The sequence below is a fragment of the Artemia sp. Qi Xiang Cuo genome, chromosome 13, assembly GCF_049724085.1.
Source record: "Artemia sp. Qi Xiang Cuo chromosome 13, ASM4972408v1, whole genome shotgun sequence".
Taxonomy (NCBI): domain Eukaryota; kingdom Metazoa; phylum Arthropoda; class Branchiopoda; order Anostraca; family Artemiidae; genus Artemia; species Artemia sp. Qi Xiang Cuo.
The window spans coordinates 39,054,533-39,342,890 of record NC_142806.1 but is presented as its reverse complement, the minus strand read 5'-3'; the positions used below and the strand labels follow the sequence as shown (position 1 = coordinate 39,342,890).

General features: G+C 34.9%; 2 protein-coding genes across 4 annotated transcripts; both read left to right on the top strand.

Annotated features, from left to right (window-relative positions):
* Nucleotides 1-51,526: 51,526 nt before the first annotated feature.
* On the top strand, nucleotides 51,527-52,504 carry LOC148945263 (uncharacterized). Its single transcript, XM_089098991.1, has one exon. It carries the CDS (start codon nucleotides 51,527-51,529, stop codon nucleotides 52,502-52,504), a length of 978 nt encoding a protein of 325 aa, XP_088955117.1.
* Nucleotides 52,505-66,601: 14,097 nt separating this feature from the next.
* Nucleotides 66,602-208,306, top strand: dac (dachshund family transcription factor). Of its 3 annotated transcripts, none has more exons than XM_089099574.1 (11): nucleotides 66,602-67,630; nucleotides 94,783-94,910; nucleotides 105,347-105,581; nucleotides 106,839-106,895; nucleotides 123,558-123,640; nucleotides 126,763-126,924; nucleotides 128,064-128,324; nucleotides 133,515-133,598; nucleotides 186,516-186,689; nucleotides 187,475-187,615; nucleotides 208,016-208,306. In XM_089099574.1, the coding sequence occupies exons 1-11, from the start codon at nucleotides 66,789-66,791 to the stop codon at nucleotides 208,066-208,068; spliced, it is 2,220 nt and encodes a 739-aa protein (XP_088955700.1). In that variant the 5' UTR covers nucleotides 66,602-66,788; the 3' UTR covers nucleotides 208,069-208,306. The 3 variants fall into 3 exon arrangements, with proteins under 3 accessions (XP_088955700.1, XP_088955699.1, XP_088955698.1); XM_089099573.1 differs by having other exon boundaries at nucleotides 66,603-67,630; nucleotides 94,777-94,910; nucleotides 123,558-123,634; XM_089099572.1 differs by having other exon boundaries at nucleotides 66,603-67,630; nucleotides 94,777-94,910.
* Nucleotides 208,307-288,358: the final 80,052 nt, after the last annotated feature.

Here is a 288,358-nt window from a genome sequence, read left to right as displayed (position 1 = left end):
TGAATGCCGACAAGGAGAAGTATTTAAACTATGAAACAAGTACAAGTGGTAGCACTATCGGAAACGTATGCGTGCGTTGTCATGACAGTGAGAGTTTAGATTTCTTTGGAGCACCCAAGAATTTCTATTATACGAATGCTGGATATGCGAAAATATCATTTCCAGAGATGATTACACTCAAAGAGAATGCTAACATAAAAATAATTGTTGATGATAGAGGACAACTCCTTGCTACTGCTGCAGGTAACACATTACCTACGGATACATTCAAACATCAGCTTTCAGGTATTAGCATTCAACGGAAGGCTAATAAAAGAAAGGCCTACTCTAATACTAATATCATAAACCATATCTTTTTTACGAGCCGCAACTGTTACCTGTGTAAAAATAATGTGTTAATAGACAGTGAAATTGTCAGAAAAATAAAAATGGCATTGTCAGAAAATATCACTACGGAATAGAAAGATGAAACGATGAAAAACAAAGCACCAGCAAACGTTACTTGCATTGATCAAACAGTCAATGAATCAAATAATACCAAAGACGAAAAACATATTGAGCCTGTCGATGACACACCAGTATAAATTGTGTATGATTCAAAATGGAATAATGATTATTCTACTGATTACGAACTAAGAGAAGACCATAGCTATAGTATCAAGAGAGAACATGGTGAACCATTTTATGGAACAGATTCTAAATGTCCAAAGTTGTTCATTGATATTAATAATGTATTATAATATATATTGTTTGTATTAATATTCTACATGACATTATTTCATTAAAAATAAATTATGCATTACATTTTAATGTGTTCATTATTTTTAGAGTAAGCTAGCATATCGAACGATCGTTTTTCAAGCAGACTGTTTTTCGAGCCAAAAATAGACTAAAGTTTCAGATTTGAACCAGAGAATTGTATTTTCCATAATTTTCTTACAAAAAACTAGAGTTTACGGCCAAAAACCCTTATTGGCTCATATTTTATAGAAAGAGTTTTATTTTTCGATCTGAAAATAGACTAAAGTTTCAGATTTGAACCAGAGAATTGTATTTTTCCATAATTTTCTTACAAAAAACTAGAGTTTACGGCCAAAAACCCTTATTAGCTCAGATTTTATAGAAATAGTTTTATTTTTCGATCCGAAAATAGACTAATCTTGCAGATTTGAACCAGAGAATAGTATTTTCCATAATTTTCTTACAAAAACTAGAATTTACGACCAAAAACCCTTAATAGCTCCGATTTTATAGAAATAAATTTATTTTTCTATCCGAAAATAGACTAGTTTCAGATTTGAACCAGAGAATTGTATTTTCCATAATTTTCTTACATCTTTGGAAATGGTTAACGATAAAAAACATGTTTTCGACCAGATGGGTCTTTGAAAGTACATTCAGCATGGCATGCGCTTTTTTTTTTATCAAAACTTAAACGGTCAGAAATAGAAGCTGTTTCCAAAGATTTATGATTACTTAACTTGAGTGTTGCCAGTCAAAAGCTATGAACTTGAGAACATTGCCTGATTATCGAAAAATGGGGAAACACCCTCCAAAAGTCGACAGGAATGGTATTGTCTTGAGGGGGGGGGAATTTTCCATGGAAAAGGGGAAGGGTATTATTACATGAAAACAACTTCAACCGTGGCCCACAATCAGAAATTAAATTATATAAAAGTTTCTTCAACTGAAAGTAAGGAGCAACATCAAAACTTAAACGGGCAGAAATAGAGGTTGTTTCCAAAGATTTAGGATTCATTAACTTTAGTGTTGCCAGTCAAAAGCTATGAGCTTGAGAAAATTGCCTGATTATTTAAAAATGAGAAAACACCCTCCAAAAGTATACAAGAATGGTATTGTCTTAAGGGGGGACTTCTTAAAGGAAGTGGGGATTGGTATTTTTACATGAAAACACAACTTCAACCGTGGTCCACAATCAGAAATTAAATTATAAAAAAATTTTCTTCAACTGAAAGTAAGGAGCAACATCAACACTTAAACGGTCAGAAAAAGAGGCTGTTTCCAAATATTTAGAATTCATTAACTTTAGTGTTGTCAGTCAAAAGCTATGAGCTTGAGAAAATTGCCTGATTATCGAAAAATCGGGAAACATCCTCTAAAAGTCGACAGGAATGGTATTGTCATGACGGGGGGGGAATTTTCCTTGGAAGAGGGAAAGATTATTTTTACATGTAAACAATTTTAAAAGTGCCCATAAATCATAAAATAAATTACAAAACAGTTTCTTTAATCGAAAGTAAGGAGCAAAATCAAAACTTAACGGGGAGAAATAGAGGCCTTTTCCAAAGATTTAGGAGTAATTAACTGTTGTGTGTAAGTCGTCACTGTATGTGTGCGTCGTCTCTGTGTGTGTCTGTTCTCTCTGTGCATGTGTCGTCGCTATGTGTGTGTCGTCTCTGTGAGTGTGTGTTTGTGTGTGTGGGTCGTCTCTGTGTTTGTGTCGTCTCTGTGCATGTGTCCTCGCTATGTGTGTGTCGTCTCTGTGTGTGTGGGTATCAGCATAAATTCCAATATTTAATGCCCCCCTCCGGCGAACCGGAGGGGGGCACTGTCTATGTGTTAATAGACAGTGAAATTGTCAGAAAAATAAAAATGGCATTGTCAGAAAATATCACTACGGAATATAAAGATGAAACGATGAAAAACAAAGCACGAGCAAACGCTACTTGCATTGATCAAACAGTCAATGAATCAAATAATACCAAAGACGAAAAACATATTGAGCCTGTCGATGACACACCAGTAAAAATTGTGTATGATTCAAAATGGAATAATGATTATTCTACTGATTACGAACTAAGAGAAGACAATAGCTATAGTAGCAAGAGAGAACATGGTGAACCATTTTATGGAACAGATTCAAAATGTCCAAAGTTGTTCATTGATATTAATAATGTATAATAATATATATTTTTTGTATTAATATTTTACATGACATTATTTCATTAAAAATATACCATGCATTACATCGTTATGTTTTCATTTATTTTTAGAGTAAGCTGGCATATCGAACAATTGTTTTTCAATAAGACTGTTTTTCGAACCAAAAATAGACTAAAGTTTCAGATTTGAATCAGAGAATTGTATTTTCCATAATTTTCTTACAAAAAAACTAGAGTCTTCGACTAACAACTCTTGTTAGCTCAAATTTTATAGAAAGATTTTAATTTTTTAATCCTAAAATAGACTAAAGTTTCAGATTTGAACCAGATATTTGTATTTTTTCATAATTTTCTTACAAAAAACTAGATTTTACAGCCAAAAACCATTGTTAGCTCAGATTTTATAGAAATAGTTTTATTTATCGATCTGAAAATAGACTAAAGTTTCAGATTTGAACCAGAGAATTGTATTTTCCATAAATTTCTTACAAGAAACTAGAGTTTACGGCCAAAAACCCTTATTAGCTCAGATTTTATAGAAATAGTTTTATTTTTCGATCCGAAAATAGACTAAAGTTTCAGATTTGAACCAGAGAATTGTATTTTCCATAATTTTCTTACATCTTTGGAAATGGTTAACGATAACAAACATGTTTTCGACCAGATAGGTTTTTGAAAGCACATTCAGCATGGCGTGCGCTACTTTTTTTTATCAAAACTTAAACGGGCAGAAATAGAGGCTGTTTCCAAAGATTTAGAATTCATTAACTTTAGTGTTGTCAGTCAAAAACTATGAGCTTGAGAAAATTGCCTGATTATTGAAAAATGGGGAAACACCCTCCAAAAGTCGACAGGAATGGTATTGTCTTGAGGGGCTGTGGAATTTTCCATGGAAGAGGGGAAGGGTATTTTTACTTGAAAACAACTTCAACCGTGGACCACAATCAGAAATTAAATTATATAAAAGTTTCTTCAACTGAAAGTAAGGAGCAACATCAAAACTTAAACGGGCAGAAATAGAGGTTGTTTCCAAAGATTTAGGATTCATTAACTTTAGTGTTGCCAGTCAAAAGCTATGAACTTGAGAAAATTGTCTGATTATCGAAAAATGGGGAAACACCCTCCAAAAGTTGACAGGAATCGTATAGTCTTGAGCGGGGAATTTTCCATGGAAGAGGGGAAGGGTATTTTTACATGAAAACAACTTCAACCTTGGCCCGCAACCAGAAATTAAATTATAAAAAATTTTCTTGAACTGAAAGTAAGGAGCAACATCAAAACTTAAACGGTCAGAAATAGAGGCTGTTTCCAAAGATTTACAATTCATTAACTTTAGTGTTGTCAGTCAAAGGCTATGAGCTTGAGAAAATTGCCTGATTATCGAAAAATGGGGAAACACCCTCCAAAAGTCAACAGGAATGGTATTGTCTTGAGGGGGGGGGAATTTTCCATGGAAGAGGGGAAGGGTATTTTTACATGAAAACAATTTCAACCGTGGCCCGCAATCAGAAATTAAATTATAAAAAAGTTTCTTCAACTGAAAGTAAGGAGCAACATCAAAACTTAAACGGGCAGAAATAGAGGCTGTTTCCAAAGATTTAGGATTCATTAACTTTAGTGGTTAAGTCGTCACTTTGTGTGTGCGTCGTCTCTGTGTGTGTGTGTCCTCTCTGTGCATGTTTCGTCGCTATGTGTGTTTCGTCTCTGGTGTCTCTCTGTGTGTGTGTGTGTGTGTCGTCTCTGTGGATGTGTCGTCTCTGTGCATGTGTCCTCGCTATGTTTGTGTCGTCTCTGTGTGTGTGTGTGTATCAGCATAAATTCCACTATTACATGCCCCCCTCCAGCCCGGCGGAAGGGGGCATTAAATATTGGAATTTATGCTGATACACACACACACAGAGACGACACACATAGCGACGACACATGCACAGAGAGAACACACACACACAGAGACGACGCACACACAAAGTGACGACTTACACACTAAAGTTAATGAATCCTAAATCTTTGGAAACAGCCTAAAAAAAATATTGAATTATTAGTTCAGATTTTACGGATATAGTTTTATTTTTCAATCCAAAAATAGACTTAAGTTTCACACCTGTACCAGAGAATTGTATTTTCCATAATTTTCTTACAAAAAAAACACTAGAGTTTACGGTCAAAACCCTTATTAGCTCAGATTTTACGGAAATAGTTTATTTTTATAGGTTTCAGACAACACACGCCTATGAGAGACTAATACCCTTCCCCCCCCCCCCAAAAAAAAAACACTTTTCAGCTATTTCATGTTAGAAACGTAGGGGGCCTGGCATGATTGAAGTTGTTTTCACGTAAAATTACCCGCCCCCGCGTGCAGGGAAAATTCCCCCCTTCCGACCACCTCCTTCCTGGTGAGGGGTGGAGGGGATTTCTTCATTTTTCGATAATAAGGCAATTTTCTCAAACTCATAGCTTTTGACTGGCAACACTAAAGTTAATGAATCCTAAATCTTTGGAAACAGCGTCTATTTCTGCCCGTTTAAGTTTTGATGTTGCTCCTTACTTTCAGTTGAAGAAACTTTTTTATAATATAATTTCTGATCGCGGGGGGCTGGGCACGGTTGAAGTTGTTTTCACGTAAAAATACCCTCCCCCTCTTCCATGGAAAAATCCCTCCTCAAGACACTCCCAGTCCTGTCGACTTTTGGAGGGTGTTTCTTCATTTTTCGATAATCAGGCAATTTTCTCAAACTCATAGCTTTTGACTGGCAACACTAAAGTTAATGAATCCTAAATCTTTGGAAACAGCCTCTATTTCTACCCGTTTAAGTTTTGATGTTGCTCCTTACTTTCAGTTGAAGAAACTTTTTTATAATTTAATTTCTGGTCGCGGGGGGTTGGGCACGGTTGAAGTTGTTTTCACGTAAAAATACCCTCCCCCTCTTCCATGGAAAATTCCGCCCTCAAGACAATCCCATTCCTGCCGACTTTTGGAGGGTGTTTCTCCATTTTTAAATAATCAGGCAATTTTCTCAAGCTCATAGCTTTTGACTGGCAACATTAAAATTAATGAATCCTAAATCTTTGGAAACAGCCTCTCTTTCTGCCCGTTTAAGTTTTGATGTTGCTCCTTACTTTCAGTTGAAGAAACTTTTTTATAATTTAATTTCTGATCGCGGGGGGCTGGACACGGTTGAAATTGTTTCCGGTCCATTCTTGGTACACAAAACCTTGGGATTTTCACGATCCGTCTTATAAACTAATGAGCTTTTAAAAGAAACAAGAACTACTTATTTAACACAGAAATTTCGTTTTTAATGCGCACCAAGTAAAAAAAACCACACGGAATCAGGCAACAGAGTCTCTCAAACCCCTTAAAGCTCTTTTAAAAGATACAAAAACTACTTATTTAACACAAAAATTTTGTTTTTAATGAGCAACAAGTAAATAAAAACCACACGGAATCAGGCAACCGAGTCTCTCAAACCCCGTAAAGCTCTTTTAAAAGATACTAGAACTACTTATTTAACACAAAAATTTCGTTTTTAATGGACACCAAGTAAAGAAAACCATACGGAATCAGGCAACAGAGTCTCACAAACACCGTAAAGATATTTAAAAATATACAACAAATACTTATTTAACACAAAATTTTTGTTTTTAATTGGCAGCAAGTAAAGAAAACAACAACGAATCAGGCAACCAAGTCTCTCAAACCCAGTAAAGCTCTTTTAAAAGATAAAATAACTAGTTATTTTTACACAAAAATTTTTTTTTTAATGGGAGCCAAGTAAAGAAAAACCAGACGTAATCAGGCAACCGAGTCTCTCAAACCCCGTAAAGCTCTTTTAAAAGATACAAGAACTACTTATTTAACACAAAAATTTTGTTTTTAATGGGCACCAAGTAAAGAAAAACCACACGCAAGGAAACACTAAAGTTAATGAATCCTAAATCTTTGGAAACAGCCTCTATTTCTGCCCGTTTAAGTTTTGATGTTGCTCCTTACTTTCAGTTGAAGAAACTTTTTTATAATTTAATTTCTTATTGCGGGGGGCTGGGCATGGTTGAAGTTGTTTTCACGTAAAAATACCCTCCACCTCTTCCATGGAAAATTCCCTCCTCAAGACAATCCCATTCCTGTCGACTTTTGGAGGGTGTTTCTTCATTTCTCGATAATCAGGCAATTTTCTCAAACTCATAGCTTTTGACTGGCAACACTAAAGTTAATGAATCCTAAATCTTTGGAAACAGCCTCTATTTCTGCCCGTTTTAGTTTTGATGTTGCTCCTTACTTTCAGTTGAAGAAACTTTTTTATAATTTAATTTCTGATCGCAAGGGGCTGGGCACGGTTGAAGTTGTTTCCGGTCCATTCTTGGTACACAAAACCTTGGGATTTTCACGATCCTTCTTATAAACTAATGAGCTTTTAAAAGATACAAGAACTACTTATTTAACACAAAAATTTAGTTTTTAATGGGCACCAAGTAAAAAAAAAAACCACACGGAATCAGGCAACAGAGTTTCTCAAACCCCGTAAAGCTCTTTTAAAAGATACAAAAACTACTTATTTAACACAAAAATTTCGTTTTTAATTGGCACCAAGTAAAGAAAAACCACAAGGAATCAGGCAACCGAGTCTCTCAAACCCCGTAAAGTTCTTTTAAAAGATACAAGAACTACTTATTTAACACAAAAAAGTCGTTTTTAATGGGCACCAAGTAAAGAAAAACCACACGGAATCAGGCAACCGAGTCTCTCAAACCCCGTAAAGCTTTTTTAAAATATACATGAACTACTTATTTAACACAAAAATTTCGTTTTTAATGGTCACTAAGTAAAGAAAAACCACACGAAATCAGGCAACCGAGTCTCTCAAACCCCGTAAACCTCTTTTAAAAGATACATGAACTACTGATTTAACACAAAAATTTGATTTACTTCTTCGTATATTATAACGTTAAACTATTTTAAATTGACAACACTGTCCAAACATCACTTGTGTATTATACAGTACATATCGAAGTATTCACAAATGCTAAACCCTTTTTTTTATCAGAAAAAAAATGCCAATTGCCAAAAAAAAATTTTTTTGTCAAGGTGTATTAAATCACACATTTGCATCCATTGTTTTCTTAATCCCGATAAGACGCCTGCCAATATTGTCTGAAAATTGTCACTCTTGCTTGTCTATGTCAAACTGTATTAGAATGTTCACGTGTAAGTGTAATGCCTCCTAGAATAGCATGGGAAGGAACATAACCTCCTAGAATAGCATGGGGTGGAACTTAAGCCCTTAAAATAGCATGGGAGGGAATATAAACCCTTAGAATAGCATGGGAGGGAACATAAACCCTTAGAATAGCATGGGAGGGAACATAGGCCCTTAAAATAGCATAGGAGGGAACATAAGCCAAGCAAATAGCACAGGAAGAACATAAGCCAAGCAAATAGCATGGGAAGGAACGTAAGCCAAGCAAATAACATGGGAAGGAATATAAACCCTTAGAATAGCATGGGGGGGACATAAGCTCTTAAAATATCATGGGAGGGAACATAAACCCTTAGAATAACATGGGAGGGAACATAAACCCTTAAAATAGCATGGGAGGGAATATAAGCCCTTAGAATAGCAACGGAGGGAATATAAACCCTTAGAATAGCATGGGAGGGAACATTAAACCCTTAGAATAGCATGGAAGGGAACATAAACTCTTAGAATAGCATGGGAGGGAATATAAACCCTTAGAATAACATGGGAGGGAACATAAGCCCTTATAATAGCATAGGAAGGAACATAATCCACCCAAATCCATAAGTTCATGCTCTGGAAAGACACCAAGGAACATAAGGCAAGCAAATCCACAAGTACATGCTCTGGAAATGTTTTTCCTATGGCCTCAAGCAAATAGCATGGGAATTCCTATGGCCCCAAGCAAAATGGTACTTAGACCTCTACTTATTTGCCGACGCTTTCTAGCTGTTCCTTCGTCGCAACTCGTAATTTGAATCCAGAAGTTTTCCCGAAGGACCAAACCGGCCACGCCGTTCTTCAGGACTGGGTAGAGCTCACGAAATCAGTGATGGCCTTGCTAGACCGGGAAGAAAGATGCTTTTTCGTAATGGCAAGAGAAACGCTCTTGCCTCATATAACCAGTTTGATGCAACTCACTCCTAGGAAACGTAGAGTCCCCACAATATGAAAACAAAGCTATCTGTGAAAAATCCGTCTTGATAATATCAAAAAGGAGAGGAAACAGGGACAAACAAAACACCCCCTTGCCTATACAATTCAAAAGGTTGTTTGATGAGCTGCCTCAGAACTCAACAGGTGGAAAATTAGGGATGGGGGAGAGGGTAGAAATGGAGGGCACGGAGCAGTTTCCAAGCTCAAAAAAGAAAAGTCAAGTCAGGTATACTCCTCGTAAAAAGAGGTTTAGACAGATCATCAAAAACCAAGAAAAAATGATATCGAGATGCCGTGCTAGATATTGTGTAATGAAAGCAAAACTGAAAGAGCTTTCTGAAACTGGCAAAAAAAAGGATTTTTGATGTAGCAAACACCCATCTTAGTTGTATTACACTAAGGATGATCCAGTCTGAACTTCGGAGAGCAAAAAAATGTCTGCTATACACAGAAGATGAGAAAAAAATTGCTTTGTCGCTCTACTTCACCTCACCCTCTTCTTATGTGACTATCAAGAAAGCTGGTATTTTTCAGTTGCCGTCGCTTCCGACTATTCGTAGGTACTTAAGAACGCTCGAAGCGCAAGATGGCTTTGATGACGACGTATTCCAATTGCTAGAAGCTAAACTAGAGAAACAAGCTGATAGATTTTGCACATTAGCTGTGGATGACAAATCACTGAAACCTGCTAACGATCGGTTACGATCGGTTCAAGGATGTAGTTACCGGAATTGATAGTGATGGAAAGCTGGTAAAATTTGCAACTGTTTTTATGCTACAAGGTGTTACAGATAAATGGAAGCAGCTGGTAGGTTACTTTCTTACTGAGAAAGGGCCGAAAGGTAACCAGCTGCTGTCTATGGTTAAAGAATGCGTGCAGAAGTGTAAAAATATTGGATTACAAGTCAAGGCTTTGATCTCTGATCAGGGGGGAGACTTCAGAGGACTTTTAAAGAATCTTGGTGTCAGTGAGAAAAAACCATTTTTTGACTTTAGTGGAGAAAAAATGTATTATATTTATGATCCGCCCCACTTATTGAAAAGTGTCAGAAACAATCTTCTGAAAAATTACATTTTGTTTGAAGATGGCCGAGCGTCTTGGGTCGACAGAATCAATCTTTTTAAAATCGATTCCCGATATAGAAGCAGGGCTGCCCCACGCCTAAGCACGCGTCATGTGTTTCCTTCCAATTTTGACAAAATGAAAGTAGAACTAGCAGCCCCGGTTTTCAGCCATTCCGTGAGCTCTGCGCTTAGATTTTATGCCAAGAAACATGCAATTCCTTCAAAGGCAAAAGGCACTGCACAGATTTGCACCTTTTTTGACAAACTGTTTGACAGTGTCAATGGAAGTTCTTTTCTAGATCCAAAATCTCATCGACGAGGTCTTACGGAGAAATCACAATCGTACGATTTTTAAGAAACTCAGTTGACTTTTTAACAAAGCTTAAATTTGTAAACAGAAGTACAAGAAAGCCTGTTGACAATATAATTCACTGTGTGAGAGGGTGGATCCTCACTATCAACTCAGTCCTCTCTATAACTGATGATCTTTTTGGTAGAGGTGTAAAATTTGTATTTCCACGACGGCTTAACCAAGACAACTTTGAACATTTTTATGGACAAATAAGACAAGGTGAAGGGTATTGCAACAAACCTACATCCAACAGGTTTGCATATCTATATCGACAGGCAACATGCAAGTTGTTGGTTAGTAGCAGCAAAAATACAGGCAACTGTGAGTCAATTCCTGACCAGGGAAATATTTTGGTTGACTTCCTTTCACAGAAAAAAAGTGACATACCCCAGGTGAAGCTGACTGGGCTTACCACGGCTCACCAAAGCAATAAGCTTCTGTTGGAAGAAGAGAATGAAGAATTTAATGAAGTATCTGACAGCCTAGAAACTTACACGTTTACATATATCATTGGTTTTTCTGTTAAGAAGCTGCTGACTTGGCACAAGTGACCGATGTGTGCTTCAAAGCTTATTCAAGGTGATAGTGAAGTTTTTGACGAAATTTATTCTTTTATGGCAGAAAAGGCCTACGAGCAGTCAAGCCTGAATTTATCGAACCTTACAGCTCCTTCGCTAGGTGTCGTTTCGTTTCTGCAAGACTGTGACTCCATTTTCCCCAAACATTATAGAAATTCTTGCTGGAAACCGGGAATAATCAATCGAATATGGCTTGAATGCAAAGACCTGAATTGGGAAACTAGCTGCGAGGAATTCCCCCTTGAACAGTTTATAAGATTTGTTTTGCGCACACGTGCATATTACGAAGTAAAATTTAAGAATCGGGAAATCGAGAGACGTACCTATCAAGGAAAATAAACTAGTAAGTAATTATTTTAATTTTAGTAGTTTAAATATTTGATTAACTCTTTTTATTAACAAAGGGGCAAATATTTTTAAATATATGTTTGATTATCTCCTTAATGAGCTCCTCAGTACTACAGACAATAAAAATCAAACCAATATCAATAAACAGACGTGAAAAGTGGAAGTAACTATATTTAATTTAGCTGCAAGTCTACATTCATGCCCACCACGTAATTTCCCTTTGAGAAAAAATTGATAAAACTTTAAAAACTGAAATATCAATGCGAAGCACCAAATATCATAATCAAATGTCATCGCTTTATGGCATTGTTCAAATAAAACTTATTTTTTACTTGATTATCGTCGTAAATTTATTCTTTGTCTTTCTTTCCATTCTTAAACCAATGTTATATTTACCTTTTGCATTATTACAGCCCACTATATATACATTCATATAAATTTATATGCAGTGTTACCGCCATACCAATTATTCTCCTTTCCTTTTTTATTCTTTAATAATAATTTCTGGTCGTTTTGAGTTTGAATTACTGTAGGCTTCTATTTCTACTGACCTTAAGTTTAATATGGCCTTTACTTTTCTTTAAAAAAAACTTTCTTTTTCGTAAAGTTTTCTGCCATCAGCGGTCCAATTACCCTGGAACACGAATTTTGGCAGAAACTTTCTCAAAATGCCTTTGAAACCAACTTGAGACTTCGAAACCTATTTTTAATTCCTAAAAACATCTAATAATAACATTACACTACTAACTACCGATTTTCATGTATGTATTGGAATAAATTAATTCAAAATTATTTTCTTCAAAATTAGTGTTCCAACGTTGAAGCCAAGTTTTGCGTCCAAGAGAAATCTGACTTGTCTACCCGTGAAAAGATCTGATGCCGCCTATGTTTCTACGTTTTTTGGAGCACTCGCACCCCTGTCCGGGTTTTTATAATGGGAGAGATAGAGAATGATCATACTGGATTATATATGAACTGTGGGTATACCAGACAAATACATTAAAGTGATTATTGCTATGTACGAGAATAATAATGCTGAGGTTAAGGTAGGAAATGAGGTTAGCAGCTGGTTTTGAATCAAATCAGGAGTTAAGCAGGGTTGTGTTCTATCCCCCTTTATATGGATTATTTTGATGGACTTTGTTTTAAGGAGCACAGGAAAGGCAATGGGAGACCACTGAATCAAATGGGGAGGAAAAAGTCTCCTAGACTTTTATTATGCTGATGATTTAAGCATCCTAGATGAAAGTGTGAGCAAAATGAATGACGTTTTAGAGGTTTTGCAAGTTCAGGGTGCTAGAATTGGTTTGGAAATTAATGTTAGGAAGACTAAGTCACTAAGGCTAGGAATAAGTGAAGATGAAAAGTTGGGTAATGAAAAGATTGATAAGGTAAGCTTCACTTACCTTGGTAGTATTATTAGTAAAGATGGTGGGTGCAGTGAAGATGTTAAAAATAGAATAGCCAAGGCTCAGGGTGTTTTTTCACAGTTAAAAAAAGTTCTGGAAAAATAGGAAGATAAGTCTGCAAACCAAAATTAGAATATTAGAAGATACAGTGATGACAGAGGTCAAATCTGAAGTATAGACGCTCGGAAAAGCGGATGAAGATTTGCTAGATGTTTTCCGGAAAAATTACGTAAGGATTGTTCTGGGTACCCAGCTGACTGACCGTATTTCAAACAATAGGCTATACGAAAAATGTGGTTCAATACCGCTCTCTAGGGCTATAATGAAAGAAAGGTTGAGGTGGTTAGGGCACGTTTTGTGGATGAAGGATGACAGATTGCCGAAGATTGTTCTTTTCGGCCAACCATCTAGGGCTAAACGGAAAGCAGGTCGTCCCAGTCTGGGGTGGGAGGACGTCATAAAGAAAGATTTAAAGGAAATGGGAACTTCGTGGGCTGGTGTAAAAAGGGAGGCTTTGAATAGATTGGGGTGGAGGAGGAGCGTGCGTAGCTGTGTTGGCCTCAGGCGGCTTGGTGCTGCGGTGAGTTGTTAGTAGTAGTAGTAGTAATGATAGTGGAAGTATGTGTGTGAAATTACAATCCCACCGTTCCAGTATTAACTAGCAGTAGCTCTTAATAGTTCCTGAAAATTACAGCTTACTCGCCTAATTGTAAAAAAAACTTGGAAAAATGAAGACGAGCTGGACTGAGTTAATTCTTACAAAATCTTCGGTTGATAAATTAATGGGGAGCTATTAAGTCATGGACGTAGGTTTAGTACATTCTGTTGAAAGTCTTTTTTTTTAATGTCGCGGCGGTGTTTGCTGGTTTTTATGGTTTTTTTCTCATTTTCACCGCTGTAGTTTTTATTACCACCAGGGGTGGATCTAGAGCAAAATCTTGGCGGCGATCAATGTGACAAGGGTGCCAATAAGCAAAATATTTGGGGAGGGGCAATGTGAAAAGGGCGCCAATAATTGACCAAATTGACAAATTTATTTTTTAAAAAGAGTGAAAAACAGAAATGAGAACGCTGACAAAAATCTTGGGGGGGGGGGTGCCCCAACCCTCCTGGATTCACCAGTGATTATTACTACTGTGGATATAATAATCGTGTTAACTGTAAAGCTCGAAGGTCTGAATGTAGATTTTACTTATTTTCTGTAGAGCATATAATTTATTGTAATTATATAGTAGAATTTTTTTAGGGACTATATCCTGCTTTTTACCTTGGATAATTTCTCTGCGTTTTACTTTTGAATTTATGTATTTACTTAATTTAAAAAAATTGGGGTTTCTATTAAGTTTTTAACTTTTATTGACTTTTGTAAGGTCTGATCATAAAATGTGACAGCTATTTATCGGTGTTTTAGAAACATGAATTGTACTCGTCTTGAACAATTTTTGGAAAGCTCTGATATCAAAATATTGGTAATTCGTCTTTCTTTTAAATGGAACTCTGAATTGCAAAAAGGTGGTTTATTATAATTTTGAGCCAACCTAGCCGAGTGGTTAGCACACTCCACTTAAAATCCTTTATCCCTGAGGATTGGGGTTCATATCCTGGTGTCCTTGGTTATTTGGTTTAGAATGGGGGTTAATTGCGTGATTCTGTATGCTTAGCCAGAGTTGACCCCTCTCCAAATGGGTACCTGGAAAAATCTGGGGAAGGTAAACAGGAAGGGTGTGCGAATGCAAAGAATGGCTTGCCCCCAACTCCTCATTGCACTTCCAGGCTAAAAGGGCATGAAACGGAGATCAGGACCGCCAGAAGGAACTTTAAACTATAATGCCGTACTCTTCACTTTTACCTTTAGTTTTCGTTGCGATCCCATTGAAGGAAAAACAATGGTAAAGTGGACATAAACATTGTTTTTTTCTGAGTATTTTAATGAAGGGAAGAGACCTCAGGGAATTGCAAAATAGGCAAGGCCGTACCCAGGTTTTTTTTCGGAGGGGGTTTTACTCAAAGATTTTTTTGGGGGGGGAGGGTACACAAAAAGACTCAAAAAACGCATACAAAATTTATTTGTATCCATTTTCGTTACGTTTTTACGAGCCAGACAAACATTTCAGGGGGGGGGGTCATACCCCCTTTCCCCTCCCCCTCTGGGTACGTCCTTGAAAACAGGTATAGGGTAGTCTAAGTAGTGGAAAACAGATTGCAAGACCAGGAAATCCAGACATGAAGTAGGATATACGTATCAGATTCCCTTGAGGTTTCTTGCACCAGATGTGGGGCAAGTAAATTTATTCTAGTTTAGATGCTTGGAATTTAATTGAAATTACATTTTAAATTCCTTTTTTTCTCGGATTAGTTCAATTTTTGAGTCAGTTTAAGGTCTCACTGTCAATCATTTGGATTATAAGAATGTTTGGGAGAAGTTAAGATTAATGTTTTGTCCTTATTTTGTCCAAGGCTCGGTCATGGTAATGAGGACTGAAAAGAAATTGTGAGCCCTAAGAGCTCTTGCTTAGAAGGAATTCCAAAAAGAACTGATACCAATTTAGTTTTCGAAACTTTTAAAAAACAAGCAATAAAAGGTACTGTTCTATTATCTGTAAAAAACGTGAGAAGTGAAGTTTGGTTAATTCTAATGAAATAAAACAAAATAGGATAAAAATATAATAGCTTAAAATAAATTTCGGCTATATATTTGCACATTAGGGGATGGGGGTAAAGCATAGCATATACTAAATACATAACCTAGGTACCTTTTCCCCACTAAATCCCAAAAAACTGAAGTTTAAATATAGTTGTGATATAAGGATGGAGAAGCCCCTTATTATGCAGCGTCAGATAGGCAATTACCGGGTAATGGCTATCTGAGCTTTGCTTTTCTCGACGTGTGTTTTACAGATAATAGAACAGTACCCAATAAAACTTTAAAAATATAACAAACGCCGACCAATTAACGGCGCGCCATCGCAGAGCATAATTGCGTCTGCGTCGCCGAATTTTATTTCGGTGTGGCTTCGATAAATAACTGTGAATGAATAAATGATACCTAAAACGAGCAGAAATTAAAATGACAGATCAAGTTAAACTTCAAAACAGACAGATATGACTATTAACAAATAAATGTAACCTGAAACGAACACGAAAGTAGTATCCTAGGTGCTGATTTGACGAGCACATTGACGAGCACAAGAATATACACTACAGTTTCAATTGCACAAGGAATTGCACAAGAATATACACTACAGTTTCAATTGCACAAGGAATTATACAAAACCTACCAGACAAGTTTCCGGGCCAACCAGACATGCTTCTGGGCTAAGCAGACAAGTTTCTGGGTCAACTATAAGTTTCTGGGCCTTTACGTTCCATGGCACCTTTCCAGAGCATGTACCTATGGATTTGGGGCCTTTACGTTCCTTCCTGCTATAGCAAGGCTGGTTTGGGGGGTATAGTCTGGTTTGATGGGTATAGTCTGGTTTAGGTTTTCAAAGAAAGTGAGTATTTGACATTTTTGCAAAAAGGGATAATGAAATCGCAAATTGGACACAATGAACGATATTAACTAATATTTTTAATAATAGGAATGTGAATGATTCTGATGATTCTATGAAGGTGGGGGAAAAAGGATTAAACTGATTAACAGTTAAGGTAACCCCGAAGGGGTTGTTAATTCAGGTAATTTGTTAAAAATTTTAAACATCATCAGTCTATGAAAATGACTAACGACGATAGAATGACATTATGAGTTGACCTAGCTTTACCTCTCCGATGTGTCAATTTTGGAGGGAAAATCAAAAATACTCAGAATCGAAAATAAATGGGATCTGCCTCAAGGGGAAGGCTCAGAGGCCCTTCATTCCCCCATTTCTTAGGGCAGAGGAGGGGGGAGGCAATTTTTGAGGGAAAACCAAAAATACTCAGAATCGAAAATAAACGGGATCTGCCTCAAGGGCAAGGCTCAGAGGCCCTTTGTTCCCCCATCTCTGAGGGCAGGGGAGGGGGGAGAGACAATTTTGGAGGGAAAATCAAAAATACTAAGAATCGAAATTAAATGGGATCTGCCTAAAGGGCAAGGCTCAGAGGCCCCGCCTGCCTCCATTTCTGAGGGCAGGGGGGAGGGGGGGTCAATTTTGGAGGGAAAACCAAAAATACTCAGAATCGAAAATAAACGGGATCTGCCTCAAGGGCAAGGCTCAGAGGCCCTTCGTTCCCCCATTTCTGAGGGCAGGGGAGGGGGAGGGTCAATTTTGGAAGGGAAAACCAAAAATACTCAGAAAGTTCATTTTGAATTTCCTTCATTGAAATGCAAGAGTTGGAATATTTCAGTAGTGTTTTGTTGTGCTTTACCTTGTCTTAGTTACATTCCCTTAATTTTTCAAAGTTCATTTTGAATTTTTTTCGTTGAAATGCAAGAGTTGGAATATTTCAGTAGTGACTTGTTGTGCTTTACCTTGTCACAGCTACATTCTCATGATTTTTCGAAGTTCATTTTGAATTTCTGTCGTGAAATGCAAGAGTTGGAATATTTCAGTAGTGACTTGTTGTGCTTTACCTTGTTACAGTTACATTCTCTTGATTTTTCGAAGTTCATTTTGAATTTCTGTCGTAAAATGCAAGAGTTTGAATATTTCAGTAGTGACTTGTTGTGCTTTACCTTGTCACAGTTACATTCTCTTGATTTTTCGAAGTTCATTTTGAATTTCTGTCGTAAAATTCAAGAGTTGGAATATTTCAGTAGTGTTTTGTTGTGCTTTACCTTGTCACAGTTACATTCTGTTGATTTTGATAGTTCATTTTGAATTTCTTTCATTGAAATGCAAGAATTGGAATATTTCAGTAGTGTTTTGTTGTGCTTTACCTTGTCAGAGTTACATTCTCTTAATTTTTCAAAGTTCATTTTGAATTTCTGTCGCGAAGTGCAAGAATTGGAATATTTCAGTAGTTTCTTGTCGTGGTTTACATTCTAACAGCTACAGTCTCATGATTTTTCGAAGTTCATTTTGAATTTCTGTCGTGAAATGCAAGAGTTGGAATATTTCAGTAGTAACTTGTTGTGCTTTATCTTGTCATAGTTACATTCTCTTGATTTTTCGAAGTTCATTTTGAATTTTTGTCTTAAAATGCAAGAGTTGGAATATTTCAGTAGTGTTTTGTTGTGCTTTACCATGTCACAGTTACATTCTATTGATTTTCATATTTCATTTTGAATTTCTTTCATTGAAATGCAAGAGTTGGAATATTTCACTAGTGTTTTGTTGTGCTTTACCTTGTCATATTTACATTCTCTTAATTTTTCAAAGTTCATTTTGAATTTCTTTCGTGAAATGCAAGAATTGGAACATTTCAGTAGTGTCTTGTCGTGGTTTACCTTGTCACAGCTACATTCTCATGATTTTTCAAAGTTCATTTTGAATTTCTGTCGTGAAATGCAAGAGTTGGAATATTTCAGTAATGACTTGTTGTGCTTTACCTTGTCACAGTTACATTCTCTTGATTTTTCGAAGTTAATTTTGAATTTCTGTCGTAAAATGCAAGAGTTGGAATATTTCAGTAGTGAATTGTTGTGCTTTACCTTGTCACAGTTAAATTCTCTTGATTTTTCGAAGTTCATTTTGAATTTCTCTCGTAAAATGCAAGAGTTGGAATATTTCAGTAGTGTTTTGTTGTACTTTACCTTGTCACAGTTACATTCTGTTGATTTTCATAGTTCATTTTGAATTTCTTTCATTGAAATGCAAGAATTGGAATATTTCAGTAGTGTTTTGTTGTGCTTTACCTTGTCACAGTTGCATTCTCTTAATTTTTCAAAGTTCATTTTGAATTTTTTTCGCAAAGTGCAAGAATTGGAATATTTCAGTAGTGTCTTGTCGTGGTTTACCTTGTCACAGCTACATTCTCATGATTTTTCAAAGTTCATTTTGGATTTCTTTCGTTGTAATGCACGAGTTGGAATATTTCAGTAGTGACTTGTTGTGCTTTACCTTGTCACAGTTACATTCTCTTGATTTTTTTAAGTTCATTTTGAATTTCTGTCATGAAATGCAAGAGTTGAATTCTGGTTCAAATCTGAAAATTTAGTCGTTTTTTGGATCAAAAAATAAAACTATTTCTATAAAATCTGAGCTAAAAAAGGGTTTTTGACCGTAAACTCTAGTTTTTTTTTGTAAGAAAATTATGGAAAATGCAATTCGTTGGCTCATAGGTGAAAATTAAGTCCAGTTATGGATCGAAAAATAAACTATCTCTATAAAATCTGAGCTAATAGGGATTTTTTTGCAGTAAACTCTAGTTTTTTGTACGAAAATTATGGAAAATACAATTCTCTGGTGCAAATCTGAAACTTTAGTCTATTTTTGGATCAAAAAATAAACTATTTCTGTAAAATCTGAGCTAGTAGGGGTTTTTGATCGTAATCTCTAGTTTTTTTTTGTAAGAAAATTATGGAAAATACAATTCGTTGGCTCATAGGTGAAAATTAAGTCCAGTTATGGATCGAAAAATAAACTATTTCTGTAAAATCTGAGCTAATAAGGGTTGTTGCCCGTAAACTCTAGTTTTTTGTGAGCAAATTATGGAAAATACAATTCTCTGGCTCAAATCTGAAACTTAATTCTATTTTTGGATCGAAAAATAAACTATTTCTGTAAAATCTGAGCTAATAATGGTTTTTGACCGTAAACTCTAGTTTTTTGTGAGCAAACTATGGAAAATACAATTCTCTGGCTCAAATCTGAAACTTAATTCTATTTTTGGATCGAAAAATAAACTATTTCTGTAAAATCTGAGCTAATAATGGTTTTTGACCGTAAATACTAGTTTTTTGTAAGAAAAGTATTGAAAATACAATTCTATGGTTCAAATCTGAAACTCGATTCTTTTTTTGGATCGAAAAATAAAACTATTTCTATAAAATCTGATATAAATATGGTTTTTTGACTGTAAACTCTAGTTTCGTATAATAAAATTATTTATAATAAAAATATCTGTTTCAAATCTGAAAATGAAGTCTATTTTTGGATCGAAAAATAAAACTATTTCTTAAAATCTGAGCTAATAATGGTTTTTGACCGTAAACTCTAGTTTTTTGTAAGAAAATTATTGAAAATACAATGGTCTGGTCGAAATCTGAAACTCTAGTCTATTTTTCGATCGTAAAATAAAACTATTTCTATAAAATCCGAGCTAAAAAGGGTTTTTTGACCGTAAACTCTAGATTTTTGTAAGAAAATTATGGAAATTACAAATCTCTGGTTCAAATCTGAAACTTAAGTATTTTCGGATCGAAAAATAAAACTATTTCCGTAAAATCTGAGCTAAAAAAGGGTTTTTGACCGTAAAATCTTGTTTTTTGTAAGAAAATTATGGAAAATACAATTCTCTGGTTCAAATCTGAAACTTAAGTCCAGTTTTGGATACTATGATCCGGTTATTCTATGATATGGTTATTCTATTGGTATTCTATGATCCGGTTATTGACACAACCTAGTCTATTGCATGTATTAAATCAGTATTTTTTACGCAGTGGAACGATAAACACATAAGTCATATCCTTTAAAAAAAAGAAAGTGAAGATGGAGCATTTTAATAAAGTGTGTTCACATAACAAGGTTATTGTAGCATTGAATGCAGACAAGGAGAAGTATTTAAACTATGAAACAAGTACAAGTGGTAGCACTATTGGAAATGTATGCATGCATTGTCATGAGAGTAAGGAATTAAATTTCTTTGGAATAGCGAAAAAATTCAACTCTTATGTTGGTGGTTATGCGAGATTGAGATCTCCAGAGATGATTGCACTCAAAGAGAATGCCAACATTAAAATAATCGTTGATGATAGAGGACAACTCCTTGCTACTGTTGCAGGTAACACATCACCTACTGATACATCCAATCGTCAGCTTTCGGGTATTAGCATTCAACGGAAGGTCAATAAAAGAAAGGCCTACTTTTCTAGTAATATCGTAAACCATATCTTGTCTACGTGCCGAAACTGTTACCTGTGTAAAAATAATGTGATAATAGACAGTGACATTGCCAAAAAAATGAAAATGGCATTTTCAGAAAATATCACTATGGAATATAAAGATGACTCGATGAAAAACAACGCACCAGCAAACGTTACTACCATTGATCAAACAGTCAATAAACCAAATAATACCAAAGACGAAAAGCTTATTGAGCCTGTTGATGAGACACCAGTAAAAATTGTGTATGACTCTAAATGGAATAGTTATTATTCTACTGATTATGAACTAAGATAAGACAATAGCTAAAATATAAAGAGAGAACATGGTGAACTATTTTATGGAACAAATTTAAAATATCCAAAGTTATTCATTGATATTAATAATGTATCATAATATATTTTTGTATTAATATTCTACATAGCATTATCTCATTAAAAATATATTATGCACTACCTTGTTATGTGTTCATTATTCTAGAGTAAGCTAGCATATCAAACGTTTAGAATGTCTATTAAAACATCGGAGATGTAAGAAAAGGAATTTGCTTACATCTATTATCAGACACATGGGATAACATTGACAAAATCTAGCTATAAGAATGAATAAATTCTTTATCAGCATCCGTTGTTGGATATGTTATTATGTCATTATGAAATTTTTTAAGTAAGTAGGTAAGTAACTAATTAAGTAGGTAAGTAAGTAACAAACTCTTCTTGAATTCACCTCTTGGATACCCAATACAGAAATTTAATTCAGGAAATTATGAAAAAAAAATTGAACAAATTTTTTATTAACATTCTTTATCGATTGAAGTCACTGCCTAGCCAGTCAATACAACAATTTCACAAAAACTAAGTATCAGATTGATTAAGTTCTATATGAACATCCATTTCTCGGATACATGGGGATGAAATTGACAAAATCTAAGTGTTAGAGTGAATAGATTTTATTTATCAACATCTTTTGTCAGATACATCGAATACAATTGACAGAATCTAAGTGTCAGAGTGAATATTTATTTTTATCAACATCTTTTATCAGTTACAACAATTATAAATAACAAAATCTAAATATCAGAGTGAATAAATGCTTTTTCAGCATCCTTTGTTGGATATGTTGAATAAAATATGCAAAGTCGACATAGCTTTATTTCATTTTTTAAGGTTAATTTAGGCGAGCTTACGTGCGCGCACGTAAGCTCCGAGAAATGGATGTGTATCCGAGAAATGGATGTTGATATAGAATTTAATCAATCTGATACTTAGATTTTGTGAAATTGTTGTATTTCAAAAAATTAGAGTTTACGGTCAAAAACCATTATTAGCTCAGATTTTACAGAAATAGTTTTATTTTTCGATCCAAAAATAGAATTAAGTTTCAGATTTGAACCAGAGGTTTGTATTTTCCATAATTTTCTTAACAAAATCTAGAGTTTACGTTCAAAAACCCTTTTTGGCTCGGATTTTATAGAAATGGTTTTATTTTTATATCCAAAAATAGACTAAAACTTCAGATTTAAACAGGAAACTAGTATTTTCAATAATTTTTTACAAAAAACTAGAGTTTACGGTCAAAAACCATTATTAGCTCAGATTTTATAGAAATAGTTTATTTTTCGATCCAAAAATAGAATTTAATGTCAAATTTGAGGCAGAGAATTGTATTTTCCATAATTTTTTCTCAAAAACCTATAGTTTACTGGAAAACCCATATAGGCTCAGATTTTATAGAGATTGTTTATTTTTCGATAAATAACTAGACTTAATTTTCCCCTATGAGCCAACGAATTGTATTTTCCATAATTTTCTTACAAAAAAAAAACTAGAGTTTACGGTCAAAAACCCCTATTAGCTCAGATTTTACAGAAATAGTTTATTTTTCGATCCAAAAATAGACTAAAGTTTCAGATTTGCACCAGAGAATTGTATTTTCCATAATTTTCGTACAAAAAACTAGAGTTTACTGCAAAAACCCTTATTAGCTCAGGTTTTATAGAGATTGTTTATTTTTCGATCCATAACTGGACTTAATTTTCACCTCAGAGCCAACGAATTGTATTTTCCATAATTTTCTTACCAAAAAAAACTAGAGTTTACGGTCAAAAACCCTTTTTTAGCTCAGATTTTATAGAAATAGTTTTATTTTTCGATCCAAAAAACGACTAAAGTTTCAGATTTGAACCAGAATCCAACTCTTGCATTTCATGACAGAAATTCAAAATGAACTATGAAAATCAACAGAATGTAACTGTGACAAGGTAAAGCACAACAAGTCACTACTGAAATATTCCAACTCTTGCATTTCAATGAAAGAAATTCAAACTGAACTATGAAAATCAACAGAATGTAACTGTGACAAGGTAAAGCACAACAAAACACTACTGAAATATTCCAGCTCTTGCATTTCACGAGAGAAATTCAAAATGAACTTCGAAAAATCAAGAGAATGTATCTGTGGCAAGGTAAAGCACAACAAGTCACTACTGAAATATTCCAACTCTTGCATTTCACGATAGAAATTCAAAATGAACTTCGAAAAATCAAGAGAATGTAACTGTGACAAGGTAAAGCACAACAAGTCACTACTGAAATATTCCAACTCTTGCATTTCACGACAGAAATACAAAATGAACTTTGAAAAATCATGAGAATGTAGCTGTAACAAGGTAAACCACGACAAGACACTACTGAAATATTACAATTCTTGCATTTCACTAAAGAAATTAAAAATGAATTTTGAAAAATTAAGAGAATGTAACTGTGACAAGGTAAAGCACAACAAAACACTAGTGAAATATTCCAACTCTTGCATTTCAATGAAAGAAATACAAAATGAACTATGAAAATCAATAGAATGTAACTGTGACAAGGTAAAGCACAACGAAACACTACTGAAATATTCCAACTCTTGCATTTCACGACAGAAATTCAAAATGAACTTCAAAAAATCAAGAGAATGTAACTGTGACAAGGTAAAGCGCAACAAGTCACTACTGAAATATTCCAACTCTTGCATTTCACGACAGAAATTCAAAATGAACTTTAAAAAATCATGAGAATGTAGCTGTGACAAGGTAAACCACGACAAGACACTACTGAAATATTCGAATTCTTGCACTTCGCGAAAGAAATTCAAAATGAACTTTGAAAAATTAAAAGAATGTAACTGTGACAAGGTAAAGCACAAGAATACACTACTGAAATATTCCAACTCTTGCATTTCACGACAGAAATTTAAAATGAACTTCGAAAAATCAAGAGAATGTAACTGTGACAAGGTAAAGCACAACATGTCACTACTGAAATATTCCAACTCTTGCATTTCACGACAAAAATTCAAAATGAACTTTGAAAAATCATGAGAATGTAGCTGTGACAAGGTAAAGCACAACAAGTCACTACTGAAATATTCCAACTCTTGCATTTCAACGAAAGAAATTCAAAAGGAACTTTGAAAAATTAAGAGAATGTAACTATGACAAGGTAGTAAACAACAAAACACTACTGAAATATTCCAACTCTTGCATTTCAATGAAGGAAATTCAAAATGAACTTTCTGAGTATTTTTGGTTTTCCCTTCCAAAATTGACCCTCCCCCCTCCCCTGCCCTCAGCAATGGGTGAACGAAGGGCCTCTGAGCCTTCCCCTTAAGGCAGATCCCGTTTATTTTCGATTCTGAGTATTTTTGGTTTTCCCTCCAAAATTGACTCCCCCTCTCCCCTGCCCTCAGAAATGGAGGAAGGATGGGCTTCTGAGTCTTCCCCTTGAGGCAGATCCCCTTTATTTTAGATTATGATTATTTTTGGTTTTCACACAAAAATTGACTCCCCCTCCCCCCTGCCCTCATAAATGGAGGACGGAGGGGCCTCTGAGCCTTGCCCTTGAGGCAGATCCCCTTTATTTTCGATTCTGAGCATTTTTTGTTTTCCATCCAAAATGGACCCCCCCCCCTCCCCTGCCCTCAGAAATTGTGGAAGGAAGGGCCTCTGAGCCTTGGCCTTGAGGCAGATCCCATTTATTTTCGATTCTGAGCATTTTTGGTTTTCCCTCCAAAATTGACCCTCCCCCCCCCCCGGCCCGCAGAAATGGGGGAAGGACGGGCCTCTGAGCCTTGCCCTTGAGGCAGATCCCGTTTATTTTCGATTCTGAGTATTTTTGGTTTCCCCTCCAAAATTGACTCTCCCCCTCCCCCCCCCTCCTCTGCCCTCGGAAATGGGGGAATGAAGGGCCTCTGAGCCTTCCCCTTGAGGCAGATCCCATTTATTTTCGATTCTGAGTATTTTTGATTTTCCCTCCAAAATTGACACATCGGAGAGGTAAAGCTAGGTCAACTCATAATGTCATTCTATCGTCGTTAGTCATTTTCATAGACTGATGTTGTTTCAAATTTATAACAAATTAACTGAGTTAACAACCCCTTCGGGGTTACCTTAACTGTTAATCAGTTTAATCCTTTTTTTCCCCACCTTCATACAATCACTAATTAGAATCATTCACACTCCTATTATTCAAAACATTAATTAATATCGTTCATAGTGTTCAATTTGCGAATTCCTTATCCCTTTTTGCAAAAATGTCAAATACTCACTCTCTTTGAAAAACTAAACCAGACTATACCCACCAAACCAGCCTTGCTATAGCAGGAAGGAACGTAAAGGCCCCAAATCCATAGGTACATGCTCTGGAAAGGTGCCATGGAACGTAAAGGCCCAGAAACTTATAGTTGACCCAGAAACTTGTCTGCTTGGCCCAGAAACATGTCTGGTTGGCCCGGAAACTTGTCTGGTAGGTTTTGTATAGTTCCTTGTGCAATTGAAACTGTAGTGTATATTCTTGTGCAATTCCTTGTGCAATTGAAACTGTAGTGTATATTCTTGTGCTCGTCAATGTGCTCGTCAAATCAGCACCTAGGATACTACTCACGAATTGAAATTAATTATCAAGTCAGTTTTAAAACGAACAGAATTAACAGTTTATGAGTGGTGTTTGACCTTTTTTTTTAAAAAAAGCACGAGTGTCATTTGGTCTTTACTGAAAACATAATTTATTTTGGCTTGTATTTGCCTTCTTACATTAAAATAAGAAAAATTAAATACTTCTCAAACCTCAAACCTGGAAATGTATTAATTTATTTACTGAAATTCGATCACATGAAAATGCAGAACACATAAAAAAAAGACAAAAAAAGAAAGAGAACATAAAAGGGGAACAACGACATAAAGTAAGTCCCAAAACATTAGTCTAGATTTAAAATTTATTCTTAAATTCAAAACATCTTTAGAATCGCCATGGCCGAAAATCCTACTCAGGAAACTTAAACTTCCCAAGCTAGTGAAGGAAATCAAGACGATGGAAGAAAAAAAAAATCGTTTGTGTTGTAACATGCTTCACACGACTTAGGGAACAGACTGTGCATACGAGGGCCATAAAACAAGGAAGAAGAAGCAAATCTAGAAAAAAAAAAGTGTTTGTTAAAGAGCTTTACCTTACCTTAGACCTTAATTCCTCTGGACCCGTTAGTGGCGCATAGGGCGTCGACGAAGTCTCTCCACTCGTCCCGAAGCGATGCTGCAGTGGTGATATCTTCCCATTCAGGTAATAACAATGTCTCAGCCGCCTTCAGATCTCGGTCAAAAGTTCGCCGCAAAGTATTCTTTGGACGACCTTTTATTTTTCTGTCGCCTGGTTTCCAGTCGAAGACTGTCCAAGAAAGACGGCCTTCTTTCATGCGGAGTACATGTTCCAAATATGTTAACCTCTTCTTCTTTATAACAGCAGTAATGAGAGGCTGGCCAGTTCTATTACGAATTTTAGAGTTGCTGACTCTTTGTTGTCAGCAAATATTTAGAATTCTCCTTAGGCACATATTTTCCAATGCAACAATTCTCTTTTCAAGCTATTGATTCACTTTCCAGCACTCACTGGCGTAGAGGATTAAGGAAAGCTCATTGCTATTGAAGAAACGTAACTTCAGTCGCAAAGAATATTTGCTGATCCTCCAAATGGGCTTTAGTCTACTAAAAGCTCCAGTTGACTGGCCAGTCCTTTATTAATTTCGGTCATTATTTCACCATCACAATTAATCCAGCCACACAGGTATTTGAAATCTTTCACCTGTTCCAAATTTGTATTAAAGTACCTTGCAGGGCAACAATGCTGCTCTAACCCTGGAAATAAAATTTAAGGTTTTAAGGTTCTTTGAAATTCTGTATTATGGTTTAATTTTTTTTCATCAAAATCACTCCCATTTTCTGGGGGTACTCCCCCTTCCTAGAAAACAAGGCAAACTTTCTCAAACTTTCAACTTTTGGAGAGCATCTTTAAACTTAATAAATTTTATGTGTTTATAATCGCCATAGAATTCGATTCTTTCGGTTTAAATATTGTCCATCAAAATTCTTGTTTTTTTTTGCTTTGGTCACAATTAGGACGCTCCCAGCCCTGTTTTATTTATTTAACTGTTTTATTTATAAAATTGCAGTATATACCAGCTAAGCTGCAGGATTTAGCCTCAAAGCAAAAAACCTATTTTCTTCTGACAATATGTGTTCGATGGTGAAAACGATTTGGTTCTATGTCTGCCACCGAGTGATTGTGGCTAACTCTACTGCAACTACTCGTACTGTGAAAACTGAACCTGCTGCTACTACTACTACCACAACCACTCCAACTCTATAATTAATACTCTTACTACAACAACTACTTCCTCTGCTAAAACCGCTAAACGCTTCAGCTCCACCGCTAACCTATACTACCACCACAGCAACTTTGACAATAACGACTACTACGACAGGGAATTAGTACTATCCTGATGACTGATGACGAAACAATATAAGAAAAATGAAAATTATTCACAAGAAACTGTTTATTTTTCGTACATGGTGGAAGATAAAGAAGAAGATGCATGACTTGTATAAATTGATAATCAAGCTGGATAAACCATTTGAAAACATATCTGGAATGAAGAAGTGACGTAATACTGAAGTGACACACAGCTATTGGTGTGTGTGTGTGTGTCATTCTAAACAAAGATAGCTCTCTTTATTCATGACTGGTCGAACAGGTCTCCAAGGAAAGGATGAATTGTTGTCGTCGTCATGGGTAGTCAACTGGGAATATCACGCCTTGTAACTTACTAGCTTGATAGTAGAGTGTAGATAGAATGACATTTCGATAGCCATTGCACTACTATAAAATTTGTGATTAAATCCATAATTTTAAATGACTAGTCAAGTTACTTCGGGTCTTTAAATTGGAAACTAAGACACAAGAAACTTGCTAATATTACTTTCAAAACAGTAGTCACCGTATTCATCCACTTTGGCAACGTCTGTCCAAGGAAAGTGTCGGGGACCAAGCCTGGTAGTGATCCCATATTAGAAAGTATTACGTTAAAACCTGGAGAAACCATCTTGATTCAAAAGGTGCTCCACTGAAGGGAGAAACTTGAAGATCACGTCAACTGTTTCTACAACAGAATTGTGTAAAAGTTTCTGACGTTGAACTGATGGAAAGATCATTTTAAAGGGAGGAGATTGCAACTGACTGACTCAGTGATAGCAGATGATAGTTTTTTTTCAAAAAAAAAACTATTTAAATCTGAAATAGACTAATCAATGGTAGATAACTACTAACTTTAACTCGAAAGCTGTGGCAAAGTGTGTTTGAAACTTATAGCCAATAAAAACAGTTTTATCAATAGTTATTTAGCATTGTACCCAATACATCAAGCATTTTTATTTTTACATTGTCCATTTTGACGTTCAGCCATATAATGAATGGTGGGATACAGCAGGAGGTCGAAACTATGACAAAGGATAAATGAATTGTCTTATAATTTTTCCTGTGATGTTGATAAGTTTTACTGGCATCTATTTCTAAAAAGGAAGGTCAAGTCTATAGATTGTACTTTAGTCTTCGTCCCAATCACACGACCCTTCGACTAAAGTACGTTTTAACTAGTTGCCGTTAACTCATAGCAACCCAAGAGTAAATTTTACCACTCTCAGGAGAGTTTCAATAAATTACTTTTCTACTTGGTGTTGGTTGGAACATTGTAGAAATATTTGGAGAGTTATTGGTAGCAACAGTTGCCAATAAAAAAAAATCGAAAGTTGGTGCACGCTCAAATTAATAACGATAAATGAAGTTTATTTTGTCTCAAGTTTATTTGTCTGATGACAAATAAACTTGGGCCATGGGATTTTTCCCATGGCCCAAAATCAGTCGGACATGGTTCTGAAAGCTGTATCTTGCTTACCATTACATTTATATTACAATCTTAATATTAAGTCAATATTAAAAATATCACAGGCTTATTCCTAAACAAAATGAATATAAATATGTATTTATGTTCCATGAATATATAAAGTGTATTTATATATAATATAAATGCATGGTATCCATGAATTTGATATAAACATGAATTTATATTCCGTGAATATAAATATGAACTTATATTCAACTCAAAAATACCAAAAAGATAGACGGCTATTAAGAAAAACAATCGCACAGATAGACCAAACATAGATCCAAGTTTTCCAGCATACAAAACTGAAAACTGTATTATAGATGACGTTGTCGTAGTCTTCATTCAGTCTGCGACGAGTGCACATTTCAGAAAAAGGACATTGTTGGCCTCGGGGCAAGGCTCTGCGTCAGTCCCTCACTCAAATAGTAGAAATAACAGGCCTGACTTTTTTGTCTTAAAAGATTTTCTAGTTCAAAACTTAGAAAATAATTTATTAGCCAAATTTCATCCAAAATGTCGCTAATTATTACAGCCTGTGCTAAAGAGAGCGGGAGCAAACACAAGAGCCATATCAGTACCGGCCAGATATTGATCCATAAACTGCTGGGGAAAGGCGTTTTGGGTATCGGCGCTTTCCACAGGTTTTGTTAACTGGTTTATAGCAGAGATAATGCAAAGCCAGCAACTTGTATGGTGTCCGGTCTTGAACTGTTTAAATGCCCTGTCGCACAGAAACTTTCGAATCCCCCAAAATGAATACTGGTCTACGAGTTACATCATGGAATATTAGTGGAGGTGTCTCAGTGAAATTACCCATAATCCAGACTCTATGTGACACAAATGACGTTCTCTGCCTACAAGAGCACCTTCTCACTGCCAACAATCTAAGTTCGTTGAGCACGATTGCTTATACTTTCGTAATAAGTCATGCCACTAGACAGTCCGGGGCTGGTCAGCCGAGTGGAGGTACTGCTATTCTTTTTAGAAGTGTCCTCATACCCGAACAGTTTCGCAACTGTGAATATTTTCCGGCAGTCAAAATTCAGAATTCTTAGTGATCTCAGTGTATTTACCTACCGATTGCCTTAATGCTACATCAGAAAGACAATTTGATCAAGCCTGCCACCTAGTCAATTCCCTCGTGTTAGATTCTGAAGTGGAAAACCTAGCAGAAATCCTTGCAATTGATATGAACTATAACCTTTCTGACGACGGTAGCAGTCGAGCAAATATTCTAAATAGTATTGGTCCTCAGCTCGCGGTGGTCGAAAATGCCCAAGGTTTCACATATCTCCATAACTCTGGCAGTACCTCTTCTCTGGACTTTTTCATATGTTCCCCGAATCTGAAACCAGAATCCGGATCCTCAGTTATCTTCACTTTCCAACTTCACTTTTCACTTCAGACCCCAAGCCTATCAGTAACATATCCCCTGTTCAATTTATTTCTCCGAGTCATCCAAGTCCAGACAATGATAGTAAATGGCATGAAACCACCAACTGTGCTTGCAGGCTATTTGCGATTTTATTTTGGGAAAGAAGTGGTTTTATTTGGGTACCGTTTCATCTACTTTCCCCCAAAAAAGGGATTAACCTTTGCAGAGAAGTAATTCTTGCTGAATATATGCTATGCTGAGATCGTTCACAATCTGCGCACTGCTGAGCGTGCTAGTGTTCCCATCCAAAGAGAACGTCTCGGAACTGATAAGTATGGTTGATCAAGTAATTCTGACCTCATTGATACTTGTGCTAAATTGAAATTATGGTTTCATGTCTGGAAGGATTGTCGTATGCCACGTCAATGTTTGATAAATGAAATTCGTCTGAAAACAAAGTGGCATTTCGCGAAAGTGCTTAGGCAACACCAGGCTAGATCAGTAGCTGAATTATCAAGTAAAGCCACAAGTGATCCTAATTTCGTATGGAAAGTACTCAAAAGAGATAATTCAAAAATCTATAATGCTGTCAAAATTACCACTGACCAGTGGTATGTTTACTTTAAAAGTGAGTTTTCCGAGCCTGATCTATCATTGTCAAATCAATAAGAAAGAGAGCTTGATGGTTGCTTGGGTCAATCAAGTGATGAGATCAGTTTTATTACTGCTCGATCTACAGTTACCGAGTGCATTTCTAAGCTACAAAAGAAAACTTCTCGTGGCGTTGAGGGCCTCTGTGCAAAACATCTCCCCTTTCCTAATTGAGCATCTGACCTTACTCTTTCAGATGATATTCTGTTTTGGTATAGTTCCGGATTTGTTCAGTACTGGAGTGATAACGCCGGTGTAAAAAAGGGAAAGCCCCAGACCTATATTCTTCTTTTAGGCCAATTACGAAGTCACCGGTTTTGTGCAAAGTTCTTGAGTTACTAATTATTGATGAGATAGCCAATTCGGCTTCAGGAAAGGAGTAGGCCGTCACCATAATCACCATTTGATTTCTAATTTACTTCTACATGCTCATGAAAATAATGAGGTATTATTTTTTGCAGGGTTAGACGTATCTAGAGCGTTCACCTCGGGTGTACATTCGCATATCATATTGACTACTTATAAGCGTGGAGTAAATACTTCTGCCATCAAAGCGGCACATAATATGTATAAAAAGCTAAGTGGCAGAGTAATGGTCACCATATCACTTGGTACGGTGGAACTTAGTGCTTCAATTCCAGTAAAAAAAAGGATATTAGACAGCTTGTTGTTACTTCTCCGCCCCTGTTTAATAATGCTGCCATTGTACCGCAACAGAAAGTTCTAGCTAAATGTATATTTAAACGCATTGATGTTTCGCTAGCTATCTTTGCAGATGACATCCTCGATATTAGTGGAACAGCCTTTAGAATTGAGGAAAATTTTTGAATTCTCAATAGGGAGTATAAATGTATTAGTCTTCGATTTAGTGAGAGTAAGACTGAGTTCCTGGTGTTCAGTCACCGCTCAGATTGCTGACAAATGTTCAGTTGGGTGAACATGCTGTTAAAGCACAAGATACACTGGCGTATCTTGGTATACCGATTGGGTCAAATCTTTGCGCCACGCGTTAACTTCTGAAAGAATTTTTTTGCCAGGAAATATAGAAAAGCGTACGGTTTACTAGTTGCATTAAAGTTTAAATTTAAACGCCGTATCCTAGCTAGCGTTTATAATGTATTTGTTGTACTGAACCGGCTCGCCCTTGCACCATTTTGGTCTCTTCTTACTGCTTCGAATATTCGAAGGATAATAAAAAATATTCTTACTGCTTTGAAGGATATTCGGAAGTGTTTCTACAAGTATGTGAAATATTTGCTACGGCTGCCTCTCTGGACAAAAAACAGCTCCCTATTCCCGCGGTACGGAGTTTCTAGTCCAGTGTCCGCAATGCAGAAAAGAAATGAGAGATATCGGAGGCAGATTATTGGTGAAAGCACCTTTGAAATTGTCCTTCGTTGATCATTGGTTTGTTCCTATGTATGACTGCCCTTGTTTGTATTTTTTCTTATCAGTTCTTCTTTGTTTTGGTTATAATTGTATTTGTCAGAAGTTATTTGTTTCTTTTCCTTTTCTTTCTTTATTACTCCATCAGTGTTGTATTTTTACATTTATAATGGGCAATAAATTTATAAGTAAATAAACAAATAAATACAAAGTTCCTGTATTATCTGATAATGATTTCTTAAAAAACTAAAATTCTCTTGGGCGGAGTGTCTATCGATTTATATCGCTACATAACTGGAAATAGGTCGAGTTCCAGAAGGGCTTATAGCACCAGCGCTTTTAGGCAGATTACAGACCATTTGTTTAGCCCCCCCCCGCTGCCTATTCCCTCAAATCAACATTTGAGATTCCACTCAGAACCCGCCCCCCTCATATATAAACATCCCTCTTCCCCCTCCCCTTAGTTGAAATTCAAAATATCATTGCCCCCCCCCCCTAACACTCGCTTAAAGTTTTAACTTGTTCCCAGAACCCTTCCTGAGATGTACCGGATACTCTATTTTGATAACCAGGCAACACACAGCGTATTTTGATTTATCTCGCTGCTCAACCGTGAATAGATTCTAAGTTCCATATATACTTATTATGCAAAATATTTAGGTGAAGCAGTGACAAGCCACTTTTAGTTCCTCCTTTCTCCAACCCAAATTATGAAATCATTTTGCCTTTAGCCTACCCCGAAAAAAAAAACTACCTGAAAATTTTCCCAAAGCTATCCTCCCAAAGCCACATCTTTCAACTTCATCCCCCAAGCCGTTTCTGAGATATTGCATGAACATTGTTTTGAAATTTCTGTGCCCTTGAAAAGGGCGATTGAACAAGCTCCCTCCCAAGTTTATATAACTGCCTCTTGTACATGAGATGGCTGGCAACATTCTAGGATTTATATGCCTTTGAACATAAGGCAGAATTTCGCTGGTTATATGGGCGGATTTATACCTGTAGACCCTAGGCCAAAACTCCCTACTGGCCTTTCAAATTCACTGACATTTTGCTATGTTTCAAAGCTGAACATTCATTTATTTGCATACCGACAAACGAGAGTGGGACTCTCTCTAGAGATTGGTCCAAAGGACCGTTCCTGAAAATTGCGACCAAAAGTGAACTCTTTTTCTTTATGCACACTAGTCTCCACTTGGAAAAGTTTTTGTTTTGTTTGATGTGGCAGTTAAGGCTCATTATCTACATAATGGATAGGCTTAGATTATAGACTGTAATTTGTTAAGTATATTCCTTCTTCTCGGAACATCAAATCCTTCGGTGAACATGACTCTGCCATTGCCTGACTTCTGCCTCCCCCCCCCTCCAGCTTATCCAAAAAGTGGGCATCCATATTCCACAATAAGCCTAATTTTTATTTATTTATTTTTAGCCCACACTTTTTTAATAGATAAGAATTTATAGATAACAATTAATAGATAAGAAGATGGTGAGGGGACCAACCATACCTGAAAGCTACATTACCAACTTCGAAACAATATAAGAAACATGAAAATTATTCACAGGAAACTGTTTTTTTGTACACGGTGGAAGATAAACAAGAAGATGCATGACTTGTATAAAGAGATAATCGAGCTTCATAAATCATTTGAAAACATATCTGGAATGATGAAGTGACGTGACACTGAAGTGACATCCATCTATTGGTGTGTGTGCCTTTCTAAACAAAGATACCTCTCTTTATTCGTGACTGGTCGAACAGCTCTCCATGGAAAGGGATGAGTTGTTGTCGTCATCATGGGGAGTCAACTGGGAATATCACGCCGATTCACGCCTTGTAACTTTCTAGCTTATTAGTATAGTGTAGATTAAACTGCATCAGAATGATGCGTCAATAGCCATTACAATACTATAGTATTCTCACTTTGAACTGATGGAAAGATGCATTTTAGAGGGAGGAGCTTGCCATTGACTGACTCAGTGATAGTAAATGAGAGTACTTTTTCCAAAGAATCCTATTTAAATCTGAAATAGACTAATATATCGTACATAACAACTAACATTAATTCGAAAGCTGTAGCAAAGTGTGTTTAAAACTTATAACCAATAAAAACAGTTTTATCAATAGTTATTTAGCATTGAACCCACTGCATCAAGTATTTTTGTTTTTACATTGTCTGTTTTGACATTCAGCCATAAAATGAATGGTGGGCTACAGCAAGACTAGCAGGAGGTCAAAACTCAGACAAATGTAAATTGTAAATAAACTACTGCCATCTAGTTTGAAAAAGAAGCTTAGCGTCTCTAGATAACACTTTAGTCTCCGTTCTAATCACACGACCTTCGATGTGAGGATGTGTTCTCGTTAACTCATAGCAACCCACGAGTAAATGTTCCCAACTCTCAGGAGAGTGACAATAAATAACTCTTTTGCTTGATGTTGGCTGAAAAATTATAGAGCTATTTGGAGGGTGATTGGTATCAATAGTTGCAAATAATAAAAAGCTAATAAGCAAAAAAAAAAAAAAAAAAATATGGGTACCATTACAAATACCTAAGCCAAAAGTTGTTGCATACTCAAACAACGATAAATGAAGTTTGCTTTGTTTCAAATTTATTTGTCTGATAAAAATGAATCTACTTTTCTGACGGCCCAGAATCGGTCCGATATGGTCTTGAATCTTGCTGACTATAATATTTATATCACATTCTTAACATTAAATTAATGTTAAAAATATTACAGTCTTGCACCTAAACAAAATGAATATAAATATGTATTTATATTCCACTCGAAAATTACCAAAAAAAGCATGCCAAACACACTAATATTTTATCCAAGAATTTTTTTTCTGTTTAAAATTTCTTCAAACCATTTTTCAAATTATTCATGGTAATCTCCCATAACTACAGAAAGACCGTTCTTAATTGAAACCGTAACTCTTTAATATGAGAGTCTGATACTAACATATATAAAAAAATCTGCTTTTTATTCTGATTTCAAATGTGATTGAATTGAATGTGATTTTCATTGATGTATCGATAAAAATTTAACCGCAACATTCAACATGCCTGAGAATCCTAAAGCTGAGGTTTTCAGCCCCTATGTAAGAAAATATTAACTATTCTATTTTTCCGAGAAGAAGGGATGCGTGCTTATTTATTATCTACCCCCCCCCCCAGGTTTATATGTCATATCGCCAGCCAATGTGGCATGCTGCCGTGTAACAACTCATGCCCCGTATAAGCATGTAATATCCGGTCCATACGAAACACATTGCTATTACCGAATTTAGATAATAAATTATAGCAATTATTAGGTATGGTATGGTTGCGCACAAACTTTTTTTTTGGGGGGGGGAGGTAGTCTACAGATTTATTTTGTGTAGGTGCCTTTAAACTCACAAAGTGCCCTTTTAGGCCAACATTTTAAAAAGTCTGAACAAAAATTTTTGAAAAAAAATTGGTGATTAAAAGTTTACTTCCAATAGTCTTCAGGTCAATAAAGAGAGAGTGGGGGAGAGGATTCACTGACAAAAATTACTTAATTTGCATGGAACTTTCCCATCTTATTCTAGAAGTGGTAGTTTTTAACCGAACAATGTAGTTTTGGATATCGAAGCATTTTTCAAAAAAAAATTGCAACTTTAGAACATGAAATTGTAGTTTATGTGGAGTAATAGCATCTTTCATGTTTAGGAAACTCCTATTTTCTATGTAAAGGGAATAACACTAAGTGAGATGTACAAGATAGCCCTGAAACAGATCGTAAAAAGAACTTACGTGCATTAAACCTGACTTGTTTTTCTTGTGAAAGTAAAGATTGCCATTAATATTTGAAATTAATATAAATTATCTCACATACGAGGTGACTGCCACCTCCTCAGCTGCACACTCTTTAAGCTGAAGTTTGGCCCCCTTTTAAGCATAATTTTTGCTTTAAAGGGGGGCCAAACTTTTCAAGGTTTTATCACTTGGAGAATAAAGTTGGAATTATCAACTTTGTAGAAGTGATGAAAAACTTGAGAGCCATGGCTAATTAGGGCAAAGCCAAGGCAGTCTCTGTGAGAGCCAAAGCTGGCATAACTTTTTCAGAGCTACATAAAATATGTTTATTTTCACTTCTTGATGACTGTCTATCATCTGTCCTAGGGCAGAACTAAGGTAGATAGGCAAATGGTAAGGATAATTCAAATAGTCTGTCAGTTCTCTGAGCCATTTGAAGGCAATTAGAGACCAAAAATAATTCAAAGTTTTATGACCGACCATCTCCACAGGACTTGCAGACAAGTGGGCGACTGAAATTGTTCATATTATAATATTTTGACTTTAAACAACAACAATTTTTTGTTCAGGGATTTTGAAAGTCCATTGGTAAATGAAAAATATGCAATTATTAATTGGTTATATTTGGCGCTTTCTCAAAAAAAATTCAGGAGAGCAATGATGAAAATTCATCGTAAAAAAAGAGAATTTGAGGAAATGGCAACCTCTTCTTGTATAAAATAATACCCGTTTGTTCAAATTTCAATGTTAATCGTTTTTAAAAACAAATACACTTAGTTTTTAATTTGATTATGGAACTTACGTAAATTAAAAAAAAAACCCTGACATTTGATAAGAATGTAAAGCAAACCAAAATTTCACTTGATCCCCACTGATTAACGTCATGCTGTATTTAGGGGAAACCAGCATTGCGGCTATATTTTTTGGTAGAAATTTAATTGTAATCTCCTTTCAATATAAAACCCCTACCTCCCAGAAAACAAAAACCGAAGGAATATCTACAGAAGAATTTGACAGAATTGTGCCAAAGAAAAGATTTATATGAACTAGTTTTGGAATGAAAAGCGATTATAACATAGGACATTAATCTTATGGTTTCCCATCTTAAAATACGGTAAATCATTTCTTTGAAGGAAAATACTCTGACCAAAATAAATTTGTAAATAAAGAAGATAAGAGAAAGTAAGTTGTACTCCACGAATAAGAGTATGGAAGACATATGATTCATCAGTGCACCAGAACACCTTCACTTGATTATAGTCAGATGGCGTTTAGTGTCTAATTTTGAGAATAATTAGCGATGAATTGAAAATTCCATTTTTCATTGATACTTCAATTGGAAAAATGTAATTGCAATTACGAATACTAAATAGATTAGAACTGATTTCTTAGAGGTCTGACTGTGATTGCTCTAAAAATTAATTCTTTTCGTGTTGTACACCCACCAAGACAATCCTGTCTTCCCTACACTTGTGATCGGGCCCGTGATCGCTGGCCTGGCGGGACACCGGACAAAGTTCTGGTGCGCCCCTTCTTATCTACGTTAATTGCATCCTTCGCTTCAAAAAACAACATTTTTGGAAATATATCCATTTTCTATGGCTGGGTGTAAACATACATGCGGTTTGAGGTATCTGTTCTTTATTTTTCTTGTACTAACTTGAAAAAAAGGGAAAAACTATTATTAATGGGAAATTATCAGCCTGACAGGCTCTGCCACCAAAACGTTGGTTTACGTTAGTTAGCATGGGCTTGGCACTCGAGTAATATGTTCCTTGAGCCATGGGGACCCCAATGCACAAGAGAAAGTCGAAAAGAGGGTGTGGACAAGCAACGCGGCGGTTGCCTTCTGTAAATGGGTATCGGTTATACCATCGGAAGTCAGTTTTCCTATAATTTTAGTGGGGTGGTTGTCAGCTAGGGGGCCGCGGGAGCGCTAGTGACGCAGTTTTTGAATGAAATCTGCCAACTCCCCTTTTGTTTGAGTGTCATGTGTATGATTTGCACTGTCTCGTGCAATCTGGAGTCAACTGTTGGTCGATATCCACGTGCAAGTAGTTCCAAAGAACGTTCGTATCGACAAATCCGCTTTGCAAGTTCAAATGGTTAAGTCAAGTTTTTGTACCAGATGGGACGATTTGAGAAATGTGCATTATAGAATCGGAGAAACTAAAGTCTCCAACGCACTTTTAGAGATCGTCATTTTATTCATGGCCGCAAAAAAAAAAAAAAAAAAAAAAAAAAAAAAAAAAAAAAACACAAAATAAAAAAATCAACTTACGATTTGCTTCGATATAACCAGTTACAAAAGAGAAAGCTAAAGGTAACGGAAAAACCGTCAATTATTCGAAATTTGATGGAAGAAGCGATATCATTAAAGATAAAGAAAGCTGTACAGTTTTCTCTATTCCTGGACAACCATGTTTCGGGGAACGACCAGTGTGTATTTTCGATCCGGTTTATGCATGGGCGTGAAGTAGTTGAGAGTCAGACAAAAATTTCGGGGGGGGGGGGTTCAAAACCCCCTCTGGGTACGACCTCGAGTTGAGTTGAGGGTCACCTGACTAACGCTCAATAGAACTTCTCGTCGAATTGAGCAAAGCTGGATCTCGAGCGATGTCCTCTAGAGGGTGTCGAATCGCAATTCAACACAATATGAGATAGATTTGAGGCTCAGATCAAACTGGACAAAGATATAGTTGAATAATATGCCAGCTCAAAAACTATTTTTAGCTTTTGCTCTGCTAAAAAACTCATTTTTTGTCACTCGAAAGCTTTTCATTTACCATCCTCACATACACAGTTAAACGTAAAATTTTGGGCATCCATACGTCAAAATTCAGATTAGATTTTTCATTTTCGGTTTAGTGACTTCGCTCACCAGGGTCCCAGCATCCTCATATTGAAATCAATACATAAAAAGCCGCAAAGGTAGTCGGTATTTTGTACAGGGGATTGAATCAAACCTCGGTAATCTCTGAATATGTTTGACCGATGGGTTCCATTGTTTTCCTATCTTTCAAAATAAACCGTCACTAATGCATTTATCAGAATCAACGTCACTCGAGCCCAGCAAAACAATTTACATTAAACGTGACAAAATTCAATATCTCACTTTTAGAATGTCCTGATATTGCCGCCGTAATTACTTGTGTAGTCCATTCACTAGAAAAAAAAATGTCAAATTAACTACTTTTCACACCATATGCGCCGATCTAAAGAATTATAGACAGATGTTGATTTCAACTTAGATTACCTTACATCCCTTTTATGGAGAAGCAAGGTTACTTCATTTAAACTATACTCACTATTGAAAAAAAAGATTCATTCTTCTCATCAAAGGTACCGACGCTATAGGTACTATTTGGCTTGAATTAGCCTTTTTCATGCCTTTACTTTTATGCCTTTGACTAAAGTGCATACTCATTTTAAAAACAAATGTGAAAGCCTCATTACTAAAAATGTTAAGAAAATCAAAAGAGGGCGGATATAATGCGCATTCACAATTAAGTCCATTTATTTCATATCTTCGAAGCTTAGCATTTTTATATTTCATTCCAATTCTGTCCTTTATACCCACTGCCCTGGGCTAAACTGAAAAAAAACTAAAATAGTTAGGATATGTTTTCAAACAATTCGTGGTAATGAACTACGAATAAGGAGCAAAAAGGGCTAGTAGTTACCGAACCTCTTAAAAATGGAGTTTGCATAACAATTAATCTAAAAAACTTTTTCCACAAAACAAGTTTTTTAAAGAAAAGTAAAGAGCTCCATTAAGCCAAGAATGAGCAAAAATAAAGTCACAATTTGCGCTTTACTGAAAAGAAAAAAACAACAACTAGAAAACAAATGATCATGGATTGTCAGTTTGATTGACATAGAATACTGATATTTATTCCTTAAAATTTAGATAATTTTTATTTATAAAAGTAAGCAAAGTGAAAACATTTTCAACGTATTTTGTTTTCAGTAAAGCACAAATTGTGTTCTGGTTTCTAGAAGGCATAGGGGTTATCAGCTCTAATCAAGTTAGTTTCTGCTTATTTTAAGTCTGTATCAGCTATTTATTGTAATGTCTGTTCGTTTCGAGTTTCATTTATTTATTAACAGTGATTTGTGGTATTTTTATGCTTGGAAGATTATTTGACTTTATTTTTGCTCGTTCTTGGCTTAATGGAGCTCTTTACTATTCTTTGAAAAACTTTTTTTTGCGGAAAAAGTTTTCTAAATTAATTTCTGTTCCTTTTGTATTGACATAGTTTTTATCATGGAAAAAATAATATTTTATATCTTTTCAGTTTTTTTTCTATAAGAATCCATAGTATGAGTTGCTTTTTGTGTGTTGGAGAAATTTTTTCAACAATTTTACTTGTTGGGTACATCAAAAAATAAAAATTTCTTAATATAATAGCTTAATAGCTATGATATATAATTATCAGTTATTAATTTTATTTTAGAACATACTTATTTTGTCTTGCATTTTTTAAGCAAAGACATCTGTTTTGCGTTCACTTTCAAGTTGAAGACTCAAAAACCATTCTAATCCTTTCATCCTACGACATTAAACGACAAAATACGTTTAAAATGTTTTAACTTTTTTAACTTTAATAAATACAAATTATGAAAACTTATGGAATATATATCAGTATATGTATACTACACTGAGAATAAACCGCCATTTATTTTCAGTAAAGTGCAAATTATGTTCTGGTCTTGAGAAGGTATGGGGGTTGTCAAAGACATAATTTCCAGACTTTTCAACTACACTGAACAAAATGGCTATCTCAAATTTTGATTAGATGTGTTTTGGGAATTGATTGGCATGCGTGGGGGCTTGTTGCCCTTCAATCACTTTTGACCAATAAAAAGGGCACTAGCCCTTTCAATTTCTAATTGAATTAGCCTTTTTCGAAGTTTCTACGACACCAAATGGCCATTGCAAAATTTCTATTAGATACATTTCGGGAAAATACGAGTTTTTTTTGTGGGGGGGGGGGTTATTCACCCTTCGATCACTTTCAATCTTAAAATGGAGACTAGAACTTCTGATTACCAATCCAATGAGCCCCCTCTGTAGTTTTTACGACCACCCTTTCTATAAAAATCTTATATGCCCCCAGGGCATAACTTAAAACCCTTGTCCCAAGGGCTGTGGGGAGGGAATGTGATCCTCAAAGACATAATTTTTGGACCTTTCAATTACTACTACTACTACTACTAACAACTCATCGCAGCACCAAGCCGCCTGAGGCCAACACAGCTACGCACGCTCCTCTTCCATCCCAATCTAGACAAAGTGTCCTTTGTTACACCCACCCACGAAGGTCCCATTTCCTTTAAATCTTACTTTATGACGTCTTCCCACCCCAGACAAGGACGACCTGCTTTCCGTTTCGCCCTAGATGGTTGGCCTAAAAAAACAATCTTCGGCACTATGTCATCCGACATCCGTAAAACGTGCCCTAGCCACCTCAACCTTTCTTTCATTATAGACCTAGAAAGCGGTATTGAACCACATTTTTCGTATAGCCTATTGTTTGAAATACGGTCAGTCAGCCGGGTACCCAGAACAATCCTTAAGCAATTTCTCTGGAAAACATCTAGCAAATCTTCATCCGCTTTTCGGAGCGTCCATGCTTCAGAGCCATATTTGACCACAGTCATCACTGTAGCTTCTAATATTCTAATCTTGGTTTGCAGACTTATCTTCCTATTCTTCCACACTTTTTTTAACTGTGAAAAAACACCCTGAGCCTTGGCTATTCTATTTTTAACATCTTCACTGCTCCCACCATCTTTACTAATAATACTACCAAGGTAAGTGAAGCTGCCCACCTGATCAATCTATTCATTACCCAACGTCACCTTTTCATCTTCACTTATTCCTAGCCTTAGTGACTTAGTCTTCCTAACATTAATTTTCAAACCAATACTAGCACCCTGAACTCGCAAAACCTCTAAAACTTCATTCATTTTGCTCAAACTTTCATATAGGATACTGGAATCATCAGCATAATCTTAATCTAGAAGATTTTCTCCATCCCATTCGATTCCGACATCTCGGATTGCCTCTTCTTTGTTCTTTAAGATAAATTTGATCAAAATGATCTCTATAAAGAGGTATAAAACATAGCCCTGCTTAACACCTGATTGAATAAACAAGCAAACACTAGCCGTATTTCCTACCTCTACCGCAGTAGTATTTTTCTCGTACATAGCACTAATCATTTTAATGTATTTATCTGGTATACCATACAAGGATAAAACCTTTACTAAAGCTCCTCTATCAACAGAATCGAACGATTGCTCATAATCTATAAAACTGAGGACCAAAGGTGTTTGAAAACTTAGGCACTTCTCAATTATTAACCTAAGAGTGAAAATTTGGTCAACACATCCTCTACCTTTTCTAAAACCGCACTGCTCTCCTCTTAAAACTTTGTCTACAGCATCTCTCAATCTAAAAAGTATCATATTACTAAGTAATTTGCTACCTACAGGGACCAGATAATGCCTCGATAATTACCACACCCACTTTTATCATCGTTCTTATATAGTGGTTTAATTAAGGTTTTCCTAAAATCGTTAGGTACTTCTCTTTTTTCAAAACTCATATTCATAATCTTCAGTAACTTATTTCTAACCTCAGAGCCACCATATTTAAGAAACTCATTTACTACCCTATCAGCACCTGGAACCTTATTATTCTTTAATCCTTTTAGCACTGTTGCTAATTTCTCCTCACAGAACAAATCTTCCTTCACGTCCAAGGTATCACAAACTTTTCCATTTTCCTCCATTTTTTTCCTGAGACTCTATCTCGGTTGAGCAAGTTCTCAAAATGTTCGGCCCATCTCGCTTTAGCTTTTTCCTTATCGCTAATTGCCACCCCATTCCTATCTTTAACTGGGACAAGTCCATATTGACTACTACCTCTCAATTTGTTAACGTGCCAGTACAATATTTTACTATTATGCCGTCTAGCTGCATCTTCTAAATCCTCGGCAATTTTATCCATGGCCTCTACTTCACGCCTTCCTAACTCATAGTTTAATGCTTTTTCCACTTTCTTTACATTCCTTTTTTTTTCATATGATCTATCACTCAGATAATACTTGTACAAGTTCCTTCTCCTTTCCATTAGACATAATGCTTTTTCACTAATATTTTTAGCTACAGTTCTAGCTTTCTTCCCTAAGACACATTCAGCAACTTCACAAATTATTTTTCTAAAATCATTCCAACCATCTTTCACATTATCAAATTTTAACTCTCAAGTTTAGTATTCAACAGTTCCTGGAAAGTTTCTCACAAATTCTCATCCTAGAGTCTACCAACATCATAACTTCCCGGGAGGTAGTTACCCTTCCGATATTTCAGCTTTAAATTAACCCTTGACACTACTAGATGGTGATCTTTACTTTTAACATTAATAACAACACTCCTATATACCCTAGTATCTTGTATTGATCCTGCCAGTCTTCGGTTTACTATAACATAATCAATAAGGTTTGCTGTCTTACCTTCACGTGAATACCATGTTAGCTTTTGAGCCATTTTATGACCAAACACCGTATTGGTTATAACTAAATTGTTATACCTACAAAATTGCAAAAGTCTGTATCCATTACTGTTTTTTTTTCCTAAACCAAATTTACCTAAGCTGGGATACCATCTATCCTTATTTCTACCTGGGCGTTACAATCTCCCAGTAATAATATCATATTTCTACCTGGGACCTTGTCTATTTGCTCCTGTAACTATAAGTAAAATTCATCTGAGTCACTAGTATCTCCATCAGTTGGTTCTACAGGGGCATATACTACTATAACTGATACCCTGAACTTTCTAGTCACAAAATAAGCAATTAGTATTCTTTTATTAATACTTTCCCAGCCTAAAAAAGACTTAGCAGCTTCCTTATTAATTATGAGCCCTACTTCCTGTCTCTGTACTCCATCTTTCCTGCCTAAGTAAATAAATTCTACGTCATCTAGTTTTATAATTTCTAACCGTGGTATACGAGTCTCTGAAACTCCTAATAAGTCCATTTCAAATCTTCTGAATTCGTCAGTCAAAATGTCAGTACGATAGTCATTTTTTAATGTCGTAACATTCCAAGTTCCAATTTTCATGTTCTTTAAATCATGAAATGATTTTCGCCTCAGGAGAAGCAATGATCCCGGATACCAGTGCAGAACGGAGATCACATATCTTCTCAAGTCTACACCGAAGGGCTTAAGCGGCTTAGAACCGGACAGTAAGAAGTTCCTGGGACCTCCATGAATGGGGTTTTGTGCAATCGTGGGTCCATCTTGGTCAGAACATGGTTTTCAATGCTTGGTGATGCTCTTCTATCAAAAAGAGTCGAAATCCTGCACAGACAGTCTCAAGCGTATTACCTCTGACTCATTATATATTCATGCCTACAAATATTATGCTACTACGGGGAGGCAACCCGTAAAAGATAAATTAGCTAGGAAGAGGTTTTTCAGCCCAAAGACGCCCCTCAAAACATACCAATCCCAGAAGAATTGTCCTTTCAATTACGTTGAACATAATGGCTATCTCAAATTTTGATTGGATGTGTTTGGCAAAATGATGGGTGTGGGAGGGGGGTTAGTTGCCCTCTAATCACTTTCGACTATTAAAATGGGCACTAGCCCTTTCAACTTCCAATCGAATGAACCTTTTTAGAAGTTTCTACGACAACAAATGGCCATTTCAAAATTTCTATCGGATTCATTTCGAGAAAATACGAGGTGTGGGGGGATATCCCTCTTCCGATCACTCTGAATCTTAAAAAAACAACCCTTGCCCTAAGGGTTGTGGGGGGGTTGTCATCCTCAGATATATAATTTCTGGATCTTTCAATTACGCTGAACAAAATGGCTATCTAATAATCTTCATTGGATTTGTTTGGAGAAATGGAGGGCGTGAGAGGGGGGTCAGTTGCCCTCCAATCACTTTCGACTATTAAAATGAGCATTAGCCTTTTAAATGTCTTATCGAATGAGCTCTTTTCAAAGTTCCTGGGACTAGCCCTTTCAATTTCCAATCGAATGAGCTCTTTTCTAAGTTTCTTCGACAACAAATGACATCTTAAAATTTCTTCAGATGCATTTTGGGAAAATAAGAGGAGCTGGGGGGGGGGGGGGGGTATCCACGATCCACCCTCCAATCACTCTGAATCTCAAAAAGGGCACTAAAACTTTTGATTAGCGACCCAATGAGCGCCCTCCGAAGTTTTTATGATCACCCTTTGTAAATAAATCTTATATGCCCCCAGGGTATAGCTTACAGCCCTTGCCCTAAGGGCTGTATTGGGATTTTCATCCTCAAATACATAATTTCCGGATCTTTCAACTATGTTGAACAAAATAGCTATTTAAAATTTCGATTGGATGTGTTCGGGGAAATGGTGTCCGTTCAAGGGAGGTTAGGTGCCCTCCAATCGCTTTCGACTGTTAAAAAGGGCACTATCCCTTTCAATTTCCAATCGAATGAGCCCTTTTTGAGGTTTCTACGACAACTCCTTCGATACGAAGTGCCCTGGTCTAAAACAAAAAAAAGCAAACAAACAAAAAACAGTAATACATTGTGCCCACATCGCTCTTTACTCAGGCAGCACTATTGCGCTGCCTATGATAATTTCCGGATCTTTCAACTACGTTGAACAAAATAGCTATCTTAAAATTTCGATTGGATGTGTTCGGGTGATTCAAAATATATGAAATTCATCAAGTTGAAAGTTACGCATCAAAAGCTATGAGCCTGAAAAAAATTGCGTTGTTTTTGAAAAGGGGAAAATACCTTTGAGAAGGAAAAAAAAATCTTAATTAACATTATACCATCATATTCTGGACATCAAAGAATGCTGAGAGGTTTCCAGCCCCTATCTACAAAAATATCGAATTTTGCGGGTTTTTTTTAGAAAGAAGGTCGTGGACGCGTATTCTTTTTGTTTTTTTTCTTAGTTTTTCTCAGGGGTTGCCGAAGCAAACCTATTGTCTTAGAACCCTCTCCCCCTGAACATAAATCCTGGATACACCCTTGGAAGTATTTTATTTTTATTTTTAGTACAATTCTATTAGTTCAAAATTTTGTTCTTGCAAAATTCCAACCTTATTGATTATTGCAAAAACGGAACCCTTGGAGTCCATTTTTTGGGGTAAGGGAACCCTTTGGATTATTGCAAAAAGGGAAACTTTGGGGATGATGCTGAAATCAAGTTGCACTGAAATTTCTCATCATCTTGAAATTGACCACTTCTAAAAAATTTTAGCAACGGATGTTTCGTTTTATTCGTGGATTTTCTAATTACAAGTATCTTACGAAGGTTAATTGCTTTATGGAAGTACAGGTGAAGATACGAAGAGACAAGAAAATGGAATTTGACACATTACATCTGTCCTGAAGAATTTAATATTTGAGGAGCTTTAACAATCGTTACTTCGAAATTATCCTGTCACTTATGTCATGAAATTGAGGTCGGAAGCATATTGTTTTTTTTCGTTATTTCAGCTGGGACCTGTTTTCACCACGAAATTTTATCTCTCTGTGTCATTTGACTTTGGAAAAGTTTAAGGGGGGAGAAATGGGAAACAATCATTTGTCATAAACCTATGACAGTTTCCTCATCTTTCGTCAGTCTGTAAAATATGCAATAGCGAGATGATATCTTGCCAGGCGGGGGCCTAATGAATCTCGCACAGTCTTTTCCAATCGACAGAAATGATTTGATGTGCCTCCCTAAAGAGCAGAATGAATAAATGTTTTTTATCTATCAATTTACTGAAGCGTTTCGTGCTGTGAAGTTAAACGGACTTCGTGAGCCGGCCTTTTTTGGGTCTATCAACACAATTTGAATGTTACAACAAGTCTAAATGAAGCAAATATTTTGTCAATACTCAGTCTTCCTTTGTTAATTATAATACAACCTTTTCGACTAAAAAGTTTTTAAAATAAAAGTAAATAGCAATTTTGAATCCTTAAACGAGCTGAAATAAAGTCATAGGTACATTCAGGATTTTCGTTCGGAGGGCAGGGGGATACAATAAAAAACCTTTATAAAACGCATCAAAATTAATTTTTTGCATTTTGTTACGTTTTTACGGGTCCGACAAAAATTTAGAGTGGGGTGTTCAAACCTCGTAGCCCCCCTCCTGGATACGGCATTGATATAATAATCACGGAAGCGGTATATGCAACCTAGTAAGCTACGATTCAAAGATAAAATGAACAAAAACTAAATGAATACATTAAACCTAAAAATGGAGGCTTTAGGTTAGCCCCCCCTCTCTTAAACCCTATACAAGGCTTTGAATGTAATGTGCGATTTACTGAAAAGTTACGTGTATTTCCGCGTGAATTTTATTTGTCAAAATAACAAAAACAAAAAAAGTAAAAAATCACAATGCTAATCTATGTTACAGGGAAGAAAACATATTTCTTAGAACAAATTCATTTATGACTTCCAGTTGAACTTCACCATTTTAAAAGATATATTTGGTTCTATTTTATTTGAATATATGGAACGCCGCTGCTTAAATAAAACCTATGAAATGAATTTCGAAGTAATTTTTGAAGCAATATGTATAGTTTGTTGAAAAAAAATGTTGAATTGACAAATTTCAGAAGGAATGGGTGATGGATAAAAATTTACTGCATTTCAGACTCATTAGAATAGATTGATCTTTTAACATATAGTTACATTAATTCTTAGAAGTCTCAGTGATATTTTTTTTTTTTTTTTATGTTATAGCGACAATATAGAAACTATCTAAAATATATTTTATTTCTAGTAAAGCGAAAATAATACTCTGTTCTTCAGAGGATTTAGGAGGAGTAGAGTAGCACCCAACTGCGTTGTTTACAAAATAAGAGGGGCAATTTTTTAAAGGGAAATACCAAAAAGAGATGTTTCAGTTCTAGAGGGGAACATGCCCACTGCCCATCTCAATTGACACCACTGATTAGCCCACTCTCATTTGTGGTAATTTATGTTCGTTTTAAGTTTAAATTAAATGAAAAATCAGATTGTCGAGTGAAATTATGAACAGTTTTAAAATTGTTTCATATGTGCTGAGGGGTAATCCTATCTCTTAGGGCCCGTTCTTTATGGTTAAGTATATAGTGCTATGGTAAAAGGATTCATGAGGGAGCTCGTGCCTGAAGGGGTGCTACCATTTCGACTAACCGTCACAAGCACTAAACGTCATAATATCTAAGAGGAAAATCCGTCAGAACCACTAACCGTCATAATACCGACGAAAAATTTATAAGTTTATATAATAGTAATGAGTATATAATAGTTTAGAAAGAAATTTCGGCTATATATTTGCACATCAGGGGGTGGGGGTAAAGCATAGCATATATCAAACACGTAACCTAGCCTAACCTAGGTATCCTTTCCCCCTAAACCCCTAAAAACTAAAGTTTTAAAATTTTAGATGTTATGACGGTTAGTGGTTCTGACGGATTTTCTGTCGATGTTATGACGGATTTTGCCGATGTCCTGACGTTAATGCTCCTGTAGGATAGATGTTATCACGCCTTCCCGTGCCTGAACAGTCTTTCTTAAAACGTTGGGGACAAAAAGTCGAACTTTAGTGTAAAGGGGGGGAGGCTTTGAGGGGGGAGAATCCTCCTCATATATGGAATAATTTCTTTACTTTAATTTGAAAAAAACGACTTTTTTTTAATTTAATTTTGTTTGCTATAACACCATATTCTGGGTTACTTTAAATTTGAGCTTAAATCAGTCATCATTTGAAAGATACTCTGTCTGTATTCGTCTGTAGCACCTCTCATAGAAAGTCTGAAAATATGAACCTGTGATGGTTATTTGAGCTTAAGTTCTCCCCCGTCCCCTCCCCACAAGATAATCCATCGGCCAACATCCTAATTGATAATGTGCAAATATGGCATAAACTAGTGTTTATTTTTTTGGATAAATGATCTATAATAACGATTAATTTTTATGCACTGCATTAATGTTTAGGGACAAACGGTATACTATACGCAAGTATTCCCTCTGAGACTAGGAGACAAAGACAAATTCCTTTCAGTAATTCTCAGAATTATCGCTCAGTAAAATTTTCGCCCTGTTCGAGCTAGAATTACCTTTTTAAAGACCAAAATACTAAATTGTGGCAATTTCCTGAGGCGTGATCTATTTTGTTGCTCAAGAAAGCAGTAAATATGTAAATACCATTCTGAATGAACCCTCTGCTAATAATCTAGAACTACGGACTATAGATGGTTACATGCGTCATCATACTTTTCCAGAAAAATAATAAATTTCCTATTCTATCGATAGCTCCTTTAGAGCTCTCATACATGTTCAATTTCGTTGCATAATTTCCATCAACCCTGAACTTCTTTTTGGGGGAATTCAATTCCTATTTCCAAAAGTTGGCACATTTTCATGTGCCAATAGTTTTGGTGAACAACTTTATAATCAAACATTTATATACCTAAAGTTTGGATAAATAATAGATTTTGTTTTTAATATATTTTGATCAAAACCTTATTTCTTTAGGGTTTTCGCTTCTGTTGACAATGTCTGCTCTCCGCTTACAGCTTGTTACTGAGAATTGTTTAATCCTGGGCTCTCTCAAGTTTGAAAGAGGTTACCTCTCCCTACTTCAAACCCCCTTTTTTTTCAAATCCAAGTTTAATAGTTCACCAACAACGCTATAGGAATGATAATCATCCCTGAAGAAGTGCACCTCTTCAAATATTTATTCGAAGGGGAAGGGTCTGAAATATCAAACTAATTATATGCACATCATTTCTATGGTTTTCAAGCTAATTTCTTCTAAAAAAACATTTTTATAGGATTTTCCAACGGACCCCGAAAGAAGGGCCACGGAGTCAATGCTCCTGGAAATAAGAAGACATTAAAAAATACATATAAGTAGGAAAATAAGCCAAATTCATGTTGAAATTATGATAAAACAAACCTCATGATGCCCCGCCCCGCTTCTCATGCATTTGTGCCGTTTAGTGTTAGAATAGATAGATATATAGACATTTTTTGTAACAAAAGCCAATTTGGGCCATGAAAAAAAAAAAAAAACAACAAATAATTATACCACATGATACAAACACACATAACAGGGTATATAATAATAACAATGAAAAATCATAACAATTGCAAAAAGAAAACAAAAATTATAAATGTGTATAAAATTATACACATAATACCGTAAAACTAACATAATTACAGAAAATATCGCAGACATGATTAATATATTTTAGATGATTTAAAGCTACATGGATCATGGCTACAAAAAAAAAATGCTTCAAGCACACCATATAAAATAACTTTCAACATTATTTTCCTGTAGGGGAGACTGGGGTAAGGGCGGTCAGCGGGTAACGGCGGTCACTATGATTTCTCGTAAAGTGGATAACGCAGATTCACACCGATGGGTGCTGCCATCTCGAGACAGTTTATGGAAATACTACTAGAGTGCTCGGCATCTTGCCAGCCTTAGTTTGTCTGTTGTGTAAGAAAGACTGTTTTGACGTTTCACCTTATAAGACAGACAATAGTTTAATCCACTATCAGCTCTTTCTGTTTACATTTCACGGAACGAGACTTAACTCGCAATAACAAGGTAAGTCATATTGTTGTATCATGTAGCATTTTATTAAGGTTTAAGTACTGATATTCTGATTTTTAGTCGTTAAATAATAACCATGCGGTTGGGGTAATGGTGATCCCCGCGCTAGGGGGTAATGGCAATTATGACCGCCATTACCCCATTAGTACTCATTTTTTTTTCTATGTTTCAGAAGCCCAAAAATACATAAGGAAAACAGATAAAGCTGCATGGACTGCAGAGGACTTAAAGAATGCAAAGACAGCCATTTCTAGAGGATTATCGATTCGAAAGGCTGCTGATCAATTCAAAATACCATTCAGCACGTTGCAAGAACGAATGAAGAGTGGGATTGATTCCGATCCAAGCTTAGGCAGGAAGTGTGTCTTCCCTCCTGTTCACGAAGCAGCTCTAGCTGTCCATGTAAAAACTTTATCGAAGATTTTCTACGGCTTCACTGCACCGAAATTAAGAAAAATGCATTTGAATATGCAGAAAGAAACTTATTAAGCCATAGATTTAATAAAGAAATAAAAATAGCTGACTTGGATTGGATGTACAGATTCATGGAAAGAAACAAAATTAGCTTGTGTAAACCTGAAATCACAAGCATCGGAAGAGCCTTTGGGTTTAATAAAGAGGAACTAAATCGTTTTTTCCAAAATTTAGACCAGACTATGGATAAATACAAGTTTAAAGATACCAATTATTGGAACATAGATGAAACAGGGATCACCACTGTGCATGACCCTGGTCTAATACTGGTAGAACGGGGCCAAAAGCGTATGGGTTCTATAACAAGTTGGGAAAGGGGAAAAAACATCACAGTTGTGTGTGCAATGAGTTCGGGAGGGCTTTATGATCCACCAATGTTCATATTTCCTCGAGCTCGTATGTCCCCACTCTTAGAAAAAAACGGGCCACCTGGATCAGATTACTCATGCTCTAAGACAGGCTGGATCAATGAAGAACTGTTCGTTGTTTGGTTAAAACACTTTGCTCAGTTTACTCATTCTAGTAATGACAACAAAATGCTTCTCATTCTGGACAACCATTCCAATCATTGCTCATCTGAAGCATATGATATTTGTAGGGAGAAAGGGATTGTTATGGTGTCACTACCGCCCCATACATCACATAGACTTCAGCCTCTGGATGTAGTATTTTACTCGCCTTTGAAGGCTGCTTACAAAAGGGGATGTGATTTGTTCATGAAATCCAGGAATTTAGTAAAAATAACCCCTTACGATGTAGCAGAGATATTCAATAAGGCATATTCACCAGTTGCTACGATTGCAAAAGCAACAAGTGGGTTCAAAAACACAGGGATCCATCCTCTTAATCCAGGAGTTTTCACAAATGAGGATTTTTTGGTAGAGGACATCCTCCAGAAGAATCAAGACTTAACACCTGTTTGTGTGGACGTTTCCTTGAAAGCTACTGCATATGAAGACATCGTAGAAGTAGGCCGATATGAGGTCACGACTAAACAAAACTTAGAATCCTCTGTCCTACGTGATGAAGTTCATATTCAGCCTAACACACAAATTAATGTGTCTATACAAGAGATTTCTCCAATACCTGGATGCAGTAATTGGACTTATAAGCCAATAAAAGGATCGAGACCAAATCAACATTCTCATATCTTGGGTTAAAAACCGATTAAAATCCGTATTCAAGAAAAAAAAAAAGAAAGCGAGAAGAAAAAGAAACAGAGATCAATGAAAAACTAAACAGGAAAGAACAACAGAACCAAAGAACTAAGCGAGTAAAAAAAGAATTTAATGGAGAAAAGAAAAAGCCTGCTGTTCCTGAAAGAAAAACACAAAAAGTGGAGCAAAAGAAAATGATCAGGAAACTTTTTGAATCTGACTCCGACACTTCAATTGATGAGGAAAACATTTGTGAAGACGAATCAGAAAGTGAGCTATGTTTGACAGAGATCGGCAAAGAAACCTGTTTCTATTGCGAAGACACCGGGAAAGATGGAGAAATGTGGTATCGTTGCACTTCTTGTGCATTATGGGCACATCAAGAATGTTCCGGATGGGACACTCCTGAGGGCTATTTATGTGACATGTGCTCAAGAAAGTAAAATTGACTTAAAGTTTTGCAAGCTCATAAGTTATATGAATATTTTTTTTTTTTTTGGCGCTTGAATTATTTAAGCCGTTTTTTGCTATGGAAAGATGTTTTTTTTTTTTTTTTATTTTTCAAAAAATTGATTTATAATTATGCCCATAATTTCAATTATGTTTTTTTAATTTCCTAAATAAGGAATTATGTAACAATATAAATATGATGATTTCAATTTAACGTGCTTATGTCATTGAAATGTCCCACATTTTTTTTTAATTTACAGCCCTTTTGTAGAACATGACCTTACCAACTGCCATTACCCCTAGGATAGGGGGTAATACCGGTCAAAGCTGATTTTGCAAAACAATGCTTTATGCCTATATGTAATCTTGATTAAGGCTCAATTCAAGTATGCAATAGGTAAAATATACTATGCTAGAGATTTAACGTGTTTAGGTTTGAATTTTATCTTTCTTTTAATTTTTATTCTCATTTTGCCTTAGGTGACCGCCATTACCCCAGTCTCCCCTACCGCCTATCGTCCACCCTCCAAAATATATTTTTTAGTTGATTATATTTTTTTAATCTCTTATCAAAAAAATATAAGAAATATCAAATATAATCTCTTAAGATGTACGTAAATTTCTTTTTGAGGAGCGTGCGTAGCTGTGTTGGCCTCCGGCCAGCGGTGGATCAAGGGGGGTGCGGGGGCCCCCCCTAACGTAGTCTAAAGTAGTGTAATTTACCTAATTAACGCAAGTTTGCGTTAATTAAACTTGCTCCTAATACACGTTTATCGGATCAACCTATTTTGCGCCCCCCCCTAAAAAAGTCCTGAATCCGCCCCTGCCTTCGGCGGCTTGGTACTGCAGTGATTTGTTAGTAGTATCAGCAATATAAAAGGGAAACTGTCACCCCGCATCACCTGTGTTACAAGCCGAGTCCAGAAATATCCCTATAAATGAAGAGAGACTAGCATTAGATTATGACCCCCTACCATTCCCCCCTTTCCAAAAAATTGTATATTTGTCTGAAGGCTCATTGATAGTTAGAAACTTTGAGCATAATTTGTACTCCTTGAAATTTCAGACACAAAATCCCATCTTGTCCACCTTCTGCACAAATATTCCCGGCAACGCTCCTGCATAATGCTACTTCTAGCCTAGTACTTACAACACACTGCAGCACATAGCTGCCTGATGCCAATACAGGTACACACGGTTCTCCTCCATCCCCATCTACTAAGCCTCCCTCTTTACACCCTATCAAAAAGTTTCAATTTCTCTCAAATTTTTCCTTACGACCTCCTCCTACCCCATTCGGGGACAACCTGCTTTTCGTTTAGCCCTATATGACTGGCGGAATTGACAGATCTTTGGCAATCTGTTATCCTTTATCTGCGGAACGTGTCCTAACTCCTAACCATCTTAAGCTTTCTCTCATTATAGCCCTTGAAAGCGAGATAGAGCCATATCTTTCGCACAGCTTACTGTTGGAAATACGGTCAGTCGGACTGATAACCAAAAAAATCTATAGACAATTCTTCTGGGAAACATCAGACAAATCCTCCTCCATCTTCCGAAGCCCCCAGGTTTAGCTGATGTGCATTTACACGTCACTAAACACAATTTTATCAAGTGTCAAATGAATCGACTTAGTTAAACGAAGTTTTGAAATAAATTTCCATATCAACCGTTTATTTCGTATGGACTACGTGTATCTTTTGGAGCGAATGTGTCATCGGGAGGGATCACTACCTCTGCAACTCGGAAGCTCAATTTGTAACTTCTCAGCAGTTTTGAATCGTTGGTTATCTTAGAATATGCAGTCAATAGCTCTTTCTCCCCCTTTGGGGCAACATCCTTATTTCGTGCCCCGGAATGACAGAAAACACCACTTTGCTGTGACGCAATCTGCTCTGCTACTTCAAAGGGACAATATAACTTTTAATTTTCGTTCGAATAAGACTTTTCCCTTGCAACTTCTTCAATGAAGTTTCCTGATATGCTGAATTTGATGGTATAACTTTCATCAAGTTGTCTTGTCCTTTTTGGGGGGTTTGACCCCTTTTTTCAAATTTAGGATGGTTCTCCCAAGCTCGTAGCTTTTGGTAGGCTACTAGATGTTATTTTTTTTGTTTAAAGTTTCAATTACTTTTATTATGAGTTACTTCTTACTTCGTTACCAGGAATTACTTGATCCTTATACAGCTTATAAAGACCCCGTTGTCTTATAAAGACCCCGTACTTATAAAAACCCCGTTGTCTCTGTCTTCGTGTCACGTAAATTTTAAGCCAATTGGAGAAACTGCATTTGTTTGCGTATATTCTTGTGTCACAGTGACGGATCCATGGGGGGCCCGAGGGACCCCAGTCCTCCAGATTTTTTTTGGCTCTCTCGTTGCTTGTTTTCTCCCTGTTTTCACTCTTATTCTTAAATAAATGGTCAATTTGGTCAATTATTAGCACCCTTTTCACATTGCCCCTCCCCCTAGATTTTGAAAAAAATACGCTTTTTGTGGGTATTTTCACTGAAAAATGTCTTTCTTTGGTATTTTCTTTGAAGAGCCGAAAAAAATTGCCCTCTAGATATTTACAAACACACCTTGCTTCACCAACTAAATCTTCGTAAATTGACGCCACTGCTAAAAGCCACAAAGGCTCATAGCAGAAGCCGTTTAGAACGATCTGAGGCAAACAGTTTTATTGCATCCTCTCTGCTCCTTCACTTCAATTTCGAATCAAGGTCCCCTTAGACTCTTCAAAGCTTGCTGAAAATTTTGAACTTGATCTTCGAAGTGGTCTCGACATATTCCAGGTGTGTTCTTTTGGTAATCGAGGTGGGCAGAGTGCCTAAAGATTTATATTGCTACATAGCCAGAAATAGGTCGAGTTCCAGATGGGCTTATAGCACCAACGCTCTTAGTTCAGTAGCAGACAATATTTGTTTAGCCCCCCCCCTCGTCACCTGTTTCCTCAAACCAAAATTTAAGGTCCACTCAGCCCACCCATCCATCATATATAGACCCCCTTCTTCCCCCTGCCCTAGGTAGGAACTCCAGGTCCCATTGTTCCCCCCAACACTCTCTTAAAGTTTTAACTTGATCCCAGAGCCCTTCCTGAGATGTACTGGATACTCTATTTTGATAACCGGACAACGCTCAATGTCTTTTGATCTATATCTGTTTAACCATGAATAGATTCTTATAGACTTATAGACTTGTTATACAAAAATATTTACGTGGAGGAGTGACAAAACATTTTTAGTTCCTCCTTCCCCCAGCCCAGAATTTAAAATCAACCCTTCTTCAGCCCCGAAAAAAACTACCTGAAACTTCTCCTCCCAATCCTTCCTCTCAAAGCCATATCTTTCAACTCCATCCCCAAGCCGTTTCCGAGATATTACATACATACTGTTTTGAACATTTTTGCCCTCAAAAAGGGCGATTGAACAAGCTCCCTCCCAAGTTTATATAATTACCTCTTTTACACAAAATGGCGGGAAACAAACTTGGGACAGACATCGCTCTTAACTTAGTCAACACTCTTTCATTTAAATACCTTTGGACATAAAGCTAAGTTTTGCTGGTTAAAGGGGCTGATTTACCTACCCGTGGACCGTAAGCCAAAATTTCCTAGTGGCCCCTTAAATCTGCTGACATTTTGTCAGCTTTCAAAATTGAGTATCCATTTATTTTCATAGCGATAAAAAAGAGTGGGACTCCGTCATGAGATAGGTCCAAAGGGCTCTTCCTGAAAATTGCGACCAAAAGTGAACTCTTTTTCTTTATGCACACCAGTCTCCACTTGGAAAAGTTTTTGTTTTGTTTGATGTGGCAGTTTAGGCTCATTAATTTACATAATGAATCACGCTTAGATTGTACACTTTAATTTATTAAGTATATTTCTTCTTTCCGGAATGTCAAATCCTACGGTGAAATGCCTCTGCCTTGGCCCAGCTTCTGCCCCCTCAGCTTATGAGCAACGAAAACGGCTTGAAAATCATTTGTTTTGAACTGAGCAGAATCTAATAGTATTTTTAGATACAATTTTTGATCCTGGTATTAACTCTCTTCACGAGAAGGCCGCTGGGATACCTATTTGACAATTCTAATGGGAGTTGAAGGGTATTGAAATCCAGCTTACACTCTATAATAAATATTTTAAATTATAGAAAAGAGTAAGCAAGACAGGAGTAAGTAGTCTATCTTTAAAATGGACTTACTATTACACTACCAGTAGGAGAAATGTGAGAAAATTGTAGGGAATTACGGCCAAAATAGTAAAATCATTATTTATTTATTTATCTTTTTTTTTTGGGGGGGGGGGGTAACTTCATATTTATACCGTCCCTTCAGTACCATAATGATGATGGAAAAGATCTTGCTACATAGGATCAATTTCTTGCTATTGGGAAAAATTTCGCCCTTCTTTACGGTCTAATTTTATAAAGTAGCCAGACCTGTTTTAGACACGATTAACCAAAACAATACCATGAGCTCTTCTATAACATACACAATATTTAACATTAATATTCCGGATTGATAGGTCATTTATCAATTTTCTAATATCTGAAATTAAATAGAACTGGGAAATTCACCCTCTTCTAATTCACATTCTTATTTTCCAGTGAACTGATTCAGTTTCGATTCACCATTTTCTTAGCCGGAACCTAAAGTAATACAGGAAAGTCATTTTTCAACGGTTTTCTATCAATACCAGTTTTGGATAGATTGAGGTAGGGGGAAAAAATGAGAAGTTAAACTATTCATTTAATATTTATCATCTGTGTTCTCCATCTGGTAACGATTGATAAAGAATGAAAAATTGTTTTTTCTTCCCTGTTTGTTGACCAATTTCCATATGATTCAAGCCAAGTTCTCAAATAGAACCCTTGAGATTTCTCGGTGGCTTTACAACCCTCTCAAAAAGGACATTTGCGGACTCTTATCTCTCGCTTTCCAGGAGTTGAATTCTTTTTTCTAATGTTCCTTTGTGATAGCAGTCAACATCAACGACTCCGAATAGGTTTTATACACACCCGCTATGGAAATTAAATTCTCCGCCTTAAAAGTTATTACCAGTTAGTTTTATATGACTTTACTTTAATGTATAGTTGCATTTATATTTTGCACTTACAATATAGTAATGTATATTTTACACTTACAAGAGTAAGTGCAAAATGACTCTTCATAGTCATCATACCTGGCTATGTGGCTGGATTCCCTCTATAAGCGGTCAAGTAATGGGGGGGGATGCTACCTCAATTGGGAGGGGGGGCTTTTTGTTTTCAAACCCATTTTAAAAGCTTTCCGATAACACCTCCTCATAGCAAAGTTATCGTGATACCACCTCCTAAATGCAAGGGGGTGCTGACTTCCCGCCACTTACTGTACATCTCCGAACACCACGTGTGCCGCAAAGTTCCGCCCCGCTTGGCAGAGTTCTCAAAATACTTAGCCAACTCCCAAATCTTTGGCACTGTTCTCCCAAGCTTGTAACGTGACACCTGGTGTCAGGCACGTACGCAGGAATTTGTTTCGGGGGGGGGGGCCAATTTGTTTCGGGGGGCCCAAATCCTTCAAACCCATTATTCTGTTAATAAAATCAGAAAATTATGGGAAAATGAAAAAAATCGTGAGATTTTTTGGGGGGGCGGGCCCGGAGGCCCCCCCTGCGTACGTCCCTGCCTGGTGTGCATGATTCCTGAGAGACAGCAGGCCCTCACCTAAAAGTTGGACCTGTATGAACCTCAGATTTCATTTTTTTTTCTACGTACAACCAAAACGCTAACTGTAAAAGGTCCAGAATCAGCCCTTTCGATCGAATTTTGTTTTTGAAAATACCTTTGGGACTGCTTACTATAGTTACACTGGAAAACGTCATGAGTGTCACGAGTAAAAACTCATCGGAAAAATACGTTTTTCATATTTAGCCCCCCTCCCCTAGAAGTGACCTTGACCAAAGCCAAAATTGAATGCTGGTACACTAGTTTAGGGGGGGGGTATCTCAGATATGTGTTTGGTATTTTCGCTAATTTTTTAGATCACATTGATTCCTGAATGTTTCATAGTTTCTATCTTATTGGTATTCGTTTTCTAACCCTATCCCTTGAAATAAAAGCCTATTTGAAATAAAATATTTTATTTCGGTTCTTAATTAAAAATGCAGCATCTACCACATTAATACTTGTTTGAAGGTAGGGATTCAGGAATTTAATGTGGGCTAACAACGGGAGTTATATGAAAATATGAACACTATTGGGTAATTGTAAAAAATACTTGAGATTTTGGAGACAAGTGAGGAAGGCCTCTGACCCGAGCCGCCCCCCCCCCCTTCGTACGTGCCTGTCCCGTCGTGTTTGTATTCTGGACGTTTGAATTATTATCTTGTGTTAAACACTGTCAAATTAGCTAGTTTAACATAAAACCCATGCTACAAGCATTATACGTGCTGTCTATGGACAGGATGATTTCCAGTAGAACTCGCACCTTAGCCCTAAAAGCATTTTCCATATAGGCAAGATATTGCAATGAATATAAGAATAATGATGCGTCCTTCTTGGCTTTTAATTTTCATGCTAATAATTATAGAATATATCATATATTATATTATAGCAGAAAATCCATACCGCAATCGCACAATGTAGGGTCCGCGGGACGGATGTGTTCTAGTAACGCTCGCATTGTATCGCTATGAGGCAAAATATTGTTGCAGAGCGCGGAGCGTAAAGAGTGGAGGTTCCATCGAACAATAGCCTTTCTCATACATAGGATGGCTCAAAATAAGATATTAAAACAAAAATAATTTAAATATTAATACAAAAGAAGTTTTTTTAAAGAAAGTCAAGAACGGCGTTAAAACTCAAAAACACGAGGCATTGTCTGGAAAACTTAAGCCCATAGGGATTGGAGTAACTCCCGTCATATTCAGAACTATTTCTGTTCATTTTGAGTTTTAATCTTGGTTTTTATTTTCATTTGTGAAAACTTATTTTGTTAATATAATTTAATTTTTTCCACTTGGTTTTTAGTTATAGCTTGTTTTTAATATAATATTTAGGGTTTTTCAGGGAATTTGAATAATTTTTGGATGTTTCCTTCTCCCTAAATGGAAAACGCATTTTACTTTCAACCTCATCAAGTTTTGTCACCATGGGACCCTAGACCAAAAATATAGAGGAGGTGGCCTTGTTACCCTTAATCATTCCAACTTATAAAAAAAACAGAACTCACTAATTGCGTCCAAAATAGCACTGTTCCAATTTTCTGAGACAATTGATTTGATTCAAGCAGCCTTCATGATCTTGTTTGTAGATTAAATAAAAAAAACAAGTTTTTTAACCGAAAGTAAGGAACGACGTTAAAACTTAAAACGAACAGAAATTATTTCGTACATGAAAGGGGCTGTCCCCTCCTTAACGCCTCGCTCTTTACGCTAAAGTTTTTTATTGTTTATAAAAAAGAGTTGTGAGAAAATCACCCCCTAGTATTGACTAGGGGGTTAACCCAATCATACACGTAATAATTTCTGTTCGTTTTAAGTTTTGATGTTACTCCTTATTTTCAGTTGGAAAACTTGTTTTTTTATATTTAATTTCTGATATTTTTTTAAATAATACTGGGAAATCCGGCGCCCCCTTCATAGCAATGTTCCTTCCCCCATGAAAACTTCCTTCATGGAAAGATCTTCCCACATAACCCCCGACCCACCCATCCCCCTACTACCAGAAAAAATCCCCCCTGAAAACGTCTGTATACTTCCTAATAACCAATACTATATGTTAACATTGGGTAAAGTTCATAACTTTCAGCCCTCCCCCCGGGGACTCCGGGCAATTAAGTCATCCTAAAGGACATAGTTACTATATTATCAACCATGCTGAACAAAATGGCTATCTCAAAATTTTGATCAGGGTACTTCGGGGAAAAAAATTTAGCATGGGAGGGGGCCTAGTTGCCCTCCATTTTTTTGGTCACTTAAAAAGGGCACTAGAACTTTTAATTTCCGTTCCAATGAGTCTTCCCACGATATTCTAGGACCACTGGGTCAATACGATCACCCCTTAAAAAAAAAAAAAAAAAAAAAAACAACTAAACACGCATCCGGGATCTTTCTTTTGGCAAAAAATGCAAAATTCCACATTTTTGTAGATAGGAGCTTGAAACCTCTACAGTAGGGTTCTCTGATACACTGAATATGATGGTGTGATTTTCATTAAGGCTCAATAATTTTAGGGGATCTTTCCCCCTTTTTTCGAAAATCAGTCAAATTTTCTCAGGCGCGTAACTTTTGATGGATAGGACTAAACTTGATGAAAGTTATATATTTGAATTCAGCATTGAATTCTGATTTTTTTTAATATATCTATTGGTATCAAAAACACGTTTTCTAGAGTTTCGGTTACCATTGAGCCGGGTCGCTCCTTACTTACAGTTCGTTACCACAAACTGTTTGAAAAATATAAGGAGCAAAACAGCAGCGAGTCCCTCAAATATACAGGAGTTTATCAGCTCTCAATATTCAATTCGAAATGTTATAATATACTCATTTTTCTCCTAAAGTTTATCAATCTCCTAAAGTGTTCTTTATCCCTGAGTCAAGGATAAAAGTAAACCAGGATTTTTCGTCGGGGAAGAGGGGCATTTTTGGAAGAGGTTTTTACCAAAAAAACTTTAAAAAACAGATCACACACTTTTTATATGCATTTTTGTAACCTTTTAACGAGTCGGACAAAACTTCGGGAGGGATGTTCAAACTCAGTACCCCTCCCCTTTGGATACGGCCTTGGTCAAAGGTGAGGAATTCATATAATTTGCATAATTATGAATTCCTGTAATGTTCAAGATTTGTGTGTAATTCTCCTTACTAGGAAATCCCAAAATACTGAGCCTTCTCCAACTTCCCCCGAAATAGAATAATTCAAATGACCCTGCATTCAATGTCATATACGATGTACGTCAGACTGCATTATACATACGCCTCCAAAATTTTTGCCACCTCCCTTATATTAAATTGCCTTCAAACAAGTATATGTGTTTTAAACGTTGTATTTGACTTTTTTACAATGAAACGTCTAACATGGCAAAACATTCTCACCTTTCTAAACCACTCGGCCAGGACGGCTTAAGCCGTCCAAAACAACCCTGGTAGGCTTCCATGTGAAATGAACTGTTTATAAAATTTATCCATGGTCCTGGGAATGTACGGGTGGCACTACCTTGGCACATACATTTGTTTATTTATTTTGACCTTTTTAATAAAAATGGCTACCATAAATTTTTTACACAACCCTTCCGAAAATTCTACCCCTCCAAAAATTCTACGACCACCAGTTCGATAAGATTACGTCTGGTGAAAAAATAATAGTAGGCCAAAATAAAATTTCGCAGTTGAGGGTTTCAAAATTTTTCTAAGGGACTCTATGGGCACTTCGAAATCGATGGTGCAATTTTCATCAGGATTGTGCTGGTTTTGGAAGGTATTAAATTTTTTTTTCAGCTGAAAGCAAGGAGTGGCATCAAAACTTGAAACCAACAGAAGTTATTCCGTATATGAGTTATTCCTTCCACAACTCTAGCTCTTTACGCTAAAATATTAAAGCTCTTTAAAAATACTTCTTGTTCAAAATTAACGGTCCTTGTGTTTAAGCAGTTTTTCTTCCATAATTGTGACAAAAAGCCACCTTTAGCGTAAATAGCGAGGGTTGGGAAGGTCTCCCCCACATACAGAACAATTTCTGTTTATTTTAAGTTTTAATGTTGCCCCGTACTTTCAGTTGAAATTTTTTTTTTGTTTAATTTTTGACCGTTTTCTAGAGTATGCGAGGAAACCTCCCCGTGTAGATTTTCCCTTGGAAAATTTTCTCCCGAAAGAGAATTCCCCCAGAAAAAAACCTTCCCCGCAGGAAATCTCCCCCCCCCCAAAAAAAGAAAATTGTCGTACATTTCCCAATGGCAAGTTCAATATGTAAAAAATGGGCAAATTGCGCAACTTACATTCCTTTCCTCAGGGGCTGTAGGGGGGTCAGGTCATCTCCAAAGGCATTGAACTTTTCAAATATGCTGAATCAAATAGCTGTATAAAAATTTTGATCGGGTGTCTATAGGAAAAAGGGACGTGAAATCGTTGGGCACTTAAAAAGGGCACTAGAACTTTCAATTTGCATTCAAATGGACTCCCTCTCGATCACCTCTGAAAAAAATAAATAAAAATAAAAACGCGTCCGTGAACTTTCTTCTGGCAAAAAAAAACAACAAAATTCCACAATTTCGTAGGTAAGAGTTTAAAAACTTTATAGAGTTCTTTGATATGCTGAATCTGATGGTTTTTCTTAATATCACTTTACTTTTTCGGGGTGTTTTCTCTTTTTTGAAATTCGGGCGAATTTTATCGGGCTCGTAGCTTTCGATGGGTTACATTAAACTTTATAAGATTTATATATTTAGAATAAGCATATAAAGCTAATTCTTTTGATGTATCCATTGTTTCAAAATTCCGCTTTTTAGAGCGTCGGCTACTATTGATCCGAGTTGCTTCTTACTTACAGTTCGTTATCACGAAGTGTTTGCCTACCCCGTTTTCAAAGAAATCAGGAAAGTTTGCTTATTTGCGTAAAGTCTATTCGTTTTAGGTTAGACAGAAGACTAGGTGGTATACTCGCTCCATGTTGACTTGGCGGATATTTCACGAAAGGTTAAAAAATTTGATTCAAAAAGGTTTAAAGGTAATAGCCCCCTTCCCCAGAAAAACACACAGACGAAACGCAGTCACTAATAGTTGGTCCATAATGATGCAATATCTTATAACTTCTAGTAGCCTTCCACAAATTGTTATAAACCGATTGGCTGTCTCAGAATTTTGGATTGATGCCATTTTGGTCCTGTTTGTGGTTATTAACTAAAAAAAAAAGTTTTTTTTAACTGAAAGTAAGGAGCGACATTAAAACTTAAAACGAACAGAAATTATTCCGTATATAAAAGGAGCTGTCCCCTCCTCAACACCTCGCTCCTTAAATTCTAAGTTCTTTATTGCGTAAAAAAATGAGTTTGTGAGACAGAGTCAAACTTTAGCGTAAAGAGCGAGGCGTTGAGGAGGGGACAGCCCCTTTCATATACGGAATAATTTCTGTTCGTTTTTATAAGTTTTAATGTCGCTCCTTACTTTCAGTTAAAAAAAACTTGTTTTTTTTAGTTAATGTAAACAATGGGCAACGTTCATAATTTACAGCCCCTCCTCTAGAAACCTTAAGAGATTAAATCACCTCTGAAGATATATTTACCAAGCTTTTGACAATGCTGAACAGACTGGATCTCTCAAAATTTTGATGAGGTAACTCCTGGACAAAAATGAGCGTGGGAGGGGGCAAAGTTGCCCTCTAATTATTTGGTCACTTAAAAAGGGCACTAGAACTTTTAATTTCCGTTCGAATGATCCCTCTCATGATATTCTAGGACTAGTGGATCGATACGATCACCCCTGGGGAAAAAAAAACAAAAAAAACAAATAAACACGCATCCGTGATCTTCTGGCAAAAAATACAAAATTCCACATTTTTGCAAATAGGAGCTTGAAACTCCTATAGCAGGGTTCTCTGATACGTTGAACCTGCTAGTGTGATTTTCATTAAAGTTCTATGATTTTTAGGGGCTGTTTCTCCTCTTTTTTCAAAAATAAGGTAGATTCTCTCAGGGGAGTAGCTTTTGATGGGTAAAATTAAACTTAATGAATTTAATATGTTTAAAATTGGCATTAGATTCTGATTCTTCTGATGTATCTATTGGTATAAAAATTACGTTTTTTAGAGTTTCGATTACTATTGAGCTGGGTCGCTCCTTACTTACAGTTCGTTACCACGACCTGTTTGGGCTTATTACTTAAGAAGGGCACCATGACTTTAAATTTATGTTTTAATGAACCTTCTCCTTATATACCATGGCTCAAACACCACAAAAAAATGGATCGATGCCATTTTTGCACTGTTTGGGCTTATTACTTAAGAAGGGCACCATGACTTTAAATTTATGTTTTAATGAACCGTCTCCTTATATACCATGGCTCAAACACCACAAAAAATGGATTGATGCCATTTCCTCCCTGTTTGGGCTTATTACTTAAGAAGGGCACCATGACTTTAAATTTATGTTTTAATGAACCGTCTCCTTGTATACCATGGCTCAAATACATTCTTAGACCACACTGGCTATACATGACAAATGAAACTCAGAGAGGAGAGAAACCAAACAAAATGAAAAATAAAATCAAAAAGGGTGGAAAAACGAGGGAAAATTTATGTTTTTTGTTTAGCACTGAGGACGACTTGGCGGAGGTCCTTGTCAAAATATTTGCTTATATTTTGTCTTCTTTATGATTCGCCACTGGCTGACAAAATCCTCGTTTTTTCACCCTTTTTGATTTTATTTTTCATTTTGTTTGGTTTCTCTCCTCTCTGAGTTTCATATACCATGGCTCAAACACCACAAAAAATGGATTGATGCCATTTCCCCCCTGTTTGGGCTTATTACTTAAGAAGGGCACCATGACTTTAAATATATGTTTTAATGAACCGTCTCCTTATATACCATGGCTCAAACACTACAAAAAAATGGATTGATACCATTTTTGCCCTGTTTGGGCTTATTACTTAAGAAGGGCAACCATGACTTTAAATTTATGTTTTAATGAACCGTCTCCTTATATACCATGGCTCAAACACCAAAAAAAAAAAAAAAAAAAAAAAAAAAAAAAAAAAAAAACAATAAGAGAAACACGTATAAACAAACACTGGTACTTTTGTAGGCTATTAAATGGAACCCACGCAAGAAGTGAAGTTTGGTTAATGCTAATGAAATAAATCAAAATAGGAAGAAAATATAATGGTTTAGAAACAAATTTCAGCTCTATATTTGCCCATTAGGGGGTGGAGAGTATAGAAAAGCATATGTTAAATACGTAACCTAGCCTAGTTACCTTTTCCCCCCTAAACCCCAAAAAAACAAAAGTTTAAATATTGTAAACGCAATGACAAACCACGGTTTGCAATCCAGTTCTCTATTGAAAGAAACCCGTTTGACGTGTAACATTGTAAAGAAAATAATGTTTCTAAAGTTTCGATTTCCATTGTTTTAGTCAAAACTATTTACAAGCCATTCATTACCATGAACGGTTTTTAATTTACGAATCAGCCAATACGCCCTTTTCATATTATATCAGACCCAAGGTAAAAATCCATCTCAGGCAAGCCGCATGGAAAAATCAATATTGTTTATAATTACAGTCTCTGAGCCTACTCTTGTCTCATGGTTTATAATAGGGAGCTAAAACTCATATTTTCATCACGCATTTTCAGTCTTTTATCATTATCATTAAGGAATACCATGTTGCTTACTTCCTTGTTTTAGTCAAAACTATTCACTTCTATATTGTCGAGATAGGATCTTACATATGATACATGATATAGGCGGATCTTTATATTTTTCCTTAGGGAGTATAATTGAAAAAAAGGAAGAAGAAAAGAAAATGTTAGCGGAAAAGAGATGCGCGGCATTCAATGTTTTATCTAGGTTTCCATTGGGCGTTTCGAAGTTCCATCAATTGTATATAGCTATGGCTGGCCAATGAGAGCGATGCCATCATTGTTTCATTTCTTCTTCAGATCCAATCGTCATGTTTCTTTTATATGGATTGCAGTTGCTCTTTGATATTTCCATTTCAACTTGCCATTTGACTGTTAGACTGATTGTGAAAAGGATCCTATTGTGTGAATTTTGAAAGGGATAAAGGGACTTGGTGTATTTGAGGTAGGAAGGTATGTTTTAAGCTGGCATCACTTATTGGGTACCCTGTCTCACTGCATCTAGCCATGCTTAGCCAAAAAGAGAGTGAAACAAGAGAAATACATTCGCCGCATCACCAAAGAAAATCTGCCATTTCACCCAGTAATTACAGTATGACCTCTTCTCCGAGTGGAGGGGGCTCAGGTAGCTCTGGTTACTCAGCAAATGAGCGACAGTCCTCAAGTCCAAATAGAAGAGCAAGTTCGTCAAGCCCTCCCCTAAGGGATATGAATTCTCGTTTACAGTTAGGATTTCCTCACGTACCACCGTCAGTGGCAGCTTTGCATGCGGCAGCTGCTGGTGCATTCTTACATGGCAAAAATAGCTTTCTAAACCCAATGGTGCCCCCTGGAAGTCTTGCTGGACTGGCAGGCATGTCTGGCATTCCTGAAGCTTATCACGGACTCTATATGAGCCATCCTGCGGCTGCTGCAGCTGCCGCGGCAATGCAACAAGAACGTGCTTTGCACCAGCAACACGTTATGCCACCATCTTTACACAGCCAAATGATGGCGCATCGTGAGCGGCAGTATGTCAGTAGTCCACCCCCAATTTCATCAACGGATCCAAGTGCGAATGAATGTAAGCTAGTCGATTATCGGGGGCACAAGGTTGCTGCGTTTGTTATTCACGGAGAAACAATGTTGTGTTTACCACAAGCATTTGAACTATTTTTAAAACACTTAGTGGGTGGCTTGCACACCGTATATACAAAGCTTAAAAGACTTGACATTGTTCCCCTTGTCTGTAATGTAGAGCAAGTGAGAATTTTGAGAGGACTTGGGGCGATACAGCCAGGAGTTAATCGTTGTAAACTGTTATCCTGCAAGGACTTCGATGCATTATATCGCGATTGTACTACAGCAAGGTAAACCTCTTTTCTAAATATATCTGAATCTTAACCTATAGCCAATTATTTATTTTTGTATCCTATTATGTGTATCGCTACAGTGGGCTGTGCAATTGAAGCTTATTACACGAAATATCCAATTGCTTATAAAATTTTATTTCTGATAAGGGAAGATCATCTAAATAACTCAAACTAATTTTTTTGTACAACTACTGTTACAGCCTGCCAAGAATATACCAATAGTTAGAATACAGACCACAGTTAATTAAATAATAAGTTTAGCATCCACCGTGGCATAACACTCGTTGAATAGTGACATCGATTCTTCTTCCCGCCACCAAACGAAGTGTCTGTAATTTTCTTTATCTCAAAAGAAACTGTTTTTTCCCTTTCTTTAAATCTCAATTATTTTCAAACTTTTCCAGCAAAAAGCTACACGCATCTATACATTCATAGCCTACTATCCACTATTTTCTTATTCTTTCAATATTTTTAAAATTGAAAAAAATCGCTTTAATTAGGGGAAAACGGGAGACACTTGCTCCCCTCTAGATTTATAAAAATAATTCTTTTCAGATTTCAATTAAAAAATGCCATTTTTGTGTTTTCACTGAAAAATTTGAAAAAAACAACAACAATAGAATCGTCCACCTAGGTTTCAAAAAAATACATTGCCCCTCCCCCTGATTTTTGTGAATTGACATCACTGGTTAAAAATAGAGTAAAGATATATAAAATGTATACTGATAATTGTCTTTTAATTTCAACTCTCTATTTAGAAATCACGTCCTAACCATGCAATGACTTAGGCATTGAACTTTTATACTTCATCTAAAATGACAAAAGAATATTAAAAACTTGAGCTTTACAATAACTGTTTTAATTATAGTTAGGTAAATTGGCTAGCTTATTTTCAAAGACATAGAACGACACAATAATATTTTCAAACGAAAAAAAAAATTATTCTCAAATATAAAAATAACAATTAGTAAAAGGTATTTTTAAAAGGTTAAGGGGAAGGGCTACAAACTGTCTGTCACTCGGCAAATATAATCTTCCACCTTTAATCATCGGCCCATTAACTCCTCTTTGGTTTAGGTGCCACATCTCAATCTCCCTTCCTTTCCTTGTACATGAAGTGGCTCTATACGTTAGAGCCTTGAGATAAGAGTAAGATTCATATAGTAAGCCATATATACACAGGATCCCATTTCAAACTTATAGGTGTGCTAGTCCGTTTATTTCCGAGGTCCTTATTCTAAAGAGCCAATTTCTTCCAGTTCTGCACGAGCGACGGGAAGTTTTCTTGTTCTCCTTCAAATCAACACGAGCTTGTCTATCTTTCTTTTTGTAAGCTTTTTTTTTTAGCAAGTTTAATAGCAATTAAAGAGGTAGGAACACTTTTTACCAGGGGGTCAATGATGTCAATTTACAAAAACGTAGAGGGGAAAAATTTATTTTTCAAAATGAGGGAGGGGGGATTTTGATTTTTGAAAAATTCTTTTAATGAAAAAATGGTATTTTTCAATGAAAATATCCCTAAGAAGGTGTCCTCACAATCCGGTAACAGAGGGGGGATAAATACCCTCCGTCCTAATTGACACCCCTGCGGGGGTGGGGGGGAGTTTCTTCTGTACTGGAAAACGACAATAATAGTAAAATAAGAGGCTATGGATTACAATATCTCGTACAAGATATTATTGAACCTACTCTTTGGTTGATAGGTAGGCTAATTGGAAACAAGTTGGATTCAACAAGCACCTCCACCCGATACTCCAAGACTGGTCCTTTTTTAATACAGTGGCAATAATATAGCAGCGAACAGAAGTCATTCTCGTTAATTTTTGGAACAATTGTATTTCTGTTTGGCTGATCTAGGGTTTTCTTGCTTTGCTAAATATGTATACAAAATACAAAAGATAATTGTTCTTTCAAAATCAAAATTTTGAAAACATATTCTATGTTTAGATTTGTATGTGCTCGTAGAGAATCGTAGTTGCTCAGCTATGCAACTTTTAAGATTATATCTCCAGTCTGGTATCCTAGCATATAACAGCGCACTTGCCTTTAAAATCCAGAAATCATGGATCCATTTAGTCTTCTTTCGCTTTTACACCCTTGAACAGGGACCTGTTTTACGGAATTCCTATTTAAGCTTGGATTCGCTCATTTTTTTTTCGGTCAGCCATCAGCCACATAGTAAAAATTGACACATTTTCAACAAAAAAATTGCGCGTGGGAAAATTAGCATGAATAGGAAAAAAAAACAAAGCTTGCTCTTAGTTTATGAGGAGTGTGAACTTCACTTATTGGAAGGCAATTTTTATTAAATTTTGGAAATATAGCAAGATTTCTCCATCCAGGTTAATTTAGTTTTTTTAGTTGGACTCTGTTCAACTTTTGTCAAATCAGATTTCGAAATTTTGTTGAAAAATATGGGAGGTCAACGGTCAGCAGCAAGATAGCAATCAATGACAAATTCAATTTGAAAATATGGAGTAAACACATGGGAAGGATGAAAAAATCGAATAAAATATAAATGATAATGGCCGAGCTGTCCTAGCCCAGTGTTAGCGCGCTAGACCTGGAATTCTGAGCAAAGGGGTTCGAGTCCTGGTGTCGGTGGTTTTTTGGTTTGGAACAGGGGCGAATAGTTTTACTCTGTAAGCTTAACCAGAGTTGACCAAGCTCTAAATGGGTACCTCAAGAAATCTGGGGGGAAACACGGGAAGTGTCGAATGATCTGCCCCCCCCCCCACCATGCGTTGCACTCCTGGCCAAAGACATCAAATTAGGAGATTGGTACCTGTGGCCGTAAATTATGACCTCGGCCATAAATTCATCCCCGTCTTTGATTTAAATTTACTAGCTAATTAAGCCCAAAAAAATTTCAGAATACTGCGGAAAGAACTTCACTTGTCGAATCAGACGAAAAATTTAACAACTACCTATCTCATTGCCATTGAGGCATTTGAGGCACTGAGGCATTGAGGCATTTTTGTTGTGTAGAGGTAGATTACGAAACCTTATTAGGACGTGAAGAATATACTGGGAATTACTTCAGTTGTGAATTCAAGGCATAGTTATGGGCAGATTGTAATAAGCTAAAATGCTATAAATAAATGATATGGATAATGCAGAGGATGTTTTAAATTTCAAAGTGCCAAAGAATCAATCCAAACTGTTTTGCAATATTTTCTAACAATCATCCGCTTCTAACATTAGTAAAAAACAGTAAGGTGAATGCAATACGACAAAGCTATATTTCTAACCCTTTTTTATTTCTAATTTTATTCACCCCTAACAAGAATACAAGATGTCTTTCTATAATTTCTTAGCTACTTTATTTTGCAAGCCCACGTTCCTATAGTCTGCAATTAAAATACCATGACATTTTTTCTTCTTTTCTAAGAAAAATATGAAATGTTACAGATGCAATAGCACGAATCTTTTTTCGTAAATGAATCTTTTTTACACTAAATGAAAACAAACAGAAGCAAGGGAGAACAATTGAATAAAATTCATTATATTGTAATGCTTCTTAATGACTTCCATATTCAATAAGATTTCAAAACGAGAGTTCCTATAAAATCCTCGTTCTGAAATTAAATATAGCCTCATGAATAAATGATAAATAATTTTTCTAATATTTCAACACAAAAGGTTTGTCTAAAATTTTGAAGACTCTTGGCTTTCCCAGCTTTATTTCTAAAGTTTGAAAGATAAAAAAAATATTTATTATAACCTAGGAAAAAAGAATCAAATCGATTTTATTTTCAAATCTGTCAAAGTTCTAAGAAAAACTTGATTAAGGCCTACACAGTGGCTTCAATTAATAGAAATATAGAGGGTGGGCTGTTTTTTTATTTTTGCATTGAAAATACAGAAAAGGCGTTTTACAATGAAAATACCTCCCAAAAAGAGGTTTTTAAAATATAAGGAGGTAGTGTCCTTGGGCCTACAATGAGAGAAAAGCAGAATCTAATCCATTTTTGTTTTTTGACAAGACAGGCCATACTTGCATTAACATAGTTTTCAACGCCTTACAAGTAGGGAGCGGGTGGATGTAGGGATTAGAAAATAAATCCCATTTCCAAATTTGGACTGCAGTTTAATACTCGTACCACAACATATTTTGCAGTTAGCAAAAAACCATCATACTGCAATCAGACACGTACCCAAAAAATTTTTCGGAGGCCCAATAATAAAACTTAATCTGAGGGGGGGGGATAATAAGGAACAAGCTTGAACAAAAAGAGCCAACAATTTTAAATTTGGTGGCTCTTGACCCCGAGGCCCCCACACTTTGTCCCCCCTGTGCACGTCCCTGACTGCAATTTTAGCAAATTACCTGTGAGGTTACCTCTTTCAAATTCTAAAATATTCATAAAAGGTACGAACAAGGGAATTTTGGCTTTGGATTGACGGAATGGCAGTGAACTTAATTTTTTTGCAATCTTAGTAGCCTGAAAAAAAGAGCTACGGCTCCTCTTTCCAGATATAAATTCATTGATAAGCCCCACGCCCCCCCCCTTTGCCGTTCAGCCAACGCACTTTATATAATGTTGTGAATCGAAATTTTGGATGGGACTTAGTAAAATCATATAATACATTCCTCTCGAGGACCATACGGGCCATTGTTACAAAAAAAAAAAAAATCAGCAAGACAAAAACTTGAGAAAAAGATACTTGCAAAGGACAGCAACACACCAGCTCCACCCCATTATGCTTATACTTATCTTTTCAAAATCCTCTTCCGTTATCTTACCAATCCTCCGTCCTCACAAAAACTCAACCTGGGATGCATATAGCAGATATTACATTATTACATTGTAATTATTACATTATTACAATAATGTAATAATGTAATGTAATAATGTAATTGTAATTATTACAAATTACAAGTAAATTGTAAAGTAAATAATGATTAAAAGTCATAAAAGGTACTATGCTTATGTTAAATTATGAGCCATTAAAGAGAATTATGTCTTGGAGCAGCTCTAAAATTTTGAAAGCAAGATCAGTTGAACACAATTTGTTATGCGAACTTATTTTGCTAATATGGAACTTTTGAGATATAGAAACTTCTCAATTTGAGTCGTGGCGATGATGCGCAATAAAGTGTTGAATGTGATTGAATTATTTTGTATATAACAATGCATTATCTGCCTTTATAATGAAGGTAGAAAATTATGACATTGAACGACATACAATTACGCCCTCTGAATGTTATCTCTTTAATCTTCTGCTTATAAACACTGAAATGACATAAAATTCACCATCTTGCTAGTATTTGACAGCTTAAATTTAGCATTTGAATTTGTGGGGACATCGTAAGTACCAATTAACACTAATGCCTGCCAGATAGGGAAATTACACTCAATGATCATTTCTACCTTGGTTTGCAGTGAATATGATGAGGTTGGAATCTAACGATACAAAAAAGAGAAGAAAGATGGAGCATGTGAATATGTTGCTAAAACTTTAACCATCTTTTGAAAAGGAAAGTAAGCATAGATAGATAAATAGACATTTGTTGCAATAAAAGCCGCTGTGGGCCATGGCAAAATAAATTACACAAAATAATAGCACATGATAAAACACACATAAAAAAACATGGTACAGAACAATGACAATGAAAAATCATAACTATTGCAAAACAAAATAAAGTACTTAGTACAATAAAACTAAATCACATAATTACACAAAAGGTCGCACAGATGACAGATGGGTAGCCTACTAAATGCTTTAAACCCACATGGGTCAAAGCTACAAAATTAAAAATTAAATGCTTAAAGTGCACCCCCCCCCACCCATACAAAAATGTTTCTATATGGGTCATTCCCTATTTTATGTAATTTGCAATCATTTTTACTGTTCCATAACATTTTGATCCCATTTCTAAGACCAACCACTTACTTGACCCCAAACTACTAGAAACGCACATATCAATAAAAAAAAATCAATATAATCCTTTGGATTTACTGAGAAACCATCAATAAAAACACTTATCAAATTTTTTAGATGCATATTTTTTGTATTATACATTTTTGTGTACTAGGCTCTAACAATATGGTGTTTTTATTCTGTTTTTACTCATGAAAGATAAATGTTTACATGTCGTATTATTTTTGTGTGTGTTTTGTACAACCTTAATTCATCTGGTTTCCGATTTATATTTTGTTTTTGTTTTTTGTTGCAAAAAAGCTGTAGATCAAAGCTCAAAACAACTCAGGTTGCAAAAAAAAAAAAAAAAAAAAAAAAAAAAAAAAAATAGTGGATATTGATCTCTTGTTCATGATTCATGATGTTAAGCAGTACACAACGGTAACACCAAATTAGTAAAAACAAAGAAAGCCAAGACTAAGTTTAAAACACAGATAGGCTACACCAAGGTATCGTGAAGTCTGTAGCAGGAGTAAATGATACTGCACACTCATTACTGACCACGGCTTTACCTATTATTCCTCTGACCATACCTTCTTTTTTTGGAGACTGTAATCGGTGCTACAAATGAACTGCTGTTGTTGTTTCCAGTGTACAAAAAGACTCTCGGTCTGAAATCCCTTTTACACAACCTCTTGTTCCTTAATAAATTTCTTTATAAAAGGATAACTTAAAAAAATCGATCATAATAACAAAGCCAATCAAGGATATATGTATCTTTTTTTAGGAGGGTGAATATTTGGGGAACCCCTAATTATCCTAAATTTGAAAAACGCAAATATGAATTCACAGGCGTCAATCGAGTGAGGGGGGGGGGGGTGTAAGGGAGGACAAGTGCCCTCTAATAGTTTTTGCCCTCCTCCCTACATTTTTGGAAATACTTTTTTCGGAGTTACTTTCATTTTAAAATGCCTTTTCTTTTGGTATTTTCAATTGAAAATATGACAGATTTACCCCTCTAGATTTTTGAAAAATACACATTGCCCTTTCCCGCTCAATTTTCTTGAATGACGCCATTGGATGTTTCCTCAAATATTATAGACGGAATTGCGAGAATTATGATATTTTTAAGTTGGGAGGGTGGGCTTCCCCACCTACTTGTTGAATACCTGACTAGGACATTTCAAATATTATAATCTGTACACCAACAAACTTCTTTACTGGGTTTTAAAATTTAAAGTTTTAATAGTGTAAAACAATTTTGAAAAGAAACTGCTTCTAATTATTTTGAAAAAAATAGATTATCTATTAATCTACTTTGCAAAATATCCGCATCAGTAATAAGCTAAATTTATAGCAATTTTGTAAAAAGATTAATACTCAAGGCCGTATCCAGGGGAGGGGGCTAGGGGGTTTGAACTCCCCCTGAAATTTTGTCCGACTCGTAAAATCGTACCAAAAATGAATATAAACAAATTTTGATGCGTTTTTATTTTTTAACCCCCCCCCCCCGAAGAAATCCTGGATACGGTCCTGTCATAGCTAATGATATTCGGAACTGCTTCGTGGAATGAAAAGGTTGTTATGAACAATTTTTAGTCCTTTATTGCTTACTCAATATTAGGTTAGTCCAGCATAGGGGAAAAGAAACAAGAGCCCTTTTGGAAATATACAAACTACCGGAGTTGTTCAAAACACTAAGAAGTTAATTCCGATTAACTCGGAGAGGGTTAATCGACAGCTAGTTGGATTAACAAGTTAATTCAACTTAATCGGAAGAACACGCTCTAATAAACAGGGGAAGTAGAAGGTTGGGGGATGACCTCCAAAAATCTGTGGTTCTTTTCATTTTTCCCCCATAACCATCCACCATCAAGGCTGCATCCAGGATTTTTGTTCTGGGGGCGTTTTCTGTTTAAGGGGGGGGGGAGTATAAAAACTATACAAAACCCACCAAGAGTTTGCTTATATGTATTTTTGTTACTTCTTATGAGTCGGTCAACATTTTGGGGGTGGGTTGGGGTATTCTAACCTTGTAACCTCATTCCCCCTGGATTCGGCCATGTCCACCATACTTAATTTTTTTTTAATCAGATGAAAATAAAATTTTAAACGAATACAGATTTCAATTAAAATCACTAGAGCCAAATATAGTACTAACATTCCGATTTCACGAGTGGAAGTGTTCCCTAAATCTCTAAAGCAGAATATAAATGGTTGTCGAAATTACCAGTTTTTTCAAAAATTTCCCTCCTCCCATCGCTTGCAAAATCTTCCCGGATCTATGATCGATCTGTGCGTACGTGGCTGCTTAAGTAACTTGATTAAAATTGTTTCTCCATTACTGCTTAAAACGGTTATATCGGAACATTTTGTTTGTTTTTGGAACCTTAGCTCTCGACATATCAAAAGTATTTGATGGAAGCTTAAATCCAAAAGTGCCGCATTTGACTAAGCGATGCGAGAACTCATTTGCTGAGTGACTGGGATTTGTAGTCACGATTTTCATTACAATTTAGCATTATATGGGTCTAAAACAGAAATCAATCACACAAACATAATGGTATTCCAAAATAAAATACATATATAAATGAAAATCTCGCATACTAGCCCCTGAACGCCTCCCGGCGTGCCTCCAAACCTGGAGGCGCACCTCCTTAGGCACTCATGCTCCAACATTTTGCCTGAATTAAATGCAGTCCACTTTTGAGTCCTGAAATACAACCTAGTACGGTTGAACTATAGTTTTTATACAAGTAAACTAAAGAAGACAACACTTGTTCGTTTTAAGTTACTTACAAAATTTGTATTTTTCTCAGCTTGACCACAATCTTAAGTACAGTTCAGACTCTGCGGTACTCAATATTTCCTTTGGAAGCAATTGAAACGCAAGTGCGTCTATTTGAGTGTCATTTACGTGTTCACAAGTGGACACAGATCCGATGTTAAGGAATGGGGTATCAACAGGCTTTTACACGAAGACGATAAGGTTCTTATTTTCCCAGAGGGCCTTTGAAATAATCTTTGGAGGGAAATTAGGGGGGTCTCTTCCCTAATCTTTAAGGGGGAGACACTTCAACCTCAGTGTTTAGATATGCATATATCGATACTTTGGATATATCTATGTTTAAGTAATTAATAAATTAGGTTTGAATAATTATAACTTGAGTTGATCTTAAGTGAATTTCGATCTTTACGAAAAAGTATTGTTTAATATGTCCTATGATGAGATTCTGAACTGTCCATCACCCTAATAAGAGCGTAGTCATTGGTTTTGATTGGTTTTCTTTTGAGTTGCAATCATCCTTTTATGAAAATTACATATCAGTTTAACTATCATTTATGATGGATGGGAATACTCAGCTCAACACAATGAGTACTATTTAGAGCGTCCGTATCAAGTAAATTACTATTTTGTAAATTCTGATGAACAATGGGGAATGTTTGAAATTCTATGATAAAAGTATACATAATCTCATCAAGCTGTCGTTAAGATGTGCTGCACCATAAAGGATATAAAAGGTAGTGGAAGAAATAATAAAATATAGATTTCTTTATACGTTCTCAACATTCTTTCAGGAAAAGAAGGCAATAAAAAACAAATTAAAGACGGTTTCATAAGGTGAGAGAGAGAGAGAGAGAGGGAGAGGGAGGAAGAGAGAGAGAGATAATGTGGATAGGGAGAAAGAGAGAGAGAGTAATTAATTAAACAATCGTGGTAACGAACTATAACTAATTAAAATATATCTTTTATTTTAGTACAAATATGAAAATAATCTATTTTTTATAATGATTCTAAACATACATAATTTGTTAATTTTTTAGTTTAGTAGTAAGTATTTTTTGGCACTAGAACATTAGCAGCATTCTCGAAATAAAGATTAAAAATCCTTTTAAAATTTGAGTGATCTTTATGAAAACCATAAAAACTATGAAATCCAACATACCCGAGGACCCTAAAACACACTTATCACTCTGATTTATACAAAAATATGAAACTTTGTATCTCTTATTTTGAGAATGATGATAACAGATGCCTCTGTTTTTTTTTTCTTTTTTTTAATCGGGGGCGGTTGGATTGAGTCGTTCATAAGTTATTCAGAAGAGCCATTCAAACAAGAGTTTGAAGTCGTAAAGTCTTTTTAACCATCAACAGAGATCCCTTCACGGCAAATTGCCAATAGCTGCCACTTGTCCTGCAAAACAACAATTTTACCCTAAATAGGGCCAAAGTTTCTTTGAGGAGAAAATAAACTTTCAAATAGGAATAAGTCCATTTATTAGACAGTGAAACAGATGTAAAATCTGGATATTTCGACTACACATACAGCGATCGTCATCAAAAGAAATACTGTTGACGATCGTCTTTAGTATATCTGCTGATGACGATCGCTGTACATGTGATCGAAATATCCAGACTTCTGTGTCTTTTTTCACTATCTAATAATTTGACTATTCACAATCTGAACGTTTACTTGTTGGTCATAGAAAGGCAGTGGGGTCTTGGAAAAAATACCTTATTTAAGGTATCACGTCGAAAAAAATTTCTTCGAGCAAATATCCTAAGATAGCCATCAGCACACAGCAATGGAATGGCTATTTAAATAACCTACCAGTTTCAGAGACATTCTTGGAGCTTGGGGTTACATTCACCCTTGAATATGTTTGCGGACCATAAAGCATGAACTATTTAATTTCAGTTAGAAATACCATTTTTATACTTAGAGGGGAGCTCTAGCCCCTTCAGCACTCATATAGCACCCTTATCTTAAATATATATATATATATATATATATATATATATATATATATATATATATATATATATATATATATATATATATATATATATATATATATATATATATATATATATATATATATATATATATATATATATATATATATATATATTTGCCCCCTCCTATCCCTTTGTCTTAAAAAAACTGTATTTGATATTTTCATTGACAAAATAGGAAAAATACAATAATTGCCCCCCCCCCAATTTCTGTGAATTGGCACCAACGTATGGGTGTAGTAAGTGAAACCATATTTGAAGCACATTATATCTTTCGAAGGATAAAACAATTTATAGAATTCCTTGAAATGGACTGCGACCATGAATGTAACTAAATTTATACAACTTAAGCTCTTATACAGATTAAGAATACAATCTTTGCCTTCATTAATGTCGTTCTTCTTCTGGATTTCTATTTTTGTATAAGATACAACGAAGTTGAAATAGCATGAAATAACATGTTGTCGGTTTTACCTATAAATTTTAAAAATATAGGACCAGCTTTGTATTCAATATCTGTACAATAGTAGCTAAAGACTAAAAATTGGCACATTTTTACATACTTGACAGAATAATAGTTTATTTCAGTTTTCCTTTTTGTTCTGTGGGGCAAGTACAATATAATTTGACAATTCTCACGAATGGTATAAGCCAATTTCGCTTCTAAGATAATAAAATCAATTCAACCGTTTTTTCTAACTTTCCCATGATCACGGAATACGCATGGAAATTTCTTTCATTTTATTCAGAAAAATGAACGACAATCGGAAAAATTCTCCATCAGTTTTTTCGCAACTGAAATCTCTACACAAAAAACGAATGATTGGATCTTTATTATTGTTACAATCCTGATGCATACAAAAATCCCCCATATCCAGATCTAGATGCTCCCTCACTTTCTGGTATTACGGTTGTCACAAATTGGAATCGTGGGAAATAAACTTTTCTTCTTTTTTTCTATTTGATTCTGAAAAGAACAGTTTGAGCCATAGGGTCTTGCCTTACAAATCATAGGCTTCTTTTCTTTTAAGAAGTGTAATAGTCTTAGTCTTTAAACAAAGGGAATTAATATATATATATATATATATATATATATATATATATATATATATATATATATATATATATATATATATATATATATATATAATTCGGGCACATAAAAGATAAAATAAGATCTTTTTTTATCTATAAGCCCTTAAAGTATGAAAACTAAGCCTTTTTTTAGACAGTAGCTAGATCAAAATAATAAAGATAGAAAACTATTTTTAAAACATGGGGTAAAATGTATGTCAAATGTTTGTATTTTTATTGTTGTACGAGAGGCATGCTTATGCACGGAATTTGGTTCTTCGGGCTCAAAAATTTCTCTTAGCGGCACAGCTTCGAAAAAGTAGAAATAGGTGAGTTGTATGAACAATATAAGAAGATATTGGGCTAAATGTGAAAATTCGAAGATCTTCTTTTTTTTCAGGATTTCCTGTGCGTGTTCTGACCCGAAGCATGCTGTAAAAAACTGAAAATAAGTTTTTTTTTGTTCTTAAAAGAATAAAAAAAAACCATACGTTGGGTATGGGATAGTTAAAAGCGTTATTATATAAACTATTACAGACCCGAATTATAAAAAAAACGGGATGAGAAGAAGAATGTGACTCTATACAATTTTCCATAAGGCAAACAAACAATTTTAGATTTGTGCAATCAAGACCATATCCAGGAGGGGGGTTAACAGGTTTGCCCACCCCCCTCTCCGAAATTTTTGTCTGACTCGTAAAAACGCCGCAAAGATGCCTATAAACTACTTTCTATGCGTTTTTTAAAGTTTTCTTGTAAACACCCCCCCCCTCCCTAGATACACCAAAAATCCTGAATATTCCCTTGCGTAAAATTGTTATTATTGACACTAAAAAATAATGGTAATTATCGTTCAGTCACTTTTGTGTTAAAAACGCTGTAAAACTAAAGACCCCTTTGACTGTAAATGAATAAAAATGAATAAATATTTATGAATAATTTATGATATTTATTATAAATGAATAAAAATATTTATGAATAAATGAATAATTTATTCATATAAATGAATAAAAATTCTTGCATTTCCTCCTGTTCCTTTCCATCGTGTGGTTAGAGTAATGCTTTGTATTGTTTCAAGGGATTAATAGCTCCGAAAGAAGAGTTAGGGGTAAAAGTGAGCTAAGTCCCTAGTAAGCAAACAGGAGTAAAATAATTTCCGCCTTTCATAAACAAAGGAAGGTAGATCAAAATAGTAAAAAAAAAAGTTCATTCCACTCCTAAATTGGAACACGAACACAAAATTTACAAATGCAGAAACAGATATTGTTAGAACACCGTATTCTGAAGTCACATAGTAGCAAAGAGGTTCTAGCCGCTACTAGTAACTAATTTCTTGGATTTCACTAATGCGAGGACTTCTTAGATGTCAATTTACTAATAACCAACAGTAGTAATAGTTACTTCTGTGTGGTTATAGAGTAATTCATTGATTGTAAATTCTAATTTTGAGCTCTTTAAATGGCAAGGCCGTACCTAGGGGGGGGGGGGCTAGGGGTTTTGAACCCCCAAATTTTTTGTCTGACTCGTAAAAACGTAACAAAAATGAATAAAACCAATTATTGATGCCTTTTTTGTACCCCCCCCTCCCGCGAAAAAAAGTCCTGGATACGGCCCTGTTACATGGAGTAATTATTATTTTCTTGGATTTGCTTTCTTTTTTATTCTCTTTTGATTTTAGAGTCCTTCTTTTTCTTGAACTGTCACGGTTTGAATTCTTTCCCCTTTTCAAAGTCGAGGACATCTTGTCAGGGTACAGGCGATAATATTCGTTTCATTGTCCTTCCTCTTCTTTGTGTTCCTACCAGCCAGAATCCATTGGTTCTCATGATTTTCATAGATTTTCTAGTCTTAGAATATTATTCTTAAAACCTTATGATTTTCTGGTCTTAGAATATTATTGTTAAGGATGCAAGTCCGCTCTTCATACTCTTGTCGGTCTATACTCATCATTTTTGACTTACTGGTAACTTTTTTAGTCAATTAAATCAATAAGAAAATTTAAACTATGAACTAGAAATTTTAGCGTTTTCATGGCATTTCTGAAGGTGGAATATCGCGAAGAGAGAAGGAAAGAGAAAGGCAGGGGGGAGGGTGAGACCAATTGATATATAACTATTCCTAAGGTGACACTATATAAGCTGAAAGATGGAAAGGTATCTACATTATCGGAGGAAAATTTGCTTGCGTCAGGATTAAAATTTTCCAAAGAATTATATAAATTTCTGTCTATTACATTTGATAGTTTAATGAAGAAAACAGTCATTTGCCTATTTATCTTTATTTTTAGACGCATTTATTTGTTTATTCTGCATAATGTTCCCTTTTTTCAATAAAAAAAGTCTTTTGAAAACTATTCCTTGAGAAAAATGACAAATTATACATTGTACTTGAAAGCTTGGTGAATAGAAAATGGTTTTGTGGGAGCCCATGAAAGCAAAATCTGCACTTTGAAGTCAAAAAACCTTTCATGTTCATGTTTATAAAAAGCATCCGGATCTGGCAATACTCTTTTGGAATGTTTCCGACTCATATAATAGTGCCTTATTGGAAATTTTGCATTCAGACTTTTCTAATAGCAGAGGGACTAAAAGAATTGCTTTCTAAGCTAAGAACTATAATGGGACAATAAGCTATTCTGGCCCCTAGAGGAAGATCTAACAGGCCATTTGTAACAAAACGAATACAAGAAAATCAAATGCATAATTCTTCCGGCATAAATGAATTTAAAAAGTAGACAAGTTTCAAACCAAAAACTTTAGTTCATCCACTACTGACGAAAAAGAGAACTTGTTTTTTTTTATAATTAAAAGTAGTTTTTGTGTCTATTTACCATAAATATACTTGAAGCAGAATCCCTGTTCCTATCCTCAGTCGTTTTTAATCTTCCTGTATCCGTGCTTTTGAAGCCACTTGGCGAGGTGAATCTCTTGGCCTTAAAGTGTTGATATTATCCTAGCCCATGGAAGTTAACAACTATAGCCCATGAAAGCCCATCCAGCCCATCCTAGCCCATGGAAGCCATCCAGCCCAACTCTTGCCCATCCTAGCCCATGGAATTGTCTAAATGAAATAAAAAAAAGATGGAAAAATTGTAATTGTAAACCTGTGCATAGGACTGAGACCAGGAGATTCTCCAGGAAATAATTTAAAGCGTCCCTCCCTCATATAAATATTTTGGAAAAAGTTAAGAGCGCAGGACAATCTTGACAGTTGAGTCTCAAAATATGAACAAATAAACTTTCAAATGGGGATCGTCATTATTTATTCGTCTTAGAACGGTAGTGTGGTCTAAGAAAACAACACCTAATTTAAAGGTGTTATGTCGAAAAAAAAATGTCTCAAAATATGTTTTTTGGACACTTAGGATTCGCAGGAAAACAAGATCCCTCCCGTCTTTGAGTATTGGGTGTGTGAGCATGTAAAGTCTACGGTACTTCTGCATTATAACTAAACCATCGCTATAGACTGTTCAAGGAAACCAGACACGAAACCCGTCAAACGGCTATTTGCAAGAGATAAATGGATTGCAAAGCCTGGTTTCTCATTGAATTTACAATATTTAAACGATTTTCGGGGGGGTTGAGGGGTGGGGGAAAGATACCTAGGTTAGGTTAAGTTACGTATTTAATATAAGCAAGGTCATGCCCAGAGGGGGGGGCGGTTCGGGGGTTTGACCCCCCCCCGAAATTTTTTTGGAGTAAAACCCCCTCCGAAAAAAAAAATCCTGGGTACGACCTTGAATATATGCTATGCTTTACACCCCCCCTAATGTGCAAATATATAGCCCAAATTTGTTTCTAAACTATTATATTTCCATCCTATTTTATTTCATTAGCATTAACCAAACTTGACTTCTTTCGTGTATAGCGCTGGTTTAGTTATAATGCACAAGTACCAAGTCTACTTTAAGAGAATACATATTTGCAAATTAAAAAATTAGAAGCATACATAGTAATAAGCAAATAAGAAAAAAAAATAAAGGGAGCAGATTATCAACTATGAAGGAAGTGACAGCCTAGACAAATATTAAATAATACAAACTTTTGAATACCAATTCTAGCTTGACAAGATAATTACGAAGTGAAAACGTCATTATGTGCATTTGTGAGGCTGGCATATGTTTAAAACCACGACTATTCCTAGAGAATATCAGAAGAATTTTTCAAAAGGGATCTAAAACTAATAAAATGCATTCGTCGTGGCTTTTCATCAATTTTTGCCATAGAAGACAGCCATTTGGAAAAATGCTTTGAAAAATAAATTTTTCCTATATTCTGGTATGAAGGATGGTATCTTGTGAGTACCAGAGGAGAAGTCAGGATTGCTGGAAGTGTAATGAACATTGACTATACTTTCCAAGAGCAAACTTGAAAGACATATGCTGCAAGCAGGCCTTGTTAAAGTGACATTTGTTAGAACTGAGGTTCTTGACATCGCTCTAAAATCTCATTCTTGGTACTGAATGGATTCGGAGAAGAAAAATACCAAAAAGAAGGATCCAGTTCAAGAAAAGTCGCTTCTAAATCCTGGATACATTAAAATTTGGTTAAAAATGACGTTTAAACTTGGGTATCCAAAAGTTTAAGTGGATTTCGCTTTGTTTTTTCCTCTGCTTTCTCACTTACGTTGCTTTAAAAATGGTTTGAGTAGTAAAGTTAGCATTATTATGAAAACCTTGGACACATACAACTAAAATGAATTACAATGGACTACATACAATTAAAATTACAATTGCAATTGAAAGTTAAACTGGATTAACTTTTAAAGTCAGAAATTTGAAAGTTTTAACTTTATCAATACTAATTTAAAAGATATTGTAAGCTAACAACTTTGATGTTTCGTTTTTCAAAAGAAAATGAATTGAATCATACTTGAACTGGTCTTTTCCTATACTATCAATGGCAAAGTCACTAGTCAAGGGGTGTCAAGATCCTCCCCCTCCCTGTAGTTTAAAAGTCACAAACATACGTTTTTTATGGTTGTAAAATACATATATCACAGTTAAAACCTCCTCCTCTCAATTGATCCCCACATGAAAGAGTCGTTCGTAGCCTACAAATTGTACCCCGCGCCGCGGGATATGACGGCATTTTTTTCAATAATAATAATAATAGGAATGACGAAATCACAGAGAAATTCTACTACTGGTATAGGAAACAGAATTGATAAAACAGTGTACACCAGTGTTGCCAACGCTTTGAAATAAACTGTACCAGTTCTCCGACTAAAACTGTACCGCAAGAAACTAATTTGTACCAGCTGAACAGCAGGTAAAAAATTTGCCGTAACAAGAATAAAATTTACTTAGAACAGATATCTGAGTAAAAAAGGAGCAAGCAAAACCGATATGTAACGGAAAATTTGATTGTACCGAAAAAATGTCCCAATGTACCGCATTGTACCAGAACCTCTAAATTGTATAACAACGGTACAATTGTACCCCATTGGCAACACTGGTTTACACTATTTAGATTCTCCATTGACTGTTGTTTTAAGCGTTGAACTACTGCACTGGCATTGGCACAAATCAGGGCGACAGACCTGCATCCTCTGGAAAGAGCCTCATCGTCAACACGTAATTTTCTATTTGCCAAAAGCTTTTATACGAATGTTGCCATCCCTCGGAAGGGCATAAACTCTTTAACCCCCCCCCCCCCCCAATTACTAACGCTGATAGTTATGGGAAAATTTTGCCCGATGCTAAATGTGTTTAACAAGACAGAATGAACTTAATACCGTTCTTTGAGGGCGGCTTTACCAATTGAAATGAGAATGATTACTGAACTATTGAAGCATGATGCATTGAATGGATGATTCGACATGGCTACCTACTTTTTTAAAAGCAATATCATCTTTTCCGGTTTTTTAGATCTGTTTCTGTCATCAAATTTCTTTCTTGGGTTTCTCATTTCTTTACAGTGGGAATAGCCATTATAGTCTTTGCCATTTTCAATTGTTCACCTATGTGGAAAACGGACATTTATGAACAGATGGCTAACGGTCCGCAAAGAGAAGTATCCTTCTTTTGGATACATCGATTGAAACAGAAGGGCTATTTTGATTAACCCTTTCTGACGCAAGGGGTTTTACTCTTTTTTTTGTATTTCAAAAGTCCTATCTTTATTATTTAGAGGTTGATTTTTCGAGTGTTTTTTCCTATTTCGCAGTTCAATGGTTTAATAACCTTAATAGACTCATAAGCGAATGAAAACCCGATAAGGGTCCTTAGCTACCAGAAGTAATAAGATCATAATTCAATAGGAACTTCAGTTCTATCAAGTAGATGGGGAAAATAATAACTAAATTAAGGTGGGTATTTAGAATTCTTATTGTTTGTGTCTCATTTTCGGTTATTTAGACGTAACTGTACTTATCCAGACATTTTGTGAGAATTAGAAAAAGTGTATCTATAACTATAACTTGCAGCTTAAGGTAGAATTTTTAAAGTTAAACAGCATCATATTGTTCTTATTATATGGAAATGAGAGTGGTAATATAGTAAGAAAAACTAAGCAAAGAAAAGGGTCAAAAGAAAATAAATTGGGAAGTATCACGGTGGGTAGCTTAAAAAATTCTAGTATAATCTATAAAATTGGACGGCTGATTGCAGGCACTTAACCAGGGGCCGAGGAGGGTTCTTTGGGCGACTGCCCCCGAAATCTAAAAAAAAATTCGCTTTCCAGATTTTTTTCCTATTTACTAGTTGCTTCCATTTTTCGAACTTATAAACCCCCACCCCCTTCCATATGATTACCGGATGTGTCTGGCTGAAGGTTTGACATAATCTACGAGAAGTCAAGAAATGGGGTACTAGCCAATTTTATGCACAACAGAGGTGTGAACCTAGAATAGAGACCAAGGGTAGTACCCTCAAAAGAGTTGTAGCATTCGTGTCTGCGTATACTACTCCAGTACATACACGTAACCAGCCTATTTTTATTAAATAAAGATATTTTTCTTGCCTTGCAGTGTCTCGAATGGCATTGAGTTGGGAAATGTCTGGATTTTTCGATACGTTAAGATACTATTCTTTTCACTCTCGGTATTTGATGAACTGGCATCGATGTTTCGGAACTATTTTCTACTCTGACATTTAATTTCTTTTGACAAACTTAAAGAACAAAAAAATTAATGAAAGAAAACGTTTTATACGCTTTTGTTAAAATTGTAAGCAACATGAAATCAAATGATTGGACGCACCCAAATATAGAATTACTTTGGCTGAGAAAATAGAAGAAAAAATTACAATTTTCGGCTGTTCAGGAATAGCAGCTTGTCACTATTTCTGCAGAACAGTTTGTTTCAACTTTCGCGTACCTTCTGACCAGCCTTGTGAAATACTCTCTTGGAAGAAACAGGTGAAGTAGGTAGACAGGAACTTAATTCAAGGGGCCTTTCTAGGGGACAGTATTTTTGGGGGCCAGAATTTGGAAACATTGCATAATGTAGAAGTTATAGAAAACTGAGGGGAAAGTTGCGAAGATCTTAAGATTCTGTGGGAGCATAGGCCCGAAGCCATTACCTACATGCCTGTAGCTAGCACAGTCATACATTTTATTAGAAACATCGAAAGCCTGTTTTTGAGAATCAGCCCTGTGAATTTCCATCACTTAAGGATATTAATATTTCGAAGAACTAGGGATTCCTTATTGACCTTTGAGACCATGACAAGCCCATAATGTCGGAGAACTAGGGATTCCTTATCGACCTTTAAGGCCGTGTCTTTTTAGGCCATGTCCTGTTAGACCATGATACATTTGGTCGCTGTCAAATTATGTGGAGTTGATCAAGTTTGTTTTCTGTAACATGTGGCTTAAGAAAACTTAATCTGGATCGCAAAAATTGGTGCCCAAGCGGTTATTTCAATTACGTTATAGCTACTAAAGCGACAATTAAGATTACTTTCTAGCTATCATGGTTGTAATGTTGATAATTTTTCTTTGAAGTAAGATTCTGGTTTTTGAATCCACGGCTGCTAATTGGATGTATTTGCGTATGCCAGCACTGGTCTTCAAATTTTTTTTCAGCAATGTGAGCAGTCACTCGAAAACAACTCCGGGCTTGTAAACTTCGAGTTGGTTTTCTGTTACAAAGGTCTTTTGAGGTCCTAAGCAATATCCGATTCGTTACGATTTCCGTGGTCTAGGTGATCTTATGAAAATTTATTTAAGCAGAGAACTTTTGTGTTAGAAGTTTTTTTGGAAGATAGCTCAACTATCTGCTACTACTACTACTACTACTAACAACTTCCCGTAGCACCAAGCCACCTAATGCCAACACAGCTAATACGTTCCTCCTCCATCCCAATCTATTCAAAGCCTCCCTCATACCACCCTCCCATGAAGTTGCCATTTTCCCTACATCTTTCCTTACGACGTCCTCCTACCCAACCGAGGATGACCTACTTTCCGTTTAGTCCTAGACGGTTGGCCAAAAAGGACAGTATTTGGCAATCTGTCATCCTTAATATGCAGAACTTGCCATAGCCATCTCCACCTTTCTCTCATTATAGCCCTAGAACGCAGGATTGAACCATGATTTTCGTACAGCCTACTGTTTAAAATGCGGTCAGTCCGTCAGGTATCCAAAACAATCCGTAGGGAATTTTTCTGGAAAACATCTAGCAAATCTCCCTTTGTTTTTGGAGTGCCCATGCTTCAGAACCCCTGACATGACTGTAGCTTCCAATGTTCTAATCCTGGTTTGCAGACTTATCTTTCTATTCTTCCAAACTTCTTTCAACTATGAAAAAAAAACATGGGCTTTCGCTATTCTACTTTTAACATGTCCACTGCACCCACCATATTCACTAATAACACTACTTAGGTAAGTGAAGCTGTCTACTTGATTGATCTTCTCATTACCCAACATCACCTCTTCACATTCACTTATTCCTAGTCTTAGTGACTTAGTCTTCTTAACATTAATTTTCAAATCTATTCTCGGGTCCTCAAAAAGTGCTACTGCCATTATCCGAAATTTAAACAACATTCCGCTCGGTGTCTACGAGTAGGAAGTCAACTTCACTGAGAAGTCCAAGTGCAATTCTCTCTGGCAGCTTGAGGCTGTCCAGGGGATGTGCAACATTACGAGGAATTAATTCCAACTGGTTGTCACTCCAGGTTTTAGTTTCTTTGTTCCAATTTTGTCGATAGTCTTATGAGCCTTTTAAAACTCACCCGCTGCTTGACACCATGGCTGAGCAGCTCACTTTAATTTGTAACGACACGTTATAACGTTATGTTTGTAACGAAAAGAGATGAACTTCCCAAATGTCGTTTTTGATATTTCCGTTTCAATACTTCATCCAATATATCAATATTGAGTATCGTTTAACGCTAGTTAGATAGTGTACACCATTTCAAGCATTCCTGCCTAATGCAGGCAACTCTAAGGTTTTGCTTGACCAGACTGTTTTTAGTCCATGTAAAAGTCTTTTCTCGCCTTGTAATTTTCCTCTTGCTGGAAGGGCATCTCTTGATTTTTTTTTTTCAAACCTAAGGATTGAAAATCAGACCTCATGATCTACCAATAAACATTGATACACAAGATTATTGCTGATTCCGAGAAGTTTGTGGTTAGAGAAAACCCTAAAACTTCATGTCTTTTTTATTTTGGATTCTGGAAAAAAACAACAATAGAAGCCATCCTGTACGTGAGGCGAGCCGTTAGACTCGATCCTAGCCCCCCCCCCCCTTCTTCACGCTAAAGCTTTACCAGTGCCTGACTGATAGCTCTTATGAGTGCAACAATCATAGCCGTTTGGTAAATGCACGTAACTTTGCTTCACTTTTCAATCCCTTTTAGACTTCAATGCATTTAATCGAAAAATGTATTGAAAATCATTTTATAGCTTGTCAGTAACACACATTAATTTTCGAAGTAAAGTATTTTTTTTCAATCAAATATGCTGCATGCTTCATTTTTGGTGATCGGAGAACGCTGGAATATTACTTCAGTTTTGCTTTCTCTTATACAGTTATGGCACTTGTGTGTGCTGCATCGACGAGTCAGGGGTGCACTATGGGATACAAGCAACACAAATACCAAACTTCTGATCTGATATATTCTGCTTCTCCGTGCAGAGGTTGCAAATGGAAAAATTACAACTGCCCTAGTTAGTTGAGGGTTTAATGGCTAAAAAGTCGTTAGCTTTCGTTGGACAATGTGCTGCACCGATAGACTTTTCTACCAATTTTCGATTTGACTTTTGTTTTGAAACATAACCTTTTTAAAATTGAGCTAGAAAAACTTGGAAAATCCCAACTGGTGTTGGCTTTAATTGAAATGTGTGTTATGGATAGAAATTTACCTATTTTTCGAAGAATAAAAGTCACATTATCGGAGCACGGGGAGCCTAATATTATTTGACAAATTTAGGGCACAACAAATTATAATTCTTCCTTAAGACTAATTCGAATTTTAAAGGAATTCGAAAATTTGTGGAAAGTTCTATTTCAACCGGATCGCGAGTATATCAAATATAGTTCATAATGTCTTGTTACACCTATTAAAGTCAATAAGAACAACGCTTTATTTGGTTTTCAAAACACACCCTGCATACGAAACCACATGTAGAAAAACTTTTTCCGATTTTTTCTACCGATATTTTCTTTGAGTGTGTAAAAGATCCAACAATTTAAAAAGGCAACTTTCCTCAATATCCAATAAAAAGAAATGGAAGCACTGCTGATAAACTTTGTCTCTCTTACGTGATAAGTTACGATTCCCGGAAATACCCTATTTATACCCGAGCGAATGCATTAAATTTGATAGGCGGTTTATTGTTTCTTTGCATCATCCAAGTTATAGCTGAACTAATCGAACTCGTGTTATTGCTAAAAGTATATTTAATAAACGGAAATACGGAAAATTTAATGTTAGCATATGGCAGCTAGAAAGTATAAAAAGATGGCCAAATGAAAGGTATTTTGAAACTCTTTTATTTTTGCTACTAATTTTGCCCTTCACTAATTTATATTCAGTACAACTTCAGTTTCTTGACCATTTTCGTTATTAAAAACCTAAGAAAAAGTTATTCAGGATAAAAGTAAAAAGCGACGGTAAAGCTGGGAACTAACCAAATTTATCCTAAATGCGAGAATGAAGCCTACTGCTGCCTTAATAAATTTTTTTTACGTTTTAATTAAAACAACACACATTTTCAAAAGTGTAATCAGACTCTTTACCAAAAATAACAGAGCTCATTTATGTGTACTGGCTTTTTAAAACTTGAGGTATCCGTAGGACCAAAATAGCAAAACTTTTGATTCAAATTATTGAGAGAAAATGAAGATAAGATATATTCCCCCTCCCCCCCCAAAAAAAACGCAAAACATGATACTCCCAAAGGCTGTATGGCCTGTAAAACAGAAGGAACTTACACATACTATTTAAACACACGCTCAAAAATAGTAAGTAAAAGAGAGAGAGATAAAGGGAGGGAGAGCAGAGGAGAGGAGAAAGAGGTAGAAAGAGAGAGTGAGAGAAAAGAGAGAGAGAGGGACAGAAGGGGATAAAGAGAGGGATTGAGAGAGAGAAGGAAAAAAGAGAGGGAAATATTTCAGCAGTTTAAAAGAATTAGTTCTGACCACTCAGCGAAAACCAGAGTGGCAACCAATGACTAAAAGTCAATCAGTAGCTGAAAATCTTTCTACAAGTTCTTTGAAGGTAGCGCCAATTAAGCTTTAGCTAAAGGAGATTGGGGTTGGCCACCCTCTCAGATTTATATTTTCTTTCCGTTTACCTTCTAATGATGCCCTTTATAGCAATTTAGAACAAAATGCTTTTACTTTTTGCCTGTTTTATATTTTTATAATAGGCATATTACAGATGCCACAGGACGGCATGAGAGTGTGAATTTGGAAACTTGAAGTTTTATTGCTTGCTTTAAAAATAGTGGTTGTCTCATCATGTTGGGTCTTATTACATTTTGCCAGAAATGTGTTCTGCCGACCAAAATAGGTGGAAATGGTAGTAGTCTTGAGGACATAGTCTTTTTTGCTACTTAAAAAGGACAATGAGCAAAAAAGGGTTCGCTTGAACATTTTTTACAACCATGGACTCACCCAATCGCCCCTGAAAAGCTGTATACTTGAAGTTGTTTCTGGGAGGAATCAAACACCCAGGATTAAATTCTCCACTCTAATTCCCTAAAGGTTGTTCGTTGGCGGTTTTTGCTAATTTGAAGATGCCCTGTAGCCTACTCCTCTGTGCAGGGACGTACCTAGGGAGGGGGCATAGGGGCTAACACCGACCTAAATCCAAGATTTCTAAGTATTTTTTTTATTCAAACTACTGCATAGATTTGTTTTCTACCATTGAACCCTGAGCTGTTATTGCTGCCACCCCCGCTCCCCCCCCAAAGAAAATAAATTCTTTGGGCAAGTGCCTTTCTTTGTGCAATGTCAAAGGGTATAAGCATAGAGATCCCCTTGCTTATACAATTAAGCAGCTCCATTTCAAACCATCAGTCTTAAAGCTGTCCCGTATCTATTCGCTTACGATAGGAAAATCAGTCAATTTTATGGAATTCGACTATTTCTGTACCTTATAGGCTATTTCCTAATTGTTCTGAAATTTGAATAATTTTGGAGATCGATAGAATATATGTGTTAACAACTCTGGTCTACAAAATTTGCGCTAACTAGTTTTAGATTTGACATAAGTCTTGTTTTTTCCTTTGAAATTGTTTAACTTTCAATCTACTTTATGTAAAAGTTTACACAACTAAGATCAGATGCAAGACAAACCTTTACCAGACAACGGAAAATTAAAGCAAGCTCTAGAAGCCTATGCAGTGTCATTTTGAAATGAAAAGAATCGAACCTTGTTTAAATTTCAGAGGGAGAAAAAAAAGTTTGCCACACCAATTTAAACAAAACCATTGCCACTTCGAAGATTTTCCACTTGACATACAATAACAAATATACGTCCGGGGACCTCATCATTTAAGTCATGTCATTCCGCTAGACCGTTTCCAGATCTAATCGTCAGTTAGAAAAACCTCATACAAATAAATCTCGAAAGGATACTGGGATCGCTTCATATCAACTTGTTGAATAAACAATATTTGGAGTCTGTGGTACCTCAATCGATACAATTTTGCTCATTTAGCTGTAAAAACACCAAGATTCCTTCGAATAAAAAATAAACTTTGTCTATAGGAGTTGATAGCATACCCATTTCCTGTTAGAAACAACTCAGACAGTCCCACTTTGTTTCTAATAAGCCCAATACAAGTTTTTATGCTAAATATGTTCTTAACAAAAAAAATTATATATATGATTTTATTGCATCAACTGTGTTCTTGATAATACGTAAGTACCGAAACTAACTTTCGGCTGGAGGGGGGCGACTGGGGTCTGGGAAAGGGGAGCAAACTAAGGTCTGGGAGGGGAAAGTTTAAATTGTAATATTGGTACTGGTGCATTATGCGGGCCCACCACTATATACTGTATCAACAAAACCAGTCACGAAACCCGTCAAACGGGCTATTTGCAAGAGAACGCTATAGATAACGATTGCAAAGCCGTGGTTTCTCAATGATTTAAACGATTTTTTTTTTTAGTTTAAATAAAACTTACATCTTCCAAATTAACGTTTTAAGTTTGGTAACCGAGCAGTACCAAACACCCAGCAAATATTTAATGTAAATAATTTTTTTTTATTATTTACCTGACTTCCCCAGAAAGTCATTAATCTATTTTTTGATGCTTTTAAGTTAGGGTCAATTTTAAAAGCTGTGTAAATACCATTCCTAACATCTGGATTCTGACATTATCTCAAGGCTTTCTTTCTAATCAGTCCAGGTGGTTCCGGAAATTTTAGTTTGTGTCTAATTGCGTATTTGATATGATATCTACATTAAGGAATATTTTTTTCTGGAGCTTTGCCAGGTTATAGCAATGGTTAAAAAAAACTATTGGAAACAGGAATCATTCCGATTTGAAAACCCGCACAAACATTTTGAAATAATTTCTCAAGAGGCTGTTTAACTTTTAGAGAGTGTACGAGCAGTTTTGAGAAGTAAGAGGATTATGGGAGCCCTAAGAACGGGGGGGGGCTATTATCTGGCTATTTGTCTTATTTGAAGATCTAAAATGTATAAGGAATGCAGAACTTATTAATTTTCGAAACAAGAATGAATCTTTTTAGGACAAAATAAAAACATTTCCAAACTATATCTCTGAATTTCATTGCAAGTTTAATTACTTTTCTATTTATCATTAATTATAATATTTAAATAATACAATCATGATAGATGTTTACTTTATGCAGTTGGTGGTCTTATACCAAAATGCATTCATTTGGATTGTGTCGCGAAATATTTTTGATTTATTGTATCTATTCTAGCGTACCTAGCCGACACTACTCCACCCATCTACCCGATTTTGATGCGAAATTCATCAACATAATTCAATTTCAAACGCTTGCTTTGTCAAAACCTTTTATTGCAGTTTCAGACAGGAATCCAAGGTTAAAATCGCAATTTCAACAATTGTCAAGCCTGTGATGATCATTGTCTTGTTTACTACTTGAAGTCAAAGTTCGAGCATTGTTTTAGCACTATACTAGTTAGCTTAAACTTTGTCGGCGCTGTTTTATACTTTCACAGTCGGGTCGTTTTGAAGGATGAATTGCTTTTCCCTTGGTTAGTTTTGTTTTTGTCCATTTTGTCTTAGAAATGCACCATAATTTTTTGAGTTTATTCACATTGAAGAGTGCGGAGCCTTGTGAAGTACTTCGCAAAGCTGTAATTTAGATCATTTTGAAACAGCATAACTAATTTATAATACTAATAAATAATATTTATAAATAAATGAATATTTATAAATAATTCAGGTAGCCTACTTATTTAGTAGCCAGTAAGCACGCGAGAAATGGAGTTTGGCTAATGCTAATGAAATAAAACAAAGTATGATAAAAATATAATAGTTTATAAACAAATTTGGGCTATATATTTGCACATTAGGGTGGGGGGGGGGTAAAAAATAGCATGTATTAAATACGTACCCTAACCTGACCTAGGTACCTTTTTTTGCCCCTTCAACCGCAAAAAAACTAAAGTTTAAATATTTTTCACGGAGTGAGCAATACCTCACTAGGCAGCAAAAACCTGTTTTTCATATAGTATCTTTGAGATTTCATTGCGGTCCTTCTTGCGTGTATACTGGCTACTAAATAATTACCATAATTTATATCTTTAGGTTATTTTCAGTATCGTTGAAAATATTTCTTCATTTTTTTTTTTTTTTTTTTTTAAAGCATACTCTTGAATATCATTCGAGACTTTCCAAAGACGAAAAAAAATGAATTCATGAATTTATTATTGTTTTGTGTTTTTCTCCTAAAGCACAATATTGTTTATATCGGTGTGTAAATCGAGGTAACGACCACTTTTCAGTTCTAGGCCTGGTCGCCCCCCAAAGAGGTCCCCTTTGCTTGGGAATTCCCCTTCATCTTCGCAGACGGAAGGTTTTAAGAAACCTCGAATAGAAAGCGACTACTCATCCACTTTCCAGAACGGACGTACCAACGGTAAGTTTAAGCTTACTTTCTTTCCGAAATTAAAATCATGATCAAATTTCGATTGAATTTATCCGTGTTCAGAAGAAATATTATTCAGTCTATTGATCAGTTTAGGCTATCCCAGCTGGCTTTTTTTACTGGTCACTTTTGCTAGAGTTTGTACTTTTATAGGGCAATGGATTATCACTAATAACTACTTTGATTTCTTTTGCAGTGGATCACAGTCACTTTACTTTTTCCTACCTTTTACAGAAAAAAAAATATAGATCTATCTATTAGTCCACCAGGAAGTCCAGTCTAAGGGAAGCTGGGCCAGTAGTTACCAAGAGTCCAGAATTTGGTACTATTCACCCTTAAGTATTAAACAACCTATTTATGAAACAAGAACAGTTAATCACAACGGCTGCAGATAAAAATAAAAACACACTGAGTATGAAAAACTTATAACTAAGCGCTTTATATGAATACCTAATTGGGCCGTTTTTTCCTAATAGCTAACAGTATTTCTCTGACACGAGATTATTTAGGAGCTGTATGCCCTTCGACTGCTCATCCTTTTAAAACCCCCCAGTTAAGACTGAAACAAATGCCTAACCATGCTCCTATTCTAAGACCTACTACACTTTTTTTTTATAGTTAAATTAAGGTTTATTCATCAACCAAAAATAATAAAATCTAGAAGCTAAGAATTCAAAGGGCTACTCAATTCAACAAGTTTTAAACTTTCGTATATTTTGCAAATATGAAATGGGTTCCTTCTGCACGTGCAAACTAAATCAAGGACTTGAAATATATAATGAAAAGATTTAAAAAGGCTAGGTGAAACTTAATGGAAAGAAGGCCTTTTATTCTTAGTGTCATTTCCCTGTCACTGGAGCATTTATTAGTTCCCAATGCTTAGCCGCTAAAATGGTTTTTATGTCACCTAAAACGTTTCTATGCACGCAGATAGAAAATTAACTTTTGTTTATTACGCTACAATTTCCTTCATGGTATGCGTGCTTCTATCAAATTTTCCTTATAATATATCTATTTTCCCCGTGTTTAATGTTTGTTTTTTATCGGCAGACAACCCGCAGCTAAATGGTGTCATTATTTAAACGGTGCTACAGTTAGGTGGCACGACGGGGTGCAGTTGCGGCGGTTTAGTTTCTTTCTGCCCGCACCTCTGCTGTGACAAGAAGCTGTAAATTTCACATTGTCGCCCCTGTTTTTTAATGGTCAGCGAGCTTCCAACTGTGTTGGCACTGCTGGATATCTTTGACAACCTGCTTGATAGTGGGATTTGGATTTATGATAAATCTAATATTTGACATTTTACTCGTGTTCCTTCTTTTCGGAAAAAAAAACTAGCATATTAAACGATGCAGAGTAAATTCCATAATAGGTAACAGGGCAATTTTTACACTAAGGAATATGATGTTCAAAATTTTCAAAGTTTTATTAGAATTTTTGCAGAAAGGTTTGAAGCAGCGTCGATTACTTTATGGCACACCATAACTAATAAGGAATCATCAGATACATCATCGCCTCTTAAGATTTAAAGTGACTAAAGGTGGGATTTGCTCCTACTTCTGCTATTTGTCCTTTATTGTAAAAAGATTAAAAATCATGAATCATTGGTGAGACAAGAGTCCCAAACATGATTTGCCCTTATTTCTAAAACCTCAATTCTGTGGCTGAAATGACTTCCGTGAAATTTCGTGGGTACCATTTTGTCAAAAAGTAATAGATACTTTTGATTTTCTCCCCTGTGATTTTCCCATCTTTTTCATATAACTAGCCAGTTAATTTCTATTCTTTGAAAGGGTACAGGAAAATGCTTAATAATATTGTTGTTTCCGCATTGATTTGCTTGACATTTGGCTTCTCATTTTACGTCGTGAGTTTTAATATTATGACTGCATTATTTATGATTTTTCATAGGTTGATAGTTTTGGAACACTATTCAGGTTCGCAGCTGGAGGGCCGTATCCTGCTAATCCCATTATAGTTTTCAATCCTATTAGGAGTTTGATTTGGTAATGGGCATTATCACACACACACACACATATCTCTATATCTGCACAAATGTGTTATACCATCTATATAGGTGATACCAGTCTTCATCTCGGCTCTGACCATTCAGAACTCACAATAATTAATTCATTCATTTATGTATGTTACAAGGATTTTCAATGCTTTCACTTTGCAACTCATCACCAAAATAGGCTTAAAGTCACACTTGTTTTTAATTGAAAGTTCTAATAAAAAAAAAAAATAACCAAAGATGGAGATCATAAAGTTTGAATCTTGATCCACCAATTGTAATGATCTATCTCATAAGCATCATCACTGGTTCCAAAGTATATTATGTAAACAAACTGAATATTTTAGTTGAAGAGAGATTTGTGTCCTAGATGCCACTGCACCGCTTCACGCATCTCAAATTACAGTGGATCAACAAGGACGTTCGGACTTGAACCTTGAAACATCCACTTTATTCTGTAGATCTCATTCCAAGTATTTTTTCTTACTCCTGTAACTATTGAGCTCGTACTCCTGACTATCGAGGGGTTGCAGGTGAAGTCAAACATCTAATAAAATGGCATTGACTTCTATATTAACGGTATTAATGGTATCAAGCGACGCTAGGAAAGATATACAAATCTAGATGATGACTAATTGGAGGAAAATTAGGAACAATAATTCCAAAAATTTCTGTCAAATATTTTTAAAGGTGGTAATTAAAACTTTACGATGCCCCTCGCACTTATAATATTCTCCTGTGTATAGCCTACACAGATCAAAGATACAAATCATGCTGTATAGATTAGGGGTTAATATTCCTTTCAAAAATTTGCTTCTGATGTGAATAAGATCGTTCTCAAGTAGTTGCAAGGTAATATTTTATCAAGTCAGATGGGACCAGCTAAACAAGGATCTAAATTTATTCATACCACCATGATTATAAATGATATGTGTAATGTCTGTAGTTCATGGTGCTATATATCTGTACGTTATATTTCTGTAGAATATTAAAATACCTTGGATCCATTTGCATTTTACATAGGGATAATGTCCCACCCCACATCTTTGACGGCCACATCTTTGATCCACCCCACACTCGCCTGTATATGCGCTCATCCTGCAGGTTAACTTTTGCCTTAATATTCAGAAAGCTTCACAAACGCCTCAGCGAGAAGCCAAAGCTTTCTCTCAATCGAGTTGAGAGTAGACTCTTCTTAAAATTAGAAGAAAGACTGTTTTCGTGGGTTTTTGGGCCTAATGAGCTTCTCGACCCCCGTTGACTGCCAATAGCTATGACCAGCAATCAAATATAAACCCGTGATTGGAACCGCACCTTATATTCTCGTAATGCGATCGTTCGCTGGGCAGCGGGCGGTTCAAGATATACACGGACTCCTGTTGAGATCAACTTGCCCAAAGCAGCACGTAGTCCTGGCCATTATGAACTAGAGACAGAAGTAACTTAATGGACCTTGGCTAGGAACGATTCTCATCTGAATTTAGATTGAATCAAATGACCTCAACGTTATTTCTTCCCTTCTTACCCAATGTGAGTTATTAATGTTGCAAGTTATATAAATGTTATATAAAAGTCAATTATAAATGCTACAAGTTTCAACATGTTTTTCCAGTTGGAACATTTAGACAATGTAAGATATTATTATCAAGTTTATTTATTTCTATTAATGTGGGAACTGTTCGATATATATATATATATATATATATATATATATATATATATATATATATATATATATATATATATATATATATATATATATATATATATATATATATATATATATATATATATATATATATATATATATATATGTATATAGGCTCTATTCCTTGCTGGGGGTGTCAATTCACGAAGATGTATCTAAGGGGTAAATGTGTTTCAAATTCTTAGGAGTGAAGGGAATCGTGTTGTTTTTCGACTTTTTTCCATGAGGATACCAAAACAGCCATTTTTCAATGAAAATACCAACAAAAAGGCAATCTGGAGAGGGGTAGCAAAAATATCTAGGGTGAAAATTACCCCTTCCCCTCCCCCAAATGACGCACCTTATTTTTGTGCCAATTCAAAAGTAAAGATTTCCAAGTAGACTTGTCGTCTATTTTAGATATTTGATTATAACAGCAAGTCGGATTTCTAACAACGATTTCTACTAAGCTTCAAACTTTTGGTTTTCTATTTTAAGGTTTTGAAATTGTTGTAATCCCTTGTCAAAATATATACAAATATTTTTGCAATTACCAGTGTTTTGCTCTTTAAGCAATTTAATGTACTTCTCCATTCCTGAAAATCAATTTTTCCTCATAAGTGTGACAACGTCACTGCAATACTGATATATATAAAAATGATGTCACTCACATCATATATATATATATATATATATATATATATATATATATATATATATATATATATATATACTATGATATATGGACCTGATATATATATATATATATACATACATGTATATATATATATATATATATATATATATACATATGTATATATATATATATATATATATATATATATATATTTATATATATATATATATATATATATATATATATATATATATATATATATATATATATATATATATATATATATATATATATATATATATATATATATATATATATATATATATATATATATATATATATATATATATATATATATATATATATATATATATATATATATATATATATATATATATATATATATATATATATATATATATATAATAAAATTATTGCTATTTGAATTCTTAATTTAACTGTATTTGCGGTAAAAGTGGCTCAATGACAAAATTTTTGTTTATTGCTACTACAATATATGTATCCTTTTTTTAAATTAATCATGTGGGTTGACATCTGCTGTCTTTAGCTTAAAGGTGCAAAATGAATGAGTGAATCCACTAATTATATATTTAGTATATATATACATTTATATATATATATATATATATATATATATATATATATATATATATATATATATATATATATATATATATATATATATATATATATATATATATATATATATATATATATATATATATATATATATATATATATATATATATATATATATATACTTATATATATATATATATATATGTATATATATACTAAATATATAATTAGTGGATTCACTCATTCATTTTGCACCTTTAAGCTAAAGACAGCAGATGCCAACCCACATGATTAATTTAAAAAAAAAGGATACATATATTGTAGTAGCAATAAACAAAAATTTTGTCATTGAGCCACTTTTACCGCAAATACAGTTAAATTAAGAATTCAAATAGCAATAATTTCATGCTATTTAATAATGAGATTTTTTTTATATCTATGTTTAAATTAGTGAAAGGAATAATAACGACAATTTACAGACTTTCTTTGGCTAAAAAATCAATTTCCTTTAAATTAAATCATTTTCATCGCTCGACTTAAACAAGTAAATCAAATTATTACTTGTAATTTGCGCTCCAAATGAGTACGATAACAGTTTAGTGTATCCCCTCTTCTGAACCACCCTCTCTAATAACAAAATTCTGCCAATTTGGAAAAAAAGAAAAACAAAAACTAACAGAATCGAACATTTGGATTGAGCCTAAGCACTGGCAGATCCAGTGAGGGGCCGGGGAACCCAGAGCCTCCCAAGATTTCTCTGGCGTCCTCATTATATGTTTTTTCTGTTTTAACCCTTTTTTTTAAATAAACTTGTCAATTTGGTCACTTATTGGCACCCTTATCACATTGCCCCCCCTCCCGGATTTTGCTCTAGATCCGCCTTTAAGCCTAGAGTTATAGCGTATACCTTAAAGAAACAAATTTAGTTTTTTCTAATTTATTATTCAAAATTGATTTTGAATACAATTATTGAATACAAAATTGACATACACATTGCCCCCCCCCTCCCGGATTTTGCTCTAGATCCGCCTTTAAGCCTAGAGCTATAGCGTATACCTTAAAGAAACAAATTTAGTTTTTTTTCTAATTTATTATTCAAAATTGATTTTTTTTTTTTTTTTTTTTTTTTTTATTAAAACATGCTCTAAAAGCAGCATTCGCTGTGTTATAAAATTACAGCATTACTAATGTGAGGTAATTTGTTTCTAACATAAACAATTATCATTTTATGTATTTGATGCTTGTCTAGTTTTCTAATATTGTGAATGCTGATTTTTATAAGTATTATGTATGTACAGAATGCTGAATTAGACAATAAACAAATTAATATAAATAACAGTTTAAAAGCTGATATTGCACTAAAAATAATATGCAATTAATAATGAAATAGAGTTTTACTTAAGAGAACTTATTATTTACTTGAGAGATATTACTGTAAAAATATCACTTTGTCCAAATTTCAACTGCTACATCTATAATAGCCGAATTAAGCACGCTTTTCATTAATTCACGAGTCTCAATTACAGTATTTTATGGCAAATATTATGTTTTATTTAGTTCATTCAAATATACTTAATTACTCTTTAGCTATTAAAAAATATTATCTTTAGAGGCGTTCTAAATTGCATGGGGTGAACTGGTGTCATATGTGCATAGTAAAGCTATGAGCCAAGTTGTTTCGAAAATAGTTCGCCCAGATTCCGTTCCTCCTCCCAATGCATACTTCCCAGAACCAAAACAATCCTCGTATAAACATCTACTAGATCTTACGATGACGATATTTCTAATATAGAATTATAGAACTACTTTCAACTCGGTACTCGTTCAACTCAGCGTCTAGCGTTTTCTTTAAAATTCAAATTATTCTTCTCTTCTCCGCTTTAACTCGGATTCAATACCCAGCTTTGTTACAGTGGCTCAATTCTGGCGCCTTCTCTTTTGTAGTGGCAACTTAAAAACACAGCAAGACATGTTTCTTCACTCCATGGTTGCAATATTATTCACTGCAGGGGGGATGCTTACTAATGACATCTGTTTTGATGTCCATTTGTCCGAGTCAAATAGGCTACCTACAGCTTAGGAGGTACTTGATTGAAACAATCAGCTGGATAATAAAAAGAAATGCGGTAAATTAGTCAGCGCATCAACAATAAATCATATGAGTAAAGTGTTTGGGATATTTGACAGTGTACAATGCATAAGTAATACCATACTGTATAAAATGAGACAAATAGTTACACGTGGTTATCCTGTTCTATTGGTGATAATCCTCATTTTCTAATTATTGGCATTGAATATTTGCATTAAAATAAGGAAGCCCTACTCTTTACCAGAGTTCAACTAACTTGAGATTTTAAACACCGGTGAGTAGCACAAATTTAAATATTTACTTGTCGATAATGCGCCCCCCTCCCACTTCAAAAATAAAAAAGATGCAACATTTTGTAGCATTTGGTATTTTTTATACCCTAGCCTCTTAAACTCCCCCACCCCGCCCCACAGAAACATTTGCAGGTCTGCCACCCTTAAGAAATTTTTTATAGGTGCCATACCACTGATGATATGGAGATTGAACTATCTTGAAATCGAAATATTTCAGTTTATTCCCTACCTATAAAACATTTCAATTGACTGCAATGAATGCGTGTCCGATTGTATTTTAAAGCGTTTCAAGTAAAGTTGCGCTGTTTAAAGCCAATTTTGATCAACAAGCTCTTCCATTCTGGAGAATGGAACCTCTTCCATTCTTCTATTGGGGAAGTATTTTTTTCCCCTTCCAACTGTCCCTGTATCTGAGCAGTCGTTCTCAAGTACTGAGGAAGAAAAAAAAATCTAAAGTTGGCGTAAAGAGCGACGGGTTAAGGAAAGGAATGCCCCCCCCCCTCATGTACGGAATAATTTCTATTCGCTTATGTTTTAATTTCAAACTTCACTTTGACTTGAAAAAACTTTTTTTTAATTTTTCTATTTGTTTTAATAGCATACCCAGGGTTGCCCTGAACTATTGCCCCCTTCAAACCGAATCTTTTAAATCAAACTTCCTCCATACACAGTCTCCTCCATAATAGCTGATGCACAATTATACATCACTGTACACAATTTTATCAAAATCTCAAATGAATCAGCTTAGTTAGATGAAGTTAAAATAAATGTATGTGTTAAACGTTTGCTTTGTATTGACTACGTATTTAGGAACGGGTGCGTCACGGTGCAGAAAAAGAGAACTAGGGGTTTTAGTTTTTGTTCGAATGAGCCTTCCATTGATTTTCTAGCACCATTGACTCGATACGATCACCTTGAGAAGAAAAAAAAACAACAAAGGAACAAACGAACACGCATCAGTGATGAATATTCTTAGGAAAAATGTATAATTTCTCATTTTTGAAGATGGGGTTTTAAAGATCAGAAATAAGATTCCCTGATATGCTGAATTTTATGGTGTAGTTTTTATTAAGATCACTTATCTTTTTGTAGATTTGTTACCCTTTTTCAAAAATCTCGTAGCTTTTAATGGGCTGCATATATTGTTGTCCAAACTCCAAGAGTTTTGTTTACTATTATCACTAGGAAGTCATCTCATTCTTCTTTTTTGAGGTAATTACAGTAGCTGAGTTTATTTTTCTTAAAAGATCTATTGTAATAGAAGATCTACCAGCCAATTGGATTGCAATGGAGACTAACAAAATCTATAAATATTTGTCTAACAATAAGTTTTCTAAATCTGTAAAGATGAAAAGTAAGCCCAAGGCTATATATATATAATTGAAGTATTTACCTTGATAAAGTGTATGTTGTAGTAAATCTAAGCAAGATGAGAATGCTGGAAATCTTATATGTGGTCATCTATAGACTTAAAATGTTAATTACTTTGACGGTGGGCAGCAAGTAACAATACAAGGTATCCATTATGAAGAGTATATCCATCTTTGCTCTCTGAGATCAACTTGGTAATTAGCTGTTGGAACAGCAGGAGAGCTGAATGAGAATCATCATTATTGCAGCAATATATGTCTGGGTATCACAATGGCAAAGTAATTAAAATTCACCTTATTCAATAGTTTCTGATCCTTCGCTTCACCAAGCGTTCCATGGGGCATTGCGAAAGTTTACGTTCTCTGTTCGCTTCTAGGGCAACTTAAGTATGAGAAACCTTACTAAAATACTGAATTTCAATTGTTTTATTGACAGGACTATTAACAAGGATGAAGTATTTGGGGGAAGGAGGCAAAATCTCTGGGGCCTAAGCTTCAAATGGCCAAGTGCAAGATTTTTTTTATGAGATAAGGATATTCTGTTTAATTGTTTTTATTCCACTTACAGTTTTAATGTTTTTTTTTTATTTAGGATTTCTTATCCTGTTTTTAACTAAAAATTGAAAATCAAAAGGATCTGCAGTCGAAAAGGTTTAAAAAATTTTACTACAGAACTTTGGATATATAGGGAGGGGGATATTGTTCAAATGAACAGATTGAAAATCTACCTAATTTTTGGCCTTCTAAAAGGATAACCTGACCCCGATCATGTTACGAATTTGAATATAGGCGATTATTGATCGACCATTTTATTATAATATTTTTTTTTATTTTAACTGCTCGTTCGCTTTAATGAATATTTTCTGAGCTTATTTGTTAAGATGAGTACTGATTTGTTGTTTAACAAATAAAAATAGGATGTCAAGAATCGGATTGCGATGCGAGTTTGCGATGCAACCAGATTTGTTTCCGGTCGAAATTCCCTTAGTTCGGAAACTTGCTGGTTAGCGGTCGATGTGTAAATGACTATATAAAATCTAAACAAAATATTAAACGAAATCTATTATGTAATACTGAATATTTATTGTATAGCATTTTCAAAAAAAAGAAAAAAAAATAAAAAATCAAAACACAACCTGTTGAGATCATTCCCCGTTTCAGTAAGCAAAAACGACAATTTTGTGCCAAAATAGAATATTTTAAACCCATCAATGGGAATAGCCGGTCTCATTAATAGAAGAATAAAGGCGAATATTCCAACGAAACGCGTAAAAATGACCAGAAATTAAACCAAAAGAAAAACAATTTTCTTATAAATACAAGTAAAGAGCAGCGTTAAAAGTTAAAATTCGTAGGAATTTCCCCAAAAACGAGGGGGCAGGGAGTATGAAAACGCTCAACTCCTTCCTAAGTTATAAAGTTCGAATCTTACTTACACTTTATTGAAAATTGACTAAACTGAAACAAATGATCAGTATTTGCGTGTTTCCGATGAAAGCACCGAATATTTATCGTTTTTAGTAAAGTACATGCAACGCTTTAATATTATGAAGTGTGGTGTTGAAGAAAACGGAGGGGGTGTATCTTTCCTTTGGTTCAGAGTAATTTCTGCCTGTTTTAAGAAATAACTTTAAGATTTATGTTAGACATCTACCTTATGCTTATCCTATCAACTTTGGGATAAAAGAATTGCTTAATAAAAGTCAAAATGCTTTAAATATTTTTCATTTTGACTTTCAGAGGGACGCTATGATAAGGCGATTCTTGGAACTCCCCCTTCACATCTGCACCCTATGCAGCTCATGGCGTTTAATGCTGCTGCTGCCCAACAAGCATTTCTAGGGAATTCTGGATCTCTTCATCATCCCGGCCTTGTTGGTATGATGCATCAACAGCCCCATATCACACAAACATCTCTCCCATCCCATCTTGAAAGTCAGAGACAGGAACAATCGCCAAATGAGCCGAATGCCAGGTAAGATTTATTTTGTCTTTTCTATAGAAGGAGGCACTTTTGCTTGTTTTATCTCATTTTAAGAAGCACTTGGCCAGTGTTTTCCGATATTTTGCAAAAACAAGGAAAGCCTAGCCTATTAAAAAGAACAAAAAAAAATAGTTACTTCAAAGCAAACTACTTTTTCTATGTCCGTGTAGGCCACGGATAAAATTGCTGAAGATCTGGAAGATGCAGCCAGACAGTATAATAGTAAAATATTGTGCTGGCATGTTAACAAATTGAGAGGGAATAGTCAATTTGGACTTGTGCCAATTAAAGATGGGAAAGGGACTAAAATTCTTGATAAGGAAAATTAGGTTTTCGGGGCCATACTAGCGTGTGGTATCTAAAGATTTCCTGAGCATATATGCTGTTGATTAGAAATATAGGGAAAAGGTCAATGCACATTGTTTGTGAGTGTCTCTGTGTGCTTGGGGGGGGGGGGGGTAACGAATGCCTCAAAAGGTACATTTTGAGGCCACATAGAAAATACTCCGTAAAGGTGCTTCTGATAAATATGGAGGAGGAGGATTTAAGTCATGACCTCACTTCATTTTGAGGAATATACTTTGCATAATCATGCACTATCGATGTTGAGGGAGTGACAGTCAGGAAAAGATACGAAATTTATTTTTCAAAGGGGGTCCAACAAAACTTGGGCTTCCCTATCAACATTTTCGCCCATCCGCACCCCCGTAATTAATGCAACTCCCGACATATGCCAGGGAGGCAAATACCCCTTTGTCCTCCTGGATTCATCCCTGGGTATAGCTCCCCTCGTATTGCTGAAACAATAGTTTGAAAAGTAAGACTTTGCGCATTGAAGGATTGCGTTAAAAAGTCAATTGCGTTTAAAGGTAAATTGTATAAGGACTGGGGCCTTGATGGGGACGGCAGCATCCTTCACACATGAGAAAATTCTATTTTAGACTGAAAAGCAAATACATCTAAATTATTCCTTTATCTAGAAGTGCTATTATAAAAAAGTTATACTTACGCTGAAAGTGTGAGATTGAGGGAACGGCGGCCCCAATAACCGTGAATATGACAATAAGAGTCAACAGAAATTAAACAAAAGAAATAATTTTTTCCTAATTGAAATAAAAGAGCTTCATTTAACATTAAAACGAAGTAAAAACTATCCTGTATATCAATCCTGAAGCAAACCCACCTCACCCCCATTATGCTGGCTTTACGAATAAGCCTGAAAGTGAATTGATGATATTTTATTTTCAGGACAGGATTCTGGGAAAACTGTAGAGCCGCTTACGAAGATGCTGTTAAACACTTTAGGTAATTTTAGAATATTTACGAATTCTTTTTTTTCTGTTTTCTTTATAAGAAGGACTTGTTGGCCTTAGATCAACTACAATTCGTCTTCAGAGGCCTAAAAAAAAAAAAAAAAAAAAAAAAAAAAAAAATTACTACAATGCGAATTTTTGTTAGGAAAATACGAGTTACTGAACATTTAAAATTATGTACAGATAGTGGATTGTACAGACAGAATTCATTTCTTTGTTTTCTTTGTAAAAAGGACTTGTTGGCCTTAAATCAACTAGAAGTCGTCTTCAGAGACCTTTAAAAAAAAAATGACTACAACGCGAGTTTTGTTAGGAAAATACGAGTTACTGAACATTTGAAATTATGTACAGACAGTGGATTGTACAGACAGAATTCATTTCTTTGTTTTCTTTATAAGAAGGACTTGTTGGCCTTAGATCAATTAGAAGTCGTCTTCAGAGGCCTTAAAAAAAAAAAAAAAAAAAAAAAAAAAAAAAAAAAAAAAAAATACCGCAATGCGAGTTTTTGTTAGCAAAATACGAGTTACTGAACATTTAAAATTATGTACAGATAGTGAAGTATCCAAAATATTTTTCAGGAGGGAATGAGAAGATTTGAAAATGATTTTTTTCCCTGAAAATTGTCGTAGCCTTGTTTTGCAAAATGTTGTTCTACAATGTTAGTTGCTAAAGCCGAATAAAAGGCCATTTTTTACCAGCCAAATGAAACGAAAAATAATTTTGTATAGCAAGACCTTTTGAAATTTCTCAGATGAATTGACTTTTCTTCTTCCCTTGTTAGAAACCATGAACACGTTCTAAATTGTAAAATTGGAAAGACCACAAAACGATTTAGAAACAAATCAAATGATTGGATATTTGCATGAATTTACAGTACCAACGGAAGGAAAATCGTTGATGAGATATGGAAAGTAAATCTTATGGCTTTCAAAAGTGATAAGAAGCAAAAGGAAATGGGTCTCCAACTCTTTCAGCTTTTAAAATGACTTAAATCGTTTTTTCATTTGAATAAAAACGAAAAACTTAGACCAACCTATCCTGTATAAACTTAAGTTTTTTCCATATGATTCACTAAGTATAAACTTGTTCTTTACTGAAGATATAGCCAATATCTATATTCTACTGAAAACCTTGGCGTATACAGCCGCGGTTTAGAGGTTTTAGCCTCATGGCTTCTTCGATTTACCATGACAAAAGTGGGTTTGTAGAACTGTCTATAATCATGTCACTGCATAGACGATCTAATAGAACCGTTCATTTTGTATAGTCTGTATGTATGTTTAACCTCTGAAACTGGGAGGCTGTGTAAATAACTTATCAATGCTTTTGAACGGATTATTGTCTATCTTGGAGTTCTATCCTGATAGAACTTCGGCCTTAGTAAGTCGAAAATGTTGTTTTCAAGCACGAAATGGGAGAAATCGCCACTTTACTGTAGTGGAAACATTCTGGCTGCTTAACAACTTATTGTAAAATTCGTTTTTCTCGATAGGAGTTCTCTCTTGACATTTTGCTGCCACCGGTACGATACCCCTTGGGAAAAAGTCAAGAAAAAAGTTCTATTCGTGTTGATGAAACAAGTTTTTTCCGTTGAAAGTAAGGAACAACATTAAATCTTAGAACGAACAGAAATTATTTCGTATATGACGGGTGCTTCCCCCTCCTCAATCCCTTGCTTTTTACGCTAAAGTTTTTAGTACTTTAAAAGAGCTTTTTATTCCAATTAAACAGCCCTTGTGTTTTGAGGAGTCGTTCTTTAAGGATTGGGGCAAAAAGTAAACTTAATGTTTCTCCTTACTTTCAGTAAAAAAAGAGCTTATTTTTTATTTAATTTCTGGTCTTTTTCAAATAATTCCAGGACAATCGGCTCATGATTCAATCCAATCTGCGAGTGATTTCGCGTGGAAAATTCTCCTTAGCCTACTTTCATTTGAAAAAAAGGACTTGTTTTCTTGTTTTTATGTAGTTTCTGATCGTTTTTCAAATCGTGCCAGAAAGCCCCCTTGGTGTAAAATTTTTCCTGTAAATCCCCCCTCCTTTATTGAAAGTTTGTCCTGCGGAAATTCCCCCGTGGAGCATTTCTCTTGCGGACCAGTTATCCTCCATTCTTTTTGGTCACTTAAAAAGGGCACTAGAACTTTTTATTCTCGTTCGGTTCATTTCTTTCCTGATCTTCTAGAATGGTTTGATACCATCACCGCTAGCAAGAACAAAATAAAAATACTCTAGAGGTATCAAGCTCCTATCTGCAAAAATATGTAACTTTGTTGTTTTGCCAGAGGAAAGCTCACCGAAGCGCGCGTTTATTTGTTTGTTTTTTGTTTTTTACAGGGGTGCTTGTATCGAACCATTGGACCTAGAATATTGAAAAAGGGCTTATTCGAAAAGAAATTTAAAGTTCAAGTGCCCTTTTTAAGCGACCAAAAAGATTGGAGGGTAACTAGCCCCCTTCCATCCCCCTTTTCCCAAAAATCGTATGATCAAAATTTTAAGACAGCCGTTTTGTTCAGCATAATTGAAAGTCCTTTAGTTATGCCCTTGGAGACAATTTAACCCCCACAGCCCCTGGGGAAAGGTCTTTCAGTTAAAAATTTGGCCATTGTCTACGTATAGCATATGTGCTTATATTTGTCGCATGAGTGAATTTTCTGCTGGGAGAATTTTCAAGGAGAGGTAAGTTGCTGGGGGGGGGGGGGGACTTTTCATGGTTTACACTGGGAGAATTTGCCAGAACTCCTACACAAAATTCTTTTTATTTGTCTCACTTTCTTTTTGCCGACTCAATTTTACTTGTGGAATGCTAAGGGTAATGGTCCAGGGTAGATTTTCACCGGGATTGAATTGTCTAGATGATATTTTCTTAAGGGGGGATTTTACCGTGGAGGTGGATTCGGATTTCCCTGTAATATTTAAAAAACGATCAACTGAAAATAAGGAGCAACATCAAAACTCAAAACGAACAGAAATTACTACGTATATAAGGGGGCTGCCCCCTCCTAAATACCTTGCTCTTTACACTAAAGTTTAAATTTTATCCCATTTCCTAAAGAACCACTTCTGAAACACAAGGATTGTTTAATTATAACAATAAGAAATTTTTTTTAATTGCTAAAAACCTCAGCATGAAGAGCAAAGAATTGAGGAGGCGACAGCCCGCCTCATATATGTAATCATTTCTGTACGTTTTAAGTCCTAATGTTGCTCCTTACTTTCAGTTGAGAAAGCTTGTTTTTTATTTAATTAGGATAAGAAGCCGTTCTTTTGATCTATGAATTGTTATCAAAACTCCGTCATTTAGAGTTTCGGTTACTATTGGGCCGAGCCACTTTTAACTTATAGTTTGTTACCACGAACTGTTTGAAAAATTCGAAATATTATATTTTTTGATACAGAGGCTTGAAAGCTCCTGCCAAGGGTTTTTGTAAAAATTGAATTTAACGGGATAATTGCCATCAAGACCGCTCCGGTCCAAAGGGTTATTTTTCCAAATGTTCCCAAAAATTATTCCGAATGTTCTTGTGCTAATAACTTTAATAACTTCAGTAATAATTTTAAATAAATTTAATATAATAACTGCTCTAATGCTAATAACTTAATAAAACACTTATTTAGCTAGAACTTGCCAGGGCGTAATAGGCCTTACTTACCATTCATTACAAACAAAGAATAGTACAGTCAATATAGCGTCAAATAGGACTCGACCGCAAACAAATTGCAACAGAAATGATTTTTACACCATCTTGTAGAGAAAAAACAAACTGTACAACATATCAAAAGTTGAGAAGCCCAGCGGGGTGCAAAATAAGTGTTTTTTAGCGTTTTCCGTTTATTTTTTGTTGTTTTAGCGGAAATTTTTCGTTATCCTAGAGCTTAGCATTTACTTCATGGGAGACATGTTTCTAAAGTAGTTTTGTTTGCTGAATTCGAATATCACATCAGATTCAAGTTATGTCCCACCGTTAGTGTTTCACATTTATCACCAAACAAGAAATTCATATTTCGTGGCCATATTTACCTTTTTTCGTCCTTTGGGGCGAATGAAATCAGGAATAATGTCGCCCTATCGACTGAATACTATATTTTTGGAAAGTTCCGTACATTCTAAGATTGTCGTCATTAAGGTTTAACAGCATATACGGCCATCTAGCGGAAAATTTCGTACCGTATTTCGCTAAGGTCGGTGTTGGAACCCTTGGTTCCAGTTTTGTCAGATAAATGTCCCTCCCAGATTCATTGTTTTGGGCCCCTTCATTATTTTCTTTCTTTAAGTAATAAATGTTAATTTTCCTATTATTTTTTTACGCCATTTTGGGTCCTCTTAACTGCGTACGTGTTTAAACACTGTTCCCCATCTCCTAAGTGGAAAGGCTATTTCACGAGCTGTTCGAGGTCTCTTGCTAGTTGATAGTGCTCTACATGCCGTGCTGCTCTCCGAGTTACTTGACGATGATCCCAGTTCAGAACCTGAAACAAAGTTAGGCACCAAAGAAGTTGCAGACCTTAAAACACTATACAGCAAGCTAATGAATGGAGAGGCAACAATGACGGAGGTTGAAGAAAATCCTGCACTCAAGCGGATCAAAGGTTTCGTCGACCAGAAGATACTTGATCTGTCTCAGCACAGAACTTCAAAGCTGTGGTTTCAGCTTATTAATATGGTTGGGATACTTCGTTCTTTCATCAAAGCTGAGCGGATGGGGCTTTGGGACTTACACCTAAAGTCTGTGTCTGAAATGCTACCTTTTCTTGCGGCCTGTGGTCGCAACAACTATGCCAAATCGTACCGAATATACCTTCAGAAGATGGTGAAGCTTGAAAAAACCCATCCTACTGTTCATAGTTCATTCCAACAAGGAATGCACGTCGTCAGACGATCTGATCGCTATTGGGCTGGCTTATCGACGGATCTAGTTATTGAACAAGAGCTTATGCGTTCGTTGATAACAACAGGCGGACTGACTAGGGGTACGGGCATGACCGAAACCCAGAGGTCGCTGTGGGTTTTAGCACGCCCAACCTGCTCTGCTGTTAACCTCCTAATGGAAGATCTGACGCAAATTCTCTATGGGACAAGCGAGCAGCACAAGGAGAACGCAGGCCCCAGACAAGAACGAGACTTCAAGGATACGCAGGCGATGGTCACGTACTTTGAAAATGGCTTACCATTCGGAGGGGATACCCATCTTAGAAGCATTGCTACCGGTTTGACTGCATATGAATGTGCAAACGTTGACTGTGCTAAGGCTGTTGGGCTAAAAATCCTTGATGCTTTGACTGGAAAAGTGGCGAAGGATTTTGTCTGCCGAAGAAAGGAACAGGCAGTCCAGATAACAACAAAGTAAACAGCTGGAGGAGATTGCAAGCGACGGGATCCAGCTTTGCTATTCCGACGCTTCATTGCGTTAGCCAAAAGGACAAGACTTCCTGAATCAGAGTGCTTCCGGTATGAACTTTGTTCGTATCCCGCTGCTCTGTTTGACAGCTCATTTATGGCGAGAGTGCCGAACAAGGCCGAATTCACCAAGGCCATTGCACTTGCATGCAAACTCGAAGAAATTCCGTGTGTGCTGAACGACGGGACACACTACGTACTTGACGGCGGATCTCTATTGCACCGAGTCCCATGGATAAAAAATGACACGTATGCGAGCATCATACAGAGCTACTCTCTGTATATTTCGCGGAAGTACCCTGGCGCAACTGTTGTTTTCGATGGGTATGATAGTGGACCTTCCATCAAAGATATGGTCCGTTCGTATCGTAATCGAACGATTGGTCGCGAGGTTTTCTTCACGAATGACATGCGTCTGAAAGTTAAGAAAGAAGAATTTCTCGGGAACAAGAAAAACAAGTCAAGATTCATTAGTGCGCTTGCAGTTCATCTCCGGCAAAAAGGCTATTTTGTAGTCCAAGCCCCCAGTGATGCAGAAGTGCCTATTGTAAAAGCTGCTATCGAATCAGCTAAACAGAAGGTAACTGCCGTTATTGGAGAAGATACGGATCTTCTGGTCCTTTTCTGCTACCACTGTGATGTCTCCACTAACAAGGTGTACTTCGCCCCAGAGCCAAAGAAAAATAAAGAGCCAAGGTGCTGGGATGTTCATGAAATGAAAAAAATATTAGGCCAAGAAGTATGTGGTCTGATCCTCTTTGCCTATGCATTCCTTGGGTGTGATTCTACATCACGTGTCCACAACATCAGAAAAGGTCTTACCTTGAAAAAAGTGATAGAAGACGAAAGTTTTCGAGCATCTGCCAAGGTCTTTATGAAGAAGGCAGCAACAAAAATCGAAGTCAAGGAAGCCGGAGAAGACGCACTTCTTATAATATATGGTGGAAAGAAGGGGGAAATCTGAACGAGCTTCGAAAGCAGCTCTTCGAAAGAAAGCTCGTCACAGCAACGGCTTTTGTTCACCCAGAGCAGCTACCTCCCACATCCAACTCTGCAGCATTTCACAGCTATAGAGTTTACTTTCAGGTACACGCCTGGAATGACGACCGTAATCTAGGATTGGACCCTCAAGAGTGGGGCTGGAAGGACCGAAATGGTACATTATACCCTGTGAGGACGGACCTACCCCCAGCACCTCCCCAACTTCTTAAGATTGTTAAGTGTTCCTGCCGTTCAAACTGCACCTCTGCTCGGTGCACTTGTGTCAGAAACGGCATGTCTTGCACTCTCGCGTGCAAAACTTGTCAGGGAGCAGAATGTGATAATTCTCCCAAATCAGAAGATCTCATCGACGATCTCGACGACGAAGTTTCAAACTACACTGCCAGTGATTAATGTCGCAAGTCATTTGAAAAGTTGCCTGCCTTTTACCAATGTGATTTTTGTTACCTGTGATTTTAGTAAGTTAATACATTAAGAGATGATTGATTATTTTGAAGAAACCTTTTGGTGATGAATGTGAAACACTGTCGGTTGAACATATCCTTGATCTGATGTGATATTCGAGTTCATCGCATCAAACTACTCAAGAAATGTGGTCAAACGACTATGTTATAATAGAATCGCGAACTTCGTGAATGGTGATGAATGTGAAACACTTTTGGTTAACCGTATCTTAAATCTGATGTAATATTCGAGTTCAGCACATAAAACTACATCAGAAATGTGTTTCCCATGAAGTAAACTCTAAGCCTTGAGAAAATCGAAAATTTAGGCTTAAAAACGAAAAATAAAACACAAAACGCTAAAAAATACAAAATTTGCACCCCGCTAGGTTTCTCAACTTTTGATATGTTGTACAGTTTTTTTTTCTCTACAAGATGGTGTAAAAATCATTTCTGTTGCAATTTTTTTGCGGTCAAACCTTATATTGACTGTACTAGAACTACAGTAGTTAAATCCCACACGCAAAGTAAGTACTGTAATACTTGTTCAATTCCCCTCTCTTTTCAGCGAAGATAGATTATATTGCACAATTTCCGATTGCAATCTGTGTGGAGTAATCCTTGTGTGGAGTAGTTTTTTCTTATATTAAATGCTTACTAGGAATCTTAATTTTAATTTTTGAATCCTTCTGTGTGATCTCTCTTTATTATTAATTAATTAAAAAAAACTTTTCCTAAAAATCAGTTTTTCAATGAAAAGTAAATAATTCCACTAAACCAGAAATGAGCAAAAATAATATAAAATAATCTACCAAGCGTGAAACTACAACAAATCAGCATCGATAAATAAATGGAACCACAAACGAAGAGAAATTACAATAATTAACCGAGTCAAACTCAAAACAAGCAGAAATTAACAGGAGTAGGGCTCAAAATCCCTATGCCTTCCCAAGACCAAAACATAATTTGCACTTTACTGAAAATATATAAATGTTTTACTTTTATAACTTTTATAAAATCAAATAATATTAACATTTTGATTACTAAATATTAGTATATGTATATTAAACTGACAATGCACATTCATTTGTATTTTTTCAGTAAGGTGCAAACTATATTCTGGCCTTGGGATGGCATAGGGGCTTTTAACCCTACTCATGTTAATTTCTACTCGTTTTGAGTTTGACTGGGTTATTTATCGTAATTTCTGTTTGTTTTGGGTTTCATTTATTTATCGATGTTGATTTGTGGTAGTTTCACGCTTGGTAGATTATTTTATTTTTGCTCATTTTTGGTTTAATGGAGTTCTTTACTTTTCTTTGAAAAACTTATTTTGTGGAAAACGTTTTTCTAATTAATTTCTGTTCGTTTTATATTGACATAGTCTTTCCAGGGAAAAAGAAAACAATTCTTTAAATCTTTTTGGTTTGTTTTAAGACTTTATAGTTTGGCTTGCTATTTGTATGCTGGAGAAAAATTTTCAGCTATTTTTAACAACATACATCCTTTTAATTTGGACACAAATAGTAGGGTTTAATTTAGTTTCATACCTCCTATAGTTCACCTGAAATAGAAAACTTGATACCATTCGCAAAAGAAATCTGTTTACTTTCTTTGATAGCTAGGATAAACTTACGCTATTTTGATTTGGTTAAATTTTAAGAGCAGAAGTAATCCCGAAAGTTTGAACATAATACCCTCAGTCGTTCTTGGCATACTGCTGAGATGCCTTATTGGTAATTAGCATTAACACACTGCATTTTAATTTAATCTTAATGCAACATTTAGTTTTTAAACATAATGGGCAAAAGGGAGGGTGGGCGTGGGAGGGTGACTAGTTGGCCTCTAATTACTTTCGACTATTAAAAAGGGCATCAGCCCTTTCTGTTTTCAATCGAATGAGCCCTTTTCAAAGTGCCTACAATAGCTCCTTCGATACGAAGTGCCCTGGTCTAAACAACAACAAAAAAATATAATACATTATAACCACATCGATCTTTACTATAAAAATGTCAAGCTTTCCAATCACTTTTGACTATTAAAAAGAGCACTAGCCCCTTCAATTTCCAATCGAATGAGCCCTTTTTGAGTCACTACGACAACGCTTTCTATAAACATCTTATATGCCCCCAGGGCATAAAATACAACCCTTGACCTGAGGGTTGTGAGGGGGTTGTCATCCTCAAAGACCTAATTTCCATAACTTTCAACTACGTTAATCAAAATGGCTATCTCAAAATTTTAATTGGATGTGTTTGGAGAAGTGGTGGGCGTCAGAGGGGCGTTAGTTGCTCTTCAATCACTTTCAACTATTAAAAAAGGTAGCCCTTTCAACTTCTAATCGAAAGAGCCTTTTTGAAGTTTCTACGACAAAGCTTTTAACAAAAACCTTATATGCCCCAGGGCATAACCCCCAATCACTTATACATGCCCCAAATCCCTTTTAACTATTAAAAAGGGCACTAGCCGTTTCAATTTCCATTCGAATGATTCTTTTTGAAGTTTCTACGACAACGCTTTCTATAAAAAAAAAACCTTATATGCGCGCAGGGCATAACTTACAACCTATGCCCTGAGGGCTGTAGCGGGGGGAGTGTCATCTTCAAAAACATAATTTCCGGACTTTTTACCTACGTCGAACAAAATGGCTGTCACAAAATTTGGGTTGGATGTCTTTGGGGAAATGGTGGGGGTAAGAGAGATGCTATTTATCCTCCAATCACTTTCGACTATTAAAAAGGGCACAAGCCCTTCAAATTTTTAATCGAATGATCCCTTTTTGAAGTTTCTACAACATCAATATCTATAAAAACCTTATATGCGCCCAGAGCATATCTTACCATCCCGGCCCCGGGGGCTCTGAGAGGGTTATCATCCCCAAAGACCTAATTTCTAAAACTTTTAACTACGTTTAACAAAATGGCTTTCTAAATATTTTGATTGGATGTGTTTGGGGAAAAGATCGGTGTGAGAGGAGGGTGAGTAGCCCTCCAATCACTTCGCCTATTTAAAAGGGCACTAGCCCTTTGAATTTCGAATCGAATCGGCCCCTTTTCAAGTTTCTACGACAAATCTTTCTATAAAAACCTTATATGCTCCCAGGGCATAACTTACAACCCTTGCCCTGCGGACTGTGGGGGGGGTTGTCATCCTCAAAGATCTAATTCCCAGAACTTTCAACTACGTTGAACAAAATGGCTATCTCAAAATTTTGATTAGATGTGTTTGGGGAAAAGGCGGGCGTGAGAGGGGGGTAGTTACCCTCCAATCACTTTCGACTATTAAAAAGGGCACTAGTCCTTTTAATTTCCAATCGAATGAGCCCTTTTTGAAGTTTTTACGACAAACCTTTTTATAAGAACCTTATATGCCCCTAGGGCATAACTTACAATCCTTGCCCCGAGGGCTGTGGGGGAGTGTCCTCCTCAAAAACATAATTTTCATGTGGAAATCAACTACGCTGAACAAAATGGCAATCTCAAAATTTTTATTGGATGTGTTTGGGGAAATGGTGGGCATGGGAGGGGTATTAGTTGCCTTCCAGTCACTTTCGACTATTAAAAAGGGCACTAACCATTCCAATTTCCTAGCGAATGAGCCCTTTTCCAAGTTTCTACGACAACTCCTCTGATACGAAGTGCCCTGGTCTAAAGAATAAAAAAAATAAATAAATAATATCTTGTGCCAACATGGTTTTTTACTTAGGCAGCGCTATTGTGCTGCCTATGATATAAAATAACTTTTTAATTATTAGTTGAAATTAATAAGTATCGGGAAGCATCGCTATGCAGTGAAATTTTCCTCGCTTTACGTGAGGATTTTGGCCGCAGTGAAGTTAACATAGACACAAAAACCAATTTCACTTTTTGACGGCAAAAGAAAAACTTTAAACGGAATATTCTTTACCTCTTTGCATGTCCAAACTTTTGCCCAAAAAACATATCTATTTGCCCATCTGTCATAGAAATGTCGCATTGGTTTGGCCTGCATGCAAACAAAACCAAAAACTTAGATCACCTATTTAGAATATTCCTATCTCAGGAAATTTAAGTCCCTAACCTAGATCACCAACGGTTTAAGAATGGAACTTAGGAATATTCTTTGCATGTCTACATAACCGAGTCCTCAATCTTTTGTGACGTTTGTTTTTTCAGTTGAGTGAACAATTATTACAAAACATTCAAAAAGTTTGATGGGCTTGAATCGGCCATTACAGTATGCAGATGAATTTATTTTCGAGCGGGAATTGAATTGGGGTTTGAGTTTTAGAAAATCCTCTTTTATTTTGGCCTAAAAAACTAGATACTCAATCAGTCGACCGTCATAACCAGTCCATTTCCTTGTCACACGGGCGAGATTGAAGGGAACCTTCCGCTATTCACCCTTCACAGGAATATGTTTCGTCATCTTTCAGTTGTTTCAGGGATATTAATTATACTACTAGCTCAAACAGAAGCACAGAGTATGTAAACAAAAAGCGTGAACATGAATTATTACAGGGACAAACGGTGGCGTTTATGCAGTGCCTTTCATGAGGTGGCATAACTCGATTGGGAGCAGGGGAGGGAATACCTCTCTAAAGATTTTTACTTATATACACGTTTCCAGGGGGAGTTTTCCGATTCAATTTTATGTAAATTTTATGTTTAATTTTGTGAACTAAATGACGAAATCTTTGGGAGCAAATTTAGGGATAGTCCCTGGCTTCGGCCCACGGTTGAATATGCTCACTATTGAGAAACCCTGTATTTATTATTAACATTATAACTATTGTCATTTCTATTATCATTTATTGCTGTTACTGTTAGACTATTATTGTTTACTCGTTTTTATGTTTGAGAGTTCCCAAAAGAAATCAAGAGTTTCTCTTGGGCAGGTGACAAGAAAGAAGAAACATTTCAAAGGCGTTGTTGAAAGAACTTCTCTCTCACAATGCCCATTCTGACTCTCTATGATTAGGGGTGTCATAGAGATGTCATCTCTTGACAAAATTTGTCAATATTCTTTTCCTGAAAACAATTTTTTTGTCCTAAATGACTTTTAAATTATATATTTCTTTGTGAACAACAACTCTTTTGGCATCTATATTTATTTGCATTGTTATGTCTCTATTTTCAATGAAAATTTGTTGCTGTTCCAAATTATTTTTTTTTCTTTTCTATATTTTGGCTTTCCATGTTTTTCTATATTTACAAATATTTTTGTATGGGTGAAATATTTTGTTTCCTTTATGTATACTGAAAAGTTTTGATACATTATTGTGGAAAAGAAATTCAGAACGATAGTTAAAACATATCTGCAACTTTTGCTGATTAAATTTACTAAATGTTGTTATGCAATAAAACAAATTGCTGGTCGTACAATAGTACTTGCCCTATTTTCATAGGGGGCAGGAGGCGACAAACTTTCTCAAAAAGGTTTCCCAGAAAGCATCATCTTTACAGATTGGTAGAAAATTTGCAACTTTGCCAACATAAAATTGAATAAGGGGGAGGGGTGACTGGTCTAACTGTCTCCACCTACAAGGGCCGATTGAAATATAGAAAAAACGTGATTCAAAGATAGGCTGTCATTGGTTAGTGTAGCTCGTTTGCATACGTGTGTAGATTAGTAGATTAACTATAGTAGCCTAGCTACTTTGTTAAGGTGAGGAATTGGGTGCTGTATATCTTCCTCTCCTGAAATTGTATACCTGTTATTAGACGGCTGAAAAATCAACTTTGATGTATTTCCCTTCTTTTTAATCTCAGTCTTTGTAAGAAACATATGCTGTTATTAATTGAATTGTCTCAACTATAGTCAAGCAACCACTTGGTGGCCTGAGGCTCAGCTCAAAAGCAGTCCTTGATTTACAAAGTCACCAACCACCCATTTCCCTTATAGCAATAATATCAGTAGGGGAAGGGGTCATAGCATCTAAGCGTCAGGAATACTAACGTCATTTCGTCTACAAAATCCGTCATAACATCGACAAAAAATCCGTCAGAACCCCTAACCGTCATAACATCTAAAATTTGAAAACTTTAGTTTTTCGTGGTTTAGGGGGGAAAAGCTACCTAGGTTTGGTTAGGTTACGTATTTGGTTTATGCTATGCTTTACCCCCACCCCTGATGTGCAAATATTTAGCCAAAATTTGTTGCTAAACTATTATATGCTTATTACTATTATAATAACCTTATAAATTTTCTTAGATGTTATGACGGTTAGTGGTTCTGACGGATTTTGCTTTTAGATGTTATGACGTTTAGTGCTTGTGACGGTTAGTCGAAATGGTAGCATCCCGTCAGTAGTAAGAATACTTTTTTCTTGTTCCCTTATTTTCGACTTAACACAAGAGTGGATCCAGGATTTTTGTTCGGGGGGGGGGTACTAATTTTCGACTCGGTTTTCGACTAATTTTACTAATTTTACTAATTTTTACTAAGATTTTACTAATTTTCGACTAATTTTCGACTCGGTCAAAAATTTAGGGGGGGGGGTTCAAACCGGGTAACCCCCCAACCCCCTGGATACGGCCTTGACATGACACCTTAAATTAAGTATTGTTTTCACTATGCCTTAACGACATCTGCAAGTTAACCTTATTCCTGCTCTGAGTTTCATCAGGACCCTGAACAGTCAGTCATAAACATGGCCGTATCCAAGGGGGGAGTTGGGGGATTGAACTCCCCCCCCCGAAATGCTTGTCTCACTCGTAAAAACATAACTAAAATGGACATAAACAAATTTTGTATGTGTTTTTTTAGTTTTTTTGTGTAATCCCCCCCCCCCCCAAAAAAAAATCGAGTAAAACCTCCTCCAAAAAAAATCCGGGATACGGCCCTGGTCATAAATGATTTGACACTGCAAGATCTGAATATTAAAGTTGTCATCTACTTGTCTAACATAAACAACCAAGAGTCTTAATAGCTTTTTCCTTTTTTTTTTGCTTCGTGCTTTAATTATCGTGTGAAATATTTCCCATTAGAGTCTTTGTTTATTTAAGTCTAAATGTTGGTTTTTACGTTGAGACACACGGTGGCTTCATATAGCCATTTGTTTGTTGTCCAGGCAACAATATCTTCCAAAATTTCCTAGAACTGAATTTATTTGTTTATTTTACTATATGGTCCCTATGCAAGCAGTAAATTGGGAGACTCAACCTTTAATCAAATGAATTCCACCGGTAAGAGACATTGTCTAGTCACCATGGAAAATAGTCAACAAATCTTAACTTCTGATTTTCTTACAATTACGCTTCTCGAAATAGACCTAATCTATTGTTATTTCCTCCCCTGTTATCAATTTGAAATTGAAGCTTTCCCCTGAACTACAAACTTCGGAGTAGATCTAATTTTCCATCAAAAGAAATTCTTATTAAATATAAATTAAACAAACAGAATTTTGATTGATGAGGATGCAAATATATGGAATATTTACTTATTAAAGCGTAATAGCGAAGTTTTAATGAGAGTAAAATATGACAGTTCTGGTTTAAGCAGATTTCTTACAACCTAATCATCCCTTCCATCGGTCCCGTTTTTGAAGGGCTACTTCGTTGTAGAGTCTTTTGAGAAAACAATTGAAAAATTTGGACATGGTTGAACACCAGTAGAGCGTTAGGTTCAACATTTCATCAGGCAAAATAAGGAGAAGACAGCTAGTTTATCACAAGCTTTTTTGTAGCTACTGGAATTGAAGTATAAACTTGATCAGTACGAATTTGATCAACACGAATATTACTACTAACTTTATTTGGAAATTTACTTACTTTACGTATCATTTTGGTGGCATTCTCATGAGAAAACTAAAAGAAACTTGAGCTAAATATGCAATCTTGTTGTTGTCCAGTTTTCGAGATGAAATTATAAATCCTGCTGAAAAGATTATATGATGTGAAAGAAGTTTCCTACCATTGAGATATCTAAGAAGAACATGATTTCTTTATAACTTATACAGAATAAAAAACAGCAAAAAAAAATTTGCTAAAAAAAACTTACTATAGCAAATTCACTAACAAATGCTACTTATATTATAAATTCAAATCGACCCAGGATATATTATTTGGTTCTTCAAATATCAAGGTCTTTTTTCAGAGAAAGGCAATTAATTGATATTAATCTACTTTGACAGCCAAATTTCTAGTCTAATTTACGCCTTAAAATTCCAATTTTTTCACGTTTCATTTTAGCATTTACTAGAAGTGCTTAATCAAGTTTTCTTTTTTGTCTGTATAGGTTTTAGTCCCAAAGGACTTGGGGCAATTTAATTGAGCCAGGCAATGTTTTTGATGAACTTATTAGCGGGGAAATATCAAAGTTTCCAGCAAATATAATACTCCATGGTTCGCAAAGACATCGTACACTATCTGATGACATCCAATTCTCCCGACGGGATTGACTAGCTAAATTAGTACATTTTAAAATATATGGAGTCCAATGGATACTTTGGAAAGACTCGGCATTGTATTGAATTTCCATTGCTCCTGGAGACAAGAGCTAGCACAATTAAGAAACTCTTAATAGGTTTTAATTACTGAAATAAAAATTTTTGATCCCTTCAAACTTGAAAGTGGCGTGAAAGAATAAATGTTAGGAAAGTACATTACTGTGACCAGAAGCTTCAATTGCAGCGGCAATGATTGTTGATTCAAAAACATGACTGGGTTGTGATAATTGACTATGTCTAGGTAAAAAAAATTCCAATCCCCATGACAAAAAAAAGCAATAAACAAATAAAGAGTATACTTATTCAGAATTCAGCTCCTTTACTGTTTTTCTTTAATGTCCACAATATGTTGATGCTTATTCGATTCAAAATGTGCGTTACTACCACTGAATTTGTCACAAGGTTATTCCACGTAACGTCAACGCAAAAGACTACTTAATATCTCCCTCAGCCACCTCCATGCAATTTTTAAAAAGCTTAAAGAAACGTATATAATTTCGAAGACCACACTGACTTTCCATGACGATAAATAAAAGTTCAAATAGGGATAAAATCCTTCTAATAGACAGTAATTTTCACAAACAGTGATAAAATTTCGCAAAAAAAAACTAGATTTTTCGGTTACAGATGCAGTGACCGTCATCAGTAGTAAAACTGATGACGGTCACTGCATATGTAACCGAAATTTATAGTATTTTTTTGTGAAATTTTATCACTGGTTGCGAAAATCACTGTCTATTAAAAGGATTTGTATCTCTATTTGAACTTATATTTAAGCTTAAAGAAAATATTCAGGTTTTTTTTTAATATTCTCCAAAGAGTTTTAAGAAAATATTCAATATTTCAACATCCAAAATACTTCAACTTACTCAAGTAAAGTATCCATTGTATTTGGAAGAGCACTTTTTTAGCATCCAAAGAGAGAGGACAATTTTTGTACGCTTTTATTCACTTAAGTGAGGACAATATTGTTTTGGTTTATTGTTCTGTTGAATTTCCTTTTTTGCAAACTTGTACTATTTTTCAACTTTTTCCTTGTAGTATTTTATTTTGAGGATACTATGTTTGCATTTACATACAAACTGTTAGACAACAGTCACCTTTCAACTATTGCTCTAAAGATAACATAAACACCCACAGTGAGTAGCTGACGTTCCCGTAGATAGAAGCTAGGTAACCTTAAACCACCTTTCTACCGATTGAGACGAAAAAGCCCCTTTGAATAGAAACTCAACTAAATTAGGCTTTCAAGCTCAATCACTTTTATTTCCTTTCATCTCTCGAAAGTATGTAATGGCTGACTCTCCTATTAATATTCTTGAATATCTCATGCATACAGATTGTATTTTTTAATCTTACATAGATAGACATTAACATTTTAAAATCTAGGTTGAAGGAAGAGAAGACAGACTGCAGTGCTCCTCAGCAAGCTACTTCTCACTCAAGCAAAGGTGAAAGAAATGCAGGTGAGGGTAAGTTAAAATACTAATATTTTTTGCACTAGTTAGACATAAGTAAATCTGGTAAAGTTTTTACTTATCAGGCGCTTGTTGAGTCAGGAGCAACCTTTATTTGGAACGGAATTGAAGAGGATTAAGCTGGAACATGCAAGTACTGATGTTACTTTCTGAGTTTCCTTTTCAATACAATTTGGACTCAGACATAGGAGAATTTTCAGGCCAGTAACCCCTAAATCTCAAAAATGTTATGACATCTCCTTCCATATCAGTAGTGTCAATTCACGAAAATTAGGAGGGGAGAATGTATTTTTTAAATCCAAAGGGGGGGGGCAATTTTTGCTGTTTTTTTCAGTGGAAAAGCCAAAAAAGGCATTTTTCAGTGAAGATACGAAAAAAAGGTATTTTTCAAAAACTACGGGGGATAAAATCTAGAGGGACAATGTCCCTTGCTCCCCCTAATTTCTCTAGATGAGATAATCATTTAGTAATTAGACAACTGTGCATCTGTTGGAAAGAATCAACATATTATGAACAATAGTACTACAACTGGGCTGAAAATGAGTCCAGTTATATGTATCCTAACCCTCCCCCCCCAAAAAAAAAAAAAACGTATGGGCTAGATAAAACCAGACGGTACAGTTCTATTAGCTGTAAAACACGCGAGAAAGCCACCCAAGAAAAGCAAAGATCAATTAGGCATCAACCGACGTTTTCCTATCTGACGCTGTATAAACAAGGGGTTTCTCACTCGGGCAACTATATTTAAACTTTACTGTTTTAGGGTTTAGGGGGGAAAAGGTAACTAGGCTAGGTTAGGTTATGTTTTTATATATATGTTATGCTTTAACCCCACCCACCTAATGTGCAAATATATAGCCGAAATTTGTTTCTAAGGTATATTCTTATCCTATTTTGTTTTATTTCATTAGCATTAACCCAACATCATTTCTCGCGTGTTTTACAGCTAATAGAACAGTACCGATCAGACTCAATTGCAGTTGAATTTTATTAGTTCATTTTTAAATATTTGGGTAAGTGCCCCAAAGGCTCAATAATCTGCATAGAATCAAACCACTGTATTTGAAACAGCAGTGATAAAAATAATGACACCAGTTACAGTAATATGCTGAAAAAAGTGAAGCAGATTCCAATGAAAAATAAAAAAAAACATTGTGGTATCATTTTATATGGTACCATTTTTTTTTATGAAATACATTGAAAGCGACGTTCGGGTCGACTCAATAAATTACGACTTCATAATCTAAATTGGAAGCAAAGTGCAGTAAAAAGCAAAATACAACAAAATGTTTACTGGGAAATATACCTCACCTTCCCACAAAAAAAAAAAAAACACTTTTAACTGCAATACGTAAAGTAAATAAACAAAAATTGCAATTATACAAGAGAAACAGAATGTGAGAGAAAGAGATGTGGCTGAAGTTCTTTTTGATTGAGTAAATGAAAAAGTAGGCATCTGGTGGTTTGATCGTAGCATTTAAAAATGATAAAAAATTAAAACCTCGTTCATATTTGAAGCAAGTAACTAATGTTTTTATAGTCAGGGGATCAACCTCCAAAAATGTTCCATCTTAGTAATCGGCTTCAAATAAAAAATTATTTTGGATATTGTTTTCTCCGAGCAAATTTTGCAGCAATACCAACTAGAAACAATGAAAGTACATTACCAAGGCTATAACCTGCGCAAGACAGCTTTCAGATAAACATTGCTTCATAGAAAAATTAAAGTTTGATTAGTGAGTTGATCAGAGAAGTAGTTAAACTTATTTAAGTTAAGATGCCAAAGCAAGTGTTCACATACTGAGCAGCCTCAAACATGGCATAGGCGGTGCTAAAACTCCTTTTCAGGTTATCTTGTGATAGAAAAGGAATTCCACCAATTTCCTTTTTCCGGCCAAATATAAGAGTCAGATAGTGTCACCGATCACTGTTTTTCCCCTCCTGAAATATTAAAAGAAAAGAAGGACTTTATTAAGTGTCCCATAGAAAATCCATAAGGTCTCATAGAGTCCTATAAAGCAATACGTACATGGTAGTATCTCACGTTTACCCAATGTCAACATAACTCTTAGCACTAGCCCGACCCATGAGTATCGTTGAAAAGTACTCTCTAAAAGGAGTAATAACATTTGGCTACCCGCCAGGAATCTCAGCATCTTCACAGTGATCTCGTTGGTATATGGATTCGTTTTGGCATGTATTTCAGACCACTAACTGTGTTGACGAAGTTCAATGAATAGCGAAATAGCAACATATTACTTTGTAAATGAGATAAAAGTATTTCATTGCCTTTTTCGGCACCTTTCGTTGATTGGACGATGAAAATTTGATTCAACTTGACCCCTAGCTGAGTTAATTCTATTCCGCTTTAAACAAAGGAGTATTATCTACTTGCTTCCTTTGTTTCTCACTGCACGAGTTTTTTCTCTTTCTTATATTTAAATCCAGTGTTTTGAGACAAAGATGTGACTAACCCCGCCTCGAATTATTTCAGCTAAGTCATGGTATGAATATTACTTAGAAGATATAATCACGGTTAAACTAAAATTAGTGCTTTGACTAGCCGAAAAGCAGGTCATTCAGTTTCTCCTTCTGTTCAAAAACTTTTTTTGTTTGTTTTTGTAGCTACCTTGTTAATTTCAATTAAGTTTAGTGAAACATAATCAATAATTTTCGTCATTTGCTGTTTAGCTTCCTGCAACTTAAATCACCTAAGTCACTTCCAACTAGCTACCAGTTAATTATTCAACCACCAAACAATCAATTAATCCTCTGCTTGGCCACAATGCTAATGGAATTATTTCTCTATAACCAAAAAATACGAAAAAATAAATGACCCCAACTCTAAAAAGCACTTGAAAAACACCAATAACACCTCTCCGTAAAATATCACTCTGTATCTATAGACAAAGTTGAGGCCAGATTCCACTTAGGAGAAATGTTAATCATTATGGGGGTAAGGTTCTAACTATGGAAAGTTCTTTTTGTAATGCAGCCTGTGGTACCGTTTATCTCAAAAGTATTTATGTATGTACAGTTTCAGGATTTCAAAAGGAAAGGAGGGGGGGATTAATTCGGTGTATTATTTTTTTCTAAATCAATTTTTACTTCCTTAGCATCTTCAAGAGAGAATAGTCCTGCCCTGAATTTATCAAGAACATGCGAAGAGTCAAGTATAGGGGGTGAGGATAGCAACAGTATTGAAGAAAGGTCACCAGTCCATGAAAATGAAGAATCAGAAACAAGTGATCAGGAGGACGACCACGAAACAAAGACAGGTAACTTTTATTTCTTTTTTTGGTACTCCTTTAGTATACCTACTCTTCTATATATCTTAAACTGGAAACGCGATGAAAAACCCGTTTTTACGGGATGATTCAACACACGACTGTAACGAAATACAATGTATAGCGTGGTTTTAATTGCGTATACGATATTTAAAGTGTTGTTTTTTGGGGTTTGTGGGGGGAAAAGGTACCTAGGTTAGGTTACGTATTTAATATTTCCTATGATTTGCCCCCCCCCCCCTGATATACAAATATACAGCCAAAATTCGTTTTTAAACTGGAATTTATTCATCCTATTTTATTTTATTTCATTAGCATTAACCAAACTAGCAGTATATAAAAGAGTAGGTATACTAAAGGAGTACCCTTTTTTTCTAGTAAATAGCTTTGTCTTATGACTGTTTTTTGTTAGTGAAATTGAAACAGAAACGGGGAAAAATAATTATAGTAGAATGAACACTAAATTGCAAAAATGTACAGGTGCACAGAGATAACTGTATTTGTGTGTTTGGAGGAGCGCAAGTTTTATTTGACATTGCTTCATTTTCGTCTCTACATGTAGGCCACCGTACTTAGTTATAAAGCGTGTCTCACATTTTAAGCTTTTCCCTTAGGAATTACAGTAATACCTCATTTTCATTAGAAAATCCATTGGTCTAATATTGCTAATGAAGCCATGGTGGCGCATCTTAAGTGGTGACGGTAGAAAACTTCACTAAAATGCGTATTGCCGAAGTTCGAGTTCATTAAGGACAGTTTTTCAGGCTTCTCCTCAAGATTATCTCAAATTTTCTCTTCGATATCTTCAAGCGTGGTAATGCTTGCTTCAGACGCAGTAGTTGTAGTGGTATTTGTGGTAATAGAAGTTGTAGTAATTTGAGTTAGTAGTAGTTTGATTTAAAAGGGGATTGAGTTGCATGGGGGTTAAAAAGGAGTTGGATTCAATGGGGCTGAGTTAAATGGGACGAAGTTTGCTTTTGCGTTTGTAGAATGTCAACGTAAAATAGTTAGTTTTATTTTTTTATTAGCCGAGGATGAGAATATTAAGTATTTGAAGATTGAATAAGAAATTTGAAAATTCGGTTGCTTATTAGGGAGCATACAAAACTTAGTTTTGATTCCTTCTGCAGTCGATGCTGTAGCGCAAGATCATGTCTTAACCCCTGTTAGTGAGAAATCCCATGTTGGCGTAGCTGGCAACTCAAATCCACAGCAGGCAATGGCTGCAGCTGCTGCATATAATTATTCTACACTGTTAAGTGCTGCCGCCGCTGCAGATCCTAGTCTGGTTCTTGCGTCTACAGAAACCCTTCTGTGCAACATTCAAGGGCTGTTGAAATTGGCTGCTGACAATGCTCGGGATAATGATCACAAATCAACTTATGAAAAAGGTACGAAACATTGTATACATTTTAAATTATTTCTAGTTTATTGTAAACCTATTGTTTATGATTGATTACCTTTTTATTTCTGAAATTCCGATCCGTCAAGAGATTGTCCTCTTTCAGCAGTATTCTATTAGTAATATTTGTTTAGCGTCTTAATAAAAAGAAAACGTTAGCAGCTGAATCAGGGTTTAAGAACACAGGAGTTTTCCAATAAAATAATAATTGCTAATCAAGTCGTGGCATATTGACTTCAAGTGAAAGCCAAAGCTTTTTTCTGCATTTTAAAGATAATTATGTAGTATTTCGTCAAAGGTTGATTAATTAAGACAAATTTATGACACCTACAAAACTATGTCACCTGACAAGAAATGGAAGATTAATAAAGCCCTGACATTTTGAGCTTTTGAAAATGAAGTTGTCAAGCATATTTTTGATATGGATATAATTTTTCTGTGAGTGAATTTACCAACTTTTTTTCTGTATAAAACCAAAGTATATACTGTAGGCATTTTGCAGCTTAAATAATAAAAAAAAAATACTTTTCCGTACTGATAGAATATTTTATTGCTATTCCAAACTCTTTTTTCCTTTTACATTCTGTAAAAGGTGCTCGTATTTTAACTTTAAAATAGAAAAAGTTATTGACGAATGTAGCTTTTAAAAAAGTGGAAAATATCTGAAAGATCATAGAACAAAAACCCTTACTTTCCTAAATAGTATCACTCAACATTCATAATCCACTTTTAAAGAGTCATATTGCATAAAAGCAAGAGGAATCAAATAAGATTCAACTTTGTAATGGATTTACTCAACTGAACAAAGAAAACAGAAGATATTATTAAACACACAAAGGGAAGAAGTCAAATTGAATTTGCGGATGGATACAGGAGTAGATCATTTGTAACCTGTTCCCAGCAAGCAAAATTTGTCTAAAATATTAAAACTGCATTATTTATTCCGGTAGTTTCATAGATGCTTCGAAATAATATAAGTACAAAAAAGGCGAAAAATATGAACATATAAATTGGCCTATTCCGTTGGAACCGGAATTCTGGAAATAAGATCTCACATAGTTTTTCCGCTCTTTTCAATAGTCTATGTGGGGACTCGGTACGACCTGAGAAACATATTGTTGCTGGTGAACAAACAATTCAATCAACAAACAAAATAATTATCAACAAACTTGACGGTTTATAAGTCTTGTCCTCTTAGGATAACCCTGCAATCGAAGTAAAAACAAGGACATGAAAAATGAGCTTACCGTTCTACCAATTTAGCCTATTCCCTTATTTGCTTGAGATAAACTTGAGCAAAATTATCCTAAGATTTTTGGGGTATTTTTTCTCTAATTTTTCTTTAACTGAAAACTACTTTTTTAATGCTTCATCTTACCTGGTCATATAAAGATATAGATTAAGATTTTTTTTTAGTTTTGCCAGATTCTTTGTAATATCGGAAATAGCAAGGGTCAAAATCTTGGATTGCGGTTTTCTCGGAAAGGGTTTTCGAGCAGTAGAACAGCTTCGCTGTCATGTCGTGAATGCATATAGTAGCTTTGCTCGGTAATGCTCAAGCTGCTCGAACCGCCAAGAGATTATCTTTAAAAATAAAATCTAAGATCTGCTAAGAAAAAGCTGAGAAACAACACAGTACTAGGAACATTTTGTAAAGAGTTATCCAGCTTCATCTGTACTAAATCCTTTTAGCAGGCAACTGTATTTGGTAAACTTAAAATACTTAAAAAGACATATTCTTTTAACATTGCACAGAGATGTTCTCAAAGAGAAGTTTAGATTCCAGCAAACTTATTCATATGTTAGATTTAAGGCCCTGGAATTAAACTAATATATTTTCCTTTAGTATTTGGCGATATTTTATTATACAAAAATAGAATCTAGGTTTTGAGCGAAGTATTAAACCTTCAAATCTCCTGAAGCGATTTTAAGGTTTTTTTTTATATACTTAAGTCTCATAATAGTTTTGTGCGTGGGGAAAGCAAGCGGGCTAGTATAAACAGGAAAGTAGGCTCACGATTCCATTTTTGAAGAGAATGCAGGTCTTTCCTCGGAGATTTGAATTATTTCGCCTCTTTTCCCTACCCTTTGTGTCTTGAAAAGAAATAATTTGTATATAGTTATCTGAGTTTAGAGTAATAGGGGTTCATGGCCACCCCAGGAACGTAAGCCGAAATGTATCTTGGACGAATGAGGCATCTTTTTGGCAACGATATAAATTCCCTGAAAATTTAGAAGCGGGAAAAATATAAGAAGGTTATAAGGGATTATGGATAATTGTCAAACATGGAGAGCAAGGGAATCCCGCTGTTGATCCCTCCCCTTTCTGTCTCCTTGGAATTTCCTTGGGTATGTCATTGTTTTAAAGCCATCATCATGTTTTTATTGCTATAAATTTAATATACCTTCTTGGAGATATACTCATTTTATGATACGTTGTGCCTGCCTTCAATGATTTGATTTTTGCAAAGTCGATTATTCCAAAACATAAAATGTAAAATGTTTACTAGCTTTTGTTCATTGTTGTTTTGTTTTTCTTCTTTGGTGCAAAACACATACAAATCCCCTAATTTTCTCATTAGGAGGGAACTGACTCTTAGACTGACTCTTAGGATTTTAGCATATGGCCACCCTCACCTGAAGATCTTCAAAGGCGCTACCTTTGAATATGTTGCTGTATTTCGATTTTTATTGCCCTTTGCTTGCTCTTTAGGTTAAAATTTAATTATTTCTAACCTTTTTTCTTGTGAATGAAAAGTTCTGACACAATTGTAGAAATGTAAATATTATTGCAAGTTTAGACGGTCCCCCTGGCCACCATCTTAGTATGTGCTTTGTTTCGATTGGATTGTACTTGTCCATCTGTTTGATTTCCAAACCCCCTTTAAATTCCAACTAATAACAATTATGATCCGACCATCACTTTTCTTATCCGAAGCTGTAAATTCTCGGTCGTTTTCTCTAGTAATCTTGCATTGTTTTTGTTCCATTTAGCTTTTGTGATAAAATACGTTCATGGCCTGGTTTCTGTTTACGAACCTCTTTCCAACTTCTATTGAATTATTTAACCCGTGACAAGGCTTCTATGCAAATGAACCTTGAACAATTTTAGAAGCTTTTCTGAATCCTTTTTGAGTGTTTTTACATGGTTTTTTTCCTCCATCATTTCAAAAAAGGGGAGCCGTCTCAGTATTGCCATATCGGATTAGTAGCGGAAACTTGGGTTTCCTTAATGAGTTTTGTAAGATTAAAAGCTAAAAGCATTATTGAGTAGGGAATAGAAAATGTAGAAAGAAAAACAAACAATCCAAAGCCTTGGGCAGTTATGATATTGAAAGCCAGGGATTTTTCAAAAGACTTCTCACGGGTGATTTAAAAGCTTTTGTTATTTGACATTAATAGGGCGAACCAATGGCTTAGAAAGTCAGGTAGATTAAACTTTCGACTATTTGAAGGGGTATCCATAATTTAGGAGCAAAAAGCGAACACGAAAGAGAATATTAGACAATCATTCCATTTTACGAAAAATTAAGCAATAAAAACGGCTTTTAATTTTGATACAGTGAATAAATACAACAAACTAAAAACTTAATTAAACAAACACACTCCGAATATTTCGACCCCACGTCCGGGAGCCTTTCTCAATGGAAAAAATGGGACAAAATGAAACCAAAAATGTTCTTTATTTAAACTTAACTTACATCGAAATACAACATACTAAACACACGAAGAGAAAGAAAAAAAAGAAATATAAATAAATAAATAGGAATCAAAACTCACATATTAAATAACTCTTCCATGCACTAAGTGTTTATTTTGTTGTATTTATTCACTGCTTATCAAAATTAAAACCCGTTTACTTGCTTAATTTTTCGTAAATGGAAAAGCAGTGTGGTGTAAGAAATTATCATTCCATTTTGTATTTTGGAAATTAAGATTAATTTAAAATTTATATATTTTTTGACTTTACGTTTTTGTATTCATTGGTAAAACTACTTAGGAAAAACCATGGCCGTCTAAAGTCTCTTTGGCCATTTAAAAAGTAGCTAAAATTCACATGTATAAAGCAAGGTAAGGAAAATACTAATGGAGAACTGTATATATTGTTACTGTTTCATGGTATTCAATGATATAACTCTTAAATATTTTTTATGATTGAAAGATTACGTAATTAAACCCAATTGGTTGTGCCAGACCCTGCTCAAGAAGGCCGTGCAACACCAGATTGACATACTACCTCCAATATGAACAAATACTTTAGGCGTATGTAATGACATACGAGAATCTTTGTCAAGAGCATACTGATCAAAGCCCTGTAAAAAGTAGTTACTTTACAAATTAGAGAGACTAAAATTTTCAATCATTTAAATTTGTTGCCAAAAAGATCCCGTAAACCCACTGGTTTAGTTGTAATCAGAAATTGTACACTGCCTATCGCAAGGGTAATCAAAATATGAGCCTCATTGTTGCCACTCGAACAATACTGCAATATATATAAAAAAGAAAACTTTAAAAACGAAAAAAGAAAAACATTATTTAGTAAAAATTGGTTGCGACGCGGGTCACCATGCCCAATCTCTTCAATGATACATTTCAATAACGTTTTTTTTATTTAATTCCTAAGTTTATAGTTAAAATAAAGATTTTAATACTTTGATATATTTTTGTGTAATAGGTTATTGTTAGGTTTCCGTAATGAAGTATAAATTGAGGTCAGAAAAGTATCAAAACCATAGATAAATATGCTAACGGCATGAATTAACTGGGCATTGTCATTTAAGCTCATTTTCAAGGAATTTGACTCATTTTCAAGGAATTTGAATTTTATCAAAAAATTGGGTTCTTTAATGTAACTTTTGAAACCAGGGAAAATTTTCTATATCTTCCAAGTTATTTCAGGAGGGTATTCAGTTCAAGTGTAATTGTTGATTTCATTTTATTCGGTTTATTCGATTTCATTTGAAATTTATTGCTATTGTTTAATCTTTTCAAGAAGCAGACGTCGTCAGAAAACACTGGAAATAATGCCATTCTTTTTAATTCGGGTTATCAGAAAATATTCTCGTTCTTTCTAAGAAATTCGAAAGCACTGAAGCGCACAAAATTTAATAGTCCGACATTATGAACAAAATTTATTTCTGATAGTTTTGCCGCAGTGGGACACTTCTTTCTTTTCTAGCCGAACTCAAAATGGAATTGGTGCGTGAAAGGGAAGCTAGAGAAAAGATGGAAAAACAATTGGAAGAAGAAAAGAAGATCAAAGGTAAACTTTTATTTCTTTTTCTTAGCTGAGAAGGCTTAATGATTTCGAAATGGTTTTTAAAATGGTTCATTTAAGATAAATAAAATAGAAAATTTATTTGATGATCCCAACAGCGACTGTTTTTTCCGTTGTAAAATTAGACTATAGCCAAAAATACCCTATCATGATAGTTGAAGCTTGAACATTGTTAAGATGTCAGTATTAAGACTTTGGTTTGATTTTACACAATTATACTTTGTGATTGTGAATTTTTTTTTAGATTTTTGCAAAAGACCCCAAAACATTTACAAAATAACGTCAAAATCAATACAATAATTACGTCATCGAAATTAAAATCGTAAGAGATTCTTTCTGGAAGTTTAAAGCCCATCATCTGAGAAAAAAAGAAGAAAAATCCTTATTTTGCTTGGGTAGCAGTAATGTCTCTTTTTTCTTGCCAACACTAGCAGGCTACTGGAACACCCTCGGAAAATATTTAACGACTTATTTGAAAGTTAATGCTCATATCTACGTACTTCTTATATATTTGTCTTGACAAAGCCCGAGTAGGGTGCCATAGTACCAAAAATGGCACTTTTTAGTGCCATTTCTAGATTTGAGAAACCTAGAAAGCCTAATAATTGCACAAATTGAAATCACTATCATTGAGAACCCTTGGGTGGAGCTCTGCATTCTCCCATCGTGCGTGCAGCAGTAGCATCAATTTAGTAAAGTGCAAACTGCGGACCAAACTAACTGAAACCTAGAAAACGCGCTTTCTAATTCACTCTCGTTTGGTAATGGTAAATCATTATACGGAAGCGAATCTTAATTCAGAAACCGAAATTTGAGAATTTAAAAAAAAGAGCCTGAAACTCCTTAAACATGACGTGACTTCAAATTGAAATAAAAAGTATACCATTAAAATCATCTTTGTCGTAAAACTGATGACTAAAAATTCATTATCCCCCATCTTGAATAACGAGGACAATCATATTTTTGCATGGATAACACTCATATGTCCTTTTTTTTCACAGTTTTTTTCGTTTGTGCCTTTTAATATGTTCAAGAACACGCTAGTTTAGAAGGCTATTCTACATATCTTTCGAAGCTTGAAGTTTTTTTTTGTCGCCAGAATAATAGTTTCTGAGAATTGCCACCTAAAATTTTTTGTACCTTACAATTTATATTCCCAGGCTAACAGAAAAAAATTATTAATCCAGACTTTTAAGATAAAAATAAGTTCAGCGTTCTTCATGCGGTTCTTGTAGCTATTTTCTCTAAAGAATCAAACAGTTCCTGGTAACGAACTCTAAGTAAGGAGTGACCCGGCTCAATGGTAATCGAAACTCTAGAAAACGGGATTTTGGTACCAATAAATACATCAAAAGAATCAAATTTTAATGCTGATTTCAAATATATTAGTTTAATCAAGTTTAATCCTACCCATAAAAAGTTACGCGGAAAGACCCCCTAAAAGCTATAGAACCTTAATGAAAATCCCACCATCATATTCAACGTATTAGTGAACCCTACTGTAGAAGTTTCAAGCTCCTTTCTGCAAAAATGTGGAATTTTCTATTTTTTGCCAGAAGAAAGATCAAGGAAGCGTGTTTATTTGTTGTTGTTTTTTTCCTAGGTGCGATCATACCGACCCAGTGTTCCTAAAATATCGTGGGAGGACTCATTGGATCGGAACTTAAATGTCTATTGCCCTTTTAAGTGACCAAAAAAAATGGAGGGCAACTCGGCCCCCTCCCACGCTCATTGTTTCCCAAAGTCACCCGATCAAAATTTTGAGATAGCCATTTTGTTCAGCATGGTCGAAAATATGATAACTATGTCCTTTAGGATGACTTAATCCTCCAAAGTCCTCGGGGGGAGGGCTGAAAGTTATGAACTTTACCCGATATTAACATATAGGCCTAGTATTGGCTATTGGGAAGTATACAGACGTTTTCAGGGAGGATTTTTTCTGGTAGTGGGGGGGGGGGGGTGGCTCGGGGATTATATGGGAGGATCTGTCCATGAAGGAAGTTTTCATGGGGGAAGGGACATTGCTATGAAGGGGACGCCAGATTTCCCATTATTATTTAAAAAAAAGATCAGAAATTAAACAAAAAAAAACAAGTTTTTCAACTGAAACTAAGTAGCGACATCTAAAATTGAAACGAACAGAAAATATTACGTATATAATTTGGTTCGCCGCTTAGTCAATACCTCGCTCTTTAAGCCAAAGATTTTTTAGTACTTTCATAAGAGCTGTTTATTCTAATTAGCGAACTTTGTGATTAAGCGGTCATTTTTAAAGAATTGGAACAAAATTCGAACTTTAGCTTAAAGAGCAAGGTATTGACTAGGGGGCGAACCCCCTAATATACGCATTAAAAATACATGAATATTGAAGTTCGTTACGTAAGTTAATTCATAAGTTACGTATATTTATTTCTAATAAAAACGTTCGTAAATAAAATTAAACAAGTTTCGAGAAAGCCATTTAACCAAATAAAATTAAAATTTATATCCAAATTTTGTTTTGATTATTCATTTACGGTGAGCCAAAATCAAAACCTGCATTAATTCAAAAACGTTCAAAAATTAAATAAAAAACCAGTTTTTTTAACTGAAAGTAAGGAACGACGTTAAAACTTAAAACGAACACAAATTATTCCATATATGAAAGGGGCTGTCACCTCCTCAACGCCTCGCTCTTTACGCTAAAGTTCGACTTTCTCACAACTCTTTTTTTTTATTCATGACGGCTGAAATTTTCTCAGTTAGCAAATTCATCTAGTTTTTTTTTACAAATGTTTTTAGGTACGGGCTGGCCTACTTGGCCATTGGTGATTTTTTTTTCAGACCTTGTACTTTTTTATGTCCTATCTTGTACTTTTTTATTATTTCATGGTCGCTTTTTTGACAATAGACCCCCTCTCTCATTTTCCCACATGTAGCCCTTAGTTAGATTTCTCCACTAATTAAACGTAATTAAACGTCATAAGTTCTTTATTGAAATTAAACAAAAAAAACAAGTTTTTTTAACTGAAAGTAAGGAACGACGTTAAAAGTTAAAACGAACAGAAATTATTCCGTATATGAAAGGGGCTGTCCCCTCCTCAACGCCTCGCTCTCTACGCTAAAGTTTTTCATTGTTTAAAAAAATAGAGTTGTGAGAAAGTCAAACTTTAGCGTAAAGAGCGAGGCGTTGAGGAGGTGACAGCCTCTTTCATATACAGAATAATTTCTGTTCGTTTTAAGTTTGAATGTCAACTCTTACTCTCAGTTAAAAAAACTTGTTTTTTTTATTTAATTTTTTAAAATCTTTGACTTGATAGAGGTTTTTGTTTGGTTTTACCGCGCATGAATAATAAAAAAAAAATTTCATATTAATTTTACTTTTATTTGGTTAAATGGCTTTCTAGAAACCTGTGTTATTTTTATTTACGAACGTTTTTATTAGTAATAAATATACGTTACTTACGAATTAATTTACGTAACAAACCTCTATATTCTTGTATTTTTAATACGTATATTAGAGGGTACGCCCCCTAGTCAATACCTTGCTTTTTAAGCTAAAGTTCGAATTTTGTTCCAATTCTTTAAAAGTGACCCTTTAATCACAAATGCTGTTAATTAGAATAAATAGCTCTTATGAAAGTACTAAATAATCTTTGGCTTAAAGAGCGAGGTATTGACTAGAGGATGAACCCAATAATATACGTAATGTTTTCTGTCGTTTAAGTTTTGATGTTGCTCCTTACTTTCAGTTAAAAAACTTGTTTTTTAATATATATAATTTCTGATCTTTATCTAAATAATGCTGGGAAATCCGGCGCCCCCTTCATAGCAATTTTCCTTCTCCCATGAAAACTTCCTTCATGGTAAGATCCTCCCACATAACCCCCGACCCACTTCCCCCCCACTACCAGAAAAAATCCCCTCTGAAAACGTCTGTATACTTCCCAATAACCAATACTATATGTTAACATTGGGTAAAGTTCATAACTTTCAGCCCCCCCCCGGGGACTTCGGGGGAGTAAGTCATCCAAAAAGGCATAGTTATCATATTTTCGACCATCTTGAACAAAATGGCTATCTCAAAATTTTGATCGGGTGACTTTGGGAAACAAATGAGCGTGGTAGGGGGCCTAGTTGCACTCCATTTTTTTTGGTCGCTTAAAAAGGGCACTAGGACTTTTAATTTCCGTTTGAATGAGCCCTCCCCCGATATTCTAGGACCACTGGGTCAATACGATCACCCCTGGGGGAAAAAACAACAAAAAAACAAACAAACAAATAAACACGCATCCGTGATCTTTCTTCTGGCAAAAATACAAAAATCCAAATTTTTGTAGATAGGAGCTTGAAACCTGCGCAGTAGGGTTCTCTGTTACGCTGAATATGATGGTGCGATTTTCATTAAGGTTCTATAACTTTTGGGGGGTCTTTTCCCCTTTTTTCGAAAATCAGCCAAATTTTCTCAGGCACGTAACTTTTGATAGGTAGGACTAAACTTGATGAAACTTACATATTTGAAATCAGCATTAAAATTTGATTCTTTTGATGTATCTATTAGTATCAAAATTCTGTTTTCTACAGTTTCGGTTACCATTGAGCCGGGTCGCTCCTTACTTACAGTTCGTTACCACGAACAGTTTGACAGGTTTTCTACATTCTCGAGTTGATCCAATCTAGTTTTGGCTGAGATATTTTGCGATATATACTAAAATATTATTTGAAATAACTTCAAAAAGTGGATAGCCATGGAAGGAATCAGTATTATCTGATTAAAAGAAACATGCTGCATATTATAAAGTAACAGTTTCATTGTTTTAGTGTTTTCTTTTATTCATCATAAAAACAATAATGGGTTATTGAAGCCCGCAATAAAAAAACAATTAGTGAAGTAGACGAAAAAAAGAAAATACTGTCCTCACTCTGTGAGTATTCCTGCTAATCAAACTTGCATTCTTTAATAAAAAAGCGTCATTTTTCCTTTTCTGGAATGTTCAACTCAATTTAAAATTAATTTAACTCGTTCTGAAGTAAAGCTTAGCCGGATCTAATTATATGAAACTAAAATTTGAGACAGTCCATTCATTCCACCCTCAAAGTTACCGCTGATATATTTTACTAATAGCCTACTCAGATGACAACAAGAAATTTACTCTCTTTCAAGGAAAAGTTAACTTGGCCTAATATAATCAAGAGACGAATCTCTTCTCTCTCTTTTAATTGCTCCAAGGCTTGAAATTAACTTATAAATGTAAGAGAGAATTGTTTTCTACTCAATTCTCCAGTCAATTGTTAATCCGAAATCTGTTTCCAAAATCATTCTGCATAAAGTTTTATGTTTCTAGCCTTGAAGTAACAAGAACAATAAAAACAAAATCTGATTCTTTAAATTTTTTAAGTGGAAACTTACACAGCCATATACCTTTTGAAAATTAGGAAAACCGGGGAACTCAATTTTTGAAACAGTTCGTGGTATTGAACTGTAAGTAAGGAGCGACCCGGTTCAATAGTAACCAAAACTCTAAAAAACGTAATTCTGATACGAATAGATACATCAAAAGAATCAAATTTTTATGCTGATTTCAAATATATAAGTTTCGTCAAGTTTAGTCCTACTCATCAAAAGTTACGTGCCTGAGATAATTTGCCTTATTTTCGAAAAAAAGGGGAGAAACACCCTCTAAAAGTCATAGAACTTTAATGAAAATGACACCGTCAAATTCAGAGTATCAGAGAACCCTACTGTAAAAGTTTCATGCTCCTACCTGCAAAAATGTGGAATTTTGTATTTTTTGCCAAAAGAAAGATCACGGATGCGTGCTATTTGTTTTTTTTTTTGTTTGTTTTTTTCCCCCAGGGGCATGGGCGCCCATAAGCAGAATTCCAGGGGGGGCAAACCTCATCTAATTGGCACTTTTAATGATATATAATATAAATATCAGAACAAAAATATAAAAATAAGGCAGCATAATTCAGCCAGGCCCCCCCCCCCATCTGGGGGCCCATGCCCAGGGGTGATCGCATTGACCCAGTGGTCCTATAATATCGCAGGAGGGCTCATTTGAACGTAAATTAAAAGTTCTCGTGCCCTTTTTAAGTGACCGAAAAATGGAGGTTAGCTAAGCCCCCTCCCACACTCATTTTTCCCAAAGTCACCCGATCAAAACTTGGGTTCAAAATGTGTTCAACATGGTCGAAAAATACAATAACTATGTCTTTGAAGATGACTTAATCCCCCACAGTCCCCGAGGGAAGGTCTGCAAGTTATGAACTTTGCCCAATGTTTAAATATAGTATTGGTTATTGGAAAGTATACAGAAGTTTTCAGGGGGGATTTTTTCTTGTAGTTTGGGGGGGATCGGGGGTTACTTTGGAGGATCTTTCTATTGGGGAAGGGATATTGCTATGAAGGGGGGGGGACCAGATTTCCTAGCATTATTTTAAACGATCAGAAATTAAATTAAAAAAAATATTTTTTTTCAACTCAAAGTAAGGAGCAGCATAAAAAATTAAAACGAAACAGAATTTATTATGTATATGATTGGGTTCGCCCCCTGGTTATTACCTCGCTCTTTACGCTAAAGTTTTTTTTTGTACTTTCATCAGAGCTATTTATTCTAATTAACGGTCTCTTTGATTAAGGGGTTATTCTTAAAGAATTGGAACAAAATTTGACTCTGTCTCACAACTTTATTTTTTTAAACAAAAAAAATCCTTAGCATAAAGAGTGAGGCGTTGAGGAGGGTACAGCCCATTTCATATATGGAATAATTTCTGTCCATTTTAATTTTCAATGTCGCTCCTTACTTTCAGTTAAAAAAACTTTTTTTTATTTAATAATGAGAACTTTATGTGCAGATAGGTAGTTTTTGCTTAATTGGCACCAAGTTTGAAAATAAAGAACATGTGTGAAAAATCAACATCTCTTGAAATGTTGATTTTCAATCAACAGGATTTTGCGTGAAAAAAATACATTATTATGGAGCTGAAGAACTGAAGAAACTATAGGCCTATATTTCCTAATTGCTGCAGCAAAAGACACGAACTACTATAAGTCTAAGCTATGCACTAATATGGACATTATTAAGATCATTTCATATGTGGAAATATATCATATTGCTACACTTAAGCTATTTTTCATTCCGTTGTATTTGCAATTTCGTGTGATTTTTTTGGGTACTCTTGCAATATGCGGGCCTCTCGGGTTAACTACTATAGAGTAGGCAATGATAAAGCCCGTTTTTAACATGTTTACCGCTGTAGACTAGACAATGATAGCGCGCAATGATAGACTAGACAATGATTGCGTATACGATATCAAACTGTGATTTTTTGGAGTTTAGGGGGGGGGGTACCTAGGTTAGGTTACATTTTTAATATAAGATATGCTTTACCCCCCACCCCCACCTGTTCCCATGTAACTAAAACAATTGTTTATAAAATAAAACATAATAATACTATTTTATTTTATTTTATTATCTTTAACCAAAATTGACTTCTTATAGAGCCCCAAAAATACAAGAGTATTTTCTTTTGTCTTAGCTTTCTTTATGTCAAATAATGTTTTTTTTAGCTTCTCTGGAAGCTGATATCGCACTAGAACATTTTATTTATTTAATTTATTACTAGCCTTATTTTACTAGCCTTACTAGCCTAATTACTAGATCACTAGCTATGTTATATTATATAGTACTATATTACTAGCCTAGCCTATAGTACTCGCATTAAAAAAAATATATGATGTGATTTTTTTTTGGTAGGTATAGGTGGTGCCACAATAAAATTATTAGTTTTGTAATGTAAAAGAAGTTAGTCCAACTGGGAAGAGTGGGGGTGGGATTAAAATTTTAAAAAAATTACAGGGGTTAACTGTTTGCCAAGTAGTTATATTGTTTTTAGAATTCAGGATGAAAAAAAGAGAGAAACAACTCAAGATCATCTGGATATGAATTTGGAAAATTCTACTGCATAATTAAGGAGTGCTAGAACAAAAAACTATATTATATTGTACTATATTACTAGCCTATAGTACTATTATATAGTACTAGCTAGTACTATATTACTAGCCTTACTAGCCTAAATTTATTTTATTTGAACTAGCCTCAAATAGGCATGCAAAATAATGCATTTTATTTCATGTGGGAACACTATGATGCCCATTTCCCTTGGTCAATTCTTGTTTTTACTAAAGAATCGTTGATTGACCTCTATACTCAAAATGACCTTTAAGTTTTCTTTGTTATATTTCCAGTTTTATACTATTACCTTAATAGCCTCCCCCTACTTAAGAAAATAGATGCAAAAATTGTTTTCTAATCTTTTTCTGTATAAGTTTCCATTGTTGTTTTTCTTTCTGGTTTTACTCATTTCAATTGAAATGCGAATGCAGCTGCTATAGATGCAATCATCTTATTAATTGGCTGTTCATCCACAAGAAATTCATTAGGTTTTGACAGGGTGTTTTTTCATTTCTTCTCCGTATTCATTCCAATTTCCCAATGGGTCCCAAGTTACTCAGTTTGAATAAGCAGTAACCAAATATTAATAAAGAAGCTCAGGTGTTTTGTAGACTTTTCCCATTAACAGATGGGAGAATACGAGACCGCTCACACAACAGAAAACTAATGGATGTTGCGAATAATTCAGTTAATGGAGGGATACATAAGGTTTTGAAATTTGATCTGACTGATAACAAATGAGCATTCTTGCCTTGTTCACAAATGAAAAAGTGTCCATTGTTTCATCACGGATACAGAGGAAATGATGGTTCCGATCCCACTTGTCATGCCTTCTCTTTTTTTCTTTTTTTTACCTCATACTTCCTGTTTTAATAATTTATTTGTTGACAATTAAAGCTCTGTGCACAAGAGAAGAGAGAGAAAGAAAAAGAAGGGAAATTCTGCCTCAGGGACTGAGGAAGTACGGGAGGTCTTACCGCAGTTGAACCGAAAAGCGTCGCAATTTCACGGACGGACGGGAGTAAAGAGTCAAAACCGATACATTTTTGGGTATATGGTTGCTAATGCTAAAAGAAACTCACTTAAAAAGGCCTTTAATAAAAAAGATTATTTATTTGAAAGAGGCATGTAAGCGTGGGTTTTTTGGAGGAGGAGCGAGGGGGTAACAGGTATATTTTGGGGGCATATCGCTTTGGAGTGCGCAAATTCAAAAAAGTAGCAAAATCAGGTGGGTGATACCGAAAGTACGAGAATTGGGGGGGGGTGGCTCTTAAGGACCTTAATATTTCTTAAGTGCACAGATGCCGGAAGTTTTCCACATGTATATGCCTGTTTTGATCTATGCGTGGACTTTTTTGGAGGAGGAGCGAGGGGTAACAGGTATGTTTTGGGTTTATATCGCTTTGGAAGTGTGCAAACAAAAAAAGTGGCAAAATCAGGTGGGTGATACCAAAACAACGACAATTTGGGGTGTGGGTCTTAAAAACCTTAATATTTCTATATATAATAAGCGCAGAGAGGCCTGAAGTTTTCCACATGTATGTGCCTCTTTTGAACTTTGGGAACACGCACATATGCAGATGTGTCGGCATACGGAAAAGTGGATAGAATTCGTCACAACCTTCCAAACCGGCTAATTGTACAAATAGTGGGGGAGGAGTTTATGAACTTGGGGGGATCCAGATCGGTAGTCTGTACCTGTCACTTTAAGCCACTGCCGCCTACTAAGTCTCGGCTTCCTCGACACCACTGGTTAGGAATTAAAATTAACTAAGCCCCTTCCCCACCAAGTGACTGAAGAAAAATCGTGCGCCGTAACTCTTCATAATAAAAGCCTTAAAAATCATATACGAGTAGTAGACAATGCCGAAAGTGTATCTAGATGTGAAGCTAATGAGCAGTTTTCTTACTTGAACATATTTTGGAAACTTCAATGATAAATGCCGCGAAAGAGATTAAGGCATTTTTTTTGGCAAATCTTCGAACAAGAATATTGACGAAAAATGTTACTCGTTATTTCAAGCTCAAAACATCAAAATAGTTAAAATTAGGATGATATCATCACATATTTGGATTTAAAAAATATTAATATTAAAAACTCAGATTTGCCTAGAAGAGACCAAATACGTTTTTTTCATGTGGTAAGAGCCTTCAATAATGTTCCAGAGGAGGAAGGGGACAGTTTTACAAGAAATATCTTTTGCGAAAGAAGTGTCATAAATATTTCAAATGAAAAAAAAATTCTATTTGACGAATAGTTAGTTTTGGACTTCTCGCAGTGGCAGAGGAGCAGATTTTTATGCTCAGTGTTTTGTTATGAATTACTTAACTGAATAATGATCTTCAGATTAACGTACCCATTTCTAAATCCAACACCTTTATATAGTATTCTTTATTTAGTTGAATGGTCAGCACAAAGATTGTTCTGTTTTATCTAGATGAAGAGGAGTAGCTTGGCTTCCCCTTAAAACTATGGGCCTTAAAGTTATCTTTTATTAGGCGATATTTTAATAAAAGGTTACACTATTAAAAATATTCAAAAGAAGAACGAAAGAGTCGAGAGTCCAATTTTACTCAATTACTCAAGTAAGGCAGAAACACTCCTCCCATCAATTCAAACCGACAAGTGGATAAAGGATTTGATTTTCTATCAGTAAATTTCTTATCCTGGCATAGCTGGTTAAAGTTGTAAGCCCCCCTCCCCTCTTCTCCCAAGCAATTTTGCAGTGGGAAATTAACCAAAAAGTGAATAGACTAAAGATCTAATTCAGTAAAATTAAATTTATCAAAACTTAAGTTTTGATAAATTTATCAGTGATTTGTGAAAATGGTTTACTTCCTATTTGTAGTATAAGTTATGACTAATGATCTCTGAAAATGCATGGATTTAGAGCTATGCACAAAAATATAAAAATAACCCCCGTTTAAGAGACCCTACAGATAGTAATAAGAATAATCTGTATTTAAAAGCCTTTCAAAGCCATATACAAAAAAGACAAATACTAAAGAAAAATCACACTCCATTTCGCATCCTTCCCTTCAATACAAAATTTCCTACTGCCATAACATAACGGGGAGACCCGGACCTCATTAACCCACGAAGTAGCCTATCTTCCCCTTCTTGGATAATGCAGTGGCTCATATTTAGGGTTAATGAATACTATAAATGCAACTTATATGGTATTTATATATAATTTATAGATAACAAATGAGCAAAATGTATAATTCTGCTCATGGGTCGTTTATCTGACCAGTAAATCCAAACGTTGCAAAACCCGTGAAATATTGTACCTGATCTTTTAGCGTGTATTAAAATTTCCTACTACCACAATTTCCTACTACCCAACTCAATGGTAACCGAAACTGTAGAAAACGGAATTTTGATACCAATAGATACATCAAAAGAACTAGATTTTAATGCTGATTTTAAATATATAAGTTTCATCAAGTTTAGTCCTACCTATCAAAAGTTACCTGAGAAAATTTGGCTGATTTTTGAAAAAAAGGAAAAAAGACCCCCTAAAAGCTATAGAACCCTAATGAAAATCACACCATCATATTCAGCGTATCAGAGAACCCTACTGCGGAGGTGGCAAGCTCCTATCTACAAAAATGTGGAATTTTGAATTTTTTGCCAGAAAGATCACGGATGCGTGTTTATTTGTTTGTTTGTTTTTTTCCCCCAGGGGTGATCGTATCGACCCAGTGGTCCTTGAATATCGTGGGAGGACTCATTCGAACGGAAATTAAAAGTTCTAGTGCCCATTTCAAGTGACCAAAAAAAATGGAGGGCAACTTGGCCCCCTCCCACGCTCATTTTTTTCCCAAATTCACCAGATCAAAATTTTGAGATAACCATTTTGTTCAGCATGATTGAAAATATAATAACTATGTCTTTTAGGATGACTTAATCCCCAAAGTCCCCGGGGGAAGGGCTGAAAGTCATGAACTTTACCCAATGTTAACGTATAGTATTGGTTATTGGGAGGTATACAGACGTTTTCAGAGGGAATTTTTTCTGGTAGTGGGAGGGGGGGAGTGGGTCGGGGATTATGTGGGAGGATCTTACCATGAAGGAAGTTTTCATGGGAGAAGGGACATTGCTATGAAGGGGGGCGCCGGATTTCCCAGCATTATTTAAAAAAAGATAAGAAATTATATATATAAAAAAAAACAAGTTTTTTAACTGAAAGTAAGGAGCAACATCAAAACTTAAAACGACAGAAAACATTACGTATATGATTGGGTTCATCCCCTAGTCAATACCTCGCTCTTTAAGCCAAAGATTATTCAGTACTTTTATAAGAGCTATTTATTCTAATTAACGGCATTTGTGATTAAGGGGTCATTTTTAAAGAATCGGAACAAAATTCGAACTTTAGCTTCAAGAGCAAGGTATTGACTAGGGGGCGAACCCTCTAATATACGTATTAAAAATATGAGAATATAGAGGTTCGTTACGTAAGTTAATTCGTAAGTTACGTATATTGATTACTAATAAAAACGTTCGCAAATAAAATTAAACAGGTTTTGAGAAAGCCATTTAACCAAATAAAAGTATAATTAATATTCAATTTTTTTTTTATTATTCATGTACGGTGAGCCAAAATCAAAACCTGCATTAATTCAAAAACGTTCAAAAATTAAATAAAAAAAAGTTTTTTTAACTGAAAGTAAGGAACGACGTTAAAACTTAAAACGAACAAAAATTATTCCATATATAAAAGGGGCTGTCCTCTCTTCAATGCCTCGCTCTTTACGCTAAAGTTTGACTTTCTCACATCTCTATTTTTTTTTAACAATAAAAAACTTTAGCGTAAAGAGCGAGGCGTTGAGGAGGGGACAGCCCCTTTCATATACGGAATAATTTCTGTTCGTTTTAAGTTTTAACGTCGTTCCTTACTTTCAGTTAAAAAAAATTGTTTTTTATTATTTAATATAATTTATAGATAGCAAAATTTATAATTCTGCTCAGGGGTCGTTTATCTGACCAGTAAATCCAAACGTTGCAAAACCTGTGAAATATTGCATCTGATCTTTTAGCGTGTAGGTACATTAAAACAGCATTCGGAGTAAAGTCTACTTTAGGTTAACTATGTGTACTATTTACGTATGTGTTTGGTTACAAGTACGGCATAATTGTCTACCAACATTTGGGAAATGTCACTGGACATCTATACTAAAGGGAAAAGGTATGCATTTTTCTCGCCCTCTGATAATTATAACTACAATAATATTATATTTTAAAACTCTTTCTGACTTATACGAAAATGGATGCATATCGCATTGAAATTGGCAGTACAAAATCATAAAATTTTAATAATCATATGAAATTGATTCATTCGAATTTTTACTAGAAAAATTTTAGTAATTAAACTACGCCAAATATTATTAAAGGAATGAATTTAGCTTTTTATAAGATTGCCAAACTTTATTACTTAACTAGAAGTTCCAATTAAATACGTGGCTCTCTTGACAAGGATTTTGTCGAGTCTCATTTAGATGCAGTAAGCACTCGCCGATCTGGGGATCATTTTTTTTGTGGGGGGGGGGGGTGGAGAGGATTACAGCTTCCATCTATATTATCTTCCATCTACTATTACCAGCTACTTTCAGTGATATAATAGCATTTAGTAACTTTATAAAAGGCTATATTCATTTTTCTCAGTCCTGGGCATGCACTATTTAATTAACTTTTCTCTAGTGAATTCAAATGTGGGGATTTTGTTAACATACATGTTTTTTTGCCTGGTTTGGTATTATGCAAACATGCTTTGTTGTATACGGCCTAAACAATTTCAAATAGAAATGCAAGTCGATCAGTTTTGGATGTTAAGAAATTATTGAAGCTCAGAATATGTGATTGAATGAGCCCTTCGTCGAGTTTTTAGTTCCATCTGTCTATATGACAACCCTTGAAAAAAAAATGAAAGACATGCTGCTCTTTGCCAAGCCAACGCTATTGTATTTACTATAATTTCTATCACAAAAAAGAAGAAATTTGAAATCCTGTTAGAGCGTTCATCATTATTAAGATTTTATCAAGCTTTCTAGAATTTAGATACAACAACTATCTTTTCTATCTATGTTTCAATCACCAATGAAATATCAGTGGTTTTACAAGACTAAAGATACGTTTGATTCTACAAAAGAATCAATTCAAGAATAGTCACGTTGAAATCTGTGCTTAAGTAGTTTCAGTTGATCGCGATTTTCTGTTTAGAAAAAGAGTGAAGAATACGATTTCGATCCTAAGATAATGAATTACAAGTGGTTCATTTTAATTCTCTTAAATTTCACAAGCATTTCTGTATAGGAATCATTTACGGAAAATTTTGTTTAGATTGTTTTTAAAAATGAAATTGTCAATAGCCCCTTGTAGTAAAGAAAAAAGAAGTAAATAAAATGTCAGTCTTCCTAAGTTAAACTACATAAAGTACAAAATGTAAACTTCTTATTGTGCTTAAAAAGCAGCTTTACAGTGAAAGTAAAAAACGAATTAAAAAAAAACAACTTAAAATCGGCGTAAATTTGGTTGCAAAAATGTCAAACCCAAAAAGAGTAAAAATTACCATAAATGAGAAAATAGAGCCTAATAGTTTCTTTATAATAAAGAAACTATTGATTAAGATGTATAACCTGTTAGGCTAGTAAAGGAACACTAATTTTTAAGAATATACTGATACCCAAAATAAGCCATTCCTGTAAGTTTTAGTATTAACATTTAGGAATTTTAATAATAAAACTCAATACCTTAATGTAAAATAAAAATAGAAAAGCTGCAAAAACAAACACGGCATATTTTGTTTGTAGAGGTACAGCATGGCTGTATGCCGAAGTTGGAAGGGTATTGGGTGAGGAGGGGGCACGGGTCCAAGAGTTCTACTTTGAGCCCCCATTGAAAATGATTGCATGACTCTAATTTCAACCAGGGGAGACATGCCCACCATTTTCTGTTTTTAATGTGTTTTTATTTTTGGAAAACTTTTGAAATTAGCCTCATATTTGTAATCGTTTAAGTTATAAATCTACCTAAACCAAATTTGTGGGAAATTAAACTCCATTAGCGAAATATGTGTTTAGCACGTTTTAATTTAGGACAGCGTTACTGCGATCTTAAGGATATTTAATTACGAATATTTCATCATAAAGTATCACTTTCTGATAATGATTGTAAGTCTAAAGAAACATGCCTGTGCGTGTAAATTGTGGTGGGAGGACGTGAAGTTATAAGAGACATGAGGGTAAGATACCTGCTCAGGGCCCTCCCCTGTTAACGGTTTCAAGTACTTGCATAACAAGTCAGTCTTTCTATTAAAACATATCTCTGAAGCCCCTGTTTTATATAGGCAATTCATATAGTTTTTGGTCCTTACTCCCAGGACTGCCCAAATCACACTGCATTCTAAGATGGACTTGTTGACCCTTAGATCGCTCTGAATCAACTGGTAACTTCAAATCTTGATCCGATGGAATGCACTGCAGGCTGTGGGGCACTTGAGGGACTGAAGGGATTCGAACTTGCCCTGCGATTGATCCTGTCCCTCAAACACGGCACTATTTAATTTGCGATCCAATGAGCCCTCTGCCAAGTTTCTACGACATCTAATTCAGTAAGATGTGGCTGTAGGAGTAAATAATACATGAGAGACACATCACTCCTTATAAAATCAATGCTAATGCATCGACTATGGCAAATGTTCGGTTTTTTGATTTTGAGTAATATTCTCATAGAGGAAAATTTTCCTAAATCATAAACCGTCTCAATGTTTTGGGCAGGGAAGAGAGTGCAAAAGCTGAAACTACTTTTATTGCAGGGTAAGCAATAGGGGCACTAATTCATAAGAATTTAGGGGCGAAAAGTGCATTTTCCATAATCCTGGGGGATTTTCAAGTTTTTCCAGCAGTTTCAGTAAAAATACAAAAAATAGGCTTCTTTTTAATGCGAATATCAAAAAACATATTTTCCAAATCTAGAGGTGACTTTTATGGTGGAGGTAAAATGCCGCCCCCCCCAATTGATACTCTTAGTAGGTTCGACTGTAGAACCTTTATTTACACCTCATTACCTGGAGAATGTTTACCTTTTAATATTTCTTATTCTTTAGATATTTATAATATATTATAATTTCTTAAACACGTGAAGGCGATGATCTACTTGGCTGTTCCCCAATTGCCAGCCCTGTCCCAAATTTAAGTTCTATCTAAAAGTATTGGATAAAAATCATTTCAGGTGCAAATTCTTATTGACCCTACTTGTATAGATTGGTGGCATCTTTAAAGTCGCTGCATGTTTCTCCATTTTAACTCGTTTTTCTCAATTCTGTCACTTTCTTGTCGGTATTTTTGTATTTTTGCCACATAAAATTGTTACTACGACTTCCATTTTTCGATAACTTTCGAAAATTCAATTACTTCCAAAATTTATTAGTATATGCACTTTCGATGACAGAGCAATAATATAACATCAAAATTCCACCCTGTTGCATAAATAAAACAACATAGCGGTTGATTGGGCACACCAAATGTATTTATAAACAAACACTACTGTGCCAGACCTGATAGCGCAGCGCTAAGAACACTTGTCTTTTCCCGTGGCGACTTAGGTCTGAATCTTAGATATAGGACAAATTTTTGTCTTAGAAAAGACTAAAAAGTTGAAAATAATTGATAAAAAAGTACTTGTCGGTTATTGGAAACACAGCAAGAAGTGAAGTTAGGTTAAACCTAATGAATAATAAAACATGATTATTAAATAATACTTTAGAAACAAAATTATGGAAACCTAACTTAACCTGACTTAACCTAACCTAATGTGCAAATATATAGCCCAGAATAATGTGCAAATATATAGCCCTAATTCTACAAGCTCAATGCACTCTGTTTAAGTCCAATGCATTGTGTCATCCATCACTTGTTTTTGTAGTTATTAAACCGGTTTTCTGAGATGCAACCTAAGAGTAATTCTTGGATGTGTTTCCAATAACCGATACGTACCAAAAACAATTAGAGCTCGTTTTGAAAATGAGCTAAATATTAGAAAATTGTTCTTTTTTTTTATCAAGAATCTATGAATATAAGTGAAAACGAGTGGCGCAAAATGGATTAAGCTTAACACAACTTGATCTTTCTAACTCGTTTTCCTTAACTCACTGACTTGTCTCATTTATACATCTATAATTGGGATCAATTTGACATCTTTGTTTAGTAAGCCTAATTCGTTTCGTGTCCCTCGTTTTCATTTATATTCACAGATTTCAGAGAAAAAAATTTCTTCTTTTAGTCCATTTTGAAAACGAGTTTAAGAAAAGCTAGATTTGTTCTTGTTTGTTACGCCAGCCATTCTTTTCCATGCAACCAAGTAGCTTAAAACTACACGTGCTATCAAGGTCGTATCCAGGGGGGGGGGGGGGGGTCGAGGGATTTAAACCCCCACCCCCAAATGTTTGTTGACTCGTACAAATGTAACAAAAATTGACATAAACAAATTTTGTATGCGTTTTTTGTGTAAAACCTCCTTAAAATTTTTTTTAGTAAAACCCCCTCTGAAAAAATACTGCGTGCGGCCATGCGTGCTATAGCGACCAGGGGCGTAGCTCCAGCATCTTTATTGGGAGGAAAAAGGGGTCCATATCCGGATGGTCACGGGGCATGGGCTATATAATAATTGTTCCAGACTATTGAGGGAATAGCTGCCTCCTTGCCCCTCCCGAAACGACGCCCCTGATAGTGGCCACACCAAAGAAGTGAGTCTGTGTTCATCATAGTGAAATATACACAGAGTATGGTGAAAATATAATATTTTAGTAACAAAATTATGGAAACTACAACAGAGAATTATGTAAAGTAGGCCGCCCAGTGGACACAGAAAGCTAGTTTCATCATAGATCAAGAACGAAGTGTGATCGGTGAAAGATTTGTTGATAAATATTTCAAGTCGGGTTTGTTTCCTTTCAAATAGCCCCTCATAGAAAAAAAAATATCCAAAAAGAGTAATAATCTTGACTAAGACCTCTAAAATTAAATCTGTTGCTCTGTTTTAAATGGTCACCACGTTAGATGTTTTTTTTTTATTTAGTATAAAATAGCATATGAATAAATGATGTTTCTAATGAGCATTGATAACATAGACCTAATATGACCCCTGAACTCCATTAAATCAATTTTATATGACACTTGCTAAACTCATATTCTTCGAAAGTTTTTCTGGGGTAAAGCAATAAAAAAAAAGAAGAAAAGCATCTAGGAAAAAATCAGGTTTGTTTCAGTTTCGTCATTTTTTTTTTTTTTGTCATAAAACCTTGAAATCTTAGAGAGAATAATTCTGTGCAGGAACCAATTATATAATTTGTTTTGTAAATATTCATGTGCCTCCGTTATCGAATTGGCTAATTTATTTCTTTTTTTACTGATAACCAAACATAAAAGATGACACACAAATAAGTAACTGTACTTCTATAATTGAGTGTGGTTATACAAGAAATAAAATAAACCAGTGATTCACATCCATATATCGTTTAAGTAAAATCCACTTAACACTGAACTTCAAATTCAAAAGCCATTACACCCAACTTGATAAATGTTGTGAAAGATTTAAAAGCTCATCCTTTATTCTTCAGAAGGACATGTGAATAGCCAAAGCGTATAAAAGGATTTACACAAGTCAAATACTTGAGGAGTATAATAAAGTCTAAGAGATATCTAACAGTGACAATAGATGCCTGAAAAGCCCCCCTCTGGTATCCCTATTCATATGAAAAAACATACGTAATGATTTCCCTTTCATCAATTGTGGCTTGAATCCAATATCTGTTCTGTTATCTTCTCTTTCACGCTCAAATCCTAAAGTTGAAGGCCTTCTGGTGGAGATTATGAATAAACCGATTAAAAACACTTTAAATTCTTTGGATTTCACACAAAGGACTGCACATTAAAGAGAAGTAATTGTGTGATCCTTTACTAGAGATGATCATTAATATTTCTCTTTCTTGTGCCCAAAGGTTCTAATTGAGAAAAAGGGGGAAGGGAATTGCCCATAAAATACTAGAATTGTCTTTCTTGTATTTTCATTTAAAATTCTCCCCCCACGCCCAAGATTTAGAAAAATGTCTTTTTTTGTGTCTTAATTTAAAAAAGAAAAAAATCCCTCCTCCCAAAATTTCCGTGAGTTGCGACCACTGATATATCGATAGATATATCAAGAGAATTAGCTTTACGAGCTAATTCCAAATATACAAGATTCATTGAGGTTAGTGTTATCCACTTATATAAATATAAATATACCACTGTATATTATATTATTTATATACAGTAGTGTTACCCATCAAAAGTTACGAGCTAAGGAGAATTTTCCAGGCGTAGGCATAATCGTCCGCAAGAAATTTTCTGGGGGGATTTTCAGCTAGGATGGAATTGTCCGAGGGAACTGTCCATAGAAGATTTTTTGTGAGGGGAGGGAATTTTCCATGGAGGGGAATCCGGATTTCCCGGATTTGGAAAACGATTAGAAATTAAATAAGAAAAACAAGTTTTTTCAACTGAAACGAAAGAATAACATTAAAATTTAAGACAAACAGAAATTATTACATATATAAGGGGGGTTGCCCGCTCTTCAACATCTCGCTCTTCACGCTCAAGTATTTTAGTACTTTAAAAAAAAGGTTCTTATTGTTCTAATTTAATAACCCTTGTGTTTCAGGAGTCGTTCTTAAAGAATTAGGACAAAATTCGAACTTTAGCGCAAAAGTGAGGTGTTGAAGAGGGGACAATCCCCCTCATATACGCAATAATTTCTGTTAGTTTTAAGCTTTGATGTTGCTCCTTACTTTCAGTTGAGAAAAATAACAAAAATGAGGAAATTCATATGTTCTACTGTCGATGCCTTCAAAAGTATTAGTCAGAAATACAGGATTTAAGGGGATTCACTTTTGCCTTGAATTCTGTCACCTTTTGCCTTGATTTTCGATTTTCTGTTTTAACTTTAGGATTTTTTGGAGATCTAGTTTATTCAATATTTGGTTTCAGTCAACATTTTCTCCTAAAGCTGATTTTTGAAAAAAAAAGAAAATATTTGAGAGGTTTTCACTGTTCACTAGCGACATTTTGAATTAGCGTACATATAGGCTAAAGTATAAACTATTCTTTACTTAACACCTCCAAATCATTATATAATAATAATTACTATTTAATTATTTAGAGCATAAAAGATTTTATAACTGTAATGAATAAATAATTTAATTCTAATGTAAAATATCCAAAGCGCCAGCATCAATACATCGTTCTTATTAATTTAGCCAAAATGCGCAAAATACATAGTGTTCACGCGAAAGACTGCATAAGAGAACCCAACAATGGGAAAAGACAGCAAAAACCATGTTTTTGGGTCTACGAATATATTTGTGGTTTTTAGTTGCAGAATCGCGTCAAAATAATGTACCCACGCGAGGCCCTAATCACCTGAAATACGCACAACGATGTCTACAAAAAAAAATCTTGTAAACTTTAGACAGTTTGACTAAGTATCAAAATAACCTGTTCATCATATCTAAATAAGCCTTATAGCTTCCAACAGCGATGGAAAGGGTCACTAGTCATCCCTCGAATCAATCAGAAATCCAATTACGGTGGCCCTTGTTACCTTTCCAATTCTTAGCCTACCGTGATAAAAATGGATTCCCTATTTACCTCATGTCCACTCTATAATTCGATGCTTTGAGTGAGCATTACACGCTAAATCCAATAAAACGTCACCTTATTGTGAGAAAGCAGGGTTTAAATTGAAGTCAAAATTGCATTGATACAAGAGAGCTCTAATCTTTTCTTCTTAAAAAGGATATATATAGAGAGAATAGGATTTGAAGAAAGTAGTATATCTTCATCTCTTTGTGATTATTTAGCTACAAGCAAACTGATTAGGTCAATTCTAGCCCGAGTTAGTCGACCTAACACAAATGAATAGCTTGTTCTTGTCGTACAATGTAGAATCAAACAAGAGAACAATTTACTGATACTTCTTATTAAGCTCCGCAGTTGGACTCTTGGACTCTATTAGATTTGCCAAAAGATAATTTGAAGCCCTTATTACCTCGTTAAGGATGTGTAGATAAAGCTTCTTCTAAGTACAATAAGCACCAGTTTATCGAATTTTAACTTAAACCTATTAGTGGAAAGCACATGGGATGCGATGGATTTATGGTCAGCTCCTTCCCCATATTTATTTTTGTATCAAATCATTTTAAAACCCGTCATAAAAAACAAAGAGACGGAGCTCAGAAAAGGAAGAAAACACACACAACTTAAACGACCACAGGAGACGGTAAAACTAATCGTGAACAGACATTACAAAGAGATTAATTCAGCATATAGCTATACAATATAGTGTAACCTTAGGGCAGCTACTAAAAAGTGGCAGAAAAACATAAATGAAGACAGCAATTACTTCAAAAAATTATGGGGTAGCACTGAAAACCTTGTGTGGTTTAGCTTAAGTAGGTGTTGTAAACAGATCCTTGTTTTCCTACATAAACACCGGAATCAGTGATGATATACTTTCTCTTAAGGGGCCCAGTGGATAAGTGTAGAGGATACTTTGTACTAAGGAAAAACAGCAAAGTTTCGGCTTATCTCAATTGATAAGATTTAAAATAAATAATTCGAATAAAATGTCCAAGAAGAGAAGAACCGGTATCAGTCTCTTCTAGGACATTTCTAGAAAAAAAACTTTTTCGCATGCTGACCTAAGATCGGCGTTGCGCAGGTACCGATATCCTGATTCACTGCCTTCGACCGGGAGTGCAATGGGTGTTTGGGGGCAAATCTTCCAACGCTTTCTGTTTTTTCCCCTCAGATTTCTCCAGGTACCCATTTAGAGCTGGGCCGACTCGGGCTGAGCTTGAAGGATCACACGATTGACCCTCGTTCCAAACCAAATAACCAGCGACATTTCTAGACAAATTTGAAATTTTTTGACCATGTGAAATTGTCTTTTCATGGGGGAGATGTAGCCTTCATTCTCTCTCTGAGGAGGAAATATCTCAGTCTTATTTAACCTATCCTGGTAGCTACACCAATAATATCACCGACTACCACCCATTTCATTGATTGTTCTATAAATTTTAAACTTTTCAGTGTTGTAAATGATTTTAGCAGAGCCGATTTCTTTTTTCCTACTTCCTTAGTTCATCTGATAATCAGTTTGTAAACCTCTATTCTATTTAATTACTTTCAAAGTTTACCTTTCCCTTTTTACGACTAGGCCTATATTATGTTTTTCTTCTTCTCTTTTTTAAAATAAGAATAGATAGCAAATTTAACCGAGGAGCAAGAAAAGGAGAAAGCTTCAAAACCTCGAATTTCCGCTTACTAAATTAAATGATTCGTATTATTTCATAAATTAACCTGGAAAATTATGTAAATTGACTATTAAATAGTTTTAAACCGTGTAGAATAAAAACATAAGAGACCAAAACCGATGAAACGATTTAGAAAAGAATCCAAGCGTATCTTCCGTTATTTAGCTTTTCTATCAAGCTCTTTCACCGTCAGATCAAAAGAAAATAAGATCAGCAAAACCTGTATTTAAGTTTGACATGAAAAAGAACAATTCAAAACTCAGGTTTTGCATTTGGAGGACACTTTAACTAGAATTCGAGTGTCTCTATCCCTTTGGTTTCAATTTCCACAGCAGTGAAAATCGTCTTTTTAAATGACAAGAATGAGTTCTTTATGAATACCCACTCCATTTGTTCGACTTTTCCAGTTAATTATTGGATGTGACTGCTTTTATATTTGTTTGATGTAAAAATTCAATGAGAGAGGAAAAATCAATATGTCAAGTATTCAATCAGATCGCTTTATTTTCTTTGTGAGAATGACTTTCTAATCATTTCCTCTGTTTAAGTAATACAAAGTACGAATTTTAATTAGAATTCTAAAAAAGTAGAGATTTGAACCTATAGAAAGCCGATAAAGAACATTTTACCGTACTATTAAAAAAAAATATCAGGTTTTTTTCGAACAGAGGCAAAGAGCAAAATTAAAATTATACAAATGAGTCCGTTTGCAAGTTCCCACTCCCGACACTCTGCGAGCGTCAATTCGAAAAAATCCCCTTGGGGGAACAAATTTAAAGACGCATCCGTGACGATCCTTCCCAGAGTTAATACAAAAATGAACAATTTTGTTGAACTGGAAAAGATGGGACTACAAATCTCTCAACCCCTCCTCCCCCACTCCCTTCATTTTTTACTTAATAGTTTGACTTGCTTTTTTCTGAAAGCATTTTAGAGTCCAAAATAGCCAAGTTTGCTTAACCGTTGCCATTCAACAGTTGCTTTTCAGTGTGCTTAACGGTTGCCTTTCAAACAGTTCGTGGTAACAAACTGTAAGTAAGGTGCGACCGGCTTAATAGTAGCCGAAACTCTAAAAAACGGAATTTTGATACCAATAGATACATCAAAAGAACCAAACTTTTATGCTGATTTCAAATATATAAGTTTCATCAAGTTTGGTCTTGTACCCATCAAAATTTACGCGCCTGAGAAAATTTGCCTTATTTTGGAAAAAAGGGGGAATCACCCCCTAAAAGTCATAGAATCTTAATGAAAATCACACCATCAGATTCAGCGTATCAGAGAACCCTACTGTAGTGGTTTCAAGCTCCTTTCTGCAAAAATGTGGAATTTTGTATCGCATCGACCCAGTGGTCCTAGAATATCGCGGGAGGGCTCATTCAAACGGAAATCAAAAGTTCTAGTGCCCTTTTTAAGTGAAATAAAATGGAGGTCAACTAGGCCCCCTCCCACGCTCTTTTATTTCCCAATGTCACCCGACCAACATTTTTTAGATAGCCATTTTGTTCAGCATGGTTGAAAAATATATTAACTATGTCTTTGGGGATGACTTAATCCCCAACAGTACGCGGGGGAATGGCTGGAAGTTATGAACTTAGCTCAATGTTTACAAGTAGTAATGGTTATTGGGAAGTATAAAGACGTTATCAGGGGGTATTTTTTCTGGTAGTGGGGGGGGGTCGGTGGTTACGTGGGAAGATATTTCCCTGGAGGAAGTTTTCATGGGGGAAGGAACATTGCTATGAACGGGGCGCCGGATTTCCCAGCATTATTTTAAAAAAAATATCAGAAATTGAATAAAATAAACAAGTCTTTCAACTGAAAGTAAGGAGCAACATCAAAACTTATAACGAAAAGAAATACTTACATATATGATTGGGTTCAACCCCTAGTTAATACCTCGCTATTTACGCTAAAGTTTTTTTTTAGTACTTTCATAAGAGGTATTTATTCTAATTAACGGCCTTTGTGATGCGAGAACGGGTCATTTTTAAAGAATTGGAACAAAATTCGAACTTTAGTGTAAAGAGCAAGGTTTTGATTAGGGGGCAAACCTCCTAATATACTCATTAAAAATATATGAATATAAAAGTTCGTTACTTAATTCGTAAGTTACGTATATTTATTACTAATAAGAACTTTCGTAAATAAAATTGAATAACTTTCGAGAAAACCATTTAGCCAAAAAAAAAATGTAGAATTATCATGCAAAGTTCGTTTTAATTATTCATGCACGGTGAGCCAAAATCAAAACCTGCATTAATTCAAAAACGTTCAGAAATTAAATAAAAAAAAAGTTTGTTTAAACTGAAAGTAAGGAGTGACATAAAAACTTAAAACGAACAGAAATAAAAAACTTTAGCGCAAAGAGCGAGGCGTTGGGGAGGGGGCAGCCCCTTTCATATACGGAATAATTTCTGTTCTTTTTAAGTTTTAATGTCGCTCCTTAATTTAAGTTAAAAAAAATTTTTTTTTTATTTAATCGAAATATATACCGAAAAATTTCTATTGTTTAAACCAAATGCAAAAAAAAAAAAAAAAATTTATTTGAAAGAGCAAGGGAGCTAAGGATGGGAGAGCCTCTTCACATTCAGGATAATTCCTATTCGATTGAACTTTAATGCAGTTCTTTTTGTGAGAAAAAGATTATCGTTATAATTATTGTTTGAGCAACTAATGTTTTTTAGTTTAGAAACTAACGTTTCCCATTAAAAACTAGCTTTCCCGCACTAAGAGGGGAGGTGCGGCTCCAATGAGAACGTATTTTGCATGCTTAGTTCAAACATATCATCCCATTTAATGGTATGTCAGGGGTTAAATTCCCTTCCATACTTGCTTAAAAGATATCTCTTTGAAAGTTGGAAAATTTGTGCCCTGAAATTGATTTTTGAGGTCACAGCCCTTAAGAGAATCTATCACTTAACCAAAGTAAATGAGGCAATCAGATATTTCTAACTCTTGCACCTAAAGTAGAAGCTATCACTTGATTTTTTGAGGCCACGGCCCTTAAGAGAATCTATCACTTAGCGGTACTTGTGCATTTTATGGTACACACCTCTAATTCAAGTTTGGTTAATGCCAATGAAATATAATAAAAAAGGAGGAATGTATAATAGTTAAGAAAAAAATGTGTTCTATATACTTGAATATTATGGGGGGGGGGTAAAGTATAGTATATATTAAATACGTAACCTAACCTAACCTAGGTAACTCCCCCCCCCCTAAACCGCAAAAAAAAGTTTAAATATTGTAAACGCAATGAAAACCAAGCTTTGTATTCCATTTCTCTACTGCAAATACCCGTTTGACGGGTATCCATTAGTAGTTCCTTGTACAATATATAGCGGTGTGTACCATAAAGTGCACAAGAACCCACTTAACTAAGGTAAATGAGGCAGATTTTTCTAACTTTTATCCGTAAAGTAAAAGCTGACAACCTGAAAGTATGTTAAGGTAAATGACATTAATTTAGTCACTGCTGATCTTCATACCCAGTGGCTGGGAGAAACGTGCTGTTTCATGTTGTATAGCTTAGGATTTTCTGGATCAGCATCAAGAGCGACAATGTCATACGTGCAATCCAGATCAGACGCGTTAACACCGAGACCAATAGTAGTATCGTCAAAAGTCGAGAGCCCTTTTTCTAAAAATCAAGTCTATTTCACACACGTTTCCAAATCGAAGGGCTCATTTTTGTCACCCAGAGGGATTTTAGTCTATGTACAAGTCTCAGAGTAGGCCTTCAGCATATTTACGAATCCAATCAGGATACTATCATATACCCAGGTTCGTCAAAGGATTTTGAGGATTACAGAGTCAAAAGTTGTGGCGAGACTTCGTAAACCAAGGGGATAGACCATCTTCATCAGATGATTTGCTATTTTTTAGCAGCTTGATAGTTTTCAGAATACTCTGAAGCTGAAGGTGGTCCCATGTATACGTCACATGGCGTTTTAATTTTGCTTTTGGTGGCAGGATTCCCTTACAGCTTACCTGTGTTTTAGATTTAGATTCGGCAGGTTTTCGAATTGGCTCTTCTGATTTCCCCATTTTTTCTGCGGGTGACGCGTTTGATGCCTCTGATCTGCCTCACTTAACTTTACGATTTACTCTGAGACATGATTCTTCCTATGGATTTATTGAGGTATAAATAATAATTTCTGCATCCGGGTCTTCATCACATTCTGTCTAGCTTGTGAACTAGCTCTGTAACCTCAGGCAAAAGCCTTCTATCACTGCTTTAATTTTCAGCTTTTCCACGTCCAAATTCTTTTTCCCGGTTTTTTTTCATCATATTCTTATAATAATAATCTCTTACTTCGTTGCATGCTACCGCTGCAACCCTGGTCCAGTTAGTATAGGTTAGAGTTAGTTCTTTATTATAACAAAATTAATTAAAAGATTTTCAGGCATTTTTCTGGTTTGAATAAAAAAATAATAATATTGCTCAGACACCATTAATATTTTTGCAGTTTATATAATAACTTCAGCGATTCTGAACTGAAAACTAGAATAAAAAGAACTGATTTTTTTTTATGGAAGTATAAGACAACGGTTATAGAGATACGCATTTTAGGAGTTAAGCTAAAAAAAAGTTTGGCTCCCGGAGATAATTATAACCTTGAACTGAGCGATAATTTAAAACTAATTTCAAAATTTTCAGGTATTTTCTGGTTTGGATTAAAAAATTAATATTATTGCTCGGACACCATAAATATTTTTGCAGTTTATATAATAGCCTTAGCGATTCTAAACTAAAAACTAAAAAAACAGAATTGTTTTGTTTTACAATGGAAATATAAGACAACTGTTATGGAGATACGCACTTTAGGAGTTAAGTAAAAAAAAAAGTTTGGTTCCAGGAGACAATTATAACTTTGAACTGAGAGATTATTTAAATTTTTCCGGAATTGCTATTATTTCAATTCACAAATCAATTTTTTGTTTAGACCCTAAAAGAATTACCGAATTTTATGTAACGGTATCTACATGCTTTTTATAAAGTTAAAAACACAATTTTGATCTTCCTGTTTCATAAGATGTTAATAACATTTGCTATTACAGCGCTATAGAAAAATGTAGTTTTTCGTAAAAATTCTATTCTATTTCAAAAACTATTTATGTTTTAATTGCAAAAGACACTAGATATAGCAATTTCCTTTAAAATGAGCCATTAAACAGCTCTCTATGATTTTCCAGTTCCCCACTAGCTGCGGGAAAAAAAGATGCCATCGATGCAGAATATTGTGCTTGCAGCCACTTTTCTTGTTTTTCATGCCAATGAATTCTCTTCATTATTCAAGCCAAGGGACAATTACTTTACTATATAGGAGCATTGGACAAGGCGGTTCCAATATTGTACTTTTTTTGATCTGACTCTAGTTTTCGGAGTTATGGGCTATTTTGTTTTTACTATAGGACGTAATCGTCTCTTCCTAGGTTGCTAGCTACCGCTGCAATCCGGATTCAGCTTCGGAAGTATCTTTCTGCCTACGACCGTAATGATCAATTCCAGGGTTTGATCCTTTTCACGCTCATCTGTAAGTTTGAGAATCATTTACAGAGGAGCTCTAGCGCTGCCAGACTAATATATGGTCAATGAGGACAACTTTAAAGCCACCGTTCGTGTGCCAAGTTATCCTTTGAGAGGGTTGGTGTTGAAACATAGTGCTGGTGACGGCAAGGCTATGAGATCTAATGAACTAGAGTAGTCTATCCTTAATGGAGCACTGCCGGCCGCAAATGAATGGGCGAACGATATCGTGGACATTGTGCATTGTGGTATGTTAGGCTGCTAAGGGAGTTATAGTTATCAGCTAAAATCAGGAAGTTTTATGTGAACATTTTTACATCGCAGTCTCCAGATCAGTGTAAAAGCAGTCTTAATCAGCACCCGTTGCTATTATCTTTGGTGCATAGAGGGTAATGATGGAAATTTTAGATATTCATCTTTTTGTTGAATCGTAGTTAGATCCTTTTAAAACCCCCTGTGTCCCATGTAAGAAAATAACAGAAAATGACATACAGAAAATAACTACAATAGAAACAAGCTTAGGTTTGTAACCCAGTTAAAAACATAGATTTGTTTTTATCGATTTCTTGTTTGCTGCAACCTACATAAATAAAAGTATACTAAACAAAAACTGTTGTCTAAGATAGCTCCTTAAATTTATTTTTTCCTTTTAATGGCTTCGTAAGATATTCAGCTAGGCTATAGAAGACTTTGATTTAACTTTAAAGGTTTCACTACAAATCTTTTCAACAAGGACATTTAGGAAGCTAATCGTTTTTACCGTGAAAATAATACTCTCTTTTGGAGCTTCCATTAAAAGATTTGGACTTTTAATCGGTTTCTCTTCTAATTAAAATCATGCACTTAAATATTTTCAATAAAAGAGAAATTCTTTGAATTCCCTCAAAACCTATTTTATAACCTTAAACGAAATTCTAACAGTTAGCCATATTTTTGAATATTGACAAAGATGGGTCTCACAGAAAATTTACTTTTGTAGCCCCCTCCCTTCTCAAGGCTTAATAAGTTAATGAAATAAGCACAAAACAAGAACATGTTTCCAAATAATTTGAAAAATCAAATACTGTTGCATTTTTAACCTCCTATGAAAAAATAGGCCATTCCCCCCTCCCTAAGAATGCTGAAATGGTATCTGATGAACTAGTGCTTAAGAATCTACTATATGTTTGTCTCTTCCATGAGAAATCCTCACGTTTTACCCTCTCTCTCCCTCTGTGAGGTTAAAAAACCACTAAATTTGCACCAAAAGAGAAAATGCTCCCTAAAATTGAATAATAATTTCTTGTCGTTGTTATAAGTTCTACCCTCCTATTTCGGCTATTGTCCTTACCCCAAGAAAACCTGAAACGATTTGCCTAGACAATATTTGCTTATAAAGAAACTTAGAGTAAATGAGTAAGTGAATACTTAAGTTTTACTATCACAAAACAACCTACAGCTGTTTCATAATTCTTAGTAAAGAGCAACCTAGCTAATTATAAGTGAAAGTTTGAAAAAAGGAATTTTAGTAACAAGACATACATCAAGAGAATTACTATGATTCCAGATATATATATATATATATATATATATATATATATATATATATATATATATATATATATATATATATATATATATATATATATATATATATATATATATATATATATATATATATATATCTTAGTTACCAATGCGTAAAAAGGCTAGTTACCCAGCAAAATTGAAGAGCGTAGGAGCATTTAAGTAATTTTAGAAAAGAGGGAAAACACCCCAAAAATAGGGAATGATCCTGGTAAAAACTTCTCGATCCCGTTTAGCATATCAAGGAGCCTTAGACCAAAATGTTCATGCTCCTATCTATAAAATGCGGAATTTTGTATTTTTCTCGAGAAAGATGGTCATGGACGTGTTTTTATTTTTTCGTTTGCATTTTTGTCGTGTGTTTTTTTTTCACAGGATCGATCGTATCAAATCAGTGGTCCTAGAGTATTAGGAGAGTGCTTACTTGACCAAAAATTGAAGTTCTAGTTTCCATCAAATTAAAAAATAAAATAGACCATGTCACAGAAAAGTGGTGTTTTCTGCCGTTTTGTGGCACAGTAAAACAATTTTAGCCCGAAGAGGGCCAAATGGTATGGAGCGAAAATTTTAAGATATCCAACCGATTTACAGTTGTCAGCATCTTGCCTCCCAGTTTTTGTGGTCATACTGCTGCATGGTGGCGCATTTACTCTAAGATACATGCAGCCCGTGCATGTACGGTGCCACCCTCTTTCTTAAGACAGATCTGTTTAGAGAACTCTTCTTTTAAAAATGTAAAATGGTAATCATGAAATTAATTTTTCTTTTGTCCCCCCCCCTGCTCCCATAAATATTTTAGGAGATATAATTGAGTATTTATATATGACACCAAAAATAAGGGTGGAAGGAGGAATGTATCACCTAGGAGGCCTTTGAACCTAAACCCTCCTGAAATTCCAAATTTAGATAAATTTTTGGGACCATTTTATCCAAATTATGGAATAAAAATTGATCTATTCAATTATTACTCCCCCCACCTCCAAAAAAACATGCGTATGTGGCTATGTCGAAGCCTCCTTTGAATTTAAGAGAGCCCATGATCAAAATTTTCATAGCAAGAAACAGCAAGTAAAGAAAGGCCCTTGCCAATGGAACTCTAAATTCTGATATAAAAAAAAAGACCGCAGTTTATGCTTCAAGAGAATCCTATTTGGTTGATCCAGTTGTGCAACACCCCCCTATATATTCTAAGCGATATAATGGAGTAATTAAGCATGAAAATAGACGAGTTTGTTTTCAAAATTTATCCATTTTAATTTGATCGCCAAAAATTGTTAATGCATAAACATTTGTATAATTTAGAAGAGGGGTTAAACACACCCCCCCTAAAAAGGGTATAATTTTTGGTAGAAATTTTGCAATGATATTTAAAATATTCGAATATCCCACACCTTATATCTAAAAATTATAAAATCCGTATTTTCCCTAGAAGATTGTTCACCCGTGCGTGTTTTTTTAACCTATGGATGATCGTCTCGAATCAGTTGCCATATATTATCAAAAGAGAGTTGATTTGCACTAAAATGTAAAAATCCACTACCACATTTAACTAAAAAAAAAGATCATACCACAGCAGTGCCGAGTTTCGATACCGCCCATCCCCTACCTTTTTCGATAAAGTTTTACTTTTTTCCAATGCTTGAAAAACGAATACCGTAACATAAAAGTAATGAGATAGGAGATCAAAGGTTTTTTTCATAGTTCCTTCATAACGGAAGGGCTTATTAATGTGTAATTGCTTCGGACAACACAGTTTTCGTTTCAAACATTTTGGAAGGCAATCAGTAAATAACGCACTTACAATCAATAACTGGATATATTTGCTGCACTCAAAAAAAATTTCAGCAAAACCGCTGTAAAACTTCAGCGTACAGAGAGGGGCATCGAGGGGAAGCCCCACTTAAATACATGGTAATTTCTGTTTACTTTAGGTATTATACTCTACTCTTAGTAGTATTCTACTCTTAGTAGATTCTACTCTTTATTATCAATTGAAAGCAATTGTATTTCAATATAATTTATTCAAGAAACAGTAAATCTTTTTCGGTACTTTTGTCTTATAGCCACCACACTCAAGATCTTGTATCGCAGACATGAGACAATAACTGATGGTTTTCGTGGTCTTTATTCCAGACAATATTAGCTTCGGCTCGGTGGGAAACTACATTGTAGCTAGATTTTAATCAAATATTTAGTTGATATTTTGGTTAGGTAAGGTTAGTTTAGGTTAGGTAATTAACATAATGTGGTCTGGGCGGCCCCCCTTCCATAATTCTTTGATGTAGCTTTCATAATTTGGTTGATAAGTATTATATTTTCATCATATTTCATTTTATTTTATTAGCATTAACCAAACTTCACTTCGCGGCAGAACTTGAGTGTGGTGGCTATAAGACACAAGCAACTCTTTTTTTCTTTTAATTATTTTCGTTTCAATTATATTTTAGTTATTTCGTAGCACATGAACCAATGCCATAATGTTGAACGTCAAAAACATATTAAATAAACCTAAAGGAACGAAGAGAAAGACACGCCCGCATGTAGTTTGGTTTAATATAGCAAAATATATAGAGGGTGTAGTGTGCAGAATACCTTGCGTTCAACCAAATCACAAGACTGGATGATGATTTTCTGACAAATCAAAGCATAATGTATTTAAGCATAGTTAAGCGTAAGTAACGTAAGCGCAGCTGAAGTGTAGTTCACACAATTTTGCATATCCTATTGGAGAGTACCTTTTACATTCTGATATTGCCCGTCCTTGCACATGGCAAGGACAACTTGAAAAAGTGAAGAATTGGGCAAAGAAAAATACGAGCTGCATATTGAGGAAAACTTCTTATTTACATTATTTGAGCTACTGACAGGTAGTATTGTCTGGAAGGTAATTTCAATGTTTAAAACAATTCTCTTTGACTATCACTTCGTCCCTAATTAACTTATTAAGTAATTAGTTCCTCTTTGGTAAAAGTTATAATTTCTCAAATCTCAATCAACTTTGTACAGTTTGATAACTATGAGGTGATGGTACTTTCCCATTATATGGCACCTCGGCTATAGACAGTCGAATGAATGCAGTGATGGAGACCCGTAAAGCAGGGAATTGTTATCTAAACTGATCGAAGAGCATGGTTTCTCATTGAATTTACAATATTTAAAGTGTTGTTTTTAGGGGTTTAGGAGGAGAAAGGTACCCAGGTTAGGTTAGGTTACATATGTAATATATGGAATACTTTACCCCCACCCCACCCCCTAATGTGCAAAAACATAGCCCAAATTTATTTCTAAACTATTATATATTCATACTATTTTATTTTATTTCATTAGCGTTAACCAGACTTGACTTTTTAGAAGTGCCCATATAATGAAAAAGTACCGAGGTGATCTTTGTGTCAAACTAAAATATTATGTTATTAAAACCCTACAAGCACTGGCTGGATAAATCTTGCTTGTGCCGCAAATTGGTTTTGCCGTAAGAAAATGCCCACCCAGACAGGTAAGAGTGTCGAAGTGTTTTATCTTCAAGAATAGGTTCAGTCAAGTTGATAAATCAATTTTTTGTCTCCTGCTGTGAAGCTGAAAGCCGACAAAAATTGTAATTCTATGTATAAAGGCCTACTATTTTAGTATTTAATCCTACCAATAAAAACACTCTGGCTTTTACATATACATACATCCAAAATATTTCTTTGTCAAAAGGTATAAGCATGACATGAAAATAAAATTATGAGACTATAAAAAAGAAATACGAGTGCTAATTATATAGTCAATTTTTGAATTAAAAATAACTACTGTGGTGTTATTTATTACTGCTATATTTAGTATTACTATTATGAAGTTTTACTATAATATTCATAATTAAAACTGTTGTTATGAATGATTAATTTTGTTGTTATTGATGCTCCTAGTATTCTTTATTGATAAACCACTGTTACTGTCACTGTTTTGTTTTTATTGGCGTTTTCCCTTCGCTGTTTTTCTTTGACAATGTCGCTGTTAATCTTGCTGTTAACCTTAGGAGTTATGTCTCTACAAATGGTCTTCAGACTCTTAGATAAAATATCTGAATGGCCAGCATTTTTTTCTTAGTATGATAAACAAACAAACGGTTTTTCTTTTCTCTATAGCACATGAGTGTAACATTAGATCATGCAACGATATCTAAAATATTTGAGTACTCCAAAGTTACTATCTACAAAATTACAAAATTTCGTATTTTTCCCTAGCAGAATGATCACCCATGCTCTTTTTTTTCCTTTCAATTTTTTCTTTCTTTTCTTTTTACCCAGGAGCGGTCTTGTCAAACCAGTTATCATTTATTGTCAAAAAAGGATTCATTCCAATTAAAATTTTAACATCAAGTACTTATGATTAATAAAAGAGATCACGCCACAGCAAAGCGCGAATTCCTGGCATTGTGTTCCAGAAATGTGTGTACATCCCTGGACGCACGTCTACCATGGGCGCCCATATGGGGAGGGGGGGCAGAGATTGGCTCCAGCCCTCCCCCTGGCCGAATGATGCTGCCTTATATTTTAAATTTTTGTTTTGAGATTTCTATTATACAGAACTGGAAGTACCGATTAGACCAGCTAAGCCCCCCCCCCTAAAATTCGGCTTATGGGTGCCAATGACCTCTATGATTGGTCCTCAGGCTCCTCCCCAAATCCTAGGTTTTCTGGAATTTATGGGGATTTCTACATAAAAATTTTCTTTGTCTTTTATTATTGCCTCCCCCCTAAATGTTACTGATTTTCGTGCAATTTATGTGTTCAGTCACAATTGGAAAACAAAGCAATTGGTCGGCAACCATTGTTGACTGCTGATCAGAATCAACCAAAATGCGAATATCTGGGGAGCGTTATGGTCAGTGAAATTTTCATTAAAAACAGCCCTATAGTTAATGTACTTTTATCTATTGCAATGCCAATTAGGGCACTAGACAACAAACCATTTTGACCTGTCCGTCTGCATCTTTGGCCTCATCTGAATCATAAAGCTGAACTCTTCTAGGAGCAAATGACATTTCTTTGGTGCTCTCGGTTATTTTTTTTTTTTGTACTTTTCCATTATCTGGACACCTATAAAAAGTCAAGTTTGGTTAATGCTAATGAAATAAAACAAAATAGGATGAATATATAATACTTTATAAACAAATTTGGGCTATATATTTGCACATTAGGGGGGGGGGGAGTAAAGCATTGCATATAAGTAGTAATCAAGGTTATACTTCTACGACTTTATGTTCCTTCCCATGCTATTCTACGACTTTATGTTCCTTCCCATGATATTCTACGACTTTATGTGCCTTCCCATGCTATTCTACGACTTTATGTTCCTTCCCATGATATTCTACTACTTTATGTTCCTTCCTGTGTTATTTGGGGCCTTTACGTTCCTTGGCACCTTTCCAGAGCATGTACTTATGGATTCTGGGCCTTTACGTTCCATCCTGTGTTATTTGGGGCCTTTACGTTCCTTGGCAACTTTCCAGAGCATGTACCTATGGATTCTGGGCCTTTACGTTCCTTCCTATGCTATTTGGGACCTTTACGTTCCTTCCTATGCTATTTGGGGCCTTTACATTCCTTCCTATGCTATTTGGGGCGTTTACGTTCCTTCCTATATCATTTGGGGCCTTCCTATGCTATTTTCAAAGAGAGTGAGTATGCATTATACTTTAGGTAGACTATGTTCCATCTTGTGCTAGTTGGGATTACATAACATGTAAAATGATATCTCATTTGCATTAAGCTAACTCAATTTGCGAAAAGGTATTCCATTTGCACAACTCTGCTCTGATTGAATTGTCGCCGACAATGGCTCGAAAACGACATGTAATCACTGCTAAGCCTTTTGTTATTGCTAGTGGATTACCCAATTCACTTCTTAGTGTTAACTGACAGAGTTCCAAATACGAACATTTTGAAAAGCAGACAGGTTTTTTTTTTGTTTAGCATTTGCAAAAAAAGGGGTAATTAGTGATTGTATAGTTTTTTAACATCAAATCTCTGAATAAAATATTTTTGAAGCATGTACTTGACGATGGATAAAAGGGTTAAGGTGATTAGCAATTACGAGCGAGGATTCCTCCAATGGTTCATGGCAGTAGGCTACGCATATCAAGTTGAAAATTTGACAGAATGAGGTATTTGAGGTGGAACTTGAACTAAATCAAGCATGTGGATATTCGCTAGATCTAAGTGCCCTTTTTAAAAGTCGAAAGTGGTTTGAGGTCAACTAATCCCCGTTTTCAGACCTACGTTTTCTTGGATTTTCGTGGGTGTTTGGTTCCCGGGATTTATTATTTGAGAAGTTAACTTTAGTATTTCATGATTTGACATGCCTGAAATCATGAACTAGAATAGTTAATTAGCTTTTTGGGTTTTCAGACTTAGTTTTTTAGATTTTTGTGGGTTTTAAGTTCCTTGGGTGTATTATTTAAGAAGATAACTGCATTCTTTCCTGGTTTTACTTGTCTGAAATCATGAATTAGAATATTTAATTGGCTGTTTGGGGATTTTCGGACCTAGGTTTTTATAGGTTTTCGTGTGTGTTTGACTCCTGGGGTTTATTATTTGAGAAGTTAACTTTAGTATTTTGTGGTTTTACGTGCCTGAAATCATAAATTAGAATAGTTAATTAGCTGTTTAGGGTTTTCAGACCTAGGTTTTTTAGATTTTCGTGGGATGTTTGTTTCCTGGAGTTTATTATTTGAGAAGTTAACTTTAGTATTTTGTGGTTTTACGTGCCTGAAATCATGAATTAGAATAGTTAATTAGCTGTTTGGGTTTTCAGATCTAGTTTTTTAGATTTTCATGGGTGTTAGGTTCCTAGGGTTTATTATTTGAGAAATTAACTTTAGTATTTCATGGTTTGACTTGCCTGAAATCATGAATTAGAATATTTAATTGGCTGTTTGGGGATTTTCAGACCTAGGTTTTTTAGGTTTTCGTGTGTGTTTGACTCCGGGCTTTATTATTTGAGAAGTTAACTTTAGTATTTTGTGGTTTTACGTGCCTGAAATCATGAATTAGAATAGTTAATTAGCTGTTTGGGTTTTCAGACTTAGTTTTTTTAGATTTTCGTGGGTGTTAGTTTCCTGGGGTTTATTATTTGAGAAGTTAACTTTAGTATTTCGTGGTTTGACTTGTCTGAAATCATGAATCAGAATATTTAATTGGCTGTTTGGGGATTTTCGGACCTAGGTTTTCTTAGGTTTTCGTGTGTGTTTGACTCCTGAGGTTTATTATTTGAGAAGTTAACTTTAGTATTTTGTGGTTTTACGTGCCTGAAATCATACATTAGAATAGTTAATTAGCTGTTTAGGGTTTTCAGAACTAGGTTTTTTAGAGTTTCGTGGGATGTTTGTTTCCTGGAGTTTATTATTTGAGAAGTTAACTTTAGTATTTTGTGGTTTTACGTGCCTGAAATCATGAATTAGAATATTTAATTAGCTGTTTGGGTTTTCAGACCTAGTTTTTTATATTTTCGTGGGTGTTAGGTTCCCGGGGTTTATTATTTGAGAAGTTAAATTTAGTATTTCGTGGTTTGACTTGCCTGAAATCATGAATTAGAATATTTAATTGACTGTTTGGGGATTTTCAGACCTAGGTTTGTTAGGTTTTCGTGGGTGTTAGTCTCCCATGGTTTATTATTTGAGAAGTTAACTGTAGTATTTCGTGGTTTTATGTGCCTGAAATCAGGAATTAGAATAGTTAATTAGCTGTTTAGGGTTTTCAGACCTAGGTTTTTTAGTTTTTCGTGTATGTTTGTCTCCTGGGGTTTATTATTTGAGAAGTTAACTTTAGTATTTTGTGGTTTTACGTGCCTGAAATCATGAATTAGAATAGTTAATTAGCTGTTTGGGTTTTCAGACCTAGGTTGTTTAGATTTTCGTGGGTGTTAGATTCCCAGGGTTTATTGTTTGAGAAGTTAACTTTAGTATTTCGTGGTTTGACTTGCCTGAATTCATGAACTAGAATAGTTAATTGACTGTTCGGGGATTTTCAGACTTAGTTTTTTAGATTTTCGTGGATGTTTGACTCCGGGGGTTTATTATTTGAGAAGTTAACTTTAGTATTTTATGGTTTTACGTGCCTGAAACCATGAATTAGAATAGTTAGTTAGCTGTTTAGGGTTTTCAGACCTACATTTTTTAGATTTTCGTGGGAGTTTGGTTCCAGGGGTTTATTATTTGAGAAGTTAACTTTAGTATTTCGTGATTTGACGTGCCTGAAATCATGAACTAGAATAGTTAATTAGCTGTTTGGGCTTTCAGACTTAGTTATTTAGAATTTCTTGGGTTTTAAGTTCCTGGGGTGTGTTATTTAAGAAGTTAACTTTATTATTTCGTGGTTTGACTTGCCTGAAATCATGAATTAGAATATTTAATTGGCTGTTTGGGGATTTTCAGACCTAGGTTTTTTTAGGTTTTCGGGTGTGTTTGACTCCTGGGGTTTATTATTTGAGAAGTTAACTTTAGTATTTTGTGGTTTTACGTGCCTGAAAACATAAATTAGAATAGTTAATTAGCTGTTTAGGGTTTTCAGACCTAGGTTGTTTAGATTTTCGTGTGTGTTTGACTCCTGGGGTTTATTATTTGAGAAGTTAACTTTAGTATTTTGTGGTTTTATGTGCCTGAAATCATGAATTCGAATAGTTAATTAGCTGTTTGGGTTTTCAGACCTAGGTTTTTTAGATTTTCGTGGGTGTTAGGTTCCTAGGGTTTATTATTTGAGAAGTTAACTTTAGTATTTCATGGTTTGACTAAATTTCATTAAAGAAATTATGAAAAAATTGTAAGTAAGTAGCAAATTCTTTCTTGAATTCACCTGCTGGATAAACAAAAAGACATTTTTTTCAAGAAATTATGACAAAATTCCAAGTAATTAACAAACTCTTTATTGTTTTCACGACTTAGATACACGATGTAGAAATTTAATTCAATAAATTATGAAAAAATTCTCAGTAAGTAACAATTTATTTCTTGAAGTCAACTCTTGGATACACAATACGGAAATTTCATTCAAGAAATTATGAAAATATTTGTAAGTAAGTAACAAACTCTTTATTGATTTCACCTCTTGGATATACAGTACAGATACTTCATTCAAGGAATTGTAAAAAATTGCAAGTAAGTAACAAACTCTTTATTGTTTTCGCCTCTTGGATATACAATACGGAAATTTCATCTGTTAATACGTTTAAGCAATAAATATCTTTAAGCTTAACCCGTCTTTATTCTTTAGAATAGTTTTATTCATTTCATTCAAGAAATTATGACAAAATTCTAAATAAGTAACAAACCCTTTCTTGAATTCGCCATTGGGTTGCACAATACAGAAATTAATTCAATAAATTATGAAAAATTGTAAGCATGTAACAAACTCTTTTCTGAAGTCACATCTTGGATATACAATGCAAAAACTTCATTTGAGAAACTATGAAAAAATTTTAAATAAGTAAGTAACAAATTCTTTCTTGAAGTCATCTCTTGGATACACAATGAAGAAATTTTATTTAAAAAAGTATGAAAAAAATGTATGTAAGTAGAAAATTCTTTATTTAATTCACCTGCTGGATAAACAAAAACACATTTCGTTCAAGAAATTATGACAAAATTCTAAGTAAGTAACAAACTCTTTCTTGAAGTTACCTCTTGGATACACAATGCAGAAATTTCATTTAAGAAATTATGAAAAAATTTTAAGCAAGTAACAAACTCTTTCCTGAAGTCACCTCTTGGATACACAATGCTGAAATTTCATTTAAGAAACTATGAAAAAAATTGTAAGTAAATAAGTAACAAATTATTTCTTGAAGTCACTTCTTGGATACACAATACAGAAATTTCATTAAAGAAACTATGAAAAAATTGTAAGTAAGTAGCAAATTCTTTCTGGAATTCACCTGCTGGATAAACAAAAAGACATTTCGTTCAAGAAACTATGACAAAATTCCAAGTAAGTAACAAACTCTTTATTGTTTTCACGACTATAGATACACGATGTAGAAATTAAATTCAAGAAATTATGAAAAAATTCTCAGTAAGTAACAATTTCTTTCTTGAAGTCAACTCTTGGATACACAATACGGAAATTTAATTCAAGAAATTATGAAAATTTTTGTAAGTAAGTAACAAACTCTTTATTGATTTCACCTCTTGGATATACAGTACAGATACTTCATTCAATAAACTATGAAAAAATCGCAAGTAATTAACAAACTCTTTATTGTTGTCACCTCTTGGATATACAATACGGAAATTTCATTCAATAAATTATGAAAATTTGTAAGCAAGTAACAAACTCTTTGAAGTCACCTCTTGGATACACAATACAGAAATTTCATAAGAGAAATTATGAAAAAAATGTAAGTAAGTAGCAAATTATTTCATGAATTCACCTGCTGGATAAACAAAAAGACATTTCGTTCAAGAAATTATGACAAAATTCTAAGTAAGTAACTAACTCTTTATTGTTTTCACGACTTAGATACACGATGTAGAAATTTAATTCAAGAAATTATGAAAAAATTCTCAGTAAGTAACAATTTCTTTCTTGAAGTCAACTCTTGGATACACAATACGGAAATTTCATTCAAGAAATTATGAAAATATTTGTAAGTAAGTAACAAACTCTTTATTGATTTCACCTCTTGGATATACAGTACAGATACTTCATTCAATAGATTATGAAAAAATCGCCAGTAAGTAACAAACTCTTTATTGTTTTCACCTCTTGGATATACAATACGGAAATTTCATTCAATAAATTATGAAAATTTGTAAGCAAGTAACAAACTCTTTCCTGAAGTCACCTCTTGGATACACAAATCAGAAACTTCATTTAAGAAAGTATGAAAAAATTGTAAGTAAGTAAGTAAGTAACAAATTCTTTCTTGAATTCGCCTCTTGGATAAACAAAAAAATCATTTCATTCAAGAAATTATGACAAAATTCTAAATAAGTAACAAACCCTTTCTTGAATTTTCCATTGGGTTGCACAATACAGAAATTTAATTCAGGAAACTATGAAAAACATTGCAAACAAACTCTTTCTCGAACTCGCTTCCTGGACAGACAATACAGCAATTTCACTCAAGAAATTATGAAAAAGTTGTAAGTACTCCTCCTGGATGCACAATACAGATATTTTATTCAAGAAATTATAAAAAAAATTGTAAGTAAGTAACAAACTCTTTCTTAAAAACACCTCTTGGATACCCAATACGGAAATTTACGGACGTGCGCGCACGTAACCTCGTCTAAATTAACCTTAAAAAATGAAATAAAGCTATGTCGACTTTGTATGTCTCTCTCACTATGTATGCACCGTTGCGGTGTGTAACCAATCACCTATCAAGTTATCGTATATTGAGCAATCTCCGCTGTCTCTGATTGACCCCTAAAAAAAAAATGGGGTGTTGTCTAAAAAACCAGTCTGGTTGAAAACGTGGAGTTTTCGTACTGCTCACTTTTTTGCAATGTGTAGGAACCAGTGGGGAATCCCCGCTCGTTTGGATAGGTACCAAGGAAAGGCAAGCAAATAGCATGTAGTTTCAAAACGTGTTTAATCACGTGTAGAGGTCCCATAGAATGAAATTTCTGTATTGTGCATGCAAACGGTGAATTAAAGAATGAGTTTTTTTTCACTTACTTAGAATTTTGTCATAATTTCTTGAATGAAATGTCTTTTTTTTTATCCAAGAGGTGAAATCAATAAAGAGTTTGTTACTTACTTTCCTTTTTTTATAATTTCTTGAATAAAATATCCGTATTGTGTATCCAAGAGGGGACTTCAAGAAAGAGATTGTTACTTACCTGGAATTTTCTCATAATTTCTTGAATGAAATTTCCGTATCGTATTGCATATTCCAAGAGGGGACTTCAAGAAAGAGATTGTTACTTACTTAGAATTTTCTCATAATTTCTTGAATGAAATTTCCGTATTGGGCATCCAAGAGGTGTATTCAAGAAAGAGTTTGTTACTTACTTACAATTTTTTTTTTATAATTTCTTGAATGAAATATCTATATTGTGCATCCAGGAGGATAATTCAAGAAAAAGTTTACTACTTTCTTACAATTTTTTCATAATTTGTTGAGTGAAATTTCTGTATTGTCTTTCCAGGAAGCGAGTTCGAGAAAGAGTTTATTTGCAATGTTTTTCATAGTTTCCTGGATTAAATTTCTGTATTGTGCAACCTAATGGCGAATTGAAGAAAGGGTTTGTTACTTATTTAGAATTTTGTCATAATTTCTTGAATGAAATGACTTTTTTTTGTTTATCCAAGAGGCGAATTCAGGAAAGAATTTGTTACTTACTTTCCTACAATTTTTTCATAATTTCTCAAATGAAGTTTCTGCATTGTGTATCCAAGAGGTGACTTCAAGAAAGAGTTTGTTACTTACTTACAATTTATCATAATTTATTGAATGAAATTTCCGTATTGTATATCCAAGAGGTGGAAACAATAAAGAGTTTATTACTTACTGGCGAATTTTTCACAATTTCTTGAATGAAGTATCTGTACTGTATATCCAAGAGGTGAAATCAATAAAGAGTTTGTTACTTACTTACAAATGTTTTCATAATTTCTTGAATGAAATTTCCGTATTGTGTATCCAAGAGTTGACTTCAAGAAAGAAATTGTTACTTACTGAGAATTTTTTCATAATTTCTTGAATTAAATTTCTACATCGTGTATCTAAGTCGTGAAAACAATAAACAGTTTGTTACTTACTTAGAATTTTGTCATAATTTCTTGAACGAAATGTCATATTGTTTATCCAGCAGGTGAATTCAAGAAAGAATTTGCTACTTACTTACAATTTTTTCATAATTTCTTTTATAAAATTTCTGTATTGTGTATCCAAGAGGTGACTTCAAAGAGTTTGTTACTTGCTTACAAATTGTCATAATTTATTGAATGAAATTTCAATATTGTATATCCAAGAGGTGAAAACAATTAAGAATTTGTTACTTACTTGCGATTTTTTCATAATCTATTGAATTAAGTATCTCTACTGTATATCCAAGAGGTGAAAACAATAAAGAGTTTGTTAATTACTTACAAATATTTTAATAATTTCTTGAATGAAATTTCCGTATTGTGTATCCAAGAGTTGACTTCAAGAAAGAAATTGTTACTTACTGAGAATTTTTTCATAATTTATTGAATTACATTTCTACATAGTGTAGCTATAGTCGTGAACACTATAAAGAGTTTGTTACTTACTTAGAATTTTGTCATAGTTTCTTGAAGGAAATGTCTTTTTGTTTGTCCAGCAGGTGAATTCCAGAAAGAATTTGCTACTTACTTACAATTTTTTCATAGTTTCTTTAAGGAAATTTCTGTATTGTGTATTCAAAAAGTTGAAACAAGAAGGAATTTGTTACTTCATGGTTAAGTATTTTTTTAAAGTTTTATTAATATAGTTTCTCAATTTTTTATCCATGAGGTGAATTCTGGACGGAGTTAGTTTCATGAATAAAATTATGTAATAATATCTTAAATGAAGTATTTGCATGTATATACAAGAGTTAAATTCAACAAAGAGTTTGTTACTTACGAAGAATTTTGTCAAAATTTCTTGAACGAAATGTCTTTTTGTTTATCCAAGAGGTGACTTCAGGAAAGAATTTGCTACTTACTTACAATTTTTTAATAGTTTCTTAAATAAAATTTCTTCATTGTGCATCCAAGAGATGACTTCAGGAAATAATTTGTTACTTACTTTTTTAAAAATTTTTCATAGTTTCTCAAATGAAGTTTCTGAATTGTGTATCTAAGATGTGACTTCAGGAAAGAGTTTGTCACTTGCTTAAAATTTTTTCATAATTTATTGAATTAATTTCTGTATTGTGCAACCCAATGGCGAATTCAAGAAAGGGTTTGTTACTTATTTAGAATTTTGTCATAATTTCTTGAATGAAATGAATAAAACTATTCTAAAGAATAAAGACGGGTTAAGCTTAAAGATATTTATTGCTTAAACGTATTAACAGATGAAATTTCCGTATTGTTTATCCAAGAGGCGAAAACAATAAAGAGTTTGTTACTTACTTGCGATTTTTTAATAATTTCTTGAATGAAGTATCTGTACTGTATATCCTAGAGGTGAAATCAATAAAGAGTTTGTTACTTACTTACAAATATTTTCATAATTTCTTGAATTAAATTTCCGTATTGTGTATCCAAGAGTTGACTTCAAGAAAGAAATTGTTACTTACTGAGAATTTTTTCACAATTTCTTGAATTAAATTTCTATATCGTGTTTGTAATTCGTGAAAACAATAATGAGTTTGTTACTTACTTAGAGTTTTGTAATATTTTTTTGAACAAAATGTCTTTGTTTATCCAGCAGGTGAATTCAAGAAAGAATTTGCTAATTTATTACAATTTTTCATAATTCCTTTAATGAAATTTAGTCAAACCATGAAATACTAAAGTTAACTTCTCAAATAATAAACCCTAGGAACCTAACACCCACGAAAATCTAAAAAACTTAGGTCTGAAAACCCAAACAGCTAATTAACTATTCTAATTCATGATTTCAGGCACGTCAAATCACGAAATACTAAAGTTAACTTCTCAAATAATAAACTGAAGGAAACAAACACCCACGAAAATCTAAGAACAATAGGTCTAAAAACCCTAAACAGCTAATTAAATATTCTAATTTATGATTTCAGGAACGTAAAACCACAAAATACTAAAGTTAACTTCTCAAATAATAAACTCCAGGAGTCAAACACACACGAAAACCTAAAAACCTAGGTCTGAAAATCCCCAGACAGCCAATTAAATATTCTAATTCCTGATTTCAGGCAAGTCAAACCACGAAATAATAAAGTTAACTTCTCAAATAATAAACCCCAGGAAACTAACACCCACGAAAATCTAAAAAACTAAGTCAGAAAACCCAAACAGCTAATTAACTATTCTAGTTCATGATTTCAGGCACGTCAAATCATGAAATACTAAAGTTAACTTCTCAAATAATAAACCCCTGGAACCAAACACCCATGAAAATCTAAAAAACGTAGGTCTGAAAACCCTAAACAGCTAATTAACTATTCTAATTCATGGTTTCAGGCACGTAAAACCACAAAATACTAAAGTTAACTTCTCAAATAATAAACCCCAGGAGTCAAACACCCACGAAAATCTAAAAAACTAAGTCTGAAAATCCCCGAACCGTCAATTAACTATTCTAGTTCATGATTTCAGGCAAGTCAAACCACGAAATACTAAAGTTAACTTCTAAAATAATAAACCCTGGGAATCTAACACCCACGAAAATCTAAAAAACTAGGTCTGAAAACCCAAACAGCTAATTAACTATTCTAATTCATGATTTCAGGCACGTAAAACCACGAAATACTAAAGTTAACTTCTCAAATAATAAACCCCAGGAGTCAAACATACACGAAAACCTAAAAAACCTAGGTCTGAAAACCCTCAACAGCTAATTAACTATTCTAATTCATGATTTCAGGCGCGTAAAACCACAAAATACTAAAGTTAACTTCTCAAATAATAAACCCTGGGAACCTAACACCAACGAAAACCTAAAAAACCTAGGTCTGAAAATCCCCAAACAGCCAATTAAATATTCTAATTCATGATTTCAGGCAAGTCAAACCAGGAAATACTAAAGTTAACTTCTCAAATAATAAACCCCAGGAACCTAACACCCACGAAAATCTAAAAAACTAGGTCTGAAAACCCAAACATCTAACTAAATATTCTAATTCATGATTTAAGTCAATTAAAATCCAGAAATAATAAAGTTATACTTCTAAAATAATAGGCTCAGGGACCTAAATACCCACAAAAATCTAAAGAACCTAGGTCTGAAAACCAAAACATTTAATAAAATGTTCTAATTCGTGATTTCAGGCACAACAAGACATGAAATACTAAAGTTAACTTCTCAAATAATAAACCCCAGGAAACAAACACCTACGAAAATCTAAAAAACCTAGGTCTGACAATCCTAAAACAGCCAATTAAATATTCTAATTCACGATTTTAGGCACTTAAAACCACAAAATACTAAAGTTAACTTCTCAAATAATAAACCCCAGGATTCAAACACACACGATAACCTAAAAAACCTAGGTCTGAAAATCCAAACAGTTAATTAACTATTCTAATTCATGATTTCAGTCAAGTCAAGCCACGAAATACTGAAGTTAACTTCTCAAATAATAAACCCCAGGAAACAAACACCTACGAAAATCTAAAAAACCTAGGTCTGAAAATCCTCAAACAGCCAATTAAATATTCTAATTCATGATTTCAGGCACGTAAAACCACAAAATACTAAAGTTAACTTCTCAAATAATAAACCCCAGGAGTCAAACACACACGAAAACCTAAAAAACCTAGGTCTGAAAATCCCCAAATAGCTAATTAGAAATTCTAATTCATGATTTCAGGCAAGTCAAACCATGAAATACTAAAGTTAATTCCTCAAATAATAAACCCTAGGAACCTATCACCCATGAAAATCTAAAAAACTATATCTGAAAACCCAAACAGCTAATTAACTATTCTAATTCATGATTTCAGGCACGTCAAACCACAAAATACTAAAGTTAACTTCTCAAATAATAAACTCCAGGAAACAAACATCCCACGAAAATATAAAAAACCTAGGTCTGAAAACCCTAAACAGCTAATTAACTATTCTAATTTATGATTTCAGGCACGTAAAACCACAAAATACTAAAGTTAACTTCTCAAATAATAAACCCCAGGAGTCAAACACACACGAAAACCTAAAAAAACCTAGGTCCGAAAATCCCCAAACAGCCAATTAAATATTCTAATTCATGATTTCAGACAAGTCAAACCACGAAATAATAAAGTTAACTTCTCAAATAACAAACCCCAGGAACCTAACACCCACGAAAATCTAAATAACTAAGTCTGAAAACCCAAACAGCTAATTAACTATTCTAGTTCATGATTTCAGGCATGTCAAATCACGAAATACTAAAGTTAACTTCTCAAATAATAAACCCCGGGAACCAAACACCCACGAAAATCTAAAAAACGTAGGTCTGAAAACGGGGATTAGTTCCCCTCAAACCACTTTCGACTTTTAAAAAGGGCACTTAAATCTAGCGAATATCCACATGCTTGATTTAGTTCAAGTTCCACCTCAAATACCTCATTCTGTCAAATTTTTAACTTGATATGCGTAGCCTACTGCCATGAACCAGTGGAGGAATCCTTGCTTGTAATTGCTAATCACCTTAACCCTTTTATCCATCGTCAAGTATATGCTTCAAAAATATTTTATTCAGAGATTTCATGTTAAAAAATTATACAATCACTAATTAACCCTTTTTTTTGCAAATGCTAAACAAAAAAAAAACCTGTCTGCTTTTCAAAATGTTCGTATTTGGAACTCTGTCAGTTAAAACTAAGAAGTGAATTGGGTAATCCACTAGCAACAACAAAAGGCTTAGCAGTGATTACATGTCATTTTCAACCCATTGTCGCCGACAATTCAATTAGAGCAGAGTTATGCAAATGGAATACCTTTTCGCAATTTGAATTAGCTTAATGCAAATGAGATATCATTTTACATGTTATGTAATCCCAAACTAGCACAAGATGGAACATAGTCTACCCAAAGTATAATGCATACTCACTCTCTTTGAAAATAGCATAGGAAGGCCCCAAATGACATAGGAAGGAACGTAAAGGACCCAAATAGCATAGGAAGGAACGTAAAGGCCCCAAATAGCATAAGAAGGAACGTAAAGGCCCCAAATAGCATAGGAAGGACCGTAAAGGCCCAGAATCCATAAGTACATGCTCTGGAGATGCAGCGGGATCGTAGGTGGTAGCACAACTCTTTGAAACTTTACTTTGTTTTTCAAAATTTGATTTACGTGTAACAATGTATTCAGGTTGTTCTTTAGTCGTCATTTCCCTCAAATCTTGAAGAAAACTGACGTTCTATATTCTAAATCCTAGTAGGAATAACAGTTTTACATATTCATCACCAGTTTTGATACATCCATAATTTCCTGCCCATATATTTGGAAATAACCTCTTTTTGCTTGGCTAAGGTAATATTTCTTTAAGTAATTAATGTTTTCACTGACATAACTGCAAAATAGTTATTTATCTGCATGACAGAGCTTCTAGTGCTACTGAACATGATCTATAACTGAGCAGGATTGGTAACTTTCTGGCTCATGAATTTGTTCCCAACCAATTTTTTGGCCATTTGCATTGTTGATTAAAGACGCATTGCAAACCTATTTTCAAAGCTGTCAATTCATTTTAAATACAAAAAAAAAAATGATATAAAACTTCCATATAAAATGACTATGTGTGAAAGCACGAAGTCATAAAACATGTAAACAGTAATATACTTGCGACATAAATAAGATGGGATAATCGTTGTCCCCACGTTCTTCATCCATAGAAAAAGCACTGAAGGACCATGCAATATGAGATCTTTCGCAGCGCCGTCATAGACCTGTTCAAATTGCTAAGATTAAAAAGAAAAACACGTAGGCCTATAATTTTTATGCTTGAAACCAAACCCCGTAGCTGGAAAAGGGCATAAAAGTCAAATACAGGACGAGATGACTGACTTTTTTTTACTAAATATATGTCTAGACATTTTTAGATTTCGAAAAGTATGTTTTTACCAAAATATATTTCCAACAGGGAAATGTTTCATTTTATGTCATAAATTCCCAAAATGTGTCACCCTTTTATATCATTGTATTATTTGTATTAAAGCAGACGAGAACGTGTCCTTTTGACTTAAATTACGTGTCGTCGGCAACCCTGTAACTGAGAGCACGACACACTAGTGTTGTCAACGCGGTACAACTATACCGTTTTTGGTACAAATTAGAGGTCCTAGTACAGTGTGGTACATTCGGAAATTTTGCGGTACATTTTGGTCTTGATTGCTCTTTTTTGAATCGTATATCTGTTCCAAGTTTTAGTTTATGTAAAATTTTCTTCTTGTTAGTGCAAATTTTTGACGTGCCGTTCAGATGGTGCAAATTAATCTCTTGTTGTACAATTTTAGTCGGAAAACTGACACAGTTTATTTCAATGCGTTGGCAACGCTGTGACACACGCGCACACCTTACAATGCCAAAATTTGTTCGGGAAATGTCGCTGCATTCCGCCCAATATAGTTAGCGCAATTTTTCCTCAAATTCAAATATTGTACTAAGCATTAATTTTAACCTTCATTTGGTTCTTACAACATTCATTCCATGTTTGTGTTTTATCTTTTACTTTTAGACATTGCACTTTCTTTTGGAAGTAAAGCGGTAAATGGGTCAATCAGTGACACATGGATCATATGTTGTTTGTCTATTCATCAAACTTTTAGAAATCGTCTATGAGGTTTTGTCGAATTTTACTGAACCATGTCTTTATTTTCATTTGTTTATGTAGACTATGTATTACAGTAGCATAATAAAATATTTGATTTAGTGGAAGTTCTTGGGTTGTTTGTGATGTGATCAAATCAGTTAGAAAGAATCCCTAGGATTGTGATCACACTAGAAATTTTTATTTTATCGCCGCAGTACAAATATTTCGTAGTTCAAGCACCAAGTTTAATCTCTGAAAGAGAATTGAAAGGTTTAGAGATCAAATGTTTTAAAAAAAAGTAGTTCTAGGAATATATGTGGATAGAAAAAAATATTGTGGACATGCTTATCATAGTGAGTGGTAATAAAACTAAACTTGTGTAATATTGCTGTTGAGTATGGTTAATTTTGACGCATCTAACAACAATTCTGTTGTAAAGAATTCTTATTTCATAATATGCAGAAAAAACAAGGTTAATATATTTTCAAGGCGCTTCAACTATAATTTATACCCCCCCCCCCCTAATGTGCAAATATATAGCCCAAATTATGTACTTCCCATTTATCTTTTCTGTTTCTTGATTTCGTCAGCGTTAATTCAACTTAAGGGTGCATGGGCTGAAGCGAGAGTGACGCATGGCAAAATGCATGGAAAATAAATAATTTTGGCTATATATTTGCACGCTAGGGAGGGGCGGGGTGTAAACTATTTTAGAAGCGCCTTCAAAATATGGTAACTACAATTTTTCTGCGTATTATGAAGTAAGAATTGTTTTCTTGGCATATCTGCATCTCAAAAGCCCCAATTCTAGGCTTAAACCCAAGAAAGCAACGACTCCTATGCATTAAAAGTTCATCATCTTTTCTCTGTGTATTTCTTCATTTTTTTTTTAAATCAGTTTAGTTAAGTATTTAAGGATGACGATAACGAAGAATTTAATTAAGGAAGTTAAATGGAAACCAGAATATGATTCGCCACACCCAAGTTTGAATAGAAATATTAGGACTCGCTGTATTTTTTTATTTTTTCACAGAGCGATATTGCTAATCTCAAATTTCAGGGAGAAATCGTTAGTCACTCAGTTGACATGCCGTGGTTTCCGCCTCGAACTGCTTATGTCATCGAATTTAGTAACAATGTTCACTCACTAGTTATTACACTGTCACTGACAAAAGAATATTAATGATAACTGTTTTTTGAAAAGCACCCGAATTTCCCTGGATAACCCGTCTGAAAACTTTTCAATAGATCCGACTAAATGTCAACGAATATGACTGATTGAATGTAATACTGTTTTAGAAAGACGGAAAAGTTCTAAGCCTTTTCCCGTGGTGATGCTGCAACTTTTAAAAATGATTCCAGCTGCTGGTTGAAAAACATTGCTAAGTCACCAACTGGAATTGATACAATTTTTTTATAATCAAAACCCTTCATTTTATTACCAGTCTTGTCAAATGTCGTATATCGTGCAAGTCCATTCTCTTGATTCTGCTTTCGTTGCCTTTGAACATTTTTAATGTCTTATTGCTGATATTCCATGAAATTAATTTCGGAGAATTAAATGAAAATCTCCCGTAAGAATAGCATTGAGCCATTTTTGTTTCTTATGAAAATACCAAAAAATATTTTTCAATGAAAATACAAAACAAAGGTATTATCAAAATACAGGGAGGGGGGGGAGCAAGAATGTCAAGGAGGCGAACCTTAATCAGGATATTGTTAGAAAAGTTTACAAGCTGGTTTGGTTTTTGAAACCTTTCCTTTGTATCTCTTGTAACATTGAAAAAATTCTTCACTATCTTTTACGAGGCCTTCCAATGTCTTTTTCTTAGACGCATAGTAAAGCCATTCCACGAGATGCCAGACACGATGAAGTTCGAAAAGGACTTTTAGTTTTGATATGTTTATGGATATCAAATAAGTAGAACAACAGGGAAATTTTTTTATACAAGACAGTGGAACGACATGAAAATTTTGTCTAATCTTTGCAAAGACCCTTCAATTATAATAACTAAAGCAGACAAGGGAAATTCACTTGTAGTCATGGATACCTTAGATTACGATAGCGTTCCACTGTCTTGTATCAAAAAAATTCCCTGTTGTTCTACTTATTTGTTTATGATGGAAAGGCAGTGTGGTCTTCGTCGCTATTTATGGATATCTCTATTTTGCTACTTTGCATCCAAACATTCAAATTAAAAAGTGGTATGAATTGGCTTGTCGTGACGATGCTTGACGAACACTGATATAAGTGTTTTTAAGTTAGAAATATTTATTAGTTTACAAGAATTTTAGACACAATTCATTATTGATTGTTTTCGCAAGCGTTTCTTGTGGCAATCTCCGATAGCGAATCAGCGTTGCCAACGCGGTACAATTGTACCGTTTTTGGCACAATTTAGAGGTCCTGTTACAGTGCAGTACATTTGGAAATTTTTTGGTACAATCAGATTTCCTGCTACATTTAGGTTTTACTTGCTTCTTTTTGATTCAAATATCTGTTCCAAGTTTTAGTTTATTTGAAAATTTTCATATTGTTATGGCAAAATTTTAACCTATAGTTCCGATGGTACAAATTACTTTCTTGCGGTACAATTTTAATCGGAAAACTGGTACAGTTTATTTCAAAGCGTTGGCAACACTGCAGTGAATGTTAATCCGTCGAGAAACTAAGTTGTTAAGATAAGTAAGTGCCGAGCGATTATACGCAAAAGAAACTACAATGAGTTCTCATTAGCATATTAAGAGATCCACACATGGTTGGTTTTATCATAAAAGCACAATGTAATACATATTCTATCATTGCTGGGGGAATGTTTTCAGTAAAGACCGTTCATCTAATTATGGAAAAATAATCGCCCGTAACATAATACAAAAAGTGTGTAAGGAAGTTTAGCCTTGATGGCGAAAATCATACTTGACTGCTTTAAGTTTATCTGTTCACATACAACCTTTAAATAAAGTCATTGCTAAGGCATAAGTACTCTAACTAATTTGATTCAGTTGTTAACTAACTTAATAATTAAACATATTATGATTTTAATCATATGTCAAACATACTATTCGAAATTTAGAGCATTAATGATTTTTCTTAAATGATAAATTAGAATCGCTTCAATTTTATTGCCATAAATGTAATAAGTTGTAGAATGTGAGCATTGACTTTAGCTTACTAATGTTTAAATATAAAAAAAACGAAGATCAACGCCTGCGCGAAGACCCACCTGCCCTCCTTCCTAAAAGCTGACGCGCAACTATACACACCTACAAATTATTTTAATCAATCCTCTAATGAGTTAACTTAGTTTAATTATGATCTAAGAAATATATATGATTACTGTTTATTTAGAATAAGCCATATGCATCTTTAGGATCGAACACCACCATGCGGCGTTACTGCCTATAAAACTGGGAAGCGACGCATAACTTCAACCGTCAGACGCTTCAAACTCCATCTCAGAAGTCTCCATCCAGAAGCGCATCCAGGATTTTTGGTCGGGGGGGGTTACTAATTTTTTAGGGGGGGGGGGTCAAACCGGGTACCCCCCTGGATACGGCCTTGTCTCCGTCTTTAACTTTTTCTTTCTCTTTGTGGCACAATTGGTAGAGAAAACTAAACTAAAATTGAAATAAAACGGTCAAAACAATTAGATTCAAATAAATAAAAGTATACATAGCGTATGGATAACAAAAATGATTTGCAACTTTCAAATTTTTTTTTTAACGTATTATGAATCAATCTATGTCAAATGGTTTACGTTTTTGTTAGCCTCTTAGGATTACACCTATAATACGTAACAAGTACATTTTAGATCTCTAACTTTATATTGAGTTTTAACAAACCTAGGAACAGAGAATTGTCCAGAAATTTTTGAAAATCATAAGAAAATAGAAAAAAGTAGAAACCATACGATTTTTCGTCTAGGTTCACCACCCTCCTTCATTTTGATAAGTTATCGGTAAAAACTGGTCATTGGCTGTATTGTTTTTTTTTATAACCTGTGTATTTCAAAGTTTTCTTTCTGTTCAATATTAAATGTGATATATATTGTTCACACGATTTATGTCTTAAAATGGTTATTTAAAGTTGTTCATGCCTCTTGTCATAGTCCAAGTAAGTCAACAGAATTTTATTTTAGTCGTATTTCAACGTCGGTTCAGGAAAGAACGTCGTCTTCGCCGAAGGATCCAGGAACAGCTTGGTGAGTTAGAAAGACGCATGGGCATACGGCATGAGTCACCTCTCGGGGAACAGTCTGTTGAACAATCAGCAAGAGGCCAGGTCTCATTGGATGCCCGGATCAGGTTGAATGGTAAGAATTCAATTTAATTATAGCCATAGGTAAATTGTTCATGTAAATAGGGAGTAAAAAAAAATATGTCATTATCAGATGGACTTAGTTCTAAAGCAGTGCTTTAGGAAAGCAGTGCTGGATGTTTCCTCATTTTGGGGTTCGCATTGTTGTATCTGGGGGTTGTAGAAAAAGGTTTTGAAGATATTTGGCTTTGGGACTTCATTGTAGGAAAATATTACGGTACTTTTCAATTAGCTGGTACCCACGCGATATATTGCACAGGAAAGATGCTAAAGGAAACTAGTCAAATGGATATCTTTCAATAGAGAATTGGATCGCAAACCGTAGTTTGTCATTGCGTTTACAATATTTAAACTATTGTTTTGGGGGTTTACGGGGAAAAAAGTTCCTATGTTAGGTTACGTGTTTAATATATGTTATGCTTTACCCCCCCCCCACCCATACCCTTCTAATGTGTAAATATATAGCCCAAATTTGTTTCTAAACTATTATATTTTCATGATTTTGTTTTATTTCATTAGCATTAACCAAACTTGACTTCTCACAAAACCGTAAACATTGCTCAAAATTCAAGTCAAGATTACTTTGATGACCTTGAGCATGTTCCTCAGGGAAAGATATCATCCTATTTATGTTTGATCAAATATCCAAAATGTGTACTAGGACTTTCAGAGAATATTTTATATCCAAATAGTAGGTTACGTATATTCTTTCAACTTTGTTTTTTCATTTCTTATATTGACGCACAGAGGTTTTTATAACAGTTTCAATTTATATTCCAGATTCACATACTGTTGATACCTCCCAAGCATCTCAGCTGCTTCATTCGCCGATGAATGGTGGGAATAAGAACAGCATAGCTTTTTCTTCACATCAACATAGTCAAAGTATAGAGAATGATATAAAATCAGGTGTAATGCCAGGTAAGGTAGTTTCATGGAAAATAAACAAGTAAAATATGCCATGAAAGACCAACTGTTGTACGCTAGTAGGCTATAAAAGGGTTTAAGTTTTCTGCTTGGCCTGAATTCTAAATATGTGTTGCATCGTTGCATCTTCGTTCCTAGGGTCTAAAGCGTAACCACTGAGCTTACAGGCATTAAAAAAAAACGCTTGTGTAAATTGACTCCTAAAGTGAATACTTGTGTGTCATTGCCCTATCATCACATTGGAGCCTTTTTTCATAAAATTGTAATTATTATCGTTTTTAAATAATGCCAGGAAATCTGGCTACACATTCTCGGAAAAAACCCTGAAAAATTCACATCCCTAGAAACTTTCCTCCCCATGGAAAATTATCCCCGTGGAAAATCCTACCAGCACCCGAAAAATGTGTGCATGCTTCCCAATAAATCGAATACGTAAACAATGGGAAATTTTTGTAACTTAAAGAAGATCATTTTTTAAACCATATTGGCCTGCCATAATATAAGAATAGGAAACAATCAAAAATGGGGTTTTTAAGGCCAAAAGAGAATACTGAATGAACAAACAAAGTCAATATATCGAGAGGACAACCGCCTCTCTTCTTCAGCGCGAAACGAAATAATGTATTCAAGGTTAGTGCCGATGAAAAAAAAAAAAACAAAAAAAAAACAAAGGCGGAAAGTCAATATGAAAAGAACCAAAAAACCAATGAAAAAACCAAAAACTTAAAAAATGAATAAAACTCAAGAAAAGCTAAACATCATAAGAATTAAAAACAACCATGTTTTTGTTGTTGTTTATTTTCTTTTTTTGATTTTTGTTGGATTTTGATCAGATAATTTTGAGAATAATAGGGGTATGGAAGAGGGTCTAGTTGCCCTCCAATTTTTAGTCACTTTAAAAGGGCACTAGAGCTTTTAATTTTCCTTCGAATGAGCACTCTTCCAATATTCTAGGACCAGAGGGTCGATACGATCACCCTAGAAAAAATAAATAAATAAACACGCATCTTTGATCTTTCTTCTGTAAAAATCACAAAATAGGAGCATCAAACCTCTACAGTAGGGCAAATGAAACTCAGAGAGGAAAGAAAATAACAAAATGAAAAATAAAACCAAAAAAGGTGAAAAAACGAGGATTTTGTCAGCCAGTGGCGAACCATGAGGAAGAAGAAATAAGCAAATATTTCGACAAGGACCTCCGCCGAGTCGTCCTCAGGGCTAAACAAAAAAAAAGAAAGAAAAGAAAAAAAAGAAGCCAACGAAAATCGAACCTTTCGAAGTTTTCTTGACAACGACAGAACAAAACTAAATAAGAACCAGGTTGGAATCAATAAAAAAGAAATATAACAAGATGATTAAGCAGTACCCCCTTGTTTTGCTTTAGCCTTAGCTGGTCTACAAATTCGTTCATCGTTTGATGTGCAAATAGGTTTTCTAAAGTTATACCAGGCGAATATATTGACCGAGTCCTTCAATATTAAACTGTCATAAAATGGGCTTAATGAAATGTCTCCAGTGTCTCTATTTATTGCTAAATTTTGGTTTATGTATTTTTTTTGTATCTCAATCACCTCTTTAAAAGTTTGTGGTTGGCCATTTACAGTAGATATTAAGGTTGCCTCGTCAAAAAGAACCAGATGGGTCGGATTTTCAAAAATATGCAGGGCCAATGCCGAATCAAAGTCGTCATTGTTATTTTTCAATCTCAGGGACTTATCTATTGAAATTTTGTGTTCATGCAAACGTTCACCTATTTGTTGATGGCTCCTACCAATGTAAATTTTCCCACATGAACACAGGATTCTGGAGACACCACTACCCAGTACAGGGTTAGTTTTATCCTTTCCTGAGTTAAAAAATTTTTCAACTTTTTGTTCAGTTTTGAAAGAAACAAAGATTAATTGCCGAGCTAACTGAATCAAGGCGGACGGGCTCCCTATTTTCTTGTTTTATCTTTTTTAATCGTCTATCTATGATATTTTCAATAAGTTTTATTGGGTAACCATTAGTTTAATTCAGAATTTATATGTTTACTAGAACAGATTTTTAAAACTCTGTCGACTAAAGAGATTGTTACCCCTCTTTTCACAGAAGGAGGGTGATGTCAAGAAAAAATGTAGATATCGGTCATTATGGGTCGGCTTTCTGTATCTAGAAAATTCGCTAGGAGTAGTTTTTATAATCAAAACATCCAAGTAAGACAGCTTACCTGAATCTTCGAGTTCGATTGTGAACTGGAGATTCGAATCAAAAAAGATCAAATGTGCCAAAAAATCTCTTAGAGAGTCTTGTCCATGTTCCCAAACAGAAAAGATATCATTAACGAAACGAAACCAGATAGAGTGTTTTAAGTGGAAACTATTCAACGCAGACTGTTCTATGAAATCCATGTAAAAATTTGCCAAAAAAGGAGACAAAACAGTGCCCATGGATAGGCCCATGGTTTGAAGGAAAAATGTTTTTCGGAATTTAAAATACGAGGAGAACTTGTTGCAAAGACGAACAAGGGTCATTATCGTATCAATTTCCAAAGTTTTGTAATCCGACAAAGTTGAATTTTCCTCTAATTTTCTTACTGCTCATATTTATGGACATCGCATGAAGTATACATAGAAACTGCATCAAAACTAGGTTAGATAGTTTTTTCTGTTGTACTTTGATTTTTTAACTTCTCAACAAGATCTATGGAATTGTTTATATAGGATTTCTGTGTGCTTAAAAGAGGCTTAAAAATGGTGGCTAAGAAACTTCCTATACCCCTATCTGGAGAACTATAACAAGCTACAATAGGACGTAACGGAATATCTTTCTTATGAATTTTAGGCAGACCATAAAATTTTGGGGCTGAACAACTTTTGGGGTAAAATTTGGTACATTTGAGGGGTAATTAGTCTACTGTCTTTTAAAATTCCTAGTTCTTTTCTCAACTGCTGTGTGTATTTTTCCGTTGGATCAATTTTTATTTCATTGTAAGTATTTTTATCCATTAAACGGGTCTTAACTTTTATTTAATAATCTGCAAAATTCATAATTACAATTGTGTTTCCCTTGTCCGCTCTCGTTATCACTGTGTTTTTGTATTTTTTTAAGGTTCGAATAATTTGAATTTCATCCCTTGATTCAGTTGAAAACAACAAAGCCGGTCCATAATAATTAATACGCTTTGTAATTTTACCTGTGGTTAGGATTAGATTTTAAATTTCATCTAGACAGCCAGAAATAGCAGATTTCACGCTCGAAATTATTCTTGATGTATTTACGTGTGTTTCAGCCACTGCAAATTTTGATCCTATTGAAAGAATACTTAGCTCCTTGGATATGAAAACCTTAGAGCATATGTTTTCCAAAGGAGGCCAGGACAAAACCTATGAAGGAAAATCCGTGTTTGTTGAAACTGTTGAAATTCCAGTTTCGAGAATTTTTCCGATAAACGAGTTTTTGCTAAATGGAATATGTGTCGGAATTTGTATATATGAGATTTGTAAAATTTGGTGAAAATCTTGAGGGGACAAAATATGATATAATAAAGATTTGAAATTTAATATTTTATTGCTAAGGACGTATCTTTTGGATGTATTGTCTTTTAAGATACGTGTTAAAGTTTTGAAACCTATTCTCTGAATAAACAGGCCTTTAGATTGTATGCTTAATGATGTGTGCTTTAAACGTAAAGAAGGTGGAAGAATTCGATGTGTTTTGCAGGTTTCTAAGAAATTGAACTGACAAATAAGATTTGCATGTTTTTTTAACACAATTTAAAAAATCCAAGTATCTACAATATCTACAATTTAGTGTATATAGTGTAAAATCTAGTGTATCTACAGTAGGGTTCTCTGATACGCTGAATCTGATGGTGTGATTCTATGATTCAGATTGGTGTGAGTTGGTGTGATTTTTGCGATTTAGAGATGGTGTGATTCTTAAGATTCTATGACTTTTAAGGGGTGTTTTCCCCTTTTTTAAAAAAAGGCAAATTTTATCAGGATCGTGACTTTTAATGAGTAACACTTTTTTAATGAAACTTATATATTTGAAATGCACTAGAAAAGTTCTGTTTTTTATAGTTTCGGTTACTATTGAGCCGGATCGCTCCTTACTTACGGTTCGTTACCACGAACTGTTTGGCTCAAATAAATGTCAAACTTTTTGACACGAAATAACTATACATGAGAAAAACTTTCGGTAATAAGGAACAGTTCAAATAGGTATAAATTCTTTTATTAGAAAGTAAAAAAAAAAATATAATAAAAACACTAGACATTTCGATCACACACACAGTGACCACCATCAGCAGATATACTAAAATAAAGCATATAAAACCAACGATATATACACAAACTAAAAGAATTGCATATTATTTAGTGCTCTTATATTTTTCAACGCAATACCGGAAGCAACTCTTCTTGACTCTCTAGTTTCTGGTTCATTAGCCTTATTTTAATTAACAGGCGGGCAGCGGTCAAAAGTATTGGGAGAAATGAGTCTAACTCTACCTGACCTCAGTAAATTATCGTAAATTAATTTTAAGCCAAATTCACCTGCATCTCTATTCAAAGCTATAGGTTCTTGAATAAAATTTTCTTAATTTCAATTGTTTCCTTGAAAATTTGCTTTAAACCTCAGTCCCTAGAAGATAAAATGGTCGGGAAAGTTAAAAATGTGTTCCGTTAGAGCTGACGCGAAATATTCAAGTTTAGAATTTTCCTTTAAGGCCAACGAAATAGAGTCTTGATGTTGTATTTATCTAATTTTAAATTATGGTTAGTACGTCCACATAGGAACTTCTGCAAGTAAATGGGATCTGATAGACCCTACTTTGCTGCTCCACTGAAGTTGGATCCTTTCCAGAATTTAGAAAACTATCCAAAGTATTACTACTCTTTAAAGCTACCTTTACACCATTACTATGTGAAGTTCGTTTTAGTTTTTCATTCAGCTCTTGAACATATGTTAAAGAACAAACAAAAACATCCTTGTCTTCATCCTTGTGTTAAGTGATCAAAATATCTATTTTTTTTTTATTGTCTAATAAATGATTTATCCCTGTTTGAACTGTTATTTATCGTCATGGAAAGGCAGTGTGGTCTTCAAAAATAGCTAACTTTCGGTTTCTAGATAATACACATCTACAACAATTTTCTGTTGTACTAACAGGGCAATAAATACAGACGAGGGCCATATCAGAAACATGCCCACGATATATCCCTCTAATCATATTGACGCAAACAAGATAACACAAAGAAAAACACTACTAGTGACGATTATAGTTACCTGTAACTTAATGAACCTAATCATAAAGAGGTTGAGTGAAATCAACACTGAATAGCTATCCTACTGAGAAAGGCTGTTTTCACTATGAATCCATATGTGCAAATTATACGGAAGGTATATTTTAACGTGGGAAGATGAATCTGAAGATTTCTTATCCTAATCAAAGCAGGTATACCTAAAAATCAACCTATAGGATGGTTAGGTAGTCAGTTATTTTAGACTGAATGTCGTTTTTGTGATTATTTTAGTATAAAAATGGACATGCGTAATTACTACGCAAAAAATCTGTACACGAAAGTTGCGTTTTTGTCGCTTATTTGTGCGATGACCATTCTAGTCCAATTGCGTCAATTCGCAAAATTTACAGGGGAGTGGAGGGGGATACGCATTTTTCTAAATCTAGGGGGTACAAATTTTTTTTTCAATGGAAATACCCAAAAAGGTTTTAAAATCAATGTTCACTCAATTTCCAATTTAGAAGCAGACCATTCAGAAGCCATATTACAAATTATAACCATTGCCTAGGGTAGTGGCTCTCAAACTGTGGTACATGTACCATTTTGGGGTACGCAAAATTTTTTAGGGGGTACTTGGACGGCCAACAAAAAATAAAACAACTCTAGGACTGGCATTGTTATTTATATTTTAGCTATAGTTTACTTAGCACCGGTAACTGAAAAGGGGTACCTAAATTGTTTAGTGGGTAAAAATGGGGTACAGTGTCTAAACAAGTTTGAGAACCACTGGCCTAGGGCATATCCAGGGTTTTGCTGGGGTGGTGGTGGTATTTTTGTACAAGAGGGAGGAAAAAAAAACCATCAACAATTTGTTTATATGTATTTTAGTTACGTTTTTTTCGTGTCAGACAAAATTCTCGGGGGAGGGGGGGGGACAAACCCTGAACCTCCCCCCCCTCGGGATACGGCTTGGACCATTTCCAATCATATTTTGGAAAAATGTGCTTAATTTGTTTTCTATTTAAGCCTTCCTATCCTACAGCGTCCGAATTACAATATCATCTTCTTCTGCCCTCTCCCCCCCCCCCCAAAAAAAAGAAAAATAAACTATATTTATATATACCTATATATATATATATATATATATATATATATATATATATATATATATATATATATATATATATATATATATATATATATATATATATATATATATATATATATATATATATATATATATATATATATATATATATTCCCAAGAAATGGGAATCTGGTTAAAAATTAACTTTTATTCGGTAATTATTCTATAAAAGTTACTTACTGTACTCCCCCCTCCTGAATAAAATTATGAAATTCTATTTTAAGCGATATAAGTATCGCCATGGTAGTCTATGGAATGCAAAAAAATGTATCTGAGTTCAGTCGTTTTTGGTGATAATTCTGGTCAAAATTTGTTTTTGGAGGGACATCCTAGCTGCTCATCGTTACGTCATCACCCTGGTTTCACTTTATGAGATTTAGGGGACGGGGAGAGCTCAAATGTATTTTTCAAAATCAAGGCGGGCAGGTTTTTTTTTCAATTTATTCAATGGGTTTATAATTTAAAGGTATTCTTCTGTGAAAACAGCCAAAAAAGGGAAACACCCAAAAACCACCTAAGGTTTTTTCACTAGCATACCCAATCATACTGTCCTAGTATTAATTTTTTAAGTATGTTTTTAGCCTCAAATGGATTAAAAGTTAAAAAATCCAAGCAAATGGAAAAATTAAAGTTTGCTATGAATAAAAATGAAATACTGGGGAGGTCGTCTCATACTTTACAACTATTCAACTACACTGTTTTCTTCAATGTGAACATAAATACCACATCACCATGATTATAATTAAGGCTGTAACAATTTTATGGTATGAACACCCACGCTTAAATTTTTGGTTTAAAACAATTTTAAACTTTTTCCTATTACAGGAAACAAAATTATATTTTAAATTTTTTGTTGCATTTGGAATTAAAATTGTGCTTTGGAAAAAGTGTTTGACTAGTTTTCTTATGTCAGTCTTTGGTAAATTTTTTAATCAATTTTTGTCTTTTATGCTAAGAAATATGTTAAACAATCTAGTTGAAGCAAGCTAAGATTTTAGAAATTAATTTTTCATTAAGTCATAATGAATAATTAGCAATAAACGGTAAGCCTGTTGAGTAGACCTTCAGTTTTCTTGCGATTCGTGTTTTGTAACCAGAAACAAATGCGTATACAAAATTTCTTCTCCATTGGACCACGATAAAATATCTCAATTATTGACTACAACATATGACCCAACAGACACAATTAAATGAGAGTACTCAAATAAATGAAGTTTGCCATGAAAAGTAAATAGCAAAATTAGAACAAGCAAAAATTAACTTATATAAGGTGTCAAATCAAAATTAGTGCAAATAACTATAGATAAAGTAATGAAACTCAAACAAAGAGAATTAAGATGGGGCAAAGATAGGGCCCCCCAATGTACACCACATTTTAATTCTCTTCGTTATTAGTTTTTTTCCCCTGATTTCCCAAATTCCCTATGTGGGTCTTGAAGGGGAGGCAGATTCCCCTCGGATTGGTTTTGGGCTATACCACAGTGTTGACTATGATTGACAACCTTTGATTGACTAAGTGAGGGTTAAGCAGGTAATTAAAAATAAATTTTCATGCTTATATGCTTATAATAATTTTTTTATGGGCGCCTTATGATAAATAAGCAGCAACTCTCATTACATCTGGATACTCGTGAGTGTCCAGATGTAACGGTATTTTTGTGGCACTCATTATTGGTTTTGTTGTGGTACTCATTGCAACTCTTTTAAAATTCCAAAAGAATTTTTTTAAGAAGAACTTGCTTTTAAATTTGAGCAGGCTAATTCAGTTTCAGGGTTGTCATTTGGGGAAGTCCCCGGGAATATACACCCCTCCCTTAATATACAAAACCACATATGTGTACTAAAACAAAAGAAATTTCCCAGAAATTGGTGTCTGGTTAAATTAGTTTTTATTCATTTACTTTTATCCTATAAAAATTACCTGTTGTGTCTCCTCCCTCTCCCAACAAAGTGAAACAACATATCTACTTCATTCATGTGCAAGCTATAATTTCCGTTATCTCCAAATATTGTCCCACAGTTTTAAAAAAGTGATATTAATGGATGCAGATACATTTGAAATTCAACTTGCATAAATATCATAAAAACCATTCAAAAATTCGATACATATAATAATTTACATCAAGCTGTGACCAGACCCAAGTTGCCAACGTTTCAATCAGAAGTTCTAAGATTTAAATCATCTGACCATTTGCAATGACTTATAATGGCTATAACCAATTCCATGTTTGTTTATGACTCTCAATTGCATATCTTCGCCTTTGATGTCTTTGGGATTTTTATTGTCAGTAGAAATCTATATGCAAGACAAACCCATGATTAGAGCGCTAAACTACAGACTTCTTGTTTTACAGCTACTGCTGCGAGATGGTTTTTAATATGTTGATTTTTTTTTATGTCGTTTATCATGGGAAAACATGTCTGGACTGGAGTTTTTGAACAGTTGATGCTAATAAATAATCAACTGCTTTTACTGAAGATTATAGATTGTATATGATATTTATAAATTTCCCGTTTTGAAACTCTAGTATCTTCGATCAGTTTCAATAATTTGGCCAATATCCCTTCCGCTAAGAAAATTTATGCAACCAATGTGGGTTTTTCTGTTCTTTTTTCCCCTCAAACAAAACAATTGATGTCAGCTCCTATTGTTATGTAATGTCTTAATACTATGGGCTAAAAGTAGAAGATCAAAGAAATCAAAATATCTAAAACTCTTCTGACAATGTTAGTATTTTTTATTGATATAGAAAATACTATTAATATAAAAAAAAATAGGAATTAAATATTTTTATTCCTTATCTCCTGTTCATATTGTAGGTCGTATCCCGAAATCTCAAGAATTTACTATTATACAAATAATTTTAGATATTATTCACATATTTCTCGAATGTTTAAGCTTCACTTAACTGAGTTAGTTCATTTGAGAACTCATAATATTATGTACAGTGGTATACAGTGCCGCACCAGCTATTAAGGAGAAAGGTTATAGGATCAATATATGGCTGGAAGAGGAGGGGAGGGTTGCCTGAAGCTTTTAAAAGTGTGTGTTTTTGGGCAAAGGTTTTAGCATTCAATGAACCCTTATATAAATACAGAAAGTGGAGGGGGAAATTTTCCCATTAACCTTTCTTCATTCTAAGGAATATTTTTGGATAAAGCGTGTAATGTGTGGGCTGCTGGGTGACAGCTTCCTTCTTATAGCAGGAACTTTTTAAGTGTGACATAAAATATCAAGTTGTACATGCTCAGTGGCGTCAATTAGGGGGGGGGGGGGGTAGAGAGGAGCGGAAATTTTAACCCTAAATTTTTTGCAAGACTTTGAAATATACTTTTTTTTTGTATTTTCATTTAAAATACCTGTTTTTAGTATTTTGCTGGGAAAAATTGAGCGAAAACCTACAAAACAGCCACCCTAGAATTTGAAAAATGTATTTTCCCTCCCCCAGTTTTCGTGAACTGACACCATCACACATGCTTAGCTGCACAGAAGGGGGAGGGATGGAGCGTATCTCTTATAGGAAATATCGGATTGGGAATTTATCACGAACACTATGAAAATAACGAACCTGAAATATTTTTAACATGTTATCCTTAGATTTTTTTTTTTTTGGCAAATAAGTATAACCAAGTATAAATTGTAATTTTTGTAATTCTATCATTTTTAATGCTTTATCTTTAGCACATTTTAAATATCAAACATTATAAAATTAGTTGTAACCATTATTACATTATAGTATACTAATAGCATACTAATATATTACGCTTCTAGGGTCCCAGTTTGGGATCCTCGAAGGGTCCCAAATTGGTTAAAGTAATATAAAATAGGCAAATGGTATGAAAGCTGTAGTAAAATAAAGAGAGATCATAAAAATATCGTAGTTTGGAAAAGTGTATTGGCTGAAAGCTTCCTTTCCCCCTTGTTCTTGATCGCTGAGATCCATACATCGATGACCTTCAGTTAAAATCTTCGGAATTATTAAACTAACCTACTCTCCCTTCTCTTAATTAATGTGTAGTGGACCATTTCAGAGGGAGGGCTTGAGACCCATAGTTTTAAAATTGCTACTGGAGCATATGATAAATTATTTAAAAAGGCCAAGCAAATCACACTTTCCAGAAATATGTTGATCAAATAGTCTTGACCTTTTCTGTACAGATTGCCTTCAAAGCGGTGTTCATTCTAATTTCATATGAATTTTTTATTTAATCTGAATAACCTTTTCGGGGAGCAATTAGAGTTTATATATAGATTATTGAGCAACAGCGAATATTTCACAATGTGAGATTGTTTTTCTTTGTTCAAACTAATATTTTGTTTATTATGTACTACAGGCATAAAAGTCAGGTTATTTGTGAAAAAATAGCAATCGTATAAAACAATTATACTTGAACAATGGTGTAATAATTTTTGGTTCTGATTCTGTTTGTCAGTGTTTACAAAATTAAGGTAAAAGGTTAAAGGCTTTATTCTTCCATATTTCTTTTATTATTTAACTTATTTGTTTCTTAAGGCTGTTTATTTGAGTGGATGAAATTTATCCGTTCTTTAGTTTTCAAAGGAAATTACTGAATAATCGGCGTCTTTTAATTGACTTCCGTTTTTTGTTTGTAGCGTGAGGTTTTTTTTTAATTTATTTTTTTTATAATATCAAATCTCGTGAAAATAAATTCAAAATAAGCTCATTTTCTTGCTCAGTTTTATTTTAACTACTTTATTACAAACCAGCTACGAGATAAACAATTACAAACATACACTTAAGGGTTCTTTTACGCTTTCAGTTAAATCAATTTGGTAAATCCCCCGGCCATTTAATATGTATCCGGCAAGAAAACACAGCCCCTCCCGAAATCCCTTGTTCTGAGAAATATTTGACATAATCTTCATTCTGACAACTTTTGAAACCACTGCAGTGGCTTTATGAGCAATGTTTGCACCTTGATTTCTTTGACTGTTCTGTTTTCTACTTTTTTTCAACAGTTCCTGTTTTAACCGACCGGGAACAATTGTTTTCAATTTTCTGTTTAATTGGGAATATCAAACAGTTCGTGGTAGCGAACTGTAAGTAAGGAGCGACCCGGCTCAATAGTAACCGAAACTCTAAAAAACAGAATTTTGATAGCAATAGATAGATCAAAAGAATCAGATTTTAATGCTTATTTCAAATAGATAAGTTTCATCAAGATAATCATTTTGATGGGTTTAGTTTTACCCATCAAAAGTTGAGAAAATTTGCCTTATTTTCGAAAAAAGGGGAAAACAACCCTTAAAAGTCATGGAACTTTAATGAAAAACACACCATTAGATTCAGCGTATCAGAGAACCCTACTATAGAAGTTTGAAGCTCTTATCTGCAAAAATGTGGAATTTTGTATTTTTTGCCATGGCGAAAAATACGAAATTCACGGATGCGTGAAGAAAGATCACGGATGCGTGTTTATTTGTTTTTTTTTTGTTTTTTTTCCAAAGGGCCGATCGTATCGATCCAGTAGTCCTAGAATATCGAGAGGGTTCATTTGAACTTAAATTAAAAGTTCTAGTACCCTTTTTAAGTGACCGAAAAAATTGGAGGGCAACTGGGCCCCCTCCCACGCTAAATTTTTTCCCAAAGTCGGCCAATCAAAATTTTGAGATAGCCATTTTGTTCAGCATAGTCGAAAATCTAATTAATATGTCTTTGAGGATGATTTAATCCCCCACAATTCCCAGGGGAAGGGCTGTAAGTCATAAAATTTGCCCATTGTTTACATATGGCAACATATGGGGGGGGGGGGGCTGTGTTGGGGTTACGGGGGAGAATCTTTCCATGGAGGATTTTTCCTTTGGGGCAGGGACATTTATATGAAGGGGGCACCAGATTTACCAGTATTATTTTAAAAACGATCAGAAATTAAATAAAAAACAGTTTTTTTCAACTGAAAGTAAGGAGCAACATTAAAAATAAAAACGAACATAAATGATTACGTATATGAGGGGGTTCACCCCCTAGTTAATACCTTGCTCTTTACGCAAAATTTTTTTTTAGTACTTTCAAAAGAGCTATCTATTCTAATTAACCGGCCTTTGTGGTTCAGGGGTCTGTGATTCGAACAAAGTTGGAACTTTAGAATAAACAGCGAGGTATTGACTAGGGGGCGAACTCCCTAATATACGTAATAAAAACATACGAATATAGAAATTCGTTACGTAAGTTAATTCGTAAGTTACGTCAGAACTAAATTTCGAGAAAGCCATTTAGCCAAAAAAAAGTAAAATTTATTTGCAAATTTCGTTTTAATTACGCATGTACGGTGAGCCAAAATCTACGTTGAATTAATTCAAAAACGTTCAGAAATTAAATAAAAAAAACATGTATTTTTAAGTGAAAGTAAGGAGCGATAAGGAGTGATGAAAATATTAAAACTTAAAACGAACAAAAATTATTCCGTATATGAAAGGGGCTGTCCCCTTCTCAATACCTCGCTCTTTACGCTAAAGTTTTACTCATATTTTATAAAACAATAAAAAACTTTAACGTAAAGAGCGGGGCGTTGAGAAGGGGACAGCCCCTTTCATATACGGAATAATTTCTGTTCGTTTTAAGTTTTAATGTCGCTCCTTACTTTCAGTAAACAAAAATTATTTTTTATTTAATTATATGTAGTGATCAATACGATCAGGATTATAGCAAGTTTAGTGGCTAATTAAATAGCAGAACCAAATTTATTCGGTATATCAATCATTTAAACTAATCTAACAAAAAGATGCACTTGACTCAGAACACAATCTGATTTGTAGCCCTAACTGGTGCTAGAAGGTGGCAGATGATCAAAATCTACTTTTTATACTCCCAGGTCATGGGAGAGACGGTTTTATTCCATGATAGATCCCATGGATGGCCATTGACGAAAGCTACAGCTCTAAGTTGGCTATGAGGGCATTAAGCTAGAATTTTATCTGGCTTCCACGGCGTTGTTTTTCTTTTCATCCTGGAAGAGGTTTGTATCCAAAGGTGTTTGAGACGAAGGTTCTGGTGATCTTCGAAAGGCATGTCTAAATCATGAGAGACAGTGGCGGTGGATGATGAAAGTTCAGAGCAGGGACGTACTCAGAGGGATTATCTTGGCTCCCGGGCCCCCTCTGAAATCCTAAATTTTTCAAATTTCTTGGCACTTTCTATTCAAATTGTAAAATTAAACTTTTTTCCACGCGTACATGCCTGGCACAGACGTCATAATTCTTTCACGTCGTTGTGTTATAATTTTGTTTGTCATTAGTTAGGGAAATCCATTCCAAGAATTTGCCTCATGCATCTATGGTCAAAAGATTGGAGGACTTGAATTTTAGTGTGCTTTACTATTGAGATTTGCAGCCATAAGAGAGGATAAAGCAGATTCGTAAATTGGAATTTTTCTTTGAGTTTGGATCTTTAGCTTCCTCTCGAGCGGTTTGCGGAACTGAGTTAAAACAAAAGATGTTGCTGCTGTGCAGATGAGTATTTCGCCCTGCATTCCCGTTATTATTTATGATTTACATGTACTATTTGAATTTGTCAACCAATCTGAACCTATCTCAGCGAAAGAGATGGGTTTGATTCATCACTGGTCATACTCATAAATTGAACTAATGTCAAATGAATGTAAAATGCTAATATTTATGGTGTAGGAGCGATGGGTCTATATTTCCCGAATCGCCTAGGATCAGTGGCTCAGAAATTTGTTCTTTCTTTCTTGTATGACTTTTGAACAATGCGTTGATATTTACACGAAGAAATTAAAATAATACATCAAAAGAAAGAATCTACTTCATTCGTCGCTTTGGCAATTGGTAATGTTTTGATTATAAAGAAGCGGTTATAATCCGTCATTTCATGTGAGACACAAGCTTAGCCTATAGTAGGTTTCGTGAGATTTCAAAAGTCACAAGGACCGTAACACAAACTTGATGTATGGTTTGATTACTTCTCTTGCTTTTCATTGGTCTTCGTCATTAGGTAATCTGTCTTTGCTTTGACGGAATATCTTTGAAAACTCGTGATTACATCAACCAAGCTCTATAATTGCGACCGCAAGCAAACTTTAATTCCGGACAGTGTTGCCCATTGTTCGGAACTTCTGTTTTAGTAACATTTTGCTGTAATATTAAATTGCATCGTCCTTTCTTGGCTAAATGACTCGTCTTTTCGATCAGACAGAAATCCGATAATCAAAAATGATCTGCTGTCAAAATGCTTGAGAAAATTTACGGTCTAGAATACAACCTGAAAATATAAAACTTTGGGAATGTTGTGTGCAGTTCTTGAATTGGTACTGGTATCATAAAAAGTGGATCAAGGGGGGAGTGCAGACAAATGCACCCCTTTGGTGCCCTGACTTATCTCTGAACGTACCAAAGAGCTTAGTTTACAAATTAAAGACTGCATTTAGAAGTTCGAGGAGGATTTTATTTATTTATAGGTCATTTTATTTCTGAGTCAAGGATTTTCATGAAGAAAAAAGTTGAAAAATTCTAGACAGAAAAGAATCTATAATCCTAATTCTTCATCACATAAGGGTCCCTAGACCGGACTCTAAACATCTCATTTCTTATATCAGACCACTTGATCTCTCAGAAAATTCAAGGAAACTAATATTTTCACTCGTTGATTAAATGCATGAAATTAACCATAGGAATGAGTAGCCAATTGCAAACACATCAAATAGCATATGTTTTTTTTAATAGCCATTATTGGACAAGTTAATTAAAAATAATGTTCCAGTAAATATGATCAAAAGTAACTTGAATTTTGACATAAAGCATGCAACCAGTATGAACTAAACCCATTTAGAGCATCTTGTGTATGTCTTCCAATCTTGCTGTTTGTCATACCTCTCCCCCTGAATGGAGACATTAAAAATGTTATATTTACGATTTTTGTGCCTTTGGGGTGATCTTCCCTACTTTGACAAAACAATATTTATTTTTAGAACCATAATACATCTCAGGGAGGTATATTGTATAAAAACTATCATTAGGGGCCGCCGGTTAGTGGACTCGAAATTTAAATATATGTTTGAACAAAAATGAAATTTTTCATTGGAAAAATATTTTTGTGATTTTAGTACAATATAGAGGACAAAATGAACACTTATTTACATTAATACTTTTGCATCATGTAAAGCTGAAAATGGATCCGATTATGAGGTTTTAATTTTTAAACGCGCTGTAGACGTAATGATGGAAAAAAAAGCTAATTCTAGGTAATTTTCGCTATCTCTTCCTTTTACAATTACTCTATCCCAGACCCAGTCATTTTATAATCATTTATTTCTTTATGATTGTATAGGGAAAATAACTTACTAACTATGGCCAAAATACGTCAGTGACTTTTGGACAAACCAGTATGTAATATTTATCGATATTTATTTTTATTTTTGTTCTGGCACTCTGAAGCAGATGTGAAAAGGTTAAGAAACGCTGATATAAAGAAAGTATTTGGATTAAAGAGTATTCATGTCACTGCATTTGTGTGTCCCACATGAATTAAATCATCAACTCAATAGATTTCCAGAGGCCAATAGCAAAAATAGTGACCATTTAACCGCAGACAGAAGTAATAGAATTATTCCTTTTGAGCTGTTTTGTATCTATGAATTTGCGTGTTAAGACTTAGCTTGGAGTTTAGATACTCATGTGCACCTACATCTTTTTTCGTTGAAAGATGACTTTCTTGATACAGGTAACTTTTTAGAATCATTAATATAAAAGGAGCAAACTCCAATTTCTCTATCAATGACAGCACTACTTAAATTTAGAATCAGAACTAAGATAGTAAGTAAAAATATCCAAAAGTCACTGTCATTTTCGTTCGTTGGTTTCATACCCATCTTTAACCTTTCTTGCATTGATGGATGTCTTTTTAAATACCCACGAAGATTTCTCCAAGAGGTATTTGAGCTATCTATCCGTGGAGCAGGTCCATGCTAACTCCATCTTAAGTCTTGCTGTCTTTGAATCTTGCAAAAGATCTCATATGTACTGGGTGTCAATCACACCTACGTACAAAAGCACAAAGTGGGATTTCTAAAGAAACGAACTCCTGAACTTCCCTCAATACTGATGCATTAGCTTTTGAATCTTTGGTGAGAAGTCTCAGGATAAGATATATTCAATTAATTTGTTGAAGGAGTGAATAATTGCTTGAGGTAAAATCGTTCCCATGCTCTGCAAAATTACACTGGTATAATCACCAACTGATAATACGTATCATACAGTTTGGTCACGTAATTCTGCACCTTAGCACATAAGATTTATGCAAGGTTTCACCGAGAAAATTCTCAGATTTGAATACTTTGAAATTACAGAGTAAGTGTTAAGATTGATATGGTATATACCGTTTTTGTGTATGAATTAGCGGAGACACAAATTCCCGACAATCAAACCACATAATCTCATAACTTTGCAGAATTGAAATTTTCTTGCCCGCAAAAATTAGCCTCAATCGCATGAATAAAATCCATAAAGGAGCTTAGTGCGACAGTTGTTGAGCCGCAGTTGAAAGTTATTCCTTACAGACTGGTATTTTCATGGTTGACAAAATGAAGTGCAGTCAAGAATAAACCACCGTTACAAAAATAATAAACGAAATAATCATTTATTAAGATTTAAGGGTCTTTTTCAAATGTGAATGTTCTATCGAAACCACAACGGAGCTGAATAGTCATGTAGGTTTTTAGTGTCAACTCATTGCTTGTCTCTATTAATAACAGAGAAACTTGCTTCCAAATGGCGAAATAGTACTTCTCCAAAACATGTCGAGTTTTAAAATGTTCCTCTCAATCTTTTCAAGTTTTGGGGTCATTTTGTGTTGCAAAAGTGTTTTTTTTTTATTTTGGCTCCTTTATGCTTGTTTTGTATTTTCAAGTTTCCAAAATGCTTGCCAGTATTGGTCATTTCCTCTTTTCTCAAAGAGCGACAAACGCTAATAGTAACCAAAATTGTATAAAAAGAAAATTTTGATAATAATACGTACATCGAACGAAATATATTTTTATCATAATTCCAAACGTATAATGAAAATTTAGTTAATTTTTAAATCCAAGAGGGAAAGTGACTTTGATGCTAAATACTTAGTTCTTGAAGAAATTACACCATCTTGATTAACATTATACTATTACGCAAAATTTAATATTTCAGAGAACCCCGATGCAGTGGTTGCAAGCTCCCATCTACAAAAATGCGAAATTGTGTTGTTGTTTTTTCGAGAAAGATGGTCGTGGGTGTATTTTCTTATGCTACTGGTTCAGGGGGTGACATTTTCGAATTAGTACGAAAATAACGGGAAGAGGCTCATTCAAACAAATTGAAAGTTATAATCACTTTTTCTGCAGCATAAGCTATACCTTCCTCCTACTCAGCAAAGCTGGATATTTCTCTCCTTTTGTGACACTAGACACAGAGACAAAAATCTGGGGGGTATGATACCCCTGTAAAAACTCTTGGTCAAAGAACTCCTCTTTAAAAAAGTAAGAATTATCACCCTAAAATTTGGTTTTGATATTTTTGCCCCCCCCCCCCTCCTGAAGAATATCTTAAGGGTGAACTTTTGCATTGATCGTTTATCTTGAAGTATTGCTGCACGAATATTAGACTTCAATAAAAACAATTGTTTAAGGGTTTGAGGAGGGAGGGACTAGAAATCGCCTCCCACATTTACGATAACCCGACAGTCCACTGTTTATTCTAATTCCAAATATGCAAAATTAATAGGTTTCAAGTTTACTCTTCGGAAACTATTAGCATATGAAAATTTGCATGGTTTTAGAAAAGGGGGTTAAACAGACCCAGCAAGGTGTGTGTTCTTGGTGAAAATTATGCAATAAAGCTCAACATAAACCCTAAAGCTAAGATCGACAAAAATGCAAAAGTTATAGTTATTCCAGAGATGGGTGGTCTCATATAATGTTTTCCCCCCAGGGGTGATTGTGTGGAATCAGTAGTCACAGATTGTCAAATACGAATTTATTCGGTTTAGTGCCATTTTTAAGTAACAAAAGAGATTGACACTGCCAAGCGCCAATATCTGGCGTTTTGTCACGCAATAACGCAGTTTTGTCCTGAACAGGGTCGAACGCTATAGAATAAACTTTAGAGTGTTATTGAAAGGATATTTATATCACCTTCCGGTCTCAGACGCCATTCCGGAGCGAGGTATAATATTCGTTCCTGAACATTCATGTGGTCCGTAAGCCATTAACCGTTTTCACAAACCGTTTATCCAATAAAACTAATGGTTACAGAGGGTAGCTTAGTGACGCACGATCTTATTAGGGTGGAAGTCAATCGATTCTTTTAAGGAAAAGGGGTTACCTTAGGCCCAAAAAACATTTTAAGGCCAACATTTGGTATTTTTCATGGAGAATGCTTGAGATTGAACGAAACATTAGATTAAGATGAATATTTAACCACTGGCCTCTCTTCTTTTGGAAAAAATGATATGGACGACTAAAAAATGAAGCGTACAGTGTAGGCACAAACGAATGGCAGTTCCTCTCTTATTACAAAAACGGTATTTTATTTAGAAAAATTCCGCTGTATTTTGAAATCTTAATGCACTAAATGAACCCTTCGTCTCGAAGCATCATTATGCAAAAGTCAGTCTTTAATGTAAAGAATATGGGTTGAGAGAAGTGCTAGCTCCCTCATATTCAGTTTAGCCCAGGAAATAGTATTAATAACGACAAGAAATTAAGAAAGAAGTTTTTTAAATGAAAGCAAAGAGCGAACTCAAACTTAACACGAACAAAAAATATGCGTTATTTGCCCCCCCCTCAATCCTTAGGCTATTGCGATTAAGTTTGACCTCTTTTGCCTATACTTCAAGGACAATGAGAATGAGATAACAAGTGTTTTTCACAATATATCGAGAATGCAAGGGCATATTGGATATTAAAATAAAATCTTCAGTGGAAATGCTTGGATAAGCAATCAGTAATTACCCTCTAACTTTATTTATTGCACTCAGAAATGCTTTTGGTAAAGCAGTATGAAACTATGAGGCATTGAACAAGGGCTTGATAGGGGGTCGGGGGTCATCCCCCCTTATTGACTTTTACTTTCGTTTGATGCAACTTTTTTTTCATTTAATAGCCATTGATGACAAGACAAATCCTGAACGATTGTATTTATAACCCTACTGAAAAGATTCTATTGATAATTTGGGGGTAGTCTATATTCCAAGGTTTTATCTATGGTGTCGATATATTTTTTAATATCATCGGAAGTGCACTTTATCTATTTCTGCACTTTGGACTTCTCTATTTTATTGGGAATCGTAACTCTAGTTTCAACGACAAGTTAGAAAATACAATTGCAGTTGGAAGGTTCTCTAATGATTGGAAGCACTACTTTGATTTTTGAATGAATATCTGTCGCTGCCAACTGGCTCCATGACAAAACTAGTGCAGGGTAGGGGCGGGGACAACCTCTGGCCTAGTCTCCCTGAAACTTCTTTTCTCATAGTTTCCTTTAATTTTAAGAAATATATCTGTCTTCAACTAGTTTGACGGCTTCGAGATACTCTTCAAAGCCTGTAGTACTAAGTAGTCTAGTATTGACTAAATCCTCTAATAAAACTGAGTGGCCTTCTGTTTGATTGCAGCCCCTCCCTGAAATAAACCCCTGTTGTCATGCCTAAACTCATCAGACAACCTTTTTTGACAAAATCTGTAATTATCAGTTGCTTTATTAGACAGTAGTATGATCGCCGAAGATTGTTCTTTTCGGCCAACCGTCTATGGCTAAACGGAAAGCAGGTCGTCCTCGGCTGGGGTGGGAGGACGTCATAAAGAAAGATTTAAAGGAAATGGGAACTTCGTGGGCGGGTGTAAAAAGGGAGGAATAGATTGGGATGGAAGAGGAGCGTGCGTAGCTGTGTTGGCCTCAAGCGGCTTGGCTCTGCGGTGAATTGTTAGTAGTAGTAGCAGTAGTTATTAGACAATATGTTTTTAATTTTGATATTACACGGTCTTGTCTAACTGAATTTATCTTCTTCTTTTTAGATCCACGCAGTTTATTCTTCAAGAATTCGGTTCTCTACACTTCTGCTTCGTAAATGTTATTCAATCCGAGGAGTAGTCTTGTAAATAGTTACAGTTTCCTTCTTATTGATGTACGATTACTTGTGAGAAAACGATGACTATAACAGTGATAAAAGTAACAGTGAATTCTTTAGAGATCTCAAAATAGCATTTATTTTTTTTTGTGAGTAAAACTTTTCTGCTTTCTGATTTGGTCTGAGCACATGTGTTGCGAATAATTTGATTTTTTGCCTCAAATAAAGATGTAATGAATTTAAATATCTATTTTGCCTATTTTAAAGAACGTAATGAGTATATTCTACCGGATGCATAACATACCCACCGAAGTTCCACCAGACTGGGCTAAGTTCTGCTAATTGAAGAATTGAGATTATATTTTCACCGTTGATTTTTTTCAAAGGCAAACCTAGATAGAGCTATGCATGAAAACTGGAAAATAATTTCTTTTCAAATCTGGCAAACAATCTAGAATTTTGCTAGCTCAGTTGACAGAAATTGACTCTGCCTGGCTTTATTTGCAATATGTCAGCAGCCTCTGCTGCACCATGCTGATTTCTGCCTTTACCACAAATAGTTGTTTCCTTCCTCGTTCAACACTTTAATTGTTTTTTTTTTGCTGCCAAAATAAAAAAGAGCAGCCAAAAGACACAAACAGCGCTTAAGATACCTTGAGTGGCAAGGGAAAAAGGTTCACCAGTCACGATCGAAAGCAAAATGTTAAAATGTTTAGTCCAAGTAAAATGAAAAATGAAATCGTATACTTATTTGAATCGACCCTCTATCGAAAAGCACAAGAAATTTCTCTTGCTATTTTTTTATGGGGGGGGGGGGGGGGAGGATAAACATTTTTCTTAGATCTAAAAAACCATGAAACATTTTCTGCAAGACAAAAAGATGTTTAAAAGTGGGATCTAGAGGAAATATGGGATCTTGTTTTTATTGTCCTTCTTCTTTCTTTGATCCTTTGAAAGCCAACATTCTACTTGACGACATGAGCGTCGAAGTGTACAAGTTCGGTTTAACTTCTGGGTACCGTACTGATTTAGTTAGCACTGGGTAACTTGTTATACGCGAAAGAAACTGAGGGAAAAAGCCAAAAACACAAACCTGCGTGCCTCTGACGTAGTTGGAAGGGGGAGGTAGAAAATAATCTTAAATTTCCCCTGAACACAGCCCATTTGAAACAAGCAAATCAAATTAATATTTGAAGATTGTACAAAACAAAGAAAAAAATAATAAATTTATAACATACCTGCAATGAGTAGTAAATGGGAGTATTTCCAAATAGGTGGTCCAAAGGACCCCCCTTCCCATGCAAATATATTAGAAAAATAAGCAAAAGGTGAACAACAATTCGGACATTTGGAACACCTCTGAAACCCAGCCTACTTTTTGGAAACTCAACACCCCTTGAAAAGTTTGTGGTGTCTCTCCTCTTTTGTTCTTCGCTGTGTAAGTGTATAGTAGTGTATGTTATATGTACTAATAAAATTCAAATATACAAATAGAAAAATTTGAACTATACATATGAATATGAATAACATGAGGTTATACCTCAGAGCCGGTGCAATAGTGTTGACTTTGTAAAGAGCGAAGTACCTCCCATGCATATTTTAAATACACGCATTTCGAGACAACAGTGGCTATACATAACATACGACACAAAATGGTTAACGAAAAAGATCAATTAGTCGTCTTATAATAATAAACTAAGTACACAGGCTGCATAGAATGTCTGCTGTAGACAGGCTAAAAAAAAGTGAAGCATCTGTGTACGACAATTGGCACGGGATAAGCCTACTGTCTATGCCCGGGACGCTACTTTCACACATTATTCTCCAACATATTCAATTGAAACTGGATGACAAACTCAGAGCATTATGGCTTCAGACCTAACCGCTCCAGCGCATACCTTATATTCCCATTTCGAGTACTCATTGAAGAATCCTGTGAATGACGATCTAAACTTTACATGAAGTCTATCGAATTTGAGAAAACATTTGACTTTCCACAGAGAAAGCCTTTGGAAGATACTTTCTTATTATGGTATCCTATCAAAATAATCTCAGCCTTATATATGAACACTGAGACTTGTGTCCTTACATGTGTAGGCCTAACACAATACTTCAGAATACTCTCAGGAGTTAAGCAAGGCTACGTCTAATCGCCGTTGACGTTCACCATAGTAATCAGCTAAAGTAACGAAGAAACTAACGAAAAAACTGGTGAGTTCTCGAATTTTACAGAGCGTAAACTTGAGTGAGTGGCGTATAATACACAAGTACCAAAATTCCTCCCCCCTACGAAAAAAAAATTCAAATCTATCTGGAAATCAACTACGCTGAACAAAATGGCTATCTCACACTTTTGTTTGGATGTGTTTGGGGGAATGATGGGCGTTGGGGGGGGGGGTGCTAGTTGCTCTCCAATCACTTTCGACTATTAAAACGGGCACTAGCCCGTTGAATTTCCAATCGAATGCGCCTGTTTTGAAGTTTCTACGACAACGCCTTCTATAAAAACCTTATATGCCCCCAAGGAATAACTTAAAACCCTTGCCCTGAGGGTTGTGGGGGAGTGTCCTCCTCAAAAACACATTTTCTATCTGGAAATCAACTACGCTGAACAAAATGGCTATCTAAAAATTTCAATTGGATATATTTGGGGGAATGATTGGCGTGAGGGGGGGGGTTGCTAGTTGCCCTCCAATCACTTTCGACTATTAAAAAGGGCACTAGAACTCGCAATTTTCAACCGAATTAGCCCCTTTTGAAGTCTCTACGACGACCCCTTCTATATGAAGCGTACAAAAATAATAAAAAAAATAAACTGTATAGTTTGTCACCTTCGTTCTTATATGTCCCCATAGCGTAGCTTAAGATTCTTGCCCTGATGATTGTGGGGAATTCTTCTCCCTAAAAACATGTTTTCCATCTGGAAATCAACTGCACCACACCAAATGGCTATCTACAACCTTTTCTTGGATATTTTTTGGTGAATGATGGGCGTGGGGGGGGGCTAGTTGCCCTCCAATCACTTTCGACTATTAAAAAGGGCACTAGACACTCCAATTTCCAATCGAATGAGCCCTTTTTGAAGTTTATACGACAACTCCTTCGATACGAAGTGCCCGGGTATGGAGAAAAAAACAAAACAAAAACACATTGTGCCCTTATCGTTCTTTAGTTAGGCAGCGCTAGCGCGCTGCCTATGATATTGGTTACGCATTTTTGGTTGCTTGCCAGTTTTATCGAACTAAAGCAATTGTAATTTGGCTCATTCGAGCTTTGGGTTTTCTGGACTGCATAAAAGACCCTGTGTTTGGGACTAAGTCCTGAAAATCATCCATTAGAAACCCAAAAAAATCACTAAAACATGAAACAAAAGTAGTCAAATTTCAGGATAAATTACCAATGACTGGTACGAAGGGATAAAATTACCTGTGCCAAGAAGACTTGTTCGTATCACCTTAAGAGGAAATAGTTGTTAGCTTGAACCAATTGTTTATTTCAGCGGAAATGTTAATAAATTTGCCACCTCCTCTTCGATTGCTTATTAACAGGGCAAATCTTATCATCAGTTGTACTTATAACTCGGTTGGTGGCCACCTTTTTTTCTATCTTTATTTCTCAAATATTTAAAGGGGAAGGGTGTAGCTGAAATTCAGTTAGAATTAGATTCAAAACATTATTATAATCTTTTTGACTTTTACGACCTCGTTTAAGGATTCGATAAATTTGTATAGACTTTAGTGAGTATAACACAAATGTTAACCCCACCTATCCTACACTATAGAGGGAAGACTTTGGTCAAATTAGGGAGGAATCTAAAGGTTCATTCATTTGGTCTACAACTAAGGTACAACAATTAAGGCTGTTTTCTTGCACATCAATTTGTTTCCTAAATCTTTACCGTTGTGTATGTGGGTGGGGGGCTCGCACCAATCTAAGACCGAAATTCTCTTTATCACCAGAAAAAATTCCCCCTGAAAAAAAGTCTGTATACTTCAAAAAACCAATAGTATGTGTAAACAATGGGCAAAGTTCATAACTTGCAGCCCTTCCCCCGGGGATTCAAAGGCATAGTTATTAGATTTTTCGACTATACTGAACAAAATGGCTATCTCGAAATTTTGATCCGGTGACTTTGGAAAAAGTGACCGTAGGAGGGGCCTAGTCACCCTCTAATTTTTTGTCACTTAAAAAGGGCAATAGCAGTGGCAAATCCAGGGGGGCCAAGGGGGTGCACGCCCCCTAACGTAGTCTCAAGTAGTGCAATTTAATTAATTAACGCAGGTTCACGTTAATTAAACTTGCTCCTAACACAAGTTGATCAGATCAACCTATTATGCACCCCCTCTAAAAAAAATCCTGGATCCGCCACTTGGCGCTAGAACTTTTAATTTTCGTTCGAACGAGTCCTCTCGCGATATTCTAGGACCACTGGGCCGATCCCCTGGAAAAAAAATAAACACGCATCCGTGATCTTTCTTCTGGCAAAAAATTCAAAATTCCACATTTTTGCAGATAGAAGCCTGAAACCTCTATAGTCGTGTTCTGTGATACGCTGAATCTGATAGTAGGATTTTCATTAACATTATATGACTTTTAGGGGTGTTTCTCCCTTTTTTCGAAAATAATGCAAATTTTCTATGTAACTTTAATGAGTAAGACAAAACTTGATGAAACTTATATATTTGAAATCAGCAGAAAAATCCAATTCTTTTGGTGTATCTATTGGTATCAAAATGATACGTTTTTTAGAATTTAGGTTACTATTGAGCCGGGTCGCTCCTTATTTATAGTTCGTCACCACGAACTGTTTGATTTGGTTCTGTCCAAAGCTTCTGATTTTTCAAAGCCTTTGAAGAATCCGATAACTGTGGCAGTCCTAAAATCCAATAAATTTAGTGTGGTAGCTAATCAAAGCAACCGCCATGTAATGTAAGTTCAAGATCACTGTGTTAAACATCTCATCCTTAGTCATATCTGTCAAATCCAAGCAAGAAAGTGACAGATTATAGATTAACCACAGTTTAGGGCCCCCCTACCCCCGTCCGGTTGATTTCAAAGCGATAGGGCGTCTTAGTAACCCCACTAATATTCTTATTCACCATTAACAACTGGTTAAGCTATTATTAGTCAGGTATATAATATCCGACCACCGTACACATTACAGATGGATGGGGAGTGTAAAGTTCGTAGCGTAGAACGTTGACTTTTGACACAGTTTAACGGCTAAAAGGTGTACTTACGGAATATTCTTCATTTGAAGCATATAATTCAACTAACAACAGACAATTTTGGGCCTATATAATACTTAATTTCTAATGATTGTTGTACTACATGCGTTGAATCCAACTAATTATGGTTTTTATAGCACAGAAAGATACCTTTGCTTGATTTTCCAGAAGCGGTCAAAAGTTTTAGCCGCCTACGTTATAAACTCAATTTGGTATAATAAAGGGCTTACTTATTATAATTTCAGAGCATATGCAGCTTAAGAGATACTTTGCCATTTAAGAAAAATGCAATGGCTTGAATTAAAGCCCTTAAGTAGATTACTAGAATATTGTCTTACCTGATTTAGTATCTTTTTTTGCGAAATGGTAAAGCTGGTGTAGTTACTAATTTAAACTTTTCATATGTACCTTTAAATCGTGCCAGCCAATATTTCTATTTGATGAAACTTCAATCAACTGTTCCTTAAATGTATTTTTTAACCAAGAGGTTTCTTCTATATATTGAATTGAAACGAAAGATCTGCTGGAAGTAAAGAGCAGCATTGAAACTTAAAACGAACAAAATTTCGCTAAAGTTTTCTAGTACTTTTATAGAAGCTTCTGATTCTAATTAAACAAGCCTTAGTCGTTCGTCGATCGTCTGATCGTTTTTCAAATAATCCCAGGAAAAAATTCCTGCCATTGCAAGGAAAATTCAACCCCCATCCAAAATTCATCAATGGAAAGTTCCTTCCGCATAAAATCCTTCTTCCCGAGAAATTACCCCGGACTATTCCATCCTCAAGGCAAATTCCCCCAAGAACTTTTTTTCATATAATTCCGCCTGAAAAATCCTCCTTAGTATACTTTCTTTTGAAAAACGGCTTGTTTTTTTTATTAATTTCTGATCATTTTTAAGGGCATGGTAGACCCCCCTTCCTGTGTGAAAAATTTTCTTGGGAATCCCCCCGTCCCTACAATGGAAATAATCTCTCATGAAAAATTTCCCTATGTACAATTTCTCTTGGTGATAATTCCCCCTTGGAGAATTTCCGCCGTGGAAAATCCTGCCCACGTAAAACCCCCCAGAAGGTTCCAACCTCACTGAAAAATTTCCCCCAGACAATCCCCCAGGAATATCGTTACATATAAAATGGAGTCGCCAACGAGAAAGTAAGACAAATAAAACGAAAATTGTATCTGCATTCTGACAAATTTCTCCCGTGAAAAATTTTCCCTGTCATGTTCACACTAGAAGCTTCCATCCAGATTGAAATTTCTTCCGTAAAAAAAAAAAATCATCCCTACAAAATTACCCCACCCTCCATGAAAAACGGTTGTATTCTTCCCAATAGCATAAACAATGTATAAACAATGGGCAAATTTCATAACCTACAGCCCTTCCCTCGAGGGCTGTGGGGATCATGTTATCCCCTAAGGTATATTTATTGGGCCTTTCAACCATGCTGAACAAAATAGCTGTCCCAAAATTTTTATCAGACGACTTTGGGGAAAAGTTCAGTGGGAGTGGGGCTAGTTGCCCTCTAATTTTTTGAGCCACTTAAAAAGAGCACTAGAACTTAAAATCTCCCTTCAAATGAGCCCTCATTTAATCTTTGAGGACTATTGGCTCGATAAGTTTAGTCCTAGAAGTAACAAAGAACAAAAAAAAAGAAACAATCAAACACGTAGCCTATCTTTGATCTTTATTCTGGCAAAAAAACAAAACAAAAAAAAACACATTTTGCAGATGGGAGCTTAAAACCTCCACAGTATGGTTCTATGATATTGTTGATTTTTGGGGGATGTCCCCCCTTTTTTTACAAAATAAGATAAATTTAGTCAGGATAGTAGCTTTTGATGGGTAAAGGTAAACCTAATGAAGCTTATATATTTAGAATCAGCATAAAATCCAAATCATTTCGTGTATCAATTGTTACCAAAATTATGTTTTTTAGATATCTGGTCACTATTGGGGCGAGTGGATCCTTGCTAATAGTTCGTTCTCACGAACTGTTTGATATGTTTGACACATCATTTCATTCCTTGTTATATTTGCTTCCCTATGAAATAAGTATATAATTCAAGTGAACGCTTAAGACTATTTAAGCCCAGTCAACGTTTTTAAGCATTTTATACTCGATTTCCTTATACTTTTTCTCCTCCCAACATTTTTTATTTATTTTATCAAAGTTGAATCATCTTATTTTAGTTTATCAGAAGTTGAAAGTAGGTATGTCAAGTCTCGGTGCTACTTGGGAATTGTTATCTGTATGGTGAAAGACAGACTCCCTAGAACGGTACTGGGGGGGGGGGTAGATAGACAACTCCACCAACGTGATTTCTCCTGAGAGAAAAAAAAGAAAGAAAAAAATGAACTGTTTAGGAGCTACCCTAGCAAATTTACTCAATTATATTTATACAAACATTTTTGAATATATTAATTAAATTATTTAAGTACAGTTTTAAAATATAAGTTGTAAACCCCTCCCCCCAACACTTTTGCCGGACTGGTAAAATCGTGACAAAAATGAATATAAACAAATTTTGATGCGCTTTTAAAGTTTTTTCTGTAAAATTTAGTATTAGTTTTATATTTTTAGTATTAGTCTTGTTAGTCTTTTTAGTATTATAACTTTTAGTATTAGTCTTATTATATTAGTTTTAGCATTTTTAATTTTTTAATATATGTATTCCACATAAAAACTTCACTCTATGTTTTTTGAAGATAACTTGGTTTCCTGAATAAAATTCGCATCGAGCCATGCAAGCAGTTTTATTTATTTATTGTGTTGTTTAGAAATGACCCTAGCGTTACTATGTTGCGTGGTACTCCTCTGTCCACAATCTTGGAGAATAGAGTTTCGATATTCGCAGGAACAATATGTGTTTCTGGAAATTTTGACGCGAATCGGGCCATCCACATGTATATCTCCTCTGTGATAGAGAACAACTAATTCCAGGTCACAACACTAGAACTATGTCTCAAACTGATACAAAGAGTCCCAAATACTACTTTTTAATTGATATTGGCCTCTTTAAACATGAATCTTTTTTGAATCTATTGTTTTTGTAAAGACTTAAAATCTAAATCGTTTTTCTTTAAACTTTTATTAATTTTGACATTAATTTTGAAATTTAAAAATAACACCTTTACAACATTAAAAAACCTTAATGCAGAGCAGCAACTACAAAAATGGAAAAAACAAACATATTTGTTCCCGAGAAAGGACCAAAAAACTTTTTCTCTCTTTTCTTGAGCAAGGGGGTTCTCTTGACCCAAGGACTCAAGGATGTAAGTTTTAAACCGATAATAAAAAATGGCCCTTTTTGGGTCCTCAATTTTTTTTGTTGGGGGGGAATATACTAACCAAATGAATAAAACTATTGATTATACGATCCCCTTGAAAATGGGCCCATTTTTCATTTTTTTTTTATTGACTTCAAACTTACATCTGAAGTCCTTCTTACCATGGGGACCTCAATTAGAAAAAAAAATTGGTTTGTCTGAAAACTGGGCCAAAAAGGGCCAACAATCTTTTTCTTTTAGTGAACAAATTTGCAACTTGAACCCATAAATCTTAAAGCCATAAGCTATGAGGACGCAAGTGTATGAGAATAAGTCTAGCAGAGACAGCCCCCCCCCACAGATGGAGCCAAAAAACGGCCCAAAAACTTTTTTCCAATTTGCTTGAGACTTCCATGGATCGTTGCCTAGGTTAAAGAGACCCTGTATTTCTTTTGGGGGTGGGGTTGGTGTAAGGTGTTTGAAATGAGCCAAAAACTTGTTGTCCTTAGTCAGTTTGAAAATTAAAGCCAAAGAACTTGTTGTTTTTGATCAGTTCAAAACTCTGATGTTTGTGCCCCCAAAAATGGGCCCAAGAAAGGGCAAAATCTTTGTTTTTCTCGTCAGTTTAAAACTTATATCCTTTGGTAATTACGCTATGAAGACAAAAACGCACAAGAAAAAAGCGAAAACAATAACGATCCCCCCGAACTAGGGCCAAAAAACAATTTCTCCAAACACCATGAAACTTGCACCCATATGTTCCTAAGCCAAGGGACGTTAATGTGCAATAAAAGGTAGATTGGGAAAACGGGCTGACAAAAACTGAAGACAAAAAATATTTTTTTTATCATCACTATTATTGTTAAAATGGGCTTGAAACTTGTATATGAAAGTCCTTGATTCAAGGAGACCGATTTAATGCCTGGGCTACACACACTGCTTTGGGAAGGGGAGGGTGTTTAGAAATGAGCCGGAAGATTTTCTGTTCTTCATCGATTTGAAATGTCAATCTCTAAATCCCTGGATAAGGGAAACCTAATGTAAAAAATTGTATAAGCACAGAAGTGAGTAAACACTTGAGGCAGATTTTTATTTAAAGAAAGCCTACATAATTTATAATAATGCAAATCTGAAAATAATTTTGGCTGTGTCGATTATTGACGCCCAAAAATGGGCCTAAAATTTGTTTCGTCTCCAATAGGTTTGAAACATGAAGGGCATGTATACTGGGCCAGATAGACCTCATTGAGCAAAAACTACTTTAAGATTAACTGTATCAGTGTTGAAACACCTAAAACTGAGCTAATTTATTTGTACTCTTCGATTTGCTTGAGCTTACAGGGAACGTAGACAGGACAAGGGAGCCTCAACGAAGACCAAAGTACTGAAAACAATTCGTTGCATTGATTCGTGACGTTCGGCCTAATATTTGAACACTAAGCTTTCTTTAGATTTTGAAAAGCTTGAATCGTGTCGTAAAAGTTATTGTTTTAGGGCTGGTAAAAGACAATTGAGACTTTATGAGTTATTTTTTTATTTTCGGCCACTTTTTTTTAATTTTTTTATTTTCGGCCACTTTTTTTTTATTTTTTTATTTTCGGCAGGCCACTTATGATTTCCTCCTTTCTAATCCTGTTTTGTTGTGTCGGTTTTGTGTTTTCAGATAAGTGATAGTTTTTCAGAATTTTCTAAATATAAGGAAATATCGTGATGGAGTTGGTTGGAAACAGTTTTTTCAGAAATGTGTTGCATAAGCCCCGAAGCAGTAATTTTTGTTCATTATAAGGTCCAACTTTGCTATTTACTTTTATTAAGAAATTTTTTTACAAAATTAATTTTAAAAGAGTGTGTTTTTTGTCCAAATTTCGCTTTTTGATCCCATTTCCTTCAAACACAGAGAAAATCGATTCATAAACAAAACTTTTCAAATAAATACTGGTACTTTTTGAAGTAATCTTTTTAGTTAGTTATTTCGAATAACTAAAGCAATATTTCGAATTGACGAATTGATTTATTCGATAACAATTGATTTTCATGACATTTAAAAGGATTTTGTCCATATCAAACTAAGGATACTAGATTGACAGTTTGAAATATAATAGAATAATTTCTTAGAAGTGGTTTTACTGCTTGTGAGTTTTCAATACAATCATAGGCAGCCCAAGTGCTGCCTAAGTAAAGAACGATGTTAGCACAATATATTATGTAATTATTATTTTTTTTTCTTTTTGGTTTCTTTCTTCTAGACTAGAGCACTTTGTATGGAAGGATTTTTCGTAGAAACTTCGAAAAGAGATCATTCGATTGGAAATTGGAAGGGCTTGTGCCCTTTTTAATAGCCGAAAGTGATTTGAAAACAACTTACACACTTTCCAAGAACACCACTTCCTCAAAGACATCTAATAAAAATACGGATATAGCCGTTTGGTTCAACGTAGTTGAAATATCTGGAGAATATGTCTTTGAAGAGGACACTCCCCCCAGAGCCCTCAGGGCAAAGGTTGTAAGTTTTACTCTGGGGGCATAAAAGGTTCTTATAGAAAGCTTTGTCGTAAAAACTTCAAAAATGACTTATTGGATTGTAAATTGAAAGGGGTAATGTCATTTTTAATATTTAAAAGTGATTGGAGGGTAAATAATCCCTCTCTCACGCCCACCATTTCCCCAAATACATCCAATCTAAATTTTGAGATATACATATTGTTCAACATAGTTGAAAGTTCTGGAAATTAAGTCTTTGAGGATGACACCCCCCCCCCCCACCACCACCACAACCCGCAGGGCCGGGGTTGTAAGTTTTTGCCCTTGGGGCATATAAGGTTTTTATAAAAAGGGTTGTCGTAGAAACTTCAAAAAGGGCTCATTCAATTGGAAATTGAAAGGGCTAGTGCCCTTTTTATAGTCGAATGTGATTGGGGGGCAACTAGCCCCCCTCTCACGTCCACCATTTCCCCAAACACACCCAATCAAAATTTTGAGATAGCTATTTTGTTCAATGTAATTGAAAGCTCTGGAAATTAGGTCTTTGAGGATGATAATCCCCCCCCCCCACAGCCCTCAGGGTAAGGGTTGTAAGTTATGCCTTGGGGGCATATAAGGTTTTTATAGAAAGGGTTGTCGTAGAAACTTCAAAAAGGGCTCATTCGATTGGAAATTGAAAGGGCTAGTGCCCTTTGTAATAGTAGAAAGTGATTGAAGTGCAACTAACCCCCTTATGACGCCCAACATTTCCCAAAACACATCCAATAAAGATTTTGAGATAGCTATTTAGTTCAACGTAGTTTAAAGTTCTGCAAATTAGGTCTTTGAGGATGACAACCTCCCCACAACCCTCAGGACAAGGGTTGTAAGTTATGCCCTGGAGGCATATAAGGTTCTTATAGAAGGTGTTGTCTTAGAAACTTCAAAAAGGGATCAATTTACTGGAAATTGAAAGGGCCCGTGCCCTTTTTAATAGTCGAGAGTAATTGATGGGCAAATAAACCCTCTCTCACGCCAACCATTTCCCCGAACATATTTAATAAACATTTTGAGATAGCCATTTTGTTCAACATAGTTGAAAGGTCCTAAAGTTATGTCTTTGAAGATGATAAAGCCCCCACAGCCCCCAGGGCAAAGGTTGTAAGTTATGCCCTGGGGGCATATAAGGTTTTTATAGAAAGCTTTGTCGTAGAAACTTCAAAAGGGTTCATTCAATTGCGAATTGAAAGGCCAGTGCCCATATTAATAGTCAAAAGTGATCGGAGGGTGAATACCCCCCCCCCCATGCCCATCATTTCCCCAAACACTCCCGATCCACATTTTGATATAGCCATTTCGTTGAACGTAGTTGAAGTGTCCGGAAATTATTTCTTTAAGTATGACAACCCCCCCTACAGCCCCAAGGGCTAAGGTTTTAAGTTATGCCCTGGGGGCATATAAGGTTTTTATAGAAAGCATTGTCATAAAAACTTCAAAAGGGCCCATTCGATTGGAAGTTGACAGGGCTATTGCCCTTTTTAATGGTCGAAAGAAATCAGAGGGACAATCACCCCCCACACCCATCATTTCTCTAAACATTTTTGATCAGCATTTTGATATGACTATTTTGTTCAACGTCGTTGAAAAGTCTGGAAATTTGCTTTTGAGGATAACAACCCTCCCCGCCTCCTATACCGCTCAGGATAAGGGTTGTAAGCTATGCGCTGTGGGCATATAAGATTCTTATAGAAAGTTTTGTCGTAAAATCTTAAGAAAGGGCTCATTCGATTGGAAATTGAGAGGGCCAGTGTCTTTCTTTGTTAGTCGAAAGTGATCAGAGGTCAAATGCCCCCCCCCACGCCCATCATTTCCCAAACACTTCCAATCAAGATTTTGAAATAGCCATTTTGTTCTACGTATTTGAAAAAGTTTGGAAATTATGTCCTTAAGGATAAAAAATCTCCCCAGCCCTCAGGGCAAGGGTTTTACGTTATGCCCTGGGGGCATTTAAGGTTTTTTATAGAAAGCATGGCCATACAAACTTTGAAGGGGACTCATTGGATTTGCAATCAGACGCTCTAGTGCTCTTTTTAAGAGTGTTCAGAGGGCAGCTATTCTCCCCCCACCCCCCATACACACGTCGTATTGTCCCGAAATACATCTAATAGAAATTTTACATACAATTTTACGAAAAACATCTAATAGAGATAGCCATTCTATTCAAAATAATCTAGATATCATATAACATGGATTTTGGGGTTGAAATAAACTCCAGAGATTAGGGGCTGGGATTTTTAATTATTACAAGGTGGTATTAGGAGTTCTTATGGAAGGAATGGTTTTTTAACTTTAGAAGAGGCTCAGTCTTTTTCCCTGAAAAAGACTATGTCAATATAAAACGAAGAGAAATTAATTAAAAAAAAAATTCCGCAAAATAAGTTTTTCAAAAAAAGTAAAGAACTCCATTAAACCAAAACTGAACAAAAATGTAATCAAATAATCTACCAAGCATACAACTACCACAAATAAGTATTAATAAATAAATAAAACCCAAAACAAACAGAAATTAAAATATATAACAGCAACGAGCAGAACAAGCAGAAATTAATATGAGTAGGGCTCTAAACCCCTATGCTTTCAAAAAGCAAGAATATATTTTGTACTTTACTGAAAAAATTTGCATTTTCAGTTTAATATACATATGGTGACATTTATTCCTTAAAATCTGAATTAATTTTTGATTTCTTAAAGTTATAAAAATCAAAACATTTAAAAGAATTTGTTTCACCCTATTTTTAATATGAGTAGAACCCTACTCATATTAATTTCTGCTCGTTTTGAGTTTAACTCTGTTACTTATTTTGATTTCTGTTTGTTTCGGGTTCATTTATTTATCGATACTGATCTCTGGTAGTTTTATGCTTGGTAGATTATTTAATTCTCTTTTTGTTCAGTTTTGGTTCTTTACTTTTTTTTGAAAAACTTATTTTGTGGAAAAAGTTTTCTCAATTATTAATGATAAAACAGAAACTATTTAAAGCATATTTTGTTTTCAGTGAAGTAAAAATGACGCTCTGGCCTTTAGAGGGTTTAGGGTGGCGGTGGCCCTGCTCTTATTACAAAAGGTTTCTTTTTTTGGGGGGGGGGGTACAAAATAAGCTTTAAAAAGTTGTTTTTATTAATTTTTGTGACTTTTTTTACGAGTCAGAAACACAGTTCAGGAGGAGGGGGGTTCAAACCCCCTAATCCACCCTGGATACGACCCTGCATCCATCTCTTCATTCTGAGGAATGAAAGTTTTGGACTAAAATTGCAATATAGAAGTTGTATGACGACATCTTCTTATCATATAACTGCTTTAAATAAATGTTTTAAAGATGCACTTTTTCAGGAGTGATTGTCTTTCAGGAATGATTGAAACATTATTGTGAATGTTGAGCTTGAATTAAAAAAAAAACAAAAAAAAAACAACAAAGGTTAAGTGGCTGGGATTGCCGCATCCCTCATATTTAAGATGGTTCTGGTCCAAATGGTTCGTAGAAAAAAACATACATTAAATAGTGACTCTTGTCTCTAAAAAACAAAACTCTAAAAAACGAGGTGTGGATCATATTGCAACCACGCTTTACTGAAAACCAAGATACGCTTTAGTGAAAACTAGGCATTTCTGAGCTCTTTAGAGAACTAAAATCGTGTAGCAAAATATACTGACTTTATGGCCGATAAAAGACTACTGAGATCTTTTGAATTATTCTTTTATTTTCTGCAGGCCACTTCAGGATTTTTCGGCTTCTTATCCTGTTTTGTTGCGTTGGCTTTTTGCTTTCAATAAAGCGCTGTGTTTCAGAACTCTACGAAAAGGGCTGCGCACCTCAAAAAGGGGTGAGCTCTGATCAATATTACAAAATCTAATTAAATATTTATGAAAACATTCAACCCTGAAGCTACTATCTACAAAATTAAAATTTTTTATGTTTCCAGAGGGGGACGATTACGCATGCGGGTTTTTCCTCAATGTGATTATATCGAACTACTACTACTACTACTAGCAACTCACTACAGCACCCAGCCACCTGGGGCCAACACAGCTAAGCACACCCCTCCTTCTCACCAGCCTGGCCCCCCAATAAAAAATTAAGAGGGGGCGGCCCCCCTCTTAACACCTTCCCAGGAAGTTCCCATTTCCCTTAAATATTTCCTAACGACATCCTCCAACCCCAATCAGGGAAGAACTATTTTTGTTTTGCCCTAGACCGTTGGCCAACAACGACAATCTTTGACAATATGTCATCCTTCATCCGCAGAACGTGTCCTACCAATCTCAACCTTTCTCTCATTATAATCCTAGAAACCGGGACTGAACTACAGTTTACGTCAGCTTATTGTTTGAGATATGGTTAGTCAGTTGGGTACCAAAAACCATTGAAAGATGGCTCATTCGAATGAAAATTCAAAATCTAGTGGCTTATTTAAGTAACAAAAAAGACCAAACGACAGAAAAGTGCCAGTCCCAGTCTCTGAGGAAAAACTAACTCACAGTATGACACTCGTTCCTAAAGATATTAAATAAAAAAAACAAGTTTTTTAAACTGAAAGTAAGGAGCGACAATAACATTTAAAACAACATAATGTAGTCAGTATATGACAGGGGCTGTCCCCTCCTAACCACCTCGCCATTTACGATAAAGTTTTTTTTTTTTTTAAAAAATAAAGTTGTGAGACAGAGTAAAAATTTAGCGTAAAGAGCGAAGTGTCGAGGAGGGGACAACCCCTGTCATATACGGAATAATTTCTGTTCGTTTTAAGTTTTAATGTCACTCCTTACTATCAGTTTAAAAAACTGTTTTTTTTTATTTAATTTCTGATTGTTTTTTAGTTAATGCAGCTTTTATTTTGGCTAACCGTCATTGAATAAGTAAACAAAATTTGCATAAAAATTCTACTTTTCTTTTGCTAAATGGATGTTTTTACAAATTAACTTACGTAACTAACTTCTATATTCGTATATTTTTCTTCTGGCAAAAAATACAAAATTGCAGATTTTTGCAGCTATGAGCTTGAAAACAATGTAGTAGGGTTTTCTGATACGCTGAATCTGACGTTGTGATTTTCATTAAAATTATTTCACTTGTAGGGGATGTTTCCCCACTCTTTGAAAAATAGAGTAAATTTTCTCAGGCTCGTAACCTTTGATGAGTAATACTAAACTTAATAAAATTTATATATTTAGAATCAACATTATAAACACATTCTTTTGATACATTTATTGACATCAAAATTCCGTTTTTAAAAGTTTCGATTACTATTGAGCCGTATCGCTTGTTTTTTTATTGTTTTTTTTATTACGTATATGTTATTACGTATATGATGGGGTTCTCACCTTAGTAAATACCACGCTCTTTAAGTTAAAAGTAAAAAAAATTTTTATTCACAAAACCCTGAATCACAAAGGCCGTTTAATTAGAATAGATAGCTCTTTTGAAAGCACTAAAAAAAACTGTAGCGTAAAGAGCGAGGTATTGACTTGGGGGAGAACCTCCTCACATACGTTATAATTTCTGTTCGTTTTAATGTTCTAATGTTCCTTCTTACTTTCAGTTGAAAAAACTTGTTTTTTTTATATTTAATTTTTGATCCTTTTTTAAATAATGCTTGGAAATCCAGCGCCCCCTTCATAGAAATGTCCCTTACCCCAAAGAAAAATCCTCCACGGAAAGATTATCCAGAGTAACCCACTCCTCTAGACCCCCCCCCCTCCAGAAAAAAATCCTTCCTGAAAATGTCTGTATACTTCCCAATAACCAATAAATAATGCTGGCAAGTCCGGCGCCCCCTTCATGGCAATTTTCCTTCCCCCATGAAAACTTCCTTCATGGACAGATCCTCCAACAGAACCCCCGCACCAACCTTCCCTCCCACTACCAGAAAAAAAACGTTCTGAAAACTTCTGTATACTTCCCAATAACCAATACTATATGTTAACATTGGGTAAAGTTCATAACTTTTAGCCCTCCCCTGGGGCCTTTGGGGGATTAAGTCATCCTAAAAGAAATATTTATAATATTTTCGACCATGTTGAACAAAATGGCTATCTCAAAATTTCGATCAGTTAACTTTGGAGAAACAATGATTGTGGGAGGGGGCCTAGTTGCTCTCCATTTTTTTTGGTCACCTAAAAAGGTGACTAGAACTTTTAATTTCCGTTCAAATGAGCCCTCCCACGATATTCTAGGACCACTGGGTCAATACGATCACCCCTGGAAAAAAAAACAAACAAAAAAACCAATAAACACGCATCCGTGATCTCTCTTTTGGCAAAAAATGCAAAATTCCACATTTTCGTAGATAGGACCTTGAAACCTCTACAGTAGGGTTCTCTAATATGCTTAATATGATTGTGTGATTTTTATTACGATTCTATAACTTTTAGGGGGTCTTTCCCCCTTTTTTTGAAAATCAGCCAAATTTTCTCAGGCGCGTAACTTTTGATGGGTCAAGCACTAAACTTGATGACAGTTATATATTTGAATTCAGCATTGAAATCTGATTCTTTTGATGTATCTATTGCTATCAAAAACCCGTTTTCTAGAGTTTCGGTTACCATTGAGCCGGGTCGCTCCTTACTTACAGTTCGTTACCCCGAACTGTTTGATATGTAGTCTATAAAAATTCTTACGCTATTATTAGTACAGGCAAACTAGCCAAAAATAAGGGTCGACCCCCAATAAATTGCAACCGAAATAATTTTTCTACCATATTGCAGAGAAAAGAAAGCTTAACAACATATCCAAAGTTGCACAGTCTAGGTCGACGCAAAACTAGATTTTTTTTTGCTTTTCGTTTAAATTTTTCAGTTTTTTTCTAAAAAAAGGAAATATCGGTAAATTTTCGTATTTCTAGATATGAAGTACCATCCTAATGTAAAATGAAGAGCTGAGCCCAAAAATGGAAGCAAATTTGATGTACAATGTACCAGAAAAAAGTTTCATAATCATAAATATGTGATTTTATTCTTCTTATCGCTGTGACCTCTTTTTCACCATACTATAAAAAGGCAACTATTCTCACATAAAATGATGAGCTGAGCCCAAAAATAAAATTAATCTGATATAATATCTACTAGAAAACCCGTTTCATATTCATCAACATGCACTTTTTTTTATTTCCAGTTAACGCTTAATGTTAGAAGACCAGAAGGCAACTACACCATTTTGATGACCTTCGTATGCAAATAAATAATATCAACGTCTCGTCCCACGCTTTGTCCAAGTGATTTGCCGGATGAAGCCGTAAGCTAAAAAGTCACAATTGAAAATTACCCCGATTAATCATTTGTTAAGTCACGTTAATGCCCGTGTTTGATGTCTTGCCATCTATAGATACAAAAAGTTCGATGTATCTGCCACCCAACAAGCTAAAAACTGCTCTCCACGGGTCTTGTCATTGAGCAGGAGCTCATGCGCTGTCTCAAAACGGCTGGTGGCCGTACCGATGAAAGTGGTATGACAGAGGTTCAAAGGTCCTTCTGGGTTCTGTCTCGACCAGTCTGCTCTGCACTAAATCTTCTAATGGAGGGTATGTCAGAGGTTTTCTATGGAACTAGTAAACAATATAAGGAAACATCCGAGTCAAAGCAACTAAGAGACTGTAAAGACACCCAGATCGTTATCGATTTTCTAGAAAAAGGGACACCATTCATGAGCGCCCGTAGGCTGAATTCCAGGGGGAGGGGCTTTACCTGGTCTAATTGGCACTTTTAATACAATATAATAGAAATCTCAAAACAAAAACATAAAAATAAGGCAGCATCATTCAGCTAGGAGGGGGTTGGTGCCCCCTCCCTGCCCCCCTCCTATGGGCGCCCTTGTCACCATTTAATGGGGATCTTCAACTATAAAACATCACCAACAGTCTGACAGCCTATGAATCTGCCAACGTTGATTCTGCTAGAGATTTTAGGCCTAAAAATTATTGATTCCATGTCTGGAAAGCTGGTCGCTGATTTTGTGTTTGGACGAAAACGGCAGGCAGTTCAATTTACTACTAAGCAGAATCCAGGTGGAGATTGGAAAAGACTGGACTCCACTCTCCTTTTTCAAAGGTTCATCACGCTAGCAAAGAGGACCAATCTCATGGAATCTGAGTACTTTCAACAGGAACTGTGTTCCTACCCGGCATCACTTTTTGTCAGTTCTTACATGCTTCGGTCTCAAAACAAGCCAGAGTTTGAAAAGGCTATAACACAGGCTTGCAATCTCGGCACGTGTTTTACTTCCCCTCTCCAAGGCATTCAATAAATAATCGACGGTTGAGCTCCGCTGATCAGTATTTAATAGACCAAAAACGAAAGAAGCTCTAAAATTCTTTACCTTAATGGTATTTACGCGACCCAAAAGTGTGTATCAACCACTATTGTGTTCGATGGCTACGATGGCGGAGCTACCATAATGGATACGGCCCAATCGAAGAGAAGTCGTATAATCGGCCGCGAGATCTTCTTCACATCAGATATGCGGCTGAAGGTAAAAAAGGATGAGTTCTTGTCCTACAAGAAAAACAAGGCCAGATTTATCTGCTCGTTGGCTGTTTATCTCAGATCAAAAGGCTTCGTCGTAGTCCAGGCACCAAATGATGAAGATGTTCCAATTGTGCAAGCTGGTGTTGATTATTCCCGGTATTACGACACTACCGTCATTGGAGATGATACTGATCTTTTGGTTCTATTGTGTTATCATGGTGACCTATCAAGCAAAAAATTATTCTTTGCACTTGAGCCAAAATCTAACAAAGCTCCCCGAATATGGGATATTCGCAAATTGAAAGAGAAGCTTGGCCAAGAGACATGCCATCTGATTCTTTATCCTTACGCCATCTTAGGCTGTGACTCTACTTCACGGATTCACAGGCCTTGCTCTGAAGAAGCTAATGACAGATGCCGATTTTCGTACATCAGCTGTAGTTTTCATGCTGAAGTCAGCTTCAAAGGAGGAAGTAAGGGTTGATGCAGAAGACGCTCTGCTCATGATATATGGTTCATCAAAAGGGATAATTCTGAATGAACTCCGCAGGGAAGTTAAAAAAAAAAAGGTGACTACTGCTAGCACGTTCGTCCATCCAGAACAGTTACCACCAACTTCTGATGCGGCTGAATTCCACAGTTACAGGGTTTTCTACCAAGTTCAGGTATGGAGCGGAGATCCTGATTCTAAACTTAAAGCCGAAGAATAGGGTTGGAAAAGTAAAGATGACTTCTTGTATCCATCGACTACTGACATCCCACCAGCCCCTCGTCTGTTTCCCAAAACTGTGAAGTGCTCCTGTCAACTGGAATGTAGTTCAACGAGATGTAGCTGATTTAAGATCGGCTTAGCTTGCACTGCAGCGTGTAAAACGTGCAAAGGGACAGCATGTTATACCTCTCCAAGAATCGAAAGTTATAACGATGAGGAGACCGTCGAAGCTTAGATATCTGAATTAAAAGAATAAGTTGTGAATACTAGTCGGAGTTCGATTCTGTCTTTCAAATGTTCATGAAGTTGATTCGATAATTTTATCAGCTGTGAAGACTAGTCAGTGTGTTGATTATAGTTTATTCTAAGAGGGATTTTAAATGTCGGCTGATGAAAAATAGTTTCATAGATGATTTCCCTTTTCTAATATATTTAATGTTTTAATAAACATCTTGTAATCACTTTGTTTAGGCCGACCCATCAGGTGATGGAGTCAGCGACGATCAGATTCAGGCTAACTAATTATTAGATCTCAAAACCGACAATTTAGCCATTGAAAGATGGTGTGGTAAAAAAAAATGGGGATCACAACGGCGAGAAGCGTAAAAATCTCATATTGATGATTATGGAAGTTTTTCTATATACCGTACACCAAATTTGACTCACTTATTTTTTTTGTTAGGAAAGTGAGAAAACTGACACGATACGCAACAAAAACTAGTTATGCGTCGACCTAGAATGTACAACTTTGGATATGCTGTTCAGTTTTTTTCCTCTACAACATGGTGTAAAAATCATTTCTGTTGCAATTTGTTTTTACCAACAATCGGCGAAATGGTGGACAATAAGTGCTAAAAGAAACATGTCAAATGAAAATAAAATAGTGCATATTGATGAACATGAAACGGGTTTTCTAGCAGACATTACATCAGGTTAATTTGATTTTGCGGCTCAGTTCATCATTTTATGTCAGCATAGTTGCCTTCTGATAGTAAGGTGAAAAAGAGGTCACAACGATGAGAAGGGTAAAATCACATATTGATGATTATGAAACCTTATTCTCGTACATTGTAAATCATATTCGCTTTCATTTTCGGGCTCAGCTCTTCATTTTACAGCGGGATGGTGCTTCAAATACAGAAAAACGAACATTTACTGACAGTTCATGTTTTTTAGAAAAAAAACTGAAAAAATTGATACGAAAAGCAAAAAAAAAAAAAAGAAAAAATAGTTTTGCGTCGACCTAGATGTGCAACTTTGGATATGTTGTTCAGCTTTTTGTTCTCTACAACTTGGTGCAAAAATCATATCTTTTGCAATTTTTTGGGGGTCAAACTCCAATTTGCCTGTACTATATAGACCATTTATCTAATAAAACCTAGGATTATAAAGTATTGCATAGTTAAGCTCCAGCTAAGGACCAGCAAAAAGTTTATGGGTGGATACATAAGGTCTTAAAAACTATATTTAGTTTTAACTTAAAATTAAATGTATATATATATATCAAACAATTCGTGGTAACGAACTATAAGTAAGGACCAACCCGGCTCAATAGTAATCGAAACTCTAAAAAACGGAATTTTGATACCAATAGATATATCAGAAGAATTTAATTAGTATGTTAATTCCAAATATATAAGTTTCAATAAGTTTAGTCTTAAACATCAAAAGTTACGAGCCTGAAAAATTTGTCAAATTTTCCAAAAAAGGGGGAAAGACCCCCTAGAAGTCATATAATTTTAATGAAAATCACACAAGAAGGTCCAGTGTATCAAAGAACCCGATTATACAAGTTTCAAGCTCCTATCTACAAAAATGTAAAATTTTGTATTTTTTGCCAGAAGAAAGATCACGGATGCGTGTTTATTTTATTTATTTTCTTTTCCCCCAAGGGGTGATCGCATCGACCCAGTGGGACTAGAACGTCGGGACAGGACCCATTCTAACGGAAATGAAACGTTCTAGTGCCCTTTTTAAGTGACCCAAAAATTGTAGGGCAATTAGGCCCCCTCACACGCCACTTTTTCCCCAAAATCATCCGATAAAAATTATGAGATAGTTATTTTGTTTAGCATAGGTCCAATAACTATGTCTTTGGAAATAACATGACCTCCCACAGCCCCTGGAGAAAGGTTATGAAATTTACCCATTGTTTACGTATAGTATTTGTTACTGAGAGGTTTGCATACATTTTTCGTGTGGGGAGGGGAGGACAAATTTTCTGCTGGGGGGATTTTGCAAGGGGAGAATTTTCTATGGGGAGGGAAGTTTCCAGGGGGTGAACTTTACAGGGAAAATTTTACACTGGGGAATTTGCCAAAATTCCTATACGAAATTTCTTTATATGCCTGGCTTTCTCTTTACCGATTCAATTTTACGCGTGGAGATGTTAAGGGTAATTGTCCAGGGTAAATTTTCACCAGGATTGAATTGTCCAGAGGTCATTTCCTTGGGGATTTTCCGTGGATATCCTGGCGTTGTTTAAAAAAAACGGTTAGAAATTTAAATTCAAAAAAAAAATTTTTCAACAGAAAGTAAGGAGCAACGTTAAAACTTAAAACGAACAATAATTAATGTGTATATGAGGGGGGTTGTCCCCTCCTCAATAACTCACTATTTACGTTAAAGTTTAAATTTTGTCCAAGTTCTTTAAAAGCGACTCCTCAAACACAAGGGTCGTTTAATTGTAACAATAAGTAACTTTTTTTTAAAGTGCCGAAAACTTTAGCGTGAAGAGCGATGTGTTGGGGAGGGTACAACCTCCCTCATTGACTTAATAATTTCTCTTTGTATTAAGTTTAAATGTTGCTCCTTACTTTCACTTGAAAAACTTGTTTTTTTTTTTGTTTAATATATATATATATATATATAGGTGAAGCATGCTCGAGAAATGTTCTTTAGTAGCGTTATAGAATAATTTACAGCAACAAAACCCTCAGTGAAAACGTTTTAGATTCTAAATGGTAATTTCAAAGCATTTCTATTTCTTCTATGAAACATTGTGCGTTTTATTTCTTTTTAAAACAACAAATCAACAAACTGATTTTCGACTCAACGTTTTTGATTTAACATGCTTCTAATTAGACCCCGGCGCCGCGCCGGCGGATCGACCGAACGCCGCCGCTGAGAGGCCCGGTCGACCGCCGCCGAAGTGTCACAACGCCACCGCCGGCAGAGGCGGCGGCGTTCGGTCGACTTTAAATTAATTTTGCGGCAATTCTTTATTGCGTCAACCGCAAAGTCGGAGCTTTCCCCTCTCGTGTGGTTTAGTATTTCGTTTTTCCTGATTAGAAATCAAGCAGGGATTGCACTATCCCCGAATTTTCGGGTATTTTCCCGAAAATCTATACGTCGTCCCGAAAAAAAATTGGTTCCCCGAAAAACACGCAATCACGGTGCCACCCCTAGCGATTTATCACTAGTGACTTTCCCTGCCAAATATTACTTTGAATACCATAATTCTTCACTACTCTCTTGTTAGTCAATTTTCGTCTCTTTTGTTACTTTGCATAAAAACCAGACAGATACAATGTGCAATTGCAAATATTGCAATATACACAGTTCTTCATATGTTGAAAAAAAGTATCGTCTTTATGAAATGAGTTTAAATCGTTTCGAATGCAGATTCCCAATCGCTATTTTTTACATTATTTGTAGTCAAGAATTTTATTTTCAAGTTGAATAGAATTATAGAACACATTCACTACTATATAGCTTCAGCCTTTAGTTGGATTTTGAAATTGACAGCCGACAAATTGTTTCTACAGCTGAATTGTAAGTTTGCAGAATTTTTGTTTTCTTTTACTGTTTTTAGATAAGATTCTCTTAATGTTTAATACTCAATTGTTGAACGCCTGATAGAAAATACAATCTTCTTTCTAAAACATTTTTACCCCCCCCCAAAAAAAAAAATCCTTCTGTTGAGACAAAATTTAGCTACAGACTAAGCTATGTACAAGGTTGGGGAATTAAAGTTTGAAACGGAAGTTACCCCAAAAATATGATTAATAAGAAATTGTAAATTATTGCCTATAAGGGGCGGGGGGGGGGGGGTAGGGGGCTATAATTTTTAAATGATAATACCTCATTTTTTTTATTGAAAGCAGGCATGCCAAAAGTATAATTATTTTTTTCATTTAAAGTGGAGACAGAAGGAAATGATGTCAAATTCCATGGGAAACCATTGAAATATATTGATAGACTCAGAGCCCCCCATTGGGATTTGTTCACTGTGTTGGGTATTTTGCGATTTCTCATAGGCTACTGGCCTAATTTTGCTTTTGAGTGTGCTCCCTTTTAATTCGGTTCTTTTGATCTTTTTGAATGCCATAGAAAATCTATAGCTCAGTTTTCCAGTAGTATGATATATATCTGAATAATTATGAATTTTTTGCTGTTATATTTGTGCCCCATTTCTCCTACCCTCAATTTTTTTTCAAGGACTACTAAGCTGTTTAATGTTATTTTGCGTGTTTGTTTGAACCATATAATGACCTAGTTAATTGTTAAGTAAATTATTTTTCTAATGTAAAGCTGAGACGGTATCCTATCAAGGTAGTATCCATAGGGGGGGGTAGGTAGGTGTTACATTTAAATGATAATATCTTGAATTTTTTTTTATTGAAAGCAGGGATGTTGATAAGTTAATTATTTTTTTTATTTAAAGCAGAGATGGTATCCTATCAAGATGGTACCCAGAGGGGGGGGGCATAGGGAGTTATTATATTTAAGTGATAGTACCTTGATTTTTTTTTATTGAAAGCAAGGATGCCAAAAAGTTGAAAAGTTGACAAAAATTAGTAAGATTTTCGTGAGTTATGCTTGATACAGCACTTGTATGGTTTTATCGTCCAAAGGGAAAGGGACATATGCGTCCAACCAGTTTTTTTTTCTTATTGATGAAACGGGTTTAATTTGAAAACATTCATTCATAAGTACCAGGCATATTCACACTAAAACGAATTGGTGTGACGAAAACGATATCGACATCCCCACCTAATGTTGCGCTCGAGTGTCAATGGTGCCCTTGGTCCAGTGCCCAAGGCCAGGTCATAATAAAAGCTTTCAATTTGGGAGGTTCAAGGAGGAGTCTTTGACAGTCTTATGACCTCAGGGTACTAGATGTTGCAACGTTCTTACGTATCTACAGTGGTTTAAAAAATTCGATCACCCCAGAAATGATTACCAAAAATATGCACAAATATAACAAATGTAAAATTTGGAATATTACAGCACTTTTTTCAAAGCTTTCAAGAAAATCAAAAAAGTCTAAATACCCCTAACTACGCTTGAAAGCTGTTTTAAAAAGAAACTCTTTGGAGATTTCCATGGAAATGACCATACCAGAAGCTTTGAGCCAGGTTGGGGATCAAAGAGGAGTCTCTGAGTATTTTTACCACAGGTGACTTATTGTTGCGACTTTCTTAAATTTGGTAATTTTTGTGAGCTTTTGGAAATTAGAGCTTAAACTCAATAACTGATACTAAGTCTCCTAAAATTTTGCTTGAATTAAGACTTATAGACTATGATGAAAATCTCAGCATTATCCTAGAGATACTTCCGTCTGTATATTATTTCATCTAGTTACATTTAAAATGGATGAGCTTTTCATTTCTTACCTAAGAAAATAGCTGGCACCACATTTTTCTTCATACCGAATGAACCAAGTGTTTTTTGGTTCATTGTAATTGAAGTGTTCTAATGGGAAGTGTTCATTATGTATTTTTCAATTTGATAAATTTACTCCTTTTAGATGCAGTTAATAATTTGACTGATATTAGGTATTTATGAGTTTATAATTTGGAATGAATCCCCAAAAGAAAAAATTAATAACATCCAAAAGAGCAGCCAAACGCAATAAAAAAGCAGCAGTTCAGCCTTAGCCTACATGATATTATTTTATAAATAAGCCAAAAAAAACTTTAAAATGCATTTTTTTTAAATTTTTATTAAAAACCAGTTTTTAATACAAGAAGGCTTTTTAGGAATCCAAAAGAGCAAAAAAAACAAAAAAAAACAATCAATATCAAAGTCGCCCATTTCAACTCTTTTAAAGGTGACAAAACAGATAAAGGCAAAAGGGCATTATGAAAAAATTAAGCTTCTAAGTTCAAACTTATATTCAGAGTTTTTACTCAGATAACTGACGAATTTTGTGATACGGTATTTGAAGTTTTGTATGCAGTAATGCTCGATAAAAAAAAACTAAAAATTTTGATTATTATTTATGTTAAGAATACATAGCTAATAGATACTTCAGCTACTCGTATTATGCAGGGGTTCTGAAACGCCACAGCCATTTGGTTTCTACCAGATTTCTACTTCTTTTGATGAATAACGAAGAAGACCAGTTTCCAGCCAGCGACTTGTGAATTTTTGAACTCATAAATAGGCTCGAATCTGTTGTAAATTTAAGCTGTGATTTGAGAAAGACTGATGAAAAACATAAATGTTTGCGGTCAACATTGATCGCGCCGTCCACGCGCCGCCAACATCTTGCCGGCGGCGCGCCACCCACATCTGACCGGTGGCGCTGCGGCGGCGCGCTGTTTTGGCCCCGCCGCCGCCGGTCTTCCCTCATCGGCGCTGCGCCGGGGTCTACTTCTAATCATAAAAAAATGGTACAATGCACGCTATCAAAAGGTTGATATAATAAGGTGCATTTATCTTAAGTTTCGTCTACGTAAATGGGGAGACAAGTCCAAGGTCCATCACCTCTATTTGTGCAAGTTGTCAAAACACTTCAAGCCAAACAAAAATCTGCTTTTCAAGGAAGTTCATATTTTATAGGTTTTTCTGGCGTTAACCATCCTTAGGCATTTTTTCAAATGATCAAATGTAGAGGGCGTGGATTTGAAAGGCATGTTGCCCGAATGGAGTTATAATTATAGTCGGATTCTGGGTTCTTAAATGCCATGTTTTTATCATTTTCAAAGGGTTTTTAACCACATTCATGAATTTGGTAATGACAACCTGTCGTGTGCAACAATCGAGAATCTAATCATTCTTAGAAGGGGAGGTGCAAATAAATTCCTTTCCGGTGATGCCACTACCAATTTTGATATCGATACAATTTCACGAAATTTAAATTTCATACCTTTATTGATATCGTGATATTTCTTTTAATCAATGTCTAATTATTTAATTAGAATAGTTTTTGGCCGAATTTGTCTTTGGATTTTTAAGAATAGCGACAAAAGAGATCTAAAAAGGAGAAAAGTTTTACAATTAGAAACTGTCGAAAAATAGATTTTTTTTCAAAGGTGTCACCCGCATTTGTTTTCCTTTTTTCATTATTTATGGCATTTTATTAAAGAAATTGTGGTAGAAACTCGTCCAAAGATTTATTTGAAAGAATAACACGAGTTTCAGAAATGAAATTTCACACGCTATATTATCGGCTAAAACAATTGAAAAGCTGGCAATGCTGGTTCTTAATAAACACTCAATTAAGCTCCATTCAGCTGATCAATAAATACTTGGACCATTGCGCTACGTTAAGCGCAAATTTGTAGATGAAAATATACATTTTTCGGACAAGTTTGTATTCACATCAGTTAGCAAATTCAAAGATCTTGAATTTACACTTGTGCATCTGCTTAACTATCTCTGTGTCGCGCTGATACTGACCATCTTATTTGCATGCATCTCTTTGTATATGCATTTGTGCTACTCTGTATAAATTGAAACAGTCATCTGTGCCCTTTCTAAAGCTATTGTATTCTAATTTAAGGAATCCCTTTATGGGAACCTTTCCAAAGACAATCTCTAAGCAATCATGACAAAAGTAATTAAAATCCCCGCCAGAAAAATGTGAAAAAATAATGGAGGAAAAGGAATTTTTCTAAACGTATACTGGCATAGACTTCTAATTCAAATTATTCCCACGTCGATGGAAACTCTCCAAACTCATTTCTCAGCTAATGATCTTATTCTCTAGCATTTATACGTTCCACCCTTAAAAATGTTGTTGAAGATTAATCTGGTTAGTGGAGGCTTATTTTGTTCTATTCTTTTGATGCACACGTTCAAGTGCTATTTTCTAGTCTAATAATAAGCTATTAGAAAACATAAAGTTATGATGTCCCACCTTGAACGTGACAATATTTTTTATTATCATAAATTTAGCCGTAAATTTCCAACGAACAAAATGAATACAGATAAAAATGGTTCAGAAAGATAAGTTCATCCAAGAGAATTATAGGGAGAACTTAAGCAGCTCCGATTTCTAACAATGATTTCTACTAAGCTTCAAACTTTTATTGCTTTTTTTATATTTTTGCAATTACCAGTTTTTTTTCTCTTTAAGCCCAATCAAGTTCGATTTCTAACAACGATATGTAATAAGATTCAAACTTTTGATTTTCTTTTTTAAGGTTTTTGAATTTTTGTAATCCCTTGTCGAAATAGAGAATCACCATTTGTAATAATTGCAAATTTTTGTCATTCGAGCCTTCCTACTGACATTATATAAATGGTTTCGTTCAAACATGTAGGCTTAATCACTTAGCGAGTTGATTTTATCTAACAAGAAACAAACTAATTTAAAATTTGCATGTATTTTGCTAGTTTGAATTCAAACATTAAAATTATTGCTCCGGCACCGTCAATATTTTTTTTAGTTTACATAATAACTTTAGTGATTCTGAACTGAGCTTAAAAATTTTTTCAACTTTTTTTTTCATGTCTTAAAAAGACATTGCGTATACTTATAACAAAAGAAATTCGGTAATGATGTTTTTCTAACAGCGATATCTACTAAGCTTCTTATCTATGTTTTTTTAAGGTTTTTGAATTGTTGTAATCCCTAGTCAAATATTTACAAATCTTTTTGCAATTAGCAATTTTTTGCTCTTTACGCTATTAATGTCTTTTCATGCTGGAGTCTTTTCAAAGGTATTTGATTATTGAACCTAGTCCGATATCTAACAATGATTTCTACCAAGCTTCAAACTTTTGGTTTTCTTTTTAAGGTTTTTCAATTGCTGTAATCCCTTGTTAAAATATAACAAATATTTTTGCAATTACCAGTTTTTTACTCTTTAAGCAATTTAATGTAAGCTTCTCCATGCATGAAAATCTTCACTTTTTCCACAAAGTTTGACAAGTGTGACAACGTCATTGCAATACTGATTTGTATAAAAATGACGTTGCTCACATAAATATTTAAAATAAAAATTAAGACTCTTAATGAACTTTTCAAACTTCTGACCCATCTAGATCGTTTTTTAGACCGGAATATCTCAGGATGCCAATTTCCCCGGAAAAATATGGAACCGTTTTCGAGAAAAAATACATAAATACATATACAATTATTGCTCGTTTATAAAGATAGCCTGTGGAGATATGTTCTCCTCACCTTGTGGAGATGATAGTTTATTCTTGACAGTTACACTTTATTTCGAATAGTCAAATACACTCCGTGAGCTCTTTTTCTCAAAGTATTACTGTACAAGAGTTTAATTTTGAGTGAAAAGTCGAGTTTGGGGGCTAAGGACTAAGGTAGTCCTATTCGCATATAGGGTAAACCTGGGCATGCTATTAAAAACGAACAAAAATCAAATATGTAAAAAACAAGTTCATTATATGAAATTAAAGATTGACGTTAAAACTTAAAATGAACAGAATTAGTCCATATACGAAGGGAACTACCTCAACCCCCACTCTTCAAGCTAAAGTTTTACCGTTTGTCTTAATTCTTTGAGAAAGACGGCTCAAGCACAAAGGCCGCTGAACGGGATCAAGAAGTATTTTAAAGCAGCATAAAAAGCGGAGGGGATGAGGAGGGAAAAGCTTTCTCATCTACGGAATAATTTCTGTTCTTTAAAATTTTGTTCTTTACTTTCATATAAAAGAAGCTTATTGTCTTTCATTAATCAGGAACTAGAAAATGGTAGGTCATCAAATGTTATACACCTCTAGGTATTCGATAAGTTTCTATGAAATAGTTTTCCATTTATCGTATAAGAGAATCTATTCAATAATAAAGATCTACTTCTAAAGATGATCGCCATTACATGATAGCTTTTTTGACAATTTAAATTTAGGCATTACAATTTTTGCTCAGCAATGCAGTATTTGTGGTCTGCAAAAACTCAGCTTTGGGTCTTTTAAATTCGATTTTGCGAAAACAATTTTTTATTACTAGTATTACAGAGCCGTAACTTATTTTTTTTTTTTTTAACTCATGGCTTTAATTTAGTCACCCAAGTCGTTTATTCAGAAGAACTTTCGACTGCAAAATACAAAACAAAATTATAGTATCTATCCATAGTCAGAACCGGATAACACTAATAGATATTGCGTGATTATATTTATTATTATTTTTTTTGTAGTTGCATTTAAGCGAACACCAAATATGATTTTGTTCATTCCCATAGGAAGTTTCTTTCCTTTTTAATTTCGGAAAGAATTTATTTGTTTAGTTACTAATTAACCTTCTGGCCAGCTATGCTGCAATTTAGTAACTTCTTCAGTATACCATTAAATAAAGCCGAAACGATTTTTAATGTCTATTAACTTTGAGCTTCGTCTTGGAGAATATTAAATCAAATCTGACAATTATTATTGGTACCCTTTCCAAGTGGTTGTTTTAGTAGTATCTGCTTTGATTGTTTGGGTTAGCAGATGTGATGATTATAATTTGTGTTCCTATTCGAGAGCACAGCATATGAATACAATATCGACAAGTTCTAAAACATAGCTAGCATAGGTAAGCTATAATTTTGGTGGTTGTGTCTCGCTTTTGTTTCTAGATTGGAATGCAGAATACATTTTTTTAGTTCGGCTCGATTGAAATAGGTAAAAATTTTCAAACTTATCTGATCATTATTTATTACATGTTTAATTAGCCTATCATTGTCTCATCTGCTCAAAGTGATAGACTTTATTGTATAATAAGTACCAAGTAAATAGTCTTCCCTGGCAACTGCTATCTCCCCCTGTTATCTTAGAGGAGTTAAATAAAAAGTTTGAGTTTTTGCACCTGTTTTGTTTTAAGCAACCATATATACAAGGGATTTCCAAAAGACTTTTCAAAAATCCGTTTACACTTTTTGGCAGCTAACCCGGAAAACCCCCATAAGTGCACAAAGTCAGGTAGATAGGGTGCTGACGCAGCGGTCCTCTAGTGCACATCCAAAGGGAGGAGTTATAAGACTTGAACCCCCCCCCCGCTCGATTACGGCTTCTTTAATTCGCAAACTGGCCGCTAAAATGCAGGTGGAAAGACTGTTCCTCTTGGGAAAAATCACTGTCCTTTAAATTGACCGTGCAAATGCAGGTGAAGCAAAAGCCTTAATCCACCCCCCTCTAAACAAAATTCTTTTGGGGTCCCCCTAGCCCTACCAAGATTATTTACTCAACAAAAATCTTGAAAGTCCTGTTGTCCTCTCTAATTCTAAAATTTGTGAAACATCTACTATTAACGGAAGGAACTTATTAATAATTGGATAGAAAAGGAAGCTATAGCTTTTCACCTATTTCTGTAGACAGGAGCGAATTTCCAGAATTTATATTGGGGGGGGGTGGCAAGATGGGTCCATATCTGGATAGTCAAAGGGCATGGTACGATTATGTATAATCCCATGCCCCCTCCAAACGACGCCCCTGTCTGTAGACATACATATTTGTGAACATCCACATAGAGTTTACTGCTGAGATATGTCCTATAAAGTTTTAACAGTCTTACTCTTTACGATTTGTAACCCTCTTTCCCCTAATTGTTTAGCCAAACTCTTACTGCGTGAAAAAGATGAAATTGTAACATTATTATAGCCTGAAATTCATTTGACTGCGGAGGAGTATAGGTGGGTTTAAGTTTTTTTTGTTAAAACGAATCATTTCTCTACATATTAAAATCTTACCATTTTTATATTTCATGTTCTTGTCTTCATAAATAAAAATACACAACTTTTAGTTGGCTTGAAATAACTGCATACAATATTTTCAGTTGGGTTAATCAAACAGTTCGTGGTAACGAATTGTAAGTAAGGAGCGACCCGGCTCAATGGTAACCGAAACTCTAAAAAACGGAATTTTGATACCAATAGATACATCAAAAGAATCAGATTTTACTGCTGATTTCAGATATATAAGTTTCATCAGTTTAGTCTTACCCATCAAAAGTTACGCGCCTGAGAAAACTTGACTGATTTTAGAAAAAAGGGGAAAGACCCCCTAAAAGCTATAGAACCTTAATGAAAATTACACCATCATATTCAGCGTATCAGAGAACCCTACTGTAGAGGTTTCAAGCACCTATTTACAAAAATCTGGAATTTTGCATTTTTTGCCAGAAGAAAGATCACGGGTGCGTGTTTTTTTTTTTTTTTTCCAGGGGTGATCGTATCGACCCAGTGGTCCTAGAATATCGTGGGAGGGCTCATCGGAACGGAAATTAAAAGTTCTAGTGACCTTTTTAAATGACCAAAAAAATGGAGGGCAACTAGGCCCCCTCCCACGCTCATTTTTTCCCAAAGTCACCCGAACGGCGTTAAAACTTAAAACGAACAGAAATTATTCCGTATATGAAAGGGGCTGTCCCCTCCTCAACGCCTCGCTCTTTACTCTAAAGTTTGACTTTCTCACAACTCTATTTTTTTAAACAATAAAAAACTTTAGCGTAAAGAACGACGCGTTCAGGAGGGGACAGCCTCTTTCATATACGGAATAATTTCTGTTCGTTTAAAGTTTTAACGCCGTTCCTTACTTTCAGGTAAAAAAAAACTTGTTTTTTTTTATTTAATATCAAGTCAAGGATCTTGTGTATAAAGTCACTCTATTTTATTTGTTTTTGCCTTTGCTTTCCGTGCAATCATTGGCGGGTTATTCCATAATATATAATTCTCTTGCACCTAATTCTGGGGTAAGCAGGGGCTTCAAGACCCATCCTGAGAGAAATGCCAGGTCTCTTGTTAGTGTCTAGAAAAAGTAATAGAACCTTTCTCAAAGCTTGCAGTTCAGAACAAAGCAATGCACTCTTTTGTTTAAAAAGATAACAGTTAAAATTTTGTATTATATTTTACATTGTATATTTATATAAAAAGTGAATTATTAGTATTTGTATGCTTATGATGACATTGGACAACCTTGATCTGAAGTAAATCAAAGGTATTTAAGCTAAAAGAAAGTTGTTACAACACAACAAATCCCATATAAGAAAAATATGATCTTATTTTATTTTTATACATAGCAGGCGAGTAGGGCTATTTCTCTCTTATGCGACAATCCGTGTTTTCGATATTTTGTCCATCTATGAAAATGAGTACAATCTAAAAAATTGCAGGGTCGGATATGGGTTCTAGGCAGTATTCGATGGTTTTACTTATTCCTCAGAGGGGGGGGGGGGTGAGAGCAACGATATCAAACGTGCAAAGATTATGGGAAATTCTACATTAAATTTAATTAAGTGGGTTGGTCCTTCCGGTTTGGCTTGAAATATATTCTGAGATTCACAAAAGCCATATTTCTTGAAAACGGCTCCATATTTTTTTTCGGGAAAATTGGTATCTTGGAATATTCTCGCATGAAAAAAAAATGATCTAGATAGGTTGGAAGTCTGAGAATACTCGTTAGGAGCCTTAATTTCGGTCTTTGAAAATGACATCATGCACTAAGTTAGTACATCATATAAGCATTTCTTATGACATCATATACGATATCATGTAAGAATTTTCTTATATGACGTTATACATAGCATAAATAAGATTGTTGGGTTTCCAATGCATCAATTATTTATATAATGTAATGTCTGTTAGAAGGCCCAAGAAACAAAGTTTGCAGTTACAGTTACAATAAATGATGATTCTTTGGAAACAAAACCTGAACTATCAAACGTAATATGATGTGAAAATTGACAACCTGGACCATCAATTGCGACAACACCAATACTGGCAGCTAAAGCAAAGACCCTTGCTAAATTGTCTGAAGTAATCAAAATCCAAAAACGTGTTAAAAATGAAAAAGAAGAGCAAAGACATGGGCGGTTAGAATATATGCGAAAACGACAATTAGAGCGTGTCAAAAATGAAAATGAAAAGCCAAGACACGTGCGGTTAGGAGACATGCAACACCGAGCAAGTGAGCGAGTCAAAAATGAAAATAAAGAGCAAAGACACATGCGATTAGAAGAACAGTGGCGGCGTGTTAAAAATGAAAATGAAGAGCAAAGACACGTGAGGTTAGAAGACATGAGACACCGAACATGTGAGCGAGTCAAAAATGAAAATGATGAGCAAAGACACACGCAGTTAGAAGACATGTGACACCGAGCATGTGAGCGAGTCGATAAAAATCAACCTTGACAGCAAGAATCAAAACGTGTCAAAATTGAAAATGATAGCGATGACGATTGGGTTTGGGATTTTGACATGGATAAGGTCACTAATGCATACCACACCTTTGTTCAAAAAAAAACAAAGTTTCGGCGATATGTATTTCATAAAGACGAAAGATAAGCCGAGGTATAACGAAGCAAATAAATTGAAAATGATTCTGATAATGATTGGGTTTGGGATTTTGACATGGATAAGGTCATCAATACCTACCATATCTTTGTTAAAAACACAAAGGTTTGGCGATATGTATTTCATTATAACCAAAGACAACAGTAGAGAGGGGTCAGAAGGCGCCACGCGACACCCCTGCTGCCACCTACAACTTTTTTTAACACCATATATTGGCACGACAACCACGTGGTTTATGGTTTTTGTCAGTGAGAATTTGAAAAACAGGAATTTTGTCACATCCATGTTGTTTTCATGGATGGTTATGTGTGATGTTCGATTTATTTGATGTTTTTCTTGGATGTCAACATCAAATTATTGATGTTTTATGGTTTTTGTCAGTGAGAATTTGAAAAACAGGAACTATGTCACATTTATTGATGTCAACAGCAATTCTTGTCTGTTATATTGTTTTCTCAGTGAGAATGAAAAAACATGAATTTTTTCACATTTATGTATGTCAACAGCAGTTCATGTCTGTTTCATGGATGGTTATGTGTGTTGTTCGATTTATTTGATGTTTTTCATGTCTGTTATATGGATGATCCAGAAATAGTATTTGATGTTGTTGTTCAAGCCAAATGTTATGACTTTCCCGGAAACAGTTAGATCACGTGTTTCCTTCTCAGCCAATCAGCGAGTCGGATACATCCTCCTTCTCAGCCAATCAGAGACTTGCTTACATATTAGCGGCGGTGGGAATATAAGGAACGGGTTTTTTGCTATAGTTTTATTAGTCTGTGAATAGAATTCTAAGGAGTGAGAAGAAGAACAGTTTTGACTTTACTCATTTGGATATATATTTGTGTTGATGGCGATGAGTGGAATGTTTACACTATTAGAAGTTGATAGTGGAGTTGATGATAATAGTACAAGAGCACCAAACATTGCGGTGGAAATCAGGAAAGGAACGCGGCTTTGTCTGGAATGGGATGCAGTATATGCAAGATATGTAATATCCTTGAGCAAATTTAAAATTGAGGATCAATTATGTTTCGCCGCTAAAGTTGATATAGCACATGTGAATAGACTTCAATGTGCTTTAAGTGCATTAGTGAAACATATTGAAGACAATAAACTGTATCGTTAATTGTACATGCTCTGTATTATTGATGTTGTTGTTGTAATTATTCAATAAAATTGTTTCAAAATCGAAAATGTTCCCTTTCTTTTCTGGTAAGGGGTAACGAATCAGGGTCAGTCTAGAGTCAGCAGTCAGAGTGAAAGGATTGAAAAAATGAATAAATTTGAGAAAGAGAGAATTAGATCAAATCTAGTGTTTTCGGAAAAACATTTGACTTTGAATGATGATCTTCTCGAGTTATCTCTTAAACGCTGGATATTACCTTATCAGGGAACACTTGACAATATTATGAGGAGTGGTTCTCCCCCATTGGACTATTGTATGAAACTTGTAAAATGTGATTCAAATGCTAATACTCAATTTATTGATATATTAATTGGAACAAGGCAGAATCATATTGTGGATATACTTTTGAAAATATTGCAAATGGATTCAATGTAGATTGCTATTCCTCATTCGACAGAGGTACCGTCACAGAGTTACTCCTCTCTCCCCCATATCACACTCATTGAATTTATCGAACGGAGAGGACCAGTTTCATTTTAGCTGCGAGTGTGTTAACATTGGAAACCCAAAAATGTTCTATACGTGTCCCTTGTGTGTATACACTCTTGGCAGTTGGAAACATTGTGAGAATTGTAAAATTATTGATAACTATAGTGAAAAGTTTAAATTATGTAATCCTTGTAAATTACATAGAGGCTATGCGGTACAAATTAAAGGATGTAATTCATGTCTTGAGTAGGTGTGTGACTCTCATCCTAGAGGGCACCTGTGCTCCAATTGTCACTATGATAAATGTGATCAGTGGGAGAATACTTACCCCGCTATGATTGGAAAGAATCCCAAACGTGATTTCAGTTTATTTCTACGAGATTGGTATCGTCGCGGATTTAAATTATTCTGGGAAGAGGAATCTGGTCTACGATTCAACTGTTGGGGTAACAAGACAATCTGGTTTCTACGTCATCGCTGTGATGACACTGCCTACTATGACTATAAACCAAGTGATTTTTATTTGGCTGTGACCGAATGTGATTCACCATTTGAAAACATTGTATGTGATATTGCTTCAAATAGACAGATTGAAACTCTTGAATTTCATAATATGAATGCAAATAGTATTATTGACTATACAAAGAGATATGACAAGAGTGGAGTTACATTGTACTGTAGAAAATGTGACCCTGACCTTGCAGTCAATCAAGATCAATATACAGTGAATCCAAATGATTTACCAGCATTAGTGGTTCACGACAGTTGCCCATACATCGAAGATGAAGAAATCTAAAGTGAAGATTTAAAGACATTGTTGTATATATATGCATTTTAACAATAAACAAATTTACAAACAATCTATGTTCAAATATTTATTCCTTTGTAATATCCATATTTATCACTGTTTCAATGTACACTATCTCAGGAGGCTCTATTATTTGAACCTCATCCTCCCCCACTGATATAATATTTGTGAGAGAGGGTGTCTCCTCAGCAAATAAATCCTCGGACCCACTCCTCAACAGATCCCCCTCCACTGACACAATATTTATGAGAGAGGGTATCTCCTCCGCAAATAAATCTTCACGCACTCGAAGTCGCGGGTTATGTATTCGAACCGAAGACCCACTCCTCAAGAGATCCACCGCTCTACATGTACAGAGAAGTTCTTCCTCCTCCTTGGGTGTAATCTCGATGCTCTCGTTCTCTGCACATGTAGCTAAAAGATTCTCCTCCTCACTTTCTGTGAGCTCCCACTCGGTCCATACATCCTAAAAAAGGTCGAGAACACTATGGTCAAAAGCTCTGTGGAAAGGCATAGTCTTCATGAATATACTGAGGGGTGTTCTATAAATGTAATAAACAGGGTTACTTATTATTTTTAATTTTATCTATAAATTTTTATGTCTAAAATTCATCAATTAGCCAGATGTGGGTTTTTTTATTATTTTTTACATACGGAGCGAGATTTAATGTAATTGATAGAAGCATGTATGATATTTAATGTATGTTATAAAAAAATTAAAAAGAACTTTTCCAAGTACTATGTTTTTCTAATAGAAGTAAAGATATACGACCATAAATAAAAGAGATAAGACATAAAGTTTAGTTCTTTCTTAAACGTAAATTTCCTGTAAACATACTTGTAATTAATCACTCCTAAAAAGGTAAGTATAGACCGCTCATCCTCTATGGTGGGGGAAGCATGCACAGCTGTGTCCGTCTCGCTCGACTATGTGCTGTAGTGAGTTGTTTTTAATAGGAGTACATTATTTTTAAAGATTTAAATGAATCAGATTAGTTAAACAAAGCTTATAAATAAAAATTCTATTAACAGTTAATTCTGTACCGACTACATAAATATTTAAGACCAAGTGCACCACGATGCACCATTGTGGTCTGAGAAATTCAGAAACTCAATACATAGTTTTCGATAATTTCAAGTCGATTACTATCTAAGAATTTTATTTCTACAACACTTAGACCTTCCTTAGGTTGAAGTGCTGTTTTACACCACAAAATGATAGAAAATCCCACTTTACTTGAGTACATTATACGTTATGCCTATTACAATTTGTCCCCATTAGCTTGATATGTTATCTCGTGAGAAAAAACTATCAAATAAACACGCAGACTAAACTTGATGAAACTTATATATTTGAAATAAGCATTTAAAGCTGATTCTTTGATGTATCTATTGCTATCGAAATTCCATTTTCTAGAGTTTCGGATATCATTGAGCTGGCTCGCTCCTTACTTACACTTCGTTACCACGAAATGTTTTATTAATTAAAAAACTTTCCTCAAAATAAGTTTTTCAAAGAAAAGTAAAGAGCTCCTACATTAAATCAAAGATGAGCAGAAATAAAGTTAAATAATTGTTCAAACGTAAACTTATTTCCAATGCCATACTAGTTAAAGTGACCAAAACTCTTTCCCACAAGAGGACACTTTTCAACTAAAAGTAAAGAGCTACTAAATCAAAGATATGATAAAATAATACACTTCGTTACCACGAAATGTTTTATTAATTAAAAAACTTTCCTCAAAATAAGTTCTTCAAAGAAAAGTAAAGAGCTACTACATTAAATCAAAGATGAGCAGAAATAAAGTTAAATAATTGTTCAAACGTAAACTTATGTCCAATGCCATACTAGTTAAAGTGACAAAAACTCTTTCCCCCAAGAGGACACTTTTCAACTAAAAGTAAAGAGCTACTAAATCAAAGATATGATGAAATAATAACGAATAATTGTTCAAACGTAAACTTATTAGAGTGATAAAAAACATTTTCCCACAAGAGGACACTTTTCGAGTAAAAGTAAAGAGCTACCAGACTAAACCAAAGATATGATGAAATAATAGCGAATAATTGTTCAAACTTAAATTTTCTGTATTACGGGAATAGTTTATTTTCAAACTATTATATCTACCAAAGCTTCAATACCTGAAAAACTCTTTCCCACAACAGGACACTTTTCAACTAAAAGTAAAGAGCTACTAAATCAAAGATATGATGAAATAATAACGAATAATTGTTCAAACGTAAACTTATGTTTAGCAATAAACTTATTAGAGTGATAAAAAACTTTGTCCCACAAGAGGACACTTTTCAAGTAAAAGTAAAGAGCTACCAGACTAAACCAAAGATATGATGAAATAATAACGAATAATTGTTCAAACTTAAATTTTCTGTATTACGGGAATAGTTTATTTTTAAACCATTATATATACCAAATCTTCAATACCTGAAAAACTCTTTCCCACAATAGTACACTTTTCAAATAAAAGTAAAGAGCTACTAAATCAAATATATGATGAAATAATAACGAATAATTGTTCAAACGTAAACTTATGTTTAGCAATAAACTTATTAGAGTGATAAAAAACTTTTTCCCACAAGAGGACACTTTTCGCGTAAAAGTAAAGAGCTACCAGACTAAACCAAAGATATGATGAAATAATAGCGAATAATTGTTCAAACTTAAATTTTCTGTATTACAGGAATAGTTTATTTTCGAACCATTATATCTACCAAAGGTTCAATACCTGAGTTAAACTAAGATGTTTCAATTTCAGGAAAAAATTATGCCATACTAGTTAAAGTGACAAAAACTCTTTCCCACAAGAGGACACTTTTCGAGTAAAAGTAAAGAGCTACCAGACTAAACCAAAGATATGATGAAATAATAGCGAATAATTGTTCAAACTTAAATTTTCTATATTACGGGAATAGTTTATTTTCGAACCATTATATCTACCAAAGCTTCAATACCTGAAAAACTCTTTCCCACAAGAGGACACTTTTCAACTAAAAGTAAAGAGCTACTAAATCAAAGATATGATGAAATAATAACGAATAATTGTTCAAACGTAAACATATGTTTAGCAATAAACTTATTAGAGTGATAAAAAACTTTTTCCCACAAGAGGACACTTTTCTCGTAAAAGTAAAGAGCTAGCAGACTAAACCAAAGATATGATGAAATAATAGCGAATAATTGTTCAAACTTAAATTTTCTGTATTACGATAATAGTTTATTTTAGAACCATTATATCTACCAAAGCTTCAATACCTGAAAAACTTGTTCACACAAGAGGACACTTTTCAACTAAAGGTAAATATCTACTAAATCAAAGATAAGATGAAATAATAACTAATAATTGTTCAAACGTATACTTATGTTTAGAAATAAACTTATTAGAGTGATAAAAAACTTTTTCCCACAAGAGGACACTTTTCATGTAAAAGTAAAGAGCTACTAAATCAAAGATATGATGAAATAATAACGAATAATTGTTCAAACGTAAATTTTCTGTATTACGGGAATAGTTTATTTTCGAACCATTATATCTACCAAAGGTTCAATACCTTAGTTAAACTAAGAGGTTTCAATTTCAGGAAAAAATTACATTTAGACAACATTTGACAATTTACCAAATTTTAAAGTTTTTGTTAGAACCTTGGGTATGCATTTTCATCATATTTTGCTTATTTTCGTTGGAAAACACACTGAAAAGACATATTATTGGACTCACATCAAACATTGCCGAATTTGCATTTGAAGAACCTTCCATAATTTTCTATCTTGTCCTCTATTTCAACATATACTGACATTTAAAGCTATTCAAAGCTCTTAAATATACTTACCTAACGGTTATTTATTTACGAAATCATGCAAACTATTGATTTAGAACAATAATTACCTTTCTATATATCAATTAACACTCACTAAAATTGCCACTTTTCACTCGCGGAGAATGGTTTAAAAACAATACTTCTTACATTGCATAGACTAATTATGTCAAACGAGACATCTCCAATGCAGATTAATTAATTGTTACGTTCGATTTTGTCTTGGACATAGGAGTGCATCAATGGGAAGTGAGAATTTCTGTAAAACTATCAAAGATTGATCAACTCGGTGATTTCACACTTCTTGCGTAATCAGAAAGAAAAAAGAAGAAAAATTGAAAAAAGATATTTTGAAATATAGCCCAAAATCAGAGCTATTACAACTTAAATGACGCGAGTGGGCGTGAAAACTATGGTTTTTAACTTTGATATGTAAGACTAGACAGAAAAGTCTATAGGAGTGGGGCTGTCACCCGCCTCAACCCTCGCTCTCGAAATCCCCACCACCCCCGTCCCCCAAACTCAAATTTTCCAGAGGATTTTAAAATCCCCCCTCCCCCCAGACTCAAAATTTCTAGAACCGAATTTTAATCTTATTTAAATATTTTCTTTGGAAAACCTGTTTGCCTAGACTATAAAAAAACGGAACTTCACTAGCTAGTACGTATTTTCATCGTATTTTAAATACTTTCGTTGGAAAACACACTGAAAAGCCATATTAAGAGGTATATTAGGAATAACAGGTTAGGATAGGTTAGGTTACCCTCGCTCTTGAAATCCCCCACACCCCCTCACCCAAGCTCAATATATATATATATATATATATATAAACTATAAAAAAAAAGGAACTTTAGTAGCTAGTACATATTTACATCGTATTTTAAATATTTTCGATGGAAAACACACTGAAAAGCCATACTAAGAGCTATATTTGTGAGGTTAGGTTAGGTTAGGTTAGACTAGGTCTAGGAATAACAGGTTAGGTTAGGTTAGGTTACCTCACTCTTGAAATCCCTCACCCTCCTCACCTCAAACTCAAATTTTCCAGAGGATTTTAAAATCCTCCACTGAAAAGCCATATTAAGAGCTATATTTGCGAGGTTAGGTTAGGTTAGGTTAGATTAGGTTAGGCTAGGTCTAGGAATAGCAGGTTAGGTTAGGCTAGATTAGGCTAAGTGGGCGATCCCACCCCAGGGCCACAGGCCGAAGGCGGCACAGTCGGGGTATCCACCCCCAGGATAGGTTAGGTTAGGTTAAGTGGTCTTAACCTAACCCAGGTTAGGTTAGGTTCGGTTAAGTGGCCGGCCACTTAACCGAACCTAACCTAACCTAACCTGCTAACCCTAGTTAGGTTAGGTAACCTAACCTAACCTGGGTTAGGTTAAGACCACTTAACCTAACCTAACCTATCGTGGGGGGGGATATCTCGACTGTGCCACCTTTGGCCTGTGGCCCAGGGAGTGGGGATCGCCCACTTAACCTAATCTAACCTAACCTAAGCTGCTATTCCTAAACCTAGTCTAACCTAATCTAACCTAACCTAACCTAACCTCACAAATATAGCTCTTAATATGGCTTTTCAGTGGAGGATTTTAAAATCCTCTGGAAAATTTGAGTTTGAGGTGAGGAGGGTGGGGGGATTTCAAGAGCGAGGGTAACCTAACCTAACCTAACCTGTTATTCCTAGACCTAGCCTAACCTAACCTAACCTAACCTCACAAATATAGCTCTTAGTATGGCTTTTCAGTGTGTTTTCCATCGAAAATATTTAAAATACGATGTGAATATGTACTAGCTACTAAAGTTCCGTTTTTTTTTTTAGTTTATATAAATATATATATTGAGGTTGGGTGTGGGGGTGTGGAGGATTTAAAGAGCGAGGGTAACCTAACCTATTCTAACCTGTTATTCCTAATATAGCTCTTAATAAGGCTTTTCAGTGTGTTTTCCAACGAAAATATTTATAATACGATGAAAATACGTACTAGCTACTAAAGTTCCGTTTTTTATAGTTTCGGCAAGCAGGTTTTCCAACGAAAATATTTAAATACGATGAAAATTCGTTCCTAGAAATTTTTGAGTTTGGGGGGACGGGGAGATTTTAAAATCCTCTGGAAAATTTGAGTTTGGGGGGCGAGGGTGGTGGGGATTTCGAGAGCGAGGGTTGAGGCGGGGGGCAGCCCCACTCCTATAGACTTTTCTGTCTAGTCTTGCATATCAAAGTTAAAAACCATAGTTTTCACGCCCCCTCGCGTCATTTAAGTTGTAATAGCTCTGATTTTGGGCCATATTTCAAAATATATTTTATCAATTTTTCTTCTTTTTTCTTTCTGATTACACAAGAAGTGTGAAATCACCGAGTTGATCAATGTTTGATAGTTTTACAGAAATTCTCACTTCCCATTGATGCACTCCTATGTCCAAAACAAAATCGAACGTAACAATTAATTAATCTGCATTGAAGATGTGTCGTTTGACATAATTAGTCTATGCAATGTAAGAAGTATTGTTTTTAAACCATTCTCCGCGAGTGAAAAGTGGCAACTTTAGTGAGTGTTAATTGATATATAGAAAGGTAATTATTGTTCTAAATCAACAGTTTGCATGATTTCGTAAATAAATAACCGTTAGGTAAGTATATTTAAGAGCTTTGAATAGCTTTAAATGTCAGTATATGTTGAAATAGAGGACAAGATAGAAAATAATGGAAGGTTCTTCAAATGCATATTCGGCAATGTTTGATGTGAGTCCAATAATATGTGTTTTCAGTGTGTTTTCCAACGAAAATAAGCAAAACATGATGAAAATGCATACCCAAGGTTCTAACAAAAACTTTAAAATTTGGTAAATTGTCAAATATTGTCTAAATGTAATTTTTTCCTGAAATTGAAACCTCTTAGTTTAACTCAGGTATTGAACCTTTGGTAGATATAATGGTTCGAAAATAAACTATTCCCGTAATACAGAAAATTTAAGTTTGAACAATTATTCGCTATTATTTCATCATATCTTTGGTTTAGTCTGGTAGCTCTTTACTTTTACGCGAAAAGTGTCCTCTTGTGAGAAAAAGTTTTTATCACTCTAATAAGTTTATCGCTAAACATAAGTTTACGTTTGAACAAATATTCGTTATTATTTCATCATATCTTTGATTTAGTAGCTCTTTACTTTTAGTTGAAAAGTGTCCTCTTGTGGGACAGAGTTTTTCAGGTATTGAAGCTTTGGTAGATATAATGGTTCGAAAATAAATTATTCACGTAATACAGAAAATTTAAGTTTGATCAATTATTCGCTATTATTTCATCATATCTTTGGTTTAGTCTGCTAGCTCTTTACTTTTACGCGAAAAGTGTCCTCTTGTGGGAAAAAGTTTTTTATCACTCTAATAAGTTTATTCCTAAACATATGTTTACGTTTGAAAAATTATTCGTTATTATTTCATCATATCTTTGATTTAGTAGCTCTTTACTTTTAGTAGAAAAGTGTCCTCTTGTTGGAAAGAGTTTTTCAGGTATTGAAGCTTAGGTGGATATAATGTTTTGAAAATACACTATTCCCGTAATATATAAAATTTAAGTTTGAACAATTATTCGCTATTATTTCATCATATCTTTGGTTTAGTCTGGTAGCTCTTTACTTTTAGGTGAAAAGTGTCCTCTTGTGGGAAAGAGTTTTTGTCACTTTAACTAGTATGGCATAATTTTTTCCTGAAATTGAAACCTCTTAGTTTAACTCAGGTATTGAACCTTTGGTAGATATAATGGTTCGAAAATAAACTATTCCCGTAATACAGAAAATTTAAGTTTGAACAATTATTCGCTATTATTTCATCATATCTTTGGTTTAGTCTGGTAGCTCTTTACTTTTACGCGAAAAGTGTCCTCTTGTGAGAAAAAGTTTTTATCACTCTAATAAGTTTATCGCTAAACATAAGTTTACGTTTGAAAAAATATTAGTTATTATTTCATCTTATATTTGATTTAGTAGCTCTTTACTTTTAGTTGAAAAGTGTCCTCTTGTGGGAAAGAGTTTTTCATGTATTGAAGCTTTGGTAGATACAATTGTTTGAAAATAAAATATTAACGTAATACAGAAAATTTAAGTTTGAACAATTATTCGCTGTTATTTCATCATATCTTTGGTTTAGTCTGGTAGCTCTTTACTTTTACGTGAAAAGTGTCCTCTTGTGGGAGAAAGTTTTTTATCACTCTAATAAGTTTATTGCTAAACATAAGTTTACGTTTGAACAATTATTCGTTATTATTTCATCATATCTTTGATTTAGTAGCTCTTTACTTTTAGTTGAAAAATGTCCTCTTGTGGGAAAGAGTTTTTCAGGTATTGAAGCTTTGGTAGATATAATGGTTCGAAAATAAACTATTCCCGTAATACAGAAAATTTAAGTTTGAACAATTATTCGCTATTATTTCATCATATCTTTGATTTAGTCTGGTAGCTCTTTACTTTTGCTCGAAAAGTGTCCTCTTGTGGGAAAAAGTTTTTTATCACTCTAATAAGTTTACGTTTGAACAATTATTCGTTATTATTTCATCATATCTTTGATTTAGTAGCTCTTTACTTTTAGTTGAAAAGTGTCCTCTAGTGGGAAAGAGTTTTTGTCACTTTAACTAGTATGGCATTGGACATAAGTTTACGTTTGAACAATTATTTAATTTTATTTCTGCTCATCTTTGATTTAATGTAGTAGCTCTTTACTTTTCTTTGAAGAACTTATTTTGTGGAAAGTTTTTTAATTAATAAAACATTTCGTGGTAACGAAGTGTATTATTTCATCATATCTTGGATTTAGTAGCTCTTTACTTTTACTCGAAAAGTGTCCTCTTGTGGGAAAGAGTTTTTGTCACTTTAACTAGTATGGCATAATTTTTTCCTGAAATTGAAACATCTTAGTTTAACTCAGGTATTGAACCTTTGGTAGATATAATGGTTCGAAAATAAACTATTCCCGTAATACAGAAAATTTAAGTTTGAACAATTATTCGCTATTATTTCATCATATCTTTGGTTTAGTCTGGTAGCTCTTTACTTTTACGCGAAAAGCGTCCTCTTGTTGGAAAAAGTTTTTATCACTCTAATAAGTTTATTGCTAAACATAAGTTTACGTTTGAACAATTATTCGTTATTATTTCATCATATCTTTGATTTAGTAGCTCTTTACTTTTAGTTGAAAAGTGTCCTCTTGTGTGAACGAGTTTTTCAGATATTGAAACTTTGGTAGATATAATGGTTCGAAAATAAACTATTCACGTAATACAGAAAATTTAAGTTTGAACAATTATTCGCTATTATTTCATCATATCTTTGGTTTAGTCTGCTAGCTCTTTACTTTTACGCGAAAAGTGTCCTCTTGTGTGAGAAAGTTTTTTATCACTCTAATAAGTTTATTGCTAAACATAACTTTACGTTTGAACAATTATTCGTTATTATTTCATCATATCTTTGATTTAGTAGCTCTTTACTTTTAGTTGAAAAGTGTCCTCTAGTGGGAAAAAGTTTTTCAGATATTGAAGATTTGGTAGATATAATGATTCGAAAATAAAATATTCAAGTAATACAGAAAATTTAAGTTTGAACAATTATTCGCTGTTATTTCATCATATCTTTGGTTTAGTCTGGTAGCTCTTTACTTTTACTCGAAAAGTGTCCTCTTGTGGGTAAAAGTTTTTTAACACTCTAATAAGTTTACGTTTGAACACTTATTCGTTATTATTTCATCATATCTTTGATTTAGTAGCTCTTTACTTTTAGTTGAAAAGTGTCCTCTTGGGGGAAAGAGTTTTTGTCACTTTAACTAGTATGGCATTGGACATAAGTTTACGTTTGAACAATTATTTAACTTTATTTCTGCTCATCTTTGATTTAATGTAGTAGCTCTTTACTTTTCTTTGAAGAACTTATTTTGTGGAAAGTTTTTTAATTAATAAAACATTTCGTGGTAATGAAGTGTATTATTTCATCATATCTTAGAGTTAGTAGCTCTTTACTTTTAGTTGAAAAGTGTCCTCTTGTGGGAAAGACTTTTTGTCACTTTAACTAGTATGGCATTGGACATAAGTTTACGTTTGAACAATTATTTAACTTTATTTATGCTCATCTTTGATTTATTGTAGTAGCTCTTTACTTTTCTTTGAAAAACTTATTTTGAGGAAAGTTTTTTAATTAATAAAACATTTCGTGGTAACGAAGTGTAAGTAAGGAGCGAGCCAGCTCAATGATATCCGAAACTCTAGAAAATGGAATTTCGATAGCAATAGATACATCAAAGAATCAGCTTTAAATGCTTATTTCAAATATATAAGTTTCATCAAGTTTAGTCTGCGTGTTTATTTGATAGTTTTTTCTCACGAGATAACATATCAAGCTAATGGGGACAAATTGTAATAGGCATAACGTATAATGTACTCAAGTAAAGTGGGATTTTCTATCATTTTGTGGTGTAAAACAGCACTTCAACCTAAGGAAGGTCTAAGTGTTGTAGAAATAAAATTCTTAGATAGTAATCGACTTGAAATTATCGAAAACTATGTATTGAGTTTCTGAGTTTTTGAATTTCTCAGACCACAATGGTGCATCGTGGTGCACTTGGTCTTAAATATTTATGTAGTCGGTACAGAATTAAGTGTTAATAGAATTTTTATTTATAAGCTTTGTTTAACTAATCTGATTCATTTAAATCTTTAAAAATAATGTACTCCTATTAAAAACAACTCACTACAGCACCTAGTCGAGCGAGAAGGACACAGCTGTGCATGCGTCCCCCACCATAGAGGATGAGCGGTCTATACTTACCTTTTTATGAGTGATTAATTAGAAGTATGTTTACAGAAAATTTACGTTTAAGCAATTATTCAACTTTATTTCTGCTCTCTTTGATTTAATGTCATAGCTCTTTACTTTTCATTGAAAAACATAGTTCTTGGAAAGGTTTTTTTCCTGGTTTTATCAAACACATTAAATCTCATACAGGCTTCTATCAATGACATTAAATCTCTCTCCGTATGTAAAAAATAATTAAAAAAACCCAAATCTGGCTAATTGATGAATTTTAGACATAAAAATTTATAGATAAAATGAAAAATAATAAGTAACCCTGTTTATTACATTTATAGAACACCCCTCAGTATATTCATGAAGACTATACCTTTCCACAGAGCTTTTGACCATAGTGTTCTCGACCTTTTTTAGGATGTATGGACCGAGTGGGAGCTCACAAAAAGTGAGGAGGAGAATCTTCTAGCTACATGTGCAGAGAACGAGAACATCGAGATTACACCTGAGGAGGAGGAAGAACTTCTCTGTACATGTAGAGCGGTGGATCTCTTGAGGAGTGGGTCTTCAGTTCGAATACATAACCCGCGACTTCGAGTGCGTGAAGATTTATTTGCGGAGGAGATACCCTCTCTCATAAATATTGTGCCAGTGGAGGGGGATCTGTTGAGGAGTGAGTCCGAGGATTTATTTGCTGAGGAGATACCCTCTCTCATAAATATTATATCAGTGGAGGAGGATGAGGTTCAAATAATAGAACCTCCTGAGATAGTATACATTGAAACAGTGATAAATATGGATATTACAAAGGAATAAATATTTGAACACAGATTGTTTGTGAATTTGTTTATTGTTAAAATGCATATATATACAACAATGTCTTTAAATCTTCACTTTAGATTTCTTCATCTTCGATGTATGGGCAACTATCGTGAACCACTAATGCTGGTAAATCATTTGGATTCACTATATATTGATCTTGATTGACTGCAAAGTCAGGGTTACATTTTCTACAGTATAATGTAACTCCACTCTTGTCATATCTCTTTTTATATTCAATGATACTATTTGCATTCATATTATGAAATTCAAGAGTTTCAATCTGTCTATTTGAAGCAATATCACATACAGTGTTTTCAAATGGTGAATCACATTCGGTCACAGCCAAATAAAAATCACTTGGTTTATAGTCATAGTAGGCAGTGTCATCACAGCGGTGACGTAGAAACCAGATTGTCTTGTTACTCCAACAGTTGAATCGTAGACCAGATTCCTCGTCCCAGAATAATTTAACTCCGCGACGATACCAATGTCGTAGAAATAAACTGACATCACGTTTGGGATTTTTTCCAATCATAGTGGGGTAAGTTTTCTCCCACTGATCAAATTTATCATAGTGACAATTGAAGCACCGGTGCCCTCTAGGATGTGAGTCACACACCTCCTCAAGACATGAATTACATCCTTTAATTTGTACTGCATAGCCTCTATGTAATTTACAAGGATTACATAATTTACACTTTTCACTATAGTCACCAATAATTGTACAATTCTCACATTGATTCCAACTGCCAAGAGTTTACATGCACAATGGACATATATAGAACATTTTTCGGTTTCCTATGTCAACTCACTCACAGCTAAAACGAAACTGATCCTCTTCGTTCGATAAATTCAACGAGAGGGACATGGGGGAGAGAGGAGTAGCTCTGTGACGTTACCTCTTTCGAATGATGGGGGAGCCATCTACATTGAACCCATTGGCAATGTTTTCAAAAGTATATCCACAATATGATTCTGCCTTGTTCCAATTAATATATCAATAAATTGGCTATAAGCATTTGAATCACATTTTAAAAGTTTCATACAATAGTCCAATGGGTGAGAATCACTCCTCATTATATTCTCAAGAATTCCCTGACAAGAGAATATCCTGTGTTTAAGAGATAAATTGAAAAAAACATCATCCAAAATCAAATGTTTTTCCATAAACACTAGATTTGATCTAATTCTCTCTTTCTCAAATTTATTCATTTTTTCAATCCTTTCACTCTGACTGCTGACTCTAGACTGACCCTGATTCGTTAGCCCTTACCAGAAAAGAAAGGGAACATTTTTAATTTCGAAGCAATTTTAATGAATAATTACAACAACAACATCAATAATACAGAGCATTTAAAATTAACGATACTGTTTATTGTCATCAATATGTTTCACCAATTCACTTAAAGCACATTGAAGTCTATTCACATGTGATATATCAAATTTAGCGGCGAAACATAATTGATCCTCCATTTTAAATTTGCTCAAGGATATTACATATCTTGCATATACTGCATCCCATTCCAGACAAAGCCACGATCCTTTCGTAATTTCCACCGCAATGTTTGGTGCTCTTGTACTATTATCATCAACTCCACTATCCACTTCTAATAGTGTAAACATTCCACTCATCGGCATCAACACAAATATATATCCAAATGAGTAAAGTCAAAACTGTTCTTCTTCTCACTCCTTAGAATTCTATTCACAGACTAATAAAACTATAGCAAAAAACCCGTTCCTTATATTCCCACCGCCGCTAATATGTAAGCAAGTCTCTGATTGGCTGAGAAGGAGGATGTATCCGACTCGCTGATTGGCTGAGAAGGAAACACGTGATCTAACTGTTTCCGGGAAAGTCATAACATTTGGCTTGAACAACAACATCAAATACTATTTCTGGATCATCCATATAACAGACATGAAAAACATCAAATAAATCGAACAACACACATAACCATCCATGAAACAGACATGAATTGCTGTTGACATCCATAAATGTGACAAAATTCCTGTTTTTTCATTCTCACTGAGAAAACCATAAAACAGACATGAATTGCTGTTGACATCCATAAATGTGACAAAGTTCCTGTTCTTCAAATTCTCACTGACAAAAACCATAAAACATCCATAATTTGATGTTGACATCCGAGAAAAACATCAAATAAATCGAACATCACACATAACCATCCATGAAAACAACATGGATGTGACAAAATTCCTGTTTTTCAAATTCTCACTGACAAAAACCATAAATCACGTGGGTGGCGTGCCAATATATGGTGTTAAAAAAAGTTGTAGGTGGCAGCAGGGGTGTCGCGTGGCGCCTCCTGACCCCTCTCTACTGACAAGCCGAGGTAAAACAAACCAAACAAATTGAAAATGATAGCGATGATGATCGGGTTTTGGATTTTGACATGGATAAGGTCATCAATGCCTACCATACCTTTGAAAATAAAAAATCTGGACTAGATAGTTCGTTGGAAGAAAAAGAGATTTTTGTCCCACCACCTGAACAATTAATAGAAACAAAGGTTTAGCGAAATGTCTTTCAAAATGACAAACGACAAGCTAAGGCAAAAGTTAAAGGTCCAATAAAAAAAAATACAATTTTGACGTCATGACATCAAGAAAAGGCTCAAATTGTCTGCGTTTAGAAGGCAAGCGATAATGAGAATTCATATGTAGAAGCCAAATTTTAATTCTGGGCTGCTTTAAATAAACGCAATGGGTGTTACAAACGAAAAAAAAAAAAAAATAGAATCAAACCAGAAATAAAAATTTCTATATCTGCAGAATGAACTATCAAACAGTTCGTGGTAACAAACTGTAATTAAGGATTGACTCGGCACAATAGTAACCAAAACTCTAAAAAACGGAATTTTAATATCAATAGATACATCAAAACAATCAGGTTTTTATGCTGATCCCAAATGTATAAAATTCATCAAGTTTTGTGTTACCCATATAAAGTTACGAGCCTGAGAATATTTGCCAGATTTTTGAAATAGGGCAGAAAGCCCCCTAAAATTAAAGAAATCTTAATGAAGATCACATCATCAGATTCATCATACCAGAGAACCCTACTGTAGAAGTTTCAAGCTCATATCTACAAAAATGTGGAATTTACTATTTTTGCCAGAAGACAGATGACGGATGCGTGTTTATTATTTTATTTATTTTTTTTTCCCAGGGGTGGTTGTATCAAAATAATGGTCTTAGAAGACCGGGAGAGGGTGTATTGAAACGGAAATTAAAAGTTCTAATGTCCATTTTTAGTGACCAAAGAGATTGGAGGGCAACTGGGCCCCCTCCCACGCCCATTCTTTTCGAAATTTTGAGATAGTCATTTTGTTCTAGTTGAAAGATGAAATAATTATGTCTTTAGATGTAAAATGAGCGCCCACAGTCCGCGGAGAGAGACCTGTAAGTTATGAAATTCACCCATTGTTTACTAATAATATTTGTTATTGGGAAGTTCACATACATTTTGGGGGGGGGGAGGAGGCGGGTTGTGCTTGTGGTGGATTTCAACAAAGAGACTTGGGGATGGAAATTCTTAGGGAGTGAATATTCCAGGGGAAATGTTACACTAGGGGATTTTATAGAATTACTATATGAAATTCTTTTTAATTGTCTTACATTCTCATTGCCAATTTTTTCAATTGCAGACGGCCCGAGGGAATTGTCTAGGTTTTTTTTCTGCGTCTTTTGATTTCCTGAAAATAATTTCCGGATGGGGGCATTTCTGGAGTGATAGAGAAACTGATTAGAAATTAAAGTATTATTCAAATGAAAGAATGTTAAGAAGAATTTTACTGGCTAATTCGTCCGCAAGCTATTTTGCAGGGAGGGGATTCTAGTGAGGATGGAACTGTTTGGACGGAATTTGACGGGGGGGGGGGTGCGTTTTAAGTGGGACGAAATTTCCATGGAAGAGTTTTTCGTAAGGTGGAGGGGTATATTTCATAGAGAGTGATTTACCGGCACTATTTGAAGAACGAAAAGAAATTATTCCATATATGAAGGGTTGCCCCCTCCTCAATACATTGCTCTTTACGCTAAAGTTCGCCTGTTTTTCCCAATTTTTAAGAGCGTCTACTGAAGCAAGGGGGGTGTTTAATTAGAATATGAAGCTTTTTTAAAAGTACTAACAGCTTTAGCGTAAAGAGCAAGGATTGAGGAGGGGACAGCCCTTCATTTAACAAACCTGCCAAAATTAACATAAAACTTTTTTTTGATGTACGATGAGCCAAATTCGAACTGAATTAGTTGAAAAACGTTCAGAAATTAAATAAAAACACGTATTTTTTTTAACTGAAAGTAAGGAGCGACATTAAAACTTATAACGAACAGAAACTATTCTGTATATGAAAGGGACTGTCCCATCCTCAACGCCTCGCTCTTTACGCTAAATTTTTCGTTGTTTCAAAAAGTAGAGTTGTGTCAAAGAGTCCAACTTTAGCGTAAAGAGCGAGGCGTTGAGGAGGAGACCCCTTTCATATACGGAATAATTTCTGTTCGTTTTAAGTTTTAATATCGTTCCTTACTTTCAGTTAAAGAAATTTGTTTTTTATTTAATATAAAAATAAAGAATCCTAAGATATATTATGAAATAGCTTATCAAACAGTTCGTGGCAACGAACTGTAAGTAAGGAACGATCCGGCTCAATAGTACTCTAAAAAATGGAATTTTGATTCTAATAGATACATCAAAAGAATTGGATTTTAATGCTGATTTCAAATATATCAGTTTCATCAAGTTTAGTCCTACCCATCAGAAGTTATGAGCCTGAGAATATTTGCCTTATTTAGAAAAAAAGGAGGAAACACCCCCTAGAAGCCGTAGAATCTTAATGAAAATCACACCATAAGATTCAGCATAACAGAGAACTCTATTGTAGGGGTTTCAAGCTTCTATCTGCAAAAATGTGGACTTCTTTTGCCAGAAGAAAGATCACGGATGCGTATTACTTTGTTTTTCTTTTTTTTTCTTCCCAGTGGTGATCGTATCGACCCATTTTTCCTAGAAAATCGGGGGCATGGGGAGAAGGTTACGTGGGAGGATCTTTCCATGGATGAATTTTTCATGGCAGAAGGGAATGCTGGATTGGGAGCGCTGGATTTCCCAGCATTGTTGAAAAAACGATCATAAATTAAATTAAAAAAAACAAGTTTTTTCAACTGAAAGTAAGGAGCAACATTAAAACTTAAAACGAACAGAAATTATTGCATATATGAGGGGGTTTGCCCCCTCGTCAGTACCTTGCTATTTACACTAAAGTTTTTTTTTAGTACTTTCATAAGAGCTATTTATTCCAGTTAAACCCTTTGTGATTCAGGGGTCATTCTTAAAGAAGTTGAAAAAAATTTTGAAGCTTCGCGTAAAGAGCGAGGTATTGACGAAGGGTTGAACCCCCTTATATACGTAATAATTTCTGTTCGTTTTAAGTTTTAATGTTACTCGTTACTTTCAGTTAAAAAAACTTTCTTTTTATTTAATCTTATACACAAAACCTATAATTTCGTTAAGAGTCGCCTACTCTCTTCTTTTCCTAGTTTCTTCATAAAAAAAAGATTGACTTAATAATCGTTAATCAGGCACCATTTGAGAATCCTTATAGAACACTTAATTTCTGCTCGTCTTTAGTTTTAATATGGCTCTTTACTTTTTGTTGAAGAGCTTTTTTGGTAAGTTTTTTTTTATTAATTTTGTAGAAAGGCAGGGCATAGAAATTTTTTGGAAGTGTAATTGCGCCGTTCTAGGAGAAAAATAATGTTTTTTCCCTAGTCAAGTCTTGAACTGGTGCCCCTGAACTATAAAAAGGGAAAAGAAATTCGGTTTACTAAAATCCAGTCAAACATAGTAACATTTTTAGTTGAATATCTTGCTAAGACAACTTTAAAGTTCAATTGGTCTATTCTGTTAGCCTACAAGGTTCAATTGACATTCCAGTCGCCTTATTAATTAAACAATCCCAAAATTTTTTTGAACTTTTTGTTCTAAGAGAAGCCTTGAGAAGCCCGCGAAATGGCCTTTTCACAACAAGTCGGTTTCCTTTCTGTTTATTCGGAATTTCCATCGATTATGAATAATGTTACTTGAATATGTGGTACTGGTGCAATATACCTATCACACGAAAGATGTCAAGTTTGGTTAATGCTAATGATATAAAATAAAATAGGATGAATATATAGTAGTTTAGAAACAAATTTGGGCTATATATTTGCAAATTAAGGGGGTGGGGTAAAGTTTAGCATATATTAGATACGCAACCGAACCTAACCTTGTTACCTCCCCCCCCTAAACCCCAAAAAATAACAGTTTAAATATTTTAAAGTCAATGAGAAAGGACGCTTTGCGATCAATTTAGATAGCAAATCCCCGTTTAACGGGTCTCCATGTCTGCATTCCTTGGACAATATATAGGCCTAGCGCTGTTTTAGGTATAATCCACCAGTACCGAATATTTCTCATATTGGCTCTGTAATATACCCGTAAAGTTTAGCATATATTAGATACGCAACCTAACCTAACCTTGTTACCTCCCCCCCCTAAACCCCAAAAATAACAGTTTAAATATTTTAAATTCAATGAGAAAGGACGCTTTGCGATCAATTTAGATAGCAAATCCCCGTTTAACGGGTCTCCATGTCTGCATTCCTTGGACAATATATAGCGCTGTGTTAGGTATAATCCACCAGTACCGAATATTTCTCATATTGGCTCTGTAATATACCGTAGATAATACAAGAGCAATCGCATGACTTACGATGTGAAAAACTTTTTTTTCATGAAGGTCATGTCCAGGATTTTGTGTTTTTCATTTTGGGTGGGAGGAGGTGCGGTTTAAGCATGGAAAACCCATGGATATAAACTTTATTCTTATAATCTCTGTGATAAGAGTGATAAGCATGGCTATGTGGACATTGGTTGTGACGAACCATTTCAAATTTTCTGTTGGGAGAGGGGTAAAGTCAATGAGGAATGTAAGACTAATGAATTTTTCTTTGAAAATTAAATTTGTTTTGTATTTACCCTTGTTCCACTAAACCTTTGCTGGGAGGGGTGAGAGAGTTATATTCCCTCTCATTCTTTTCCAATATAGACTGCTTCTCAATATAGACTACTTTAATATACATGGGGGTTTCATCACTGCGCAAAAAACAGAAATTCTCTTAAATCTTAACTTCTTGAATAAATTAATAATGTCCCATCTAAAGAAGGAATCCAGAACTCCAGAATACAGTTACTATTCGTAATTGCTGTCTTAGCGGTGAAACAACGCACAAAAGCAATTATTTGCTTAATTTGAGAGAACCGAATTCATATTGTACAAGTACACGCCAACTTCTCCATGCATACCAGACATTATTAATTTTGTAATGAAAATTGGTTCCGATAAAATTGCTTAAATTTCATGCTTTGTTTGATCATATTCCAGATAATAGTTGAAGAGGCCTCGTACCTTATGTAAATGTTTACTAAGCCTCTAGGCAGTGAGTAATAGCCTCTGGAACTGAAACTTTTTAGCGAGACTGGAAAAACGTAATTGTTCCTGTGTTGTACAATAATTTTAATGAGTAAAGTTTCAAATGTTTCTGAAAGAGAACTCCCTGCAATATGAGAAGATTCTTTAGAATTATTCTCCTTGGAGGCGAAATTGAAGATATAAAATTTAATAGTCTTAGAACAGAATTAAATACAAAGACCTAATTTATTTCCTTCTTCAAATCAGGGAACAGAGATTTTTTTATTTTATTTAAAGTAGTCAGGATTACAAGAATAGCTTTTTTTAAAGCCAGAAATCCCGTTCGGGCGGAATCCTTATCCTTACATTTTTAAGGGACAGGCTAATTTTTGTCCTTATTTTTCTAGAAAAGGGTGAAAGTAATAAAAAGTCTTCAGCAAAAGTAGGAAATATTTTTGCTAAAACAGTGTTTTGGAGAAAAAATAAATACTTTTTATTATTTCCAATTGGTTTCCTTTTCCATATATTGTTGGTTTTTTTTTATGTCCACGACGACGTTCTCGAAGCGTATAACTCTTTTGGAAGGGCCATAATTCATCCAAAACAAAGTCTATTGTCTAAGATCAAAGTCTAGAATTAAAGTCCAGGAGTCTCCTTAACCATAAGCTCCCCAGACTCTCAGTGACTGAGCTTATGGAGTTATGCCATTGATCCCCGCCCCCTAACTAAAGGATTTGCTATACCAGGATTCAAACTGCTGTCCAAAAGGAAATAGGCTTACAAGTCCAGTGTGTGACTCACTCGGTCAGGGTGGCTTAACTGGCTTTTATAGGACTTGACCAGTGTTTCTTTTCCCATCATTTGAAATTAAATACCTTTGCTAAATCATCGGAATGACCTACCTTGATAAAATCTCAAATGTCGAACAGACAATCTCCACCATGATCCAGCTCTAGCAGCTTCGGTGGCTCAGCCATGTCCAACGGATGAGCAAGTCCCGTCTCCCGATAATTTTCTTCGCAAGACAAATTCACGATTCTTGCCCTCATGGTCATCCCCCAAAGAAGTGGAAGGCTAAATGTGCGCCTCACTGTTTCTGGGACCTTCTTAGTCCATTAGAATGCCGCGAGACGTTCAGAAGGCGCATTCTAGCCATTGCGAAGAAAGAGACCATAAGACGACCTTCAAGGACGGACGGGACTTAAGTAAATTGAGTTGGTCATATTACTTTTTTGTCATTAGCCTATACTGCCTTATTTTTACCGTTTCATCTGCTACTATTTTACGAAGGCTATATATGTTAATAATACTATATTTATTCAGGCTATATATCTTTGCCTGCAACCCATCATTTTTTTTCTTCCAGACTAAGAAGTAAATAGTAGGATGAAAAATACCGAAGCAACAACAAGCTGAATAAAAAAAAATTAAATACAATATTGGTGGTACACTTTTAAATAAATATCTTGAAAGACAAACGAAAGCTGTTCTTTTTTGTGGCATGCACAGTTGAGCGGCTCTAATGATGTTTCGGGATTTATTTTAAGATTTCTTATGAACAATTAGAAGTCTATTAAAAATTACATAAATTAGTTTTGCTGTCGGTAATACGTTTGATCCATTTATTTACCGAATTGTTTTTCAAAATATTTTTTTTTATAGGGACCAGGAGCCAAGAAGTCATTGGCGAGGAAAAAATTAAGTATGTCAGCTGAAAAAAAAGAAAGAAACAGTTTACGCATAATTTGATGACCAGATATTTGAACCCATGACAGTTTACCATAGAAAATAAACACCAATGGTATATTACTGACGATAACTCTTCAAAGTATCTAGCCCCCTAAGGCCATTACGCTCCCCCTCTATCTTCCTCCATTACTCGCTTCACTATTTATTCCCTCTTAAGAAGGAGTGACTTGACTACTTTCCTACTCCCCTTGAGTATCTTATTGTGACCTCGGATCATCTTATTTGAGGACGTCCTGATTTTTGTTTGGCTTTAACTCTATTGCAGGAAAGCACAATTTTAGAACTCTCATTATAGACCCAGAAAGTGAGATCCAATGAAATGTTTTGCATGTTTATTGTTTGATATACGGCCATTCGTACGATCATATACAATTATCTTTGTACAATTCATGTGGATTATGCGTCACATATTTTCCTTAATATTTCATCATGCCCACGTTTCAATATTATACTTGATGTTGTCCTTACTGTGGCTTCAGGTATCCCGATCTTTGCTTTAACGCTACGTTCCTATTCTTCCAAACTCTTTCCGCAACAACAAAAAAAGCACTGCATCTTCTATTCTGCCACTGCATCTTCCATCCTCTATCCTATCCAATCGATCAGTTTTCCTGTTTATTCAACTTGCATCCACGTTCATTCTTTTATGACTGAATTTTAGTGACTGAGTCGTCTTGATGTTGTCTCGAACGTATTATTGCACCTCGAATTCACAAAATCTCCTAAATTTCATTTGCTTTGTTAACAGTTTCTCTGGACTCAAATCATTTGCTCAATTTGAGCCCAGGAAAAGTTTACCTTCCTGTTCAATATAACGCTCTTTTATAACCCTTTTTGTACTGCCTAAACGAAGATCATCCATATAATCCAATAATCAGCGCTAAGATAGCATGCGTAAACTTACACAATTTCAGAAAAAGTGGCTGAAACACCCTCTGAAGAAGATCCAATCTTGAAGAAAATTGTACCATAAAATTCTGAATATTCAGCTTAGTGTAGAAAGAAGTTCGAAGCTCTAGGATTTCGGTGAAAAGGTGGGGATCCGAGCTAGGTCCTGTTTCAGTGCAAAACTAGCCAAGACCTGAATTTTTTATGAAACGACCTAAGTTGGAACCACTGCTATAACGAATCCTTGTTACCGATAATCGCATGGGTTGACAATGTCATTAAAAATTAAAAGGAAAAACTATATAACTCTTTTTTATAAAATACTTTGACATTCATTTATTTAAACATACTAGCAGTTAGAAAGAACAGAGTGGGAAGCTTTTTTTTTAAAATAAAGTGATGGAACAAGATACATCTAGATTTAAGGGTGTCTACAGATTGGGGGCCAGGTTGGCTTCAGCCCATAGAAGACAAAATATCCTATAGATCTTAAACCAGTGTGATTGACAATCCCACTCCCCATCACCTCATTTTGTAGCTAAAGCATTATTAGTTTATTTTACGCTTTATTGAGATAGTTTTCATTGTTTTCAACGTTTCTTCATTGATTGACGTCGGTCGTTTACAATGTAACTAATGTGTATTTAATAGACGCCTTAGTAATATTATTAAGTTAAAATATAAGTTTTTCCAACTGAAAGTAAGCGGCAACATTAAAACTTGAAATGAACGGAAATTACTCCTCATTTGAGGGAAGTAGCCCCTTCCTCAATACCTCGCTCTTCACGCAAAAGTTTTTGGTACTTTTAAAAAAGCTTCTAATTCTAATTAAACCGCCCCTGTGTTTCAGGAGTCGTTCTTAAAGAATTGGGACAAAAAGTCAAACTTTAGCGTAAAGAGCGAATCATTGAAGAGGAGGCAGCCCCTCTGATATGCGGAATAATTTCTGTCCATTTTAAGTTTTAATGTTGCTTCCTACTTTCAGTTAAACTTAGTTTTTTTTTTACTTCTGATCGATTTTCAAATAATACAAGAAAATCCGGCTCTACCTCAATGGAAAATTCCCTCCCCTCACCAAAAATTCCTCCATGGAAAATTCCTACCACGTAAAATAATCCCTCCTCCCTCCTCGGAGATTTCCCCTGGATAATTCCGTTCTCACTGAAAATTCCCCCCAGAAAATATCTCGCGGACGTTTTCGCCTGACAAATTCCCGTTAGCATACTTTCATTTGAAAGAGACTCTAGTTTATGATTGTAATTCATTTTGGAAATACCCCTCTCCGTGGAAGTTTTTTTCCGGAAATCCCCCCCCCCTCCAGTGCAAAGTTGCTCCCGCAGAAAATGCCCCCGTGTAGAATTTCTGCATCAGAAAATTCCGATACGTAGAATTTTTCCTTGAAAATTACCCCCCCCCCCAAAAAAAAAAAAATCCTCCAGACAATTTCCACCCAGCTGAACGTTTTCCTGAGTCGGCAAAGAGAAAGTAGACAAATAAAAAGAATTTCTTACAGGATTTCCAACAAATTCCACCAGTATAAAATTTCCGCTGGGAAGTTTACCGCTAGAACTATCCTGCCCCCGGATATTTTTTGTATAAGAAATTTCCCTAGAAGAATATCCCCCCCACCTCCCGACAAATGCTGTATGCTTTCAAATAACAAATACTGCACGTAAACAATGGACAAACTCCATAGCTTACAGCCCTTCCCCTAGAGGCAGTGTGGGGCCGTTTTATCCCCAAAGGCATAGCTAATAGACCTTTCAATTGTGCTGAACAGAATGGTTTTCTCAAATTTCTGATCGGACGACTTTGGTGGAAAATAAGTGGCTTGGGAGAGGGGTTGGTTGCCCTCTAATCTTTTTGTATTTTAAAAAGGGCACTAGAACTCTTAGAATTCGTTCAAATGAGGCCCTTTCTTACTAAATCCTAGGACCATTGATTCGATACCATCACCATGGGGAAAAAAAACGCGCATCTGTAATCCCTCTTCTGACAAAAAAAAACAAATTCCAAAATTTTTGTAGATGGGAGCTTAAAATCTCCACAGTATGGTTCTCTGATATGCTGAATCTGATGGTAAGGCTTTCACTAAGATTCTTTGACTTTTTGGGGACATTTCCCCCTTTTTTGAAAATCAGGCAAATAATCTCAGGCTCGTAGCTTTTGGTGGATAACAAGGAACTCATGATGGGTAAATATATATATTTGAAATCAGTATAAAAGACCAATTCTTTTGACGTATCTATTGATGTCAAATTCTGTTTTGTAGAGTTTCGGCCACTATTGAGCCAAATCGCTCCTTATTTACAGTTCGTTACCATGAACTATTTGATCATGGTTTCTTGGAAATTGGAATTTTATTTTTTTTTAAACCAATGTTAAAAATTTGCTATTATTGAAAAATCAAAAAAAGAAGTAAATCCACTTAATTTTAGACATTTTGTCATGAAAATATTAAAACAGTTTGTAAGTGCAAGTTTATCAATAAAACCTGTCGAAGTGTCAATAAAACCTGCCAAAAAAAACCAAACTAAATAATGTTTTACTGCAAAGTAATTTACAACTGAACTTACATTTAAAGGATATTTCACTTTTTTGTTTAGTCCAGGTTTCACATATTAAACCATCTTTATTGAAGGTAACAACCAAAGGAGACTTTTTGTGCCACTACTGTTTTGAAAAATTTCCTAAAGTGAATCTGGCCACCAAACATTTCTTTAAACTGTTTACATTTTTGTGTTCAATTCAACATGTTATGTTAGGTCTGAATTTATTTTTTTTAACCTTTTAAATTATATTTCCTTGGTACTTTTAATTTTTTGTAGGTTAATTCCTATTTTGTTAATTGAATAAACTATTTCCAGAACTTAGGTCAAAGGCAATTTCCAGAACTAAAACGTTAATGGTCGTAAAATAAGGGAGTTACAGGCCGTACCCAGGATTTTTTTTCGGAGGGGGTTCTACTCGAAGATTTTTTTTTCGGGGGGGGGGGGGTTACACAAAAAAAACGCAAAAAAACGCATACGAAATTTGTTTATATACATTTTTGCTACGTTTTTACGAGCCAAATAAACATTTAGGGGGGGGAGGGCCCAAACCCCCTAACCCCCCCTCTGGGTACGGCCTTACAGGTAAAAGTAATACTGGTAGTGAGCTAACAGAAAAGTTTCATCCTTTCTTTCTCGTTTTAGCAAAAATTTATAGGTTTCGTTAAACTTATGAAAGCAGCATGCTAATATTTTGATAAATCATTAAAAATATATATATACCATACAAAAGGTGTTTCATTCTCTTAAGGATGCCCATCAACTTGATTAACCACACAAACCCATGATTTACTCAAAATAATTATTTACAGGTAGGCTTATGTCCATGATAGATCCTAAAACTTTATCTAACAGATGCGGAAACAAAGACTATTTGCCAGTCGGAGCCTTTGTGAGACGTATCGGTCTCTCTTACGTGGTATCCTCTAGATATTGGACAAAGGCCGCTTTCCAGTAACAATAATTGATCTAACTACTTCGCTCTATCTCATATAAATAAACAGTTTCTGGATTTAATGTCTTTGTGACTTACAAGTCGCCGCCCTGGAATTCACACGGGTTAAAAGTTACAAATACAATGGAAACACGGTAAGGCGAGCTGCTGGAAATTGAAGAATTACAACCGGATGTCAATTGGTGCCTGGAAACTCTCAGTTCATTTGTGTTTATCTTTTGGTCACTCTCCTGCCGCCTTACACGTATCTTTGATGTTTAACAGAAATTAACTCACTGTGACAATAATCTGTCATTTCCTGAGTGAGATTTTATTGGAATTTCAAGTCTCAAAGGTTCTCTCAAATAATCTTGGGTTTATTTTCTTAACAGATTATTCATTGCTCCTACTCCTCTCTACCTTTAATGTGTGTGTGTAAATATACTGTCAATAGTTCAATATACGTTTATTTCATTGCAAGATATGAAAATCAAGTTGTGTAAATGTCATCACTAGACCCCGGCGCCGCGCCGACGAGGGAAGACCGGCGGCGGCGGGGCCAAAATAGCACGCCGCTGCCGCGCCACCGGTAAGATGTCGGTGGCGCAACGCCGGTGCGATCAATGTTGACTTCAAATATTAATTTTTTCATCAGTCTTTCTCAAATCACAGCTTAAATTTACAACAGATTCGAGCCTATTCATGAGTTCAAAAGTTCACAAGCGCTGGCTGAAAACTTGTCTTCTTCGTTATTTATCAAGAGAAGTAGAAATCTGGTAGAAACGAAATGGCTGTGGCGTTTCAGAACACTTGCATAATACGAGTAGTTGAAGTATCTATTAGCTATGTATTCTTAACATAAATAACTATCAAAATTAGTAGTTTTTTTTCATCGGGCATTGCTGCATGCAAAACTTGAAATAGCTTATCATAAAATTCGTCAGTTACCATGTTAAAAACTTCGAATGTAACTTTGAACTTAGAAGCTTAATTTTTTCATAATGCCCTTTGCCTAAATCTGTTTTGTCACCTTTAAAACAGTTGAAATGGACGACTTTGATATTGATTGTTTTTTTTTGCTCTTTTGGATTCCTAAAAAGCCTTCTTGTATTAAAAACTGGTTTTTAATAATAATTTTAAAAAATACATTTGAAATTTTTTTGGCTTCTTTATAGAATATATTTTATGTAGGCTAAGGCTGAACTGCTGCTTTTTTATTGCTTTTGGCCGCTCTTTTGGATATTATTCTTTTTTTCTTTTGGGGATTCATTCCAAATTATAAACTCATAAATACCTAATATCAGTCAAATTATAAATTGCATTATAAAAGGAGTAAATTTATCAAATTGAAAAATACATGATGAACACTTCACATGGGAACATTTCAATTACAATGAAACAAAAAACACTTCGTTTGAAATGTAATTAAATGAAAAAATATGCAGACTGAAGTAGCTCTAGGAAGATGTTGAGATTTTCTTCCTAATTCGTCACTTTTAATCCAAGCAGAATGTTAGGACACATAGTATCAGTTATTGAGTATAAGCTTTGATTTCCATTTCCTCACAAAAATTACCAAATTTAAGAAAGTCGTAACAATAAGTCACCTTTGGTCATAATACCCAGGCTCAAAGCTTCTGCTATGGTCATATCCAAATGGAAATCTCCAAAGAGTTTCTTTGTAAAATAGCTTTCAAGCGTAGTTAGGGGTATTTAACCTTTTTTGCTTTTCTTCAAAGCTTTGAAAAAAGTGTTATAATATTCCAATTGTTACATTTGTTACATTTGTGCGTTTTTTTGGTAATCATTAGTGGGGTGATCGAATTTTTTAAACCGCTGTATGTATGTAAGAACTTTGCAACATCTAGTACCCAGAGGTCATAAGATTGTCAAAGACTCCTCCTTGAACCTCCCAAATTGAAAGCTTTTATTATGACCTGGCCATTTAACGTAACTTGGGCACAGGACTAAGGGCGCCATTGTCACTCGAGCGCAATGTTAGGTGGGGATGTCGTTATCGCTTTATTCACACCAATTCGTTTTAGTGTGAATCTGCCTGGTACCTATGAATGAATGTTTTCAAAGTAAACCCGTTTTATCACTAAGAAAAAAAACGGGTTGGACACAAGTAGTAGTAAGGGCCCAATTCGTTGAAAACCTACAAAAAAAACCTACATGGATAGGTGTGCAGTTTAACCGGTACATTGTCTTACCAGGGTCAGTCACCTATTACTAGGAACGGTACTTGCCTTAGCAGACGGGTTTTTATGAGGTAGCATCCATTTTTTTGGGGTCAAACAAACCCATTTTTTGGAACTAGGAGCGAGATTGTGTGATGCAATCTGACTGGTTTCGTTTCACGGGTTCATTAATAGAACGACTAATGTTTTTGAAAAGGGTAATTACTTCTAAGATCAATAAGCAAATTAAACTTCCGATGGTTAAGAAAGCGTAACGGGTAATTAAAGTATGAGGAATGGGATGCTATAATTAGAATGGTTTTAAGTTGAAAATTGTGACGTAAAAATAACTCTATTTGCGAATTTTTTGCGAAAAGGTATTTGCGTGAAGGTATTGCGTTGGTTAAGAAAGCTTAACGGGTAATTAAAGTATGAGGAATGGGATGCTATAATTAGAATGGTTTTAAGTTGAAAATTGTGACGTAAAAATAACTCTATTTGCGAATTTTTTGCGAAAAGGTATTTGCGTGAAGGTATTGCCATGGTTAAGAAACAAAAGGTTGATGATTAAGACATAGATTTGTCTAATTCTCGTCAGAAAACCAAATCATATTCAAATATTTTCTTGGGGAGAAAATTTTAAGTTTTTGTATTAATTTGGATTTTAGCTCATATTTAACAAACTTAGTCGTAGTTAAGTGAAAGTGTTTTTCTGAACTTTCTGAGGGAGGAGGGGGTAACTATTTAGTTTAAGAAAATAGTTTACGAGTAGAAAAATGCTTCACTACAGATAAGGCTATTGTGTTTTTTTTCTGAACTTTCTGAGGGAGGTGTGTGGGGGTAACTATTTAGTTTATGAAATTAGTTTACTAGTAGAAAAATGCTTCACTACAGATAAGGCTATTGTGTTTTTCTGAACTTTCTGAGAGAGGTGGGGGGTAACTTTTTAGTTTAAAAATTAGTTTACGAGTAGAAGAATGCTTCACTACAGATAAGGCTATTGTGTTTTTCTGAACTTTCTGAGGGAGGAGGGGGTAACTATTTAGTTTAAAAAATTAGTTTACGAGTTTAAAAATTAGTTTACGAGTAGAAAAATGCTTCACTACAGATAAGGCTATTGTGTTTTTCTTAACTTTCTGAGAGAGGTGGGGGGTAACTTTTTAGTTTAAAAATTAGTTTACGAGTAGAAAAATGCTTCACTACAGATAAGGCTGTTATGTTTTTCTGAACTTTCTGAGGGGGAGGGGGTAACTATTTAGTTTAAGAAATTAGTTTACGAGTAGAAAATGCTTCACTACAGATAAGGCTATTGTGTTTTTTTCCTGAACTTTCTGAGGGAGGTGGGTGTAACTATTTAGTTTAAAAAATTAGTTTACGAGTAGAAAAATGCTTCACTACAGATAAGGCTATTGTTTTTTTTTTTTCTGAACTTTCTGAGGGAGGAAGGGGTAACTATTTAGTTTAATAAATTATTTTACGAGTAGAAAAATGCTTCACTATAGATAAGGCTATTGTTTGTTTTTTTTCTGAAATTTCTGAGGGAGGAAAGGGTAACTTTTTAGTTTAAAAATTTGTTTACGAGTAAAAAAATGCGTCACTACAGATTAGGCTATTGTGTTTTTCTGAACTTTCTGAGAGAGGTGGGGGGTAACTATTTAGTTTAAAAATTAGTTTACGAGTAGAAAAATGCTTCACTAAAGATAAGGCTGTTATGTTTTTCTGAACTTTCTGAGGGGGGAGGGGGTCACTATTTAGTTTAAGAAATTAGTTTACGATTAGAAAATGCTTCACTACAGATAACGATTTTGTGTTTTTTTTTCTGAAATTTCTGAGGGAGGTGGGGGTAACTATTTAGTTTAAGAAATTAGTTTACTAGTAGAAAAATGCTTCACTACAGATAAGGCTACTGTGTTTTTTCTGAACTTTCTGAGAGAGGTGGGGTGTAACTTTTTAGTTTAAAAATTAGTTTACGAGTAGAAGAATGCTTCACTACAGATAAGGATATTGTGTTTTTCTGAACTTTCTGAGGGAGGAGGGGGTAACTATTTAGTTTAAAAAATTAGTTTACGAGTAGAAAAATGCTTCACTACAGATAAGGCTATTTTTTTTTTCTTAATATGTGTGTTTTTTTTTTTAACTTTGTGAGGGAGGAGGGTTTAAATTTTTTTTTTAAAAATTTGTTTAAGATTATAAAATTTATTCACTTCATATTAAACTATTGTGTTTTTTTTTCTACAATGTGTGAGGGAGGGGAGGGGGGGTAAATATTTATTTTAATAAATTATTTTAAGAGTATAAAAATGCTTCACTACAGATAAGGCTACTGTGTTTTTTCTGAACTTTCTGAGAGAGGTGGGGTGGTAACTTTTTAGTTTAAAAATTAGTTTACGAGTAGAAGAATGCTTCACTACAGATAAGGATATTGTGTTTTTCTGAACTTTCTGATGGAGGAGGGGGTAACTATTTATTTTAAAAAATTAGTTTACGAGTAGAAAAATGCTTCACTAAAGATAAGGCTATTGTGTTTTTATGAACATTTGTGTTTTTTTTCTGAACTTTCTGAAGGAGGCGGGGGTAACTTTTTAGTTTAAAAATTAGTTTACGAGTAGAATATTGCTTCACTACAGATAAGGCTTTTGTGTTTTTCTGAACTTTCTGAGGGAGGAGGGGGTAAATATTTAGTTTAAAAATTAATTTAAGATTATAAAAATGCTTCACTACAGATAAGGCTGTTGTGTGTTTTTTTTCTGAACTTTCTGAGGGAGGAGAGGGTAACTATTTAGTTTAAGAAATTAGTTTACGAGTATAAAAATACTTCACTACAGAGACGTCTATTATGTTTTTTTTTCTGAACTTTCTGAGCAAGGAGGGTGGGGGTAACTATTTAGTTTAAGAAATTACTTTATGAGTAAAAAAAGCTTCACGTATTCTTACGCGAAAAAAAACTTCAACCGTGCACAGCCCCCCGCGAGCCCAAATTAACCTATAAAAACGTTTCTTCAACTGAAAGTAAGGAGAAACATCAAAACTTAGAAAGGGACAGAAAATAGATTTTTACGTGAAAACAACTTCAACAGTGCCCAACCCCCCGCGATCAGAAATTAAATTATAAAAAAAAGTTTCTTCAACTGAAAGTAAGGAGCAACATCAAAACTTAAAAACGGACAGAAAATAAATTTTTACGTGAAAACAACTTCAACCGTGCCCAACCCCCTGCGATCAGAAATTAAACTATACAAAAGTTTCTTCACCTCTTGAATACACAATACCGAAATTTCATTCAACTTTCATGTAAGAAAATTATGGAAAATACAATTCTCTAGTTCAATTCTCTAGTTCTCTTGGTATATCGGAAGAACAAATCAGCGACTAACAGATAGATTAACCCAGCATTCTAGTTCAATTAATAATACACTTAAAAAGCGGAAAAAACCAGAAAATTTTGACTCTGCCCTTGCAGAGCACATTTTTGAAAAACCAGACCATACGATTTTGTTTAATCAAGTTAGTCTTGTTTCGCATGATAAAGGTATTGTCCAGCACTACAGAGAAGCTGTTGAAATTTATAAATACCAACATTTAGGTCTAGCTTTAAACAGAGATTGCGGTGATTTAAGAATAAACTAGTCAAATTTCGGTTTTCTCAAAAGAGACGCCGATACGTTAGTAATCCCTGAAATAAACCTTGCACCACTTTCCCAGTCGTCTAATCAAACACGTGAACAACCCCTTAGGTCTCAAAGGGTGTCTGCAAGAAATGCCTTAATTAAAATGCGAAATCAAATGTCATAGTTTTCCAACTTATTTAATTGCTGGTTCGTTTTGTTTTTTCGAGTGAATGAATTGATTCCTTTCATTTATCAGTTGCTCGCTAGTATCCGTCGATGGCAGTTCATGTTTTTTTTTGGATTTTGTGCAAATCGCGGATATTGGCGAATAACTCGCTTTTATGGTTGTTAGGGAGTTGGTTTTAATTCTTTTAATTTTTGGCTTTTATTGATACATCGTTTCGTTTCGCGCTGAAGAAGAGAGGCGTTTGTCCTCTCGAAATATTCGTTTTGTTTTTTCAGTATCGTCATTTGGCCTATAAAAACCCCATTTTTGCTCGTTTTTCTTTCTTTATGTACACAATATTTACTGGTGTGTCACCGACAGGTTCAATATACGTTTCATCTTTGCTATTATTTGATTCATCGACTGTTTGATTAATGGTAGTAACGTTTGCTGGCACTTTGTTTTTCATCAATTTATCTTGATATTCCATAGTGATATTTTCTAACAATGCCCTTTTTATTTTTCTGGCAATTTCACTGTCTATTATTACATTATTTTTACACAGGTAACAGTTTCGGGACGTAGCCAAGATATGGTTTACGATATTCGTAGAAGAGTAGGCCTTTCTTTTATTGACCTTCCGTTGAATGCTAATACCTAAAAGATGACGATTAGATGTACCAGTAGGTAATGTGTTACCTGCAACAGTAGCAAGGAGTTGTCCTCTATCATCAACGATTATCTTTATCTTGGCATTCTCTTTGAGTGCAATCATCTCCGGAGATCTCAATCTCGCATATCCACCATTTGTACAATGGAATCTTTTCGGTATTCTAAAGAAATTTAATTCCTTACTGTCATGACAATGCATGCATACATTTCCAATAGTGCTACCACTTGTACTTGTTTCATAGTTTAAATACTTCTCCTTGTTGGCATTTAATGCTACAATAACATTGTCATGTGAACACACTTTATTAAAATGTTCCATCTTCACTTTTTTTTTAAGATATGACTTATGTGTTTTTCGTTCCACTGCGTAAAAAATACTAATTTAATGCATGCAATAAACTAGGTAGTGTCGAAAACCGACCAGAGAGTGTCAGTGCGAAAGCCGCATCATGTCTCTGAGCAATCATAGAGTACAATTGTTAGAGCCGTAAGCATTTTTTGTCATTTTAAGATACATACAAAAAAAAATAAAAAATAAAAAAATAAAGTTGAATAATTTCGTAGTTTAAAAAAAAGTATTTTTTTATAAGAAAAAAAATATTGAATTATAATCATCAGTCCTCATCATTATGAGTATCCAAAACTGGACTTAAGTTTCACATTTGAACTAGAGAATTGTATTTTCCATAATTTTCTTACATGAAAGTTGAATGAAATTTAGGTATTGTGTATTCAAGAGTTGAAGAAACTTTTTTATAGTTTAATTTCTGATCGCAGGGGGTTGGGCACGGTTGAAGTTGTTTTCATGTAAAAATCTATTTTCTGTCCATTTTTAAGTTTTGATGTTGCTCCTTACTTTCAATTGAAGAAACTTTTTTTATAATTTAATTTTTGATCGCGGGGGGTTGGGCACTGTTGAAGTTGTTTTCACGTAAAAATCTATTTTCTGTCCGTTTTTAAGTTTTGATGTTGCTCCTTACTTTCAGTTGAAGAAACTTTTTTATAATTTAATTTCTGATCTCGGGGGGCTGGGCACGGTTGAAGTTGTTTTCACGTAAAAATACGTGAAGCATTTTTCTACTCGTAAACTAATTTCTTAAACTAAATAGTTACCCCCGCCCTCCTCCCTCAGAAAGTTCAGAAAAAAAAACACAAAAGCCTTATCTGTAGTGAAGCATTTTTCTACTCGTAAACTAATTTCTTAAAATAAATAGTTACCCTCTCCTCCCTCAGAAAGTTCAGAAAAAAAACACACAACAGCCTTATCTGTAGTGAAGCATTTTTATAATCGTAAACTAATTTTTAAACTAAATATTTACCCCCTCCTCCCTCAGAAAGTTCAGAAAAACACAATAGCCTTATCTGTAGTGAAGCATTTTTCTACTCGTAAACTAATTTTTAAACTAAATAGTTACCCCCTCCTCCTTCAGAAAGTTCAGAAAAAAAACACACATGTTCAGAAAAACACAATAGCCTTATCTGTAGTGAAGCATTTTTCTACTCGTAAACTAATTTTTTAAACTAAATAGTTACCCCCTCCTCCCTCAGAAAGTTCAGAAAAACACAATAGCCTTATCTGTAGTGAAGCATTCTTCTACTCGTAACATAATTTTTAAACTAAAAAGTTACCCCCCACCTCTCTCAGAAAGTTCAGAAAAAACACAGTAGCCTTATCTGTAGTGAAGCATTTTTCTACTCGTAAACTAATTTCTTAAACTAAATAGTTACCCCCCCCCACCTCCCTCAGAAAGTTCAGAAAAAAAAACACAATAGCCTTATCTGTAGTGAAACATTCTTCTACTCGTAAACTAATTTTAAACTAAAAAGTTACCCACCACCTCTCTCAGAAAGTTCAGAAAAAAAACACACATGTTCAGAAAAACACAATAGCCTTATCTGTAGTGAAGCATTTTTCTACTCGTAAACTAATTTCTTAAACTAAATAGTTACCCCCCCCTCCCTCAGAAAGTTCAGAAAAAAAACACAATAGCCTTATCTGTAGTGAAGCATTTTTTTACTCGTAAACAAATTTTTAAACTAAATAGTTACCCCCTCCTCCCTCAGAAAGTTCAGAAAAAAAACAAAATAGCCTTATCTGTAGTGAAGCATTTTTCTACTCGTAAACTAATTTTTTAAACTAAATAATTACCCCCTCCTCCCTCAGAAAGTTCAGAAAAAAAACACACATGTTCAGAAAAAAACAATAGCCTTATCTGTAGTGAAGCATTTTTCTACTCGTAAACTAATTTCTTAAACTAAATAGTTACCCCCACCTCCCTCAGAAAGTTCAGAAAAAAAAACACAATAGCCTTATCTGTAGTGAAGCATTTTTCTACTCGTAAACTAGTTTCTTAAACTAAATAGTTACCCCCTCCCCCTCAGAAAGTTCAGAAAAACATAACAGCCTTATCTGTAGTGAAGCATTTTTCTACTCGTAAACTAATTTTTAAACTAAAAAGTTACCCCCCACCTCTCTCAGAAAGTTAAGAAAAACACAATAGCCTTTTCTGTAGTGAATCATTTTTCTAATCGTCAACTAATTTCTTAAACAAAATAGTTACCCCTCCTCTCTCAGAAAGTTCGGAAAAAAAACACACATGTTCAGAAAAACACAATAGCCTTATCTGTAGTGAAGCATTTTTCTACTCGTAAACTAATTTCTTAAACTAAATAGTTACCATCGCCCTCCCCTCTCAGAAAGTTCAGAAAAACACAATACCCTTATCTGTAGTGAAACATTTTTCTACTCGTAAACTAATTTTTTAAACTAAATAGTTACCCCCTCCTCCCTCAGAAAGTTCAGAAAAACACAATAGCCTTATCTGTAGTGAAGCATTTTTCTACTCGTAAACTAATTTTTAAACTAAAAAGTTACCCCCCCCCCCCACCTCTCTCAGAAAGTTCAGAAAAACACAATAGCCTTATCTGTAGTGAAGCATTTTTCTACTCGTAAACTAATTTCTTAAACTAAATAGTTACCCCCACCCACCTCCCTCAGAAAGTTCAGAAAAAAAAACACAATAGCCTTATCTGTAGTGAAGCATTTTTCTACTCGTAAACTAATTTTTAAACTAAATAGTTACCCCCTCCTCCCTCAGAAAGTTCAGAAAAACACTTTCACTTAACTACGACTAAGTTTGTTAAATGTGAGCTAAAATCCAAATTAATACAAAAACTTAAAATTTTCTCCCCAAGAAAATATTTGAATATGATTTGGTTTTCTGACGAGAATTAGACAAATCTATGTCTTAATCATCAACCTTTTGTTTCTTAACCAACACAATACCTTCACGCAAATACCTTTTCGCAAAAAATTCGCAAATAGAGTTATTTTTACGTCACAACTTTCAACTTAAAACCATTCTAATTATAGCATCCCATTCCTCATACTTTAATTACCCGTTACGCTTTCTTAACCAACGCAATAACTTTACACAAATACCTTTTCGCAAAAAATTCGCAAATAGAGTTATTTTTACGTCACAATTTTCAACTTAAAACCATTCTAATTATAGCATCCCATTCCTCATACTTTAATTACCCGTTACGCTTTCTTAACCATCGGAAGTTTAAATTGCTTATTGAACTTAGAAGTAATTACCCTTTTCAAAAACATTAGTCGTTCTATTAATGAACCCGTGAAACGAAACCAGTCAGATTGCATCACACAATCTCGCTCCTAGTTCCAAAAAATGGGTTTGTTTGATCCCAAAAAAATGGATGCTACCTCATAAAAACCCGTCTGCTAAGACAAGTACCGTTCCTAGTAATAGGTGACTGACCCTGGTAAGCCAATGTACCGGTTAAACTGCACACATATCCATGTAGGTTTTTTTATAGGTTTTCAACGAATTGGGCCCTTACTACTGACGCATATGTCCCTTTCCCTTTGGACGATAAAACTATACAAGTGCTGTATCAAGAATAACTCACGAAAATCTTGTTAATTTATGTCAACTTTTCAAATTTTTGGCATCCTTGCTTTCAATGAGAAAAAAAAAATCAAGGTACTACCACTTAAATAAAATAACTCCCTATGCCCCCCTCCTCTAGATACCATCTTGATAGGATGCCGTCTCTGAATTAAATTTAAACAATTAACTTTTTGGCATCCCTGCTTTCAATAAAAAAATTTCGAGACATTATCATTTAAATGTATGGTTCAAACAAACACGCATAATAACGTTAAAAAGCTTAGTGTTCATTGAAAAAAAATTAAGGGTATGAGTAAAGGGGTACCAAGACAGCAACAAAAATGTCGAAATTATTCAGATATATCTCAAATTATTGGAAAACTGAGTCATAGATTCACCGTGGCATTCAATAAGATCCAAAAAATCAGAGGCAACGCTGTAGCGTTGTCTATAGTAAAGGCCATACGGCTCCAATGTTTTATTAATTTTTTTTTCCCCAGAGGCACTTCATATGGAAGGGGTCGTCGTAGAAGCTTCAAAGAGGGCTCATCCGATTGGAAATCGAGAGTTCTAGTGCCCTTTTTGAAAGTAAAAATGATTGGAGGGCAACTAGCCCCCCTCCCAACCCCCTCATTCCCCCTAACACATCCAATAAAAAATTTTAGATAGCCATTTTGTTAAGCGTAGTTGATTTACAAATAGAAAATATATTTTTGAGGAGGATACACCCCCATAACCCTCAAAGCAAGATTTTTAAGTTATGCCCTGGGGGCATATAAGGTTTTTATAGAAGGCGGTGTCGTAGAAACTTCAAAAAAGGCTCATTCGATTTGAAATTCCGAGGGCTAGTGCCCTTTTTAATAGTCGAAAGTGATTGGACTGTAACTAGCCCCCTCCCCTCCACGCCCATCATTTCCCCAAACACATCCAATCAAAATTTTCAGATAGCCATTTTGTTCAGCGTAGTTGATTTCCATATAGAAAATATTTTTTTGAGGAGGACACTCCCCCACAACCTTCCAGGCAAGGATTTAAAGTTATGCCCTGGGGGCATAGAAGATTTTTATAAAGAGCTTTGTTGTATAAACTTCAAGAAAGGCTAATTCGATTGAAAATTAAAGAGCTAGTACCCTTTTTAATAATAGAAAATTATTTGTGTGCAACTAGCCCCCTCCCCCCATCAACGCCCCGTAGTCGCCCAAACACATCCAATCATAATTTTGAGATAGCCCTTTTGTTCAGTGCAGTTGATTTCCAGATAGGAAATATGTTTTTGAGGAGGACGCTCACCCAAAACCCTCAGGGCAAGAAATTTAAGTTATGCCCTGGGGGCATATAAGGTTTTTATAGAAGGCGTTGTCGTAGAAACTTCAAAACAGGCACATTCAAGTGGAAATTCAAAGGGCTAGTGCCCTTTTTAATAGTCGAAAGTGATCGGAGGGCAACTAACCGCCCTCTCACTCCCACCTTTCCCCCAAACACACCCAATCAAAATTTTAAGACAGCCATTTTTATTAAACGTAGTTTTAAGTTCTGGAAATTAGGTCTTTGAGGATTACAACTCCCCAAAGCCCTCAAGGCAAGGGTTGTAATTTAAGGGTGCTCCAAATCCTTCATATTATTTCTTATGGAAGGGATGCTCGTATAAACTTTAGAGAGGGCTCATTTGATCGAAAATAGAAAGTTCTTGTTAACTTTTTAAGAGTCAAAAGAGATTGAAGGGCAACTAGCCCCTCTCCCTCCTCCACGCCCTAAATGCACCAGATAAAAATTTTGAGAAAGACATTTTGTTAAAATAGTTCAAAGTTCTGATAACAAAAATCACCCGTGTCGACACAGCCCACCAGGGCCCAGGGGTAGCCGATGTAAGTTATGCCCTGGGGCATAACTTATTAAGGGGGGTTTATAACTTATGGGAAGGGTTTTTGTATGGGAAGAACACATAGGGAATCTATTATAATTATCCAATTATAAGGTTAAAATACATACTCTGTGATAGATGCAAAATTGCTTTGGCACACAAATTCCTATTAAGGTCAATTCCAAACAGTCGTGATCCCTTTGTGTCAGCAACTGAAATGGTCTAAACCCCCTTATTGGAGCTATTTTTTCAATCCATTAATTGTTGTCAATCGCTGTCCACAAGTTATGCAAGCTGTCTATTGTTCATATATAAGATTTTTATCAAAGAGGTAAGTAGTGTAGCTATAAAAGTTCCGAGCAGACAGGTAGCCAATGTAGCTATAACAATTCCGACGAGACAGTCCCCCCACCATACAAGCAGACAGTACTCCCTTATAGTGTCAATTAAAGGTAGCAGAAAGATAGGACATTACTGTATCAATTAAAGAGAGAAGACAGGTATATGAATGTTTTATGTTTATGGAGGTTTTATGTTTATGAATTTTAATTGTTCATTGTACTGGTGTTAAATATCCTGTTTCTGTTAAAAGTCATGACTGTTTTCATGCATTGATGGTTTTTTTTTCCTGGTATTGTTATATGGTTGGTGTTTTATTTAATGTTTTTTTTGTTTGGATGTTTTATTGTATGGATATATGGTTTTTAATAGTTTTTCAGGCTGATGTGGATGTTTTATTGTTAGACATGATTATTTATTGTATCCTGATTATAGGACATGACACTTTTACCCTGACATTGAGCGTTGACATAAAAAGCCCGATACCGAGTTAGTATCTCAGTCAATAAGTTGAATTTGATTAGTTTACATTATTTCAAACTGGAGAAATAAACGTTCAAATATTGTGTAAATGAGGAGTTTCACATTATTACACCTCGAAGGAGCTGACAGTGATGTTGTGAAGACAAGGGACCCAATGTAGCACTTGAAATTGGAAAGGATTCCCGACTAACATTTGAGTGAGATGAGATGTTTGGCAGATACGTTATATCATTGAGTAAATTTAAGTCAGATGAACAATTATTCTTTGCCACAAAAGTGAATATAATGTATTTTTCACGACTACAGCATGGATTGAATGCTATTATGAAGCACATTGAGGAAAATGGGTTGACACACCTAACGCAAAGAGAGTGAAAATATATTCTTTTAAAAAAGACAATAAAAATGTTGTTTTTATAATGCTTTTTTTGATTAGACACTCTAGATGCCCGTTTACTCCGCCTTCTTTCTCTCCATGGTGGATGGTGGTGTCCAAGAGGTATTGAGATTATGCACAAATTAAAAACTTGCGATTGTTATTTTAGTCTATAGCTGGTAGTGGGAGTATCAAGAATAATTGGATTTGAGAAACAGAAGATCTTACGGAATCTAGTCAAATTGGAAAAATGTTTAGTGTTAGATGATGAATTTTTGTAATTATCTCTTCAACGAAAAATATTTTCTCTAGAAATGCTTAAAAGTATAATGAGAACCGATTCCCCATCTTTGGACTATTGTATGAAGCTTATGCGTTGTGAATCAAATGCATTTACTCAATTTATTGATATATTAATTGAAACGAAACAAAATGACATTGTGATTTTGCTTTTAACCACTACCAAGAAATTCATTCTTTAAAACAGTAGGAAATAAGTTTTTGTAACGATACTCGACTAATCCTCCTCCTCCTCCTCCTAGAAGACAATGTTTTTTTTTATTGATTTTGAGTCAGTTTCTTTTTGGCAGTGAGACGGACAACATCGAAAAAAATGTATCATACATGTTCACTATGATTATATATACTGGGCAGCTGGTCTTCATGTGAGAACTGTACTACAGTTGATGACTATAATGAAAAGTGTAGACTATGCAATCCGTGTAAATTGCATAAAAGATATGCTGTACAAATTAAGGACTGTAATACTTGTCTTGAAGAGATTTGTGACTCTCATCCTAATAGATATCTATGCTCCAATTATCATTATGAAAAGTGTGGCCAATGGGAAAATACTTACCCTGGTATGATTGGAAAAAACCCTAAACGTGACTTCATCTTATTTCTAAGGGATTGGTATCGTCTTGGATTTAAATAGTATTGGGAAGAAGAATTTGGAGCAAGTTTCAATTGTAAAAACATGAAGAGAGTATGGTTCCTGCGTCATCGTTGTGAGGACAATGCAAGTAATGATTATAAACCTAGCGATTTTTTTTTTGGCTGTGAAAGATAGTGATTCTTCATATGAGAATATTGTGTGCGACATTACTTCAAATAAACAGATAGAAACAGGTGAATTTTTCAATATGAATCGTAATAGTATCATTGACTTCACAAGAAGATTTAATAAAAGTGAAGTTGCAATATATTGTGGAAAGTGTGACCTTGACTTTGCACAACAGAATCAGTACAAGTTGAATCCCAATGATCTGCCACCACTTATCGTTGTCGACGACGATGACTATGATGATGACAATCTAAATGACTATGAAGAAGAAGAAATCCAAACAATAAAGACAAAAGACTTTTTTTTATACTGCATATATATTTTATTAATAAACAAAGTCACATACATTTTTAAAACACTTTATTCTTAAAGTATTGAAATCAATATTATACAGTTCTGAGAGGATATTTTCTACTAGAAAATCATTCAAACGTGGACTGTGTACATAAATGTTGAGAAATTCACTGAAAGTATAGTCACGACATCAAAAAATGAAATGAAGTAATGCATGAAAACCACAGCTTTTGGTTGATAAATCTGGCACTCGCATCCGATTTTGAATAATTGTTTTCTCACTTCCTTCAAGGTAGTTTTTGATGTGTGGTGTGTATAATTCATATGGTCGACCAAGAGGATCAAAAAGTTCTATATTCTTAGCTGTTTGAAAGATGCATAGCCAATGACCCGTCTGCACAGTCGATGAACTACTATTAACAATGATAATGGTATTGTTAGCAGTATGAATATATTAAAGAAAATCTGAGGGTATACAATAGGATTTGTATTTGGACATAAACGGGTCCATGTTACATACATGCAGTATTTGATTCGTGTTCATGATGCCAAGTCGAATAGAACAGTACCGTTGAGGGTAATTTTCCTATCGGTTTCAAATTGATTGAGTGAGATTAATGTTACACTCTCTGTCAACGGTTTTTCAAAGGTACGCTCTAATCGTACAGTACCCGTTCGGACAATACTAATATCTTGAGTACCAGACAAGTCCAAAACAATGATACAATGACTTTTTGCGAACATTGAATCGGTAATACCATTTTCATATATTTGAGAATCTCGATCTAGGGATTGCATTGTCAATTCATATAGGGTCCTATAGGATTTATCAAAGGACAAATTGTAGAGAGGAATTATCATTTACTTTACACAAAAGAAGGATAAGTCCAAATAATTACAATTCATTTGGCGAGCGTGTCCGTGATCATATATGCATGGTCATTTATAAAAAGGTCAAAGCTAAGTTTAGAGAAACTCCACAATTTATAATGGAAAAATCAATTTAGGCACTCCAATTACTAGCAACATGATATTGACTGGTGATTGTTTAGGAGACGTGTAGTTTTAAGTTATTGCCCGAGGCTTCTAGTTTTTCAATTGCCAAAGCAACAGAACTCATAACCTGTTGTTTTCGCACATGAAGTATTGCCGAGGTAAAATTGACATTAGCATCGGGTGCTGCATCAAGTATTTTTCTCAATATGAAATTGGACGGTGCAAGTTGTAACTTTATATCAATTTTAACATTGAAAGGCATCCATTGGGATATATTGAATATTTCATGATTGAGTCTACCAACTAAATGATACTCCTTGCTCACTGCCCAAGTGAGTTCACCGTCAGTATCAACATTTTATCTATAGTCATAGCCCATTGGCAGACCTCTCAATTTCTTGTAGGCCATTGGGGTCATCAACATAAATTGTACGTAACTAGCATAGTTTGATAGATTGTTGCTAGTGCTAACCAATGTTCCATTTATGTAGACACATATTTGTTGAAATAGATTGTGTAGTATACCATTTTACTAGGATAATCCATCGACGTTGGAGGGAGGTAAATTGTGAGACTTTTTCCTCACCACAACTTTTAAATCGATAAATGTGGATGATAAATCTATGAAGTAGTCTTCATTGGAATAAATTTGAAAATGTATGTTTTCAGAGAGGGTTTGCTGTGGATAGAATTGTTCATAGTACCCATGTTTTACACTGACATCCACACTTTCTGCATTGACAATATTTAGAGATGTAGTGACAGTGGGATGGGATTCCTTGTGGGGTAGATATGCCATCTAGGAAAAGAAATCCCTTTTCGATCTAACAATTTTTCTTCCTGCTTTCTTTTTCTTATTCTTACTTTTCTTTGACAAGAGTGATGATGATGTCTTTCGGTCTCTACCTGAGTAGAGACTGATGAGTGAAGAGATGTTTCTCCTCCTTTTAAAACCTTTTCCACTTTGTCGTGATTTCAATCACTCGCCAAGGGATCGTGCGCTGGACCTGAGATTTTGTGAAACACTTTCTTTAAAATCTTTACCATTCCCCCATTCGTGTAGTTTAGAGGATGCAAAATCTGCGGCAACCGGCGCACTATATTTTTTAGCCAGCGGTATTGCAGAGCGAAACAGCTTAGCAAACCAACTGCCAAGACCGTAGCCCGACATGAAGAGCAGACTTTATAATAGTCAATTACAAGACCCAATTGTTGTGGTTGGAGAGCAGTAGCATAGAAATCAATATCAGGACATACAAATATGTTTTTTCCATTTGCCATTTTGTTGTTGTTGTTGCCGAATGGGTTGAAAATCACAGGTAATCACGGCCAAACCTTTTGTTATTGCTAAAGGTTCACCTAATTCACTTCTTAGTGTTAACTGACAGAGTTCCAAATACGAAGTGCTTAGAGGAAAATACTGAAGATCCTTTGTATTATAGTGATGAACATGTTCATGGGTTGTGTTTCGTTCAAGAACACGTAGGAGGGGGGCATTTGAATTACCAACTCTCGATGTTTCCACAAAGGATGCATAAAGGAATATGCAAGAGTCCGAGGCGAGACCAGGTGGATAATCAGCAAAAATAACTTGATCCATCCCACTGACAGTTCCAGCGTTTTTCCCATTGATCATATTCTGTTTAAAGCCAAGAACATCTCTCATATTATCATTGAGATGAATCATTTCAGTGTCAACAGGTGAGCTAATGTAAATTCTATATTGCTCCATTGAATAATAAAAATTGAATATACCATTCCTACGATATGAGATTTTCTATTGACTGTATGACAAAAATCAGTCATACTACCATATTGTTTGTATTTCAGTGTGACAGGGGGATATTCACTAGGTTTTAGTGCTTCAACCCATTCATACTCGACAAAGAGTGACCAATCGAATAGTATAATTTTTATCTCATACACGCGAGCTTTTCTCAGAATATCATATGTATTTTTGAGAATGCAGTCGACAAGAGCAACTTCATATTTTCCATCATCGAATTGTATGGTGGGGGAGAGTTTCGTGTTTTATTCAAATCATTGTAGAGAGGATCGGAGACATTGGACATAAACGTTACATAAGAAATAATTGGGCATTGTGTATGTCCTCGGCGGATATCCACGAATCAAAATCAGAGTTGTATCCTAGCCAACGAACAAGCAACTGTTTCATGCCCCTGTGAGTACGAGTCTTTAATATCTTTTCAATCTGATAGATTCC

Bases quoted from the DNA above. Each gene is read 5' to 3' on its own strand.
- LOC148945263 (XM_089098991.1), top strand. From the start codon at position 51,527: ATGGATAAATACAAGTTTAAAGATACCAATTATTGGAACATAGATGAA.
- dac (XM_089099572.1), top strand. From the start codon at position 66,789: ATGCTTAGCCAAAAAGAGAGTGAAACAAGAGAAATACATTCGCCGCAT. The intron at 106,896-123,557 runs GTAATTTTAGAA...TTTAAAATCTAG, and splicing joins GATGCTGTTAAACACTTTAG to GTTGAAGGAAGAGAAGACAG. The intron at 128,325-133,514 runs GTACGAAACATT...TTTCTTTTCTAG, and splicing joins CAAATCAACTTATGAAAAAG to CCGAACTCAAAATGGAATTG.